Source organism: Drosophila obscura, unplaced genomic scaffold, assembly GCF_018151105.1.
Source record: "Drosophila obscura isolate BZ-5 IFL unplaced genomic scaffold, ASM1815110v1 contig_87, whole genome shotgun sequence".
NCBI lineage: Eukaryota > Metazoa > Arthropoda > Insecta > Diptera > Drosophilidae > Drosophila > Drosophila obscura.
In genome coordinates this window covers 380,673-622,568 of record NW_024542880.1, presented here as the reverse complement: position 1 = coordinate 622,568, position 241,896 = coordinate 380,673, and the positions used below count along the sequence as shown (strand labels likewise).

At 42.3% G+C, this 241,896-nt stretch overlaps 2 protein-coding genes, 1 long non-coding RNA gene and 1 pseudogene across 11 annotated transcripts; 2 read left to right on the top strand and 2 right to left on the bottom strand.

Moving 5' to 3' along the window:
- The first annotated feature begins 34,139 nt into the window (after positions 1-34,139).
- LOC111076104 (rho GTPase-activating protein 26) lies at positions 34,140-181,656 on the top strand. 9 transcript variants are annotated; one of them, XM_022369735.2, is made up of 13 exons: positions 34,243-34,303; positions 43,072-43,344; positions 74,146-74,303; positions 74,361-74,534; positions 108,396-108,611; positions 134,811-134,882; positions 134,941-134,992; positions 154,600-154,913; positions 154,976-155,306; positions 155,365-155,470; positions 170,669-171,997; positions 180,554-180,633; positions 180,693-181,655. In XM_022369735.2, the coding sequence occupies exons 2-13, from the start codon at positions 43,167-43,169 to the stop codon at positions 180,791-180,793; spliced, it is 3,111 nt and encodes a 1,036-aa protein (XP_022225427.1). In that variant the 5' UTR covers positions 34,243-34,303; positions 43,072-43,166; the 3' UTR covers positions 180,794-181,655. The 9 variants fall into 9 exon arrangements, with proteins under 9 accessions (XP_022225431.1, XP_022225427.1, XP_022225426.1 ...); XM_022369734.2 differs by lacking the exon at positions 34,243-34,303 and adding an exon at positions 34,325-34,986; XM_022369736.2 differs by lacking the exon at positions 34,243-34,303 and having other exon boundaries at positions 180,693-180,737; positions 180,809-181,656.
- On the top strand, positions 156,470-157,341 carry LOC111076105. Its single transcript, XR_005968440.1, has 2 exons — positions 156,470-157,084; positions 157,151-157,341. It is a non-coding gene; the product is annotated as an uncharacterized LOC111076105 (long non-coding RNA).
- A 16,124-nt stretch (positions 181,657-197,780) lies between the features above and the next one.
- LOC121405236 lies at positions 197,781-199,930 on the bottom strand (annotated as a pseudogene).
- Positions 199,931-230,234: 30,304 nt separating this feature from the next.
- Positions 230,235-230,804, bottom strand: LOC121405235. The gene has a single exon (XM_041595860.1). The coding sequence runs from the start codon at positions 230,802-230,804 to the stop codon at positions 230,235-230,237; it is 570 nt and encodes a 189-aa protein (XP_041451794.1).
- Between the last annotated feature and the right edge of the window lie 11,092 nt (positions 230,805-241,896).

Below are 241,896 nucleotides of genomic sequence, written 5' to 3'. Positions count from 1 at the left end.
CGTCCCGGTAAAGTCCTGGCCAATAGTACCGTTGACAGACTCGGGTTATGGTCTTACGGATTCCTAGATGGCCGGCCGTGGGTTGGTCGTGGCATTCTTGGAGGACTCTTGCGCGACGATTCTTTGGTACGCAAAGTTTCCATGATGTGTCCTCATTGTCCTCGGTGCTGCGGCCTAGGTGTCGATATAACTCCCCGTTCTCGTGAGTGTAATCAGGGTATTTCTCGGGTTCGTCCTGAACTTGTTGTATCCGGCGTTTGAGCCAGGGGCAGGTAACCTCTACTTCCTCGACCCGTGCGAGGGTTCCCCGGGGTTGTCGGGATAGTGCATCTGCCACTACGTTCTGCTTACCTGCCCGATAATGTACGTCATACTGGTATTGTTGGAGTTCCAGTGCCCACCTTGCTATTCTACCGTAGGGGCTTTCCAGTGTGTTCAGCCATTTGAGGGCGAGATGGTCGGTGATCACGTCGAACCGATATCCCTCAAGGTAACACCGGAGTTTCCGGATGGACCGGATGACTGCTAAGCATTCCTTGTCGGTCGTGGAGTAGTTTTCTTCTGCCGCGTTGAGTCGTCGGCTGACGTATGCGATAACTCGCTCCTTGCCTTCGATTTCCTGTGTAAGGACCGCGCCCACGCCGAGGTTGCTCGCGTCCGTTTGTAGCGAGAATTTCACCGAAAAATCGGGGCAAGCAAGAACTGGCGCTGTCGTGAGGAGCTCTTGTAGGTGATCGAAAGCAGCCTGCTGAGCTTCGGCCCATACCCATGGTTGGTCCTTCTTGAGTAGGCGAGACATCGGTTGGACGACCGTCGTGAAGTTTGGTACAAATCTTCGGTACCAGGACGCCATCCCAATGCATTGACGAAGCTCTTTTAGGTTGGTGGGCGGCCGGAGTTCTTTGACGGCGGCAATTTTGTCGGGGTCAGTGTGGATACCCTCATGGCTGATCATATGGCCGAGATACTTGATTTGGGTTTGAAAGAACGCGCATTTTTCCGCATTTATCCTTAGGTTCGCTTTCCGGAGTCGGGACAACACCACTGTCAAGTTACGTAGATGTTCGTTGAAATCCCGCCCAACGATGACAATGTCGTCCAGGTACGCGAAGGCATATGGTTCCATATCGGTCCCAATCACAGTGTCGAGCGCCCGCTGAAATGTCGCCGGTGCCGAGTGTAGTCCAAAGGGCATCACTTTCCATTGGAAGAGGCCTCGGCCCGGTACGGTGAAAGCTGTTGCTTCTCTACTTCCGTCGGCCATGGGGATCTGCCAGTATCCGTTTTTCAGGTCGAGGGTGGTGATGAACCGCGCGTTTTGTAACCGTTCCAAAATATAGTTGATCCTCGGCAGCGGGTATGCGTCGGGGATGGAATGCGTGTTGAGTTGCCGGTAGTCCACGCACATGCGCCATTTCCCATTCTTTTTACGGAAGAGTACAATTGGGGTGCTGTGGGGGCTCCGGGAGGGCTCGATGAGGCCTTCCGAAATCAATTGGTCTACTTGTTCATTGATTATTCGCATCATCGCTGGATTATTAGGATAGTACCGCTGTTTTATGGGCCGGTTATCCCTCATGACAATAGTGTGCTTGGCGATGTCCGATGTCCCGTGGAGGCCATCAAATTTTGGTAGCTCTTCATCTAGAAATGCCTGGATCTGCGGGGCCAAGTCTGGCGGCCACGGCTCCGGGACTGGTTCGGGCTCATGTTCGGTCGGATCGGCGGTTTCGGAGTCAGGTGGCTGGGCGGTTCGATCCTCCGCTGGTAGTCGCTTATGTGGGCGACGATGGGTGTGGTGTCGACCATGGGTATGATGTTTTGGTACGCCGGGTGTAGTACTCGTGTTATACTACAGCCAGACTGGTACGTGAACAGGTGAGTCGCGATGACCCCTCTGGTATCGCAGCAACGACTTGTGTGGGCGACGAAGATCTCGGACAAGGCTCTAGGCATGGCTCGCTGCATGGCGCTAAGAATCATGTCAGTACGCGGAAGGTACTCCATTGTGTTGGCGAGGATTGGTGTGGCGTCGGCCGTGGGTTGGACAGGACGGCTGTCTGGGCATCGTGGGGGCATCGTGCTGGTTTCCGGGCCCTCGTTGAGGGGCTCTGTGGAGATCAGTTCGATTATGGGCCCCGTCCAGCGTGGGGTTAGCGTGGCTGTTTCCCGTGTGGCTGGGCTGTCGGTTTTGAGGGTGTCCGTGCGTTCCCTGCTTCCGATGCGGTTTCTCTGCGTGCTTGCTCTGTTGCTTGTCTTGGACCTGGGCTTCCGGTGTCGAGCGCCGGGTTCAAGTGTGTTTGTCTCGTGTGTGAGATCCTCGTGGTTTGTTTGGGGTGTGTGTCCCCTGTGGTGGTTGGCCTAGGACGCGGTTGCTCCGTAGTGACCGTGGGACTCGTTTTCCCGATTGCTTGGTTGTGGTTGGCTTGTGTTGGCCTCGGATTCGTGTTCTCCGTTGTGGGCCGGCGTTTCGTTTTCGTTGTCATTGGTTTGGGTGTCGAGTGCTGCGTTGCATTATTGGGTGTCGTGAGCGTTGGGGTAGGTTGGGTACGTGGTGGCGTTGTGGTTGGTGTAAGCTTCTGGCTTCTGGGCGCGGGGCCTGGTATGTGATTGGTCGGATCTTCGGGTGCGGTTGGCGTGGCCGACTGATTGCTTAGTTGCAGTTGTGTGCTGCCGCATTTGATCGTGGCTTCGATGGCGCATAGGAAATCCATGCCGACAATGACTTGCTCCAACATGTTAGGCAAAACTAGGAGCGGTATTTGTACCTCTCGTTGGTCCAGCTTGATGGGCTCCCGTAGAACTTGAGTGATCTCTCTGACCGATCCGTCGGCCAGGCGTATGCGGGTGCTGCCATCTTGCAACTTGGTGCGATTGTCTAGTTGTCGGGCGAGGTGGGTGTTGATAAAGCTTTTGGAGGCCCCGGTGTCTATGGTAGCCTCCGTTACGTGTCCTCCTATGGTTACCGTTGCCACTATCCGACCGTTGCTCACGTGTAGAGAGTTATTTAGTCGCGGGTTGGAGGAGGCGTCGTTCCCGGCTGATCCCGTGTCAGCTGGGGACGCGTGTCGTTTCCCGACGTGTTCTGGCGGCAGCATTTGAAGGTCCGTGTGCCGCGCTTGCCACATTCCCAGAAAAATAGGATCGAAGGGTTCTGGCAGTCGTATGCCACATGCCCCGCTTCACCACACCGGCGACAGGCTGCGCGTGGGTTGGCGATAGGGGTCGTGATCATGCGGTGCGCAACCTCGGGCGTTGTCTGGCTGCTGGAGGGGGCTTGCTGCCTCCTTGGCGAGTTTGCCGCCTCCCAGTGGGGTTGCCGAAATGGTTGCCGGGGTGGGCCGCCGTTCCTTGGCTCGGTGGCCGGCCTTGGGTATCTTGGGGTGCTTCGTGGCGGTGCGAAAGTGGGCGGGATGGTCCGCTCTTGGATGCTCTCGAACTCGGTAGCCAACATTGTGAGCTGAGCCAAACTTTGGAGTTCGTGTCGCCGCACATACATCTGGTATGCTGACCGGGCGTTGTCGTAGATCCTGTTCAACTCCTTGGCGGCGTCGTACCCGGCGTGGTGCATGAGTAGACGTATCTCGATGAGGTAATCCTTGAACAATTCTCCTACCGCTTGCTTGCGGGCTCGGATCTGGTCTTCCAATTGTTCAAAATACCGTGGCGGCAAGAAGAAAGTCAAGAATTCTTGGCGGAAATATGCCCATGAGCTGCCTTGTAGTTGGCTGGTGCGGTACCAGCGGCTGGCCCGATCGGTGAGAAGCTCTGTCATGGCCCGAGGTAGCTGATTCGTGTCCACCCCATATGAGAGCGCACGTTCTTCGAGTACTTTCAGAAAGGTAAGGGGGTCGTCCTGTCCGTCGAACCTGATTCCCCATTTCCGAATCTGTTCCGCGATGTGGCCGGTGGAAGAGTCCATGGCTGGCACGATCCTCTGTGTGGGCGAGCGGCTGGTTTCCGTAACTGGAGGTCTGGGCAGATCGGCTGGCGTTACGATGCGTGGTGGGCAGGGTGTGCTGTATTTGGCCGCTGTGGAAACTTGTAACCCGGCTTTTGGGTCGGTTTTCCGCTGGTCAGACGCCCAGGAGTGGTGGGCATGGGCGACTTGGAGCGTCCGGTTGGTCTGGCGTATTGCCGTTCGAGGTCGGCCAGTCGAACCCAGGCATCCTTCGAGAGTGTTCCGGCGACTAGTGCGGCGAATTTCTTTAGTCATTCCTCGACTGTTCCGTCGTTTCCGAATCCGAATTCCTCGGCCAGGACTTCCAGCTCATCCCGCCGGAGTTTGTAGATCCAGCCGGTGGTGACTCCTGGATTGGTATGGAGTCCCTCCGGGCAAAATTCGTGGGGTTGACCGGCTCCGTGGGCTTCCATGGTGGGTTTCTGTGGTTAGTAGCACTGACTTACGTGTTGTTTGTTGTATTTCTGCTTGCGACCGGATGTTGCGAGGGTGCCGGTTTTTAGTGTTGGACGAGTATTGGTCCTTGCTAGCCTAGTTTTCTTTCAGTGGCAGTGGGTCTTTACTCCACAAAGCTGTAACACAAAGGTGTTAGTCTCCTTAAAGTCACCAAAAAGTCCCTGCTCGAGCGCCACTTGTGAGGGTCCTATTTCAGGCTGAGGTAAGCATCAGTCTGTCCAGGGTCCGCTACAAGAAAATTTTTAGTTTGTAGGTGACTTCAGGTGTCGGGCTGGCTCGTAAAAGAATGTAGTAGGCAGCGAAAAATGATGAGGTGACCATTTTGTTTGTTGGATTGTTCTTGGGTTTTGTTTAGTATTCTGTTTTTCTTCATTCACTTAAATTCTGCTACTTCAACTCGTAGTTGAATGGTTCGCTGGTGGACTGCGTAGTGCAGTGTCTTGGGTGTGTGACTGAGGGACTGCGTAGTACAGTGTCTTGGGTGTGTGACTGAGGGACTGCCTTGTGCAGTGTCTTGTGTTTGAGCTGATGGACTGCCTACTCTTTCAGCCGATCTTGGCCCTTTTATGCAGCTGGCGATCGCACCTGAGACCCGGAAATAATTAATTCTTGCTGACTTAAGGTTATTGGATAACAATAATTGTAGGGTGTGGTAATTAGGTCGAAGCTTGGTGCTTCGTTGACAATTGTTAGTGGGGCAGTGTGTTTTTGCTGAGGCTGCATCCCGGAAGGTGCGGGCTGCAGTTGGAAATTGGGTTTTTGCTACCTCCGCATCGCGAAGGTGATATCTGTGATTCGAGACCGAGTGGTTGCGAAATATCGCCAAGAAGTGGGTGACCGAGAATTTCGTGCTGTGTTTTTCGCTGATCGAGAGTTCTTAATTTTAGTAACTGCGTGCGTTGCTTAAGACTATTTTATTTCCGGGGTGCTGACACACCACTATTTGTGGAGAACCGTGGCTAGAGCCATGGTTCGCTAGCTCTGTGTATATCAGTTAGATTATTGTCTCCCGCCAGCGTGGATGCGCTGACCCTTCGCCGTTTGTGACGAGCCATGGCTAGAACCATGATTCGTTACAGTGACTTCAGGTGTCGGGCTGGCTTGAAAAATGCAGTGGGCAAGCGAGAAATGATGATGCGAGAGTTTTTGCTTATTGGTTTTGGTTTTATTCAGTATTCTTTTTCATTCACTTTAATTCTTTTACGTTGCTACTCTGGCTTGTAGTTGTATGGTGCGCTGGTGGACTGCGTAGTGCAGTGTCTTGGGTGTGTGACTGAGGGAATGCGTAGTGGAGTGTCTTGGGTGTGTGACTGAGGGACTGCCAGTGCAGTGTCTGGTGTTCGGGCTGATGGACTGCCTGCTCTTTCGGCCGATCTTGGCCCTTTTATGCAGCTGGCGATCGCACCTGAGACCCGGAAATAATTGCTTATTGCTAACTTATGATTATTGGGTGACAGTAATTGTGGGGCGTGGTAAGTGGGTCGAAGCTTGGTGCTTCGTTGACAATTGCTTAGTGGGTCAGTGTTTTTTGATGAGAGTGTTTAGCTGAGGCTGCATCGCAGTAGGTGCGCACTGCAGTTGGGAATTGGGCTACCTCCGCATCGCGAAGGTAATATCTGTGATTCGGGGCCAAGTGGTTGCGAAATATCACCAAGAAGTGGGTGACCGAGAATTTCGTGCTGTGTTTTTCGCTGATCGAGTTCTGGTAAAGTTATTTAGCCAATGCTGACTCACCACTGTTTGGGGAGAACCATGGCTAAAGCCATGGTTCGTTAGCTCGGTGTATATCAGTTTGGTTATTGTCTCTCGCCAGCATGGATGCGCTGACCCTCCGCCGTTTGTGACGAGACATGGCTAGAACCATGGTTCGTTACAAAATGAATACAAATACAAAGTATAAGCAGCTCTAAAAAATTACAAAAAAGACAATATAATTATAGTTAGCCATGACCAAGAAACAATTCTATTCAATAAAGAAATTTCTCCTAACAAATTCAATGTAGGCGTGGCTGCTATATTAGCTGAACTCAACAAACATCATCATAATGTTATAGCAGGTATACAATTTAATAAACCCTTATTAATTAATATACTGTAACGAACCATGGATCCCATGGTTCGTCACAAGCAGATGACGCAGCCAACGCTACTCCCAGGTGAAGCGATCAACACCCAGCAAAAATGCAAACTCAGCACACGCCAAAAGACAGGAGACCAGCAGAAGGGGCTTACGCAATAAGTACCTAAAATAATATTAAATAAATAAAGATTCCTAACAATATATATTCCCGAAGTGCCAACGAAATTCCTTTCCCACGGTACCGGTGCACACCGATCACCTTACCTGGGACATTGGACACTTGTTGGGAGGCGATTGCTTAGGTAACCCTCGATTACCGGGCAAAACCCCCACATGCGCAAGCCAGTCAGCAGTCTCCGACTCTCCTTACCGGGGATATTGGACACTGACTGCAGGGCTAATGATTAGGTAACCTTCTGTTACCGATCAGCCTGTCTGCACGCGCAGACTATAATTCGGCAATATATATTTATGTAAGAACCCTTCCCACATTCTGGAGTAGAAATAAGATATCTGTAAGACATTCATGGGAAAATCGAAGGCCGGCCGATCTATAAAAGGCACTGCCTTGCATGAAGAAAAGGGCAGTCCACCAGCCATCGTCGGAGGCAGTCCACCAGCCATCGTCGGAAGGCAGTCAATCAGCCATCGCGAGAGGCAGTCAAAATCACCATCCGCGTCGTAGTACAAGTAAAACCTAACATAACCGGGTAGAATAATCATACGGAAGAATAGAAGAATAAGAAAACCATTAAAATTAAAAGAACCAAAAAGTGTTGTGATTTCTATTTCAGTTTTCTGGCAAAGTTCCTGGTTTCCCGATAAAGTCCTCGTGAATTATAAATATCTTGTAATTCAGGACCCTGAACAGACTGATGCATACCTCAGCCTGAAATAGGACATTACAAGTGGCGCCCGAGCAGGGACTTTAAAGGATTTTTCGTGGAAACTTCAAGAAAACCGAAATCAGGGACTTCGTGGATTAAAGACCCACTGCCATCAAAAAGGAAATTGAATCGATAACAAGTCCGCGCACTTACATAATCCGGGCGCGAAAACAAACGCGAAAGTATACGCAGTGCCGATCCTAAAAGTGCCGTTTAACAGTGACTCAGTGCCAAAAATCAACAGAAATCAACATGGAACATCACGACGATGAACAACCAGAGGAGGTATACCCTGCGGGACACTTTTCCAATCCAGGGGTCAGCACCGGCTGGATCCACAAACTCCGTCGGGACGAACTAGAAGTCCTCGCCGAAGAATTCGGATTCGGCAGCGAAGGAACGGTCGATGAACGCCGAAGGAAATTTGCCGCTCTAGTCGCCGGGCCACTCGCGCAAGAAGCCTGGGTCCGCCTAGGAGAGTTCGAGAGGCACTATGCCAAGCCAGCCTCACGCTCTCGTTCCAAGTCACCACGGCCCACTACTCCTGGACCATCCGACACTCTCCAAATGGATCCTAAGACCGGACTACGAGTCCCCGCAGCCACCGAATACCGCACTCCTGCTGCCCCGTTTCCAAGGCCCCTAGCTACAGAGACCCACCCAGCACCCGTGCCGAGGATCTTGCCAGCGATCGACCGACCCATGGAAGGGCACCACTACAACCACGCTGCACCAATGGCGGAACGCATCCGAAAGTGGGGAATCCAGTTTGACGGCCAAGATGACCCTCTATCATTCATCGAACTGCTCGAAGAACGCGCGCTCTCGTATGGGGTGGACACAAACCATCTGCCGCGGGCCATGGCCGAACTTCTCACAGACCGTGCCAGTCGTTGGTTCCGCACCAGCCGCCTACAAAGTTCCTCATGGGAAAATTTCCGCCAGGAATTCTTAACGTTCTTCTTGCCACCACGGTATTTTGAACAATTGGAAGACCGGATCCGAGCCCGAAAGCAATTGGCTGGGGAACTGTTCAAAGATTTCCTCATCGAGATACGTCTACTTATGCACCACGCTGGGTACGACGCAACCAAGGAGCTAACCAGGATCTACGACAACGCCCTCCCAGCCTACCAGATGTACGTGCGCCGCCACGAACTGCAGGACTTGTCACAGCTAACACTGCTGGCCACAGAGTTTGAGAGTATTCAAGAGCGGACCATCCCGAGCACTCTCGCACCACCACGACACACGCCCAGATACGCACGGCCTACTACAGATCAGAGGAGCGACGATTCCAATCGGACACCATTCCGGAAGCCTCATTGGGACTCGGCAGACTCACCAAGAAGACAGCCATCCAACCCAGTGAGTACGGCAAAGCCCGAGGTAGCACATCGCATGATTACGACCCCCATCGCCAACCCACGCGCAGCCTGTCGCCGGTGTGGTGAAGCAGGGCATGCGGCATATGAATGCCAAAATCCCTCGATCCTGTTCTGTTGGGAATGTGGCAAGCGCGGCACCCGGACCATCGATTGCTGTCGCCAGAACACGTCGGGAAACGACTCGCGTCCTCGACTGACACGGGATCAGCCGGGAACGACGTCTGCCCCGACCCACGAATAAAAACCCCGCTACACATGAACGAGAACCGGATAGTGGCAATGGTAACCATAGGAGGACAGGCAACGGAAGCCACCGTCGACACAGGGGCATCCCGAAGCTTTATCAGTGCAAACCTCGCCCGACAACTGAGCAACAACACCAACCTCCAAGATGCATGCGTCCGCATACGCCTGGCCGACGGCTCGGTCAGAGAGATCACCCAGATTCTACTGGCGCACATCAGACTGGATCAAAGAGAAGTTCAAATACCCCTTCCTGGTCCTACCAAACATGTTGGATCAAGTTATCGTCGGCATGGACTTCCTATGCGCCATTGAAACAACGATCCAGTGCGGTACCACACTTCTACAATTACGAGATCAGTGCCACACACCACATATCCACACCGTTCCGACCAACAGAGTACAAGGCAACGAACCCCGACACCAGAAACTGAAGCCAACGGCGGCCGTCATACGTCCGCAACCTATCCCAACAATTTCGGCACCCAGCCACGCCAACATGACACCCATACAAACCTCAGCGAACACACGACCACGACCTACCCCAATGAACAAAACGACCCAGATCGCCACGAAGAACACGACACCCAGCCCAGCCCCAGCAGAGGCAAAGCGCCGGCCCACGAACATGAAGCCGAAACCAACAACACGAAACAACAATCAAGCAAACGGGAAAACGAGTCCCACGGTCACTACGGAGCAACCGCGTCCTAGGCCAACCACAGGGGACACATACCCCAAAGAAACTACGAGAATCTCACCCACGAGACAAGCACTAACGCACTGGAACCCGGCGCTCGACACAGGAAGCCCAGGTCCAAGTCCAGCAACAGAGCATGTAAGTACCCTCTCCTCCCAGGAGAAAGTGAACATAGAAACACCCTCAGAGACGACAATCAGCCCTGAACCAAGACAACAAAATCGACACCGACAACGGCAGCAACAGATCAACAGCCCAGCAACAAGGGAAACAGCCACGCTGACCCCACCCTGGTCGGGGCCCATAATTGAACTGATATCCACAGAGCCCCTCAACGCGGGCCCGGAAACCAGTACGATGGCCCCACGATACACCGACCGCAGCCCTGTCGTACCCACGGCCGACGCCACACCGATCCTCGCCCACACAATGGAGTACCTTCCGCGTACTGACATGATTTTTAGCGTCATGCACCGAGCCATGCCTAGAGCCATGTCCGAGATCTTCGTCGCCCATACAAGTCGTTGTTGTGATACCAGAGGCGTCATCGCGACTCACCTGTTCACGTACCAGTCTGGCTGTAGTATAACACGAGTACTACACCCGGCGTACCAAAACATCGTACCCATGGTCGACACCACACCCATCGTCGCCCACATAAGCGACTACCAACGGAGGATCGAAACGCACAGGTCCTTCGACACAACCCTCTTACCCGAAGACCCCGGCCAGCCATTTGACTCCGAAGCCGCCGATCGAACCGAACATGAGCCCGAACCAGTCCCGGAGCCGTGGCCGCCGGACTTGGCCCCACAGACCCAAGCATCCGTCGCCCAAACAAGCCATTGGTCCAACAAAAGAGACATCGTCGAGACCAGCCAGTTCATCCACCAGTCTGGACACAATACCACCCAAGTGTTCCGCCAGAGCTACAAAACAACTCTACCCACGTCCAACGCCTCCCCGATCATCGCCCACATAAGCGATTACCACCGGAGCATCGATCCGTCAAGCACATTTGACAAACCCATCCTTCCGAAAAACCCGAATCAAACCTTTGACCCCGGAGCCACCGAACCCACCGAAGACGACCCAGAACTACCGACGGATCCTTGGCCACCCGACATAGCCCCGCAGATTCGAGAATGCCTGGACAAATAACGACCAAAGAAAACCGCCGAGAAAACCATCGTCATATGGGATAATCGACCCACCAAGCACCAACTACACCAACTACAAAGCACCCAGAACAGCAGAAAGGCCACGATCACAACCGCAGTAGAAAATATAACGTTACCGACGCCACGCTAAAGTGACGAGACTAACAGCGACGAATCCGGAGACTCGGCACAAGCCAAAGGACAGGATAACCCGGAAAAAGGCGAACCTCAGCACCCGCCAAGCGACGCCACAAATCTCTCCATCACCCACCCGGAAGAAAGGGGGGTGTAACGAACCATGGATCCCATGGTTCGTCACAAGCAGATGACGCAGCCAACGCTACTCCCAGGTGAAGCGATCAACACCCAGCAAAAATGCAAACTCAGCACACGCCAAAAGACAGGAGACCAGCAGAAGGGGCTTACGCAATAAGTACCTAAAATAATATTAAATAAATAAATATTCCTAACAATATATATTCCCGAAGTGCCAACGAAATTCCTTTCCCACGGTACCGGTGCACACCGATCACCTTACCTGGGACATTGGACACTTGTTGGGAGGCGATTGCTTAGGTAACCCTCGATTACCGGGCAAAACCCCCACATGCGCAAGCCAGTCAGCAGTCTCCGACTCTCCTTACCGGGGATATTGGACACTGACTGCAGGGCTAATGATTAGGTAACCTTCTGTTACCGATCAGCCTGTCTGCACGCGCAGACTATAATTCGGCAATATATATTTATGTAAGAACCCTTCCCACATTCTGGAGTAGAAATAAGATATCTGTAAGACATTCATGGGAAAATCGAAGGCCGGCCGATCTATAAAAGGCACTGCCTTGCATGAAGAAAAGGGAGTCCACCAGCCATCGTCGGAGGCAGTCCACCAGCCATCGTCGGAGGCAGTCCACCAGCCATCGTCGGAAGCAGTCAATCAGCCATCGCGAGAGGCAGTCAAAATCACCATCCGCGTCGTAGTACAAGTAAAACCTAACATAACCGGGTAGAATAATCATACGGAAGAATAAAGAAAACTATTAAAATTAAAAGAACCAAAAAGTGTTGTGATTTCTATTTCAGTTTTCTCCCCCCCAAACAACACCCCACCCTGAAATGGGAGATTACAATACTTCCTGGTTTCCCCTGAAAAAATAAAAAAAATTTAAAAAACCCCAAAACCAGGGAAAAACAAACCCCGGCCAGAAGAAGAAAACAAAAATCCGCCCCCCCCCCCCACAAAAAAAAAAAAAAACAAAAAAAAAAAAACCAAAAGAACATAATCCATGGGCAATCATTAATGTGTAAGAACCACACAAACCTCAATAAGTTATAGTTAAAAGACCTGCCAAAACAATACCCATATGAGCAACTGACGAATAAGCAATTAAAGATTAAAGATCAGTTTTACGTAAACAAACTAAACTAACCAAAACACCTCCGACTAAACTAATTCTAACTCAAATAAATCTATATTTTAAATTTATTAATTGTAAAAATGAAATAACTCGTAATAAACCATACCCTCCTAACTTTAACATAATCCCCGCTAAAGTGATAGACCCAGAAACAGGAGCTTCAACATGAGCCTTTGGCAATCAAAAATGAACCAAAAATATAGGTATTTTAACTAAAAAAGCACACAATATACAAATGTATAACAGATCATAATTAAATATGTAATTATTTATTAAATACAAATTTATAGACCCAACTTTATTTATAATATAAAAAATACCAATTAATATAGGGAGAGAAACTAATAAAGTATAAAATAATAAATAAACACCAGCCTGTAACCGCTCGGGTTGATAACCTCAACCTAAAATTAAAAATAAAGTTGGGATTCAACTTCTTTCAAAAAATAAATAAAATATAAATAAATTTATTCTTCTAAAAGTTAAAACTAAAAATAAAAAATAACAACAACAAAACAATATTTAATAAAAATAAATTTTTATAATTATTGTACTTATTAACACTTTCTCTAGCTAATAACATTAATGAACAAATTCATAAACTTAATAAAACCAACCCGTAAGAAAGTATATCACACCCTTAAAAATAAGAAATTTCTGATCAATAATTTATAAAATTATTTCTCACTAATAAAATAAATCTAATTAAAAATAATAAAATTTGCACCATTCAATAAATATTATTGATAAAACAAATAGTATACAAATAATATACTTATAATTATAATTAATTGATATAAATAATATTTATATTTTATAATTTTTAAAATAAAATGTTGTATACTAAGTTATAAATTAATAGATAATCTATATATATATATAAATGTTTAATTTATTATTATATAGTTAACAATTTAAATAAAAAATTTCGCAATACAAAAATAATTACATGAATTGTAAATAATTATTTTTTATATATTTCTTACATTTATATAAATATATAAATATTTATTAAATTATTATATATTTATATATGGTTGATAACACTACTCGACAAAACCGAACTTTTTTTTCCCCAAGGATCCAAACCGACTTTTTCTGATAGATATGGGGCTTTAAAATTTTTTAAAGAATTATGGTTTTTTTCTATGGCTGACCTTTTTTTTGAAGAATGTTTGAAGTCTGGTATTTTTTTTAAGCTTTTTTCAGAGGTAGCGCTTGTTTTTTTCATATAACTGTAGTATCTTACGTCTGGTTGTAAAGAACTTTGCTATTTTGAAAAGATAATTGAAACAGCTAGAAGCTGATGCCAAACACTTTTAATTTCAGCTTACCGTCTGGGAAATATAAAGCATTGAAATGCAAAAATGATGATTTTTGTGCGGTATTTTTTACGAAATTTTGACTTTAAAAACTCAGGAAAAGTCGAAAAAAAATTATATCTTGTGTCCTCTATTTTTTTGTGTATAGGTGCGTTAATTTGGCGTCGTTTAAAGTATCGCTCATTAAAATCTATGGAGAGACTTTGGAGCTAAAATTCGTTAACCAAACCTAAAATATGAAAAAAATGAACAAAAAATACCTTTTGGAAGGTTGCGAGCCCAAATGCGCATTGGGAACTATTATAAAATTAAAATTATAATAATTATCTTTTCAAAATAGCAAAGTTCCTTACAACCAGACGTAAGATACTACAGTTATATGAAAAAAACAAGCGCTACCTCTGAAAAAAGCTTAAAAAAAAATACCAGATTTAAAAAATTCTTCAAAGAAAAGTTCTGACATAGAAAAAAAAAATCATTAAACCATTTCTAAGCCCCAAATCTTAAAGAAAAAGTTGGTTTTGTTCCTTGAGGAAAAATCGTGTCGGGTAGTGTTATTATCAGTTGTATTGATAATTCGAACAAAAGTTTGCTTGCTTGTGGCAATTGTATTTGCAATAAAAGTTCCATTACCAATTTCCTGGTTTGGTATGAGGAACACAAGGGTGTTTCGAGCATATTTTTATTAAACGGACAGCTTCGGATCTGGCTGCAATTGTTATTGTGTTTATATTTTGTGCATTGCGCATAGGGATGGCTATGTCTTCGTGAAAATCGTGTGGTCTTATAGGCTGTTTACATTGGGACTGCGTCATGCTTCTTTGCGTCTTGGCGAAGACGCAGTTTTTTTTACATAGGTTAAGCATAGGGCCCTAGTGGTGGCAAAAAGTTGCGTCGGTCGCTGATTCATGTGCGTCTATTCGATATATTCGATTGCTTTTGCGCTTAACTGCACATTTTTGCACTTTTCTGCCTATCAGCGCAACTATCACCTCTAAGAACAACAAAAACTTGTAGTTAAAAAATCAAATTTTGGCGCTAAAATGAATGGTTGTGCAAAAAGGTAAAAATATACATAAAATCATGAAATAAAATACTTGAAACTGATTGTATTATTATCATACGACATTTTTGTGACCCCCTGTTGCCATTAAGACACTGCTGGAGACGAACTTCGATGGTTTTCATAATTTTAAGAAGAACTCCCACAAGCTCTACAAAGAAATGTCTGAAAATAATAAATAAATATAAGAATCAATTCTCTTTCGTCCATTTTCTTGTAGTCTTGCATAATTCTGTTGATTTCTCAAAATTTGTTTACTTTCCTTGTCATCGAGCACCCAAATCAAAATTCAAGACGCACGTCTGCCAATGTAAACGCATTTACTGCTTCATTGCGTCTATTCCGATATCGATAGCAGACGCGCCCAGTGTAAAAAGGCTATTCAAATTAACCAGTCTTGAATATCTTGGTAATCTAGAATGCAATTATATTTTTTTATGAAATCTAAACCAATGATGCCAGTACAATTAATCGGAAAGTCATCTTGGACCAGATTAAAAGTATGTTTTATTAGAACTTTGCCTCATACCAAGTCTACCACCACTGTTCCTAATGTATTAATTGTTCCTTTCCCTATACCAGTGAGGTTAGTTGTAATTGAATTATTTATTGGTGTATTATTTGTGATTTCGCCAATTTAAAAAATTGATATATCTGCCCCTGTATCCTATAAAAACGTAGATACCCTATTGTTTAACGTAGGTTTTGCTGATATAAAATTATTAAAATGTAAATTGAACACGAACATGGATTTTTTGGCGCTATTTATTCTTGTGGGGGAGTTTATGCGTTTTCCGCATTTGCTTGGCTATCTACAACGCGGACATTTTGATAGCCCCCTCGGTTATTATTTGGTGGGTTACCTTTGTTTCGGTAGTAGCCACTGTTATTATACCGAGTGTTGTAGTTACCGCGGAATTGGTTGTTACCGCGACCTTGGAAACGTCCTCTGTTGCCACGATAACCTCTATTTGAATAGTACATTACGGTATCAGTTCGTTCAGTTGCTTCAGTGCAACTTGAAACGAATTTCGACACCGCCGCGCTCATTGTCGCGAAAGTGCCAGCCTGCAAGATAAGTTTAACCTTATCAATGGTGCAGTTTTGAGTCATGGCTTTGACTGCTTGCTGGGTACTATATTTCTCTGCTTGTTCATGCGTCATTCCATCCGCGATGAAGGCGCATTCTAAAGATTTTGTTAGTTGTTCGATTTCGTTTGTATATTGGTTTGCGGTTTTGATCATTTGTCGTATGTTCATTATATTCGCGGTTATTGATTCCCCTTTTACGCTGGTTTTAAGTCTGTTTATGATTGACGCTAGAGTACATTCTGTACTGATTAAATTCCTTACTGTGCCTTTCAGCTTGGTTTTTACTAGTGACACCGCTGTGGTGTCATGATCATCTTTGATGGTGTCAACCAAAGATAAAGCATCCAGAAAACTTTGCAAGTTTTCTGCTTTGCCGTCAAACTCGGGGATGAGTTTGCTGGCTGTGTTAAGAAACTCTATTTTGGATTGCGGCATGTTTACGCCCAAAAGTTTCTCATCTTCTGAATTATCGTCGCTGTCAGAACTATTTTGCAGCAGTGTTGGATCGAACACCGTTGCGCTATTTAACGCAATAGGTATGAATATGTGTAAATGGTGCCTTATATTAATATTTTCTAGGCATTCCGTTAAGCGCTTTAGAACATCCGTTACCTGGTGGTTTTGGATTTCTGACAAATTATGATGCGCTATTTTTATTAAACATTTGATTTCGTTGTAATTTTGAACAACGACCTCGGTATGTTTAACAAGTGTGTGTCGCTTGATACGTTTTGACTTGTTTAGGCATTTATAAGACTTTTCAAATTCTGCTTTGAATTGTTTTATTTTCGCCCGTAGGACTTCCCATTCCATTCTGGATGATTGTGAAGTATCCTTACTTAGATCTTGTCAAGCGCGTCAGCGCGGGACATATACCTTTTCTTAAGGCTTTTATGGTGCATATTATACATTTTAATTATTAAGTTTATTGACGCTTAAATAACCAATATTAAAAGTAGAAACCACAATTCATAAATGCTTTCGGTGTGGTCAACAATTTGGATTTTATTTACTACATTGGCGTTTGGGTTTTCCACTTTCGACTGTGTTTTTCCCATTTTTGGTTTTTTTTTTTTTTGCTAACTTCTCTTAAATGTGGGTTATTCAATTTTATTATATTATTTATTTTTAGGTTAAATGCAAATCATATACATATATATTTTATTTAAGTTATTTCATCTAACGCTATGTCAAATTGTAGTAAATATTAAAAATTAATTTGGGCTAGAAGGTTGTTTCGCCTGTAGCCGTTTCTTCGCATCACGAAGTGCCGCCTTGGTTGCGTCTAGCAGCTCTCGGTAACGCTGTATGTCGTCGGGCGATCCGGTTGCCGCCTTCTCGCACTCAATTAAAAGCCGGCGAGTTCTGATGAGGCGAGCCTTTTTTCCGCCCTCTTTGTTTTTGGTACCGCTTTGCCGGGCGGTGTTATTTCTCGTGGTGGTGCGGCTCTCTTATGCCGTGCCTTGTATTCTTCAATTGTGAGCCTCTTGGGGCCCGACTCGGGGTACTGTTCCAGTACTTCCTCTATTCTTGGTGGGTCTCTCTGGGTTGATGGACTCCCAGTTAAGAATTGAACCTCGGCTTCAGACGTCATGTGAGGAATATTTGGTTTTATATATTTTGCTTGTTGGTTTTGTTTCGCTTTTAGCTAGTACATAAGGGGCTGCCTCTTATTTTATCGTCACTGTCATCCTGTCATTGATTTGCAAGTTCGTTGTTTTTGTTTCAAACGTCCTGCGCCACTGTCATCCTGTCATTGATTTGCAAGGATGTTGTTTTTGTTTCAAACGTCCTGCGCCTGTTGGTTGACAAAAAAAATTTTGGGACGTGACAAGGACAAGCCTTGTATATTTTATTTATTTTTGTACTGGCATCTGGCGATAAACGCCGCTGATGCCAATACAAAATTATTTTATTAGTCTCCTGGAATCTTCTGATTTCTCCTGGAATCTTCTTATTGCTCCTGGCAGAATCGCCATGTAATATGTATAGAAACGCGCTTGGCAAGTTCCGTTTCATTAATGAATCTTTATCGATTTAAAACTAATATTTATACAGAAATCATAAAGGCGAGTTGCCCCCATGCAGGTGTATTGCCGTGGGAAACAAAGCCTCGTTACGTAAGGTCAATATGCAATATGAGGCGTCGGAATTCGGACGGCGGCGGTAGCTGCCCAATGCTTGTTACGCAAGGTTCTTGGTCTGGATGCAGACGCATCACTTTTGGGCAATGCCAGCGACCGCCGGCATTATCTCTAGAGTGGTGCTAAAATTGATTAGCCCAAACACACTGCATGAATATACTACACCCTACAAAACAAAACCCAGCAAATATTGTGTCAAGAGGTTGTGACGTCAAGGAAATCGTCCAGTCAATCTGGTTTGAAGGACCCGCATTTCTAAGGATGAAGCAGAAAACTGGCCTCATTTCGAGCCTTCAGAAGATGTTGAGCTGGAGAAGAGGAAGAACGCGGTCGGGCTGACCGCTGCCGTGGAAGTTTTGGATTTGGTAGATGTCATCGAGGGATTCTCGTCACACCTCAAGCTGCTTAGAGTGTTTTGTTATATGTTCCGCTTTATAAGAAAATGTAAGAACCCGAGCATGACGTTTGAAAAAACGGTCTCACCGACCGAGTATGATGAATCCTTTCGCAAAATTGTTGAAATCACCCCACATCACGAGTATCGTGAAGAAATCGAGAAAGTTCGGAAAGGATCTAGAGTTGGTCCTAGTCTTCAGTGGTTGAACCCATTCATCCATGAAGACACTGGTACTTGGTGTACTTTTTCGTTGTTGAGAGTAGGTGGGCGACTAGCTAAAGCTCCTATATCATACGATGCCAAGTTTCCGTTGCTTTTGACAAAGCGCTCGCAATTCGTGCGGAGCTATGTTCGTCATCTGCACCAAACCAATTTGGTGAGCATCCTTCGACAGAGTGTTTGAATCGTAAACGCTCAGGAGGTCTGTAGTCAGACAGTTCGATCGTGTATCCGCTGCTTCAAATGCAAACCACGACTGCTGACGCAACTTATGGGAAATTTACCCGCAGACCGGCTCCGTGCTCTCCGCCCATTTTCGCCCGGGCACCTGTTGATAGGCGGGTCGCTCATCGCCCCCCCAGCACTGCGGACTCCGGACCAGGAGGGTCTCAGCTGCTTGCGGCGATGGCAACTTGCCTCGTCAGTCAGGCACACGTTTTGGTGGCGATGTTCCCGCGAATATGTCCTTGGACTGCAAATTCGGGGCAAGTGGCACCAACGGAAGCCCGACATCAAGGAGGGAGACCTCGTTCTCGTGGCCGAGGACAACATGCCTCCACAGGAGTGGCTCCTCGGGAGAGTCATCGCCACGCACGCCGGGGAGGATGCATGGTCAGGGTCGTGGACATTAGGAGGAGCGTTGGAGGCGTTTTTCGGCGGGCCATCCATAAGTTGGCGCCGCTACCATATTGTTGAACCCGCGCAGGCCTTCAACGGGGCCGGTCTTTCGTCATGTCATCGTCTTCGTCAATGTTTTATGTTAAGATTATTTTGAATTCTTGCAGTCTAGTGTAAGTAGGTTAGGGCAAGGCGGGAGCGCAATAAAAGCTCGCTCTTTCGCTCAAGGCGAATTCGGCCCGCTTTGCCACCGTAGGTTAGCTAGGCATAGAACGAATTGTAATGATTTTTAGAATATAATCGTTAAAATTGAATTTGAGCGAGCGCACCTACATTATTTCGTCCCCGCTTTAAATAAATCTTTACGCCACCCAAGTATTTCGGTTTTGTGATTAGAAAAACTATTCTAAATTTTCATGGCGCCCCCGGGTCCACCCGGGACCCGGGTCTAAGAACACAAAACCGAAATACTTGGGTGGACGTAAAGAATAAATAAAAAGGCAACAAAGAAAAGTGACAGTGACACAGTGTAAAAACAGTGTAACAAAAATACGCCAACATTAGTTATAAATAATATAACTAATTAATTCTATATTATAGAATAAAAAGTATTGTATAGTTGCCCGCGTCGTGTGTGTATCAAATAACAAAAGACTTGCCAAATCCATCGTGTCGGCCGCGCAATACCCTCACCGCCTGTTGCTGATCGTGGCTGCTACCCTGCCGCCATTCCTGCTGCTTCACCGTTGCTGCTACCCTGCCTATACTTGCTGTTTCACCGCCATACCTGCTGCTTCCCAAAAAGACCCCGTAGCTGCAACCTAGAAGACCTATGGCCCCTTGTGATTGCACGGACTGCAAGAGGAAAGTGGCAGCTGGACTTAAAGATCCGAACGCAGAGCCTGAGGTATTTGTGCAAAAAATTGAAAGCTAGAGCCGAAGACATACATAAATACATATATAAATTGTCTTGTGCTGGAAAAATTGCACCTCGCTTTCAATTCTTGGCACAGCCGTATGATATAGTAGAGTTTGATTTGCATGCATTTAATTTATTAGTGCACATACATACATATATAACACCATATAACACATATGTACAAAAACCATACCATACTCTATTTGAACCGCTATTTGGACGCACAATTATATATATATCGTTTACCGCAATCACTGTCGCCCCCCCTTTCCCCTCTCGTTGTGTGAAATTCGCCAAAAAGTTGGTTCGTTAACCCAAGCCGCGGTGTATAACACTTACTTCCATACGTACATACATACATACAAGCAGCTGCACCGGTGCATTCTTTTCGTCTCTCGCTTTCGCTTATCCACCGTTGCTTGCTGTGTATTTGGTGGGAGAATTTCGTTGCCGCGCTTGATCAAAACGGAGCGCCAAGTGACTCGCTACCCTGTTTTTCGAGGGTATATTGTTTTTCTTGTCACTTCGCAAGTGACGCGCTACCCTGCATTCTTAGGGTATATTGTTTTGGCTCTCAGTTGGAAAGTGACGCGCTACCCTACATTCTTAGGGTATATATCTTTCGCCTCTCACTTGGAACATTACGAGACATTCAATTATTGTCGTTCTCGATTTTCGTTCTTGTTTGAACATTTATTATTTCTTTATCTACAAAAATATTGGTTTTCGTCGCGTAGATTATAAATAGTAAAATGGCACAAGAAAATAAGTCTGTTCTCGATGACTTAAAAAGTAAGCTCAGAAACCGAGTCAAAAGCATTCGCCGCAATTGACAGAGCTACAATGCAGACTCGATGTTCTGAATTCTGCTATTAACAAGGCCAACCTATTGCAGGAGCAAATAGAAGAAATTGATAGCAAAGATGAATTTGGAGCCGAGCTGGAAGAAATGGCCATTGTAACCAAGGCAAAGATAATGTCGCTTATCGATGCCTTGAAGCTAACAAGCGATCCGCCGCCCTCGGTATCAGCTTCTACAGCCCCAACTCGTGCTCGACTTCCGAAATTGGCACTACCAAAATTTAGTGGTAAATATTCGGAGTTTAAAAATTTTATTAGCCTTTTTGAGACTCTTGTTCATAATGATGAGAGTATACCGGTGATCGAAAAATTTAATCATTTAATTTCGTGCCTCTCTAATGAAGCATTAGGAACGATAAAGGCGTTCCAAGTCACCGAGGCCAATTATGCAAAGGCCATGGACAGCCTAAAGCGAGTATATGACAACGAATGTCTAATATTCTCGAACCAAATCTCCGCACTGTTTAATCTGCCAAAAATCTCGCAACAGTCCGCATCGTCCCTAAGAAGCCTCATCGATACAGTGTCATCGATCTATGGTTCATTATTATCGATAGGAGACGATACGAAGATTTCGAATGCAATGCTCATTCATCTCGTTTTGAACAGAGTCGACCCAGTGACTAGACATAAGTGGGAAGAACAGCTTGACTTCGAAAAGTTGCCGCTTTGGTCCGACTTTGAAAAAGTTTTAAATCGTCGATACCAGCATTTGTCTGCGGAAGAGTCGACAAAGCCAAGGCAATAAAAAGTCATGCCAAGCAAGTCGCACAATCGCATTTCATTTGCTTGTTCTTCCACTCCCCCCAACAGTAGAGCTCAGCGAACATGCAGCTATTGCAATTCGGGAGACCATGTAGTGGCCAACTGCACGCCATTTTCACGTCTCTCGGTTATGCAAAGGTTCGAGTTCACAAAGTCTGCGTCCTTATGTATAAATTGTCTGCAAAAGGGTCACACTGTTGTAAGATGCAAGGTCGCCAAATGTCGAGTTTGTGGCCGCTCACATCACACATTGTTGCATCGGTACACAGTGACTGATAATAGTCTCGCGTTGCCGCCACCCCCAGAGAGTTCGTCTCCTCCTTTTAATCAGGACCACCCTTCCACCTCTCATGCTCTGCATGCGACTTCGTTGGACAGGGTGATTTTGGCTACGTCGATCGTAAGTGTCAGAGCAAAAAATGGTGAACACATTTTGGCCAGAGCTCTCCTTGACTCTGGATCCCAAACAAACTTCATCGCGGAAGACCTCGCCCACCGCTTACAGATCCGTAGAGAGGAGTCGTGTATTACCTTGCTTGGTATTGGTGAATCCAATTCTCAAGTAAAGAATAAAATACACACTGTGGTGAAGTCGCGCATAAATGGTAGTGAGTTCTCCTTTGATTTTTGGATCCTGAAATCAATTTCAGGTTATCACCCTGACCAGTCAATTAATGTAACTGATTGGAAAATCCCAGAGAACCTACCACTGGCAGATCCCTATTTCTACAAGCCACAAAGAATAGACATGCTGATTGGAGCTGAATCTTTCTTTGAGTTATTAGCTGTTGGTCAAATCAAGCAAGGTCCTGACTTTCCAACTCTTCAGAAGACCCTTCTTGGCTGGGTTGTTTCGGGAAGATATGTTTCCAAAATTTCTGCCCCCCAAACGGCAAACAGTTTGAGTTGCAGTGAAGAGCTGTTAGTTTCCATTTATAGGACCTTGCAAAAATTCTGGTCACTGGAAGAAATGCCATCTCCAAAAAAAAATATTTCGCCTGAGCACACGTTATGTGAAAATCACTTTCGGAAGACGACTCAGGTATTGCCATCAGGTCGGTTTGAAGTAAGGCTGCCGTTTAAATCAGATCCAAATTGTTTGGGCAACTCCTTTGAGGTTGCTAAACGGCGGTTTTTGTCGCTCGAAAGAAGATTGTCTCGTGACCCTGAGTTGAAGAAAATGTACTTGGAATTCATGGAAGAGTACCTCTTCTTAGGTCATATGTCACCGACTGACAATACGGTTCCTTCTACTCCACACTACGTAATTCCACATCAGTGTGTCCTTCGGCCCCAAAGTACGTCCACCAAGCTTCGCGTCGTGTTCGATGCGTCGTCGAAGACGTCCTCTCAGGTGGCCTTGAATGAGATTCTGATGGTCGGACCGACCATTCAAGAGGAATTATACTCAACACTGCTCCGCTTCCGTCTGCACAGGTTCGCCCTGACTGCCGATGTGAAAAAGATGTATCGCCAAGTGATGGTGAATGAAGCGGATAGGCAGTTTCAGATGATAGTGTGGAGAAGAGACCCATCTGAGTCCTTGAGATTATACAAGCTTAACACCGTGACTTATGGGACTGGACCAGCCCCTTTTTTGGCTATCCGGTGTTTAAAAAGGTTGAGTGAGTCTGTGAAGCTATCATTCCCTAAAGCTGCTGACGTTATTGGGTCCGACTTTTACGTTGATGACATGTTGACTGGTGCTGCATGCGTAGAGGAGCTAAGGGCAATTAAGTCCGAAGTATCTCAGGTTCTTCAGACCGCAGGGTTTGAGTTAGCGAAGTGGTTTTCGAACTCACCTGAAATCACCGCATCTGAGAGCACAGCAAAACCCATAACGATCTCGGATTCAGAATCGACTAAGGCGTTAGGAATCTCATGGTTGCCTAAGGAAGATGCCTTTCAGTTTAAAATTGACAATGAAGTCATGGGTCTCCGAGCGACAAAACGGAACATACTGTCGGTGACATCGAAGCTGTTCGACCCCCTTGGATTGTTAAGTCCTATCGTCATAAAGGGCAAGATCCTATTGCAGGAACTTTGGCTTAACAAACTAGATTGGGATGAGTCGATTCCGATGCATTTGGAAACAGCATGGAATATGTTGAAAAATACACTGTCTCAATTGGAAGAGATATCCATACCTCGGTTTGTGTATTCCGATCCGATGTCACCGATCCAAATACATGCTTTCGCTGACGCCTCCATGAGAGCTTATGGAGCGTGCGTCTATGTCCGTAGCAGAACTGCAGAAGGTTTAAAAATATCATTGTTGACTTCAAAGTCCAAAGTAGCGCCGCTCAAGACCAAAACGCTCCCACGGCTTGAGTTATGTGCCGCTCACCTTCTCGCGGATCTCTGTCACAGAATCAAGCCCCTATTAAAGGTCCCTATCGAACGAGCTGTTTATTGGTCAGACTCTGAAGTAACTCTTCACTGGATTCGGTCGCATCCATCTTCGTTGTCGACGTTCGTTTCGAATAGGGTGGCTGAGATTCAGGAGTGGTCAGATGAAGCTACGTGGCGGCATGTCCCTACAAAACAGAACCCTGCAGATATTGTGTCAAGAGGTTGTGACGTCAAAGAAATCGTCCAGTCAATCTGGTTTGAAGGACCATCATTTTTGAAGGATGAAGAATAAAACTGGCCAAAAAACCCTCATTTCGAGCCTACAGAAGATGTCGAGCTGGAGAAAAGGAAGAACGCGGTCGGGCTGACCGCTGCGGTAGAAATTTCAGATTTGGTAAATGTCATCGAGGGATTCTCGTCACACCTCAAGCTGCTTTGAGTGTTTTGTTATATGTTCCGCTTTATAAAAAAATGTAAGAACCCGAGCATAACGTTTGAAAAAACGGTTTCACCGACCGAGTATGATGAAGCCATTCGCAAAATTGTTGAAGTTATCCAACATCACGAGTATCGTGAGGAAATCGGGAAAGTTCGGAAAGGATCTAGAGTTGGTTCTAGTCTTCAGCGGTTGAACCCTTTCATCCATGAAGACACTGGTACTTGGTGTACTTTTTCGTTGTTGAGAGTAGGGGGGCGACTAGCTAAAGCTCCTATATCATACGATGCCAAGTTTCCATTGCTTTTGACGAAGCGTTCGCAATTCGTGCGGAGCTATGTTCGTCATCTGCACCATATCAATTTTCATGTCGGCCCACGAGCACTTGTGAGCATCCTTCAACAGAGTGTTTGGATCGTAAACGCTCAGGAGGTCTGCAGTCAGACAGTTCGATCGTGTATCCGCTGCTTTAAATGCAAGCCTCGACTGCTGACGCAACTGATGGGAAATTTACCAGCAGACCGGCTCCGTGCTCTCCGCCCATTTTCAATTTGCGGCGTTGATTTTTGTGGACCCGTCTCGACGACATTGAAAATTCGAGGAAGGCCCCCATACAAGTCCTATATCGCGCTTTTTGTTTGTTTTGCGTCTAAAGCGGTTCACTTAGAACTTGTATCCGACTTGACCACTGACTCTTTTTTATTGGCTTTCCAAAGGTTCGTTGGGCGCCGAGGATATCCCCAGATCGTCCATTGCGACAACGGGACGAATTTCGTCGGAGCGAGCCGCCACCTCAGCGCTCTGCAGAAGGCGCTCGAGGACGGGGCGGACGCAGTTCGCGAATTCGCGTCAAGAAAAGGATGCGAATTTGCGTTCATACCGCCTCGAGCGCCGCACATGGGAGGACTCTGGGAGGCAGGTGTCAAGTCTGCGAAGAGCCTACTCCTACGGGCGGTAGGCAGCGCGCTATTGACCGCCGAAGAGCTCGCCACAGTCCTCGTCGGGATCGAGGCCGTCCTGAACTCCAGGCTGCTGGGAGCCCTCAGCCAGGACCCCAGCGACGGCGAGGCACTCACGCCCGGGCACCTGCTGACAGGCGGGTCGCTCATCGCCCCCCCAGCACTGCGGACTCCGGACCAGGAGGGCCTCAGCTGCTTGCGGCGATGGCAACTTGCCTCGTCAGTCAGGCAAGCGTTCTGGCGGCGATGGTCCAAGGAATATGTCCTGGGCCTTCAAATTCGGGGCAAGTGGCACCAGCGGAAACCCGACGTCAAGGAGGGAGACCTCGTCCTCGTGGCCGAGGACAACATGCCTCCACAGGAGTGGCTCCTCGGGAGGGTGATCGCCACGCACGCCGGGGAGGACGGCATGGTCAGGGTCGTCGACCTTAGGAGGACCGATGGGGGCATTTTTCGGCGGGCCATCCACAAGTTGGCGCCGCTACCAATGTGTTGAAGCCGCTCAGGCCTTCAACGGGGCCGGTGTTTCGTCATGTCGTCGTCTTAGTCAATGTTTTATGTTAAGATTATTTTTGAATTGTTTTGAAGTCTAGTGTAAGTAGGTTAGGGCAAGGCGGGAGCGCAATAAAAGCTCGCTCTTTCGCTCAAGGCGAATTCGCCCCGCTTTGCCACCGTAGGTTAGTTAGGCATAGAATGAAGTGTAATGAATTTATAGAATATAATCGTTGAAATTGAATTCGATCGAGCGCACCTACATTATTTCGTCCCCGCTTTTAATAAATCTTTACGCCACCCAAGTATTTCGGTTTTGTGATTAGAAAAACTATTCTAAATTTTCACACTTAATTACTTGGAGTACGTCCCTAGCTAAGTATATTGCTGGAAGAGACCTCCTTCGCGCGGATTCGTGTATGGCTAGTGTGCCAAGTTAAAGACTGCGCAAGTCTATAAGTATGGGCCTGAAGCTTGGCCTGATACTTTGCTTTCACCTTGGCAATTTAATCTTTAACTGATCCTACATTTAAGTCTTTATGGATATTTCATTCCGTAGGTACCATGGTGCCCCAGTGATAGTTCATAGTATCTTCGATTGAGCTCTCTGGATTATTTCTAAATTACTAACGCAAGCATTTGCCCATAGCTCGGAGCCGTATGTCCAGATGGTTTTGAGAACTGCATTGTACAAAAGTACTTTGTCTGGACGTTGATATGCAATGACTGCACCATCAAGTGGCCCATGCGACACCAAGCCGAAGCCTGTTACGCGCGGAACCCAGGCAGAAACGGAGCCCCTCCTCCCGCCCAACCGACCGAGGGGCGCAGCCGCATGACGCGTGACGCGTGTTACCGAACTGATCACGAGCATGCATGAAGGATAGGTGTTAGACTAAAGTTCGAGGAAAATTAGAGCTAAACACAACTCAAAGAGCTAAACATGCCAAGATAGCTAAGAAATAGTACTAATTACGGGAAAGGTATGTTAGTATTAGTGATTTAAGAAGAGGAAGGGAACTAGTAGTGGAAATTATATGGTAGAGGGAATTGAAGTCCGAGCATAGGACCCTAAATGGTTCGTGCAAGTAATAATTTAATCAACAAAGCGGAAGGAACAGAGCAATAAAGTTTCTAGTAGATCTAGTAGGAATCGTAAAGTTTATTCGTCTCAACATGTCAGGGCTATCTACGTCACCCTTAATCAGGTTGTGCATAAAAATCACCCGAAGCGTTTTTCTACGACTAACTAAGGTTGGAAGGTTTATTAAAATCAATCTACGAGGGTAAGATGGCAATCTCACACCTGCATCCCAGTTAAGGACACGCAGATCAAAAAGTTTTTCTGGACTGATTCTACACGGTCCTGATGTACTTTGTACTGGGGGCACCATACACAAGAGCCGTACTCTAAAATCGGATGAACAAGCGAGATGGACTCCAGTTTTAGTGGTGAACGCCAATGTAGATTACTAGCTTTAAATTTAAATAGATTTCGCTTTGATGTGTTTACGCCAAGTGTAATGTCCTATCTCAGGCTGAGATATGCTTCAGTCTGTCCACGGTCCTGAATTACAAGTTATTTATAATTCGCAGGACTTTATTTGGAAAACCATGAACTTTGCCAGCAACTGAAAATGGGTTAGCGAAATCACAACACTCTTGATTCATTGACTTTTTAAAAGATATCTGTATTCTTTTGGATTATTATGCTCTCGCTTATGTTATGCCGTAGATTATCTTTATTGGTGTTACGACGCGTATGAATGTTTTTCTGTTGATGGTGGATGGACTGCTTGCCTGCGATGGCTGATTGACTGCCTGCCTATGATGGCTGATGGACTGCCTTTTTCTTCATGCAAGGCAGTGCCTTTTATAGATCGGCCGGCCTTCGATTTTCCTATGAATGTCTTACAGATATCTTATTTCTACTTCAGAATGTGGGAAGGGTTCTTACATAAATATATATTGCCGAATTATAGTCTGCGCGTGCAGACGGGCTGATCGGTAACAGAAGGTTACCTAATCATTAGCCCTGCAGTCAGTGTCCAATATTCCCGGTAAGGAAAGTCGGAGACTGCTGACGGGCTCGCGCATGTGAGGGGTTTGCCCGGTAACCGAGGGTTACATAAGCAATCGCCTCCCAACAAATGTCCAATGTCCCAGGTAAGGTGATCAGTGTGCACCGGTACCGTGGGAAAGGAATTTCGTTGGCACTTCGGGAATATATATTGTTAGGAATATTTATTTACTTAATATTATTTTAGGTACTTATTGCGTAAGCCCCTTGTGCTGGTCTCCTGTCTTTTGGCGTGTGCTGAGTTTGAATTTTTGCTGGGTGTTGATCGTTTCACCTGGGAGAAGCGTTGGCTGCGTCGTCTGCTTGTGACGAACCATGGGATCCATGGTTCGTTACACAAGTAAGCCTTCTATCCAGATGAACACCAAGGTATATTACTTCGGTGCCATGTGGAATGTTGATGTTGTTCAGATATAATGGAGGGCAAGTTTATCTGTTTAGGGTAGAGGTGATATGCTTGCACTTTTGCTCGTTTACGTGTATGCGCCAGTCTGCTAGTCATTCTTCTAAGGCCACGAGATGAGATGATAAGTTTTCCATTGCTCTTTTTGGGCACTTGGAGCGACTAAGTATGGAAGTATTATCAGCAAATGTCGAAATTGTTGTTAGGCTGTTTGTCGGAAGATCTGCTGTAAAGATGATATACAGTGTCGGTCCAAGCACGCTGCCTTGCGGTACACCAGCTTCAATTGGATGATATTCAGAGAGGAAATCTTTGCATCGTACTGCGAAACTTCTTTGATGTTGGTATGACTCCAATATTCCATGGATGTTCTGTGGAAGTAATATTTTGATTTTGTGGATTAAGCCATCTAACCAAACGCGGTCGAAAGCCTGGGCGACATCCAGAGCAATACTCCCGTCTTTCAAATGCATTTCGTATCTCAAAGGTTATACGGTTTACTTGTTCAATGGTTCCGTGTTTTTCGCGAAATCCAGATTGGTGAGTCGGGATGGCACCGTTGATAAGTAGGTGTTGCTTTATCCGATTCAGGAGCAGCTTTTCAAATATCTTTGATAGGCAAGGCAGTAGGCTGATAAGCCTATATAATGATGGCTTGGACTTGTCTTTTCCGGCTTTATGAATCATTGTGATGACTGATTTCCTCCATTCTAGAGGATAATAGCCCCATTTCATCATGCTGCACATCTCGGCAATTCTATGATCATTTTAGGGGAGATGAATGAATCTTTACTGACCCTTGTGACTTCTCCTGATTGGAATATGATAGGCGGGGTAGCTTCGGGATTGTTGGTTGGTGGGAGCACAAAGCTATTTGTTGCTGGGTGTGGTTTGAAGACGTTTTTTAGATGGACGACAAATGTATTTGCCTTCTCTTTGTTGCTGCGAGCCCACTCTCCTGCTTGTGTATGCAAAGGTGATTCACTCTCGATTGGTGGGCATACGCCTGATTTAGCTTTCCACAGTGGGAATCGTTCGCTAGTTGGGGAGAGTTGCTCCATATAGGATATTTGAACTCGGTTTTTTTCATCTTCTAGGGCTCTGCGTAGTAGGTGGTTGGCTATTTTTAGCCGCTCTTTCGTGGCAGGTGATCTGTGTGCTTGCCACTCTCGGCGAAGCCTTCTTTTATCTCGTAGCAGCACTTCAATGTGCCCAGAAATACGACGTCTGTTGAAAAGTTTATTAGGTGCTAATATTGTACCGCATAGAAGTTATAGCCATCGAGGTGAAAATAGTTTTTATTTGTTAGGTGAGTCTCTGATATGAGAGTATGGCGTCAATGTCGTGTTGAGCGAGGAACTGTAAGAGCTCGCATTTGTGCTCCGAAATGCCATTTGCATTTCAGAAACATATATTAAGACAAGCCATTTAAACAGATTTCTGTTTGAACTCCAGCATCGTTTTTTGTATTGCTACCATTGTGTTTGTTATACATACCAACATTGACTCAATTACACTGGCAATTGGGATGGATTTGCAGCGGATGTTGGGCAGAAATTTCTGGGATATGATAAGATGCCTGATGCGGCTTAGAGACTGACCCGTTATTGTAACTTAACGTCTGAGCAAAATAAACTCCCAGAGTCGTAGTTGATGGTATATTTGGTAAGTTTTGTCGGACAACCGGGTTCCGAGCTGCAGTTATTTGTTGGATTAGGCGACTTTTCAATTCTTTACAGACAGGACAATCTCTATAATTGGCGGTATACTTTCCCCCAAGTTGCTACATTTTTGGCAGATGGGTCCTCCTTATATACTGGGCAGGCCTCAGTGAGATGAACATAACCACACGCAACGCAGACTGCCCGTAGAGTGCAATAAGTTTTCGTGTGTCCATATTCATGGCAATTTGTGCATTGGACGGGTCCATTTTGTTTGTGTGATTCCTCAACGGTGATCCTACGGTGCAGTAGATATTGAAGCTTGTAGATTGGGTGAACTTCATTTTAACTTATACGCATACTTTCAGGTGTCAGTTCTACTTTGAACATTGGCTGGGGATTTTTATTTCTATTTATTATGCTCATAGCCATTTTGACTTCGAAGCGCTTATCGTTAAGTCCATCTATTATCTCATTGATTGGGACTGTTCGTTCGATTCGTTTGATAACCACTTGAAATCCTTTGTTACTTTTAACTAATTCATTTTTTCATTTTCGAGGTATTTCACAACTGATCGATAGTTTTGTTCGTCATTGACTTGTATTTTTGTTTCATTTATGTTACCCCTTTTAATGGACGTGACATAGAATGTGTTTGCGCCAATTTTATCAGTTACTTTTTTTGACCAGTTCAGCACAATTTGCCTGACGAACATAAATAGGTGGCGGCCTTAATTGTCTGAATTAACGCTCCGTTAGCGTTTTTCGAACTTATTGGTTGGGAGAGGTGGGGCTTGTCGTAGTGGGTCGACAGTATCGGGCGCTGAGCAATTGCAGTGGATGTTGTCGTGGTTGCTATCGTTGTTGTGGTATTAGACACAGTTTTGAGCGAGCGCATTGTACTAGTCGTTTTCGATATTAGCAAATCGTTGGTTAGGCAGCACTAGTACCCATGCATACACGGAGCGCTTTTTGGCGAATTAATTTGCAATTAATTGCGCTTAATTGATTTTCACGGCGGAGCGATACAAAAATACGATCCGATCTCAACCAGATTCAACTATCTGGTAGATACGGTCATTCCTTGCAATACTGCTTTTTCGTTTTCTCGTATCTTCAAAATTGTGGATGCCACAGATTTTCGTTCCTTGAAGGGGCTAGTTTCTAACCCACCCCGTTCCACCACTGCATCGGTACTCATTCACTCTCTCGCTCGCACCCTGCTCACTCATTCTGCCCTTTGGAATGTACGTGCGCCCTCTGGCGGAGGCGATGTAGAACCTACATGTAAATGATGATGACTGATGTAACAAATAATTGTAAACAAATAAAATATTTAGAAATTTCCCATATATCATAAGCTCACATATGTACTGACTGAGTACGGGTATAAAAATAGAGTCGCGGCTACTGCGGCTCATAACGTTCCCTCTCGTTTTAATTATACCCGTTATTTGAAGAGTTTATGGATATATTATTTTTGTGGTCGAAGTGGATGTGCGTACAGAAGGAAGCGTTTCCGACCTCATAAAGTACTTTTGATCACTATGAATATCCGAGTCGATATAGCCATGTCTGCCTGTCCGTCCGTCCGTCTTGTTGATCGTCTAGATTTCAGAGACTTAAAGAGCTGCGATCTTTCTTCCGCCTGTCCCTTTATTTTTTGTTGTAAATCGCCGATAGCACTTTTTTGTTTGCATTTCATATACGGTGGTTCCGGCTCCGGTTTTCACATTCATTTTGCGTTTTACTTTTCAGCAAAAAATCAAACTTTTTATTTCAAAGCGCTCCACAGTTGGCAATTTTGTCTCTCTAGCTGAATTTATTTAATAAACTCTAAAAAACTAGATATCTTACCGCGTTTTTTTTCCTCAGTTTACAAAATTTTTAAAAAGAATTATTTATAATTTTTGTTGTAAATTTAAAAAAAAATTTTATTATTATTTTTTAATTTTTTAAAATTATGATAATTATCTTATAAATATCAATCATATTTAGGATGATGCCACTAGGATGGCATTTCTTTTTTGCAACACGCAATTATGCCTGGCACGGATATATATATCTGCGTTTTGGCTTTTTACGGCCCTTTTTGACAAATTCCATATGTATTTGGTATGCCCACCATCTACAAAGAGAGCAAGTGCTTTTGCTACGTTTTGAAAACGGAAGCTTTACGAATGCTGGAGCGACTTACTTTTCGCCTTCTTTCAATTTCTTTCATGGTACATACACGGTCTACCTATAGCTAATATCCCTTATAGCCTTTTCACACTGGCGACCATCCACCATCCATTTCGGGGATGGTCCGTAAGGTTTTTCCGCTCCGAAAATTTACCAGTTATTCCTAATTCTCACGTTTCTGTGCGATATTTTTTCGATAATTGTCAAATACAATCATAAATATTTGACATACACAACAAAAAATCGGAATTCACTACGAAAATGTATGCAAAATGGTAAAAAACAACAACAAAACATCTGATATGTCAGAATTGTCTCAGGTACAAAACTCGGTTTTTGGACTTTCCTATAGGATCCTCTTATATATGAATGCTCTGTAAAACTCATGCAGGATATTGCACACGCTATTGGCTGAGAGCCGTCCGACTATTCAGTACTCAGAAAAAGTACAGCATACGGCTACGCCCATACAATCTTTCTTTCCACCATTCCCCCGGGATGGACACAGTGTGCAGAGGGTATAACTCAATGGGTAACTCATGTAGGTGTAAATAGCCTTTTTACACTGGGCGGATGGTATTATCGGCGCGGTCACGCTGCATCTCACTTTAAAAATCCATCCACGGGCCAAAAAGTTGCGACGAATTGTAAGTGCGAAAAAACAGGGTAAAAATTGCATAAGAATCTTTAATCAAAATCAAAACTGTAAGAAAAATATTGGGCAGATAAAAATTGTTTGTGAGCCTGCTTCTGTGGCACAGATTTTGATGTCGTAAGTGAAGTTTTTGCGGTTCCAATCGGGCCGCGCCGCTGCAAATTTCTTGGCACGGCGTTATGTAACCTAGAAAAGTGTTGGCCCACGATGCACTTTGCAGAAAGGGGGCCAAGAATGGAGCAGAGCAGCTGATTAAATTAGACAAGCACATGTCTCTAAACTCTAATTGAGAGCGGAATTTCTTCCTCTTCCCGCAGCTCACCTATCGCCCAGACGTAATGAAGCAGAAAAGGCGTTTACATTGGCAGACGTGCGTCTTGAATTTTGATTTGGGTGCTTGATGACAAGGAAAGAAAAACAAATTATGGAAAATCAACAGAATTATGCAAGACGACAAGAAAATGGACGAAAGGGAATTAATTCTAATGTTTATTTATTTATTATTTTCAGACATTTCTTGGTAGAGTTTGTGGGAGTTCTTCAAATTATGAAAACCATCGAAGTTCGTCTCCAGCAGTGTCTTAATGGCAACAGGGGGTCACAAAAATGTCGTATGATAATAATACAATCAGTTTCAAGTATTTTTGCACAACCATACATTTTTAGCGCCAAAATTTAATTTTTTATCTACAAGTTTTTTTTGTTATTAGTGGTGATAGTTGCGCTGATGGGCAGAAAAGTGCAAAAATTTGCTGTTAAGCGCATAAGCAATCGAATATATCGAATAGACGCACATGAATCAGAGACTGACGCAAATTTTTTTTCACCACTAGGGCCATATGCTTAACCCATTTAAAACAAACTGCGTTTTCGACAAGACGCAAAGAAGCATGACGCAGCGCCAATGTAAACGGCCTATTCTAATGGTGGAATAACCTTTGGAAACGCGTATTATGCGTCATTGATATTCTGATATTTTACTCATCGATATGTTTTAATTTTTCATGTCCTTTAAGAATTACAATTAGTGCTGTTAAGCGCAGGTTTTTCATATAAATGTCTGTATGTGTAGATGTATTCCGACGTGGTACGATTTGTCCAAGTCAACTATTAAAAATTTGTTTCTTTTCAATTTGAAAGTGGATTAGCTACGTCGTGTTTATCTAGTACATACATGTGTATGCACATTTTTTGTTTTGATATATGTGGATTGGAAAATGTGGCGCTAGTCACCTTTTTGCGCATAACAGCACAGTCTTGCTTGTTGCCATAATGTTTTTGTTGGATTTTAGTCTGCATAGTTTTTATTCTTGTTCATGTCATGAACTTCATGGGCGATAAATTTATTGATATAACCGATAGTGACTGTGCCTCTGATCCATTTTTTGGTAATAAGTTGCCTGCGATTAGACATTAATATCTGTTCCACAGCTGACTGAACTCACCACGCGGTCAAACCGCCCGGTAGATCCCATAGCAGTGGTTATATTCTCTGGTGTGGATGTGTAAAGAAAATAACAGACAATCTCCTTTCTCTTTAAAACATTTTTTTTGGCCGTACTGTCTGGGCTTAAAATAATTTCTTATCGTGCGTAATAACAATGGGAAAAGTTCTTGCCATATTGGCTGCAATTTCGCCACAGTGGATTTATTTGATTACAAATAATAACTACATATATAATATATACAAATAATTTAAATAAGTTTAAAAATACATGTTTTGTCTGTTTGTGGCTAGATACTAGCACACGAGATATTAAATACCTTTTACACTAAAAACAAATAAAACAAAATACATTTGTACATATGTATGTATACACATGTCTGTATGTAGCGTAGCAGCTTGTTTTCAAAGGGTATACATATGTAAAGGTGAATATGGTATCCACAGGCGAATCCTCAGATATAAATAGCTGATTGGTTTTGAACATCGAAACACAGTCGAACACAACAAATTCCACGAACAAATACTCCTGCGGATACCCACATTAAGCCGAACACAGTTTTGTGTAGTTTTAGTACCGCGCAACCAGTTTTTGATAATTATGCATGTATACATTGTGTCACATGTGTATGTACATATTCAACAAGTTTCTGCTAAAACTGCGGGTGGCATAAAATATTTTAAAAAAATCACATAAATATATCCGTATGACATACATATGTAAATTTGTACCTATATGTGTTTAAGAGTAGTGCCTTTGATTTTAAGTGGTCTACATTTTTATTTGTGACAGATTATTTTCTGTAAGAAAAATATACACAAGTGTACAAGAGGCAAATGCCAAACATATTTACACGCTGTCTGTGTTAATGCATTGAATTTAAAGGTGATTCAAAGAAAAACACGCTCCCAGTTTTCTAAGTACATTTAATTATGCACATTTGAATATTTGTACATGTATATCAACAATATGTATGCACGGATGATTAAACGTATGAGTGAGCGAGACGCCTCTTCCCCTTGGTTGCACCTATTCAAGTAAAACTCTGCTGTCTTGTATTTTATTTTTCCTAGTTGAACGTTTCGTGTTTCTATTTTGTTTATGTGGATATGTGACTTCTAAATCCAGTCAATACAACGCTTTACAGAAAACAAAATGTTTCTATGATATATTTACATATGTATGTACAAGTGTAGGTATTAAAATAAAAATTTGCATCGATATGTAAATTTTTCGAGGCAAAACAAATCAACGATTCCGATCTTTACTCCTTATGTGTGTGTTTATATGTAAAAATGTAATGCAGACATGCAATTTTTTCTTCATATGTAGTGTTATAGTAAATTGAAATAATATTGGAATTAGTTAAATTTTTTACTTGAAAATTTGGTTTTATGAAGAGACGTAGAATAGTATATGATAGAAATATTTATACATATGTACAGCTGTGTTCAATGAAATAGCAGTGCCGGACCTCACTACTTTCAAAACTCTTTTTGAGATATTTCTAGCCCTTCAAATTAAACAAGTAATACCTTTACGAAAAGCCTGGAATGTACGCATTAGAGACTCGAAGAAACCCCGTTACATTTTCATTCCATCTTCTTGTTTTTCATGACTTTAGACAACTACCCATGATATCTGCTGTTCAATGAAATAACAGTGCTGCATTAAATTAATTTTAAAAAATGAAAAAACAAAGCAAATTAATTTAAATAAGCCACCATCCGTAAGCTCAACTTAGATATCAAATAATTTGATGAAAGAAAGTTTTGGACATAGCCGTACTTTTGATTTTGAAGCGTTGAAGAAATCATTGCTCGTTCCAAACGAGGAGACCTAAGAGTTAAACTAAAAACTTAAGGCAGGAAGTATATTTGGATTGGAACTAAGTTGTATGCACTCTCACTATTGAATTTAACCCAATTAACTATAAGAATTCTTCTGAAAATCAATTTTGTATGCGAAAAACTTATTTTTTAAAGGATGGTCGGCGATGGTCGAAGGCAAGACCATGCCTTCAAAATCCTCAAAAATTATGAAAACAATATTATTTCGCTCTGCCATTGATGTGACAGTTTGTAGACGGTTGATTACATATTATTTCAATGCAAGAAGTCCCAGAAAGGTCCGCGTTTGGGTCTGAGAGTACATGGGTGCACGAATTCAGTTTGGAAAACCTCATATGGAATGGCCTGTGTCACAGTGACAAAAATTCGTTTGACTGATGATAGTAATGTTGTATTATATGGTAAGATAGGCTCAAAAGAATATGTTTGGCATTCACAGAAATCCGATTACCACCTAAAATCATGAAAAATATAGCATTGGGCATGCTAGGCTGAGCCTTATGGGGCCCAGCTCATATGAGCTAGTACTTTCTGGCCTGGCGTTTGAGTATAGTATGGTTTTGAGCGAAACTGTGTATGTAGGCATACTTTAGAATGCAATTCATTCATATTACAGTTGAAAAATTCCTGCTAAAAGGATATTTTAACCGGATAATGACTTGAGACACCCATAAAAGCTCGCTAGAAATTAATTGTTATCGGAAAAGATCGACATTTTGCCATTGCCAACTGTCCAACTGGATATTAATCTCATCGAAACCTTATGGGGGAATACCAAATACATTGTTGCAACTGTTCATTCGTCAACCAGAGCCAAGTTTTAGCAAGTGGTTCATGGATTATTGGCTCAAATCCTATTGAAGCGTTGGCAAGAGATTAATGACCCATTTTCGGCCGGTGTAAGTTCGCAATGAAAACCAAATTGATTAAAAACTAAATATTAAAGCTCAAGAAACATGAAGAACATGAAATATATGTTTTTATTTGAGTTTCTTGTTTTTTTTTTTCAATATTCTAAAAAAACACTGCTATTTCATTGAACAGCAAATTTCATGGGTATTCGGCTTATGTCATGTAAAACAAAAAGATGGAACTTAAATGTGTGGATATTTCTTCAGTTTTCTAATGCTAACAGTCCGTTTTATTTAAAAAGGTATAATTTGTTCAATTTGGATAGCTGGAAGTGTCTCAAAGAGTGTTTTGAAAGTGATGAGGTGCGGCACTGCTATTTCATTGAACACAGCTGTATATGGGCAGTTCCGCCAAAAGGTCCACCAGGCCAAAAATCATAAAAAGTCAATAAAAACCGATTTCTATATAATTTTTTCCGGATATTTTTTTCTAAATTTATTGAAAGGTAACTAATTTACTTTATTCACATATAATTTCATCCTAAAACCTATGAAATAAGCAAAAGTTCACGTTTTTGGTATTTTCTGGTATTTTTATAGACATGTTTTCTTTTACTGTTATCTCCTAGGAAGAAGATGATTCTTGATAAAAGTTTCTCCTTTAAGGTCTTTCTAATATATTAAACTACCTAAAACCATTATCAGAACGTTGGTCGAACCTTGGCTAACAGTATATTTTTAGGCTTTTATAATTGCGTTACGCCAGTAACGTTCGCCGATGCCTCCGCGGATTTTTAACAAAAGAACAGGAAAAGTTTTTACATTTAATAAGTTTGAAAATTAACTCTCAATACTTAATTTATTAGCACAAAAAATGTTAGACAGATAGCCCTACCCAATTCGCAGAGTTTTGCCACTTTGGCTTATATCTTTAAAACCGTACGCTCGATTATTGCCATTTTTCTGGTGAATATAGGTCTAACCAAATTATATTCAACGAGGATAATCTTTTTTCCAAATTTCAGTGTTTTGACTATTTGTTTCAACATTTTGTCGTACGAATGTAACGTAACGCCAGATAGGAACTGCCCATATGCACATTCGTGAGCTGATAACACTAGTCAACACGACATTTAGGCTGTGGCCCAAAATGACTTTTTCTTATAGATTTCAGGGTTTAAAATTTTTTAGTGAATTATGGTTTAGTTTTTTTTTTAAAGCATTTTTTTAAATCAGTTATTTTTTAATGTTTTTATTAGAGGTGTGCTTTTTGTCACATAACTTAAGTATCTTAATCTGGTTGCATAGAACTTTGCAGCTGACAAATGCATCTATAAATTCCACCCAGACACTTTGTATCTGCAGCTTAACGCCTGGAAGATATTAAGCTTTCAAATTCAAATTTCATAATTTTTTGCGGTATTTTTTTTCTCGAAATTTCGACTTTGAAAACTCGGGAAAAGTCGAAAAAAAACTATTCTGGGCCAACATTTTTAGTTTTAGATAGACGCATTAATTAAGCGCATAATATATTATGTATTTTTATATATGTACATATATCCGCTCATTACACTACTCGACAAAATCGAAGTTTTTTTTCCTCAAGGATCCAAACCGACTTTTTCTGATAGATATGGAGATTTAAAATTTTTTAAAGAATTATGGTTTTTTTTCTATTGCAGAACTTTTTTTTGAAAAATTTTTGAAGTCTGGTATTTTTTTTTTAAGCTTTTTTCAGAGGAAGCGCTTGTTTTTTTCACATAACTCTAGTATCTTACGTCTGGTTGTAAAGAACTTTGATATTTTGAAAAGATAATTAAAACAGCTAGAAGTTAAGCCTAAACACTATGTGATTACAGCTTACCGTCTGGGAAATATAAAGCATTGAAATGCAAAAATTATGATTTTTGTGCGGTATTTTTTTACGAAATTTTGACTTTAAAAACTCAGGAAAAGTCGAAAAAAAATTATATCCTGTGTCGTCTATTTTTTTGTGTATTAGGTGCATTAATTTGGCGTCGTTCCAGGTATCGCTCATTAAAATCTATGGAGAGACTTTGGAGCTTAAATTCGTTAACCAAACCTAAAATATGGAAAAATTGAACAAAAAATACCTTTTCGAAGGTTGCGGGCCCAACTGCCAATTGGGAACAAAGCAAACAAAAAAGGGTTGTACATTTGGTACGTGATCGCGATCCCAATTCCCAATGGGAATTGGGCTCGCAACCTTCCAAAAGGTATTTTTTTGTTCATTTTTTCCATATTTTAGGTTTGGTTAACGAATTTTAGCTCCAAAGTCTCTCCATAGATTTTAATGAGCGATACCTTAAACGACGCCAAATTAATGCACCTATACACAAAAAAATAGAGAACAGATTTTGTGGGTAGAAACAGATGCCTGCATATTTTTTTATAGCTTCGAATCTTTCCTATCTGCTTTATCTTGCCAAGAAGCAGTGCAATCTGATGAAGTAAGTACAGAGTTTTCCATCGGCTTTCTACCACGATTTTACGGCGTCTTTGGTGTAACCACTTGCAGAGGAAAAATTTTTGAAGATGCAAAGTAGTCTAAATGTTATTTATTTGTACTACATTACCAGCAAAAACGATACTATGCAGTTTCTCAACCAAACACGCATTAAATACAAAAAAACAGGGTGTCCACAACAGGTATCATGGCGTGTGTCATAACCGGGTAAAGAAAGACCATTTTTCCAAAAAACAAAAAAACGTATGTTGTGCATTAAAAACGAAAATAATTCACAAACTGCAATGACCACACTGCAAGGAAAACGAAACACTCAGGCAGGCTCCAGTTTTCACTTTCACAAAAAAAAAGGGATTTACTTTTCAAAACGAAAAGTCAGGCGCACCCGCACTCGAAATAAAAAGTAAACGGCTTTTTATACAACTAAAAAAATCTTAATTGCAAAATGAAAAAATAGATGACTTAATGACGCATTAACATGAATTTGACACCATTGCCAGGGCAATTGAGCTTGTGCCCTTTTTATACCCGTACTCAAAAAGAGTTCAAACGAGAAGGAACGTGTGAGTCGCTTCTGGGGACGCGACTCTACTTATACCCGTACTCAGTCAGTATATACATTTTTGAGCTTATGATTTTTTAGAATTAAAAAAAAAAAAAATTTTGCATATTACATTTTTTTGCTAAATCTTATCTACATCTACAATGTATATTTTACATCTAACATGTAGATTATAGATGTACCATTCATATTCTACATCTCCTCCGCTAGGGGTTGCTCGCGCACTGAACGCGGCAGAGTGTGCGAGCGAGAAGGAAAATGAGTTGTGGGCCGTGGGCAGGAGTGGGCAGGGGAAGCAACTGAAAATTAATCTTTTCATTCTGGCTATAATTATGATCCGATCTGATTCAGACTCGGCAATCTGGTAGATATGGGCATTTTCTACGATAATTGTGCCTGCCACAGATTTTCGTCCTTTTTGAAGGCGGAAGGGGGAGGGACAAAATTCTGAAATACACTTGTAGCAGTTTGATATCTGGAAAACAAATTTGGTTGCTCTAGCTCTTATAGTCTCTGAGATTTAGGCGCTCATCAAGACAGACAGACATCCACCTTTACCACAAATACAATATATCCCTTAACTCTTTTTGAGTACGGGTATAATTAGCGTTCTAGGTCAAATGGATTTCAAGTGGATTATTCCCCAAATACATACCGGTAATTTGATGAAGAAATCTACTAAAGACCAAACTTTTGCATTAATTGGGTAACCTTTTTACTCTCCTGATCTGAATATTACAGATATCGTATAGCTTGCACATAAAAAACTGAGTCTCGTCGACCATTTAAATATGTTTTATCATTAAAGAAATGCATCAAACATGTTCGGAGCGAATTTTCATTTTTTGGATTTAACGTCCTGAAAAAATGTACGAATAGTTCAAAAAAATTTAAGCTTCAAATATCTTAAAAATAATAATTTTTACAACGCTTTTTTAAGATTTTTTCATTTATATTGATTTTAAGTAGTGACGCTAATTTTTTATTACTTGAAGAAAAAATAAAACACGGAATAATGAAAAATAAATATTTTCCTATTCATTAATACTTTCATTTAAAAAATGAAAATTCGTACAGAAAATTCCTGAGTCTATTTCATTGATCGCGAGTGTAAAGTGTTTTAAAAAAGTTGGCATTAGCAGGACAAGAGAGAAATGTCACAAAAGCTATTCAATTCGGCTTTTAGACTTAGATTATGCTTAGAGAAGGATACCAAATGTATCAACTGGATGTAAAATGAAGCGACACGAACAGATTAATATACATATATATTTATTTATTGTTAATATGCCTGGTCGATTAGGCGACGATGTGTCAGGTACGAGTGCTACGTCAAGACTCTCCAAGGCAGATGGACCGAATTGCCCGTGCCCTAATGCAAGCGAGAGAAAAGACAGATGGAGAGAATGATAGCGAAGGCGAAGGAAGGAAGAAAGCCAGATGCATATATGAACCGCGATTCGTGTTTATATATGCGACGAAAGAAAAGTACGAGATATTTGCAAAGGCATGCAAGTGCTGGACCAGATCATGACCATAGCGAAGGCATGTTAGGTCAGACGGAATTGCCCGAGACCTACGCGACGCTACGAAAAAGTGAGACCGAGAGACTCATCGAGAGAACGAAAGAGCGACAGAGCGAGAATGATAGAAAATTAAAAGAGAAAGGCGTGAGACGAAGAGACGAAAGAACGGTTGAAACGGCTATTACAGTGAGGGGCGGGTGTAGATGAATGTCGATTACAATTATGTACAGTGGGCAGTACAAATAACGAACAAATAACATGAATTACTTTAAGGCTGCACCACTGACTAAAAATACTGAATAATTCTCGGCTGGGAGACCAAACAGATTATATTAGCTGATTTCCAGCTATCTAGGGGGTAACTGCTATTCAGAAATATTTTATTGTATATGCACATATGTTAAGAAGTTTGACTTTGGAACTTCCTCCACTTTTTGGAGTTTTTCCCTTGGCTTTATCAGGTCAATTTCGATCTTCGCCACAGTAAATTTGGTTTCTATAGATCTGGATATGGATAAAAATATGACTGCCAGAATATGGCTGGTTGATGAATTTGTTTTTTTTTAGCGAATTTTATTATTCATCGGATTTTTCATCCGTGGAGTAAATAAATTCGTTCTATACATCTAAAAGTTATTGATCCTTTAGTTAAGAAATCATGCTCTTACAAGATGCAGGAAATATGGGAAGCACCGACCAAGTACGAAAAGGTATTAAGGGCGGCAGAAAATGTTTTGTGAGTAGAAAACTAAGTTTCAGAATCATCATTTAGAAAGCCTAAATCGGATCTATTGATGGCTTCAACTACTCTTTTCCCCCTGGAGTTAGAGTCCCAGAATGTATCCCAAGAGTTCAAGTCGTAAAATACTAATAAGTTTGTGCTACAACGAATCTCAATATATGTGAGATAATTGGTGTAAAATGAGATGTCAGTGAGATGATTGGTCCCCTTAAATATGCGTAGCCCAAGACACATGATGTGCCTCCCAAAAAACCCAACGGAAAGAGCCGCGGGAGCTGAAAGAGCCACGGCGTGCCCACCTATGATTCACTCGATACTTACTGCCTACTGGTTGTTTTTGCGGAAGGTGGGATACACATTGCAATGGTTTCCACTTAACTGTTATACGAAATAACAAAACATATACAACCCATAAATTATATAAATTCTTTATCAGCAACATGTTATGACCAACATTTTTTTTCTTGGTGGAAATTAAGCTTATAGCAGGCATAGTAATGAAATAAATACATATGTATGTTTGGTTGAGTTATTTGGGGAGCGGCATGTTGGAGCCTAACAAAACGGGATTGCATGAAATTTGAAATAAAATAAAAATAAGAAAATGTAGTGGAAACAACTATTCTTATTGATTCTTCGCTTTTTGAACACTTCACAATATATAAAAAAATGTGCATAAACGAAACGAGCAGCAAATTATTCAACGGTATCAAAATATAATAAATAGTGAGAATCTCTAGCATCTAAAACTAGAGAGAAAATATACAAAATACGAAAACCACCGAAAATGGGTGGAGGAAAGGATATACGTCGCGGCTTGGAGCCTTTGGAATTTGAAGAATGCATTGTCGATAGTCCAGAGTTTCGCGATAATTTGAATAAACATGAAAAGGAGCTGGATCATACTAGTCATCAGATAAAGCGAATTATCAAAGAGGTCAAAGATCTTATGAGTGCGGCAAAAGGTGAGTAAAAGGAAACCCATATATACATTTTTACCAATTATTGCATACATACTCAAATTAAAGATACTCAGCTACACTAATATATGCTGATAACATCAAAATCTGTCTGTACTTCTCCTTTAACTCGACCGTGTGGTGATGTTTCAATAATCTTAAATTTTTAAAAATTTTAATCGTAAACTTAATTTGGTCTCTTATCGGTCTCGCCGTCTTACACTTTTTATTTCATATTCTGTAGGTGTAATTACTTTTTTTCCGGTCCTTGATCGAATTTTTACATCAAATGACTCTAGAGTGTTTTAGCGTTTATTAAGGGTTGGGCGGAAGAATTTTAGGATCCGTGTATCGCTAAAACAAAAATGTATCATATCTACCAGATTCCCAAATCTGGTTCAAATCGGATTATTATAGCAAGAAAAAATACGTTTATTTGCCGTTGCTGCGCTACGCCTTTTCACGCGATACTCATCAGTGCAGTGTGCGCCCTCCAGCGGAGGAAATCAAGTGAGAACGGTGTGATTTGGTGTTGGTGTTAGATGAAAGAGAAAGAGGGCGAATACGTATAATTACCCTGCAGTACCGGAAGTGAGAGATGTCAAATGTTAAGTACACGTCATTCTGGATTTTTTTCTCTGCCGCTGCGCCCCCCCGACACGGGCCGTAACAGAATTCGGGTTTGCCGTCGGCGTTGACAATGTTGTTAGAATTGTGCGGTGAAAAGTGAGACACTGGTTTTGTTTATTTTGGGAAAAATTATCAGGTAAGTGCAGTGTTTTATTTAAATTAAAAATACGTATATTGTGCGTTGTAAAAAATGAAGAAAATGTCAAATTGCGAAATTATATGCGTTTTGCACAAAATTTTTCCTTTCCAACAACGAAAACAGAAAAAAACCACCCTAAATGCGAGGCTTAAGTCGAACAGGTACATATCATGGCGGGTATTTTGTTTTTGGCGCAAATGCACTGCTGATCTACAATTGCTGATCTACTGAGAGCATTGTTAACAAATTGAACAGATTCTAGAAATCTCGAATAAAAATATTTTAACTAACCCAACTTATTTAAAAGGCGGTTCAGTTTAAGTGCCCGGAATGAGCCCGACGGCCTTACGAACATGAGCAAATCAACAAAACTAAAAAGGTGCTGTGGAAAAATGAACACACAGCACAAAAATGTGAATCTACATTTTTAAATAAAAACAATTAATAAAAGAAATTTAAAATAGCCAAATTTTTTACTTATTACATCACTTATTAAGGCTTTACTTTATTAGAGAAATTTATCGCTTATTAAGGCCTTACTTTATTAGGGAAATTCATCGCTTATTAAGGCCTTACTTTGTCATCGATTATGTTCCTAGGACATCCCTATATTAAAGTTAACATCCCATCGTATGGCAGTTCATTGCTTATGCCATCGAGCTGCATGATGTTGCCATTGATGTGTGGTTGCTTACACATCGCTTATCCGTACTGCAGGGTATTCTTCCATGCTCCGGTTTTCGTAAAATTTAGCGATTACGATTTTGGAATAATATGTACGAATCGAATTGCAATTTGTGCAATTTGATTTCGATAGCTTTTCATGACCAAATTGTTTTGCAATATTTATCTTGATAAAAAAAACCTCTTTTTCTATTTTCGAAAATGAAATATTTTAGTTGAATATGTCCTTTGGGCAACCTCATAACCCTAAATGGTCATGCTTCGTCGATTCAACGTTACAATGTGCGAATTTTGGCTATGCGTGTGAAGTCGTTACAGTTACGCTTTGTGAATAGGCGAAAACAACACAATTGTGAAAAATAATATGGGTGCTTAAGCGTTAAATTACAATGATGAGCATATGAATAGGGAAATTAATTCTATGAACAAATACGATGTGGTAAAAAAGTAAACTAGGAAGCTTATTTCCAAAAAAATATATTAAGATATACGTTCGTTCTTTTTCGTAGTGACCAGACTTGTTTTTGTTTTGCGCTCCGCATTTTCCTTTTGTTTAATTTAAACAGCCGGTGTTTTTTATCTATAATTTAACTCTCTAACTAACTTACATTAAAATCATACTTTTACCATGGGTGCATGCCTGATAATTGTGTAAAAACACAACTTATTTGAATAATTTTGTGCGTCGGTTAGTCGTGTGTTTGTGTTGTTGCTTTTCGTAAGTACGCCCTCTCGTTACATTTAGCCGCTCTTTGTCGTAGCTTTTGCCGTCTATCACACTCTATCACCTAACTCTCAATAACTGTTCTTTCTCTCTCGCTCTTGTAACTTTTTGTGCAGTAACGCTCTCACTTATAAGCTGTTGCTGCAACCACTCTCCTCTCTCATCGTTTACCGATTCCGCTTTAAGCATTGCTCTAAGCATTTGCTCTGCACAGTGGTCTGATTGTTATTTGTTTTGAACTTTTTTTTCCCCAAAGTAAAAAAAAATAAAAGACATAAATATGGAATTTTCTGTCGTCTGTGCCAAAAAAACCTGCAAGAAGCAGATCATCCATGACCAGCCCAATATCCCCTGCTGGCTTTGCGAAAGCGTAGTGCACGCAAAATGTGTAGGGATCTCGGGCCGTGTAGGAGACGCCATTTCCCAAAACATCGGCCTACATTATAGTTGTGAGGAATGCCGTGCTGTGGAAAACGACATGCGTTCGTTCATGAGGCAGACGCGGTGTGGCTTCAAAGAGCTGATCGTAGGCTTTAAACAGCAATATGATCGGCTCTTGGCCATGAACACTCAGTTCAGCAGTTTACAGCTGCTGGCTGAGTCTCCGAGGCGCAAGAAGTCTACTCCGCGGGACTTGCAAGTGCCGACTGCCTCATGTCCGATGGCGTCTGAAAAACTTACTCCGACCACTCCCTTAGTGCAGCAGTTGATTACGTTTGCTACTCCAAGGGGAACCATCGCTGCTGGTGATGCAGATTCGGGAGCCGAATGCGTCACTTCGGAGAGTATGCAGTTAGAAATGTCTGTAGAGTCCGTGTCCATCGAGTCCACACCCAACCCCTTAACTATCCCCTCAGTTTCGCTCCCACCAGCTAATAGATGTCCAGGACCACCGGATACTGCCATCACAGGTACTAGGCCTGTGGTGCCAAAACCACTGGTGGGAGTCCCACCAAAGCGACAAGTTTTTGTCTCGCGGCTAGCCCCTGACCTCTTATCCAATGATGTGACCGCTTTTATACAAAGCAAATTAAAAGCCGTCGGCTTAAAGGTGGAAAAATTTAACTTTTCTTACGCCAGGGAGTTATTTTCCTTCAAGATAAGCGTCTCCCCAACTCAATTTGAAACCATTTGTTTCGCCAAGTTTTGGCCAGAGCATTTGGTGGTTAAAAAGTTTAAGGCTAAGAAAAAGAATAGGCCCCCCATTACTCTTCCCAGCATTCAGACCAGTGCTCCATCTCCATCCTCATCTTCCACCTCTACTTCCACCCATCCAAAAAACTAACTTCCTCTCTTGTAGTTACCTACCAGAATGCTAGAGGCTTGCGTATTAAGCTCAGCACTCTTTTCCTTGAGAGTCTCGCATTCTCATCCCACGTTATTGTGTTCACCGAAACCTGGTTAAAGCCGGACATCCTTAGTTCCGAAATTTTGGCAGGTCGGTACACAATTTTTAGAAATGACCGTTCGTCTCGACGTGGAGGTGGGGACTCAAACTTCACGTCGGAACATTTCATGGTCCAGGTTCAACAAGACCTGGAATTCCTGTGCGTAAAACTGATTCTCCCAGGCTTTTCCATTTTCATAATTGCTCGTATATTCCACCTTCCTCGGATATCTTAATATACGAGCATCACCTGTCCGCTTTAAAAACTGTTTCTTCCTCGCTATCAGATAAAGACCATATGATAGTTCTTGGTGATTTCAATTTGCCAGGTACTGTTTGGTCTTCGGTAAACGAGTCTAATAACCTTGTGCCCATGTCACGACATGACTTTATCGACGGCTTGCTAGACCTATCCCTGTCTCAAGTCAACCATGTGAAAAATTCCTTGGGTCGATTGCTTGATCTGTGCTTTGTCTCGGATCCGACCATAGCGTTGTTAACCCGAGCCCTTCCGCTCAGTATACCTGAAGACTCCTACCATACTACATTCGAAGTGTTAGTCGATATTGGCCCTACTGTATTGGATCGAATGGATAGGCTATCTGAACGTGTCCGCTGCTTTCGTAAAGCCGAGTTTACGAAGCTTCATAACCTTTTTGATTGCATTTTGATTGGTCCGCTCTGTACTTGTGCACTGACGTTATGAAAGGCACAAACATTTTTTACAATGTACTTGACACATTTTTTGATTATTGTGTCCCACTTTCTTGTCCGGTTAGATCTGGAAAGCCTCCTTGGTTTACCAAAGAAGTATCCAGTCTAAAAAATTAAAAATCAAGACTTTATAAAAAATTTCGAGAAGTTGGTTCTCCCTATTCTCTTTCTCACTATGTAATAGCTCGGTCAAATTTCTCCGTTCTTAACGCTCAATGCTATAAAAACTACCTATCTCGATGCAGGATACGATTTTCACAGGACCCTTAACCGTTTTACAGCTTCGTAAATAGTAAGCGTAGAACGTCCGCACATCCATCCTCGTTATCTTTTCTCAATATGTCAGCAAACAATGCTCAGGCAAATCATTCTTTTTGCCAAATTTTTCCAAACAACCTATTCTCATGAAAGCTACTCTGGTCAGCCGTATCCATACAGCTTACCAAGGTCGAATGGCATCTTCAGCCCCTTGTTAAATGAAAGCTCACTGCTTCATGATCTTCGACTAGTTAAGCCGGTGTTTTCACCAGGTCCCGTCGGAGTTCCCGGCTGTGTACTTAGGTACTGTGCCGACGCTCTGTGTGGATCCTTGCTTAAGCTATTCACCCTATCCATTAACTCTTCATGTTTCCCCCCCATCTGGAAGGAATCTTTTATTATTCCGCTCCATAAGAAAGGTAGCAAGTCTGATGCAAATAATTATAGAGGTATATCTACGTTGTCCGCTATTCCTAAAATGTTTGAAAAAATTTTAAGACGGCATTTGCAACATCTCTGCAAATCCCTTATATCTCCGTCCCAGCACGGATTTATAAGGCTTTTATCATTAAAGGCTCTCAAGGTAACTTGCAGACGGATGTCACTTACACTGATTTTAGTAAAGCATTCGATTCTGTAAACCATTCCCTTTTAGCACAAAAACTTGACCTTTTAGGGTTTCCGCCTAATCATTTGAGATGGATTTCTAGCTACCTTCGTTCTAGGTCTCAAAGAGTCCTCTTCAAAAACTCCTTCTCTTAACCTGTTAAGGTCACTTCTGGAATACCACAGGGCAGCCATCTAGGCCCCCTACTATTCACACTCTTTATTAATGATCTGCCTTCAGTATTAACAAACTCTCGAGTACTCATGTATGCGGATGATGTTACACTTTGTGTCCAGTATAAGGACATTTCATTACACTCTCGCTTGCAATCCGACCTCAATAACTTTCAGTCATGGTGTTGTGCAAATATGTTACACCTAAATGCCTCGAAATGCAAAGTAATGACATTTCATCGCTCCAGCCCCCTTTTGGCTTCTTATAGCCTCTGCGATGGTTCTCTTGAGAGAATTACCTTGGTTGATGATTTTGGTGTTAAATTAGACCCAAAGTTAAAGTTTTCTGAACACATTTCTACCATGGTAAATAAGGCCATGGGTGCGCTTGGGTTTAAGGAATTTGACGGTCAAAGGAATTTGACGACCCCTATATAACGAAGACTCTCTACATCTCGCTTGTTCGTCCGATTTTAGAGTACGGCTCTTGTGTATGGTGCATAAACTTTACGATTCCTATTAGATCTACTAGAAACTTCATTCCTTTGTTCCTTCCGCTTTGTAGATCGAATTATTCCTTGCACGAACCATTTAGGGTACTTTGCTCCTTTTACCACATAATATCAACTACTAATTCCCTTCCTCTTCTTAAATCACTAATACTAACATACCTTTCCCGTAATTAGTTATATTTCTTAGCTATCTTTGCATGTTTAGCTCTTTGAGTTGTGTTTAGCTCTAATTTTCCTCGAATTTTAGTCTAACACCTATCTTTCCTGCATGGTCGCGATCGGTTCGGTAACACGCGTCGCGCGTCATGCGGCAGCGCCCCTCGCTCGGTTGGGCGGGAGGAGGGCTGCGTTTCTGCCTGGGTTCCGCGCTTAACAGGCTTCCGCTTGGTGTCGCATGGGCCACTTGATGGTGCAGTCATTGCATAGCAACGTCCAGACGACAACGAAAATCAAGTTTGTATTTGTATTTATGTGCTATGTGCCATTCATTTTTGAAATCACAAGCTCATTAGGTTAGGTTAACCTGGACGGCCCTCACGGGGCCACGCACAGGCTAGTATGGCCCTTAGTTGTCCGGATAAGTGCTTATGAACCCTTTTGAGTGTTTTACGTGGTTTCGAAGTCCTTGAGGATCAAGTAGATTTACGCAAAGGCAAAAGGGGAACTTGAGTCATCTTGGAGGCATCTTCCAGTGATGGCAGAACCGGGGCGCCAAGGTATTTGCTCCTTGCCCGTGAGAGAGCCAGGCAGTTGCAGATTAGATGTTCCCCGGTTTCGATAGCCCAAGATTCATCACATTTCCTGCAGTTGCCACTGTTGGTGATCCTAATTTAACTGCATGTGTAACATCCCACTGTCCTTCCGGGTTAGGTGCAGAAGGTAGTGGCTGAGTTTCCATAGCGCTCCTTGCACATGGTTTTCGCGGTTCAGCAGGTGGTGGTGCTTCTCCACCTACTTCTGGCCTGTATGTATGCCCGTCTCTCTAGATCACTATGGAAGTGGAACTTAGAAGGTTCTTTATCCAGAGGTTGATTGCAGGATGCTTTTTGCCCGCATCCAGGCGGTCCATTATAGCGTTCGTATTCACGTTGTTGGATGCTTCTGTAGCATGGCTGGAAATATTCCGTTTAGTCCAGGTGCTTTGAAGCCCGCAAAGGAGTCCATAGCCCAGTGGACTATCTTAGAGGTCATGAGATCTGTTGGGGGGTGCTGTTATTCAGTTGCTAGGAAGTGAGCCGATTAGTGCCGTTCGGGCTTCTTCACTGCAGTCCACTGTCCATCAGCTGACTCTGTATGGTAGGTTGCTTTGATCGCAACTTCCGGAGTCTAGCCGTTTCTGGGACATTCTCGATATTGGAGCAGATGGTCCTCCACGAGTTTCTTTCTGCCATGGGTATTTCCTTCTTGTACTCCATGAGTAGGGTTGTGTATTCCTCATTGATTATCTCATCGCTCGCCTGTTCGGCGATTTTGAAGAATTCTTTGAGGTTATTTCTTTGAAGCGATAAATCCCGGTGGGCATGATGCGTGGTACGCTTCCAGTAGTTCCTTGGATAGGGTCTCTAGGGACGTTTCTATGTCTTCCGCGGATGCCCGGGCGAGTCGCGAGCTTCGAGGTAACTGTCTTTTTAAACTTTTCCCAATTTGTGTTCCGATGGGTTCTATAGACAGTTATCTTCGGAGAGTGTTTAAATTCGCCCTTTAACTGAATGTACTTATGGTCTGAGAGGGATGGTCTTTCAAGAACTCTCCAGCCAGATTCCAAAGTACTCTTTCCCGTTACGAGTGTTAGATCTAGCACGTTAGACGAGGTGGGACCTATGAAGGTGTGTTCCTCCCTCACGTTTGCTACATCTAGGTTAGTTGATAATATAAAGTCTAGGAGATACTCACCACGTTCGTTGATATCGGGACTTCCCCACACGTAAGGCGTTTGTACTCGCTTTCAAGCATCACCGCAGTCAGGTCGTCAGTGCTGTAATGAGACATAAGGTCCATGCTTAGCATGGAAGTCCTCTCGTACGAGTACGGCGGTTCTGGTCCTGCTTACCGAAGGTGGGTGAAATAGGTTTTAATTAGAGGACTTTAGTCCGCCCACAGCATTGCCAGATGCAATCCATGGCTCCTGGACCAAAGCTATGTCGAAGGGCCCTTGCTCCATGGTAATGAGGAGCTCCGCCGACGCGACCTTACTTTTATGCAAGTTGAGTTGCAGAATACTCAGCGTCATGTGTTGGCTCAGCTGCTCCGGACGGGTTGACTACGAGCGTCAGGTCACCGTCGTCCTCCTCAGCATCGTCCAGCGCAAACACTGGGCTTCCTCCAAGATGGTGTCCAGACTTAGGTCCTTCTTCACCTCGCCTGCCATAAGGGTTTGCGCGTCCTTGTCCTAGGGGTGGCCCTTCTTGAGGTGCTCGAGTGAACAGCGCATACAAGAGCCGCGCGTGCACCATCTTCCTTCGCGCCGCCTTCATTTTGCCGTTCTCAGCGCTCCGGTCAATGAGTGCCACGATCAGATGTTGTTTGGTCTGCCTCGACTACGGTACACGTGCGGCTAAACTTGCAGTGTGGCGTTTTGGTGGCAGTAGCTTTGAAACTAATACGACCTGCTCCCGCCATATCAGAATTGTGATCGCTGGCGACACGCAGAGGGAAGGGCAGAATGAGTGAGCAGGGTGCGAGCAAGAGAGTGAATGATGCAGTGGTGGAACGGGGTGGGTCAGAAACTTTTTTTTCTTTTATTATTATGGTATTTTATTTATCGAATCTTCCCTATTAGAGACTGACGACAAGTATGCAAATCATAATTAATACACTTAATTACTTGGAGTACGTCCCTAGCTAAGTATATTGCTGGATGGGGAGGTCTCTTCGCGCGGATTCGTGTATGGCTAGTGTGCCAAGTTAAAGACTGCGCAAGTCTATAAGGATGGGCCTGAAGCTTGGCCTGATACTTTGCTTTCACCTTGGCAATTTAATCTTTAACTGATCCTACATTTAAGTCTTTATGGATATTTCATTCCGTAGGTACCATGGTGCCCCAGTGATAGTTCATAGTATCTTCGATTGAGCTCTCTGGATTATTTCTAAATTACTAACGCAAGCATTTGCCCATAGCTCGGAGCCGTATGTCCAGATGGTTTTGAGAACTGCATTGTACAAAAGTACTTTGTCTGGACGTTGATATGCAATGACTGCACCATGCGACACCAAGCCGAAGCCTGTTACGCGCGGAACCCAGGCAGAAACGGAGCCCCTCCTCCCGCCCAACCGACCGAGGGGCGCAGCCGCATGACGCGTGACGCGTGTTACCGAACTGATCACGAGCATGCATGAAGGATAGGTGTTAGACTAAAGTTCGAGGAAAATTAGAGCTAAACACAACTCAAAGAGCTAAACATGCCAAGATAGCTAAGAAATAGTACTAATTACGGGAAAGGTATGTTAGTATTAGTGATTTAAGAAGAGGAAGGGAACTAGTAGTGGAAATTATATGGTAGAGGGAATTGAAGTCCGAGCATAGGACCCTAAATGGTTCGTGCAAGTAATAATTTAATCAACAAAGCGGAAGGAACAGAGCAATAAAGTTTCTAGTAGATCTAGTAGGAATCGTAAAGTTTATTCGTCTCAACATGTCAGGGCTATCTACGTCACCCTTAATCAGGTTGTGCATAAAAATCACCCGAAGCGTTTTTCTACGACTAACTAAGGTTGGAAGGTTTATTAAAATCAATCTACGAGGGTAAGATGGCAATCTCACACCTGCATCCCAGTTAAGGACACGCAGAGCAAAAAGTAAAAAGTTTTTCTGGACTGATTCTATACGGTCCTGGTGTACTTTGTACTGGGGGCACCATACACAAGAGCCGTACTCTAAAATCGGATGAACAAGCGAGATGGACTCCAGTTTTAGTGGTGAACGCCAATGTATATTACTAGCTTTAAATTTAAGTAGATTTCGCTTTGATGTGTTTACGCCAAGTGTAATGTCCTATCTCAGACTGAGATATGCTTCAGTCTGTCCACGGTCCTGAATTACAAGTTATTTATAATTCGCAGGACTTTATTTTGGAAAACCATGAACTTTGCCAGCAACTGAAAATGGGTTAGCGAAATCAGAACACTCTTGGATCATTGACTTTTTAAAAGATATCTGTATTCTTTCGGATTATTATGCTCTCGCTTATGTTATGCCGTAGATTATCTTTATTGGTGTTACGACGCGTATGAATGTTTTTCTGTTGATGGTGGATGGACTGCTTGCCTGCGATGGCTGATTGACTGCCTGCCTACGATGGCTGATGGACTGCCTTTTTCTTCATGCAAGGCAGTGCCTTTTATAGATCGGCCGGCCTTCGATTTTCCTATGAATGTCTTACAGATATCTTATTTCTACTTCAGAATGTGGGAAGGGTTCTTACATAAATATATATTGCCGAATTATAGTCTGCGCGTGCAGACGGGCTGATCGGTAACAGAAGGTTACCTAATCATTAGCCCTGCAGTCAGTGTCCAATATTCCCGGTAAGGAAAGTCGGAGACTGCTGACTGGCTCGCGCATGTGAGGGGTTTGCCCGGTAACCGAGGGTTACCTAAGCAATCGCCTCCCAACAAGTGTCCAATGTCCCAGGTAAGGTGATCAGTGTGCACCGGTACCGTGGGAAAGGAATTTCGTTGGCACTTCGGGAATATATATTGTTAGGAATATTTATTTACTTAATATTATTTTAGGTACTTATTGCGTAAGCCCCTTGTGCTGGTCTCCTGTCTTTTGGCGTGTGCTGAGTTTGAATTTTTGCTGGGTGTTGATCGTTTCACCTGGGAGAAGCGTTGGCTGCGTCGTCTGCTTGTGACGGACCATGGGATCCATGGTTCGTTACACAAGTAAGCCTTCTATCCAGATGAACACCAAGGTATATTACTTCGGTGCCATGTGGAATGTTGATGTTGTTCAGATATAATGGAGGGCAAGTTTATCTGTTTAGGGTAAAGGTGATATGCTTGCACTTTTGCTCGTTTACGTGTATGCGCCAGTCTGCTAGCCATTCTTCTAAGGCCACGAGATGAGATGATAAGTTTTCCATTGCTCTTTTTGGGCACTTGGAGCGACTAAGTATGGAAGTATTATCAGCAAATGTCGAAATTGTTGTTAGGCTGTTTGTCGGAAGATCTGCTGTAAAGATGATATACAGTGTCGGTCCAAGCACGCTGCCTTGCGGTACACCAGCTTCAATTGGATGATATTCAGAGAGGAAATCTTTGCATCGTACTGCGAAACTTCTTTGATGTTGGTATGACTCCAATATTCCATGGATGTTCTGTGGAAGTAATATTTTGATTTTGTGGATTAAGCCATCTAACCAAACGCGGTCGAAAGCCTGGGCGACATCCAGAGCAATACTCCCGTCTTTCAAATGCATTTCGTATCTCAAAGGTTATACGGTTTACTTGTTCAATGGTTCCGTGTTTTTCGCGAAATCCAGATTGGTGAGTCGGGATGGCACCGTTGATAAGTAGGTGTTGCTTTATCCGATTCAGGAGCAGCTTTTCAAATATCTTTGATAGGCAAGGCAGTAGGCTGATAAGCCTATATAATGATGGCTTGGACTTGTCTTTTCCGGCTTTATGAATCATTGTGATGACTGATTTCCTCCATTCTAGAGGATAATAGCCCCATTTCATCATGCTGCACATCTCGGCAATTCTATGATCATTTTAGGGGAGATGAATGAATCTTTAATGACCCTTGTGACTTCTCCTGATTGGAATATGATAGGCGGGGTAGCTTCGGGATTGTTGGTTGGTGGGAGCACAAAGCTATATGTTGCTGGGTGTGGTTTGAAGACGTTTTTTAGATGGACGACAAATGTATTTGCCTTCTCTTTGTTGCTGCGAGCCCACTCTCCTGCTTGTGTATGCAAAGGTGATTCACTCTCGATTGGTGGGCATACGCCTGATTTAGCTTTCCACAGTGGGAATCGTTCGCTAGTTGGGGAGAGTTGCTCCATATAGGATATTTGAACTCGGTTTTTTTCATCTTCTAGGGCTCTGCGTAGTAGGTGGTTGGCTATTTTTAGCCGCTCTTTCGTGGCAGGTGATCTGTGTGCTTGCCACTCTCGGCGAAGCCTTCTTTTATCTCGTAGCAGCACTTCAATGTGCCCAGAAATACGACGTCTGTTGAAAAGTTTATTAGGTGCTAATATTGTACCGCATAGAAGTTATAGCCATCGAGGTGAAAATAGTTTTTATTTGTTAGGTGAGTCTCTGATATGAGAGTATGGCGTCAATGTCGTGTTGAGCGAGGAATTGTAAGAGCTCGCATTTGTGCTCCGAAATGCCATTTGCATTTCAGAAACATATATTAAGACAAGCCATTTAAACAGATTTCTGTTTGAACTCCAGCATCGTTTTTTGTATTGCTACCATTGTGTTTGTTATACATACCAACATTGACTCAATTACACTGGCAATTGGGATGGATTTGCAGCGGATGTTGGGCAGAAATTTCTGGGATATGATAAGATGCCTGATGCGGCTTAGAGACTGACCCGTTATTGTAACTTAACGCCTGAGCAAAATAAACTCCCAGAGTCGTAGTTGATGGTATATTTGGTAAGTTTTGTCGGACAACCGGGTTCCGAGCTGCAGTTATTTGTTGGATTAGGCGACTTTTCAATTCTTTACAGACAGGAAAATCTCTATAATTGGCGGTATACTTTCCCCCAAGTTGCTACATTTTTGGCAGATGGGTCCTCCTTATATACTGGGCAGGCCTCAGTGAGATGAACATAACCACACGCAATGCAGACTGCCCGTAGAGTGCAATAAGTTTTCGTGTGTCCATATTCATGGCAATTTGTGCATTGGACGGGTCCATTTTGTTTGTGTGATTCCTCAACGGTGATCCTACGGTGCAGTAGATATTGAAGCTTGTAGATTGGGTGAACTTCATTTTAACTTATACGCATACTTTCAGGTGTCAGTTCTACTTTGAACATTGGCTGGGGATTTTTATTTCTATTTATTATGCTCATAGCCATTTTGACTTCGAAGCGCTTATCGTTAAGTCCATCTATTATCTCATTGATTGGGACTGTTCGTTCGATTCGTTTGATAACCACTTGAAATCCTTTGTTACTTTTAACTAATTCATTTTTTCATTTTCGAGGTATTTCACAACTGATCGATAGTTTTGTTCGTCATTGACTTGTATTTTTGTTTCATTTATGTTACCCCTTTTAATGGACGTGACATAGAATGTGTTTGCGCCAATTTTATCAGTTACTGTTTTTGACCAGTTCAGCACAATTTGCCTGACGAACATAAATAGGTGGCGGCCTTAATTTGTTGGCCTTGGGTGTTTGGGCGATCTCATCTTCAGTTGGGACACTTAGTATCGCAAATCTATTGTTTGCTAGTGCCTTATGTGGCACAGTGTTCTCGGTTATTTTAGTTATTTTAGCTGCATTGTTATTCTTCGCAGTTTTTGGGTTCAATTCTCTTTTGATTTGCACATTGCGATCGAGCCCAGTCTGAATTAACGCTCCGTTAGCGTTTTTCGAACTTATTGGTTGGGAGAGGTGGGGCTTGTCGCAGTGGGTCGACAGTATCGGGCGCTGAGCAATTGCAGTGGATGTTGTTGTGGTTGCTGTCGTTGTTGTGGTCGTAGACACAGTTTTAAGCGAGGGCATTGTACTAGTTGTTTTCGATATTAGCAAATCGTTGGTTAGGCAGTACGAGTAGTGGGATGGGCACTAGGCACTCCATGACCCACTTTTCAATGCAGGGCAGAGAGAGCTCTCCTCTTTCACTTGCAGGGATTCAGTTTTTGTTCGTACTTCTGCCTTTGGCTAGCGTATAGAGAAGTACGCGTTGTTTTTTGCTTGCGAGAGCCGACGCTCGTCTTGTTGCTGTTGCCGGGCTTGGCTCATTTTGGCTTTGGTTACTGTGCTTGTGCTCTTTACCGAGCTGGTGCTCTTCTATGTTGACATTTGTTTTTTTTATTTCTATTATTCTTTATTAAACGATTAGATGATATTTATGGGCAGCACGAGCACTAGTACCCATGCATACCCCGAGCGCTTTTTCGAATGCAATTAATTGCGATTAATTGATTTTCACGGCGGAGCGATACAAAAATACATCTGAAGTCGCTGACGGTTGATGCAAACTGAAAAATTATTTCTTTATTCTGGCTAAAATAATGATCCGATCTCAATCAGATTCAACTATCTGGTAGATACGGTCATTCTTTACAATACTGCTTTTTCGTTTTCTCGTATCTTCAAAATTGTGGATGCCACGGATTTTCGTCCCTTGTAGGGGTGGAAGGAGGTGTGATGAAAAGTTGAAATACTTGGTAATAGAAGCGTTATGAAGCCAGAATTGTCAACGGGAAGTATGCTATTACCAATGTCTAACAGTTGTCTGGAAAACAAATCTGCTGAAGCATCGTTTTGCAATTTAACACGTACATTTGTAGTCAATCTAAGTGTTTTCACAGAGCGCCACAAATTAGATGTTTTCAAACACGCATTAATTTCATCAGCAAAAGTTCCCAGTTTGACTACAGGCAATGTTTGTCTGAAATCACCTGCTAACAATATCAATGCACCACCAAACAATCGATTATCTCCACGAATATCTTTCAACGTACGATTAAGTGCTTCCAGTGACTTCTTGTTGGCCATAGTACACTCATCCCATACAATAAGAGAGCATTGCTGCAGCACTCTCGCCATCGCAGATATTTTTGAAATTTTGCATGTAGGATTATCGTCAGCCTTCATATTCAAGGGAACTTAAGGACAGAGTGCGCCGTGCGACCACCATCCAATAATGTGGCAGCGATGCCAGACGAAGCCAAAGCCAATGCGATTCTACCTTGTGCTCGAATGGTAGCCAAAATAATCGAAATGACAAACTTTTTCCGGTACCTACAGCTGCATCCAAAAAAAACAGTCCACCATGTTGTTCTTCGATAACTCGCTATATTTGGTCGTAAACCCTTCTTTGGTTGATATTTAACCGTGGCTCATTGTTTTGCACAAACGCATTAAGCTCGGCACGATCATACTGCTGTTTACGCTCCAGTTCTTTGTTGAAAAGGTCGCGTATATCACGATTAGGCGCTGTCATACCTAATTGAGCTAATACTTTGCTTGCCATCATCAAGCAAAGGTCTTCAATAGCAATCAATGCTTCGTTGTAAATTTCCGGCGTATAGTCCATGTTTATATCACCCGTTTGACGGCGCAATCAATATAAAAAATCCTCTGACAAATGATTTTGATGTTTTTGCCACAATTCAATTGGCTTTGATGGACTGCACGTGGCTATAATAATTGCGAAAAGTGTCCGAATTTGATGTGGACTTGATGACAATGCTGCATCTTCAAGTGTAAGATCCCAATGCATGTCATTCTAAAGCATATTCAATTGTTCGCATGCTTCGCGATACGTCCCACACAATTCTTCATCAACAGTTCGCAAAGATTCAAATGATGTTGGTCCACGAACATTTATTAGCAACAATCGCAAATAATAACACTTTTGATTGTTAGGATGAACTGTATAAATTCGTCCTATCGCATCTTAGTGAAACAATACTGGCTGACCATGAACGGCTTTTCCGCGTCTTCGCCTTTGAAAAAGTTTGACGAATTATTCCACGTATAATATTCGGGTACTTCGGCGTATAGCAATGTTTTCGCAAAATCATCTGCTTGACACAACGAAAAAAATGCAGTTAGAGTTGTTGCTGGTGGTTGCGCAGCTCTTCGCATTGCATTTCCGGGGGTGAAAAAAACGCGTTGACGGTTTTCAAGATAAACAGCTAAATGAACTACAGTTGGATGCCTATCATGGATCGGGAATGATAATATGCGCCATACTGCTTCAATTGAACTGATGTATCTGCCCATTTAAAATTGAGTGATTTCATCGGTAACATTAGCAACTGCTCCAAAAACAGCCATATCACTGCCCTTGTTGATGTATTTGCAAATGTATTTAATAGATTGAACTGAATTGCAGACCTCTACGTTTATGTGCGCTTTATAAATCTTAGATAATAACGGTGAATATGGCACAACCCAACGATTATCAATCTCCAAATCTTGATTTTTAACTCTCAAAGTTACCGAATGGCCATTATCTTCAGTTGATCGACGCCGATATTCGGGATATCCATCGTTGCCCGTCACTGTATCGGAGACCAAATTTTTGGAAAACGTTTGGAGCGTTTCCCTTCAACCATACAGGGTGAATTCAAATTCAACGCACCACATGGACCGTGAATCATATATTTGGTGATCACTTCAAACAATTCAGGATCCACTGTCGGATCTGGAATTTCTGCCGAAATCACATCGTCAAATTAAAATATGCCCATGAGGCAAACCTCGTTTCTGCCATTCAATTGAATACATCCAACATTGAACAGACCCAAATGCACCGTGTTTGACAATTAAATCCATGAGTGATTTCAATTTTTGTCTAAAAACACGTGCTAAAATATCATGGCGATCTTTCGATGTTTGGCCAACAAACAATAGTTCCGAGATTTCTTCCCATTGCGGATTACACGTGAAGGTGATGAAGAGGTCTGGTCGACCGTAACGGCGAACGTATGACATCGCATCTTGCGCGTACTCAAACATATGACGTGGGCTTCCAACATACGATGACGGTAATATTATCATAGTTCCAACGTTTTGTGCATTACCATCGTTGTTAATGGCATCACGCAAATGAACATACTCTTCGGAACGTAATTTGGCTTGGTTGAATCGAAGAAAATTTAACCGTTCCGATTCAATTTGTGTATACATGTCAACAATATACTGGTGGAAAAGTGCTCTACACCTCAATATGTGGTTGTCTTGATTTTGCCGTATCTGCAGCCTGTATGCGTAATAATTCATAGCACTAACTTTCTTTGTTCATTCTCGACCGTTTACTGGATTTATCATTTTAATGTTGTCCTGTCCGCTCCAAAACAATATGGGATATTTTAATGCATCATAACAGCGATGAGTCTCGGATACACGTTCAAGTTGTTCATTTCTACGATGAAGCACAATATCACGATTATTAAATTGCTCACCAACTATGACTATTGCCACTTCGTCAACTGTTTGTGCATTGAAACGCCTTGCATGTTCGCCAACCGGTGTTTTATCAGCTCGAATAACAATTTTATGATCGTCAGATGGCATTCGATCAAGCGATGTTTTGAAAACCTGAACCAATTCGTTGTGCTCATGGAACATATTTTGCAAATCGAAAATAATTTGTCTCCGCGTGTTGGTAATAATGGCACACCGTCGATCAGCTTCGTCTTCCGCGTTCCCGATAAAATATAATTGCAAAAATTGGTGGTCTGCTCTGCGTTGTCGAAAGGTAACAAAGAGCCAGCTCGATGGTATATTTGACCTTGAATCTGAATAAAATATATGATAGAATGAGAACAAACGTACAATTTGCATAAACAAAACTATTTAATTACCTTGAACGTTGGCATGAAGTTGTCTCTTATAATAATATAATATTTGTGGCGCCAAAAGATGTCATTTGAAAACTCGAATTATACTTTCGTAAATTCAAAAAATGATTAGACTCAAGTGTCAATCCATTAAGTAATGTGCTCAATGGTTGTGGTGGGCTGCCTAATTCAGGCAATTTCACTTTACCACTCGCACAGCACATCCCATCTGCTTCACCTTTAAATTTGAATGCCTGACAATGGCGACAACGATCGTTCATTGGACCAATTATAATTTGCCTATGAGAAGCGTAATCGGTGACACTACTGTACGCGAAGGCAACACCTTGTAGATTTTGAATATCACGACGTTCATTTGCAGTTGTTGTTGCATCATTGTTCCGTTGATTTTAACGGCAACTTGCTGTGCGTAGACGAATATTTTCATTGCGATGTGTAATGTCTTGGCTACTTTCACGGCTCCTTGAAGCCACAACTTGAAACGAATTTCGCGTTCACCGACCCAAATTTAATCGTCTCGACCACACAGGTTGGTTTAAAACGCACACATTTTCAAAAGCAACAAATATACTTTCACAAATTGCAATATTTTCAGAAAACAAATTTTCACACAAAAAGTTATAAAAAACAAAATCTATCATCAAATGTTCTGTTCTACAGAATGACACAAAATGAAATGAAATAGGCGTTCAAACACACATTTTTAGACCAAATTTCTTCTACAGAATGACAAAAAATGAAATGAAGTAGGCGTTCAAACACACATTTTTAGACCAAATTTGTTCTACAGAATGACACAAAATGAAATGAAGTTGGCGTTCAAACCCACATTTTTAGACCAAATTTGAGATTTTTTTTGATTAATTTTTAATTTTTGTGGAACCTATTTGAAGAAAAGTGAAAACTTTTGTGAAGAAAGACTGCCGCATACTCTGGCTATCATTTTAAAAAATTTGGTGCAATTTGGTGCACGCGTTGCGGAGAAATGAAATAGGCGTTCAAACACACACTTTTGGACCAAATTTAAGATGTTTTTTTTAATTCTTGGGGAACCTATTTATAGAAAAGTACAAATATGTTTGTGGAAAATAGGTCACATTCTCTGGCTATCATTTATATATATTTATATATATATATATATGGTGCACGGGTTGCGGAGATAGCCGCTTACACACAGATTTTTTTCTACAAATTTATAGTGTAGATACATTATACACCCCGAAGGACAACGTGTAATGCATTGCCGCTTGCTCTGTCCAATGTACTGCAGTTTCTAGCTAAGGCATGGTTCAGGTCTTCCCGATAACAAATCGGGGGACCTTCACCAGGGCCATGGCTGAAGGTGCCTGGCGGGTAGCCATAAAATGCTAGAGGTGGTTCTCCCGATTAATATTAACTGTATGGACCTTCGGGCCGCAATGGAGCGCGGAAAAGATCAAGCAGGGACTAGGATGTCTGTTTAAACGTCGGTGGAAAGCGTGATTGTTACCACCGTCGCGCACGGGAAGGAACGCCTCCTTCCGCCCCTACAAGGGACGAAAATCTGTGGCATCCACAATTTTGAAGATACGAGAAAACGAAAAGGCAGTATTGTAAAGAATGACCGTATCTACCTGATAGCTGAATCTGGTTGATATCGGATCATTATTTTAGCCAGAATAAAGAAATTCTTTTTCAGTTTGCATCAACCGTCAACGACTTCAGACGTTTTTTGTATCGCTCCGCCGTGAAAATCAATTAATCGCAATTAATTGCAAATTAATTCGCGACAAGCGTCGTTTAAGGCATCGCTCATTAAAATCTATGGAGATAAAATTCGTTAACCAAACCAAAAAAATTAACAAAAAATACCTTTTCGAAGGTTGCGGGACCAACTGCCAATTGGGAACAAAGCAAACGAAAAAGGGTTGTACATTTGGTACCTGATCGCGATCCCAATTCCCAACCCTGCAACCTTCGAAAAGGTTTTTTTTGTTCATTTTTTAGGTTTGGTTAACGAATTTTAGCTCCAAAGTTTCTCCACAGATTTTAATGAGCGATACCTTAAACGACGCCTAATTAATGCACCTATACAGAAAACAGAGAACACAGGATATCACTTTTTTTCGACTTTTCCCGAGTTTTTAAAGTCGAAATTTCGTAAAAAATACCGCAAAAAAAATCATCATATTTGCATTCAATGCTTTATATTTCCCAGACGGAAAGCTGAAATCACAGTGTTTGGGCTTAACTTCTAGCTGTTTTAATTATCTTTTCAAAATAGTGGTTTATAACCAGACGTAAGATACTAGAGTTATGTGAAAGAAAGAAGCATTACCTCTGAAAATGGCTTTAAAAAAAATACCAGAATTCAAAAATTCTTAAAAAAAAAGTTTTGCCATAGAAAAAAAAACCATAATTCTTTAAAACATTTTAAAGTCCCCCAGAAAAAGTCGGTTTGGATCCTTGAGGAAAAAAAGTTGGATTTTGTCGAGTAGTGTAATTTTTACTTAAACCAGCAACACAGCAACACACAAACACAGGCCTTTTTGTATGAGCTGGCACTAACGCGTGGGTATAAAAGCAGTAAATTTTGCGCTTAACAGTACAGGGAGTAAAAAATTTGACATTTGCGGATTTCAGAGCGCCTTGAATTGAAAATTATGACTGCTTGCTGAAAAGTAAAAATTGAATGTGAAAACCGAAGCCTGCCTGTATATATGGGAGTAACGATACTTTGGCAATAGCATGGTCTCAAGGCAAGTCGAACAACTTTGCGTCGCATTATTTTGAATGCTAAGCACATAAGACCAAAAATTAAAAGGAAACCGTCTCGTATTGGCTATCGCCTATTACGTGAAATTCAATGGGCATCGTGTGGTGTTCTTAAACTAAAAAAAAATTTAATTTCGAAGGCTCTAATTAGGTGTTGGGTCATATATATATAGGTGAACAAAAAAAAGTTCACTTCAGCGAGAGTTGTGAGAAATGTTCTTCGTTATTTCGCATTTTAGTTTAGTTTTGCTCAGTTTTTCCCTGTTCAGTGCTTTACTTTGCTTAGTTTTTCACTTGTTCATTTGTTTATTTTTAAGTGCAATACCCTTTTCACACAGAGCACATCTTAAGGAAACAGTGGTAATCTTTGAAAGTTTTGAAATATCGACCATCTATCAAAAAATTGCTTTACTTTGCTTAGTTTTCCACTTGTTCATTTGTTTATTTTTAAGCGCAATACTCTTTTCACACAGAGCACATCTTAAGGAAACAGTGGTAATCTTTGAAAGATGTGAAATATCGACCATCTATCAAAAACCAGCTGATGACTATAACAATTACAAAGCTTAGATCTCTTAAAAATTGTATTAGTTCTTTTCATACACTGGTTTGGCCTTGGTTGCTCGCAATTTGCTGGAGTATCTCTCGCTTGGTCGTCTGGTGCTCCTACTGTTGCAGAAATTTGTCCAGGCTGGTCCCATTCGCTTGGGCGCCTTGACCGCAGAAAAATGTCAAAGCTTCTGTCTTGGTCGATCTCAACGGAATTCTCCTAGCAAAACAGCAATATCTCATAATCTCATAGAGAGATTTCCACCACGGCAGTCCACTTTAAGCAATTAGCAATAGTACGTTAGCAATAAATAGTATTATAACTAATAGCGGAATAGAGGGACGAGTTACTAGACATTAGACCGAATTATACAAAGTTGTTTATATAGCTTTGAATATGTTGTAATACTTAAGAAACTTAGAGATAGTATCGATGTTAGCTTTTTTTTGCAAAAGTAAGTACTGAAGATTGGAGGGATTTTTCAGAATAAGAGAGAGCCTGATATTGTCAACTTCAGGATAGTTGTCTAAAAAATGAATTGTGTTTAAAGCCTGTCCACAATGCTGAAAAGAGGGTGTATGGTAGTGAGTTGGTAGTGTTCGATGCGTAGCCAAGAGAAAGCAGAGGTACATACGTTCAGTAACAATCATTTGGGAATGCATCATCTTCCGTGCTGGAAGGAGTTCCAGTCTAGCGATTTTGCTGTTTTAGGTTTTATTTAATTAACTTTTAATGATCTTTTTCGATGAAGGGTATGAAGGTACAGTGGCGATCAGTTATGGATACATGTTCATCACATATGGGCAGTTCCGCCAAAAGGTCCACCAGGCCAAAAATCATAAAAAGTCAATAAAAACCGATTTCTATATAATTTTTTCCGGATATTTTTTTCTAAATTTATTGAAAGGTAACTAATTTACTTTATTCACATATAATTTCATCCTAAAACCTATGAAATAAGCAAAAGTTCACGTTTTTGGTATTTTCTGGTATTTTTATAGACATGTTTTCTTTTACTGTTATCTCCTAGGAAGAAGATGATTCTTGATAAAAGTTTCTCCTTTAAGGTCTTTCTAATATATTAAACTACCTAAAACCATTATCAGAACGTTGGTCGAACCTTGGCTAACAGTATATTTTTAGGCTTTTATAATCGCGTTACGCCAGTAACGTTCGCCAGATGCCTCCGCGGATTTTTAACAAAAGAACAGGAAAAGTTTTTACATTTAATAAGTTTGAAAATTAACTCTCAATACTTCATTTATTAGCACAAAAAATGTTATACAGATAGCCCTATCCAATTCGCAGAGTTTTGCCATTTTGTACCCCAACCTCGAAAACTTCTGTTTTATGTAACGCACTTTTAGGTCATACTTTGGCTTATATCTTTAAAACCGTACGCTCGATTATTGCCATTTTTCTGGTGAATATAGGTTTAACCAAATTATATTCAACGAGGATAATCTTTTTTCAAAATTTCAGTTTTTTAACGCCTTCAGATAAACTTCAGATTGATAATAAAAAAAATAGTTCAAATACAATATGGCTTTGGCGGATGAGTCAAAACGTGAAATAAACCAGCGCAGCATATACCGGGGGTTTCCAATTGAGACTTTAAAGCATTGCAATGCTGGCATACGACAGACAATGAACCGATATGAACGCAGCGAAAATCTTGGTATGGGCACGTTTCCATTCATTTACTTCTGCACGTTCCTCTGCGTTAGATTAATAGAGACATTCCGATTACTTATTTCACGATGTGCACGTCGTCTAAGGTTTGTTCGTCTAATAGCAGTCATATTATAACTCAATTGATGAATAATATCTCGAGTTTAAACCTAATCTTTGACTATGAAATTTTCCTCTTCGCCTACTTTGCAGACATTAGTCAAGCAAATAACTAAATTGATAAATAATGACAATAAATTTACATCCATAAAACAAACAAATACGAAATCACTTTTTTCTCTCCATTTTGATATACATATATAGATTAAAAAAAAAAAAACAATAATTACCATTAAAAGAAATCTTCTTCACTATCAGTTTTTAGAGAGAGACTATATGAGTGTGTTTCAAAATTTCGCCCCGCCCCCTTCCGCCCCCACAAAGGACGAAAATCTGTGGCAGGCACATTTTTAAAGATACGATAAAACTAAAAACGCAGTATCGTAGAGAATGACCATATCTACCAGACTGCCGAATCTGAATCAGATCGGATCATAATTATAGCCAGAATGAAGAAATTAATTTTCAGTTGCTTCCCCTGCCCACTCCTGCCCACGGCCCACAACTCATTTTCCTTCTCGCTCGCACACTCTGCCGCGTTCAGTGCGCGAGCAACCCCTAGCGGAGGAGATGTAGAATATGAATGGAACATGTACAATCTACATGTTAGATGTAGAATAGACATTGTATATGTAGATGTAGATAGCAGATGTAGCAAAAAAATGTAAAATGTACAATTTTTTTTTTTTTTTTAAATTCTAAAAAATCATAAGCTCAAAAATTTATATACTGACTGAGTACGGGTATAAGTAGAGTCGTGTCCCCAGAAACGACTCACACGTTCCTTCTCGTTTTTAATTCTAATATTCTAAAAAATCATATGCTTAAAAATGTATATGCTGACTGAGTACGGGTATAAGTAGAGTCGCGTCCCCAGAAGCGACTCACACGTTCCTTCTCGTTTTTGTTGATTTTGGTTGGATTTTGGTGATGCTGCAGTCCAAATCTTCATATGTTTCAGCATGTTTTGCCATCAAATGGCGTCTCAAATTTGTTATGTGCTTGCCGGTAAGTTTCAGACCACACAGGTTACATATGGACTTGTAAGTTGTTGAATTAAATTTAAAAAAACACGCACATTTTCGTTCTGTACTTCACGACTCATTTTAAGCGCCAATAGTCAAACTGCAAACATACAATTCACAAAGGCGAGTGATCTGAATATGCATAAAGATCGTTGCCATAGGCGGCACCACACACACACACACGCATACAGACACAAAAGACACTTTTTCGTTCGCTCGTAGCGTCGTTGCTCAGTGAACAACAGTAACAAAACAAAATTGCAAAATTGGATCTTTGCTTGAGCGAAGAGCGAAATGAGCAAAGACAGATCTGATGGTGTCTTTTCTGGATCCATTCGCAATGTGTCCGTAAATGAGACGTTTTTTTCAGACACCCTGAAAGTGTTGACCGTTTTTGCGAGGAAAGGTTTCCCAGCGCCGGGCAGTGACAGAAGAAGTGGGGGACCGACTCCGCCCTACAGCTTCTACAGAAGTCGTTATGAGATTTTTACAGTCTTGCAGCGTGTGTGCCGATCTGCTAGTGTCCCGTGATGGCTCGGATGACGGTGGAGCACTGTACTCTGTTGAGTCTGTAGAACTCTTACGAGCGTTTCTTCGCTCGACTTGGCCAGATCGATCTGGAAGTTTTACGGGTGATGGGGTGATGGTTTGCTGCCATTGTCTGTCGACAATTAGCTCGAAGGCTTCGTGCGCTAGTAGCCTACACGTAGCCAAAGACATCGCTACTTGCTTCTTCTCCGGTAGAAGTACCCTGCCTGGTTACTTCGTCGCCTCCACCCACACGGCCGTCTAACTTTGAGCCATCAGTGTATATGTAATTCGCATTTGCTGTTCTACTCTCGCCCCTCTCCCAGTCCTCCCTGAGTGGGATGATACCTGGAAGGGCGTCGAGAGGTGATCACTCGGTATACAGTAATCTGTCCCCTCCGGTAGTTGAGAGAGTCTTATCATGATTCCCGAGTGTCTAATCGCGGATGCTTTCCAAAGTTTGAATCCTCTCATTCTGAGAGCGGAAAGCGTTGCTACCTTTTTCCCCATGAGTTCTACAGGGAGAAGGTACAACATGGTATCGAGGGCTTCGCCTGGGGTTGTGCGTAGTCCGCCCGTTATGCATAGCTCTGCCATGCGTTAGAGACGGCTGAGTTTGCTAAGACACGTTTTCTTGTTTAGTGCTGGCCACCACACCACCATTCCGTACATCAGGATTGGTCGTATGATGGCGGTATATAGAGACTATGTACGGGGTCATTCCCCATTTAAGTTCGATGGTTTTTCTGCAGGTATAGAGGGCCACAGTGGCCCTCTTTACCCTATCCTCTATGCTCAGTTTAAAATCGAGCTTCATATCGAGGATCAGGCCACGATACTTGGCATTATTGCTAAAAACTAGCGCTTCCCTGCAGAGTTTTGGGAGAGTCAGTGTCGGAATCTTGTATTTCCTGGTGAAGAGTACTAGTTCCGCTGTAGACGGATAAACACCTAGCCCGAATTTGTCTGCCCACTGGGACAGTTTCATGAGAGTGCTTGTCATGCACTCGCATAGCGTCTCTGAAAATTTCCCAGAGAATGCTATGGCAACATAATCATCGTATGCCACCATGTGGCATCCACCACCCCTCTATCTCCCACAGAAGTTTATTAACTGCTACGTTCCATAGGAGGGGCGAGAGGACTCTGCCCTGCGGTGTACCTCTGCAGACAAACGTGGAAGTTGACGTCCCCAGTGAGGCCTCAACGGTCCTGCATTGAAGCATTTGATCGTTGAGACTCATCGTCCGGGTATCAGTCCCCAGGTCCGTTAGTGCACCCGGGATGGCGCTTGGGATGATGTTGTTAAAAGCGCCTTTTATTTGACATAGAAGGCTACCAAAGTGTATTCCTTACAGTTAAGGGACGTTTCAATGATTGATGTGATCTCAGGGTGGTTTTTCGCCCGCTTGGCTTGCTGGGCGTAGCCTGGCTGTTGAGCGGGATCTTCCGCTTAGCTCTGCCGCTTGGTCGGTGCTTCGCCCTATCCAGCTTTTGCTGCCTGGAAATTCGGGATTATGGACGTGGCCCAAAGCCTCTGCTCCTTCCCCTTCACCGACGACCTGAAGTCAGGGCCGTCGTTCGACAGGATGAAAGCAGCGCGCCTCCCGTCGTGGTAGAACGGTTTCTTACCTTGCCCTGCAGCTCCGCTGGCTGGCGAGGTTGACAAGAGTTCCCCGTTCTCAAGGCGCCCGACTACAATTAGCCAGCATCCGTGGCAGAGACTTGACCGAACCCGGACCTGTTACCAGCCGCCCCCACAAGGAGAGTATAGTCGCACTTCCACCGGTGTGTAAAGTTACGGCGGCTGACGGGTCGCTCGTGATCCCCCCATATTCTAGAACCAGGAGCAGGCCGCACCGTACCCGTTCCCCTAGTCCGAGGGTACAGCTATGGCGAGAAAGGCCTTCATCCGATAGTCTCCCTGTAACACCCGAATGGCTGACGGCCAATATTGATTCTTAAAAATATAAGTTAAGCATTTGACAGAGGGAAATATTCACCAGAATCAAAGCTAAACTTTGAAAATTTATTTTAAAGCTTCTAGACATTGTAGAAAGATTTATTTAATATATTTATTAAAGAATTTGAAATTTTAAATGCAGTTTATTTCATGAAAATATCTATTTCGCTCAGAAGTTTTTCAGGCAGCGGAGCCTGCTTTCACTTTCACACATTTTCAAAACGAATAGTCAGGCGCTCCCGCACTCGTAGAACGCTCGACTTTACCGTTTTCAAAACGGCTACAAATCCTCGACGAAATGAAAAGTTAACGGCTTTATATACAACTAATAAAATCTTAATTGCAAAAGGAAAAAAAATAGATGAGTTAATGCAGAGATGCATTGACATTAATTTGACATCATTACCAGTGCAATTCAGCTTGTGCCCTTTTTATACCCGTACTCAAAAAGAGTTGGCGGTATATTGTATTTTTGGTAAAAGTAGATGTGTGCAACGCAGAGAAGGAAACGTTTCCGACCCCATAAAGTATATATATTCTTGATCAGTATCAATAGCCGAGTCGATATAGCCATGCCCGTCCTTCTGTCCGTCTTGATGAGCGCCTAGATCTCAGAGACTATAAGAGCTAGAGCAACCAAATTTGTTTTCCAGATATCACATTGCTATATATATTATACTATATATATATTTATGTGCTGGGATTGTGGCAATTGGCAATTGTGCTTTTATTAGCTTTATGAAAAATCATATTAAAGTAGCATTCTATGCACATTTAATCTCTAAACAAAATAAGTCTAATTTAAGAAAATATTATAAAAATATATTTTTTGATTAGTTACAAGTACATTATACTTACTTATAACTTTCTTTTTGGACTACCGATTGAAATAAAATAAATATTATCTCATTTAAAATATGTTTAACTAAATGTTTTTAGACCAAAACTGTAATTTTTTTGTCTATTTTTTTTCCTGTATTAATTTATAAACAAGAAAATATTTTTTGTTTTCATTAATTTTTTTTTTGCAACTGCAACGAATCACTGAATCTGTTGGGCAAATTCAAAACCAATGTAGTCACGGCTTAAAGACAGTATTGTTAACGAGTTTTGAATTTTTTTTAGCTGAAGTTTTCAAGTTAGTCCACTACATGTAGGGAAGTACCTTAATTTTGGATATAAAGATATATCGCAAAAACTCGATCTGATAGGAAAAAACCAAGTACAGGGTTGGATTCAGCGTCCCCGATTACCTTAAGAACAACATTCAGTTCTTAATCAACAAAATCCTTGTTCCCTTGTGTAATCTACATGTTAGATGTAGAATATACATTGTAGATGTAGATAACAGATGTAGAAAAAAAATGTAAAATTTAAAATTTTGTAAAATTCTACATAAATCATAAGCTCAAAAATTAATATACTGACTGAGTGGGGGTATAAAAGTAGAGTCACGTCCCCGGAAGCGCCCTTATGTATGTATATGTATGTATATTAGGCCGGAGTGAAATTTTTTTTTTTTTACCTTTTTCCAGTTCTACCAATCGATGATCCCTACTCTTAAAAGTATCTATACAAAATTTCAACTTTTTAAAAAAATATCTTAAGGTTCCGCATTCGACTTTCATTTTGCGAAGCAACCCAGTATGAGACATACTAAAAAACGAGAAGGAAAGTGTGAGTCGTTTCTGGGGACACGACTCTACTTATACCCGTACTCAGTCAGTATATACATTTTTGAGCTTATGATTTTTTAGAATTTTAGAAAAACGAGAAGGAACGTGTGAGTCGCTTCTGGGGACGCGACTCTACTTATACCCGTACTCAGTCAGCATATACATTTTTAAGCATATAATTATTTAGAACTTTAAAAAAAAAAAGAAATTTTACATTTTTTTGCTACATCTGTTATCTACATCTACATATACTATGTATATTCTACATCTAACATGTATATTCTACATGTACCATTTAGATTCTACATCTCCTCCGCTAGGGGTTGCTCGCGCACTGAACGCGGCAGAGTGTGCCAGCGAGAAGGAAAATGAGTTGCGTTGTCGTTTGCGGGAGGGGGCAGGGGAAGCAACTGAAAATTAATTTCTTCATTCTAGCTATAATTATGATCCGATCTGATTCAGATACGGCAATTTAATAGATATGGTCATTCTCTACGATACTGCGTTTAGTTTTATCGTATATTTAAAATTGTGGCTGCCACAGATTTTCGTCCTTTGTGAGGGCGGAAGGGGGCGGGTCGAAATTTTGAAATACACTTGTAGCAGTGTGATATCACATGAGTCTGGAAATCAAATTTGGTTGCCCTAGCTCTTATAGTCTCTGAGATCTAGGCGCTCAACAAGACGGACAGACAGACAGACGGACAGACAGACATGGCTATATCGACTCGGCTATTGATGCTGATCAAGAATATATATACTTTATGGGGTCGGAAACGTTTCCTTCTCTGCGTTACACACATCCACTTTTACCACAAATCTAATATACCCATTAACTCTTTTTTGAGTACGGGTATAAAAAGTGTTTCATGTATTTTTAATGATTATTTTCGTGTATTTATCTTAAAGTTAATAGTATTAAAGGCAAAATAACGAAATGTTAATTAAATTAGCTTAAAGTACTTAATATTCTACATATTATTTTGTTTGAAAAATTAAGATTTTGTCTCAAACAGTGGCAGTTCTCTTCTTGCTTTTATTCGGGTACGAATGAACTTATCCCTAGCTTCTGGTCCACATACAGACAATGAAGCCTCTGTCACAAGCTTCACACATCTTTCTAAAGCTTGAGTATGGCAAGGAAACTTATCAAATTGTAGGAAATCAGTACCTGATAATATCCAGCTTTCAACTTCGCTGTCTCTATACATCATTGTCATCGGAGGCTCTGTTATTTTTTCTTTCGTCCAATCTGTTAAATTATAATAAATTGACGCATGACCTTGAAGTTCAGGAAGATGAAAATCTCGAATTTGAATTGCCTCCTTACGTGCCTTCAGTATCTTTCGGATAGCCAGCTCCCTTATATAAGATGAATCATCTTGTAACATGGCCATTAAAATATTTTCTGGATGAGCGAAAAAGGAATTTCTTTGTATTGTTTTCAAAACAATGCTCTTTAGACCATCCTTCAAATATAAACACCTTTTAACAATGTTAAAAATGAGCACGGGGCCATAATTCAAAGTTGGCTTTGTTTTGATGTCAAACCAGGTTGGTGCGTATACTTTCATAACGAAAGTGGCCAGATCTTTTAGAGACTGTGTTGGCTTTGCTGTTCTGATGTATACACGCAGAATCCTGTTTGCGCAAGTAAGCCAACGTGAATGTGCCAGAGTCCCTAGGTCTCTGCTAGCCAAGTCTTGTGAGACAGTGCCTGCTGAAAGTGCGGAGCAAACGTCATACAGATATTTTTTATCGCTGCTTAATCAACCACTATACACGGTTGGCAATTTTATTGATATGGTATCAAAAGCTTCTGGTTTTAAATAAGGACATTTTTTGAGCATTTTGCCAATGCTGCCAGTAAAGCTATTAGGGCCTGTGGTGGAACCGTCCACAGCAATAAATAAAGGGCGAAGTGGTAATTCATTCGCATGCAACAAGCACACAAGCCACTGCAAGGGTCGATTGAGATGTTTTTCCAATAAGGAAATGACTCCATTTTTATGTCCAGTGTTCACAGCAGTTCCATCACAAGAGAAGAACGAATGAATGAATGAATTTTCTAAAAATGCGACAATTTTTTTTCCAATTGTGGCTGCTTTTCCCGAATCAATAGAAAGATGACCGATGTATTCTGAGCCCTGCTGAGATATTAACGATATACGTTCTTCAGTGCTGTTTTTTCGAGAAGAAATATTTTCATAACAGGTCATAAATAAAGTTTTGTCTTTACGACCGTCAAAATAAATAGCCATCATAGGGTTTATCTCGTTGAACACACTACAAATATTTGCGAACTTTTTCGCGCTTAATCTTACTTAGGTCTATTACATTTTATTTTTATATGTGATTATTATTCATGCTAATGATTGTTATCTGTCGTTCCTACCTAGATTAATAATTTTTAAATGGCTCTTAGTTTTTAGCGGAATCAGAGAAAAATTATGTTTAAAAAAAAAATATTTTGGCATATAACATTTCAAACCATCTTCATGCGGAACCTCAAGATGAAGTGATAGAACTTTGATATTATTTACACATTTTTTATTTTTATGAGGTCATCGATTAACATTACAGGAGTTAAGAAAAGAAAAAAAAATTTTTTTTTGTCCGTTTCACTCCCCTAATGTCTCAGACAATATGTCTTCGGTGAGCCGTACTTAACATTTTGTTAATTACACAATGGGACATCATTTTTATTCCACGAACCAAACCGACTTTGTTTACCTATAAATTTATTATGGTTTGTTCAAATAATTCATTGAAAATGTTTATTCTCCATAAAAAAATCGTCGGCTCGAAATAAGTCGGCTAGGATGGTGTAACGACATAAGTCCGCGCGACATATCTCCGCCCATACATTTTCCGCGCGGAGATATGACGCCAAACTCCGCGCGGCGATATGTCGCTTTTGAAACGACATATGTCCGCCCAGAATTTAGCGAAGATATGTCGTTTTTGAGACCGCGCGGAGATATGTTGTTTCAAAAACGACACATGTCCGCGCGGAGATATGACGCCAACGTCCGCGCGGAGATATGACGCCAACGTTCGCGTGGAGATATGTCGCTATGCCGTAAGGATTGTTGAGGGAAAAAGGTAGATTTTGTCTCCTAGTATTATAAATAAACATGTAAAAACTATTTAAAACATATTACTGCATATCATATATACTTGCAGTACTTTCTACGCGAATGAAACAGTTAGCAATTTTACTTAACGACTTCAACTTTGAGTGCATTGGCACCGCACAAACGGATGATGAGAATGTAATTTGCGAAAGCCTTAAACGTTTTGGTGCAATTATTGGTAATATTGAAGATGAGCGCGAGAAAATGGTAAGTCTGCAGAACGTGTGGAAATTACAAACCTGAGACTCCAACTATCTTACACAGCTTACTTTAGCCGATAAGCATATTATCGAGTCGCTGGAGGACTTCAGAAAAAAGCAAATCGGTGGCGTCAAAGAAAACAAAAAGAAGTTCGACAAGAAAACAGAGAAGTTTTGTCAATCCCAGGAACGTTTTCTCAACATGTCAACTAAAAAGCCCGAAAACACAATACAGGAGGTAAGTAATATTGCATTGTTATAATAAAGCCTATTCCTCATGCGTTTCCCATGCGAAATTGTACTAAAAATATCTATAACTTAGACAAACTCAGAAAAAACGAGAGGGATAGCTTCTGTGGCCACGACTCTACTTTCCCACCCGTACTCAGTCAATATATAAATATTGTATCTGTTAACAATTTTTCGCTACATCTCTCATCTACATTTACCATAGCTCGCAAATAATTGTCAACTCTTTTTCATTGCGGTCTGGTCTCTAAAAAAAACAGAAAAATACCACGGACAATCGCTCCCCCTCTGAGCAGAACACTTTTGGTCTCTTCGCTTGTGTTATCTGTTTCTTGTCTTCGGGTTGAGCCGAGACAGGCTCGTGTCTCACAATAACAACTTAAAGAGGCACATTTGATCAAGCGCTATCAGAAAAGTGTCTGTAGATGAGCAGAGCAAAAAAAGTGTCTGTGAAAAGTGTTTTAGTTTTGTTCATGTTTATGCCCCAATAATATCTGGGAAATCAATAATGCATATTATTGTGTAGGTACATATGAATATAGGTAAATTTTGTATTAAAAAGTGTTAAGTAAGCTTAAGTAAGCTAACAAGGAATTCAGATTTTCAGCAGTTAGAGCGCAAAAGACACTTTTTCGTTCGCTTTTGGCGTCGTTGCTCAGTGAAAAACAGTAAAAAAAACAGAATTGCAAAATCGGGTCTTTGCTTGAGCGAAATGAGCAAAGACAAATCTGATCGTGTCTTTTCTGGCTCCATTCGCAATGTGTCCGTAAATGAGACGTCTTTTTCAGACACCCTGAAAGTGTTGACTGTTTTTTGCGAGCTATGACATTTACACATTTAAAACGTAGATTCTACACCTCCTTCGCCAGAGGGCGCACGTGGCAGAGTGTGTCAGCAGTGTTTGAGCGATAGAGAGAATGAGTTAGCGCTGCAGCAATGCAAGGGGGCAGCCTCTGCCAATTAATTTATTTATTCTCGCTATAAAAATGATCCGATCTGAACAAGATTCGGCAATCTGGTAGATATGGTCATTTTCTACCAGGGAAATGTTTTTATATTTAATAACTTTGAAAACTGACACGCAATATTTCATATACCAGTACAATCCATTCTGTACAGATAGTATTACCCAATTCGTTTTTCAAACTCTGATAAATTGTTGACGAAATTTTGCACATGAGCCTGGAAACCAAATTTGGTTGCCCTAGCTCATATAGTCTCTGAGATCTAGGCGCTCAACAAGCCGGACAGACAGACAGACACATAGACGGACAGACAGACATGGCTATATCGACTCGGCTATTGATGCTGATCAAGAACATATATATTTTTTGGGGTCGGAAACGTTTCCTTCTCTGCGTTACACACATCCACTTTTACCACAAATCTAATATACCCATTAACTCTTTTTTGAGTACTGGTATACAAATATCATCAAACCATTTCTTAGCCCCAAATCTTTAAGAAAAAGTTGGATTTGTTCCTTTAGGAAAACTCGTGTCGAGTAGTGTTATAGCCTTTCTCCCGTTGCAAGTCGCGATTTAATGCATCGTGCATCGAACGATTTGGTGCTGGCATTCGCAATGTCGACAGCAGACTGCCGCACATGAGCACGCACATTTTTTGATCAAATTAAAGCTTCGTTGCGCATTGCGTCGTTAATTTCAAGATTATTCGAGTTTGTCGTGCGATCTCTGTGCAAAATTTCGTCAACAATTTATCAGACAGCTACAAGTGTGTTTCAAAATTTCGGCCCGCCCCCTTCCGCCCCCACAAAGGACGAAAATCTGTGGCAGGCACATTTTTAAAGATACGATAAAACTAAAAACGCAGTATCGTAGAAAATGCCCATATCTACCAGACTGCCGAATCTGAATCAGATCGGATCATAATTATAGCCAGAATGAAGAAATTAATTTTCAGTTGCTTCCCCTCCCCCTCCCGCCCACGACAACGCAACTAATTTTCCTTCTCGCTGGCACACTCTGCCGCGTGCAGTACGCGAGCAACCCCTAGCGGAGGAGATGTAGATTATAAATGGAACATGTACAATCTACATGTTAGATGTAGAATATACATTGTAGATGTATATGTAGATGTAGATATCAGATATAGCAAAAAAAATGTAAAATGTAAAATTTTGTTTATTCTAAAAAATCATATGATCAAAAATGTATATACTGACTGAGTACGGGTATAAGTAGAGTCGCGTCCCCAGAAGCGACTCGCACGTCCCTTCCCGTTTTTTTTTATATCTATTGCAGAACTTTTTTTGAAGAATTTTTGAATTTTTTTTTTTTTAGCTTTTTTCTGAGGTAATGCTTCTTTCTTTCACATAACTCTAGTATCTTACGTCTGGTTATAAACCACTATTTTGAAAAGATAATTAAAACAGCTAGAAGTTAAGCCCAAACACTGTGATTTCAGCTTACCGTCTGGGAAATATAAAGCATTGAAATGCAAATATGATGATTTTTGTGCGGTATTTTTTACGAAATTTTGACTTTAAAAACTCGGGAAAAGTCGAAAAAAAGTGATATCCTGTGTTCTCTGTTTTCTGTATAGGTGCATTAATTAGGCATCGCTTAAGGTATCGCTCATTAAAATCTGTGGAGAAACTTTGGAGCTAAAATTCGTTAACCAAACCTAAAAAATGAACAAAAAAACCTTTTCGAAGGTTGCAGGGTTGGGAATTGGGATCGCGATCAGGTACCAAATGTACAACCCTTTTTCGTTTGCTTTGTTCCCAATTGACAGTTGGTCCCGCAACCTTCAAAAATTTTGTTGTTGTTAATTTTTGTTCATTTTTTAGGTTAGGATTGGTTACCTCTGAAAAAGGCAAAAAAAAAATACCAAAGTTAAAAAATTCTTCAAAAAAAAATTTTGCCATAGAAAAAAAACAGTAATTCTTAAACAAATTTAAAGTCTCATATATATCAGAAAAAGTTGGTTTGGATCCTTGAGGAAAAAAAAGTTAGATTTTGTCGAGTAGTGTAATCGAGATGAGCTGGCCGAGCAGAAGAACGTGTACGATTCGCGTAAGAAGGTTGTTCCGAGGGAACGGGAGGCTGACAAGCAAGACATTTGTCATTTCGTTGATTCTGCCAACAATTCGGCCAAGATCTCAAACGCTTAAACGGGCAGTTTATAGAACGATTTAAGATTATTAGGTGGAGCTATGATATTGCTCTCTGAAGATTTCCGTTAAACGCTTCCAGTCATTCCGAAATCTACTGCTGCCTATGAACTTAATGCATGCCTGAAATCTTCGTCTTTGTGGCAGCATGTGAAGAAGTTGGAGTTGACCACAAACATGAGAGTAGCGTTGCAGAACGACCCATCAGCTACTGAAGTTTCGAGACAACTTCTGGGGCTTGGCAATGGCCAAATTCCTGTTGATGTTTCGACTGGATTGATATCTTTCCCGTCAAATTTGTGCGAGTTTACATTGTCGAAGGAGGAACTAATCACTAAAGTGTTCCCCGGCATTTCACAAAATTATACAAATCTTGATTGATAATAGCAGCGAAAAATAAGTATGTTGACAGCTTGAATTCCTATATCGCTATATCGCTTTGTACTGACTCCAGTCCTATTTATTTATTTATCTGCTAATATTAACTATGATTAATATTAAAGGAAAAAAGGGGATATAAGAAATAATTAAAAACTAGAGGATTTCAGGTACAGGTACATATATCTTACTGGCTATAATTTTAAGGGATAATTCAGGGGATTCGAAAAGGGTCGTGATAAGCGTAATTAGACCTACAGAATGGTAAACGAAACGGACGAAAGGTACGGGTAGGTCTAAGGGGTACAGACAATGATAATATAAGTATAAGATGCGTAACGTTCATACATTTCAATTGCCATATGCAAGCCAATTTTTCGGCAAGCGACGAAATTCGCGCTATCTCGCTCGCACAAATTTGAGAGCGTACGAATCTAAAAATAGAATCCGCTTGCATGAGTTGAGAAACGAAATTGTTTGCCGGCGTTGAAAGGGGTTTGGTTAGGGGGGATTGGGGGCAACCACTTTTACGATTGAACAGGATTGATAATAAATTATTATTAACATAGCTTAATTTATTTATGTACATATGTATGTATTAACTATTTTATATATTTATTTTAAAATTATCTAGTAAAATATTCTAGCTCTATTAGTTGTTGTCGATTATAGCTGAAATCGCCGAATTTGCTACCGTTTCTATACATATGTATGTAAATATTTATGTATATATTTACATATGTATGTATTTATTCGGTACCCAGGGAAAACCACGAGGAGGCCATTACCAGTGTAATGGGGTTATGTATTCATATGACCTTCGAGTCGACTTGAAATGCTTTAATATTTACATTAAAAAATTTCCATGTTCCCCAACTTTTTTGTTATTTTTTCCCATTTCATCAATTGTTTGTATTATGCATATACTTGTGTATATATTTGCTTTCAGTCGTCACTTATGAGATAGAATGCTGAGTTTAGCTTGCTTCTTTTGTATATCAGCTATCACAGTCCATTTGCAGTGCTTAAAAAGTAAAACTTTAATAAGTTTGTTTAAAATATCTATTTTATGCACATAACATCAAACCATGAGTAATCACTACTTTCGTTAGTGCACTTAATGCATCGCTCCACAATAAATTTCCTAATACCAAGTTGCTTTTTAATATTTTTAAAAATATTTTATACAACCTTTATGTGTATTTCACATACATTAAAAAAATAGATCAGATGCACTTAATTTTCTAAAGTCTAAAAGCAAATATTGGTGTTTTGATAAATTTGTCTCTACAAAAAGTGATAAAACTTCATCAATATTTGCTTGACAACGCTTTGGCCCTGAAGACAAATTGCACGATCGAAGCAAGGAAGCTGCAGAGTCATCCATTTTCGTTATTTCAGCAATCCTTCCTCGTTTTGCTCTTTTCGAACACTCCGAAAATTCAATTTTCGGCCGTCCAAGATCAGCACTTTTTATTGTTGGTTGAGATACCTCGTGGGCACAGCTTAATACAATCTTTTCCATTTCATATAGCCAATCAGATTGATATTGAATAATTGAAGAATTGAAGACCTAAATGACTACCTTGTGGCACTCCTGATGTAACATTAACGACATTCGACAACACATTAGTAAACAAAACACGTTGTGTGCGGTTAGAAAGATAAGACGAAATACAGTTTAGAAGATTAGTGGGGAAACCAATTAAAGAAAGCTTGTAAATGAGCAAAGAATGGTTCACGGAGTCGAAAAATCCGTGAAAATTACGTCTGTTTGCAGTGAGTTTTGAAATCCTCGGTTAATTGCAGAAGACAACTCGAGAAGGTTTGTCAATGTTGATTGATATTTAAAAAAACCGTGTTGCGATGGAGATATCAGACTACTGCATAGGTGTTGCAAATTCCTGGTAATAAGGAACTCAAGGAGCTTTGGAATGGCGGAAAGCTTAGCAATACCTCGGTAGTTCTCAATGTGAGATCTTGAACCCTTTTTGTGAATCGGAATGATAAGATTCGTTCCAAATCACTGGAAGACAAGACCGTTCCAATGATAGGTTGAAAAGATATGTCAATGGTTTGCATAAGGACTGGGCACAGTGTTTTAAAATACAACTTGGTACCTTGTCTGGAGCAAAATCTAAGCAAGCTTGTCAACCACGGACGGAGTCCAGCACTTGGGTAATCCTACCCTGATGGAGGAGCTGATCGTCAAGTTGCCCCTGAGCAAAAGGTTGGACTGGGCTAGGCATGCTGCAGCAATAGGATCGTACCCAACGGTCGTGCACTTGAGTGAGTGGCTGAATGATCTCGCTAAACTGGTGCGTACGATCACGAATGTCGGGAGCAAGGATCCACAACGACGGGTACTGCATTCTAGCACAAGTTGCATGGATCAGCAGCGGCACAACGACCGCAACAAGTGCTGCCCAATATCTGAAGGAGAGCACACGACCAAGGACTGCAAGGATTTCATCCATGCTTCTCCAACATCCCGAGTTGAGTTGGTGAGGGAGCATCGGATCTGTTTCTCGTGCCTGGAAGGTGGACATATGGTCAGGTTTTGCAAAAGGGACAAGAAATGCAATGTCTACGGATGCCAGAGAAGGCATCATTACTTACTGCACGACAGTCATACAGTGGGCCACGGAGGGATCAAAAAGGTAAACGCAAGCGATCACGGGGCTGGTCACCTGAAGGATGACCCACAAACATCGCAGCCAACAGATCCGACCCCGAGGAGGTCCCTAGACGAAAGGCAGGTGGCAAAGGACGGCACTGAAGTCGCACACCGGAACCTAAATTGTGTCGATTCGGATGGAGCTCATCTACTCTTCCGCATTTTGGCCATGACTCTGTACGGGGAAAACAAGCAAGTGGACACCTACGCCCTCTTCGACAAAGGCTCGTCCGTAACAATGATGCATGACGAGCTCGTGTAAAGCCTAGACCTGAAGGGCACGAGTCGACAACTAAACATTCAATGGTTTGTTGGGAACTTGCAGATTAGCGGATCTGGCAAGTCGAAACGTCATGGGCTAACGAATGTGGTGTTTGGTACGGTGAAACGTCAAGTAGATTCACCAAACTCGAAATCGTGTCTCTTAGCATTCCCACAGGATAGTTTTCTGGAGAAGATGGTCAGCGACTACTTCGAAATAGAGAATTTCGGTGTGAAGCCAGCGCCGCCAGTCACAGCTAGCGGTGATGCACGGGCTCTTAAGAGTCTCCAGGAGACGACCAAACGAACGGGCCAACGATTCTAAACTAGTATGCTATAGAAGGAGGACGATGCGAGTCTGCCAAACAGCTACATCATGGCACTCAAGAGACTGGTCAACATCGAGAGGAAAATGCGGTGCGATGCGAACTTCGCGCAGGTATTCATGGATGACTACATAAAGAAGGGATACGCACGACGGCTAGAGCAGCAGGCAGTCACTTCCGCACTTCGGGGTCGAGAACTCAACCAAGCCCGGGAAAATTCGTCTGGTGTTTGATGCGGCCACCAAGGTCGGTGACGTATCCATAAATTCAGCTGTGCTCAAAGGCCCACAGCAGTAAAAATCGCTCCCAGCCGTACTCTATACATATTATATGCTAGATTGTTTTACTATTATTTCGTATACCTACAATTGTATTTACATTTACTCTTGCACCTTGTATAAAAAATCGTAATAAGATCGATAGTTCTAGTTCTGTGAAATAGAACTATGCGAAACTAGATCAGAAAGGAACTAGAGATCGGAGCTAGATCCACAGAGCACTTTTGCTGAACATCTAAACGAGAGAAAAACGAACATTTGGAGCTGCTAAATAAATCTAATAATTAAATAAACATCCGTGGATATTCCGCGACAATAACTTCAGAAGTGGGATCGAGACACTTTAAAGTACAAGCCTACATACGATCAGTGGCATCCACGACAAAAAGTATTTTCATCATTTCATAAATGGCTGATGCAACGATGGACAAAGAGAAATTACGAAGTGGCTGCTGGAGAATGAGATACTTTTTCCAGCCAGCGCAACACTAAGACAGCTGGTGGAATGGAGGAGGTATCTGAAAGCCTGGAGAAATTGGAAATTGACACGTTAACATTGAGGGAAGAGTGTCTGAAAGCGAACAGATGGATGACCTAAAAGAAGAAGAAGACTTGCTTAGCCCCGCAATAACGGTGGCTGAGAAGAAGAAAATCTAGCTTCTCTAATAACAATGGATAATAATGTGAAGGACGATATCCGAATGGTCAGGCAGCTTGTTACCCCATTTTCCGCCAGTGAAAATGACGAAGCTTCCAAATGGATCTTGGATTTTGAACGGATGTGCAGAGGCGTGAACGAAAGCAACCATTTCCGACTTCGTTGTGTGCGAATGTTGATGAAAGCGGGATCAGAAGCGGACTTGTTCATGCGTGTCGACAAATCGAAGACTTACGATGACATTAAAGAAAATTTCCGAAAAACTTTTGGTCGCAGTAATTCAACTGCCGATGTGGTACTGCTCTCGAAGGAAACCACTTTCAACCCAGGGAAGAATTCCGTAATGGGATACATTCTTCTGGTGGACGAAATTGCTATGCGTGCCGAGATCGAAGAAAAATTAACGGTTCAGTTTATCATTGATGGTTTTCGCGATCGTTCTACCAGTATCGCCTTATTGTATTCAGCGACGACCATTGGAAAACTTAAGGAGCTGGCCCGTCAATACGAAGCTTTAAGGAAGAGTACCCAGACGTTCGTTCTCTTTCGTAGTGACCAGACGTGTTTTTGTTTTGCGCTCCGCATTTTCCATTTATTTTGCTTAGACAGCTGGTGTTTTTATCTTTTTTTTATCTTTAAATTAGCTCTCCTACTAACTAAAATTAAAATAATGCCTGCCTAATAATGCATGCCTAATAATTGTGTAAAAACACAACTTATTTGATTAATTTTGTGCGTCGGTTAGTCTTGTGTTTGTGTTGTTGCTTTTCGTAAGTACGCCCTCTCGTTACATTTAGCCGCTCTTTGTCGTAGCTTTTGCCGTCTATCACACTCTTTCACCTAACTCTCAATAACTTAGCTCGAGCTGCCTGCGCAGGACCAGGCTGAGATAACACCCTCTGGCGCAGTGGACCCCGCTGTCACACCAGCCGCTAGAAAGCAGCTCAAATGGCAGCATGTGGGCCCCAAGGCACGAAAGAAAACGGAGCATCGCCAGCGCGAGCCGAGGCCAGATGCAATTATTATTCAGCCCCAAGGAGAGCAGAGCAGAGACATACTTCGGATGGTCACCAGGCGCGAGGACAGTAAGCTCCAAGAAGTGGGCGAAAATGTCAATAGAATCCGGAAGACTGCTAAGGGTGAACTGCTGCTCGAGCTAAACGGCGCGAGCAAGAGCAATACGGCAAAGCTCAAGGAGGTGATTAGCGAGGCACTGGGCATGCAATCGGGTATCAGGGCGGTCACTGACGAGCTCTGTGTGGTCAAAGATCAAAGATCTTGACAGCCTGGTCACAAAGGAGGACATCGCAGCAGCGGAAGCAGCAAACGTCGGCGCACTCTGCGTGGACATCGACGCTGTCAAAAGCTTGAGGCCGTCGTATGCCGGCACACAAAAAGCATTTGTGTGCTTGGCCCCCGTTCAGGCAAGAGCCCTGCTGGAGATGGGGAAGCTTAAAGTCGGGTGGACAATCTGTCGACTCCGGGAGCGGATATCCGAAAGACGATGCTACAGGTGTCTTGAATTTGGACATCTAGCGGTCAGGTGCAGGAGTACGGTGGACCGCACCTGATGCTGCCTTAGATGTGGCGTACCTGGGCACAAAGCGCCTACCTGCCAGAGCGACCCAAGCTGTTTCATCTGCAAAGCCAACAAGCGGAAGGAGACGCACCACTACACAGGTAGCACAAGATGTCCAGCAGCCAAAGGTGGATCCAGCATTCCGCCGCAATGATGAAGCTATTGCAGCTAAATCTCAACCACTGCGCTGCGACTCAAGACCTGCTGGGACAAACCGTGCGGGAAATGGCAATAGACCTCGCAGTCATTAGCGAGCCATATAGAACTGGGGAGTTGTCTGGCTTCATCCTGGACGCCAGCAAGAAGGCGGGGCTGTGGACATGCAACACATCGATGCAGATTACCGACATTAGCCGTGAAGTTGGATTCGTCCGCGCAAAAGTTGGGAGTATGTGGACCTATAGCGTCGCCCCAATCCTATCCCTCTACGAGCTCGCAGGTATCCTCGACAACCTAGCGGCCGATGTCAGAGGTCGACACCCAGTGGCTATCGGAGGCGATTTCAACGCATGGGCAGAGGAGTGGGGAAGCGTCGCGACAAATGCAAGAGGCAGGGCGCCTACTGGAGGCCATTGCACCCTTGGACATCGCTCTCCCAAACCAGGGAGTGCAGCACACATCCCCAGAGGAGGAGTCGGATCGGTAGTGGATCTCACCCTGGTCAGCAGCTCGCTCTTCAACTCGTCGAGCTGCAGTATTAGCAATGCCTACACGGCGAGCGACCACCTGGCAATAGTCTGCCATATTGGGCAGCAGAGAGGTACGAGACAGCCAGCTCCGCCCAGATGGAAATGCTTCCGTGCTGACAGCATGAACACGGCGGTGTTCACGGATTTGACGATGACGATGAACATGGCAACGGGTGGAAATGCGGAATGCATGGCCAACCACGTCATGGGGAACCTGGAGTCAGCCTGCGACGCCTCTATGGCCCAGAGGAGGCACTACGGCCGTCACCACCCATCCGTTTTCTGGTGGAACGACAGTATAGCCCAGCTACGCCGAGAATGTAACCACGCGCGACTCCGCTGCCAACGCTCACGCGGAAACCCCTTATTTGAGCAATGGCAGGCAGCGTATAGGGACTGCAGGCGCGCGTTCAAGGCCGCCATTAAGGAGAGCAAACGCGAATGCTTCCTGGCCCTCTGCGACTCTGCCGAGCACGACCCGTGGGGAAGGGCGTATAGGTTGGTGGCCAATAAAATGGGCGGCAAAAATAAGCAGGCACCCCCATCAGAGCCCGACCTGGTCGGATCCATTGTGCAGGAGCTCTTCCCGCACATGGCGGACCGCATCGAGGTGACCCTTAGCTTACGGGAAATTCCTAACCAGGCTCCCTTTGAAGAGGTGATGCTCGATGAGGTGAAAATAGCAGCCAGGAGCATCAGACCGAACAAGGCACCAGGGCCAGACTTTATTCCAAATAGAGCGCTCATTCTCGCCCTTTCCCTGCGCCCGGACATCTGCGTCGTGCTTCTAAATCAGTGCCTCCGAGAGGGATTTTTTCCGGAAAGGTGGAAGAGGAAGAAGCTTGTGCTTATTCCTAAACCAGGCAAACCACCAGGGGCAGAGTCGTCGTATAGGCCAATCTGCCTGATCGACACGGCAGGAAAGCTGCTTGAGAAGGTGATTTGCTCCCGTTTGGACCAAGCCATCACGGTGGCGGGAGACCTCTCGCCGCACCAGTACGGCTTTCGCAAAGCCAAATCGACCATCGACGCCATCAATCGAGTGGTGGACATTGCCTCAACTGCAATTGCTGGCACTCGGTGGAAGGGTGGTAGCAAGGAGTACTGCCTGATGGTCACGCTAGACATCAGGAATGCCTTCAACACAGCCAGGTGGAGCTGCATCCTGAGGGCCCTGGTGGTCTTCAATACGCCAAGCTATCTGCTAAGGATTGTACGCAGCTACTTTGAGAGGAGGCTGATTCTGTATGACACGCAGACCGGCGCGGAGCAGCACGCGGTGACAGGCGGCGTTCCGCAGGGCTGGGCACCCTACTCTGGAACGCGATGTACGACGGGATCTTGCGACTGAGCCTCCCCCTCGGAGTGCACGTGGTGGGCTTCGCAGACGACGTAGCCTTGTTGGTAGTGGCGAAAGAGCTGTCGGTGGTAGAGTCAACCTGCAACCAGGCGATCTCACACATTCAGCAGTGGCTGGAGAAAGTGGGACTGGAGCTTGCGCCCCATAAGACCGAGGCCGTGCTGGTGTCCAGCCGTAAGAAGGTGAAGACGGCCAGCATCACGGTCGCAAATACGACAGTAACGTCCAAGAGAGCGGTGAAGTACCTGGGCGTCATGATTGACACACGGCTCTGCTTCCGAGAACACCTGGCCTACATGAGCGCGAAGGCGGGTCCACCTATGCGGCGCTCTCAAGGATAATGCTGAACACGCGTGGAACAAAGCATTGTCGTAGACTCCTGCTGACGAGTGTGACGAGATCGGTGATGCTCTATGCGGCGCCAGTCTGGGCCAATTCCCTCAAAACGGCGAGCTACGCCAGGGGATTGGTAGCCACGCACCGTCTCCCCTCGCTACGGATCTCCTGTGCCTTCCGAACGGTATCCGATGAGGCAGCCCATGGCAGGGGCATCGCAGAGGCGGCGAAGAAACTGGTGCGCGAGGCATGCAAGCAGTAGACTCTAGAAAAGTGGCAGAACCGCTGGGATACGGCCACCAACGGACGGTGGACCCACCACCTCATCCCGCTCATCGAGCCGTGGTTAGCAAGGAAGCACGGGCAAGTCAACTTCCTCCTGACCCAGCCCCTCAGTGGCCACGGCTGCTTTCGCAGTTACCTGCACCGCTTTGGGCACGACCAGTCTGCGGAGTGCTCATGGTGCGGACAAGGAGTTGAGGAAGACGCCGCACACGTCATCTTCTCGTGTGGAAGATTTGGCGGACAAAGGCATCTACTGGAAGTCGCCCTGGGTGGTGCCATTACTACTCGAAATCTGGTGCCGTTCATGCTCCAGTCTCCGGAGCACTGGGAAGCGACTAGCAACTTCGCAGCGACCATCATGTTAGAGCTGCGCGCTGTTGTGCGAGAGAGAAGGGAGCGGGTAGTCTAGGCAACGCCTCCGCATGTGTGAAGCAATGCTTCACGGCCGTACCACACATGTACGGCTCGCCCAGTCACATCCCTAAATTATTTAAGCTTGTACATACATAAATATACACTAGAGTAAATAAAAGAATTAAAAAAAAAAACTCTCAATAACTGTTCTTTTTCTCTCGCTCTTGTAACTTTCTGTGCAGTAACGCTCTCACTTATAAGCTGTTGCTGCAACCACTGTCCTCTCTCATCTTATTTCTACCGATTTCGCTTTCTCAGCTGCTGGCTGAGTCTCCGAGGCGCAAGAAGTCCACTCCGCGGGACTTGCAAGTGCCGTCTGCCTCATGTCCGCCGGCAGCCGAAAAACTTACTCCGACCACTCCCTTAGTGCAGCAGTTGATTACGTTTGCTACTCCAAGCGCAACGATCGCTGCTGGTGATGCAGATTCGGGAGCCAAATGCGTCGCTTCTGAGAGTATGCAGGTAGAAATGTCTGTAGAGTCCGTGTCCATCGAGTCCGCACCCTTAACTATCCCCTCAGTTTCGCTCCCACCAGCTAATAGATGTCCAGGACCACCGGATACTGACATCACAGGTACTAGGCCTGTGGTGCCAAAACCACTGGTGGGAGTCCCAACAAAGCGACAAGTTTTTGTCTCGCGGCTAGCCCCTGACCTCTTATCCAATGATGTGACCGCTTTTATACAAAGCAAATTAAAAGCCGTCGGCTTAAAGGTGGAAAAATTTAACTTTTCTTACGCCAGGCAGATATCTTCCTTCAAGATAAGCGTCTCCTCAACTCAATTTGAAACCATTTGTTCCGCCAAGTTTTGGCCGGAGCATTTGGTGGTTAAAGAGTTTAAGGCTAAGAAAAAGAAAAGGACCCCCATAACTCTTCCTAGTAGTCAGACCATTTCTCCATCTTTACCCTCATCTTCTACCTCAACTTCTACCCATCCAAAAAACTAACTTCCTCTCTTTTAGTTATCTATCAGAATGCTAGAGGCTTGCGTAGTAAGCTCAGCACTCTTTTTCTTAAGAGTCTCGCATTTATGTGTTATTGTGTTTACCGAGACCTGGTTAAAGCCGGACATCCTTAGTTCCGAAGTTTTGGCATGTCGGTACACAATTTTTAGAAATGACCGTTCGTCTCGACGTGGAGGTGGGGTCCGCATCGCAGTGGACTCAAACTTTACGTCGGATCATTTTATGGTCCAGGTTCAACAAGATCTGGAATTCCTGTACGTAAAACTGATTCTCCCAGGCTTTTCCATTTTCATTACTTGTTCGTATATTCCACATTCCTCGGATATATTAATATACGAGCAATACCTGTCCGCTTTAAAAACTGTTTCTTCCTCGCTATCAGATAAAGACCATATGATAGTTCTTGGTGATTTCAATTTGCCAGGTACTGTTTGGTCTTCGGTAAACGAGTCTCATAACCTTGTGACCATGTCACGACATGACTTTATCGTCGGCTTGCTTGACCTATCCCTGTCTCAAGTCAACCATGTGAAAAATTCCATAGGTCGATTGCTTGATCTGTGTTTTGTCACGGATCCGACCATAGCGTTGCTAACCCGAGCCCTTCCGCTCACTATACCTGAAGACTCCTACCATCCTACATTCGAAGTGTTGGTCGATATTTGGCCTACTGTATTGAATCGAACGTGTCCGCTGCTTTCTTAAAGCCGAGTTTACGAAGCTTAATAACCTCATTAGGGATTTGGATTGGTCCGCTCTGTACTTGTGCACTGACGTTATGAAAGGCACAAAAAATTTTTACAATGTACTTGACACATTTTTTGATTCTTGTGTCCCACTTTCTTGTCCGGTTAGATCTGGAAAGCCTCCTGGTCTTACCAAAAAGTTATCCAGTCTAAAAAACTTTACATCAAGACTTTATACAAAATTTCGAGAAGTTGGTTCTCCCTCTTCTCTTTCTCGCTATGTAATAGCTCGATCAAGTTTCTCCGATCTTAACGCTCAATGCTATAAAAACTACCTATCTCGATGCAGGATACGATTTTCACAGGACCCTTAACCGTTTTACAGCTTCGTAAATAGTAAGCGTAGAACGTCCGCACATCCATCCTCGCTATCATTTCTCAATATATCAGCAAACAATGATCAGGCAATTGCCGAACTTTTTGCCAAATTTATCCAAACAACCTATTCTCATGAAATCTACTCTGGTCAGCCGTATCCATACAGTTTACCAAGGTCGAATGGCATTTTCAGCCCCTTATTAAATGAAAGCTCACTGCTTCATGATCTTCGACTAGTTAAGCCGGTGTTTTCAGCAGGTCCCGACGGAGTTCCCGGCTGTGTACTCAGGTACTGTGCCGACGCTCTTTGTGGACCCCTGCTTAAACTATTCACCCTCTTCATTAAGTCTTCATGCTTCCCCCCCATCTGGACGGCATCTTTTATTATTCCGCTCCATAAGAAATGTAGCAAGTCTGATGCAAATAATTATAGAGGTATATCTAAGTTATTCGCTTTTCCTAAAATTTTTGAAAAAATGTTAACTCCGCATTTGCAACATCTCTGCAAATCACTTATATCTCCGTCTCAGCACGGATTTATAAGGCGACGATCTACAACCACAAATTTATTAGAGTTTACCTCTTTTATCATTAAAGGCTTTCAAGGTAACTTGCAGACGGATGTCATTTACACTGATTTCAGCAAAGCATTCGATTCTGTAAACCATTCCCTCCTAGCACAAAAACTTGACCTTTTAGGGTTTCCGCCTAATCTTTTGAGATGGATTTCTAGCTACCTTCGTTCTAGGTCTTAAAGAGTCCTCTTCAAAAACTCCTTCTCTTCACCTGTTAAGGTTACTTCTGGAGTATGACAGGGCAGCCATCTAGGCCCCCTACTATTCACACTCTTCATTAATGATCTGCCTTCAGTATTAACAAACTCTCTAGTACTCATGTATGCGGATGATGTTAAACTCTGTGTCCAGTATAAGGACATTTCATTTCACACTCGCTTGCAATCCGACCTCAATAACTTTCAGTCATGGTGTTGTGCAAATATGTTACACCTAAATGCCTCGAAATGCAAAGTAATGGCATTTCATCGCTCCAGCCCCTTTTTGGCTCCTTATAGCCTCTGTGGGGGTTCTCTTGAGAGAATTACCTTGGTTGATGATCTTGGTGTTAAACTAGACCCCAAGTTTAAGTTTTCTGAACACATTTCTACCATGTTAAATAAGGCCATGGGCGTGCTTGGGTTTATAAAGAGGTGGTCAAAGGAATTTGAGGTATATAACGAATATAACGAAGACTCTCTATATCTCGCTTGCTCGTCCGATTTTATAGTACGGCTCTTGTGTATGGTGCCCCCAGTACCAAGTACACCAGGACCGTATAGAATCAGTCCAGAAAAACTTTTTACTTTTTGCTCTGCGTGGCCTTAACTGGGATGCAGGTGTGAGACTGCCATCTTACCCTTGTAGATAGCTTTTAATAAACCTTCCAACCTTAGTTAGTCGTAGAAAAATGCTTGGTGTGATTTTTATGCACAACCTGATCAAGGGTGACGTAGATAGCCCTGACTTGTTGAGCCACATAAACTTTACGATTCCTGTTAGATCTACTAGAAACTTTATTCCTTTGTTCCTTCCGCTTTGTAGATCGAATTATTCCTTGCACGAACCATTTAGGGTCCTATGCTCGGACTTCAATTTCCTCTACCATATAATATCCACTACTAATTCCCTTCCTCTTCTTAAATCACTAATACTAACATACCTTTCCCGTAATTAGTTATATTGTTAGCTATTTTTGCATGTTTAGCTCTTTGAGTTGTGTTTAGCTCTAATTTTCCTCGAATTTTGGTCTAACACCTATCTCTCTTGCATGCTCGTGATCGGTTCGGTAACACGCGTCGCGCGTCATGCGGCTGCGCCCCTCGGTCGGTTGGGCGGGAGGAGGCGCTGCGTTTCTGCCTGGGTTCCGCGCGTAACAGGCTTCGGCTTAATGTCGCATATTAACGTCCAGACAAAAAAAAAAAATTTCAAGCGCTCTGAGATGAGTGTATCAGGACCTGACCAGAACCAGGTGCGCTGCTATAATTGTTTAGCGCATGGACATTACGCTTCATCGTGTCTCGCACCCCTGCGGGAGAAGGGATCGTGTTTCCAGTGTGGGTCCATGCAGCACAAGGTGAAGGATTGCCAGCCAGCAACCAGCCGATGAAGGACGACGGAGAGAAGCACAATATGTTTTTTCCTATTATGAATCAGGAAGTGGTATATTTTTACACTGGTATTAAACGCAGGTATCATATTAAATTTCTTTCTGACATGTTGGACACCGGTAGCGCTATTAATTTGATGCAGCGTGCAGCGATACCTTACGTATATTTTGATGGTGTACTACGACCGACTGAGTATTGTGGAGTAAATGGTTCAAGAATAAGCACTTTTGGAAAAATAGTTGTTAAAGTAAATTTTCATAACTAGAGAAAGAACTCATATTTTACGTTGTACCCAATAATAATGTTTCAAGTAATGTCCTTCTGGGGCGTAGTTTCCTTGAAAATTATGGAATAAAATTGATTTTTGAAAATATAATTGAACGAGCAAAACGAGCAACGCAAGTTGGTATGGAATATATAATTTTAGTGAACAGTGACAGTGACTTAATAGGAAATATAATATTAGTGAACAGCGACAGTGACTTAATAGGAAATAGAATATTAGTGAACAGTGACAGTGACTTAATAGGAAATAGAATATTAGTAAACAGTGACAGGGACTTAATAGAAAACAAAACGGTAGAAAGTAGTGACAGTGACTTAATTGAAAAAATAGTATTAGTAAACATTGACACCGAAATTGAAATTTCATTTTTCTTAGCATTGTCACAAAACCAAATTCGAACTAAGGCTAGGGTTGACACCTTTCAAGATTAAATTCGGATAGGGTTCATTTTGCAGTTTTATTGATTTTGTCATATCAAAAAAATTGGTTTTTCTTTTATGTTATAAAATAATTGATTTTTCAAAGCTGTACTTTTATAATTTCAAAAAAAAAACATCCCATATCATGCGAGTCAAACAAAACAATGTACTCGGCAACTCTAGCAGTTATCTGGCAACTCTCCATGCATGGCAGCAATCAGCTGTTCAAAAAAAACACACATCTGAATTTTACGGTAAACTTAATTAAAATGCTTTTACTATTGGCCATCGAAGAACTACGGAGGCAACATATTAGAATACAAACCTTGCAGCGCAGGGTTCTCAGATGCGCATCGGACTCGTTTTCACCTTCAAACGATACGTATGTGGTTTTTGTGATTGTCTTCTCAAACTACTTGTATAATGATCGCTATGCTTCTATTTGTGCTGCCATGGGTCTGCGCTTAGCCGAACAGGGGTTTTTGACATAAATGCAATGGCAATAATGTGTAGAAATGGTTTCTTAGTTTTGTTTTGCCATTTTGAAGCGATGCCACCTGGTAGAACTACAAATGACTACAAATGTTTTCACAATTTGCACAAAAAGTATGCACACCTGGTTGACGTTTGAACTAATGGAAGTTTTACTACAATGAGCTATTTTTTGTAATGCTTAATTAAAGAAAAACAGAATGCTTTCAATATAATTAATATTAAATATATTGCTCCGAATTCGACTTAAAAAGAGTGACATTACTGTATTAACTTCGAAAGTCCGAATCGCCCTAGGTGGCCACTCCGCTCTGCAGCGGACTGAGAGCGGAATCGTTAAGTGAAAATTCAGTCAGCGGATTGAATAGTGATTTACTAAAATGCTTATTTTATGAACTCAACATGTATATGTAATGTTAAATTATTTGGATGAGATTAACCACTAATTGAACAACCTTTATGGGAAAGTAAGATTCGAATCGTTTTAGTTGTGTTTTATGGGTGTATTTAATCAAATCGATGGATAAACTGTGACCGATTTTGATTCCGCTGAAAAATCGGTGTGTGGCACGACGGAACGGAATTGAGGTGATTTTCCTGCGGAAGTGATTTTTGTGGCACTCCTGATTGACTCGAGATTATCAGATAGCAATAACAATTGTTAATGTGAGTTTGTGTGTGTGTGATTTGGTATGCATACGGTACATAAACCGTTTACAAATTTGTCGTCGCAACTAGAACTTGAACCAGTTGGACTGCGGAGAGGGTTTCCTACGTCGAGCAAATGAGGGTCTGAAGACACGGCGACAGCCTCTGTTTATTGCAGTTGTAGAGAATGAGTGAACAGGCAGTGATGGTACTGTTTCTGATACTGATTTTATTCAACAAACTTAATTTCTATTTATAGGTAAAAAAAATGGTACAGAAAGTGCTGAGTCTAGTAAGAATATAGTAAAAGGGAATTGGAATTAATATTGAATTAATTTGGATTTAATATGATATTGTGTTATTGGGCAATTGTGGTAGTCAGTAATTGCAACAGTGTTATTGCCCTCTGAAGAGCGATCGCATCGTTGGCAGAAATTGCTGCAGAAGCGGTTATTGTTGACTCAGCTACAATGCTTTGTCATTTGTTATTACAAATCCCGTTACATGGGTCGACCTGACTTATTTGATAAGTGTATATTATGTAATATTAATTAATTCATAAATATGCGACTGAACATTCTCCCGGCCGTTGAACTGGTGTTCAACCATCGCCAAAGTCGACTGAAAAGCGGCGTGGAATGGTGATCGGGGGTGATGATCCGCGTGGCTCTGCTTGGTTGATTGTTGACGGCCTTGGGTTCCATGATTGATACTTCTTCCGGAGAATGAACGCAATAATCAATAACATTGATATTGCTAGGGCAGCATAAGTAGCGATTTGATGATGCTGCACTGTGTTGAGATGGTGTGGCAGCCTTTGTTGATTGATTGCCACTAATTGCAGGCGTAAATCTTCCAATTCTTGAAGATAGTCTGATGTCTGGTTCTCCAATTGTGCAGTTGCTGGCGAAGGGGGTGTCGTTGGTAAGCGTATGTCCCCAAATCGAGTGTAGGTTGATTTGACTTCACTGATTGTTGTGCTGAAGGTACTGATGCTTATTTCTGTATTGCGAGCAGTGCATCCAGGTGACAGTGAGAGTAAGCCAGTTCCTTCCAGTTGTTTCTTCCAGTTCCTTCCAGTTGTATTTTGCCTGAAGTCTCATTGTAGAGTGTGTTGCAAAAATCCATTTATTTGCTTGCTGAGTTTTGGACCACACCATGTCTGCCTTCGTGTGGATCACTTCACATAAAGGTGCTGTTTTATTGTTAAACAACTGAAACTCTCTGCGATTGTCGACATTGAAGACTGTTTGATGATCAAAGCAGATTTATTCTGCGTTGAGTAATTTAAAGCAGCGTCGAAATTCTTCTGGAGTAAATCCCATGAATTGATCTCGGTAACTGTTTCCAGTGATTATGGTCGTTTTGAGATTGAACAAGCTCCAACTTGTTTAGTCCCAGACCGGAATTGGCATAATACTGAAAACTTCGAGCTGAACTGTTGAAACTAACGGTAGTGTCACCTTGAAAATGACGTGTGTGGCAGTCAGTGTTCCTTCGGCTTGCATGAGCCTGTATAATTGTATCACATTTTGTGTTGTGACAGGCAGTATTTGATCAGCTGGCAAGTGATCCCGGATTTGATCTAGTTGCTCTCTTAATTGCTCAGAAGATACTAGCGTGGGGCTTATTGTCCGATGGTGAATGCCGATTAATACATCAGATATGTCAGACTGCATACGTTGATGACTCGTTGTCAGCAGAGTTAGTTGTGCTGTGAGCCCTAGGTATGACTGAATTAGATGATCGCCGTGATATGTTCCTCTTTCTCGGCTGATGGTTGCCACTTGTTGTTCCAATACCTTTAGGCGGTTGTCCATGGCTGACTTATCCTTCCTGATCACGTTTATTGTGGAGTCGACAATTGACGTTTGATTTCGTAGTAGATGTAGCAGAAAGTCTTCGTTGGTTTGTACCTTTTCGATTACTTTGGCCATTTTCTCAGCATATGTAGAGTCAAGTACATCAAACAGCTGGTGTGCCACGTTTCCTACTATATCCAGCGGTGATCTGCGTTGTCGAGAGGCCTTCATTAGCATATTTCCTGTTTGTAGTTCTTTGCACAAATGTTGAAAGTGTTGAAATATGGAGTTGCACGCTGGAACATTTTTTAGTTCAGGGCACATGTGTCTTAGTTCGGACATTCCGGCTGACATGACTTGCATATCCTTCCAATATGGATCCAAGTCGTAGTATACAATCATGGTCCATTCGGAAGTGGTCATTCTTGAGGTTCCAAGTTTCTCATAGAATATTCCAGGTTTATTTGCAAATTGCGTCACATTTATTGATTGTGAAAATGCTAATGGCAGCATGAGAAGTAACACTAACAATGTGGATGTTAGTGTAGGTAATGATAACCTTTTTCGCTGTTGGTGGCTCCTCTATTTCCGCAATGTCTTGAATAGCATTTTTGGAGCGTTTTGTTGCTCCCTCCTCTGAGAATAATGGGGCGAGACGACTGATGGGGCGTTTGTATACACCGGACGATGTTTTGACATCAACCACTCGTACATGGTTGTCTTGCCCAGGATAAGTTTTGATGATGCGACCCATTGGCCACTTCATTACTGGAAGGTTGTCTTCCTTCACCAAAACTAATAATCCTTCGGTCACGTTTGGAGCGGTGGTTTTCCATTTATGCCGAGTTGGTAGTTCGTGGAGGTATTCCGTAGACCATTGTTTCCAAAATGCATGTTTTAAGCGTGAAACCAATTCCCAGCGCTTAACCAGAGTTTTCTCTTGACGATCGGTGTTGACGTCAGGTGCTGCGGTCAAAGGTTCTCCGATCAGGAAATGTCCTGGAGTAAGAGCACTTGTATCCGTTGGATCATTTGACATTGGAGTTATGGGTCGGGAGTTGAGAATTGCTTCAATTTCGATTATGACTGTGTTCAGCTCCTCAAACGTCAAGGATGCTGTTTCTGTGGTTGTAACTAGCAGCCTTTTCGCTGATTTTACCGCAGCTTCCCAGAGGCCGCCAAACGATGGGGCCCGAGAAGGAATGAATTTAAAATCCACTTGTTTTGTGTTGCAATGATTTGTGATCAGAGCATGTGCCTTTTCGCTAAATATTGCTTCTTCCAATTCCTTTAGCTTGTTATTTGCACCGACGAAATTTGTTGCGTTGTTGCAATGAATAGTCTGACACTTCCCGCGTCTGCTAAGGAATCGCCGGAATGCTACCAAGAATGCATCTGTGGTTAAGTCACTTACTAACTCCAGATGTACAGCCTTTGTGGAGAAGCAGCAGAATACGGCAATGTATGCCTTATCTGGCCGTTTTCCTCGGATTTTATGGTGGATCATAATTGGTCCACAGTAGTCAACGCCTGCATTAAGGAATGGGCGTGCTTGCGTGACTCTTTGTGCTGGAAGATTGCCCATGATCTGGTGCATCAGCTTTGGTCTGGCTCTGGTGCATCTAATGCAGCTATGTATGATGCTTCTAGCCATCGTCTTGTCGTTGATAATCCAATATTGTTGTCTTGCGATTGCCCTTAATGCTTGGGCAATGCAGAGTTTCCTCATGAAGCTCTCGCATAATCATTTTGACTATTGGGTCGTTGTACGGTAGCAGGATTGGATGATTTGCGTTGAACGGAATTTTGAGCTTCTTCGAGTCTTCCGCCAACTCGGATGAGTTCATCATCTCCTAGTATGGGAGATAACGAAATGATCGAACTCTTTATATCCACTGTTTTATAGCGCTTTAACTGTTTTAAATCCGCTGTGAACTCAACTTGTTGAATCGTTCGTAGGATCATAGTGCGAGCACGCTTTAGTTCTCCTGCGCAAAGTGTCGTTGTAGGTGCTCTGTTAGTTTTGTAGCAGAAGCGAAACATGTACGCTACAATACGTTGTAGTTTGTTGAACGAGTTGCTATGTCTGCATGTGTATAACTCTTCCCCAAAGAGCTAGATGCGATTGGCAAGCTGACATGCTTAGCCTTTCTCTCGAGATTGCTGGGCTCAATGATGGGTGGTTTTGTCCATTTATCTCCTGATCCGTGCAAGAATAATGGTCCGTATAGCCATAGACTATGATCCCTTAGCTTGCTTGCTAGGATACCTCTTGAAAAGACATCTGCTGCGTTGTTGGCTGATGAAACATGACGCCCTTGTAATTGGTTAGTAGTCAATGCCTTGATTTTGGCGATTCGATTTGCCACGAAGGTGTGGTATGTGGACGGATGCGTTAATCCAGGACAGTACAACGGTGGAATCAGTCCAGAAGCTTCCTGATACTGTGTCAAGATTCATATGGAGATCCCTTTTAATTCGATTGGTGAGTTCGGCACCTAAAACTCCAGCGCACAGTTCTAGACGTGGTAGGGATTGTTTGGCGGTGGGTGCTACTCGAGACTTTGAGCATAATAGTCGTACAGAGACCTGATTGTTTTTGTAGGTGGCTCGTACGTACACTGCCGCGCCATAGGCTCGTTCCGATGCGTCTACAAAGGTATGTAGATCCTGGGTGACTGGCACTTTTCCATCATATATGTGCTGGGGTATCTCCATTGAGTGTAATGATTGTAGGTTCTCCCGGTACTCCTTCCATTCGTTTTGGAGTTGTAATGACAGTTCTTCGTCCCAATCGAGTTTAAGCTCCCACAGTTGTTGCATAAATATTTTTGCCTTGACTATTACTGGTGCAAAGAGACCCATTGGGTCAAAGATTTGGGCCAATTCTGAGCACACGACCCATTTGGTGATGCGTGTTGCTTGGCTTTTTGTGGTTCGTCCCCGCAGTTGGTCTTGTTTTGGCATCCAAATGAGACCCAGCGTTTTCACGCTGTATTGCTGTAATGTTTCACACAATTTGACGTCGTTGACAAAGTCCTCTTTGGGATTCCTTGCAATAGCTGGTCGTTGTTGGAGCAACATTTGCGAAGTTTAAGACCGAACGAAAGCAATATTTTATTAAGTTAGTGTTGAACTTGTAACGCTTCCTGAATGGTATCCGCGCCAGTGAGACAATCGTCCACATAGAAATCGTTCTTCAATGCTGCAGATCCTATAGGTAATCTGGTTTTGCTCCGAGTTGCCAAATGATCGAGACATTTCGTTGCCAGGAATGGAGCAGATGTGGTCCCATATGTGACTGTTTTTAAGCGATAGTAACTGATATCTTCAGATGGATTGTTTCTCCAGACTATCATCTGATGAAATTGATCTCCGGGATTTATCCACACTTGTCGGTACATGGTGCGTGGTTTTTCTTCCGTCTCTAAGTTGTCCAGAGTCCAGAATTTTTCCATTAGCTCGTTGAGTCCAATTGCACAAATGGATGAGGAGTTGTGTGCAGACCTGATTTTTCCTGCCACAATCCATCCCAATTTTGTATTTTGCAGCAACGGGCCTCCTGAATTTGGCTGTTTTTGATCTGGGATTAGTAGTGAATAATAGTGCTCTGCTCCGATGAGCATGTCGACTTTTCCCGGTTTGTAGAAATCCGGATCTGCCAATGGACAATTGTTTCGTATGTTCAAGTTCATTTCATCGAGTGCCTGCACTGGTTGATCAGCAATTATCTGAGATAGTACGAATGCTTCAGTTCTTTGCGTAAATCCGCCGTGAAGGGATTTTATTAGAACATTTACTCTTGCTCTGCTGGTCTTTGACTGACCTCCAATTCCTTTGATGCGCAATGTTGTATCATTAAGTTTTACTGAAAATATTGATGCCATTCGTTCAGAGATCAGGTAGATCTGTGATCCTGAATCCAGTAAAGCTCTGAAATTGGCTATCTGTCCATTGTTTGCTTCTACTGCTACTTTTGCTGTAGCTAACAGGTTGTAATTATTGTTACTTGCTGCGCCAACCGTCGGTGCTCTTGGATCTGTACTTACGCCCTATGGTATGTCCAAGTGCAGCAGTGTATTGTGTTTTTTGTCGCACTTGAAACATATCCGTCCTGGGCATGCATTTGTTTTGTGGCTTGTTTTAAAACAGTTGACACACAATTTCTGCTTTTGTACCCAATTTAGTCGTTCTGATGGTGATTTGGAGCGAAACTCATCGCATCCGTAGAGCCAATGGCTTGCCTTCTTTCAGAATGGGCAGAGAGGCGTCTTCGATTTTCCAGTGCTTACTGTTGCACATGTTGTGCCTTTTGGCTCTTTCCTTGACATTTTTGTCTTTTTGCCTGTTCCTAGAACTCGAACTCTTTGTTCTAGGAACTGAAGCATTGTGTCCAAGGCCTGTATTTCCTTTGAGCTTCCAAATGATTGCTCGTACAAGGCTCTGTTAGTGACATCCAGCTTATTTTTGATGACGGCAATCAATATTGGATCCCAGGTGGATATATTGATGCCCAATCCCTTTAGTGATGCCAGGGACTCGATAGTTGTAAAGTATAACTCTTTTAATGACTTGGAGTCGTTATTAACTGTGTTATAATTTAGAAAGCGGTTCAATACCGTGCTAGAGACGTCTCTGGGATTGTTGTATGTATCAATGAGAATTTCCCAGGCGCCCACATAATTTTCTTCCTTTAGATCAATATGTCGGATCAATCTCTCCAGTTACGGTTGTTTTTAGATACCACATCTTCCGTACTCTGGGCATGTTTGTTTCATGTATCATACATTAGAACAGGTCATAGAACTGGGACCATTTTAGTATGTCCCCATCAAACTTGGGAATGTTGATGCGGGGAAGCTGCACGTCATTATTGTTTGATGTGGCTGGTTTTGCCCATGCTGTTTGTACCTCTTTTTCCAGGGTCAGGTAGGCTTCCATGTTGTATCCTCTTTCTTCTGGGTTATCATATTCCTCGTGGATAGTAAAATGGACTTCTTGTGCTTGAGTCCATAGTAATTTTATCACTCTGAGAATTGTCTCAGAATGCGTTTTATGGACTCTACTATGGCCTTTTGTCGGCGACATAGTGAAGGCAATTTGTTGTAAGCCTCCGTGAATTGCTGGCTCCGATCATTCGATTGTGGTTCGACATTTTGACCCACATGAGCACTTGATGCCTGATTGAGCTTGTCCATGCTTTCAGTAAAGATCGCAACGTATGTTTTTAGTGTTTTACGTAAGTCCTCACGAAATTAAACGTAACGATCGGTTTTGTATGCTTTCGATATCTTGGTGTCGACTTCGTTAAATCGATTCCATGCATCCTCGAGAGCCGCCTTTTTTGTTTGGAAGTACGTTATATTTGGCTTCCTTTCTGGAGAGTCATTTTTGAAGTTCCTCATTATCTTCGAAATTTCATCTCCAATTTCTTGCTGCTCATTTAATGCCTCTATGGCGGCAGCGTGTTCCTCCCGTGGGAATCCCATTTCGCCTCTTACTTATACTATGACCCGTTGGCAGTATTTTATTCGCTTTGCAGCTGGATACGCTCCTATTCGCAACCGATGTTGGTCAAAGTAAAAGTACAGACGACGAACTGGATGGAGGTTTTGTGCTGGTGAAACGCACTTGTGATCTTGATATTATTAATCGTTGATCTTGTTGGGTGATGATCTGAAAGTGACAGATCTGCCAAATTGTTATACTTATTGGTAGGAGATTCTACCGTAAGTATGTGGCTTGCTGCCAGTTTGTGTTGAAGAGTCCTGGTGACTTCTTCAGTGTGATCTGCAGGTTTTCCTGCGTCGGGGTCACCAAGTGTTAATGTGTGTGTGCGACTTGGTATGCATACGGTACATAAACCGTTTACAAATTTGTCGTCGCAACTAGAACTTGAACCAGTTGGACTGCGGAGAGGGTTTCCTACGTCGAGCAAATGAGGGTCTGAAGACACGGCGACAGCTTCTGTTGATTGCAGTTGTAGAGAATGAGTGAACAGGCAGTGATGGTACTGTTTCTGATACTGATTTTATTCAACAAACTTAATTTCTATTTATAGGTAACAAAAGGTACAGAAAGTGCTGAGTCTAGTAAGAATATGGTAAAAGGGAATTGGCATTAATATTGAATTAATTTGGATTTAATATGATATTGTGTTATTGGGCAATTGTGATAGTCAGCAATTGCATCAGTGTTATTGCCCTCTGAAGAGCGATCGCATCGTTGGCAGAAGTTGACTCAGCTACAATGCTTTGTCGTTTGTTATAATGTCTCTCTACATGGGTCGACCTGACTTATTCGATAAGTGTATATTATGTAATATTAATTAATGCATAAATATGCGACTGAACAACATTGCCAACAAATATGAACTGGGCGCCCCCAAGCACAATGTTGAGCTACTGAGCCTTTTCAGCAGCTGTTGAATTCAAGTCAAAAGATCGATCGGGTTCGATTCAGTAAATTTACAGTTTATTATTATTATGCGAAGCTTGTAGGTGTGTACATATATGACGCCAAGTTACAGCGGTAGAACAATAACGAAAGTAGCGGATTTGACAGCAATAACACGATAGATAGATAGATAGATAAAACGAGAGCACGACGATTCAGTTGAATTGGATCGTTAAAGACGGTTTCCTGTTGAAGAGGATGGGGTCGGTTCAATACGTGTTTTTTTATACCCGTACTCAAAAAAGAGTTAAGGGGTATATTAGATTTGTGGTAAAAGTGGATGTGTGTAACGCAGAGAAGGAAACGTTTCCGACCCCATAAAGTATATATATTCTTGATCAGCATCAATAGCCGAGTCGATATAGCCATGTCTGTCTGTCCGTCTGTCTGTCTTGTTGAGCTAGGGCAACCAAATTTGGTTTCCAGACTTATGTGATATCCCACTGCTACAAGTGTATTTCAAAATTTCGCCCCGCCCCCTTCCGCCCACACAAAGGACGAAAATCTGTGGCAGGCACAGTTTTAAAGAAATCTGTTCTACTATCGTAGAGAATGCCCATATCTACCAGATTGCCGAATCTGAATCAGATCGGATCATAATTATAGCCAGAATGAAGAAATTAATTTTCAGTTGCTTCCCCTCCCCCTCCCGCCAACGACAACGCAAATGATTTGCGCTCTCGCTCGCACACTCTGCCGCGTTCAGTGCGCGAGCAACCCCTAGCGGAGGAGATGTAGAATCTAAATGGTACATGTACAATCTACATGTTAGATGTAGAATAGACATTTTATATGTAGATAGCAGATGTAGCAAAAAAATGTAAAATTTTTTTTTTTTCTAAAATTCTAAAAAATTATAAGCTCAATAATGTATATACTGACTGAGTACGGGTATAAGTAGAGTCGTGTCCCCAGAAACGACTCACACGTTCCTTCTCGTTTAATTACTATTTGATGTGGCGACGATGTGCAGGAAGCGAGTGCTAGGTCAGGACTCCCCTTAAGAACAGGTGCACAAAAGTTGCAGAAACTGTAAAAATGTTAGAAAACTTCAACTTTGACTCGATCTATTTTCAGGTATATCCATTCTTTCACCACGAATCAAAAATCCTGTGAAAGGTGGTATTGTTTTCTTGTCAAAGTTTTGTTTCAGATTATGAGTAAAAATTATGAATGGGCCGAAAACGTTGAGGAAGCAACGTTTTAAGGCCTGTCTCCAGCACTGCGGAAAATTCCTGCCAGGAATTTACTTTTTAGACGTTAGATACTAGAGTTATGTGAAAAAAAGAAGCACTACCTCTAAAAAAGCTTTAAAAAAAATACCAGATTTAAAAAATTCTTCAAAAAAAAGTTCTGTCATAAAAAAGAAAATTATTATCAAACCATTTCTAAGCCCTAAAAATTTGGTTTTGTTCCTTGAGGAAAACTCGTGTCGAGTAGTGTTATTGAACATATATTCCTGTGCCTGTGTGTCAGGAACACACGGTCCCGATAGGCAACTACCGATAGAAATCTGTGAATTCCGCTCATGTTGCTGGATACTCACCCAGAAAAACGTAAACGAAAAATTCCGGCCATAGTTTTTTTTCTATGAAGCTAATCAGGAATATTATGCTTCAAGCGGTAAAATGTGAGGGTTGGAGGGTTGGTCAACCGTTTCACCATAGATTTTAATGAACAATATTTTAAACGACGCCTAATTAATGTAATAATAAACAAAAAATATATGGATATACAGCCATGTTCCGGTCGTCGCGAAAAATCGTGCTCCTGTTTTCGTATTTATTTATTTATTTATTGAAGATTAGCAACTATCTACTTATATAAACTATTATTAAAATTAAAGGAAGAAAGGGGATATACGAATAATTAAAACTAGATTGTAGGTACAGGTATATCTTACTGGGTATAATTTTAAGGGATAATTCAATGGATAGGGTGTGATAAAGATTATTATAATTATAGCATACGATTCTAAAAGGGTCGTGTTGATCGTTATTTGACCTACAGAAGGGTAAACGAAACGAACGAAAGGTACGAGTAGGTCTAAGGGGAACAGAAAAGTCAAGCTCGCCAAGAAGTGATTCTGAGTCAACAAGCCCAACTAGGAGCTTGTCTAGAAACACAACTCCGTTACAAATTCTGCGATGGCTCAATGAAGGTCTAAAAGTTGTAGCCTCTATTGATAAGGTGGCAAGATTCTATCCGAGTCTTAGTTAAAATGACGTAAGGCGAAAAATTGTTTTTGTACTGGTTCTAGAATGGACTATGGCTCCATGTACTGTGGACTCCACACACAAGAATAATATTACAGAATCGGACGAACAAGGGAGACGTACATTGTTTTAATGACATACGGGTCGTCAAACTCCTTATACCGACGCTTTATAAACGCTAGAACACCCTTATCTTTATTTACAGTTGCAGCTATATGGCTATCAAAACACAGTCTATGATCGAAAAGAACTCCAAGGTCAATTGAACTCGAAATTAGTTCGAGGGCATGATTTCCTAGGGCGTACAAGACAAAATGTGGAGCGCGACTGTAAAAAGTCATAAGTTTGCATGTGGTAAGGTTCAGGAAATGGAGATTTTTTAAACACCAAATTTGCAACTCATTTTGGTCGAGTTGAAAGCGTTTGTGCAGGTGCCAATCATGGTAGGAGAGATAGATTTGGACATCATCGCGTACATTAGTGTAGAAGAGTATGTTATAACTTGAGGAAGGTCATTCACAAATAAAATAAACAGGAGTTGACCTAACTGACTACTTTGTGGCACTCCTGATGTGCCATTAACGTCACAACACATTACTAAACAAAACACGTTGTGTGCGGTTAGAAAGATGTGAAGAGATCCAGTTTAGAAGATTAGAGGGGAAACCAATTAAAGAAAGCTTGTGAATGGGCAGAGAATGGTTCACGGAGTCGAAAAATCCGTGAAAATTACGTCTGTTTGCAAGGGATTGCATAAGGACTGCGTACAGTGTTTTAAAATACAACTTGATATCTTGTCTGTCCTCACTTTACTCAATGAAAGGCACAAAAATGCTGTTGGAATGAGGTAAATCGTAGGAATACGGAGTTGATGCGTGGGTAGATATGTGATGATTCGAAGTAGGTGGCAAACAAATTTGCAATACCAGCAGCAGAAGATTCTGTTTTGTTTTGATAATGAAGGCATGGAGAAAATGCATTGGACTTACGTTAAGAATCACTACGGAAGTTTTGACTACATCGGGAAAGGTATTGATTATAACACAGACTATTAACAGGAAAGAATTTAGAACGAGCGGAGGAATATTGGGTGAAAACAGACATAGATCCAGTATTCTGATACTTTTTATAGAGCCTAGTTTTTCTATTCTTTAAATAAGAAAAATTCCTGGATAGCCAGGCAGGTTTTGACGAAACAGATTTGATTACAGGAACATATTAGTTAAGGGCTTCGTTAATAATGTCATAGAACGAATTGACTTTTTCGTCAATGTTCGGTAACACGTGGAGAAACGTCCAATCTACATGCGAGACATAAAGTCTAGGAGTCTAACCCTATTATTTCTAATGGAATTAATATGGACAAGGGAGACATCGGTAAGCCCGTCGATAAAATCCTTGTAGCAATTTGGTAGTAACAAGTTAGACGCATACTAGGCAGCAAAGAAAGAAGTGGTAAGCTAAAATCACCCATGAAAATAATACAATCGTTGCAACATAAAGTAGATGCAATAGTCTGAATTGCAGAAAGGTGATATGAGTAAACCTCAGCATGATTTATATCATGAAGCCAGGCGTTAAGTCTAGAGAAAAAACGTTGTTTAACATCCGCTATTGTAGCCTTCGGTATAAGACGGGAGACAAAGATAGCCTCACGTGGTACCACTGCTCTTACTTGAAGTCCCGAGCGAGAGAGAAGGTTAAGCCACACCCAAAAAAAATCTCGTGGCAGAAACGCTGGCAGCGTCGATAAAAACGGTGTGAGAAACACCGGAGGGACCGCTCAGAGTAGCATGACTGGTGTAAAGGTCGATTTTGGGCACCTATTAGATTTTGGGTTTTTTGGCAAAAAACCAACCCATTTGGGGAAATGGGGAATTTCGCGGCGTTTTATTCAAACTCAGATTTCAGCGAAAGTAATATCAATATTAATATATTGATGAAAATTTCTGTTAATGTTGTGCATTGACGTTTCTTTAAAATGGTTATAACATTATGTAAATATGATTCGTAGTTTTTTTTTTTTTAATTAAAACTTTATTCGCACAGGACAAAAATTCCTAGATTAATAAGAGCTACAAATATACCTCTAGCCCATTTGAAACATTTTTCTCGTTTTTTTTTTTAGATAGCTAAACATGTTAGAAAAATTTTGTGGAATAAGTTTTTTCAAGAATCATTTTTTTTAAGAGATAATAGCAATAGAAAATATGGATCCAAAAATACCGAAAAAGTTAACTTTTGCTTGGATTATATAGTTGTTGTTCATTAAATTAACACTATAATATCGCAACAGAATAATATGGAAATTTGTTTTGATAGATATTGAATATTTTGGTCTCAGCGGACTTCGTCAGAGAAATGCCCATATGTCAATCAAATCACAAAGGTTTATATAATTTTTTTAGTTCAAGCGAATCATGTTACCTGCTACCCAGAAGTTGTTGGGCCTACAGTATGTGTATACGTATACCTCGCTTATCTGCTTTTCTTTTTGTATCTGACCATCTAAATGTCCACGCTTCGCTACAAACCTGTGCGAGGTAACGATCCATTTATTAATTGTGATAAATGTAAATTTGTATTTTTATTTTTAAATTTACGTAGAATAGTTATAGTTAGTTATGTCTGACATGATGTCTTAGTTCTTGTGTGGGTGCTATCCTTGATTTGTTCGAACTTTTCTTGTGCTGCCATGAATATAGATAAAAAAAAATGAACCTAAATATTATTTATAGGGAGAGGGCTTACATTGCATTCAAAAAACATTTAGTCAGTCATATAACTCATACCAAACAAGTATGCAAATGTCATTTTATTCAGAGCATATTTGATTGTATTTACAATTTGTATGGTCAAAAATTAAACTTGGAAATTCCATTAAGACCCATGTCTGACCGCCAAATAGTTTCTGCATGAATATTCTAAATCAATTGCAGTCCATTGTATCTTTTAAATTGTGCCTGCCACAATTTTCGTCCTTTGTGTGGTCGGATGGGGGCGGGGAAATTTTGAAATACACTTGTAGCAGTGTGATATCACATGAGTCTGGAAACCAAATTTGGTTGCTTTAGCTCTTATAGTCTCTGAGAACCAGGCGCTCATAAAGACGGACAGACAGACAGACGGACAGACATACATCCACCTTTACCACAAATACAATATATCCCTTAACTCTTTTTGAGTACAGGTATAAAAAGTTTGTTTGGTTCGAAGCGGCGAAATGGTGTCGGGTAGTGTTATTTATTATAAAGCTAGACATTTTAGCACCATGTACTCATGCAAACTAAATTTACAATTACAACCAAATGTAAGATATTTAAGTTATGTTAAAAAAAGAAACGCTACCTCTGAAAAAAAGCTTAAAAAATTAACAGTTTTAAAAAATTCTTAAAAAAAAAATCTGCCATGAAAAAAAATAGAATATCACAAAGCCCCAAATCTATAAAATAAAGTTAGTTTGGTTCGAAGCGGCAAAATGGTGTCGGGTAGTGTTATTTATTGTAAAGCTAGACATTGTAGCACCAAACTAAATTTTAAAAGATTTTTCTTTCATGAAAATATGTATATTGATTCGTTCAGAAGTTATAAATTAGGAAGCTGAAATGGCGGAGGGCCCCACTTTGCGCCGGCCGGAAGCGTAAAGACCTGCACAAAGCTAAAAATAACACATTTAGTTTATATTCTAGAGATTTTGAGGAATTTTTCACTGAACTGAAACAGTTCCAGAACTCCAGACACAGTGATGTACTATAAATTCATAGCCATTTAGATAAGATTTTAGTAAAATTTTAACTAGCTTTTGTATTTCCAAACACAGAAAAAGCTCTTCGGATTTTATTAACATTGAAAAATTGTTCTACCGAACGTTTCTTTTCACAATTAAAGCGAATCTAAAGCTGCTGAAAGAGCTGCAGTGCGACAAGAAATGTTGAGTATACTTTGATTGGATTTGATGATTTAATTGACGAATTTGGTAACGATTGTAGTTTTATTTATATGATGTCGCATTAACAAAAAATGTATGAAAAAGCTGGGCCCCCAAATTGATGGTTGCTTAGGGCCACGTTGAGGGTTGATCGGCCCTGGGTACCCCTTACCCACATTCTTGATCAGCATCAATAGCCAAGTCGATATAGCCATGTCTGTCTGTCCATCTCGATAAACGTCTAGGTCTCAGGGACTATAAGAGCTAGATCAACCCAACTTTGTTTCCAGATTTATATGATATCACACTGTTGCAAGTGTATTTTTAAATTTCGAGCCGCCCCCACAAAGGACGAAAAATCTGTGGCATCCACAATTTCGAAGATACGTGAAAACTGAACATGCATTATCCTAACCATCTCGTCCAGATGGCCTGGCCGAGTCTGAAAATGGAAACAGATAAAATATTGTTAACTTTGACTGACTGAATACAGGGTATATAAGGAGAGACGCGAATTTAGACACGTCGTACAACGTTCCCCCTCGTTGTACCTTATCGTAACTTAGGATCCCATTGCGTCGTTTGTTGGTCGGAAGGCGGCGGCGCTAAATTTTGAAATACACTTGTAACAGTGTGATATAACATGAGATTGAAACAAATTTTCGGTGGCTCTAGCTCTTTTAGTCTCCGAGAAGAAGGCGCTCAATAAGACGGACAGACAGACAGTATATAGATTCGCTTTTCGAGGAACCTATTTATAGAAAAGAAAAATACCACAAACTGTGGATTTGTAGATTCGGAAAATTTTCCTTCTGTTTGTTACAGACATGCACTTCGATTTTTCGAGTGAAGGGTCGAAATCATTTAAATATTGCAAGACCAAACATATGTGAGAAATTTCGTTGAGTATAAATGGTGTTGCATAGTTTTATTGTTTGCCGACGTATTAAGAAATGTCAATTTCAAAATTTTCCTGCCTTATTTTTTTGAATTTATATAAAAATTTTCTGTTCAATTAATTTTCATTCATAGGCCGATGCCAGTTTGGGTATGCATGAGCGCGAATATATCCAGGAATCCTTAAGCTATGTCCTACGTATACAAGAAGTGCAGGAAAGAATTAAATTTGAATTCGTTGAAATATTGCTTGCCTTTATTTCCGGCTGGTTGGTTTTTTATCACACAGCTCACGAACAGGCTGAAGACCACCGCGATTACCTGCAGGATCTAAGACATAAAGTACAGAAGGTAAGATGACTAGATATGTATATATACATATATAAATAGTTAGATTAAGGCAGAAAAGTTATTAATTTTTATTTATCTACCAGCAGACCCGCGCGCTTCGCTGCTTACTAAATGCATTAAAAGTTTAGGAATTCATCGAAATTAAACAATGATAACACTGGTCAACACGATTTTTCCTCAATGAACAAAATCAACTTTTTCTTAAAGATTTGGGGCTAATAGCCTTTTCACACTGGGGACCATCCACCATCCATTTCTGTATTTCGGTATTTTTTCGATAATTGTCAAATGCAACAATAAATATTTGACATTCACAACAAAAAATCGGAATTCACTACGAAAATGTAAACAATGACAGACAGGAAAATGGTAAAAAAACAACAAAAAAACATCTGATATGTCAAAATTGTCTCAGATACACAACTCTGTTTGTGGATTATCCTCTGGAATCCTCTCATTTATGAATGCTCTGCAAAACTCAAGCAGGATATTGCACACGCTATAGGCTGACAGCCTTCCGACTATTCTTTACTCAAAACAAAGAGCCCAAAGTATACGGCTGTACATAACTTAGCTTTAAAAACGCCTCGTTGTTTTTGGGTACATCTTTCTCCCAAAATGTCCCAAACCGCTTCTCAACACACATATAATTTATATTTTTATTTAAAACATTGATTGGATTTAGTATAAGCAGTCACAAATGACCACAACCTTCCGGGCTTCAGTGTTTTCAAAACAGATATCCATTCTATTATCTCCTCCTCGTCAAAGTTATCCTCATCATCATCGTCCATGTCCAACAACATGATTAGCTTCTGCAAGAATATGTTTTGCTGCTGAATCACATTCACGACCATTGAAGTGTTATTTATATTCATTTTAATTAAAGTAAACAAATTTTCACCGCACACAATTGTGAGCAACAGCTGTTTCTCATGGATGGTGGATGGTGTCAATGTGAATCGGTGTTTCACATCTTTCAAAAATTCCCACCGTTCCCCCAGGATGGACTCAGTGTGCAGAGAGTATTAGAAATGGTTTGATAATATATTTTTTTTCTATGGCAGAACTTTTTTTTGAAGAATTTAAATCTGGTGTTTTTTTTAAGCTTTTTTCAGAGGTAGCGCTTGTTTTTTTCATATAACTGTAGTATCTTACGTCTGGTTGTAAAGAACTTTGCTATTTTGAAAAGATAATTAAAACAGCTAGAAGTTAAGCCTAAACACTTTGTGATTACAGCTTACCGTCTGGGAAATATAAAGCATTGAAATGCAAAAATGATGATTTTTGTGCGGTATTTTTTACGAAATTTTGACTTTAAAAACTCAGGAAAAGTCGAAAAAAATGATATTCTGTGTTCTCTATTTTTTTGTTTAGAGGTGCATTAATTTGGCGTCGTTTAAGGTATCGCTTATTAAAATCTATGGAGAGACTTTGGAACTAAAATTCGTTAACCAAACCTAAAATATGGAAAAAATTAACAAAAAATACCTTTTTGAAGGCGGCGGGCCCAACTGCCAATTACAACCAGATGAAAGATACTAGAGTTATGTGAAAAAAAAAAGAAAAAAAAAGCTTAAAAAAAATACCAGACTTCAAAAATTCTTCAAAAAAAAGTTCTGCCATAGAAAAAAAACCATAATTCTTTAAAAAATTTTAAAGCCCCATATCTGTCAGAAAAAGTCGGTTTGGATCCTTGAGGAAAAAAAAGTTAGGTTTTGTCGAGTAGTGTAATCAAAAGAAACAAATATACTGACACAAATTTTTTTTGCCACAAAGTCTGGCTATAATTTAAAAAGCCGCATGTAATTTGGTGCACGCGTTGTGGAGAAATTAAATTAAATAGGCGTTCAAACACACACTCTTGGACCAAATTGAAGATTTTTTTTATTAATTTTGAATTCTTGAGGAACCCATTTATAGACAAGAAGGAACGTGTGAGTCGCTTCTGGGGACGCGACTTTACTTTTATACTCGTACTTAGTCAGTATATAAATTTTTGTGCTTATGATTTATGTAGAATTAAAAAAAATTTTACATTTTACATTTTTTTGCTACATCTATTGTCTAAATCTACATATACTATGTATATTGTTCATCTAACATGTAGATTATACATGTACCATTTAGATTCTACATCTCCTCCGCTAAGGGTTGCTCGCGCACTGAACGCGGCATAGTGTGCGAGCGAGAAAGAGAATAAGTGGTTGGTTTCTTGCAGGAGGGGGCGGCGGAAGCAACAGAAAATTAATTTCTTCATTCTGGCTATAATAATGATCCGATCTGATTCAGATTTGGCAATCTGGTAGATATGGGCAATCTCTACAATACTGCGTTTTTAGTTTTATCGTATCTTTAAAATTGTGCCTGCCACAGATTTTCGTCCTTTGTGTGGGCGGAAGGGGCGGGTCGAAATTTTGAAATACACTTGTAGCAGTGTGATATCACATGAGTCTGGAAATCAAATTTGGTTGCCCTAGCTCTTATAGTCTCTGAGATCTAGGCGCTCAACAAGACGGACGGACGGACGGACAGACAGACATGGCTATATCGACTCGGCTATTGATGCTGATCAAGAATATATATACTACTTTATGGGGTCGGAAACGTTTCCTTCTCTGCGTTACACACATCCACTTTTACCACAAATCGAATATACCCCTACACTCTTTATGGAGTACGGGTATAATTAAACCATAAAAAACAAAAATAAAGTAATACAAACATTTTTAAATCCCGAAATCTATCAGAAAATGTCATTTTGGTCCAATTTGATTCGGCGGAATACTCGCCCTGAGATGCAGCCCTAAAAGCCGTTTCATCGTCTTTAAAAGAAGGGACAAAAGACTTATTGGTCTGGGCAGTGTGTGAGGGTTTACCTGCCTTGGGTATAAAAACGACTTTGGTCTGAAGCCATGTGTCTGGGATTTGTCCGTGAGAGAAAATTTCCTCGTAAATCTGTTTGGGCCAATTTATGGCCCTTTGTCCAGCGTGAATCAGTTGGGCTGGGAGAATACGGCCCAGGTGGTCTGACTGTCTTGTGCGTTGGCGTCGCATCCCACAATTAGGCCGATGTCATTGGCCTCGTTGTCTGCGATGAGAGCCCTTTGGGGCGCGTGTGGAGGAGGATCAGGTTGGTCGTGACCCATGTATGTGGAGAACATCCTTAGTGAGCTCTTCTGGCCGCTGTGTGATCTTCGTTGCTGAAATTTGGGAGCAAAAATAAGTGTAACTCTATTTTTGGAAGTATGCAGGTACGGGTTTTACCTGTGGTGCCAGCTACGTGTAGCTTATAGTCTTGAGTCGTCAGACCAAAAACCCTGTTTCCGAGGATCCAGGGCTCTTGAATGAGGACTAAGTCGGCTCCACCCTTGGATAGGGCATCGCATGCTGCCTTACAATGATGGAGGTTTATCTGCAGGAGGGTCAGGGACATTCCTGAGACTCACCTCCACCATTGTGTCGCCGGAATCGCTCTCGGTGAACTCCGTGTCCTCTCTCCCACATCGATGCGTCCCAGACTAGAACTAATTAAACAAGCCTATGATCCTAAGTAAACAATTGTACTAATAGAAACTGTATATATACCTCACATTTTACCGAATAAAATCAGTAAGAAAGAAAACTCTGACGTTTTCACATCTCCGAAGCCCAATTTGTTCAAGTACCGATTGCGACGTCATTTTGTTACTTTTACATGAACCTGTGGCATACACATTTATATATAAGCATATGATTGTCATATTGACCATCACCAGAACCAAGTGAATCTACATCAACAGATTCATTTCATTCGGTCATAGCTGAAAAGGGACGCACCCCCTTCATTGATGTCGGTGCCTCCCCTGGCTAGGTCGCTTGCATCCGACTCGTAGCGGTCCAAGATGTCGTCCGACATCTCCGACGCCACGTCCGACGCCGCGGTTTGGCTTGCCGCTTCCGGGACATCTGACAGCTCGAGATCTGGCTGGATCTCTGCTTGCATGCCCTTAGAGTCGGATTTGTAGGCGGCTATGATCGCCTTCCGGTAGCCATAGTCCACTACTCCGTCTGACTTCCTCAGGAGTAAGAGAGACTCCTCATGGCCCCTGGGTATCCTTGAGCGCCGCCACTGCCTTCATGTAGAGGGCCGCCGACCGAGCATCTTGGCAGGCGATGGCTTTCACCGTGCCTTGATGCCACCCAGCGTCCTCACATTTAGGCAGTGGATCGCCGTTTTCAGCGAGCTCCTCCAGAAATCTGTCCTGGAGCTCCACATCGAACAGACGCCATTTGTCCCGAGGACATTACCGGCCTTGGCGCCCCTGTCCAGGACGCCAATTATGGTCTGGCCCCTCGCCACCTCCGCAAACGATCTGTTCGCAGGGTGGTTTTTCGCCCGCTTGGCTTGCTGGGCGTAGCCTGGATGTTGAGCGGGATCTTCCGCTTAGCTCTGCCGCTTGGTCGGTGCCTTTGCTTCGCCCTTTTCAGCTTTTGCTGCTGGAAATTCGGGATTATGGACGTGGCCCAAAGTCTCTGCTCCTTCCCCTTCACCGACGACCTGCAGTCAGGGCCGTCGTTCGACAGGATGAAAACAGCGCGCCTCCTGTCTTGGTAGGACGGCTTCTTTCCCTGTGGTGCAGTACCTCCCCCTGTCGAGGTTGACGGGGGTTTCCCGGTCACAAGGCGCTTTCCAGCCGCGATTACGCTCTACTTGGCAGCCACCCCGATAACCGGTTTGCCCCCGGTGCCCCCCGACGTGGATGGGCCCGATTGGCTTATCGGAGCCCTACTTGCATCGGTAGCTGCTAGAAGACAGCGGAACGACTGAGTCTCCTTCCCCGTCTTCTTAGGACCTGGTGTCCCAGGAGTTGATGTAGAGGGATTGGCTTGTCCCTCCGGTACTTTAGGAGGAGTATGGAGCTCTTTTGCGGCTTGTTTTTGGTTATTTGTTTTTGAGATTGGCATGTTCCCACGAGTAGGCGGGAAGGGGCTAGTCACCCGAGGCATAGCCCGCTTGCCTCGGGAAGCCTAATTTAAACTGGAGGTCGGCAGGTATCCAGAGTTCGCATATACAGCACCGAGCTCCCCTCGGCCACGCATCCATTAGCATATCCTGTTTCACCGTGGATTGGGGTAATTTCACTACAAGAGTTTTCTTCTCTCCGCCCGACTACAATTAGCCAGCATCTGTGGCAGACTCTTGACCTTACCAGGACCTGTTTCCAGCCGCCCCCACTGGTGTGTACAGTTACGGCGGGTGACGGGTCGCTCCTGATCCCCCCGCATCCTAGAAACCAGGAGACAGGCAGCATCGGATCAGTGCAAGCCCTGACCCGAAACACTCCTACCCCTAGTCCAAGGGTTCAGCTATGGCGAGACGGCCCTTCATCTGTTAGTCCCCCTGTATCACCCGAATGACTGACGGCCTGAGCTGGTACTAACGCGTGTGTATTACAGCAGTAAATTTAGCGCTTAACAGTACAAAGAGTAAACAAATTCACAAAAGTGGATTCCAGAGCGCCTTGAAATGAAAATTAACCTGCTTTTGCTTTTCAGCAAAATGTGAAAACCGGAGCCGCCTGATAAGGTTGAGGTTTTGACTAGTGGGGTCTGTAAGGAGAGCACTGGGTTGGCATTGGAGATAAATAGCCTCTTTGATTGCTACAACCTTCACTTGGAACACACTGCAATGATCCGGGAGTCTAAGCTCGTCGCAGTAGACACCCCCCCACCCATGTTTATATGTATATATGGACCGCATTTGTAGGTCGCCCCTCTCCCAGTCCTCCGTAAATTAGATTGATATCTGGAAAGGCGTCGAGAGGTGATCAGTCGGGATGTAGAAATCTGCCCTCACAGGTAAATACGGGGTGAGATTCCAGAGTGCCCAAACGCAGATGTTTTCCAACGTTTGGATTCTCTCATTTTGAGCTCGGAAATTGTTGCAATCATTTTTCTCTTCAGTTCTACAGGAATAAGGTAAGACATGGTATCATGGACTTTGCCTGGGGTAGTGCGTAGCCCACCAGTTATGCAAAGCACTGCCATGCGTTGCACTCGGCTGAGTGTATTCATGTTTTCCTGCAGGTATAGAGAGTCTTCTTTACCCTGTCCTCTACGCTCAGTTTCCAATCGATCTTTATGTCTCCCCATAGAGTTTTTGGGGAGTCAGTATCGAAATCTTGTACTTCCTAGTGAAGAGTACAAGTTTTTTTTTTGACAGGTTAACTTCTTGACCGCATATTTCTATCCATTGGGACAGTTTTTTGATATTGCTTATTATACACTCGCATAGTGTCTGTGGAAATTTCTATGGCAATTTTTATGGCAACATCATCAGCATACGCCACCACGCAGCAGTCACCAAAATACGAGGGGTGCTATATATGTTTCTGGCCTAGGTCACTTCTAGCCGTATTAGGACCAAATGGTCAGTTGCATAAAAAAGTTTGGAGTTTTATGAATCCAACCAACTTGGTAAAAAGGTTGTGTTGACGTGGGAACCCACAAAATTTAAAAATCGAAAATTTTACAAAAGTAATCGTGGTGCTTTAAAAGATATGTTTAACATCTAAACAGGTGACGAATCATGCATATATAAATATAAAATTGAAACAAAATTAATTATCGCCGGTATGGATGTTGTAAAGCAAAAAAAGCGCTGATTAAGGCCTGTTTGATAGATACTTTTTCTGAGTGCCAAAATTATTGTAAAAATAGGTTCAACTGTTAAAAAAAAAGGGTTTCTATACCTGGAGAATGTGGTTCAAAATAATAAAACAATTTTCAGACCTTAGGCGTCTGTTTTTATATCCGTACTCAAAAAATAGCTAAGGGGTGTATTGTATTTGTGGTAAAAGTAGATATGTGCAACGCAGAGGAGGAAACGTTTCCGACCCCATAAAGTATATATATTCTTGATCAGTATCAATAGCCGAGTCGATATAGCCATGTCCGTCTGTTCGTCCGTCCGTCCGTCTGTCCGTCTTGATGAGCGCCTAGATCCCAGAGACTATAAGAGCTAGAGAAACCAACTTTGGTTTCCAGACTCATGTGATATCACACTGCTACAAGTGTATTTCAAAATTTCGCACCGCCCCCTTCCGCCCCCAGAAAGGACGAAAATCTGTGGCAGGCACAACTTTAAAGATACGATACAACAAAAAACGTCCAGATTGCCGAATATGAATCAGATCGGATCATAATTATAGCCCAAATGAAGAAATCAATTTTCAGTTGCTTCCCCCGCCACCCCTTGCAGGAGACCGGCTACTCATTCTCTTTTTCTTGCTCGCACACTCTGCCGCGTTCACTGCGCGAGCAACCCCTAGCGGAGGAGATTTAGAATCTAAATGGTACATGTATAATATACATGTCAGATGTTGAATAGAATGTTGATGTAGATAACAGATGTAGCAATAAAATTGAAAATGTAACAATTTCTTTTTATTTCTAAAATGCTAAAAAATCATATTTTCAATAATGTATATACCGACTGAGTATGGGTATAAGTAGAGTCGCGTCCCCAGAAGCGACTCACACGTTCCTTCTCGTTCATAGTTAGGCTAGAAACTTAACTAGCAGCCTACGCATATGAGTGCCTTTTAATTGTTGTCTTTGAGACCTGTATTGTCCTACGAGACTGATTGAGATGCCAAGCTTTTATGGCACCTATATCTGTCCAAAATCAAATAAATAATACAATAAACTTTATAAACGTTTTTAGACGTTCGTTCGTTCTCTTTCGTAGTGACCAGACGTGTTTTTGTTTTGCGCTCCGCATTTTCATTTTATTTTACTTAAACATCCGGTTTTTTATCTTCAAACTAACTCCCTAACTTTTTTGTATCGTAGAATCAATCCTTAACAACGGTTGCATGCCTAATAATTGTGTTAAAACACAAATTATTTAATTAATTGTGTGAAATCACAACTTATTTAATAAATTGTGCGTAGTTTAGTCGTGTGTTTTTGTTGTTGCTTTTCGTAAGTACGCCCTCTCATTAAATTTAGCCGCTCTTTGTCGTAGCTTTTGCCGTCTATCACTCTCTTTATTTCACCTACATCTCAATAACTGTTCTTTCTGTCTCGCTCTCGTAACTTTCTATGCAGTAGCGTTCTCATAAGCTGTTGCAACCACTCTTTCATCTCAGTTTTTCCGATTTCGCTTTGGTCACATTGGTCTGATTGCTATTTGTTTTGAACTTTCTTTTCTCGAAATAAAAAAAAGGTACATCATTATGGATTTTGCTGTCGTCTGTGCCAAAAAAAACCTGCTAGAAGCAGATCACTCATGACCAGCCCAATATCCCTTGCTGGCTTTGTAGGGATCTCGGGCCGTGTAGGAGATGCCATTTCCCAAAACAACGGCCTGCATTCTAGTTGTGAGGAATGCCGTGCTGTGGAAAACGACATGCGTTTGTTCATGAGGCAGACGCGGAAAGGCTTTAATGAGCTTATCGTGGGCTTTAAACAGCAATATGATCGGCACTTGGCCATGGACACTCAGTTCAGAAGTTTACAGCTGCTGGCTGACTCTCCGAGGCGCAAGAAGTCTACTCCGCGGGACTTGCAAGTGCCGACTGTCTCACGTCCGCCAGCATCTGGAAAACTTACTCCGACTACGCCTTCAGTGCAGCAATTGATTACGTTTGCTACTCCAAGAGCAACGATTACTGCTGGTGATGCAGATTCGGGAGCCAAATGCGTCACTTAGGAGAGTATGCAGTTAGAAATGTCTGTAGCGTCCGTGTCCGTCGAGTCCGCACCCAACTCCTTAACTATCCCATCAGTTTCGCTGCCACCAGCTAAAAGATGTCCAGGACCCCCTGATACTGCCATCTCAGCTACTAGGCCTGTGGTGCCAAAACCACTGGTGGGAGTCCCAACAAAGCGGAAAGTTTTTGTATCACGGCTTGCCCCTCACCTTACGTCTAACGATTTAACTGCTTTCATTCAAAGCAAAATAAAAGCCGACGGCTTAAAGGTGGAGAAGTTTAATTTTTCTTATGCCAGGGAGATAGCCTCCTTTGAGATAAGCGTCTGTCCAACTGAGTTCGAACTATTTGCTCTGCCAAATTTTGGCCGGAGTACTTGGTTGTGACAGAGTACAAGACTAACAAGGCCCCCCCATTAACTCTTCTTAGTAGTCAGACCAGTGCTCCATCTTTACCCTCATCTTCCCCCTCTATTTCTACTCATCCAAAAAACTAACTTCCTCTCTTTTAGTTAACTACCAGAATGCTCGAGGATTGCGTAGTAAGTTAGGTTAGGTTAAGGCGGTTGTCGGGATCGCTAGGAACCCGACACACTTGCTGCCCGTTGTGATACCGCATAGATCATGTCCTCTTCCCTTTCGAGACACTATGTCAGAAATTATCCTATCCGGATGCCCTTATGAAGTTTGCGATCCTTCTGGGACTCATTGTAGAAATGTCATCTATGAAAGGTGAGCCAAAGTACTGCAGCCTCCTTCTACTGAGAGCCGGACAGGAGCAAAACAGATTTTCCACCGTTTCCTCCTCGTCCTCATCTCTGCAACTACGACAGAGGTCGTTGTAGGGGGCACCCAGCCTTTTTGCATGGGTGCCTATTAGCCAATGTCCCGTAAGGACACGTATAACTGAGCTGCACCTTTTCCAGCTGAGTTTGCAAAGCTTATCGGTGCGCTTCTTTGTGATATTAGGTCATGCTTGCCGAGTTATACGACATAGTGGCACTGTTTGCCATCTATTGTCTATTAGTAGCTTATAGTCCTGTTTTATTATGAGCTTACAGTGGCCATTGGCATACGAATATCCTCCTTATCTTGGAGAAGGGGGATTGTTGTACAAGTTCTAGCCAGCTCATCTACTATGCAGTTGCCTTCAATGTCCTGGTGGCCTGGGACCCATATTAGGCTAATAACAAACTGATGAGCCATCTCGCTATGACTTCCGCTTGGAAGACCCTGCAGTGATCTGGAATCCTGAAAGAATGTCTTATGTTTAGCTGCTCGGAGTAGATTCCCCCTACGACCTTATTGTCCAGCTTCGAGCCATCTGTGAAGATTTGTATGGCTCCATCTGGGCCAGGTGGTCCCTCGAGCCAGTTGTCTCTGTGAGGGAAAATTATTTCAAAAGGGGTATCTATGTACTTCCTCGGAACGCAGTAGTCCATTTTTTTGGGGACGATGTTGTTTCCATTTAAGATGGATGAGTGACCGATGTGCTGTGACACCCATTGGTCGGAGTATCTCAGATGAATTGCTGCCATTTCTTCCTGCTTCCTACCCGCAAGGTCAAGGATCTGAAGATAGCATTTAGCTCATCATTTGGTGTGGTGCGTAGAGCCCTACTGATGCATAGGGCTGCAGTACGTTTTACGTTGCCCAGTTGTTTAGTAATGGTCCTTTTTAATAGGACAGACCATCACATTGCGACTCGGTAGTGTAGTATTGGTCTAACTATTGCTAGATATATCCATTGGACAATGCTTGGGTTCATGGCCCATATCAACCCAATGGCTTTTTTGCGAGTGTAGAGGGTTGTCGTGGCCTTCTTCAATCTTTCTTTCCAGCTTAGCTTCTTACCAATTACCAACCCTAAATAACTGGAATTGTCGCTGAATTAGAGCCAGCATCCGTTTATTATTGGGGGTTGAGAGGCGGAACTTTTATTTGGTTGTGAACAACATGTAAGATACCTTATATCAGACATGGATATGCATCAGCCTGTCCAGGGTCCTCTATAAGAAATTTGTAGATTTGCTGGAACTTAAGGTTCGGGGCTGGCCTTGAAATGACCGAAAGAGCAGTAGGCAAGGTGGGAAATTTGATGACTCGATAACTGCTGTCGTTTTGTTTATTATTTTTAATGCTTTATTGTCTTGGTTTGTTTACAATTTGAACCTGCTTGTCTTGCTACTTGTGCTGCGGGCTGGTGGACTGCCTAGTACAGCCTCTTGGGTTCGGGCTGATGTACTGCCTAGTGCAGTGTCTTGCGTTCGGGCTGATGGACTGTCTAGTACAGTGTCTTGCGTTCTGGCTGATGGACTGCCTAGTGCAGTGTCTTGTGTTTGGGCTGATAGACTGCCTAGTACAGCCTCTTGGGTTCGGGCTGATGTACTGCCTAGTGCAGCGTCTTGCGTTGAGGCTGATGGACTGCCTAGTGGAGTGTCTTGCGTTCGGGCTGATGGACTGCCTAGTGCAGTGTCTTGCGTTCGGGCTGTTGGACTGCCTGCTTCTTCGGCCGATCTTGGCCCTTTTAAGAAGCTGGAGATCGCACCTGAGCCCGTGATTTTCCGCGGTCTGTCTTTGACCCGGAAATAATTACTTATTGCTTATTATTGGGTGAAAATAATTGTGGGGCGTGGTAAGTGGGTCGCAGCTTGGTGCTTTGGCTAGTCGATCAGTGGGGTTGAGGAAGTGTTTTGCTGAGACTGCATCACTGTAGGTGCGGGCTGCAGTTGGGAATTGGGTTTAAATTTGGGTTTCGCTAACTCTGCATCGCAGAAGGTGATAGCTGAATTTGGGCCGGTAGGTCGATAATTTTATGCTGGCTTGACTTATTGTGAAATAACGCAAATGAAATGTCGCAAGAGGTGGGGTGTTTTAAATTGGTGTGTGGACAAGAATGTGTAGAGTTTTTGATCGAGAGTTCTTAATTAATTGTGTGCGTTGCTTATTTTATATTCCGGAGGTGCTGACACACCGCTATTTGTGGAGAACCGTGGCCAGAGCCAGGGTTTGTTGCCTTTATGCTGTATCTGAGTTTGTTTCCGCAAAGCGTAGATCTGCTGCCACTCCGCTGCTTGTGACGAGCCATAGCTAGAGCCATGTTCCGTTTTAGAGAGATTAACTCCCAGTCCGCGTGACCTTGTCCATTCTGACAGTCTCGCTCGAACTTTGCGGTCATTAGATCGAAGGAAGGAATTTGAAGAATTTTCCCGAGAAGATGATGGCAAAGTCGTCCGCGTATGCCACCACTTTGGGAATAAAGAATATTTTTGCCTTGAGAGTGGGGAATTTTGCCCACTACCAGTTGATGGCCATGCCCTCGGCTTTTTGTAATTGAGCCGGAATGACCTGGTCGGGACCCAGCGATTTGAAGGACTCAAAGCTGTTTATTGCCCATCTAATGTTCCGTTTTGCAGGATGTGCGCCATCGGGGTTACCGGGCCTTAACTTGAGAGGACTGCCGGCTCGATGGTTTTTTTTTATACCCGTACTCAAAAAAGAGTTAAGGGGTGTATTAGATTTGTGGTAAGAGTGAATGTGTGTAACGCAGAGAAGAAAACGTTTCCGACCCCATAAAGTATAAATATTCTGTCTGTCTGTCTGTCTGTCCGTCTTGTTGAGCGCCCAGATCTCAGAGACTATAAGAGCTAGGGCAGCCAAATTTGGTTTTCAGACTCATGTGATATCACACTGCTACAAGTGTATTTCAAAATTTAACCCCGCCCGCTTGCCCCCCTTCCTTCATTCTTGAGGATAATAGCCCCATTTCATCATGCTGTGGAATATCACAGTAAGTACTGCACAGCTCGGCAATTCTATGATCATTTTAGGGGAGTTGAAATTGTGGCCCGGAGCTTTCTTTTGCTTTGAGATTTGGTCTCTATTGACCCTTGTGACTTCTCCTGATTGGAATAGGATAGGCGGGGTAGCTTCGGGATTGTTGGTTGGTGGGAGCACAAAGCTATTTGTTGCTGGGTCTGGTTTGAAGACGTTTTCTAGATAGACGGCAAATGTATTTGCCTTCTCTTTGTTGCTGCGAGCCCACTCTCCTATTTGTGTACACAAAGGTGATTCACTCTCGATTGGTGTCACCGTCAGGACGTGATTAAAATACCGGCTTTACTAATCGAAGATCATGAAGCAGTGAGCTTTCATTTAACAAGGGGCAGAATATGCCGTTCGACCTTGGTACACTGTATGATAACGGCTGACCAGAGTAGCTTTCATGAGAATAGGTTGTTTGGAAAAATTTGGCAGAGAGATCGGCAATTGCCTGATCATTGTTTGCTGACATATTGAGAAATGATAGCGAGGATGGATGTGCGCACGTTCTACGCTTACTATTTAAGAAGCTGTAAAACTGTTTAGGGTTCTGTGAAATGCACCGAGAATCAAAATTTTAATAGAATTGAGCGTTAAGAACGGAGAAATTTGACATAGCGAGAGAGAAGAGGGAGAACCAACTTCTCGAAATTTGTTATAAAGTCATGATTTTAAGTTTTTTTAGACTGGCTTTAGAGGCTTCCCAGATCTAGCCTCTTGTCCGGCTAAACTCAAAATTTTCTGCCTTTCATAACGTCAGTGCACATGAGGTTATTAAGCTTCGTAAACTCGGCCTTACGATAGCAGCTGACATGTTCAGATAGCCTACCCGCTTGATCTAATACAGTAGGTCCAATATCGACCTAGATTTGGATTGTAGGATGTTAGGAGTTAGGAGGTATAGTTAGCGGAAGGAAGCACAGATCAAGCAATCGACCCAAGGAATTTTTTACATGGTTGACTTGAGACAGGGATAGGTCTCACAAGCCGTCGATAAAGTCATGTCATGACATAGGCACAAGGTTATTAGATTCGTTTACCGAAGACCTCACTCTTTTCACACTCTTTATTAATGACCTGCCTTCAGTATTAACAAACTCTCTCATGTATGTGGATGATGTTAAGCTCTGTGTCCAGTATAAAGTCATTTCATTTCACTCTTGTTTGCAATTCGATCTCAATAGCTTTCAGTAATGGTTTTGTGCAAATGTGGTTCACTTAAATGCCTCGCAACGCAAAGTAATGACATTTCATCTCATCGCTCCAGCCCCTTCTTGACTCCTTACACCCTCTGCGGTGCTTCTCTTGAGAGAATTACCTTGGTTGATGGTCTTGGTGTTAAACTAGACCCAAAATTAAAGTTTTCTGAACACATTACTACGGTGGTAAATAAGGCCATGGGCCATGACCCCTTTATAACGAAGACTCTATATGTTGCTTGTTCGTCCGATTTTAGAGTACGGCTCTTGTGTATGGTGCCTCTAGTACAAAGTACACCAGGACCGTACAGAATCAGTCCAGAAAACCTTTTTATTTTTTGCTCTGCGTGTCTTTAGCTGGAATGCAAGTGCACCCTCGTAGATTGCTTTTAATAAATGTTTCAAACTTAGTTTCTGTTTGTTTGTCTGGACGTTGAAATACAATGACTGCACCATCAAGTAGTCCATGCGACACCAAGCCGAAGCCTGTTACGCGCGGAACCCAGGCAGAAACGCAGCCCCTCCTCCCGCCCAACCGACCGAAGGGCGCTGCCGCATGACGCTCGACGCGTGTTACCAAACCGATATTGAGCATGCAGGAAAGAAAGGTTTTAGACTAACAGTCGAGGAAAATTAGAGCTAAACACAACTCAAGGAGCTAAACATGCAAAGATAGCTAAGACTAATTACGTAATAATTACGGGTAAGGTATGTTAGTATTAGTGATTTACGTACAGGACGGTGATTAGTTGTGGATATTATATGGTAGATGGAATTGAAGTCCGAGCATAGGACGCTAAATGGTTCGTGCAAGGAATAATTTGATCTACAAAGCGGAAGGAATAAAGGAATAAAGTTTCTTGTAGGTCTAATAGGAATCGTACGTTACCCTTGATCAGGTTGTGCATAAAAATCACCCCAAGCATTTTTCTACGACTAACTTAGGTTGAAAGGTTTATTAAAAGCAATCTAAGAGGGTAACATGGTGGTCCGACGGAGTTGCCTTCAACGGCCGATATATCCCCACGAGAAGTTGGATAAGTAAGGATGGTCACATAACCTCATACAAGTCTCACAAATATTCTTACCGCAGTATTTTCTCCTGCTCTAACCACGCGACAATACAAAAGTGCAGCTTAAAATTTAGCGGCAATTCATCGCGGACGAAAATATGCCCGTTCATTCCACGTCTCAAAATCCGTACATGTCAAATATACTAGATGTACTAAAATACCTATTGCTACAGATTACCGTTGCGCGACATCCCCGACCCTGTGAAGAACAGTTTCACTCAAATCCAAAACCGCCAGTTTGGACACGGGACGCATCATAATCCTGGATAGGCCGCCGTCGTTCACTCGCACACTAGCGCGTCTAAAGGCTCCATCAACTCCTTTGTAGACCTCCTCCACGATGCCCTTACGCCACTCTATTCACGGCAAGGCTGGATCACATGAGAAGACCATGTCACCCTGGCTCCTCTGAGCAGATCCTTTGGCGTCAGCGGGGCTTCCTGGTCCGCCTCCACCGGCAAGTGGGTACGCGGACACGAATTCACGATGTTCTCCGCCTCGATTAGAAAAGTCACCAGTACGTGATCCCTCGGCGCCACCTCCTCCAATGTGTGGCGCAGGACCCTCTTGACGCACTGCACCATGCGTTCCTAGACTCCTACTTCAGATGAATTCACTGGGCAATTGAATACCCATTCGATGCCTCTGCTCGATAGCTCATCCTGGACCATCTCCAGCTCCCACGAAGTTCTTGCCGTTGTCGCTGCGCAGTCTATGTACTGGCCCACGAGAACAGACGAAATTCCGTATCACAATTATACAGGAATCTGTCGACAGGGCGTATGCCAGTTCCAGATGAATCACCCTGGTCGTGAAGCATGTGAACAGGGCGACCCATCGCTTCTCCTTGTGACGCGCCATTGTCACCAGCTGTGGTCAGAAGGTCAACTGTGGTCTTCAACACAAGAATGCCAGGGGATCGAACGTAGACATGACCAAGCTCAAATACTCCCTCTTGCTAGAAACTCGACCGCCGTTCAATACGCTGCTTGGTACTCTAAGATACTTCACATTGAACCTGAAGTCATCCGTGGCTGCTTGCCAACACATTTCCAGAATCTTCTGTTCAGCCTCACCCCATCCGACGCTCTCGCCTCGTCCTGGTGGACCCAATGCAGCCTCCACCATGGGTGAGCTGGATGAAAATTGGCATAGCTCGAACCCAGCGTTCGCATTTTCCTTAACTCGGGTAGATACGCTTATGGCTTCGGTCTCGGTAGCGAAACTGTCCACATAGTCATCCACATAATGACAATCGATGATGGCCTTGACTGCTCTTGGATTCGAATGACGAAACTGTTCAGCATTTACAGTCTTCACGTAATTCGCTGCGATTGGCGAGCAGGCTGCTCCAAAGGTCATTACAATCATCTCGTAGATGTCAGGATCACTCCTGTCATCTCCATCTCTCCACAGAAAGCGTTGGGAACATCTATCTTCGGGTCAGATCGAAACTTGGTGGAACATCTCCTTGATGTCGCCACAGACTCCGACGGCACCTTCTCTAAAATGAAAAAGCTCAGCTGGCAAGTGTTTATAACGTTGCGGCCCTTTGCCCAGTGCCGAATTTAGTGATGTTCCACCAACTCTGGCTGCAGCGTCGAAAACCAGCCTAATCTTTCTCGGCTTATTTGGGTTTTCTACTCCAAAGTGTGGCAGATACCATAGTCTGCCACTTTCCACTGCGACCTCATTAGGCTTCAACCGTCGAGCGTATCCTTTAGGTACATAATCATTGATGATCCTAGTGTAATTCTTCGCGAGCTGCCCGTTGCGTTTCATCTTCTTCTCGACATTGACCAACCGCTTGCACGCATGTCATAGCTTTGTGGCAGCACAATGTAGTCATCCTTCCAAAATAAACCTGTCTGGCAACGTTGCTCCAATCTCACCGTGGTATCTTCCAATGTCTTCTGCGCCCACACGTCGTCACTGCCGGCAAAAAGCTTCACACCAAAGTTCTCGAAATCAAAATAGTCGTCATCCAATAACACAGCTAGGAAGCAGGACCTCGGCGAAGGCGTAGTTGATTATCCACTTGTTGGCCCAAAGACAACCCAGCCCAGCTCGGTTGCGGCCGCATACGGTCCCTCTCTGGCATACTGTCTCGTTGGAATTGGAAATCCCAAGTGTCTGTGATCCAGTCCAATGAGCAATTTCGGCACCACATTGCTGTAGGGCCTCATTGGCAAGGAATCCTTATGCACGCCTTGGACATCTCGTCAGTGTACAGTCTGCATCGGCAGGCTCAGGTTCGAAACGGAATACACGTTTTGCAACGCATGGCGAATGGGCTTGCCTACTCCACTGATTTGCAGTCTTACCACATTGGTAGGCTCCCTGGCGGATCTACCTCCAAACCACTGGATATTAAGATGTCGACGCTCGCCTTGCACGCCCAGCTCCTTCCTGAGTTCGTCGTCGATCATCGTGACAGATGAACCTTCATCCAGGAGTGCGTATGTATCCACCCGTCGACCAGCTCCGTACAGCGTTACTGGCAGTATACGAAACAGCAGGAGACCTCGTTCTGCGTCGACACAATTTAAAATCCTCTGTACGGGCCCTTCCGCTGCCTGCGGCACCCCCGCGTTTCGTTGGCTGTAGCTTTTGTCACTGTTTCGTTGCGGCGACCTTCTTTGCTGGTCGTCCGCACCATGCAGCAGACGTTGAGGCCTCTTCCGGCATCCATCTCCATGCTTGTTGCAGGAGCTAGGCATTTCACCACTTAGTAGGCATGAAAAACATAGTCGATGCCTCCTCACATGTCTCCACCTGTCTGGTGGCGAAGCTCCGTTTAAATAACTGCAGTCCTTAACTGAATGTTGTCCTCCACATATTGGACACCGTCTGAGGCGACTGTCTTGATGCTCGGCTCGGTCTTGGTCGATGCTTGCATGCAGCAATCGACTCCTTGGTTCTTTCTCTTCGACGTGCATGATAGTACACAGCACGTTGGCGTACTCCATCAACCACGAACTGAAATGGACAATGGTTGGAAAAGGTAATATCAAAGCAGCATGCCTTGCCCACTCCACCCGTTTGCTTGTAGGGAGCTTGGACACAAGTTCTTCCATAAGGGTTGGGTTCCCCAAATGCTGATCCGTCTTCGCTGACTGCAAGAAGCCAGTGAGATTGCTCACACGAGGTTCTGCGAGGTTCTGCTCCGAAATAGGAGGCACCTCTCGAATTCCAATTAGCTGACTGCGTATAAGTTCCTCCGGTCTGCCATACCTAAAGCGCAGTTGCTCGACTACAGCGCTGACGTTACTTGGATGAATCAGGAGCGACATAGCGGTCTCACGGGCTTCATCCATCAACGCCTTCATTAAGCGTTGCTTATTCTCCAGATCAGTGCAATTATACGCGTGAGTGGTTTCCGTAAATGCATAAAAGAAGATCGGCCAATCTTCTGGCTGACCTCCAAAAACTGGCAGATCGGGAAGCTTTCTTAGCATATAGTTTCCACAGCTTCCATTCGGGTTCGTCTAGGCGTAGGATCCCGCTAGTGGAGTCGGCATTATGACATTACGGATGCCTACACCCGGCGGCGAACTCCACGCGGTGCTGGTTGCACAAAATGGCGTGAAATAGCTGCTGCTCATAAGCAGTGATGGTCCGCTACATAATGGCGGCTGCATACATGCTGTAATGCTCGCACCGACCCCGTTATGAGGCATCAGATCGCTACTCATAGAAAATGGCGTATCGCTCGAAGATGGCGTCAGCAGTGACGCCGCACTACTCACCCCGACATCACCCGGTATTACGGTTTCGGTGGCCGTGCTCACATTGTTCCAGGCTCTTTTCCTTTCCAGCTCCTTCTCCAAGACTGCAATTTTCTCCAAGAGATCTTGCATTGGAGGTGGCTGGTCCTGTCCTGCTACTGAAACTCCAGCTGTGGTCGTAATACTTCCAGGTTGGGAAGCTACTACGGTAACAGCAGTGTTCTGGCTAGAAATCAGCGGCGCCGACGTAACTGTTATTTCGGCTTTGGCGGCTTCTTTCCTGCCCACTACTTTCAGGTTGGGAAGCCACACTCATTGTTCTTGGAGTCGCGTGCTCCTCGTTCAACCGGTTACTTCGCCTGGGAGAATATTGCATCCTTCTATTCTGCCCAGTACTCCAGCTAATCGACGCTGCCTGCGTCTGCTCTGGGTCGCTGCCTGCGGCCCGTCCAATCTACGCTGTCCGCGTCTCTGACAACTCTCTAACTTGAGGTGGCTGACTGCCTGTACTCAAGCGCAAGTTGCCGTTGCAGTCGACTTGCCTAGGACTGCGATCATATCGGTGGTCCCACGGAGTTGCCTTCAACGGCCGATATATCCCCACGCGATGCAGGTTTTTTTCGTAAGCCCGTTCTATTCTGAATAAGTAAGAATGGTCACAACCTCATACAAGTCTCACAAATATTCTTACCGCAGTATTTCCTCCTGCGCTGACTACAATAAAAAAGTGCAGCTTAAAATACGGCGGCAATTCATCGCGGCCGAAAATACCCCGTTCATTCCAGGGCTCAAAATCCATACATGTGAAATATACTAGATGTACTAAAATATCTATCGCTACAGATTACCGTCTCGCGATACTTAGTTAGTCTTAGAAAAATGCTTGGTCTGATTTTTATTCCTTTGTTCTTTCTTCTTTTTAGATCGAATTATTCCTTGCATGAATCGTTTAGGGTCTTAGGTTTGGATTACAATTCCCTCTACCATGGATATTACAACCATATAATATCCACCACTAATTCTTTTCCGCTTCTTAAATCACTAATACTAACATTCCTTTACAGTAATTAGTACTATTTCTTAGCTATCTTTGCATGCTTAGCTCTTTTAGTTGTATTTAGCTCTAATATTCTTCAAATATTAGTCTAACCCCTATCTGACCTGCATGTTCGCGATCGGTTCGATAAAACGCTTCGCGCGTCATTTGGCAGTGCCTCTCGGTCAGTTGAGCGTGAAGAGGGGCTGCGGTTCTGCCTAGGTTCCGCGCGTAACAGGCTTTGGCTTGGTGTCGCATGGGCCACTTGATGGTGCAGTCATTGCATATCAAATTCCAGACAATACCGGCGGCTAGCTGAAGCAAACTTAACTGCTCGCTCTTTGCCTGGCCAAAAATGGTTCGGTATGCAACATATTTGGCGATAGTTAAGTATGGCACTGCTCGAACTGATTTCGGTTACGTTGGCCGATCCTAGTTTCATCAAAAGTGGCAGATGCAGAGCGCACTTTTTGAGGCAGAGCACAGCAGCGCTACCGAACGCTAGCGTTTACATAGCTCTGGTTGGTCTTATACAAATCTATGCTGTAATTCTGTTCTAGTTATGTAAGAAAGTCCTGATTATACTCCCCCCCCTTGGAAGCTATTCTTTCAACTGACTCCCTTTGCTGCCCAAACAGGACGACATTGTTTCCGCAGAGGTTTTGCGCGGACGTACGGCACTTCGAGCGCTCTTGCAAAAGAGTTAGATACTCTTGTCGCCAAATTTTCAAAATGTTTGCTGCAGTTGAGTGACCCGCTGCCCATTGAGCTTCGTTAGGCCAGGCTTAAGGATTGTCTCATGTGCGCATTCCAAAAGCAGATGAACATTTTCTAAAATCGAGAGCAAAGTGCGAGAATTAACAATTGAAGTGATTTGGCTGATTAAAGTACGCAGCTCCTCGAAGCTAAGGACGGATGGCCCAACTTTGAGGTACAGGTGATGATTTGCAGTCTTTACGGCTGCTTCCCACAATCCGCCAAAGTGCGGAGAGCGCGGCGGTCTGAAATTCTAGTAGATCGAGTCAGCTAAACAGAATTCATAAGCCTCCTTCATGTGCGAGTCGCTCAGGCAAAACTTCTTTCTAAAGGCTCGATATCCTTCCAGAAAGATCCTCCTTCGGAACAGCTGAATGTGTCGAATTAGAGGATGCTTCCTTGCTGAATATCCGAAACGGTGTGTAGGCATTCTGGCCTAAGACGATGAACAAATTTTTGCATGTAGGCGAATGTGCGCTGCATGCCAAAGAACGAGTTTTCAAATTTGCATCCGTACGTGAGATCAACATGTGGAGACGCGATCAACTACACTCGCTTCCGAAGCTCTATGGTCGGAGTTTCAGAAACAGGAGATACAGGCCACTCACCCTTAGAGCCGACTGCCCTTGCCTGGACATGACATATATACATGCTTCCATGTTGGCATCACAAAATCTGTGAACCTCTACAGCCATACGAGAACGATGCCAAACTGTTTATCAGGTCAATCAAAGTTTAATGCAACGCTGTGGGTAGGCTCTCATCCTAATCCAACTGCTCTCTCCAAAGCTGATGAAGGAAGATCTTGCACCTGACAATAACTGGATTAATCAACCCAACAGTGCCGTAGTGACGCGCAATCGTTGATAAAACCGACGGCGTCCAGCGCAGACAAAGCCAATAGCAGCTGATCCGACGCAGGGTCCCACGCTAACCCAAGGTTTTTGTTATTTCGCTGGCATCATGAAACCTTAGAAATTTCTCCACGTCGTCTTCTGGGATTCCCTGAAGCACTTCCTGGTTACTAGAGCGCCATCTCCGAAGCTTGAAATTTCCGTGAGACAGTAGACTTGAAGTTTTGCGCATTTTTTCCATGACCTCTTCAACTGAGCTACCCCGAGAAATGAGATCATCAACGTAAAACTCCTGCTGCTGCTGCTCACCCTCGTCGATGGCCAGCTGGAGCATTGCGCGGACAGCTAAGAATGAATTAGCCCTCGCACAGTGGGCAATATGGCCTCGCAACGGTAAAACGGTAAGATGTGATTTTCGGATGGTTGGTCAACCAATTTTAGATCCGCCGTCTCTCCATTGGTTTTTACAACGCCGACCTATTGACAAAAAAATAAAGGATCCTGTTTGGTTACGCTCCCAAAATAATCCGTAGATCATAGTCAGTGGTGCAGTAGTAGAGTAAATATATATTATTGTTCGTCATTTATAGTGCCCACTGCTTAACTTTATAATCTACATACATATGTAGATATTCATGCTCCCGCACGGCAGCAGCCTATGTATCCGTTCTCTTTCGCCTCTTCCTCTCGCTGCTTTCATTCTTTCCTTTGTTTTGCCATCGCTCTCTCTATCTGTCGCTCTCTTGCTCGTATTAGGGGAACGGGCAATTCTGCTCGCCTGCTCCTTGAAGTCAGTCTGTACCTAGCACTCACTTCTCACATATCGTTGACCTGATCTTCAATCCGACACAGTCTTGAACCGGCCCCGCGTCTTCAATCGACCCCGTCTTGAATTGATCAATCGACCCATCGTGAACTCTATCAAATCTATCACCTTATGAGTGATCACCTCTCGACGCCCTTACAGATATCAATCCCACTCAGGGAGGACTGGGAGAGGGGCGAACCTGGACCCGCAAATGCGGTCCACATATAAACTGATGGCTCAAAGTTAGACGGCCGTGTGGGGGGTGGCGTCTACTGTAACGAGCTCAACATTAGTCATTGTTTTAGACGCCCGGATCACCGTAGTGTGTTCCAAGCGGAGGTTGAAGCAATAAACGAGGCTATTTCTATCGTCTCCAAACTTTCTTTAGACAGAGACTCAGTGTGCGTCTTCTCAGACAGCCAAGCAGCTCTCAGAGCACTTGGCTCAATATCGTCGAACTCAACGACTGTCAACATATGCCGCAGGTCTTTTAATGAGACCGCAGAGCATTTAGATCTCCCTTTAATATGGGTCCCCGGACACAGGGATATGCACGGGAATGATGTGCCGACGAACTAGCCAGGCAAGGTATTACCACACCTCTCCTACCGGAGAAGAAGCAAGTCGCGATGCCTTTGGCTACGTGTAGGCTACTAATGCACGAAGCCTTCAAGCTAATTGCCGACAGACGATGGCAGCAAACCATCACCTGTAAAACTTCCAGGTCGATCTGGCCAAGTCGATCGAAGAAACAAACTCAGCAGAGTACAGTGCTCTACCGTCATCCGAGCCATCACGGGATACTGGCAGATCGGCACACACGCTACCAGACTGTCAATCCCTCATAAAGACTTCTGTAGAAGCTGCAGGGACGAGGAGGAGGAGGAGTGGGTCCCCCACTACACTACAATAAACTGTGAATAAATATACTGAACAATCATCGTCTCCATGAAAAATCGTCTACTGAAAAAAGCTCAGTAGCTAAACAGACCCAGGATACCATAAATTTTCTAAAGTCTAAAATTCGTGGAAAAAACCGCACAAAAATCATAATTTTTGGATTTGAAAGCTTAATATTTCCCAGACGAAAAGCTAAAAAAGCAAAGAGTTTGGGTCTTAATTATAGCTGCTTCAATTAGCTTTTAAGAATGACAATGTTCATTACAACCAAATTTAAGATACTTGAGTTATTTGAAAAAAAGCAATACTAAAAAAATACTTTAAAAAAAATCCTGACATAGACAAAAAACCATAACAAAAAAAAGTTTGGTTATGTCAAGTACTGTTATAACCTAAACGATAGATAGGCACGAGTTTTCCTCAAGAAAAAAAAAACAATTTTATTTTAAAGATTTGGGGCTTGAGGTAAAAAAAATTTGATTTTGTCGAGTAGTGTAATAGGCTGACAAGAAAATCGTACTACATATCACAGGATATTTTTTTCCTGGTGATAGAATGGATATACCTGATGGTATTTTTAATGATTCTTCAACTTTGGAATTGTTTTGAAAATTTATTTCGTTTGGTATGGTTCTATTTTGAGAAAAAACCGTAGCATCTATTTATATTTTTCGTTATGTCGCATAGGCAGAGGGAGCGCGCGGGGTTTCAATTCTCTTTTCGCCTGTGCCTTGTCTCTGACCGCGACCCCGCTGCCCAAAGGCTTCGTCTGTTTGGCAGCGACGAGACGAGCGAGCTCGAGACAGTGCCGCACAGTGGGGCATTCGGCCATTTAAGCTGGCTAAATTAATAAGTGAATAAGAGTTCAATAAATTTTTTCACACTAAAATTATCTTTGAAATTAAATTTTTGAAAGGTCTAGAAAATTCTCTATTAGAAGCGTATATTCATTTTATCCAAAGTTCTGGGCTGAGTCCCCACTGTGCACATACACAACTATTTTATATTTTTTTATAGTGCATATGTACATATGTATATACTTATATATTTTGGAAAATTATGAAACTTCGCAGTCACGTAAAGGCTGTTTTAAAATTTTTTAAAAAGATTTAGGTGATGCCTAAATTGAAATTTCTAAATGTGATCTACTTAACCAGGCCTACAACCTAATTCTTGTCTCGTTCAAACTACGAGTAAACAACAATGTGAAAGTGTTTACCGGGTCTCTTCAGTCAGCCATGCTAAACTGCTTCAGTCTGGAGAATCCGATGCTGCGATAAATTATAGAGAAATTTTATTTATTTTGTATTTATTTATAATTACACTATCCGACACCAAATTTTTCTGAAAGATTTTGGATGCAGCTAGAAATTAACAATACAACTTTTAAACAACGGCAAAATTATGTATCAATAGCTGCCAGGGCTTTCGGCTCGAAAAATTTTATTGTGATCAGTTGTTTATGTAATATGATTATTGATCCAAAAAATTATAAATTTGCTCTATTTTAAGTTTCGTCCTCCGATGCTACCATTTTTTTGTGGTTTAAGGCTCAGTAGAAACCAGAGAACTGCAAAAATCACATTTTTTTTTATTTACTCATGAGCTTAAGTTTTTAATCACATGCAAACGCTCAAAAATACTCAGCGTTGAATAAACTCAGCTTGCGCTGTCAGACGCTTCGTTCGGATGACTTTCTTGGTTAGGGTGTTTATTCCTGTACTCATATATAATCACTCAAAAATACTCAGCAGTGAATAAACTCAGCTTGTGCTGGCAAATGCCTCGTTTGAAGCCCTAGGGCTTACACGCATACATGCAAAGTCAATGCCGACGGATTCGACCCGAAGAGCCGAACGGTGCAAATTTCCAGCTGAAGAGTTCTTCGGACACATGTGCATGTCTGTGTGCCGACCGCTTCTTCCCTTGCATAAAATCATACGAGCTGAGTTTACTCATTTGCGTCTTTGCTCATAACATTAGTCAACACGACAATAAGGCTGTGGCCCAAAATGACTTTTTCTTATAGATCTCGCGGTTGAAAATTATTTAACAAATTATGGTTTTTTTTTATGGTGTAATTTTTTTTAAGGATTTTTTTTAAATCTGGTGTTTTTTAATGTTTTTTTCAGAGGTAGTGCTTTTGTTTTTCACATAACTTAAGTATTTTAGTATTTTAGATTTTAATGAACAATACCTTAAACGACGCTTAATTAATGCGTCTATCTAAAACTAAAACTGTTGGCCAAGAATTATTTTCCCGAGTTTTTAATGTCGAAATTTCGAGAAAAAAATTTGAATTTCAAAGCTAAATATCTTCCAGGCGTTAAGCTGCAGATACAAAGGGTGGGATTTATAGCAGCATTTGTCAGCTTTTTAGAACTGCAAAGTTCTATGCAACCAGATATAATATACTTAAGTTATGTTAAAAATAGAAGCACTACCTCTGAAAAAAACCATGAAAAAAATACCCGATTTTAAGAATACTTAAAGCGCTAGTACTCAGATCGAAAAAAACACCTAGCGAACAGAAACAGAAGTATTTGCTTGTTTTTTTGGTATGTTTTGACCCACCTCGAAAAATATATCAATTTGATATCTTTTGCCAGCAAACACGAAGCAAACATTGCAATAAGAGAACAAAAACCAAATGAAATATTTTATTAATGAAGACAAATAGAATCTAATTAATGCAGCATTATATAAAGAACAATTATATGGATATTATAATATAATATTTTTATTAATTTTCATAAATATAAAACATATATTGCTTTCAAAACAGTTTGTCTTCACGGTGGTCGGCACGGGTGGCGTCGCCATCTGCTGCTGCTGATAGTCAGACACATTACCTTGCCAATAAAATATTGGGGAGCCCAGGATATGCCTGGGGAAGAGCGGCCCCAGCCGAAGAAGTGCATTTTGTTAACTTAAAACAAAACCAAGCAGCGGTCTGAGCAGTGTAACCGTTCGGAATGCAGTGCACACCTCTGGTCACACCACTGGTCGCTCGAAAAATATATGACATCTGTTGGCTAGCAAACAGGTTTTCGATCTAAGTACTAGGCTTAAATAAAAAATTACACCATAAAAAAAAAATAAAGTACTACAAAAATTTTAAAATCCCGAAATCTATCAGAAAAAGTCAGTTTGGTCCACAGCCTAAAGAAAAAGTTCAATTTTGTTGAGTAGTGTAATCAATACTATCATTGCTGAGCCGAAGTGGTGATTTTTATGTGTAAACGTATCCCTTCGAGAAGGGGGACTACTAAAAAAAATTGCGGTAAGGCATGAATTAATTTATTATGTTCATTTATGTTTTCAGACCCGCGAAAATTTTGAAGAAGCTCGGGAAAAAGTGACTGAACTTAAAACCAAGTACATGGAAAAGCGCACGGTAATTAAATAAGATAAGCTGAAAGTGTCATCAAAAAAAAACCTCTTCTCATTTACAGAAGCCTGAGGAGTTATTCACCAAACGTGGCTATCTATTTTTAATGGAAAAAAGTAAGTTAAAATAGTAAAATGTAATTTTAAAAAAGCATACTACTAGTTACAATACTATTAATCTCAAGGTTGTCGAGCATTTATGGATCAGCACTTCTCAGTTTAAACGCCTGTAAAATCTTTAAAAATGAGTCAATCCTTGTAATTTTTTTGGTAATATATACATTTTTGTTTATATCAAAATTAAACTTAACAATATTTAGCATTAAAAGAAAACTTCTTCACTAAGAGTTTTAAGTTTTTTCAATATTTTTAATTCATAATTTTTGTAAATTGTTTTGTGTTTAGGCCCTTAGCCGTTATCACACTCTGAATACGTTTGGGCATACTTTCGACTAAATCTGATATGTGTACGAAAGGTCACATGTGCCACTTAATCTGCACGCGGACCCACCCATAGCTTATCCAATCCCTTCGGTGCAGACTCATACTTTTTTTCCAATCGTTTTTTAAGCAGAACCCATTGATTTTCAATGGGATTTAGATCTGTGCTTTGGGTAGGCCCCTGCATTAAATGAACATTTTTATTAATGAGCCAATTTATCAGGATTTTGGCCGTGTTTTTCGGATCCCCGTCGTGCTAAAAATTATCTCCAAAATAAGAAATTTATATACTTTATTCATCATTTTAACAATGGGCCAGTTTTCCCGTACGCTAGTAAATGAGTGTGAAGAGCTTCACTTGATAGACCTGACAGCGGCTTAAAAAGCCTTAAATTTTGCAAAGAGCACAAGAACTGGAAGAAGGTAATTTGGTCAGCTGAGACCAAAATAATCAGTTTTTAGACTGATGACACCATTGAAAATCTATGGGCTCTGCTTAAAAAACGATTGGAAAAGTATGCGTCTGCACCGAAGGGATTGGATAAGCTTTGGGTCCGCGTGCAGGCTGAGTGGCGTATGATACCTGTCGAAAACATCAGATTTAGTCGAAAGTATGACTAAACGTACTCAGAGTGTGATAAAATCAAAGGGCCTTTACACAAAACATTTAAAAAAATTTATGAATTCGAAAAATTGTAAACGTGCAAAAATTGATACATTGACTTTTTTTTAAAACTAAAAACTTAAGTGAAGACAATTTCTTTTCATGGTATTTATTGTTTTTTTTTTTATATCTATATAATTAAAAAATATACAACAAAAATATAACAAGGATTGACTAATTTTTGAAGATTTTACAGAAGTTTAAACTGAGAAGTGATGAACACGTATCCATAACTGCCCGCCATTGTAGCAGAAATCAAAAAAACATGTCGTACAACTTCTATCATCCATAATATGTTGGTCTGTTGTTCGTTCTATGACTGATGGTAAAACTTGGAGTATAAACTAATTCGATATCAGTTAAGCTGGCATGACATTTTAACTTTCGGCTTGCTTGATTTTCCAAATTCGTTACTTTCCGCCTAAGTTTGTTCGTCACAAACAGTTCTCGAACAGCTTCCAGGGTAAGGGGCCAGCCTCTCCAGGTTAATAACTTTTAGTCTCGATCATCGGTAGTCCTTGTTTTTATGCGATACATCACGTATTAATTCGTTTAATGAGCGGTGGATTATAAAGGAGCACAAAGTCAATATCGCGATATCTTTCATCCTACCCTCGTTTCCAAATATTGAAACTTTTGCCTCTCGAACGGTGCTTCTGAGATGTAATATCCAATTTCCCTGTGGATTTTCTTCGGGGGTCCTTTTGCCATAGTAAAACGATCGGAATGACGAATCACTGATCAGGTATCATGTTTTTTAGCTTTGCTGAACTCTTATGATTAATTCCTTACCAGTATTATAAGTATTATTATTTTTAATATTATTACTTTCATTTGATTTATATTTTGTCTTGGTCTACATATGGCCATTGTCAGCATTCATGATCACAGCGTTGACGTTATTGTCTTGCAACCACTACATGAAGTTGGTGGTCCTGCTGTCTTTATCCTCTTGAAGACTTCCTGTAGTTTTAAAAATCATTTTCCATGAGAATAATAGATTACTATTGTAAGTCTCGGCTAAAAATTGTATAATTCGATTTATCTGCTTCGGGAATTCAATTTGAGCACCTCGTTGACTTTTCAAATTAAATCACAAGAGTCTGCACACAAAATTTGGTTGCTCTAGTCCAGGGGTGCCCAAAGTCAGCTTACGGCAGAGCACTCACCAATACTCTCAAACAAAAACACAAATACGAATAAGGGAACAGTGCAATCTCGAAGAAAAGACAACAACAAAATCATAACAAAAGTCGGGTAACACCAATCAGAGAAGAGGCAAAACCGGTTTTTGCTGGACGGATCGCATACACACAAAGTTGTTTGCATATGTTGGGCTTTCGGTATGGTGGTACACAGCACAAACTGTTTATGCATACAAGAATTGGTTTCCTATGCTGAGGGCAATTACAAAAACAAAAGGGCTCGCAGGGCAATGGGCCTGGGCATCGCTGCTCTAGTCTCTTAGAACATGGCGTCAAACAAGACGGACAGACGTCTGTCTTTTCAGTAAGTATTAATTAAATATAGAATTTTATTATTCAGTTGTTAAGTTATTGAAAGTTTTTCAAGATTAGTAATGATGGGATTTAAAGAATGGTACGTTTCTTGGCTGTCTTTAGAGCAGTGGTCGACACGCACATATTCACATGTTATGCAGTGTGTTTGTGTGGGTATACAGCTGGCAAAACAGAACATTGTATTGGTACCAACCACTGTAATACAAATTTACGTGAGCGGCAGCGCAGCAGCAGCGCCTTTTCCGATTTCTGAAGGGACTAAAAATATGTCTCAAACATCTTCGTTTTACCTTGCTCATGATATCTTGAACTTTAATTTTTTTTGTTTTCTTTGTTTGTAAACTTTGTGGGTCAATTGGCAGACAATGAAGTGTGTGTAAGATTCTTTCCAGGATATTTTATATTTTATGTTGGTCCTTGGCTTGTATGTTGTCGATATGTATATGATAACATAAATATATATGAGCAGTTACAGGTAATGAAACTTTTTACCATTCTTTATCTTATATTTTGTTCGGTTTTTTAAGTGCGAAGTTAAAGCACTCTTGTAGCGCAGTCGTATAGTCGCGTCGAGATACTTTGCAAAGACTATTTTCAACAAGATAAACCTATTATGGCTTATTATTATTATAGTCGTACAGACCAAACTTTATTCATGACATGTTCTGAACATATTTTATCCCGGATAACTATCACTCAAAAATATATCCCATTAATATCTGAGTCGGATTCAGAGTATACATCGATTATCTTGCAATTGATTCGGAAAAAGCAGCTACAATTGTATTGTATTGTGGAGTTTTTGGATATCGGTTTGGTTATCAATATCGTTATGTCCTTGTGGCAATTGTATGTGAGGGTACTGCTGTGAGGTCTTATGCTTATTGGAAAGAAATCTGAATCGATCCTTGCAGTGGTGTGTGTGTGCTTGTTGCATGCGAATGAATTACCACTTTGTCATTTGTTCATTACTGTGCACGGTAACACAATAGGCACTAATAGTTTTACTGAAAGCATAGGCAAATAATTTGAAATCAGAAACTTTTGATGCCATACCAATAGAATGGTCGAACTTTCATCATGAATATAGACGCACATACCTGGTTTGAAAAAAAATTAAAGTCATCCTGGCATCCTGTCCGGTTCATATTTTATAGATGGTTAAAAGCTGATTATATTTGAGAGACGATCTCATTAAAAAGTATTGCTTTGAGAACCATACAAAGAAACTCTGTTTGCTCACATGTTACAAGTTCATATCCAAATATACTAAACTTAAAGAACTTTAAGTTCATGCGTAACACTATTCTGATTAAATATTTTGATTAAGCGAAAAAAAAAAATAACAGAGCAAAGGCAAAGAAATAAAGAACAGCGAAGTAGAGAACTGGATTTCAAAAGGTACTACAATTTGATAAGTTTACTTGCCACTCTCTAGCTGTGGAAAGATGCGTCAAGAAAGTGACAGAGGCTTCATTGGCTGTGGACCAGAATTAAGGAATGGGTTCATTCGTACCTGAATAAAAGAAATGCAGAAAATACCACTGTTTGAGTGGTACCAAAATAAAATATTAAAAATTCAGCACATTCAATTTATTTATGAACATGCTGGCGAAAGGGGTTCTGTACGTTTCGCTGAAATAGTCGTATTGATCGGCGGATAGTTGTTACTAGTATACAAACAATTCGGGATGCAGTGCATATGCGTTCTTGTTTGGTTGGGCGTACAGGTCTGTATGAATATCGCATTAGTCCTAGTTTAAGCTTGAGGCTGGATTCTGTTAGGGATTTTATAAATATCGCTAAAGGTTGGATATGGTTGAGGAACCGTCTTTGGGGAGTCTTGGGTGATTTCGACCATTGGTGGAGTCGGCTCATAAAACTCTGGGATGATCTAATCCAGATTTGGAGTTGGCTTTAAGATTGGCTCCGTCTGTCCGTCTCGATGAGCGCCTAGTTCTCAGAGACTACAGGAGCTAGATCAACAAAAATTGTTATGCAGATTCTTGTGATATAACACTGTTTAGTCTAGAAAACGCCGTATCGTAGAGATGAACCATATCTACTAGATTGCCGAATCTGGATCAGATCAGATTATTATTATAGCTAGAATGAAGAAATTGATTTTTTATTGAAGAGAGTCCAACGCTACAGCGCTACTCATTCTCTCTCTCGCTCACACACTCTGCCTCGTGCAGTGTGCACCGTCTGGCGGAGGTGTAAGACGAGAGTTGTAGATGTAGATGACAGATGTAGCAAAAAAAATTAAAACATACAAAATTTAACGAGAAAGAACGTGTGAGTCGCTTCTGGGGACGCGACTCTACTTGTACCCGTACTCAGTCAGTATTTACATTTCTGAGCTTATGACTTTTTAGAATTTTAGAATTTAAAAATTAAATTTTTTTGCTACATATTCTATCTACATCAACTATGTATATTCTACATCTAACATGTAGATTATACATGTACCATTTATATTCTACATCTCTAGAGGGCGCTCGCGTACATAACGAGGCAGATTGTGCGGGTGCGAAATTTTGAAATACACTTGTAGCAGTGTGATATCACATGAGTCTGGAAACAAAATTATGTTCCTCTAGCTTTTATAGTCTCTGAGATCCAGGCGTCAAACAAGATGGGCAGGCATCCACTTTTACCACACATACAATATACCCCTTAACTCTTTTTGAGTACGGCTATAAAAATTCCAAATAACTCATAAGCTCACAGATATACTGACTGAGTACGGGTATAAAAGTAGAGTCGTGTCCACTGAAGCAACTCACCACGCACCCACTTCCACACCCAGACGTGTGTAACGCACGGAAGGAAACGTTTCCGACCCCATAAAGTAACTCCTCTATGCTCCGGTTTTCGTAAATGTTTGCGATTAAGATTTCGGAACAATTCATACGAATTGAAATTGTGAAATGCTAGCAGCGTGTAGAAACAATGGAGTTGAATTGTGTTTTTCTACCGCAAGTTCAGATGCTAACTTAATTTTTAGTCGTTTACCAGCAGCTTCATATGTCAATTTCGGACGAAACCCTTTCTGTGGGGGTTCATTTATATCATAAAGCTCTATTTTCATATTACCGGCTAGCCATATGTCGTGTTTTTGTTTAAATCGCTTTATGTTTCGGCTGAACCTTGGCAAATGTTTATTGATGTAATTGTTTGGTCTCCCAGCCGAGCATTATTTACCGACACTAAAAAAAAAATATATCGATAGTTTATCAGTCAAATAGGAATTCGGACTTTGTTGTTGTTTAGGTTTATTTTGGTGAGTTAAAATTGGTGGCCGTTAGAAATTAATTTATGAAATATTTTAGGAAATACGAAAGTAATTTTTTAATAAAATAAATATAAACTTCAAACATCACCAAATATGTTTAAATTTTTTTCCCGCTCATACAAGTTTTTCTTAGGTGCTATGTACAATTCGTTTTGAAATTGCTAGCTCATTAGCAATCGGTTTAAAATCGTAAAAATCTTGCGATTTACCAGATCCAGAGCACACTTTTTTATTGCGATTTGCGATAACCGGAGCATGGCTGTGTTGGATATTGCTTAGAAGATTAGTACTCATCGTATGTAACATCGATGTACGAGCCACCCTTGCTTAGAAGTAAATATCGTTTAGCACGCAAGCTTGCCCAATTTTTCCAAACAATCTATTCTTATAAAAGATACTCTGTTCAGCCGTATCCGTACAGTTTATCGAACATCATTTTCATCTCCATGGGAAAGGTGCTACTTGACGCATATATCTATAGAGGAATATCTAATTCAGGACTGCCCATGCCTATTTCTCCGCGAGCTCTTTTGTTTGTGCAATTGCTCCCAGCATAGGAAACCAATATTGTATCCATACACAGCTTGTGATGTGTACACAGCATACCGAAAGCCCGACACGTGCAAACAACTTTGTGTATATGCGATACGTCCAGCAAAAACCAGTTTTGTCTCTTCTCTGATTGGTGTCAACCCGACTTTTGTTATGATTATGTTTTTGTCTTTTCTTCGAGTTTGCACTGCTCACTTATTGGTATTTGTGTTTTTGTTTGTGAGTATTAGTGAATTTTATTTTAGTAAAACATTCGACTCTGTAAACCACTCCCTTCTAGCAGTAAAACTTGACATTTAAGGGCTTCCCCCAATCTTTTGAGAACGATTTCTAGCTCCTTTTTTCCAGGTCTCAAAGAGGAGTCCTTCAAAAACTCCTCTTCACCTGTTACTTCTGGAGTGCCACAGAGCAGCATCTAGGCCCCCTACTTTTCACACTCTTTACTAATGACCTGTACTATTTCTTAGCTATCTTTGCATTGTTTAGCTCTTTTAGTTGAGTTAAGCTCTAAATTTCCTCGAATATTAGTCTAACACTTATCTTCCTGCATGTTTTCGATCGGTTCAGTAACACGCTTCGTGCATCATGTGACAGCGCCTCGATCGGTTGGGCGTGAAGAGGGGCTGCGTTTCTGCCTGGGTTCCGCGCGTAACAGGCTTCGACTTGGTATCGCATGGGCCACTTGATGGTGCAGTCATTGCATATCAACGTCTAGAGAAATAGCGTAAATGATATTTCTTATGTAGGTCGTCGATTGCGAAATGTCGTAAGAGGTGAGTTTTATTTTGGTGTTTGGACAAGAATGGGTAGAGTTGTTGATCGAGAGTTCTTACTTGTAGTCATTGTGTGCGTTGCTTAAAACTATTGTTGTATGCTGTATGTTAGTGGTTTCCGAAAGGCGTAGATCTGCTGCCACTCTGCTGCTTATGACAGTATACAGGATATACATATATATATATACAGTTGTGTTCAATGAAATAGTAGTGCCACACCTCACTACTTTCAAAACTCTTTTTGAGATATTTCTTGTCCTTCAAATTGAACAAGTGATACCTTTACGGAAAGCCTGGAATGTAAGCATTAGAAACTTGAAAAAACCCCGTTACATTTGCATTCCATGTTCTTGTTTTTCATGACTTTAGACAACTACCCATGATATCTGCTGTTCAATGAAATAGTAGTGCTGGGTTAAATTTATTTTTAAAAATGAATAAACAAGGCAAATTAATTTAAATAAGTCACCATCCGCAAGCTCAATTTAGATATGAAATAATTTGATGAAAGAAAGTTTTGGACATTGGGGTACTTTTGATTTTGAAGCGTTGAAGAAATCAACGGTCAAGAAGTGGAGACCTAAGAGTTAGGCTAAAAACTAAAGGCAGGAGGTATAATGGGATTGAAAATTAATTTTTATGCACTCTCACTATTGTGTTTAATTAATTAACTATAAGAAGTAGACTGAAAATCGATTTTGTATTCGAAAAACATGTTTTTTAGAGGATGGTCGGCGATGGTCGAAGGCAAGACCAGGCCTTCAATATCCTCATAAATTATGAAAAAAATTTTTAATCGCTCTGCCAGTTATGTGACAGTTTGTAGACGGTTGATTTCACATTATTTGAATGCAAGAAGTCCCAGAAAGCTCCGCGTTGGGGTCTGAGAGCACATGGGTGCACGACTTCAGTTTGGAAAAACGCATGTGGAATGGCCTGTGTCACAGTGACAAAAATACTTTTTACTGATGATAGTAAAGTTGTATTATTTGGTAAGATAGACTCAAAAGAATATGTTTGGCATTCACAGAAATCCGATTACCACTTAAAATCATGAAGAAAATAGCATTGGGCATGCTAGGCTGAGCCTTATGGGGCCCAGCTCATATGAGCTATTACTTTCTAGCATGGCGTTTGAGTATAGTATGGTTTTGAGCGAAACTGTGTATGTAGGCATACTTTAGAAACATTACATTCATATTACAGTTGAAAAATTCCTGCTAAAAGGATATTTTAACCGGATAATGACTTGAAACACCCATAAAAGCTCGCTAGGAATTAATTGTTATCGGAAAAGATCGACATTTTGCCATGGCCAACTGTCCAACTGGATATAAATCTCATCGAAATCTTATGGGAGAATACCAAATACATTGTTGCAACTTCAAATTCGTCAACCAGAGCCAAGTTTTATCAAGTGGTTCATAAATTATTGGCTCAAATCCTATTGAAGCGTTGGCAAAAGATTAATGACTCATGTTCGGCCGGTGCAAGTTCGAAATGAAAACCAAATTGATTAGAAACTAAATATTAAAGCTCAGGAAACATGAAAAACATGATATATATGTTTTTATTTGAGATTCGTCCTTTTTTTTTATGTTCTAAAAAAGCACTACTATTTCATTGAACAGAAAATTTCATGGGTATTCGGCCTATGTCATGTAAAACAAGAAAATGGAACTCAAATGTATTGATATTTCTTCAGTTTTCTAATGCTAACAGTCCAGTCTATATAAAAAGGTATCATTTGTTCAATTTGGATAACTGGAATTGTCTCAAAAAGAGTTTTGAAAGTGATGAGGTGCGGCACTACTATTTCATTGAACACAGCTGTATATAACCATGTTTTTTTTTATTCAGTTTGTTTAAACTAAACGTACTTACACCTAGTAACAAGTAATACGAGCAATATGGGTTGACGGACTGGGGACTGATGGGGATAGGGGCAGTGCGTTGAGCGGTACTGCCTCAAAGCATTGCTTCGCAAGCGCAAGGACATCTTCTCCGTCTGCTCCTTTCGTCTTCTCTCCAGGGACCTGAGTGTTCTCATTACGCTAGAGGCGAACACCGCGGCTGCTTCCCATACTCTCTGCTCTGCCAGCATCAGCGGCAACAGAGTTTCCACGCTTATCCTGGACCCTGCGATGGCTTCCAGCTCCAGCCGCTCGTAGGCGAACCTATGGCACTCGAAGAGGACATGCTGTGCGTCCTCTACTATGCTAGTGCCGCACTCTGGGCACCAGTCCTCCGTCTCTTGGCCAAAGCGCTTGAAGTAGCTGCAGAAGCAGTCATGCCCGCTTAGAGCCTGGGTGTGGTAGAAATCTACCTGCACGTGCTCCATTTAACCCAGCACGCTATGCGTGAGATGGGGTGTGCGTCCACCATTTCTGCCAACTCTCCAAGCTGCTTCCTCTGGCGACAGCCTTCACCCAGCACGTGCTCCGTTTAACCCAGCACGCTATGCGTGAGATGGGGTGTGCGTCCAGCGCCCTTTATGCGAGCTGTCCCACCATTTCTGCCAACTCTCCAAGCTGCTTCCTCAGGCGGCAGCCTTCACCTCTGACTTGGTGTGAGCCGCTTTACTGTCCTGCGTGGCGTCGAACATCTCCATGTTCTCCCGTATCAACACCCCGAGAGAAATTTGCCTGGCGATGACCAGCGCTGCTTCGCCCGAGGTTGGCCGGAACGAGCACGCGATCCTGATGGCTCAAAGCCTATATGTTCCCTCCAGCCCTCGCACATAGCTTTTCACCTTCGCGGCCTCCGCCCACACTGGCACGGCGTATAGCATTTGCGACGTCACGACGCTCGTCAGCAGCTTCCTCGATGCCGGCTTTGGGCCTCTGGTGTTCTGCAGCATACTGGAAAGCGATCCTACGGTCCCGCTGGCCTTCCTGTGGGCATACTCCAGGTGCTCCTTGATGGACAGCCTCGTGTCGATTTGGACACCCTGGTACTTTATCAACCTCTGCGATTGATCGTAGTCTCTCCGAGCTGCACTCGCTTTCCGGCTCGATATGAGCACCACCTCCGTCTTGTGAGCCGCAAGCTCTAGTCCTGCGACCTCTAGCCGCGACTCAACAGCCTGGATAGCCTCGTTGGCGAGGTTCTCCACCTCGGCGACGTTATATCCATGTCTGTCGGTCCGTCTGTCCATCTTGATGAGCGCCTAGTTCTCAGAGACTATAAGAGCATGCAAATTTGTATACCCGCACTCAAAAAAGAGCTAAGGGGGGGTATATTGACTTGTGGTAAAAGTGGATGTGTGCAACGCTGAGAAGGAAACTGTTGAGCTACTGAGCTTCTTCAGTAGCGTTGTTTTGCAAGATTATTTAAGATTATTTATTTTACTTAAGTTAATATATATGTATTATCCAATTCTAGCGAAAGGTGTGCGAATTTAATAACAAGAGTTAACGATGGGTCGATTGAAGACGCGGGGGCCGGTTCAAGACTGTTGAAGTTGATTTGTTTATGTTAGGTTTAGTTTAGAACTCTGTGGCAGGCAGGTCACTGTGCCAGACAGCCAAACGTTTTACTACGTTGATGATCGAATTTGAAGTGTGGTCTGCTTTTTCTGATTAGCCTCCCCCACAGCGGCTGACTAACGCCGAGAAAGAGCAACGCACCAGCAAGAGCATAAGTACAAGCAAACAAACGGTTATAAAGAGACACATTAGATTAAGAGATGATCAACTACTCTTTGTGCTGCCATGGGCCGGCGCTTAGCCGAACAGAAACGTTTCCGACCCCTATAAAGTATATATATTCTTGATCAGCATCAATAACCGAGTCGATATAGCCATGTCTGTCTGTCCGTTTCGATGAGCGCATGGATCTCAGAGACTATAAGAGCTAGAGAAACCAAATTTGGTTGCGAAATTAATTTCATTTCGTTTCATTGAAATTAATTTTCAATTGCTTCCCCCGCCTACTCCGGCAAAAGACCCGCTACTCATTCTCTTTCACGCTCGCACACTCTGCCTCGTTATGTACGCGAGCGCCCTCTAGCGGAGGAGATGTAGAATCTAAATGGTACATGTATAATCTAAATGTTAGATGTATAATATACATTGCAGATGTAGATAACAGATATAGCAAAAAAAATGTAAAATTGAAAATTTTTGTAAATTCTACACAAATCATAAGCTCAAAAATGTATATACTGACTGAGTACGGGTATAAGTAGAGTCGCGTCATCGCGAAATTTTTTTTGAAGAATTTTCGAAGTCTGGTATTTTTTGTAAAGCCTTTTTCAGTAACACAGCTTGAAGTTAAGCCCAAACACTTTGTGATTTCAGCTTGTCGTCTGGGAAATATAAAGCATTGGAAATGCAAAAATTATGATTTTTTATAACTCAGGAAAAGTCGAAAAAAATTATATCCTAGGTTTTTTATTTTGTGTATAGGTGCATTAATTAGGCTTCGTTTAATGTATTAAAATCTATGGAGAGACGGTGGAGCTAAAATTTGTTAACCACACCTAAAAAATGAAAAAAATTAACAAAATATACCTTTTGGCAGGTTGCGGGCCCAACTGCCAATTGGGAATTGGGAACGCGAAATTTCCTTGAGAAAAACTCGTGTCGACTAGTGTTATCAGTCTCAAAATAATTCATGATTTTTTTGTAAGTTTCTAAGAGTTGTATTTGGAAATCCACCAAATTTTTTGGATAAACAACAGTTTATCGAAGCTCTAGATCAAGGCTCGGCACGGCCCTATGTAATGATCATAGGAAAAGGTGCTTGTGCTGCGCTGCCTGTACACGTACAGTATCAAAAAGTAGCAAGCCTTCGTGTGGCTTCGGCAATGAGGCTCTTGTTGTCTCGCTTTTTTCACAAAGCGAGAACGAAAATGAAATCAGGTGTTTCAACCGTCGACAAATGCAAGACCACGCTGCGCAACTATTTGATGCGATTCAAATTTTATTTTACACGAAAGTATCAGCACGAAATAATTGAAACTTTTACTATAGATCGTTTTTCGCAGTGTAAAGCATACAACTTTTTCGGTCGCAGGCATCTTCGGGTTTTTGCTACTCACACAAGCGCACTTTAAAACGTGTCACTGTATGAGTGCCGAGCACTGCTCTAGATTGTCATATTGCTCAATGAGATTTTGAACCAGGCCGTTTGATAAAGGAATTATACACAAAGTTGTTGCTTTGCTACTAAACGAGCACTGAGTTGTCACATAGTCAAATGGGGCTTAAAACTTGAAGATCATTTAATATGGCAATTTCGTCGGCAGTCAGTAGATCTGGGGCTCTTGACATGCTTAGGAGTACGGGCTATATATGATTTTTTGTCACTAATATCTGCTGTATCATATTATAGACACTATTTCAGCGAGTACAAACTTCTTATACAAGAAGTAAACTCTGCCCGCGCCTTGAGCGTCCTTCAACTTTTCGTAGGCAATCGTGCTACTTTTCAAAAATGTAACAATTCGTTTGCACTTTACCAGCAGTGGTTTCATTAGTGGGCCAAGCAGTCTTGTACCAATAAATTCAAGCAGTGGGCATAGCATGGTAGGTGTAATTTTTCAAGAGTCTCACATGCCTTTATCATGCATCTCGCATTGTCAGTTACTATGGCAACAACTTTACCAAATAATCCCCAATTACATAGAACTTTGCGCAAGGATTTAGCAATGTTTGCTGATGAATGATTAGAGGAGTCAAACTTTTCGGTTGAAAACACTTTACTGTACAATTTTTCGTCTATAAAATGGATGGTTACAGACAAGTACCCATCGGTGGCGCTCGATGTCCAGCAATCCATTGTAACGGCGCAGCTATCTATTTTACATAAAATATTCTGTAGTTTTTCGACTAACGCGGTATAGAGATTTTTCATATGCACATTCTGCATCGTATTCCGCGACGGTAAGACATACCGTGAGTCCAGACGATACAAAAAATTGCGAAATCCGGCATCCTGAACGATTGAAAATGGTTGCACGTCAGGGGCAATCATTTGTATCAAAGCACGGTCCAACATTTTCTTACGAGCAGATGAACTGTCGTACACCTGAAGTGTTTTTATATGTTCTTTTATATATTTCTTAATTGTGCTCATTTCGTTGTTATTTATCAAATCGCTGTAAGAGGGGTGAGCGCGCTTTAGATGATCGAGAAGATTCGAGGTGTTGCCACTGGTTTTGTAAGATCTTTGACAAAAGCAGTACTTTGCTTTTTTCCCATCCTGACTTTTCTCGAAACAGTCCCACGCTATACTACAGCCAAGTTTCCTCATTTTTAGTCTGCCAAATTGCTCACGTTCTTCTTGGACCTCGATGCTTCCTTTCCCGCATTTTCCTTGCTGATGTCTTTGGATACATGTGTAAATGACAAAAATATTTAATAGATGCTCTATAACATTGTGCAGATCTTACTTACCATTGGAACCTTTTAGAAACTTGTCCATTGTAATCATTAGATGCCACTAGTAGGTTTGGTTTACACATTGTTCTTCGTATTTTAGAGCATACAATCCAAACATATCAAGAGCGCAACAACTAGTAGCTCGATACTATCATGATAGTCGCAAAACCATCGATAGTAGCTGCTAGCAACAAAACATCGTATACTATCGTGCCCTGGATGGTTTGACACCTCTGAGAACGAGCGTTAAATTCTTTATAAGGTTAATTGCTTTAATTGTAGGAAGCTACTTCTGGCTTCTATGGGCTTGCGCCACGTGAGGCGCCTGCTTAGTGGACGCCCATGCGTAAATTGTTCAGAACAAATTTGAATGTGCCAATTGTCAAGCCATTTCTCCACATGTACTAGATGGCGGGATATTTGTGCAGTTGCCTTTACTGAGGATCTGGAGCGACTAAGAATCGTGGTGTCATCAGCAAACGTCGAGGTTGACGTGATGTGGTTGACCTGCTCGATCTTTTGGTGTGATGGTACTATGTTTCCAGTTTAAATGGAAGAGCTGATGCGTAGCAGGAGGACCTTTTTAAATAGTTTGTTGTTTGTTGTTTACTTTAATGATCGCATTTTATAACTGCCGTTTTTTGGGAGTCACAAGGCGGGATCCCCCGGTTCGTGTGCTTGGCATTTTAGTCCCCTGCTGCAATAAAATGCTCTCTTAGAGTATTGTAGAAGTTCATGAACTGATCTTCAGTGAATGTAAAGCGGGGCGGGCAGTAGACAGCGGCAATGGTAAGATTTCCATTACCCGATTGTACATTTAGAGATGTTGCTTGCAGATACATTTTTGCAAAGCTTTTATGAAACTGGTGTTTGATGCGGTTTTTAATTAGAACGCCTTTTCCACCGTATACTTTTCCATCTGGGTGATGTAGTAGTACTACTACCTTAGAACAAATAATCTCTAATTTGAAAGTTCTAATATGAAAGTTATATTAAAGAGAAGAATTATGTCAATAAGTTTGTCATACTGGAATTGGGTTAGCTCAAGTTAGCTCAAGTGGAACGCCATTGTGATGCAAGCATCTAAATATGTGTATTTTGATATTGCATGAGATTTTGCATTGTTGTTTTCATGAATGACAAACACTTTATCATACTTTTATGCATAGTCCATATCATCGCTTAAATAGGGCTTTGCGGCTGCTTCATAGGCTGCTGAAAGTGTACAGCATACGGCTGTGTTGGTTTTTGAAGTCTTGTTTTTAAGGCGAAAGAGACACCTTTTATGGTATTTGCTGGAGGAAATGAAGACCTGGCTGCTTTTGCGAAAAATATGTCCGACGTGGTTTGGGATGTTATAAATTCATTTGGTGTACTGTGAGTGCGTGCCATTTTTACGCTTTGGATACGTCTTTTCCACTCCTTGTAGACTGGACAGCCTCTATAGTTTGCTGTGTGGTTTCCTCCGCAGTTTCCACATTTTTTGGTATTAGGGTTTTCTTTGTTGGCAGTGCAGGGAACTGAATCGAGGCAGTCTCCACAAGCTACACAGACTGATCATAGCGTACAGTACGACTTGGTGTGGCCACATTCCTGGAAATTATTGCATTTCTCTGGACCATTGCGTTTGTGCGGTTCTTCTTTAGTGATTCTGCGGTGAAACAGGAGCTGGAGTTTATAGATTGGGTGGACTTTGTTTTCTTCAGAGTTCTGATGTCTGGCTCGACCTCAACCATAAAGAGTGGTTGCGACTTCTTGATTCTGTTAAAGCTTTTTGCATTGAATTGACAGTAACGGGATATGAGAAACTGCAGTTGTTGTCGTTGTTGACGTGGAAGACACAGCTGTAAGCGAAGGCATTGTACTGGTCTTTTTTGTTGTCAGAAACTAGTTGGTAAGACACTAATATCCTTTTCACACTGGCGACCATCCACCATCCATTTCTGGGATGGTCCGTAATAGCCTTTTCACACTGGGGACCATCCACCATTCATTTCTGGGATGGTCCGTAAGGTTTTGCCGTTCCGAAAATTTCCGTTATTCCACCATCCATCTGGGATGTTCCTAATTCGCACGTTTCTGTGCGGTATTTTTTCGATAATTGTCAAATGCAACCATAAATATTTGACATTCACAACAAAAAATCGGAATTCACTACGAAAATGTAAACTATGACAGACAGGAAAATATAAAAAAAAAACAAAATAACATCTGATATGTCAGAATTGTCTCAGGCACACAACTCGGGAATCCTCTGGGAATTTTTTTATGAATGCTCTGCAAAACTCATGCAGGATATTGCACTCGCTTTTGGCTGACAGCCTTCCGACTCTTCTGTACTCAGAAAAAGAGCCCAAAGTATACAATGCTAGACCTTAGAAAACGCCTCGTTGTTTTCGGGTACATTTTTCTCCCAGAATGTCCCAAACCGCTTATCAGAAAACATGGAATATGTATTTGTATTTAAAACATTGATTGGATTCAGTAAAAGCAGTCTGAAATTACCACGTTTTTGTCTTTTCAAAACAGATATCCACTCCAATAAATTCTCCTCGTCAATGTAAGCCTCATTATCATCATCCATGTCCAGCAACATGATTAGCCTGTGCAAGAATATGTTTTGCTGCTGAATCACATTCACAACCATTGCAATGTTATTTATATTCATTTAAATTATATTCATTTCACCGCACGCAATTGTGAGCATCAGCTGTTTTCTCATGGATGGTGGATGGTGGATGGAGTCAATGTGAATCGGTGTTTCACATCTTTCAAAAATTCCCACCATTCCCCCGGGATGGGCTCAGTGTGCAGTGGCATAAAGGTCGGGGGACGAGCACATAGCGCGATTCGTTTATAATTAAATTTAAAAAAAAATTGTTCTTTGAACTAAGAGGAATCTGTACTTAAACTTTGTTCCATTAAAAAAAAATATGTCCGACCACCAAAAAGTTTCTGCACGTACATTTTTTAAAATTGCGGTCCATTACGTTGCTTGTTTTTTTTGCAGCTTAGGCCCGTTATACTGAAAATTTACCATATTATCGTTTTAACCTTAGGAAAATCAACATTTCGTAAGCAAGATTGATTTGAGGTCAAAGAACCGATTGCAATTTTTTTTTCTAATCTTGGACATGCATACATACATAGATGTACAGAGTTTTCATGCTGATTCTTTTGTTTGGTGGCTAAAATAAAGTGGTTAATTTGAGGGGTTCAAAATGAGAGTCAGTTTTTTTGACATAGGTACTTAATACAAATTGCGTAAAGTTTTGTTATTTAAAATCTTTTGTTATATTATGACAGATTCGTTTCCATATTTTACGTAGCTCTTGTTTTTATTTGATTAATTTGTTCACGCTTGGACGTGATTTGTCTCTTTTAGGTTTGATGCTAGTCGTGGTGTTGATTTAGATGCTAGTTGCGGTAACCAACTTTTCAATTGTGTTTGGTGTATAGAAATATAGGTGAGTGATCGGAAGAAAAGACAAAAAGTTGATTTATCCGTGGTTGTTAACGTTTGATATTTTTACTGAAACAGAAGTCGAATAGATCTGAAGTTTTTTTATGTGGGTTGTCTACAGAGTTTATGTGATTTTTATTATTTGCGGCATATTGTTTGCTTCCCCATCCGTCAACATCAGCCATTAAAATACTATAGCGGCTACAATTTTTTTGGCTTGAGATAATTTCTTTCAAACTTATTGAATATGTTTTTTTCGGTCTTCTATTTTTGTGCGCTTAGGGGAAAATACGAGGGCCGTATGATAAAAAGTCGGCCTATCTAAGAGAATTTGAATTTAACGCATTTTTTGGAATTTTTCTTTTTTTTTTAATTACATAATCTATTTTTAATTCTATATACATTGTCCTGTATTTCTCCAAATTTTTGTATTTTTGTATCACTTCCAAAAAATAGGATTTGACGATGTCGTCAAAACAGGATTTTTTTTTGAGATGACTTCATCGTTGGACTCAAATGTTTTTCCGCCGAGCCATCTCTTGATGTTTCAAAGCAAAAAAAAAAAACAATTTTTAACTATTGAAATCGATGGAGATGAGATCCCATAATATTTATAAAGCTTTTTTTTGGTTTCAGTGGTGGGTTTTTTCCTCAAAAAATAATGCTTGTACAGCACACGAAATTCACTTTTTATACCCGTACTCAAAAAGAGTTAAGGGGTATATTGTATTTGTGGTAAAAGTGGATGTGTGCAATGCAGAGGAGGAATCGTTTTCGACCCCATAAAGTATATATTCTTGATCAGCAAGTCTGTCCGTCCGTCTGTCTGTCCGTCTCGATGAGCGCCTGGATCTCAGAGACTACAAGAGCTCGAGCAACAAAATTTTGTTTCCAGATTCATGTGATATCACACTGTTACAAGTGTATTTTTTAAATACGCCCCACACAAAGGACGAAAATCTGTGGCATCCACAATTTAAAAGATTACGATACAACGAAAAACGTAGTATCGTTGAGAATGACCATATCCATAAATGGTCGAATCTGGATAAAATCGGATTATTATTACTCGAAGAGTTAAGGGGTATATTGTATTTGTGGTAAAAGTGGATGTGTGCAACGCAGAGAAGGAATCGTTTCTGACCACATAAAGTACATATATTCTTGATCAGCTTCAATAGCCGAGTCGATATAGCTATGTCCATCTTTCCGTACGTCTGTCCGTCTCGATGAGCGCCCAGATCTTAGAGACTATAAGAACTAGAGAAACCAAATTTTGTTTTCAGATTCATGTGAAATCACACTGTTACAAGTGTATTTTCCAATATTGCCACGCTCCTTTCCGCCACCACAAAGGACGAAGATCTTTGGCAGCCACACCTTTGAATATACTATAAAACTAAAAACGCAGTATCGTAGAGAATAACCATATCTACCAGATTGCCGAATCTGAATTAGATGGGATCATAGCCAGGGTAAGGAAATTAATTTTCAGTTGCTTCCCTCACCTCCTTCAGCGATGCTGACGCTACTTATCCTTTTTCTCGTTCGCACACGCTCTGCCCTGTGCAATGCGCGCCATTTACAGAGAAGATGTAGAATATACATTGTGAATGTGGAATCTACATTTCAGATATCGAATAGACAATGTAGATGTAGATCACAGATGTAGCAAAAAAATGTAAAATATAAAATATTTAAAAATTTTACATGAATCATAAGCTCACCAATTTATATACGGACTGTGTACGGGTATATAAGTAGAGTCGCGTCCACAGAGGCGACTCACACGTTCCTTATCGTTTTCAGCTCTTAACCCCTCCCTCTCCAGCGCTGCAGCCACTAATATATTATCTACATTGTAGATTTAGATGTAGCAAAAAATGTAAGCTGACAAAATATTTAAAAATTCTACATAAATCATAACTTCTGAACTAGTATAAAAGTAGAGTCGCGGCCACAGAAGCAGCTCACAACGTTCCTTCTCGTTTTTGTTATTATTTAAGAGAGAAGTAAGTTAGTTTAGCCAGTTTAGGACTCTGATTAAATCCGTTGGCGAATGATAAATAAATAAATTAAACACACAAAATTTGGTTCCTCTAGCTCTTATAGTCTCTGAGGACTATGCGCTTAAAAAGACGGACGGACATGGCTATATGGACTTGGCACAGCACATGCTGATCAAGAATATATATACTTTATGGGGTCGTTTCCTTCTGTGAGTTACACACATCCACTTCGACCACAAAACTAATTTATCCCTAAACCCTTCGAGTACCGGGAATAAAAAATTAAGGGAAACATATTATAGGGAACTTACAAGGAACAGTGCATGAAAATGCTCTTGTTGTTGCTTTTCCGCAGCAATGGGTTGTTTATCTAGGAGAGCGCTGTCTTTTCTTTCGCGCATCACCTCTTACAGCGTGGCAACTCAAGCCGCAAGTCCCACAATAAAGGCAATCCTGGTCCTTTCTTATCGATATTGGTACATAGTCAAAATATTCGTTATAATTTTACACTTTTTGACTTTTCTGCCAGCAGAATATTTGGCAATCTAAGTACCAGCCTCATACCAAAAATTAAAAAAACATATCTTAACTGATTATTTAATTGCAAACGAATCTTAGGTTCCCTTCTGAAAATCTCTATTTTAGAGCCTTTTAAAGCCACATGGACAAAATACTATTGCACATTTAAAAAGCAGAAGCGAGAGTTTACCATGTTACAGTTCAATCAGATGAATCACAACTTTACAAAACCTGAAGCACGAGAGGATGAGAAGCTTACATTGTTCTCTTGCCAGCGACGAGCCTCCGAATTCGAGAAGCGGTTTTGCTTTGATTTGACTTTTAAGGAGAAACCAGGCATCGTTTACACATTTCAAGCTTTGAGCGAGAAAGACTACCGCTCCTGGCTTAGTGCAATGGATGGGACAGAGCCGGTAAGCTTAAACTTATAAAAAACCATATAACTAATAAAACCATATGTATTTATCTTGTAAAGACATTTTTGGCACCCGGTAAGATAAAAGGGAACGAAGCATATCAACTAGACGAAACCGGCTTCATATTTGTTCGCCGATGCATTAAAGTTCTAGAAAGTCGTGGCCTCGAAGACGAAGGTATTTATCGTAAGAGTGGCGTGGGTACCAAAATTACCAAGCTACTAGCACTGGGTATGAACCGCAAAGATACAGAAGATGTTTTTATCGAAGAAAAATATCGGGAGTTAATGGAAAGCAATACAATTGCTAGCGCTCTAAAAATGTATCTTCGGAATCTGAGTGAGCCGCTGATGACTTATCACTATCATACTCATTTCATTGAAGCCGCCAGTAAGCACTGAATTGTCCAAACATCTTTGTGTATGGTAATATCTTTTTCGGTCTTTAGAACAAGAAGGCCTCCATCAGCGCATAAATGAAGTCCATAAACTAGTCTACAAGTTACCACAGCCTAATTTTCAGATGCTTGACATGGTTATTAAGCATTTGACCGAGTAAGTATCTACTAAATAAAATATCTAATTAAACTAATTTATTCATATCTATCAGTTGTAAATTTATATCTATCAGGGTTCACCGGTTTTCACTTTTGCTTTTGTTTTGCTTGTTTAACCGTTTTTATTGTTTTTTTATTTTATTTTTATTAAAAATGACACAAGCAATTTTCGTTTAGGTGAAAAAAATGTTTCCGCAAAAATGGGAGCACCAACATTTGTGTTTTCCAAACTATTTTTAAAGGGAACGAAACGATTTTTTTTAATAAGCCCAATGGTAACACTACCCGAAACGATTTTCCTCAAGGAACCAAACCCAATTTTTCTGATAGATTTGGAGCTTTGAAATTGTTTAAGATATTTTTTTTCCTACGGCAGAATTAAAACAAAATTGGTATTCTTTTTTATACTTTTTTCAGAAGTATAAGTTTTTCACATAACTTAAGTATCTTACATCTTGTTTTAATGAACTTTGGCATTCTGAAAATGCAGCTTTAAAGAAGACTTGAACAATTTGTAGCTTCAGCAGCCTATCGTCTCGGAAATATTAAGCTTTGGAATGAAAAGTTAATGATTTTTTTGGGGTATCAAAAAAATCTTAAATTTGGTCCAAAAGTGTGTGTTTGAACGCCTATTTAATTTCATTTCTCCGCAACGCGTGCACCAAATTGCATTTAAATGATAGCCAGAGTATGCGGCATTCTTTCTTCACAAAAGTTTTCACTTTTCTATAAATAGGTTCCACAAAAATTAAAAATTAATCAAAAAAAAATCTCAAATTTGGTCTAAAAATGTGTGTTTGAACGCCAACTTCATTTCATTTTGTGTCATTCTGTAGAACAAATTTGGTCTAAAAATGTGTGTTTGAACGCCTACTTCATTTCATTTTTTGTCATTCTGTAGAAGAAATTTGGTCTAAAAATGTGTGTTTGAACGCCTATTTCATTTCATTTTGTGTCATTCTGTAGAACAGAACATTTGATGATAGATTTTGTTTTTTATAACTTTTTGTGTGAAAATTTGTTTTCTGAAAATATTGCAATTTGTGAAAGTATATTTGTTGCTTTTGAAAATGTGTGCGTTTTAAACCAACCTGTGTGGTCGAGACGATTAAATTTGGGTCGGTGAACGCGAAATTCGTTTCAAGTTGTGGCTTCAAGGAGCCGTGAAAGTAGCCAAGACATTACACATCGCAATGAAAATATTCGTCTACGCACAGCAAGTTGCCGTTAAAATCAACGGAACAATGATGCAACAACAACTGCAAATGAACGTCGTGATATTCAAAATCTACAAGGTGTTGCCTTCGCTTACAGTAGTGTCACCGATTACGCTTCTCATAGGCAAATTATAATTGGTCCAATGAACGATCGTTGTCGCCATTGTCAGGCATTCAAATTTAAAGGTGAAGCAGATGGGATGTGCTGTGCGAGTGGTAAAGTGAAATTGCCTGAATTAGGCAGCCCACCACAACCATTGAGCACATTACTTAATGGATTGACACCTGAGTCTAATCATTTTTTGAACAATATACGAAAGTATAATTCGAGTTTTCAAATGACATCTTTTGGCGCCACAAATATTATAAGAGACAACTTCATGCCAACGTTCAAGGTAATTAAATAGTTTTGTTTATGCAAATTGTACGTTTGTTCTCATTCTATCATATATTTTATTCAGATTCAAGGTCAAATATACCATCGAGCTGGCTCTTTGTTACCTTTCGACAACGCAGAGCGGACCACCAATTTTTGCAATTATATTTTATCGGGAACGCGGAAGACGAAGCTGATCGTCGGTGTGCCATTATTACCAACACGCGGAGACAAATTATTTTCGATTTGCAAAATATGTTCCATGAGCACAACGAATTGGTTCAGGTTTTCAAAACATCGCTTGATCGTATGCCATCTGACGATCATAAAATTGTTATTCGAGCTGATAAAACACCGGTTGGCGAACATGCAAGGCGTTTCAATGCACAAACAGTTGACGAAGTGGCAATAGTCATAGTTGGTGAGCAATTTAATAATCGTGATATTGTGCTTCATCGTAGAAATGAACAACTTGAACGTGTATCCGAGACTCATCGCTGTTATGATGCACTAAAATATCCCATATTGTTTTGGAGCGGACAGGACAACATTAAAATGATAAATCCAGTAAACGGTCGAGAATGAACAAAGAAAGTTATAGCACTAATTATTACGCATACAGGCTGCAGATACGGCAAAATCAAGACAACCACATATTGAGGTGTAGAGCACTTTTCCACCAGTATATTGTTGACATGTATACACAAATTGAATCGGAACGGTTAAATTTTCTTCGATTCAACCAAGCCAAATTACGTTCCGAAGAGTATGTTCATTTGCGTGATGCCATTAACAACGATGGTAATGCACAAAACGTTGGAACTATGATAATATTACCGTCATCGTATGTTGGAAGCCCACGTCATATGTTTGAGTACGCGCAAGATGCGATGTCATACGTTCGCCGTTACGGTCGACCAGACCTCTTCATCACCTTCACGTGTAATCCGCAATGGGAAGAAATCTCGGAACTATTGTTTGTTGGCCAAACATCGAAAGATCGCCATGATATTTTAGCACGTGTTTTTAGACAAAAATTGAAATCACTCATGGATTTAATTGTCAAACACGGTGCATTTGGGTCTGTTCAATGTTGGATGTATTCAATTGAATGGCAGAAACGAGGTTTGCCTCATGGGCATATTTTAATTTGACGATGTGATTTCGGCAGAAATTCCAGATCCGACAGTGGATCCTGAATTGTTTGAAGTGATCACCAAATATATGATTCACGGTCCATGTGGTGCGTTGAATTTGAATTCACCCTGTATGGTTGAAGGGAAACGCTCCAAACGTTTTCCAAAAATTTGGTCTCCGATACAGTGACGGGCAACGATGGATATCCCGAATATCGGCGTCGATCAACTGAAGATAATGGCCATTCGGTAACTTTGAGAGTTAAAAATCAAGATTTGGAGATTGATAATCGTTAGGTTGTGCCATATTCACCGTTATTATCTAAGATTTATAAAGCGCACATAAACGTAGAGGTCTGCAATTCAGTTCAATCTATTAAATACATTTGCAAATACATCAACAAGGGCAGTGATATGGCTGTTTTTGGAGCAGTTGCTAATGTTACCGATGAAATCACTCAATTTTAAATGGGCAGATACATCAGTTCAATTGAAGCAGTATGGCGCATATTATCATTCCCGATCCATGATAGGCATCCAACTGTAGTTCATTTAGCTGTTTATCTTGAAACCCGTCAACGCGTTTTTTTCACCCCCGGAAATGCAATGCGAAGAGCTGTTCAACCACCAGCAACAACTCTAACTGCATTTTTTTCGTTGTGTCAAGCAGATGATTTTGCGAAAACATTGCTATACGCCGAAGTACCCGAATATTATACGTGGAATAATTCGTCAAACTTTTTCAAAGGCGAAGACGCGGAAAAGCCGTTCATGGTCAGCCAGTATTGTTTCACTAAGATGCGATAGGACGAATTTATACAGTTCATCCTAACAATCAAAAGTGTTATTATTTGCGATTGTTGCTAATAAATGTTCGTAGACCAACATCATTTGAATCTTTGCGAACTGTTGATGAAGAATTGTGTGGGACATATCGCGAAGCATGCGAACGATTAAATATGCTTTAGAATGACATGCATTGGGATCTTACACTTGAAGATGCAGCAGCGGACACTTTTCGCAATTATTATAGCCACGTGCAGTCCAGCAAAGCTAATTGAATTGTGGCAAAAACATCAAAATCATTTGTCAGAGGATTTTTTACATCGATTGCGCCGTCAAACGGGTGATATAAACATGGACTATACGCCGGAAATTTACAACGAAGCATTGATTGCTATTGAAGACCTTTGATTGATGATGGCAAGCAAAGCATTAGCTCAATTAGGTATGACAGCGCCTAATCGTGATATACACGACCTTTTCAACAAAGAACTGGAGCGTGAACAGCAGTATGATCGTGCCGAGCTTAATGCGTTTGTGCAAAACAATGAGCCACGGTTAAATATCAACCAAAGAACGGTTTACGACCAAATATAGCGAGCTATCGAAGAACAACATGGTGGACTGTTCTTTTTGGATGCAGCTGGAGGTACCGGAAAAAGTTTGTCATTTCGATTATTTTGGCTACCAAGGTAGAATCACATTGGCTTTGGCTTCGTCTGGCATCGCTGCCACATTATTGGATGGTGGTCGCACGGCGCACTTTGTCCTTAAGTTCCCTTGAATATGAAGGCTGACGATAATCCTACATGCAATATTTCAAAAAGATCTGCGATGGCGAGAGTGCTGCAGCAATGCTCTCTTATTGTATGGGATGAGTGTACTATGGCCAACAAGAAGTCACTGGAAGCACTTAATCGTACGTTGAAAGATATTCGGGGAGATAATCGATTGTTTGGTGGTGCATTGATATTGTTAGCAGGTGATTTCAGACAAACATTGCCTGTAGTCAAACTAGGAACTTTTGCTGATGAAATGAATGCGTGTTTGAAAACATCTAATTTGTGTCGCTCTGTGAAAACACTTAGATTGACTACAAATGTACGTGTTCAATTGCAAAACGATGCTTCAGCAGATTTGTTTTCCAGACAACTGTTAGACATTGGTAATAGCATACTTCCCGTTGACAATTCTGGCTTCATAAAGCTTCCAAATAATTTTTGCACTTTTGTGTCATCAAAGGAATACTTGATTCAGACCGTGTTTCCAAATTAGTATACAAAATTATAGAAACCATGACTGAGGGAGGGAATGAGCAATTTTGGCCGGAAAAAATAAAGATGTCAATGAGATCAACGCATCTATTTTGAATTTCATCCCAGGAGAAATGGTTGCTCAACCGACCTTGATACAATTATCAATCAAGATGATGTTGTAAATTATCCAGTCGAATTTCTAAATTCATTGGACTTACCTGGAGTGCCGCCATACTATTTACAAGTAAAAGTTGGAGCCACCAAAATTGTGCTGCGGAATCTTAATCCACCACGACTTTGCAATGGTTCAAGACTTGCTGTGAAAAAAGTTATGACTAATTTACTTGAAGCAACTATTTTGACTGGGAAATTTTGTGGTGAACACGTTTTAATTCCGAGAATTCCGATGATTCCGACTGACATGCCATATGATTTCAAACGACTACAATTTCCGATTCGTCTTGCTTTTGCTATGACTATTTATAAATCACAAGGACAGTCGTTGCAAATTTTTGGTTAAAATTTGGAGCATCCGGTATTTTCACACGGTCAACTGTATGTATCGTGCTCACGAGTAGGCAAACCTTCTTCATTAATTATTCATTGTACCGACGGCAAAACAAAGAATATTGTTTATCACAAAGCATTGCAATAAATAAAATATGTCATTACATAAAAATTATCATTTTTTAATTTCGATGAATTCCTAAACATTAAATTCATTTAGTAAGAACGAAGCGCGCGGGTCTGCTAGAGTCCCTATATTTTTTTGTATCTGTGCATTAATAAGGCTTTTTTTAAGTATTGTTCATAATTTATGGAGAAACGGCTAAGCTAAAATTGGTTGACCAACCCTCCGAAAATCACACTTTACCGTTTGGAACGTTGGTGGCCCACCAACCAATTTTTTTGGCATTTTGGCATCTTACATGTAGACAAATTTTAATTACATACCAAGTAAAAAAGCATTGCTTGGCAATGCAAGCAATGCAAGCAAGCAAGCAACCATACAGTAAGTACATATATAGATGTCCCAGTTCATACAACGAAAGTGGCGCAGCTGAGCTTTCTGCGTACGTTCCCAGGTCTTCGGCTCTGGGGACGATCGCGTTCGGCTCTGGGATTGACCGCGTTCGGCCTACAATTCTACAATTTTTGTCCACTTGAACCGAAATTGGTTTTTCGTTTTGTTTTGAGGGCTAATGTAGCGACTTGAGCTGACCTGCCGCAACATAAATGAGGAATGGGCAGAGTGGGTGGGGCTGGGAAATAAATACAATAAATAAAAATAATTTGATTTATTTGAAATTTCACATTTACATATGCATATCCCTAATTTAGACAGGTTTCTTTTATAAATTAAATATTGTGCAAATGTCGTCGGCTACCGACTTTGCAACATTGTCAATAAATTTGAATATATATGTGTGATCTATGAATATATCCCTACAAACATATGTATATGGGTTACATTACATGTGTGGGTTACATATAGAATTGGCTTTTCTATTTACATATTCTATATTCAGTATACCTTAATTATGTACATATGTATGCATGGCAATATTTATATACATTAGGCTGGGCCAAAAATTTTTTTTTCGAAATTCAAACGGGACATCTGTTTTGTTACCTTGCATTTAAAAGTAATTTACATGTTTTTATTTTTTTTATTTTTTAGATGTTGCTACCGAAAATCAAATGTTAACACGACAAAATGTGTCCCAAAATGACTTTTTCTTATAGATTTTGGGGCTTAAAATTGTTCAACGAATTTATGTTTTTTTTATGGTTTAGTTTTTTTTAAAGAATTTTTTTCGAATTTCCCCGAGTTTTTAAAGTCAAAATTTCGGGGAAAAATACCGCAAAAAATGATGAAATTTTAATTTGATATCTTAATATCTTCCAGGCCTTAAGCTGCAGATACAAAGTGTCTGGGTGGAATTTATAGCTGCATTTGCTTTTCAGAACTGCAAACTTCTATGCAACCAGATATAAGATACTTAAGTTATGTAAAAAATAGAAGCACTACCTCTGAAAAAAGCTTAAAAAAAAAATTAAACCATAAAAAAAAATAAAGTACTCCAAAAATTTTCAAATCCCAAAATCTATCAGAAAAAGGCATTTTGGTTCACAGCGCAAAGATAAAGTTCAATTTTGTTGAGTAGTGTAATTGGTGAAATCTATTGCATATATATTTATACCATTGATATAACATTGATATCGTCAATAATCATTAATTGGCAGTAAAAAACCCGCACAAGTTTTTGTGAGCTAGTTATCTAAATATATGTATATACCTCGGCTTAACTTCTTGATTTTCTCCAATCGTTAATTTTTTTAAGAGTAACTAAATAAAAACGAGAAGGAACGTGTGAGTCGCTTCTGGGGACGCGACTCTACTTATACACGTACTCATTCAGCATATACATTTATGAGCATATATAATTTTTTAGAATTTTAGAATTAAAAAAAAAAATTACATATTACATTTTTTGCTACATCTGTTATCTACATCTACATCTAAAATGTATATTCTACATCTAACATGTAGATTATACATCTCCTCCGCTAGGGGTTGCTCGCGTACATAACGAGGCAGAGTGTGAGAGCGAGAAAGAGAATCAGTAGCGTCATTTCTTTATTCTGGCTATAATTATGATCCGATCTGATTCAGATTCGGCAATATGGTAGATATGGTCATTCTCTACGATAATGCGTTTTTAGTTTATTTTATGAACGCTTTGAATAAAATAAATGTACACATCTAGTAAAAAACTTTCCAGAGCTTTAGCGAATCTAATTTTCAAGATAATTTTAGTTTAGGAGATATGAGCAGAGATATGATATGAAAATGAAATGTACAAAAATGTATTAAACCCTTTTTCACTTCATTATTTATCAAGCACTGTGCGCATCTGCTGAGCGGTCTTGAGCTCGCTCGGCAGCGGCAGCGGGCTCGCCATGGGGCGCACCGGTAAGCCTTGCTTAGAACAGCTTTTTTTTCGCTCATGCAGCATCGGTGTATTGTATAGTCCTTGGTAATAGCCATCTGACATTAGACTGGAACAATTTTGCTGCGTAGAGAGGGATAGCACTAAAGTCAAAATGCAACATCATTGTTCGTAGCCGTCTCTAGACACGTCTAATGGCTCTTAGTAGAACAACTGACACACAATGATGTTTCCCAGCAGAACACAAACACCAAGCCAGCAAAATTGTATCCGCAAAGTAAAATTTTTGATAAATTCTGATAAATAAATTTGACATACAGGCTCGGGTCGAATCCAGGTACACAAAACTAGAAATATGAGAGAGAGAGTGAAATCTATCTTATGTGTCCGCTTCGATCTGCAGCAGTTAAAGCTGGACAAAATGTCATGCTGACGTCGACGTCGCTGCCTTTGTCGACGTCGAGCCCGAACAATTTTTCCTATGCCAGTTTCTGCCATGACCCCCAGATCTGCAGGGGCTGTATACGCACACAATCGAACTGCAAGAAATGTGCATGTGTGTGGGCCGACCACTGCAATTAATTATCAAGGTTGAACTTTCTAGTGCATATTTGCCTAAGTATATAAAATACAACAAATATTCAAGTTCTCTCAATTGGATCCCAAAAGTACTACGAAAAGTTACGCATCTTGACACATCGCGGTGCATCATCGGTTTTTTTGTTTTGTTTTTTTTTGAGCATATCCCTGTACCGTAGTAAAACGGCTGCTTGTTTGTTTTGAATATGCAATTCTTATCTCTCATTTTTGTGCTCAGTTACTATAAATTCTTGTCTTCTTTGAACTTCATTTGTGGTACCGTTAGCTTAGATAAAAGATCAAAGTCAAACTACGAGGGCGGTCAGATAAGTAATCGGCCTTACAAAAAGAAAACATTTTTAACTACCCATTAATATTATATTCGATTAGTGTTTTCTATCAGCAGATTGCTAAAAAAGTTTCAGGCGGTTTTGTCAACCGTGATAATTTTGGGTCACTTTTGCATTTGAAGAAAAAAAAAAGCGAGAAGGAACGTGTGAGTCGCTTCTGGGGACGCGACTTTACTTTTATACTCGTACTTAGTCAGTATATAAATTTTTGAGCTTATGATTTATGTAGAATTTAAAAAAATTGTACATTTTACATTTTTTTGCTACATCTATTGTCTAAATCTACATCTACAATATATATTCTACATCTAACATGTAGATTATACATGTACCATTTAGATTCTACATCTTCTCCGCTAGAGGGCGCTCGCGCACTGAACGCGGCAGAGTGTGCGAGCGAGAAAAATAATGAGTAGCGGGTCTCCTGCTGTAGGAGGCGGGGGAAGCAACTGAACATTAATTTATTCATTCTGGCTATAATTATGATCAGATCTGATTCAGATTTGGCAATCTGGTAGATATGGTCATTCTCTACGATACAAGCACAAACGATGACGAAAATGCTGGACGCCTAGCTATGGTCATATACCCAAAAAAATTTAACAAAATTCACGATATGGTGTTGGCCGATCGGAGATTGAACTTGCAAGATGTTCTGGAAACCATAGGCAACCACATGGCTAAGTGGTTTCAATATTGAACGATCACTTGGCTATGAAAAAGCTTTCCGCAAGATGGCTGCCGCGTTTGCTCACAATCGACTACAAACGAACTCGTGAGACAACTTTAAAGGAGTTTTTGAAGTGTTTAACCAGAATAAGGACGAGTTTTTTCCCCGTTTCTTAAACGTGGATCCACCTTAACACGCTAGAGATAAAATCAGTAAAAACTGTGTGTTTCTCAGGCTGATTCTAGGCCAATGTTGGTTTTTACAGCAAATAAAGTCATGACAAACTTGTTTTGGAATGCTCGCTGTATTAACCACATTGATTACCTTCAGAAAGGCTAAAACCGACAATGGCGAATATTAAACCACCTTATTGGATAGATTTAATGAGGATTCGAAAAAGAAAGGACAGCATTTGGCTAAAAATAAAGTTGTTTTCCACCAGGACAATGCAAGGGTGCAGAAAGGTACAGTTTCCATTACAAAAATCCATGAATTTGGCTTCGAATTGCTTTCTCACCCACCCTATTCTCTAGACTTAGTCCCTTGTGACAATTTTTTTCTTGTCCAACGATGAAGTCCTTTCACAAAAAATTTCTTATTGTGACGACATCGAAAAATCCTATTCTTTGAAGGGATACACAAATTTGGAGAAATTCCGGACAAAGTACATAGAACTAAAAATAGATTATGTAGACAAATAAAAACAAATAGTTAAAAAAAAATGTCTCTTAAATAGGCCGACTATTTATCAGACCGCCCTCTTTACGTAAAAAATTGATATATGGGCATTCATATTTATTTATGTTTTAAGAGTGACTGTGTTAGCATCGTTTCAGCAAAAGTAACAAACGGATTGATTTAGTAGGAAGAACAGGGAAGGATCAAGGGAATGAAAATATCCGGGATGAAAACTGGTCGAATCGCTTTTCTATTGAATCGACATTGAAATACAATTTTAAAATTTTAAAAAGATGTTTTAAATCGTCGCCTTGGTACAGTATCAACCATCAGTAACCGGATACTACGGCACATGCGTCAGTTAGCAACTCATGCAGCTCATGCTGCAACTAAATCAAAGCAGAACTGGGATTAACAATATCCAGGCAACGTGTGAGCCAAATTTAGCACAACAAATTGTACCCTCACTTATAAAAACAAAGTTGGCAAACCGCGGTTAACTAAACGGCATAAAGATGCGCGAAAGTTATGTAATTAGACTGTTTTCTTCTTAATCTTTTTTAATATTTGACTTTTTTGTACAGGCTCTTTTTTAATGTCTTCTCCGTTCTGCTGTGGACAATCAAATGAATGTCAGAAGTTGAACACCTGGGCTTCTTGCTTTCTCTTCTCTCTCTCTTCTCCTTTCCTCCTTATGTCATCGGTGTCTCCGTTTTGGCTTTATGTATGTCTATTGCTTGGGCAACTCTATCTACCTACTTTACAGTGGGTCTTCTTATAGTGTCCTCGTTGGACATTAGCTTGAAAGATATTGGTTGGAGACATCTCGGGAAGCGCGTAGCATGTAACTCCTCCCCCCTTGGATTGAAGAGACGGCCAGAGGGAACGATTGCTCGCAACGAAGACTTGATGAACTTTCCTTTAGTTTCAATATGATGGTGTTTCTTCTGAAGATTATGATTAGCTATTCTCCCAATGTGATAGTGTCGAGACCAATATAGATATATAAATAAATAAACATATATTTAAAATTAATAATATTTATTTGGTTTGTTTATATAAGATAAGTATGTGTATTTCAGTAAATGTAAGAATTCATTAAAATTCAGGGAACCTAATATGATATGGGTTAGTAAGTGTATGTTTACATCGATCTTCTCTGTAATAATCCTGTATATGTATTGTATGTTTAAATGATTATGTATTATTGTTTGACTTTTTGTTCAATCCTTTAACTTTTGATTTGTGTAATTTTTGCTTTTTATTCGTTATTAATGTCGGTCCGAGCCAGAACGAGTTTGGACAGGAGGTGGAACACCACACCAAACTGTGAGATCTCTCGCTCGCTCTGGCCCCACTACGACCTTAAACGCACCAAGACTCTCCTAAGCTTCAGGAAGAGTCGGGTGCGAACACTGACGGGAGTTATAACGGGGCACTGTGTCATCGGCCGCATGGCCACAAGGTACAGACTGCCCCACCATGACTTCTGCCGCAGCTGCGGGGACGAGGAGGAAATAGAGAGCATCCAGCACCTTCTCTGCAACTGTCCTGCACTCATGGGGAGACGTCACCGAATACTCGGTGGCGCCTTCTACGAAGATCTGGACAGCCTGGCAAACATGCCTCTAGAGAAACTGGTGCTCTTTATAGAGGCCTCGGGATGGTTCGCGAAACCTCCCTAGGCACCGGACAATATCCCGTGACGAGTGTGGGCATCACAATGGGCAGACTTGCCTCCGAGTGACCTCGACATCAGTCGAGCAGCCCTATAAACCTAACCTAACCTAATGTCGGTCCTTGGTCTTCTAATACCAACTGTTTAGTGGGAGTCAATTTGTTTTTTCGATTTTCTTTCCTGAAAATTATGTAATTTCTTTCTTTCGGTATCGGTTCATTCGCTTCATTATTTAGTTTCTGTATCCTAATATTTTTTTGTTTCTGATTATCCTGCTGGACCTTGTTGTAAAATTTTTCTCTAAAGTCATTTAGTTCGCTAAGGAATTCGTTTTCGCTATTGAATTTAACTTCCCTGTTGAATGTATGTGTCCGTCCGGTAAATAATTCGTATGGTGTCTTGTTTGTTGCCGAGTTAATTGCATTATTATAGGTAATAAACGTTTCATTAATTATATCTTCATGATCTATAGTAAGCTTTTGGTTTTTCTTTTTGGAAAAAATAATCCTATAAATGAGGAATAGAGTCTCTCTACTGGAGAATTACTCGATGATTGTTGAAATGAAGTAACATGAAACTGTATTTTATATTGGTCACAGAAATCCCTAAAGATTTTTCCAGAAAATTCTGCATCTTGGTCACAGACAAGATTTTTCTGGAATTCCGTGTATAGTAAGAAAATTCCTAAGTGCTTTTGTTACATTTGGACAGTCCCTAGCAGGGATGGTGTATCCAGCAGCAAACTTTGAAAATTTATCTATTACTGTTAACAGAATTTTTCCGTTAATGAAATAAAGATCAATGTGAACTATTGCTACCGGGCATGGAGGCGATTCAGTTTCCTCATATTTGATTTTTTTAGGTCTTCTGTCGTATTTAAGTGTTTGACAAAGCTCACAATTATTAATTATTTGTGATTAATTATTTTTTGTTTCATTTGGGGGAAATACATTTTTCTTTTAAGATAATTATATATTTCTTCTATGCCTCTGTGATTAGAATTTGTGTGATATTTACTTTTTTCTAATTCTTTTTCCTCAGTTGAACATATATCTTTCAGCACATATTCACATCAAAATAATTTATACAACACTGTACTTGCGAAATATTTTGTATAGGCTTCTTTAATTAATTCAAATTCGACTTCAGAAATTAATAATGCGTATATTCTGTTAGCTTTCAGAATGTCTTTTAATATCTTTAAAAATTTTTAATAGCATAATTTTTTTCTGTAAATATTATCACCATTTCTAACATTGTCACCATTTCTACTTTTGAATTTTGATCTGTCTTAAAAATTATTTGGAGGTTCAACTCGTTCAATGGGCTACACTACTCGACAAAATCGAACTTTGTTTTTCCTCAAGGATCCAAACCGACTTTTTCTGATAGATATGGAGATTTTAAAATTTTTTAAAAACTTATGGTTTTTTTTCTATGGCAGAACTTTTTTTTGAAAAATTTTTGAAGTCTTTTTTTTTTTTTAAGCTTTTTTCAGAGGAAGCGCTTGTTTTTTTTCACATAACTCTAGTATCTTACGTCTGGTTGTAAAGAACTTTGCTATTTTGAAAAGATAATTAAAACAGCTAGAAGTTAAGCCTAAACACTTTGTGATTACAGCGTACCGTCTGGGAAATAAAAAGCATTGAAATGCAAAAATGATGATTTTTGTGCGGTATTTTTTACGAAATTTTGACTTTAAAAACTCAGAAAAAGTCGAAAAAAAATTATATCCTGTGTCCTCTATTTTTTTTATGTATAGGTGCATTAATTTGGCGTCGTTCCAGGTATCGCTCATTAAAATCTATGGAGAGACTTTGGAGCTAAAATTCGTTAACCAAACCTAAAATATGGAAAAAAATGAACAAAAAATACCTTTTGGAATACCAATGGGAATTGGGATCGCGATCACGAACCAAATGTATAACCCTTTTTTGTTTGCTTTGTTCCCAATTGGCAGTTGGGCCCGCAACCTTCGAAAAGGTATTTTTTGTTCATTTTTTCCATATTTTAGGTTTGGTTAACGAATTTTAGCTCCAAAGTCTCTCCATAGATTTTAATGAGCGATACCTGGAACGACGCCAATTAATGCACCTATACACAAAAAATAGAGGACACAGGATATAATTTTTTTTCGACTTTTCCTGAGTTTTTAAAGTCAAAATTTCGTAAAAATACACAAAAATCATCATTTTTGCATTTCAATGCTTTATATTTCCCAGACAGGTAAGTGTAATCACACAGTGTTTAGGCTTAACTTCTAGCTGTTTTAATTATCTTTTTAAAATAGCAAAGTTTTTTACAACCAGAGGTAAGATACTAGAGTTATGTGAAAAAAACAAGCGCTACCTCTGAAAAAAGCTTTAAAAAAAAATACCAGTTTTCAAAAATGCTTTAAAAAAAAGTTCTGCCATAGAAAAAAAAAATATCATTAAACCATTTCTAAGCCCCAAATCTTTAAGAAAAAGTTGGTTTTGTTCCTTGAGGAAAAATCGTGTCGAGTAGTGTTATAGGAAGTTTCGGGTTATAAAATGTCTGTTTTGCGGTTTTCACCGCTAAATTCATCTTTTGTCTCCTCTATTTCGTTCTAAATACAATTTTTGTTGTTAAAAATCGTCCGCCTGCGGCGCATTACCATTACATTACCCGGTGCACATTTTGAAAATGTTTTATCTTTTAACAGACAAAAATTTAAAAAATGTCGGCAGAATTAACCTGCGAAACAGACATTTTAAAACATCTTGCGACGAAAATTAGACTTCAATTTCAAAACTCGTAAAAAAGTGTGCAAGTTTTCACATTTTATTCACCTGATTATGTTTGCATTTTGTATGGGCCAAAATGAAACTTTTAAATTCTATTTAAAAAGAACTATGTCCGACCGCAAAAAAATTTCTGCACGTAAAGTCTTGGAGTCTATCACGGTCCATCGAGGGCTTTTTTTTCTCGATTCTAGGAGCATAAGCCCGCATATCGATCATTTACCAAAAATTCTTCCAAGTTGTATCTAAGAGGCTTACAATACGTTATGAAAGTTTGATTTTGTTCCCTTTTTGGGGCATGTCAAAATTTTAATTTAATCCTAAATGTTTTATCCTAAAAATAAAGCGAAAGCTAACAGGCTGCAAGCTAATCTAAGTTAGTTTAATTGCGTCGCTAAACGTAGCTGGCTTTTGCACTCTATCACCTTTTGTCACTTCTGTCTACCGAGAAAACCCTCGCAGTACAACATTTGGTTTTACATACATTACATTAGCATTGTAGTTGTGGCTAAGTCGGACACCATCAGTAAATAAGCTTATTATTACTTGAAAAATTCAAAGAGTTACTGTCTTATCCATCTGTCTTTACTATATATAATCTTATTGTATAGTCGGAATGTCGACTCTAGTCTGATTTTTGTTTTTTTAAGAAAGATTCATGCTTTTTTTAAATATATTCATAAATTCGTATTATGTTAAAAGACTTTACATGTTTATATGATAAAAATAAAATAAAAACGGGACTAATTTTTTTTAGGGTTTCGCGAAAGTACGACAAGAATAAAATGTCTGTATTTAACCTTGGTGTAGTGTTTGGACCAACATTGTTACGTCCGCTTGAAGAGACTGTTGCTGCCATACTGGACATTAAGTTCAACAATATTGTTATAAACATACTTATCGATAACTACGAGCGGATCTTCAGGAATGACCCAAGTTGTGATTTGATGGTGCCTGATACTACGTCTGCACCCAGTAACATGCATCACAGTGGCATTAGTCCACCAATGCGTATGCCTCGCGCTTCCCAAACATGCAAGTCAATTTCTACAGGTGTTGTGGGAGGCACTACCGGACGTAGTGCAATATACTCCCCACAGCAAAAAATGTATCATCTTGTTAACAAATCCAATTGCGGGGAACCAATCAGCTCAACCAGCTTACAAAATATTCCAAATGGCATTAGCTTTTCCCCCGGTCCGCCCAGTGCCAATAGCAGTACACCTACAGGGGGATCGATCGGAACTGGTGGCTCTGACGGTGGCGGTTGCTCGGTGGCCCCTATGCATGTTGCAAATGGTGTTCGGCCGTCCACATTAGGCAGCATTAAAAACCTACACACATTAACATTAAGCGATATAAGTTCACGTCGTCTGACTGGCAGCTCTGGAGGTACCCCTAACGAAGGTGCGACAGTACAGGCGCATCATGCGACACTCACAAACAGTATCAGTAATTTACGACATCCAGATTACGTATTGGCAACGGTCACTCCGGTATCGCAATCAATATCTAATAGCCACATTTACACGAACATTTCCAGTGCTAGTGCCCCTACTAGCAACCTTTTGAGTGTGAACAATGCATCTCCGCCTACCGCAATGAGAAAAGAGCGTTTAGTGGGTAGCGGGGGAGCCAATGCTGTCAGTGGACCTCAACAACATCCCCCTGTACAACTGAGCCATTTTGGCTACAGTCATAGTAAACACTATTCTCCATTGATGGCCGCTTCCACGTCGAGCTCAAATGAGAGCATGTGCGACTCACTTTCTTCAAATAATGGTATGGGCACCGCTATCGTATCGAACACCAGTAGTGTAAACGTAGGACATCATTTAAACACAAGGAACTCAAATGAATACACACCATTTACGTCCCAGACTTCATTAATGCCTATAATACTCGGATCCACCAGTGACAGCATCGTCATGACGACCGCGGCAACATCCATTGTAGGCGGAAACATAATGGGAGGTAATATGAGCGGTGGTGGATCAACCAATGAAAGCTTTGACTATCCGCCAACTAAAATGCATCGTAATCGTGACATTAACCAAATAAAACGGGACCTGTCTACAGGAACGGCGTAAGTATTAATAAATCTATATATTGAACTTAATCCCAAACTATATTTATTCCCTCTGAAGTTAAATTTGTACCTTTTCATACTCTGATACTCTGATAGTGTGCAGACATATAAGTACAAGTCAGATGGATTCATCTCCGATATAAAGTATCTCACCATAAAGTACATATGTATATTCATGATCAACATCAATAGCCGAGCTTTTTGCCAATAGCCATTTTCCCGTCTTGATGGCTGCTTAAATACATATCAGAGACTATTTTTGAGGCTGTTGGAAGCAACTCTGACTCCACAGGCCGTAGCCGTGAATTTCGAGTATGGTATTATATGGCAAGTCGATATTATGTTGTTTGCTCGACGATCATTTTGAGTGCAATGCTGCGTGTTCCACGACAACTGGAACTGCGAACAAGAAACGGGCGATATAAGCTATATAAGCAGTAAGAAGGATACATATGTATGTATGTGCATGTATGCACTGAGAGCGTAGTTTACATTTGGCCCGTGTTTAAATGATAACAACGATATTTTATTATGTGGCAACCAGCCACTGTGCTAACCAACGAAAATGTTTGCTTGTGATGATGATCGATTTTAAAGTGTCATCTGCTATGCAGACGAGCAACAATTAAGAGCGTAAGCAGAAGTAAACAAACATTAATAAGAAGTTACGTTTAGAGGTGTACATTAGAGTGGGCCGAAAGTCCGAACTTTTTTAAACTTAAGTCGGCCCCATGATAGAAAGTTGTCCGAAGGGTGGGTGTTTTGGTGGAAGTAGACGAAAACTAGTTTACGTTACTTACATATGTTAAACTTTGTGCTGCCATGGGCTGGTCGAACAGCATCCATAATAGTATTCACGAAATGAGAACACCGCACAGTGGCTCGTTTTCCGAAAACTCGTTGCAAAAGTCGGATATCGCGTTGTTGAATTTGGAAAACTTATGTTACACTTCAATTAGGAATTGATCAAGCTATTCAAAACCAGTATTTTATAATCTAGTACAATTTTTTAAGATTTATAATCGCTGTGCAAAGTTGGACCATTTTTATGTTTTTGAAAAAATGAAGAAAACCGTGCTTAAAAGGCAAAGGTTAATGCATTTTTCTCAAAAAGTACTCAAGCTAGGGGAAAAAAAATTTGTTTTCCCTAATTAAAGGAACAAATCTAAAATATGAATATAGACAAAAAAAGGAAATATTTTTTGCGATTATATTTTATTAGATTTTTTTAAGAAACGTAATTTTTCGCACTATTTTGCCTTTTTAGCGGAATATAAAAAGGCCATATTTGGCCGAGCATTGGACTGCACGAAAAAATAGTGGTGATATTCAGCAAACAAACAAAAGAAAAAACCATTACCACAATTGCATCTTTTAGGAGATATTAGGTATTTTCCAACCCATGCTAACTAAACGGCCCTACGTAGTCGGCCATTAGAGAACGCAGCAGAGATGTTGCTCAATATATTCTTACTAGCTTACAATTAACAAACACATTCATATGGTATAATTGCGTAAATTTTAAATAAGCCAAGCCACGCCTCCTTGCTAAATACATATATGTCTGTATACTTATTAGGCTAGGCCAAAATTTGACCAAACAATGTTTTGGCCCAGCCTAATGCATATTTTCATATTTAACGAAGCAATTTTCCCTATTTCCAAATGGGGCAACCATTTCAGAGGAATATACTAATTTTAAGTCCGGAACGGCTCTCATCCGAAAAGCTAACAGCATGTTGAACAAATCTTCGTTTTGTCGCTTTTCTTATGAAATTAAGGTGTTAGCCATTTGCAGGGAAGCTCTTCTTTCGCAGTTTCGAAAAACGCTTTGATTACATCTCTATTTCTTGATTCAAAAACCCAAAAAAATCGATTGTTCAATAATTTTACTTGTTGTAAAAAAATATATTTGCATGTTGTTCAATTTAATTTTTAATGTTTTATGATGGTTTTTAGGGTAAAAAAACGAATATTCGAGTTTGACCGTTAATTACGCCCCTTCCAGTGACACGCCCACTTAAATTTTTCTTTTAAAAAATTATTTTAAGCATTGCAAATGTATTAAATATCAGACTTATACCTAGCCGTGCTCAAGTTATTAATTTTGCAACGTGTTTTAGCCGAATCATAAAGAATGCCACCACGCTCTTGCATTATTTTTTCTCTCTCTCTGTCAATGTAAACTAGTTGTTACGGCTACAACTATTTCTTTATCTTCTCCGCTAGTTCTCTTACAGTGATATCAAAGCTAAGCATTCTCTCCTAAGCACTAGATTTCGTTGTTTTGACTATTTTAGGTGTAGGTATATAGTACATTGCCGTTCAACTGAATAGGATCAAGAATTCTAAAAACTAAAATCACTATATCTGTTTAACCAGCATACCGATTTTAATAGAATAATTTTGTTGTATAAATTTATTGTTTTATGAAGCAAGAATGTTTACGGTTTACGGTATATGTATTTATACCAGAGGCCGACAGAGTCGTCTGCACTGTGCATAGGACAAAATTTCGGGCAGCGCAGTCGGCACACGTACAGCGTAAAGACTTCGTGTGGTTTCGTTATTCTGCCTGATGACGGAGCGGTAGAGAAAATTCTGCTCTGCTGACGTAGCGGCAGAGCGGGCTATGCACAAACGGCTTCATATTCTGCTCGCTTGCCTCAGCGGCAGAGACGCATTCGTGTGCCCTATGCACAATTCCTCGGCTTTCGCAGCGGCAGAGAAATAAGTAACGTATTTGACTTCGTGTCTGTTGTCTTCGCACACAAACGCACCAAAAAAATGTGTGAGTCTGTGTGCCGACCCCTGATTTATACTAAACAATTATAGGGATAATGTTAAGCTAGTGACTTTTTTCACTAGTTGTTGAAATTAAGTTGAGATTTAGTAGTAGAAGTTTATTTTGACTTATTGTGGGCTTCGCGGTTTGCCTTTATCCTAAAGCCGTTAATTGCGTTTAATTACATACATTTTAAGATAATACTTTGGTGCTGATAACATTTTTACCTTAATTAGATTGACAACATAAATAGCTTCTTGCATAACATAATTAACTTCAAGGAGCGATATAAGACCATAAAAATACAAAGAGTTTGATAAAATGGGGGTTTCTACTTATCGGGGTACAGATTTAACAATAGTATCAACGATAAACAGTATTCCATTATGATTTGCTGTCTGTATTTTTGGGCTAGGTGTACATATGTGGCTATACCGTCCCAGCTATTTCCCTTGAGCAACGTGACGTATTTATTATTCATTTTTACTCTGCCAAAAGCGTGAATTCTTATCTCTTGCCAGATCGGGCACCGTTCTTGGAAGTGCTCCATGTCTTCTGGCTTCTTCTGTGTTGTATAGGGTGCATGTAGTATCCTCATTTTTGTGATGGGGCCTTCCCCATTTGTTTCATTCCGCGATTACAATGGCTTGAATGAGGCTGGCTTGTTGTCTTTCCCACTCTTCCGGGCGCTCCATTTCGAATTTAGCGTTTAGTTTTTCAGCTAGGGTTAATAATTTTTGGAAGCATTGAGATTTGTTTTCAATTAGGTAATTTGCAAGTATATTAGGGTACCTGTGTACGGGCATTCGGAGCGCAATGGTGAACATAGAGGGAAGCCCAGCTTCCAGATGTATGGCATAGTCGGGCGTATTTTGCGGTAGGTAAAACATTCCTTTTATGAAATACCTTTGGATCTTTCCTACCTCGTCAGACGCGTCACAGCCCCATACTTCCGCAGTGTAGCGTGTAATTGCTCTTGCTGTTGCCTGGTAAATCTTGTGGTTCGTATTGATGTTTTCGATCCGATTGCTGTCCTGCTATCCTTTAATTTCAAAACCGCGAGTTTTTCAAACTTTAAATTACTGTTCAGCGTTACTCCTAGTTACGTATATTCCTTTACCACTTCGAAGCCCATATTTGGTCAGTCAATTAAGCAGTACAGAAACGAGATTCACCTATACTTTGTTCCATCCTTTTGGTTTTCTTTCTTGTAAAGGGGACACTTCCCCAAAGCATGAAAAGCCGAGCAGGTTGTCATGCTGCATAAACCCGGCAAATCCGCGGACGATCTGGCCGATTCTTCGCAGATTATTGGACAGCCCATCCGTAAGTCGAGCTATCCCTAATCACCAATTTGGGTTCAGACTGAGGCATGGTACTCCGGAGCAGCTGCATAGGGTGGTGGACATCCAGCAAGCATTCGACAGAGTTTGGCACGACTTGCGAAGATAAAACCCCTGATAAACCCCCAGCTGTTCCTGATAACACTAGTCAACACGATTTTTCCTCAAGGAACAAAACGAACTTTTTCTTAAAGATTTGGGGCTTAGAAATGGGTTGATGATATTTTTTTTTGTTGCTATGGCAGAACTTTTTTTTGAAGAAATTTTGAAGTCTGGTATTTTTTTTTAAGCTTTTTTCAGAGGTAGCGCTTGGTTTTTTTACATAACTCTAGTGCACAATCACGTCGGGGTCACAAAATGTTTGGCTATTAAGAGTTTTTAATAGCCGTTGAAACTCGTTTGATTTTAAGAAAAAAGTCTAGCGTTTCAATGGGGAATGTACAATTTATTTTGTATTGGTAATGTAAAGTAGGCGTCAGTATGACCGATATGATAAAGCGATGCGATTGATACGAAGATTATCTCTCTACTAGCTACAAGGCAAATGGGCGGACTTGCCAGCGCCCTATGCAGCAAGTGTTAAAGAGAGCGAAAACGAGCGATGAAAGGAGAGCAGATCGGGGCAGATGCTTAGCCGAGCACGAACGTCATATGGAACGCGAGAGACCAGCTTAGATGCTGCAACTGCAACAACAAAGCGAAGAAGGCGAGATAAAATGAAAAAGCGGCCGCTGTCGTGCATAACATAGGCTGATTAACAATGATTTGTACAGTGCAACTAATGAACATAATTAAATCATATTTAAGCTGCTTGACCCGACATCTAGTATCTTACGTCTGGTTGTAAAGAACTTTGCTATTTTGAAAAGATAATTAAAACAGCTAGAAGTTAAGCCCAAAAACTTTGTGATTTCAGCTTACCTTCTGGGAAATATAAAGCATTGAAATGCAAAAATGATGATTTTTGTGCGGTATTTTTTACAAAATTTTGACTTTAAAAACTGAGGAAAAGTCGAAAAATAATGATATCCTGTGTACTGTATTTATTTGTGTATAGGGCATTAATTTGCACTTTAGACTCTGGACTTTGGAGCTAAAATTCGTTAGCCAAACCTAAAAAATAAAAAAATTTAACAAAAAATACCTTTTGGAAGGTTGCGGACCCAACTTTACAACCAGACGTAAGATACTAGAGGTATGTGAAAAAAAAGCGCTACCTCTGAAAAAAGCTTAATAAAAAAATACCAGACTTCAAAAATTCTTTAAAAAAAAGTCGGTTTGGATCCTTGAGGAAAAAAAAAGTTCGATTTTGTCGAGTAGTGTAATTGGAAGCCTCCCAAGGAAAGAACGTTCCAAGTCGCACAGAGCGAGGCAGCGTGCTAGGGCCAACGCTTTACAGACTTTTCACGCACGATATGCCTAAAGCTAGCGTTGAAAATACGTCCCAGCCAATCGATGTGAAACTTTACACCTTTGCCTACGACACAGCAGTGCTGTGTCCTGGCATCCAGGTCTATGTTATCGCAACGAAAACGAACTTGGCTAGGATCATTGTGTTTCAGAAGAAGTCCCTCCGAAAGATCTTTAGTGCTGAGTGTTATGTCGGTAATAGAGACATCGCCAAAGACCTTGGAGTTCCCTCAGTCGGTGAGATTATTAACGAGCAAGCCACATGATGTTTCTCCGAAATCTAGCTAGGAACCACGCGGTTTCATAACTTCTGTTGAGTTCTGCTGGCGGTTGGTGCGTAAATATTGGCGATGGGTTTGCTAGAAATTCACTGGGGACTCCATCTGTTCCAGGCAGGGACGGTAAATAATGATTATTATACCCGTACTCAAAAAGAGTTAAGGGGTATATTGTATTTGTGGTAAAAGTGGATGTGTGCAACGCTGAGAAGGAAACGTTTCCGACCCATAAAGTATATATATTCGTGATCAGCATCAATAGCCAAGTCGATATAGCCATTTCCGTCTGTCCGGCTTGATGAGCGCCTAGATCTCACTAGGCGCTATAGGAGCTAGAGCAACCAAATTTTGTTTCCAGACTCATGTGATATATCACATGGCTATAAGTGTATTTCAACATTCCGCCACGCCCCCTTCCGCCACAACAAAAGACGAAAATCTGTGGCAGGCAAAATTTGAAAGATACGATAAAACTGAAAACGCAGTATCGTAGAGAATGACCATATCTACCAGATTGCCAAATCTGAATCAGATCAGATCATAATTATAGCCAGAATGAATAAATTAATGTTCAGTTGCTTCCCTCGCCTCCTTCAGATAGAGACCCGCTACTCATTCTCTTTCTCGCTCGCACACTCTGCCTCGATATGTACGCAAGCGCCCTCTAGCGGAGGAGATTTAGAATCTAAATATAGAATATATATGTTAGATGTGTAATATACATTGTAGATGTAGATAACAGATGTAGTAACACTTTTTTTGTTTAATTCTAAAATTCTAAAAAATCATAAGCTCAAAAATATATGTATATACCGATTGAGTACGGGTATAAGTAGAGTCGCGTCCCCAGAAGCGACTCACACGTTCCTTCTCGTTTTTTTTAGATAGTTCTTTTTCGGTCAATGATATCGTCCTACCAGAAGTATAAAAAATTAAAAGTTTATTGAACCGCAAAAGACAATAGACAAGAGGGGAAGAGGGTAAAGGGAAGACTCAAAATACAAGACTCAAAAGCTCGATGCAAGAGGCAAGAGTAAAAAAGGATAAATTATGCCTACAGTAATCAAATCGCAATGTGGTCTGGTGGGATAAGTGAAGTCTTCCTATTCTGGGGTCCCTCGGTTCAAACTGTGGGCAGGATTACTTTTTTTGTTTTCTTAAACAAATCTTTTTTTTTTAAGAAATTATTTTTCTTTTTTAAGAAAATTTTGTTTTTACGCACACCAGAAAATCCCGTTAAACATGCATTTTAAATTTGACCAAACTCATTTTTATTATGTTGACTGCATTGCCGACGCACTGCTCGATACTGTTTTTATATTTACATATTTGTGTAGGGTTATTTTTAAAATCAACATCAAACAACTTTTACCTGGATTTTGTATTGTTAAATTGTTTGTTTTGGGCCAAAGATGCTACCAATTCGGAATAAAAGCTGCATTACGCCTGGCAAAATCAAACAAAGCGTGGTTCGGTGGGATAAGTCGAGAATTCCGATCCGGGGTCCTCGGTTCAAGGCCTGCATTTTCTTATTTTTTTTTTTAAACAAATCTTTTTTTTACGCCCACTAAAATTTTGCTTTGCTATCCACCCACAGAAGCCTGTAAAAATTGAATTTTTAAATTGACCAGCCAAACTTAGTTTAGCATGTTTAGCATTGTCGGCTTCAACAACTTTATTTGTTTTATTCACACATCTCCTTTCCAAATTATCTGCGAGCGAAGCCGCTGAGAGCTTGCTAGTAATTATTAAATTTATGTGTAATCACACCTCACACAAAACAAGCCCAAACAACTAAAATTGCGAATTCCCGTTGACAGATAAAATATCGATATCAATAGTTGGCATGGGTAACAAATGTCGTCTGTTCTTCAATTAACGAATTTTTCGTTTTGTTTTGGTATAATATAATACGATTGCAAAAACGACATACGGCATATTCTTTAATTCACGAATTTTTGCGTTTTTTTCTTTGGTATAATAATAATTGCAAAAGCGATGGCATATTTAACTGAAGTATTTCATTTTCCAAAAGAAAAGCAGAATTTTCATCAAGATAAATATCGTTAATCAATTTGGAAATTAAACACTATTCGCTTTGGCGGAATCCAGAGCACACAAATTTTAATTCGTACGAATTTTTTCAAAATCGTAATTGAAAAAATGTGCGAAAATCCCGGAGTATGTCAGTGTATGTTTGTATATGTTATCTTATGGTTTATGTACCCAATGCAATACATTTGATAAGTACGCGACGAAATCGTTATCGTAACCCACGACTGCCGCATGCTCTCTCTCTCAGTCTTTAGTATCATTGTTCGCAAAAGAGACGCGTTGAGTTGTTTTTTGACATGAGGAGGGACATGAGGACCTACGCAGACCATGATCATAAGACCGTCATAAGAGTCGAGAAAAATAAGGACAGAAATAGAGGAACCACGATCGCGATGTTCCAATTTTAATTCTTCCACTTCCTTTATCTGCTTTTCACCTAAAGACCTATTTTAAAAAAATTTAAGAATATTTTTTCTGTTTCCATTATTCCGTTATATCACTGTACGAGGAAGACTGTGGGAGAGAGAGAGATAGTAAGCGCGTGGATGGGGTAGTGTAGGTACTGAAAATGTATTTTATTCTTGCTTTAAAATCTGATCCGATCTGATTTTTTTTTTCAGTCTTTTCGTATCTTCAAAATGATTAACGACAATTACAATTTTTTTTTGTGTAATTCTTTTAGACGCGTGCGGACACTGTATGCATGCATGGGAGAAAGCGAAGGGGAACTATCATTTGAGCCGAATCAAATAATAACTAATGGTAAGCGCCAGTACTGTCACATAGAACGTATGTATTTTGATTTCATTTTCGATTTGCAGTGCGCTTTTCCCATGAGCCTGGATGGCTGCAGGGCACACTGAACGGTAAGACAGGACTCATTCCGGAGAACTATGTGGAACATTTGAAGCCATACAATTAAATCATGTGATTTTAGCGATCCTTCTGCTTTCCACGTATGTCTGTAAGCAGCGTTAAGATTATATTGATTTCCGCATCTGCCGATGATAAAGTAGAAGGATAATATTCAACAGCAAAAATATATTGCTTGTACGCAAATTTTTTGTATCTATATGTTTTTAACTATCAGCAAAGATTTATTGACTTACTGTTTTACGCTTCCATTTGTTGCTTAATTATAATAATGAATTTAAAACAAAGTATTGTCTATAAATATAACAAAAAAAACATTTTACGCCGAATCAAATATTAAAAAAAAAACAACGAGGACGAAGAGGGGCTAAAAAGGGTAAAATGTCTGACCACATAATGTAAACCACACAACTATTTAATTAATCCAGATGTACTCGTATATTCGAAATTTGTAAAAATAGTATAAGATTCACTGTGGAATGAATTTATCAGCATATCAAATATATACCAAAAAATATAAAGCCAATACGCATTTTTACCTTGCATTACTCGTGTACTATACCCACCAGGATATTAAACAAAATATTAATAACAAAGGACACATAAAACGACGCGTATTAGCATTCCATACACACAATGAACACTAATGATATACTGAATCAACATTTTTGTAATACATACCATAAAAACTAATAATATACTGAATCATAATATTTTTGTTAACATGTTGCCAAAAATAAGTAAAAAAGGGAGTTTATATCAAATTATATATGATTTACCTATTAATCTAGAATAAATGACAACTAAGTTGTTTTGTAAATGAGAAGTTGTGCTTTCATTTATTAGCATGTCTGACATTTATAAAAAATAAGCTTAATATACACAATCTTTTATGTGCTACAGTTATAGTCAGTTAATAAATTAAATCATTTATTATGGATATACTTGAAAATAAAATAATTTCATTTATTCGCCAACGGAATTCAAAAAATTCTAAAATAGTTCATGTCCATCTTACGTCCTACATAAGGGCCCATTATTGCCATAGTTGCTCTTGGGGCGATCAAACAAAGGGTGCATATTTATCCTCCTTGTGAACATTTCTAAAAAGTCATTTATGAAGGTTAAGCCCAAGTGTTGTACATAGCCTTTTTCTGTTGAGAGCTGGACTGGTGCAGTTTTCCACCGCTTTCTCCTCCCCGTCTACAGCTACGGTACAATTTGCATGGGTTAAACCTTTTTCTGCCGAGCTTGCAGAGCTCAGAGGTGCGCATCCTATTCATGTTCGGCCTTGTTTACCGAGGTATGCGACATCGTGGCACTAATTGCCACATATTAAGCCATGCTCCGGTTATCGCAGTCAAATGACAAGCAAAAAAGCGGCTATCGTAAATCGTAAGATTTTTACGATTTCAAACCGGTTGCTAATGAGCAATTTATCCTAATATATTTAATAAATTTATTTCTAAAGGCCCCAAACTTAACCTCTCCAAAATAAACCCAAGCAACAACAAAGTGCGAGTTCCCATTTGACCGATAAAATATCGATATCAATATCGACCGGGGGAAAAATGTCGTCGGTTCTTAATTCACAGATTTTTTTTTTGTTTTGTTTTGCATAATGCGATTGCCAAAACAATGCCATATTTAACTAAAATATTTACATTTCCAAATCAAACAAAGATTTTTTTCAAGACAAATATCGTAAAATAATTTGGGACTCAGATACTATCGATAGGAAAAGTTACGACAACAGGAGCGCACACAATTTCAATTCGTACGAATTGTTCCAAAATCGTAATCGTAAAAATTGACGAAAATCGGAGCATAGCGGATTGTCTGTAAGTTGCTTGTTGTTCGGAGCAGACCGGCCTATAATTTCATATTACATATCATTAACTCTCTCGCGCTAAAGCTTGCGCTCTTGCTGAGCTTTTGGCTGCCGCTGCAGTTTCTGAGCGCTGATGGTATTATTGCAGTTCCGACCACAAACTGACAGTAAACGTACAATATAAAAAGCCAATTTTTTGTTTTGTCATATATATATTCATCAAGGTGATATAATTCGATATCCTGCTCTACACTTGTATTGATCATTTATTATAAGCTCACAGGGGGCCATTGGAATACGAATATCCTCCTTTTTTGGAAGGGGTGTTGTAGCACCAGATATGGCCAGCTCGTCTGCATAGCAGTTGCCTTCAATCAGGGGTGCCAGAGAAATCACTAGTGAAATGGGAAACCGTTTATTTGCAGTTTTATTGATTTTATCATTTCAAAACAATTGGTTTTTAATTTTTTTCCTTTTATGATATAAAATAATTGATTTTTCAAAGCTGTACTTTTATTATTTCAAAACAAAAAAAACATCCCATATCGTGCGAGTCAAACAAAGCAATGTACTCGGCAACTCTAGCAGTTGTCTGGCAACTCTCCGTGCATGGCAGCAATAAGCGGTAAAAAAAACACACATCTGAATTTTACGGTAAACTTAAATAAAATGCCTTTAAAGAGACTGTTGGCCATCGAAGAACTACGGAGGCAACATATTAGAATACAAACCTGGCAGCGCAGGCTTCTCAGATGCGCATCGGACTCGTTTTTACGTTCAGACGGTACTTATGTGGTTTTTGTGATTGTCTTCTCAAACAACTGCTTAGTTCATTACTTGGTTCAATGCTGAACTGGTCAAAAAAATAACTGAAACAATTGGCGCAAACACATTCTATGGCACGTACATAAAAAGGGGTAATATACATGTTTCTGGAATGCAAATGGCATTTCGCAACACAAATGCGAGCTCTTACAGTTCCTCGCTTAACACGACATTGACGCCATGCTCATATCAGAGACTCACCTAACAAATAAAAACTATTTTCACCTCGATGGCTATAACTTCTATGCGACAAATCATCCCGATGGTAAGGCACATGGAGGTACTGGCGTTCTGATCAAGAATCGCATTAGGCATTATCCATTGCCTTCATTTGCTACACCTTATCTACAGGCAACAGCAATTCATATTGAAATTCAGAGCGGCTACCTAAACCTAGCCGCAGTATACTGCCCACCACGCTTCTGCATTTCCGAAACAGCATTTGTAACATTCTTCGACCTACTAGGTGACCGATTTATAGCAGCTGGTGACTACAATGCCAAGCACACCCATTGGGGATCTAGACTTACCAACCCGAAAGGAAGACAACTATATAACGCTATAATAACCCCACGAAACAAGCTAGACTTTATCTCTCCGGGCAAGCCCACATATTGGCCCACAGATCCAAACAAGCAACCCGACTTGATTGATTTTGCAGTTACACGAGGGTGCTGCAAGCTCAGATTAATGTAGATCACTTCACAGATCTATCATCGGCTCACTCGCCCATTCTACTTCACCTTTACGACCATCCACAGCTTTCGGAACGCCCACACTTTCTAACTTCTAGCAAAACAGATTGGCTCAAATACAGGAAGTACATAAGCTCTCATATTGATAGCTGCCCAAACATTAATTTTAAAGATGACATTGATAGGTCAGTCGAAGCATTGGTTTCCTCAATGTCACTGGCGGCAAAACACTCAACACCAATATTAGCATCTAATAAACTTTCCAACAGCAGTCGTATTTCTAGGCACATTGAAGTGCTGCTACGCGATAAAAGAAGGCTTCGCCGAGAGTGGCAAGCACACAGATCACCTGCCTCGAACGAGCGGCTAAAAATAGCCAACCACCTACTACGCAGAGCCCTAGAAGATGAAAAGAACCGAGCTCAAATATCCTATATGGAGCAACTCTCCCCAACTAGCAAACGATTCCCACTGTGGAAAGCAAAATCAGGCGTATGCCCACCAATCGAGAGTGAATCACCTTTGCGTACACAAACAGGAGAGTGGGCTCGCAGCAACAAAGAGAAGGCAAATACATTGGCCGTCCATCTAGAAAACGTCTTCAAACCACACCCAGCAACGAATAGCTTTGTGCTCCCACCAACCAACAATCCCGAAGCTACTCCGCCTATCATATTCCAATCAGGAGAAGTCACAAGGGTCATTAAAGACCAAATCTCAAAGCAAAAGAAAGCTCCGGGCCACCATTTCATCTCTCCTAAAATGATCATAGAATTGCCGAGCTGTGCAGTGTATTTCCTTACTGTGATATTCAACAGCATGATGAAATGGGGCTATTATCCTCAAGAATGGAGGAAATCAGTCATCACAATGATCCATAAAGCCGGAAAAGACAAGTCCAAGCCATCATCATATAGACCTATCAGCCTACTGCCTTGCCTATCAAAGATATTTGAAAAGCTGCTCCTGAATCGTATCAAACAACACCTACACATAAATGGTGGCATCCCGACTCACCAATTTGGATTTCGCGAAAAACACGGAACCATTGAACAAGTAAACCGTATAACCTCTGAGATACGAAATGCATTTGAAAGACGGGAGTATTGCTCCGCTGTTTTTCTGGATGTCGCCCAGGCTTTCGACTGCGTTTGGTTAGATAGCTTAATCCACAAAATCAAAATATTACTTCCACAGAACATACATGGAATATTGGAGTCATACCTACAGCAAAGAAGTTTCGCAGTACGATGCAAAGATTTCCTCTCTGAATATCATCCAATTGAAGCTGGTGTACCGCAAGGCAGCGTGCTTGGACCGACACTGTATATCATATTCACAGCAGATCTACCGACAAACAGCCTAACAACAACTTCGACATTTGCTGATGATACTGCCATATTAAGTCGCTCCAAGTGCCCAAGAAGGGCCACGGATCACTTATCATCTCATCTCGTGGCCTTAGAAAAATGGCTAGCAGACTGGCGGATACATGTAATTGAGCAAAAGTGCAAGCATGTCACCTTCACGTTAAACAGACAAACTTGCCCTCCATTATGCCTGAACAATATAAACATTCCACAAACCACCGAAGTAACATACCTTGGTGTTCATCTGGATAGAAGGCTTACTTGGCGTAAACACATCGAAGCGAAGAGAAATCAACTTAAATTTAAAGCTAGTAATCTACATTGGCTAATAAACAGCCGTTCACCACTAAAACTGGAGTACAAAGTACTTTTGTACAGTGCAGTTCTCAAACCCATCTGGACATACGGCTCCGAGCTATGGGGAAATGCTTGCGTTAGTAATTTAGAAATAATCCAGAGAGCTCAATCGAAGATACTAAGAACTATCACTGGGGCACCATGGTACATACGGAATGAAAATATCCATAAAGACTTAAATGTAGGATCAGTTAAAGATGAAATTGCCAAAGTGAAAGCAAAGTACCAGGCCAAGCTTCAAGCCCATCCTAATAGACTTGCGCAGTCTTTAACTTGTCACACAAGCCATACACGACTCCGGCGAAGAGACCTTCCCACCCAGCAATAATACTTAGCTAGGGACGTACTCTAAGTAATTAAGTGTAATTAATTAAAAAAAATATTAGGCTAAGATTTGTATACTTGTCGTAAGTCTCTAATAGAGAAGATCCTATAAATAAAATCCCGTAATAATAAAAAAAAAAAAAGTTCATTACAATTACCAATTTTTGGTATAATAATCGCTATGCTTTTATTTGTGCTGCCATGGGTCTGCGCTTAGCCGAACAGGAGTTTTTGACATAAATGCAATGGCAATAATGTGTAGAAATGGTTTGTTAGTTTTGTTTTGGCATTTTGAAGCGATGCCACCTGGTTGAGCTACAAATGAATACAAATGTTTTCACAATTTTCACAAAAAGTATGCACACGTTTGACGTAAAGGAAGTTTTACTACAATGAGCTATTTTTTGTGATGCTTAATTAAAGAAAAACAGATTGCTCTCAATATAATTAATATTAAATATATTGCTCCGAATTCGAATTAAAAAAGGTGGCATTACTGTATTAACTTCGAAAGTCCGAATCGCCCTAGGTGGCCCCCTCGCTCTGCAGCGGATTGAAACCGGAATCGTTAAGTGAAAATTTCTGTGGCACCCCTGAATGTCTTGGTGGCCCGGGAACCATATTAGGCCAATAGAAAATTTCTGAGCTATCTCGTGAAGAAATCTCGAAAACTCTCCCGAGCTTGAGGAAATCGCATTTAGTGATTTAGCACAGCTTGGCTGTCGCTTTAAATGCTTGACCTAGTTGACATAACGGTTATTGATTGAAGGCAGCTCAAATTTCCTGATCCTTTTCCTGATTGTCATGAATGCGACTGAAGGAGTGCCTTATATTCTGCAGTTCAGTAGATTCCTCCTCCGACCATGTTGCCCAGCTTCGATCCATTTATGAAGATGTTTATGGCCCAGATGGGTCTCTGTCTGGTAGTCTCTCGAGCAAGTCGTCTCTCTGATGGGTCCTTCTATGATGTGCAGGTTAAAATTGTGCTTCTTGTCAATTACCAACCCTAAGTAAGTGGCACTGTCGCTGAAGGAGAGCCTGATTCTTTTAATATTGGGTGGTTGAAAGGCGGATTGTTTGTTTGTTTTTTTTTAATATTTTTAGTGCTACAAAGATGTACCTTTAGTTAATGAACTAGTCAAAAATTGTGTACTTACTTGTAAAAAGCACGAGTTCAGTTTTCGAAGGATAACTCTCATTCCGCCCAATTTGATCCATTCTGAAAATCGCGCAACCTCTGCCGTCATTGATTCGCAGAGTTTTTGAGTGTATTTCCCCAACAAGATAATTGCAACATCGTCCATGCTCTTACTTTGCAGCTGGGGGAGCTTCCAAGTCACACAGAATCTTGTTGACGGCTATGTTTCATATAAGAAAAAACAGAATACCAACTTGCGGGGTGCTTCTGTTGACATATTGACTGAGTGGACGAAGTTTCACCACTGTTGTTGTTGTTGCTCGACTGATACTGCTGCGGCTGCTGCCATTGCGGTTGCTGCTGTTGCTGCTGCCACAACTCCTCCTCTAAGTCCTCCTCCTAAGGCTGCTGTTCCCACACCTCATCTTCTTCGGCCTCCGTGTCCCGTGTTCGCCGTGAGCCTTGTTGGTGGAGGATGGGTGGGGTAGAGGAGCGAGAAGAAGAGGAGACGGTATACTTCAATGGTCTACGCACTACTTATTCCATGGAAGACTGGCAGATAGTGCACTGTAGTACCGGTTCGTTGGTGGTGGTGGGATATGTTAAAGAACTGGGAACCAAAACACCCGTGTTTCCATTGTAGAATAGTTACTCCATTTATTTTCCCTACAATTCTACCTACACACTCCTGGAGAAAAGGGTCCCTACACTCACTCTGGTGAGGCCAGCTTACCCGTCCTATGTAGCTGTTGCTCAGCTTCTCGCCTGCGGGGCACTTGTAGATTTTGTAAGAAAGTTCTGGCGTGCTCGGGGTACAGCCTCTCAATCGCACCAGGGTCGAAATTACAGCCATATTTATAATTTGCCGGGAAATAGTTTTGTAACAGTGTGATATATCACATGAGTCTGAAAACAAAATATGGCTTTACGTATAGCCTATAAGAACCAGATGCTCATCGGGACGGACGGACATGGCTATATCGACTCGGCTATTGGTGCTGATCAAGAATATATATACTTTATGGGGTCGAAAACGTTTCCCTCTCTGTGTTGCACACATCCACTTTTACCACAAATACAATATACCCATTAACTCTTTGAGTACGGGTATAATAAAGGACCCAGGAAATATTTTTTTTCAACCTTTTCCCAGTTTTTAAAATCAGAATTTCGTAAAAAAAAATAATTTGATTATTTGAAAGCTTGATATTTACAGCTGCATCCAATTAGCTTTTCAGAATGGAAAAATTCATTACAACCAAATATAAAATACTTAAGTTATGTGAAAAAAGCAATACTTTTGAAAAAAGCTTAAAAACTTCTAAAATTCTTAAAAAAAACCTATAATTCTTTAAAACAAAAATCTAAGGTGGTGCCTTTCACCTTTCTATCAGAAAAATGTGGTTTGGTTTCTTGAGGAAACAATTTCGATTTTGTAGAGTAGTGTAATCAAAAGCAGCTAATATACTTACACAAATTGCCATTTATTTAGAAAACAATTTTTCACAAAACAAAATCTAACATCAAATGTTGCGTTCTACAGAATGACACAAAATTAAATTAAATAGGCGACAAACATTTTTGGTCCAAATTTGCGAATTTTTTGACTAACATTTAATTTTTGAGGAACCTTTTTATAGAAAAATACAAAAACCATGCCACATCCTCTGGCTATAATTAAAAAAAAACAGCATGCAATTTGTTGCATGCGTTAACCCTTACATACACATTTTTTTCTACAAATTTATAGCATAGAAAAGAAAAAAATTCAAAACAAATATTTTTAATATGATAAAATTAATAAAATTCTACAAAAAATCCTTTACGCGGATTCCCATTTTGCTCGCGATTTCTGTGGCACCCCTGTTAGTTTAATGCATCCTGTCTCTAATTTGTGCAGAGTACTGTCTTTAAATTGTAAATGTGCTCCGACATATCTTAGCCAGATACTGTAATGTCATGTTGATATATCAAACCCAAATTGAATATCACATTTTTTTAATACAGCCGCTGCAGGCTGAACGTTTCATCTTAAATGTACCAATGTGTGTTGACCAAGTGCACAAAAGTTGTGATTTTTCATCAAGAACTAATTGATTTTATGCATTAGACAAATACAATTTTGAAAATGATTCTCCACCTTGAAGTGAAGAAAATATGACATCAATCAACTGGTTCTAAGACATTGTTTGCAATCAAATTTCTAAAATTTGTTCAATTTTATATTTCCATGCTAATGAAACTGGATACGGTTTCAAAAATGTTGCTTTGGCATCATTATCGATAGCTAAATTTATTTTCGCTAATTTATATTCCCCAAGCTTATTAAAAAATATTTCAGAAAATTCGTTCCTAATCTGTTCGGTAATTATGCTTTCTTCCAAATAACGGAGTATTGTTTTTATTCGTAACTGTGTACGGTTTAACTTAATGAAACCAAGAATCCATTTCACTCAATTGGTTCCTAATATCACCACATACTTATATTCTATTTCCGGACATGAACAAGTTCAAGAATTTTTATGAAATTGTTCAACCAGTTTTTTTGATACTTAACTGCACGGAGAGGCCGTCAGCCATTCTGGTGATACAGGGAGACTAACGGATGAAGGGCTGTCTCGCCATAACTGTACCCTCGGGTTGGGGTAGGGGCGTTTCAGGTCAGGGCTGCCCTGAACCCTAATGTTTCTTGTGCCGCCCTAATATTCGAACTTCTGCATTCAGGGCGCTGATACAGCACATTACGCTGTAGAGGGCTGCGCCCTGATATCATTGGCCACCGACATCGCCTGATGTCGGCTCATGATGCGTGGTCAGCACTCTTTTCATTCATGCACATCCGGCTTACCGGCCATGCCCTTTTTCTGTTAGATTTAGTTTTATACAACACTCACTTGAAAGCACTTGGCTTAATAAAGTATCTAACTCCGGCTAAAGCCATGATCAGTTTTATCTTTACTTTGTGGAAGCCAGAAGGCCGACCAAAAGGAAGGTTAGGTTAGGTTAGGTTAAGGCGGCTGTCGGGATCGTCAGAAACCCGACACACCTAGGCCGGCTTCGGCCCGTTGTGATACCGCATAGGCCGTTCCCTCTTCCCTCGTGAGACACTATGTTATCCGTTGTCCCATCCGGATGCCCTTTGAAGCCTGCGATCCGTCTGGGACTGATTGTAGACATGTCCGAAATGTCAATTAGGAAAGGTGCACCCAAGTATTGAAGTCTCCTTCCACTGAGAGCCGGACAGGAGCAGAACAGATGTTCCACAGTCTCCTCCTCGTCCTCATCTCTACAGCTCCGACAGAAGTCGTTGTAGGGGGCACCCAGCCTGTTAGCATGGGTGCCTATTAGCCAATGTCCCGTAAGGGAGCGTATGACTGAGCTGCACCTGCTCCTACTGAGTTTGCAGAGCTCATCGGTGCGCTTCCCAGTAATGTTAGGCCATGTTTGCCGAGCTATGCGACATAGTGGCACTGTTTGCCATCTGTCACTTATTAGTTGCTTAAAATGTTCTTTTATTTTGAGCTTGCAGGTGGCCATTGTCATACGAATATCCTCCTTATCATGGAGGAGGCGGATTGTTGTACCAGCTCTGGCCAGCTCGTCTGCTATACAGTTGCCTTCAATGTCCTGGTGGCCCGGGACCCATATTAGGCTGATGACAAACTGATAAGCCATCTCATGGAGAGATTTGCGACAGTTTGCCACGGTAGCCGAGCTTGTTGTTATCGCATTCAGTGATTTGATCGCAGCTTGGCTATCACTATAGATATTTATATAAGTTGTCGTAGGGGCACGTTCCTGAAGGCAGCTCAAGGCTTCCCTGATCGCTATGACTTCCGCTTGGAAGACACTGCAGTGATCTGGGAGCCTAAAAGAGTGTCTTATATTCAGATGTTCGGAGTAGATTCCTCCTCCGACTTTGTTGTCCAGCTTTGAGCCATCAGTAAAGATATGAATGGCTCCATCTGGGCCAGGTGGTCCCTCGAGCCAGTTGGTTCTGTGAGGGATGATTGTTACAAAAGGGTTAACTGTATACTCCCTCGGAACGCAGTAGTCCGTTCTTGTGGGGACGATTTTGTTTCCATTTAGGATGGACGCATGGCCGGTGTGATGTGACACCCATTGGTCAGAGTCAGCCATTTCTGCCTGCTTCTTACCTGCAAGGTCCAGGCCCTGCAGGCATAGGATAGCATTAGCGCATTCGTTGGTGTGGTGCTCAGGTGCAGTGCACTGCACCTTGCCCAGTTGTTTAGTGGTGGTCCCCTTCGATAGGGCAGGCCACCACACTGCGACTCCGTAGAGTAGTATTGGTCTTACTATTGCCAGGTATATCCATTGGACTATTCTTGGGTTCATGCCCCATTTTAGCCCAATGGCCTTCTTGAAAGTGTAGAGGGCTATCGTAGCCTTCTTCACTCTGTCATTGATGCTCAGGTTCCAGCTAAGCTTTTTGTCAATTACCAACCCTAAGTAACTGGCGCTGTCGCTGAAGGAGAGCCTGCATCCGTTTAGTATTGGGGGGTTGAGAGACGGGATTTTGTATATGGTTGTAAACAACACAAGTTCCGTTTTAGAGGGATTAACTCCCAGTCCACGGGACTTTGTCCATTCTGACAGTCGTGCGAGCTTTGCGGTCATTAGATCGCAGAGTGTTTGAGGGAATTTTCCCGAGAAGATAATGGCAACGTCATCCTTGTATGCTACCACCTTGCAGCCCTCCCTTTCCAGGTCACACAGAATCTTGTTGACTGCTATGTTCCATAGAAGGGGGGACAGGACACCACCTTGCGGGGTGCCTCTGTTGACATACCTTGACTGAGTCACCGTCCTGCATGTGAGCAATTGATCTATGAGCATCACCAAGTGACGATCCACTCCCAGGTCAGTGAGGGCCTCTGTGATGGCTCCCGGTATGACGTTGTTAAAAGCTCCCTCGATATCTAGGAAAGCTATTAAGGAGTATTCTTTGATGTGTAGGGATTTCTCTACTGTCGAGATTACTTCATGGAGTGCCGTTTCCGTGGATTTTCCTTTTCGGTAGGCATGTTGTGCGCCTGACAGCCACTGAGGATTTATGGTTGTTCTCAGCTTCAGCCCGACTAGTCTCTCAAAGGTTTTGAGAAGAAAGGACGATAGACTTATTGGTCTGAAGTCTTTTGGGGTTGTGTGTGAGGGTTTCCCTGCTTTGGGGATAAAGACTATTTTAGCCTTTAGCCAAGCGCGGGGGATTTTTCCCACTGTCAGTATCTTCCTAAAGATACTTTGCAGCCAGTTGATGGCCATGTCCCCGGCTTTTTGTAACTGAGCCGGAATGACTTGGTCTGGACCAGGCGATTTGAAGGATTTAAAGCTGTTTACTGCCCAGCTAATATTCCGTTTTGTGAGGATGTGCACCATCGAGGTTTCCGGGCCTTCACTTGGGGTGTCTGCCGGCTCGATGGTCGTACACCCAGGAAAATGAGTATCGAGTAGAATGTGTAGGGAGTCCTCACTAGAGTTTGTCACGTACCATCCGTTCTCTTGAGATATCCCACCGAGGAGGATGTTTTTGACAGCATCTTGCGTAGCCTTGCGGCTTCTGACGTGTCTTCAATTTCGGAGCAAAATTTTTGCCAAGAGGCCCTTTTTGCTCTCCTTGTTTCTTTTTTGTATAGGGTTAGCTTACTTTTGTAATTTTCCCAGTGCGCTTCCTCGCTGCTGCTTTTGGCTCTGTTAAAGAGAGTCCTGCAGTCTTTCCGGAGGGTGTCTATTTGTTTAGACCACCAGGGGGGTTTCTTTTTCCGTCTTGGTTTGGTTGAGGGGCAGTCTGCCACGAAGGCCTTATTGCAAGCTTCCGTGAAGCTGTCCACAAGACGATTAAGATCGTCTTGTGTGTCTGGGTATTTTGGTGCTAGGGGAAGGAGTAATTCCTCCATTTTTGCACTATATATATCCCAGTTGGCTTTCCTGGGGTTAATATAGTTAGTAGGTTTGGTGCTTTCGAGCGATAGAACTGTCTCGATGTACCTGTGGTCTGAGAAGGAGTGGTCCTCTAGGACTCTCCAACTCTTCATTATGTCTAACAGTTCGACAGTAGAGTGAGGTCGATAAGCTCTTGACGGTTTTTTATAATGAAAGTGGGGTCATTACCCCGATTACGAATAACTAGGTTGGAGTTTAGGATGAAGCTGAAAAGTGACTCACCCCTTACATTTGTATCCGAGCTCCCCCATTGGGTGTGGTGATCGTTGGCATCGCAGCCTATTATTAGGCTTGTATCCGACCTTTCGCTGTCGCTGGCTATCTTGCGAACGAGGTCACTGGGAGGATCGCTTTCCTCGTGAGCCATGTAGGACGACACCAGGTTCAGGCGTGTCCCCTGTAGCTCTAGGCTTGCCGCGTGTTGTCGCCATTGCTAAAATTGTGGAGCAGAAAGATATTTAGGTGCTTTCTTTCTAGTATGCAGATTCTAATTTTACCTTCAGTTTGGGCTACAATCAGCTTGTAGTCCTTCGTCGCTAATCCACAGACCTTGCCTCCTACCACCCAAGGCTCTTGGATTAGGACTATGTCCCCTCCGCTCGCGACTAAGCGGAGTATTAGGGCAGCGGATGGTGCTTTACAGTGATGGAGATTTATCTGCAGAAGCCTCAGAGACTTCATTGGAGTTGTTCTCCACCACTGTAATGTCGGCGTCAGAGTCGTCGAGAATCTCGTCACGACACAAGGCCTCAAAATCGAGCATCAGCTCCGTCTCCGAGGAGTAGCTCTCCAGGGCCGGCTCCGGGTCTACGTCGGGTGCCTCGATCTCCAAGGCAACGTCCCGCTCAACTGGGTTGTTGACAAGGCGCGCCTCGGCCGCTGCATCCGACTTGTAGACCTTCATGGTCACCGAGCTGAACCCGAAGTTGAGCTTTCCCTTGGCTGCCTCGATCGGGGCTAGTGACTCCTTATTCAGGATTATCACTGCCTGGTTAGTGGGGCCTTTCGATGCCTCCACTTTGACCACCTTCCAGTCTGTGTTTGGCAGTGTTGGGTTGCATATCTGCAACATCCTGAAGATCCGCTCGGGCTCCTTAAAAGTGGCCGGCACCCATATGCGACCCCTTGGTCTACTGGGCACCTCGCTCCAGTCCACAGCGACGAGCTTCGCCCCTTCCCTGGAACCATCCCATGTCTTTGCAGATTGGGGGTGGCCCGGGATCCTTCTCAAGAAGCTCGAAGCAGCGGTCGGCCAGTGCCGCTTCCACCCACTTCCATTGGCTTCTAGGAATTTTTTCCTCCGCGCTGCATTTGTCGAGAACGCCTATCAGCGCTCTCTCCTTGGCAATCTGCGCGAAGGATACGTTGGGGAGCACTCTGGAGCGCTTCGCGGCAGGTCCGGGCGTCTCTTGCGAGCGCTGCCTTTTCGGTTGTGCAGCCACCTTCTGTGGCTCCACACTGAAGTTGGGCAGCACCGCCGAGGCCCATTCCACCTTTTTCAGCCAGTCTGCTGTTGGACTAGCTTCTTTACTGGCGTTCTGCCGACGGATTATGTGCCCAGCACTCCTCTTTTCGGCATAGCTACATTTTTTGGCTTGGACACTGGTTGATGGCAAGCCATCACCCGCAGCTTCACCGGAAGGTTGGGCAGCCGCAATATTGCTTAGCTGCCCTTCCATGGTATCAGTTTTGGGTGTTGATTTTCCACCCATCCCAGATTTGGGATGGGACCCACTTGGGTTCATACCCGCGTCTTTCACCGTGCAGGTCTTTCCTGCATCTGAGCGGATCGGGCCAGGCCTTTGGGCCGCTGCCTTCTCCCGCTTGGGATTGCTCCCAGCCGGCATTTGGGGAGTGCCTCTCTCATTTTTGTTTTTGTTTTTATTTATATTATCGTTTTTATCCATGTAGTTCCCACGAGCTGCAGAGAAGGGGAACGGTCCACCCCGGCAGAGCTCTACTTTACCCGGGTAAGGCATAATTAAAACAGGGGGCTGCCAAGTCCCTGAGCTCTCCGTTCACGACTGGGCTAGTTTTGTACCGGGCCCCCATCCAGGCTGACTCTTGGCACGGGTCGAGTGACACCTTAGTGCGGCCCGGTGTGAGGTGAGTGTTGGGGATGGGATGTGGGTAGGTAATGTGTAGGGATGGGAGTGTGTGAGCTACTTAATGAGAGGCGGCACCACAAGCGCATCGTCAGTGTTGCTGCGTCGCGAACACCCGCTGGCTGTCCGGGACTGCTTATTTCCGGTACTCTCCCTCAGAGCCAACTTAGTTGATTCTCTTCGGGATGCCCGCTTATTCGCAGCTGACCTCCCCACTAGGGTAGGCCGTTCGCTATCCGCAACCTGCGACCCGTCCGGTGGCCTCAGCTAGGCCCCCTCTGAGCCACCTCAAAGCCCAATAGGATCATCGGAAAAAAAAGAAGGAAGATAGTTCTTACTACAAAATCTATCGATATCTATCGTGGCTGATGGTTGTGTTTAACTTTGCTCCCCTCGGAGAACTACTACCATGGGGAGCCCCAAAGGAGGAAAAAAAAAAGGAAAAGGGGAACCGGAGGAAGAGGACTCCACATTCGAAAGGGGAACTTTTTTCTCGGTCGATTAAAGCTTTTTTAGACAAAATTGATGCTAAAAATATTACAATAGTAACAATTGTTAAAATTAAAGAAGCAATTAAAATAATTGAAAAAATTATCTATACTGTTATTAACAGACTTTATGATTGGAAGTCAAATATACTTTTATATTATATAGATATAAATATTTTATTATCCTCCTCACCAGTAAATTGTGATGTATAAAAATAACCAAACTACGTCTACAAAATGTCAGTATCAAGCTGCTGCTTCGAAACCAAAATGATGATTTTTTGAAAAATGATTATTTAAATGACGTAATAAACATACTAATAAGAAAGTTGTTCCGATTAAAACATGAACTCCGTGGAATCCTGTTGCTATATAAAATGTTGATCCATAAACTGAGTCTGCAATTGTGAATGGTGCTTCGATATATTCGTATGCTTGTAAAATAGTAAAATATACTCCTAATAATACGGTGAAAAATAATCCTTGTGTGGTTTGTGAATGATTTCTTTCTATTAGTCTGTGATGTGCTCAAGTTACTGTGATACCAGAAGCTAGTAAAATTGCTGTATTTAATAAAGGAATTTGAAATGGATTAAAAGAAATAATTCCTATTGGTGGTCAAGAAGCTCCAATTTCGATTGCTGGTGAAAGTCTTCTGTGAAAAAAAGCTCAAAAAAATCTTACAAAAAATAGTACTTCTGATAAAATGAATAAAATTATTCCTCATCGTAATCCAATAGTTACGGCGTAAGTGTGTAATCCTTGATATGTTCCTTCACGTGATACATCTCGTCATCACTGGTATACTGTTAAAATAGTAATTACATTTCCTAAAAAAAATAATGAAATATCATATTGATGAAATCATTTTACTATTCCTGATACAGTTGTTATAGCACCAATTGCTCCTGTTAGAGGTCATGGGCTGTAATCAACTAAATGAAATGGGTGATTTGAATGTGTAGACATTAAAAATTAATTTACTTCTCTAGAGTATAAAGTTCTTAATACAGCGAAAACATATGATTGGATTATAGCTACAGCTGATTCTAAAACTAATAGAGCAATTTGAGCAATTAGCAAAAATGTTACTAAAAAGTAGGACATTGAAGGGCCTGTATTTCCTAAGAGAGTTAATAATAAATGTCCAGCAATTATATTAGCAGTTAATCGAACAGCTAAAGTTCCTGGTCGGATAATATTTCTAATAGTTTCGATACACACTATAAAAGGTATTAAAATAGCGGGAGTTCCTTGAGGTACCAAATGGGCAAATATATGTTGTGTGTGATTAATTCATCCAAATAATATAAAACATAATCATAAGGGTAAAGCTAATGATAATGTAAGAGTTAAATGACTTGTTCTTGTAAAAATGTAAGGGAATAGACCTATAAAATTATTGAATAAAATTAAAGAAAATAATGAAATAAAAATGAATGTTGAACCATTATGACCTGATGGTCCAAGTAATGTTTTAAATTCTTTATGTAAAGTTGTCAGGATAGAATTTCAAAAAATATTAAATCGAGATGGTATTAATCAATAAGCTGAAGGGATTAATAAAAGTCCTAAAAATGTTCTTAATCAATTTAATGACAAACCGAAAATAGCTGATGGGTCAAATACAGAAAATAAATTTGTTATCATTTTCAATTTATTGAATTTAAATTAATATTTTTTAATTCATTTGATTTAGGTGATGATGGTATATAAGAATAATAATTAATTGAACAAAACAAAATAAATGTAATAGAAAATACAATAAATAAAAGTAATCATCTAATTGGGGCTATTTGTGGGATCAAAAAATATTAAAATTTTAATAATTTTAGTTTGACATACTAATGTTATATATTTAACTAATTTTTTCATTAGAAGTAATTGCTAATTTACTATAAAATGGTTTAAGAGACCAGTACTTGCTTTCAGTCATCTAATGAAGAATTAACTCTGTTAGAAATTCATTTAATGAAATAATTTACAGGAACACTTTCAATTACGATAGGCATAAAACTATGATTTGCTCCACAAATTTCTGAACATTGTCCGTAAAATAAACCGGGTCGGTTAATAAAAAAATTAGTTTGGTTTAATCGACCAGGAGTTCCGTCAACCTTTACACCTAAAGCTGGGACTGTTCATGAGTGAATTACATCAGCAGCTGTTACTAAAATTCGAATTTGGGAATTTATTGGTAATACAATTCGGTTATCTACGTCCAATAATCGGAAACCATCATTAGATAATTCATTTGTTGGGATTATATATGAATCAAATTCGATATTATTAAAATCTGAATATTCGTAACTTCAGTACCATTGATGACCGATACTTTTTAATGTAATTGAAGGCTCATTAATTTCGTCTAGTAAATATAATAATCGAAGGGAAGGCATAGCAATAAATAATAAAATAATTGCGGGTAGGATTGTTCAAATTATTTCAATTAATTGTCCGTGTAAAAGGAATCGATTTACGTAACTATTAAAAAATAATATAAATATTAAATAACCTACTAAAACAGTGATTATTACTAAAATTAATAGTGCGTGGTCGTGGAAAAAAATTAATTGTTCTATTAGGGGAGAGGCTCTATCTTGTAAACCTAAATTAGCTCATGTAGACATTAATTTTCTAATAAAAGTAAAATACTTTATATATGGAGCTTAAATCCATTGCACTAATCTGCCATATTAGAAATTAATTAGTTAATAATGGTAATTCAGAATAACTATGTTCAGCAGGTGGTGTATTTTGGTATCATTCAATAGATGAACATAATTGTACTGGATAAATTACTTGTCGTTGGGACACTAAACTTTCTCAAATAATGTAAAAAAAGAATAAAATCCCAAGTAATGAAATTGAGGAACCAATTGTTGATACTACATTTCATGTAGTATAAGCGTCTGGGTAATCTGAATAACGTCGTGGTATACCTGCTAATCCTAAAAAATGTTGAGGGAAAAAAGTTAAATTTACCCCAATAAATATAATAACAAATTGACTTTTTAGTAATTTGTTATTTATTGTTAGACCAGTAAATAGAGGGTATCAATGGATAAAACCTGCTATAATAGCAAATACAGCTCCTATAGATAATACATAATGAAAATGAGCAACTACATAATATGTGTCATGAAGAATAATATCAACAGATGAATTAGCTAAAACTACCCCGGTTAAACCTCCAACAGTAAATAAAAATACAAATCCTAGAGCTCATAAAATAGCTGGAGAATACGTTAGTTGGGCCCCATGAAGGGTAGCCAATCAACTAAAAATTTTAATCCCTGAAGAAAAAAAAAAAAAAAAAAAAAAAAAAAAAAAAGGGGAGGAGACACAAAAAAAAAAAAAAAAAAAAAAAAAAAAAAAAAAAAAAAAAAAAAAAAAAAAAAAAGAAAAAAAAAAAAAAAATAAAAATATTAAGGGGGGAGGGGGGGAAAAAAAAAAAAAAGAACCCGAGCCCCCCCCCGAAACAAGAGCAAAAAAAAAAAAAAAAAAAAAAAAATTTTTATAATTTTTTATTTAAAAAAAAAAAAAATAAAAAAAAAAAAAAAAAAAAAAAAAAAAAAAAAAAAAAAAAAAAAAAAAAAAAAAAAAAAAAAAAAAAAAAAAAATATTTTAAAAAAAAAAACAAAAAAGAAAAACCAAAAACCAAAAAATTTAAAACTACGCGCCGACAATGTGACCAGCGATCAGAACCAAACGGCCACACTACAAAATTCAAATCCACGCGCCAAAAGGGCGCCCAGCCCTCCGAACCAAACGGCCACACTAGCAGCTGATCGTAACAACTAGCAACCGGAGCCAATACCTGAATTCGCTGGGAGGCCCCCAGGTTTGGTAAGCATTGAATGGTGTGGTTCTTAGAGCGTACGATTCCTCTATAACCCCACTATCCCTGCTATATACCGTCCATTTCTTTGGAATGCATTGATCACCGTGTTAGAGCGTACGATTCCTCTTCCCGGTAATCTTTGCTGTTCTTCTCCAAATTCATTCTCGGAGTGCATTGTCCTCTGGCTTTCCCCTCCCTACTCAGAGCGCACTTTCCTCTGTCTCCCCAACCTTCTCCTCGGAGCGCATTATCCTCCGCACCGATCACTTCTCCTCGGAGCGCATTATCCTCCGCACCGATCACTTCTCCTCGGAGCGCATTATCCTCCGCACCGATCACTTCTCCTCGGAGCGCATTATCCTCCGCAACGATCACTTCTCCTCGGAGCGCATTATCCTCCGCAACGACCACTTCTCTCGGAGCGCATTATCCTCCGCAACGACCACTTCTCACGGAGCGCATTATCCTCCGCAACGACCACCTCTCTCGGAGCGCATTTTCCTCCACAACGACCACTTCTCTCGGAGCGCATTTTCCTCCGCAACGCATCTCCCTCGGAGCGCATTACCCTTCGCCACGCAACGTCTCACTCGGAGCGCATGGTCATCCGCAACCCAGTGATCGCCCGGAGTGCATTACCCGCCGCGACCGATCTCCACCAGGTACGACCTGCACGCTGCGAGTAGCCACGTGCGGCCCTGACGACCCTGAAGGAGGACATCGAGGACGATCCAGTGAACCATTCGAGCCATATATCAACTCTGTATGCCTACGCTAAATAAACATAAAAACCTACTTTTGCTACCCTACCCGTGTCGCCTTCTTCTTGAACCTAGAGCCCTTTCTTTCAGCTACCACATCCAGAGATCAAACAAATTTCTGTGAACCCCGGCGCGGCGAGCATACCCCGGACGAAGCAACGTCACAGTGGCGCCCGAGCAGGTTGTGGTAGCTTAGAATTGAAATCTCATTTATGGTCAAGATGGCAAAAGTGTGGATCAACCAAGCGACAAAAGCAGAACTGATCAGCTACTGCGAGGAATTTGGATTGGAGAAGCCTGAAGGAGTGGAAACATTAAGGAAACAACTAATTCAGTTCACGGAAAGAAAGGATCTAAGTAAGGAAATACTGGAGAGGCTGGAACAGCTCGAAACAACCCAGACAAGAGGCAGGAGCCCAAAACAATCACCGAAAGTAATAACACAAGCCAAGCCAGCTATGGAAGAACCGCAAGGGGAACCGAAAACGGCAAAAAAGAGAGCTTTGTTTCCAAAGCAGACACGGAAAGGATCACCAGAAGCAGTGGCCATAATAGATAAAATAAAGAAGTGGGACCTCACATTCACTGGGAATGGAGAACTACTCGAATTCCTCAGTAGGATGGAGGAATTAGCAGAAACATACGGGATCCAGATAGACCACATAGTATTTGCAATGCCGGTAATACTGGAGAAGAGTGCATTGGACTGGTGGCACACGAAACCCGGCCCCATAACAACATGGGAGGAGGTGAAAAGCCAGCTGAAGGAGAACTTCATGTCACCACAATACCATGAAGAGCTTATAAAGATAGTATCGGAACGGAAACAATCAGAAACGGAGACAATACGAGAGTTTATTCAAGACTTGAGAAAATTGATGAGATTCGGGACGTACACCGAGAACGTGAAACTGGACATGGCATACAAGAATTGTAGGTTACCGATCAAACTCTATGTGAAGAAAAAGGAATTCCAGATGCTATCAGAATTCATTATAACAGCGGAAGAGTTCGAGAAACTAGAGAGAGAGGCAGGCCTGTCAAAAACCATGCCCAATAATCAACAAAATAACCAGACACCATGGCAACGGCCACAATGGAGACAAACAAAATGTCACCGATGTGGACAAATAGGACACGAATCGAGAGGATGCACCAGGGAGCCAGTATTATACTGCTGAACATGCAATAAAGAAGGAGTACGAACAATAGACTGCTGCAGGAAATCACAGGAAAACGCACAGGGCCCGGGACAATCCCGCGAATCACCCGGAGCCCAAAACACGCAGAGCGGACCACCACAGACTTAAGATACGAGGACAACCAGCTCGTGGGGATGGCCAAGATCGGCGGAAAGAGGATGGAGGTAGTAATAGATACGGGAGCCACAAGAAGCATCTTGAACGAAAAAACGGCTAAAATACTACAGAACAACGGGAAGGAAGAAAAAGAAAATAGACTGATCAGACTCGCAGATGGAAGTACACAAAAAACCACGCGTACATTCCTTACCGAAGTAGAGCTAGGAGGCCAGGAAACGACATTATCATTTTTAATAATGGAGGGGCTACCAGACACGCCACTACTCGGAATGGACTTCTTAAGGGACGTAGGAACCATCATTACATGCGGAAACAGTACCGTAGTAATCAGTGGAAGGGAGAAAAAACAAAGACACGAAGAGAGGGCAAGAAACTCACAACCGGAACCAACGGACAAGGAAATCGAAAAATGGATATCAACAGAGGTCTAGAAATTCGACAACCTCGGCGGAGTAAGCAACATAACAACTCATCGAATATTCCTCAAGGACGATAGACCAGTCAAACAGCGATACTACCCAAGGAACCCAGCACAAATGGAGATCATCAACATGGAAATAAACGAGCTGAAACGCCAGGACCTAATAGAACCGTCATGAAGTCCGTACAGCTCACCAATAGTCTTAGTCAAGAAAAAAGCAGGAGATTGGAGACTATGCGTCGACTACAGACTACTAAACGAAAAAACCGAGAAGGACGCATACTCGGTACCACGGATGGACTTCATATTAAACCAACTAAGAGAGGCGAAATTCATCAGCACACTGGACCTAAAGTCAGGCTACTGGCAGATTCCGATGGAGAGTCAAAGCCGACAGCACACAGCCTTCACAGCCCCTGGGCGAGGCTTGTACCAATGGAAGGTAATGCCGTTCGGACTCACCACAGCGCCCGCAACGTTTCAAAGGGCATTATATTCGGTTATGGGACCCGACATGGAGCCGTTCGCTTTCGCATACCTAGACGATATAATCGTCATTGGGCGAACGAAAACAGAACACATGTAGAAGCTTCAAGAAGTGCTGAACCGATTAAGGAGAGCAAACTTGCGCATCAACTCAGCGAAATGTCACTTCTTCCAACAGAAGTTGAAATACCTGGGACACATGGTGAGCGAGGAAGGAATACACACAGATCCGGACAAAGTGTCAGCCATCAAAGAACTGGTTGCACCAACAACACTAAAACAACTATACAGTTTTCTGGGGCTAGCATCGTGGTATCGAAGGTTCGTACCTACCTTCACCGAGAGAGCGAAGCCACTACAAGAACTACTGAAGAAAGGACAGAAATTTACGTGGGGAGAAGCCCAAGACAGCGCTTTCAACGACCTGAAACACTGTTTAACAGAGGCACCCATTCTGGCCTGCCCAGATTTCAGAAAAACCTTCATCCTACAAACAGACGCAAGCGATTGCGGTTCTAACACAGGAGGATGCAGACGGAGAACACGTAATCTCATACGCAAGCCGCAAGCTAAAAAGCGAAGAAACTAAATATTCGTAGTGATAACGGACCACTTAGCCCTGAAATGGTTAAATTCCATCGAAAGCCCATCCGGCCGAGTACCAGATGGGCATTCGGACTACACCACCACTCGAAATACGCTATCGGAAGGGGAAGCTCAATGCAGTGGCGGACGGATTATCCCGCTTACCACGCGAAGAAGTGAGAATCACAGAGCTGGTGGAATGCGCTTGGTACGAAGCAAAGTGGAAACAGGTACAAACAACCCCGAAAATAGCAGAAGACTACACGATTATACCGACACATACCAAGCCAAACGGATGAAGACATCCAACCATGGAAGCTGTGCGTGCCAAAACAAGAAAGGCATAGGGTATTAACGGAAAACCATACGAACCCAACGGCAGGCCACCTAGGGATACGACGCACAAAAATAAGGATCCGACAGCGATATTTTTGGCCAGGGATAAGCAGAGATGTAACAAAATTCATCAGAGCATGTGAAAGCTGCCAAAAATTCAAAATCTCGCAACAAGCAGCGGCGGGAAAAATGCTAACAAAAATCGCCGATGCCCCATGGGAAACGATATGCGTCGATTTCGTAGGACCCCTACCAAGAACATCGCACGGGAACACAGTACTCATCGTGTTCATCGATAAATTTTCGAAATGGGTAGAGGTGACACTAGCGAGGAAAGCAACCGCCGATACACTCATAAAAGCGTTCCGAGAAAAAATACTAGCACGAGGAGGAACACCAAAACAGCTGATATCAGACAACGGCGTGCAATTCACAAGCAGGAAAACCAAACAGAATCATGGACAAATTTAATACAAGCGCACGGAAATTCAAGCGACAAATGGAGGAGAGTAAGGCGAAGCAACGCAAGGTGGAGGTCATACCAGCGCCACCACAGCTAGGAGGAAGGATGAGGGTGCCCGGCACCAGAGTTGTGGCACCACGAAGAACCGCAAAAGCCAGCGAGACCACGGCCAGTCCAGCAACCATGACACTAGAGGCGGCAGGGACCGAAGGGACCAGAAGGAAGAGAATAAGCAGGGCCAACAACACCAGCCCCGAGCCAGCACAACCAAGGGCCACTGAGTGGATCAGCTGGGCACGACAAGTCGAGCTGGAAGAAATAGACGACGATATATTGGACATCGGAGGACCATCAAAGAGTCAAGAAGCAGAAGTACGGAGGCCAGATCCAACACCAAACACGGCATCTTAGGGTCAACCACCAAGACGAACAGCAGAGTCACAGACATCCAGCCAGGCAACAACGCGGACCCACACAACATACATAAGGGCCACCATACCCAGCAACTGGGAAGTCCCCCAAGGATGCGAACTCAGCCAAAATCAAGTGGCGACCGTCCAGCGGGCGATCGACGACCGGAAAAGCCACCACCAAAGACGATTCATGCTGTGGAGCGAGGAAATACCAGACCAGGCATGCTGGGTGAAAATCGGCAGATCGGGAGACGTACGACTAGGCGTCTGGTTCAACGCAGCGGGGACATCCGGACGACCCACCCTAGAAGGGGAGGGGGGAGTGTGACGCCCAGCTCGACCCAGCGCCAAGCGTCACAATAACAACAGCATATTCCGTATTATTATTATTTCATTCCATTTAAACATTTACTTAGACATAAGAGAAACAACCTGAAGATTAATTTAATTAAAAAAGAAAGAAAACAAACAAAACAACAAACAACATGACTTTTAAAATAGCGACCAACCAGGAACAGCCAAACCAAAATATTTAAATCTACGCGCGGACAATGTGACCAGCGATCAGAACCAAACGGCCACACTACAAAATTCAAATCCACGCGCCAACAGTGTGCCCAGCCCTCCGAACCAAACGGCCACACTAGCAGCTGATCGTAACAACGCGTTAGTACCAGAGACCGGAGCCAACAGCTGACTTTTGGCAATAAAAGCAGCCGCAACAGAGCCATCAGCACCATTCCTGTCTTGGACTGCCAAGGGTGGATTCGCTCCCCGAGGCTTTGGTATGCATTGAATGGTGTGGTTCTTAGAGCGTACGATTCCTCTATAACCCCACTATCCCTGCTATATACCGTCCATTTCTTTGGAATGCATTGATCACCGTGTTAGAGCGTACGATTCCTCTTCCCGGTAATCTTTGCTGTTCTTCTCCAAATTCATTCTCGGAGTGCATTGTCCTCTGGCTTTCCCCTCCCTACTCAGAGCGCATTTTCCTCTGTCTCCCCAACCTTCTCCTCGGAGCGCATTATCCTCCGCACCGATCACTTCTCCTCGGAGCGCATTATCCTCCGCACCGATCACTTCTCCTCGGAGCGTGTTTAGAGTGAGGACGGCGCTGGCGGGGCAACAGCTCTGTGGGCATTCCAGCCACACCAATGTTAGCAATCCAGCTACGCAAGCTGTTGCCCTCGCTCTCGCTCTCACGCTTATGAGCTTTTTTCCCCCCGGTGACGCGCTCTCGCGCGCATATTCACCACGCTTGCGCTCCCGCCCACGCTCACGCTCCCGCTCTCGCCTCCGACAGCCCTCGGCAGCTGGAGTGCCACCGATCTAGGCACTGCGCTTCTTCACCCACAAGCAAACGGTCGGTTTTGCACGCGATACAAATACATATATATATAAGCCCAGAACAACCCCGAAATATTTACGAGAAGAAATTGGAACTGCCTAACGTCTTTAATTTGGGATTCTGAACGGTGGAACTTCGAAAGCCTCTTCGCTCAATCATTGGTCCTTCGAGCCGGATATACCTCGCCTTCCCCAACCATATCCAGCCTTCGAGCACGGCATCGCCTTCACCACCAGGATCCCAAGATAAGTACGATTTTCGTGTGCCACAAGTCCCTTTCGTTCGCGATTTGTGTTCCAAAATTCCGAAAAGTCCGAGTTCCGCGATATAAGTACATATATATATTCTTATATATGTACTTATTTCTCATTCTGTGCCATCCGTTATCCGTTTCTTCTTTTTTCGACACCGCAATATTATCGGCAATTCCGGTCGTTCTCCCTTCGTTCATCTCCAACTACCAGTGATACGGTAGTTCTTCAATTCCTTGTGTCTGTCCATTACTTACGGACAAATTAAATAACTAAAAATTAATTAAAAAAGTGCATTCCGAGCATATGTATGTACGTACATTCCAGCCCATAAGAGCGGCGTACATACACACACATCTACATCCGTGTCTCTACAGGTGCATTCCAGCACGACCCACCCCAATAAAATATACTTTGGCACACTCCGAGTGCAACTACAATCACATCAAGTGATACCATACCTATAAACACATATATATTTATTTCCATACATTCATACATTTATTCCCATAGTTGGCCGCAATATATTGCCAGCTATATACATAACATACATAATTCCATACCATAAAAATACCACTCCCCGTAGAAAAATACCGCGCTCCATACACTACATACATACTCCGCGCAAGTGCCAATTTTAATATAAAATTCGCGATTCCGTACAATTCGTGCACTCTAGCCACTTTTCACGATCGCTACCCCAACTCCAGCATCCTCCACTTTCCAAATAAATTACTCGCGACCAAGGCACGGCGCACTTATAGTAATTATTTGGCAATTTCCACTGCCAATTGGCAAATTGGTGTTTCGGTCCTTTGTTGTTGTTTTTTTGTTCCGTGCATCAGAGGTAACGCAATCCAAAAATATCGGTATCGTAACCGAGTCTTGCGTTCGACCGAAAATAAATTAATAAAAAATAAAAATACAATTTCCAAACAAACACACCGCCACTACAAGAAATAAATTAAACGATCCACGATTTCTTATTTAAACCGTTTCGTCCTCCTTTTTCCGATATTTTCTGTTTTCCTTCGGTATTTCTCTCGATAGTTCTCCAGCGCCAACTCCGCAGTCATATTCTTGACTGTAACTTCCGGTAACGCTTACGGCGACTAGGTTTATCTGCACTTTGTCGATCCAAACCGACATCAAGAGCAAACTATCGCCCATTCCAATCAACTATCGAGGATATAAATGCCATTCCGTCCGCCGTCCATCCGCAAATAACCCAGTTCTGATCACGACTGCGTCAAAGAGGTAAACGGAGGAGCCCGCACTAACAATATTTGCAAAATATGGCCAAAATCAGTGTAACCGGTCCTCTCCTCGGCACAGCGCAATATGAGTCACTCATTGTTTGAGAAATTTCACTTCACCGTGATCTCAAACAATCCGAGTCGACCCGACTATTGTTTTCCAACAAGCTCGAGGCCTTTTTCCTGACAGCCTTTCATAAGTGGGTTATATTTGTTTCCCGGCGTCTTTCTGTTGGAATTCCACTCAGATCAGTCTTCTGTCCCTCCAGGACTTCCAAATCCGATTTTCTGTGCGTGTGTGAGTTCGGAATATGCCAACAGGTCACAAGGACGGCAACCAGCTTCTGCCTGTGACCTCTTCCAACCGGCTATGCACCTCGTCCGCCTCCGGAACTACGCCTACTCAGAGAATCAAGGCACCCCTCACTCCGAGAGCAGCCAGTAGCAGCCCTTCGGCAAGGACCAAATCGGTTCTGTTCCCGTCTCCTGTCACTCTTAAGGTTCCAGCTGTGACCAAACAAGATCCGAAGGGCTCCTTCGTCAGCTCTCGCCACTGCATCACAATGGCTCAATCCGCCACCTCAGTCGCTCGGACCAAATTGGTCGCCGCTATTGGCCGACTGTCGCACCTGGCAGAGCGCATCACCGCCGCCCCATCCGCCTCTTTGTCCGAGGTCCGTCGAGGCCAAATCCTCAGCATGTGGACGGACGTCGAGGCCGAATATAAGGCCTGCTCCGCGGTGATGACTGACGAGGAGCCAGAAATCCAAGCGGACATCCGTGACACATACGGTGAATGCTATGGGGTATTTGAGCAGTGCCTCAGTGACCTCAATGCCCAACTGGCCACATCCACAGTTCTTCCTCCTTCACAGCCAGTTCAACAGGGCGGCTGTCGACTGCCTCCCGTCAATATTGAGGCATTCACAGGGGACTACGTCCGCTGGCCCACATTCCGGGATCTGTTCACTGCGGTCGTGATCAACAATCCTAGATTGTCTCCGGTAGAGAGGCTGTATTACCTCACCGAGAAGACCCGGGGCGATCCGAAGGCCATCGTAGAGAAATCCCCCCTCACTAATGACGGTTTCGAGTCCGCATGTTCGGCTCTCCGCAGCCGATATGAAAATAATCGGCTTCTGGTTACCAACCAGATAAACATCCTCCTCTTCTTGCCCCGCGTAACTTCCGAGTGCAGTCGGGCTTTGAAGGATCTACAAAGTACTATGCAGGGGGTCTTAAATGCACTAGCTGTCTCCAACGTCTGTACCGACAATTGGGATAGTCTCCTAGTGACCATCTGCGCTTCCAAATTGCCAAAGTTAAGCCGGGCGTTATGGGAAGCGTCCGTAACGGACAAAAAGGAGGTGCCGCCCTGGAAGGAAATCGACTCTTTCCTGACTCAGCGATACCTAACGCTAGAGGCTATCGAGAGCGACCCCTCCACTTCCCAAAGCGCTCCGAATCCGGCACCCGGCAAAGGAAATCAGAATCCGCCATCCTCCCAGAGCCAGTCCAATCCGTGCCGTTCCCAAGGCAGTCCTGTTCCAAGGACAGCGCACTCGTTCCAAAGCCACGTGAATCCGAGCAAGAGCACGTGTGATCTCTGTTCCAAGGAGAATCACCCAATCCGACTATGTCCTCATTTCCTACAAATGACCGTGGATGTTCGCTCCAACTGCATAAAGCAAAAGCAGCTGTGCTTAAATTGCTTCGCAAGAGGCCATCAGCTTCGCGACTGCTCAAGCTCCCACAATTGCAACACTTGTGGAGGACGACACCACACGCTTCTGCATCGTGGCAATCCACCATCCAGCGAGTTACATTCCACATCCGTACCCAATTTCACATCCGTACCCAATTCCACAGCTTGGCCAGACGTCGATCGACCGGTACCGTCCGCAGAAGATTCAAGCTCTCCCGAACCTCATCCTAACGTTCAGACGTATTTCGCCTCCGGCACAAGCTCTGTCCTTCTAGGCACGGCAATTATTAATATTTGCCACCTTGGAAAAATTTCCGCGCGCGCGCTCTGATCGACTCGGGCTCCGAGGCAACGTTCATTACGGAACGCCTTTTCAACACGATTCAATTGCCATTCCAACGTATTCAGACACAGATCTTCAGCCTCAATCAGACAGTATCCGCTCATTCCGATAAGCTCTGTCAAGTTTCCATTCGCTCCCCAACAAGGCCGGGTTTACGATTAAACGCTTCGGCCTATGTTATCCCGGAATTGGCAAAGAATCTTCCGTTGCATCCTATCTCGCCAAGTTTATTGAAAGATCTGCCGAGTCTTCCATTGTCGGATCCTACATTCTTCGAGAGCTCACCAATCGATGTCCTGATTGGAGCCGATATCCTACCATCGGTCATGTTGAGCGGCTTACAGCCTAACATATGTGGCTCTCTTCTCGGCCAAGAAACCATTTTAGGATGGGTGCTCACTGGTCCCGTGTCCGATACGGCGTGCCATCAAGTTGCATCCTTTTCTTGTCAAGTTTCCAGAGAAGCTTCCAATGTCCCAAATGTGCCCATAATCCGTTCCAAGCTCACTTCTAATGCTTTTTCGACTTTTTCATTTCGCCCTAGCCTTCCACATACAGACATGGCTGCTCGATCCCGTTTCGACCGCACCGTGGAGAGCAGACGTTCCCGAGGTACTAAGTCTTACCAATGCTGAGTCTGCTCTGCAATCCATCCTCTACGGAAATGCCGCCGCTTTCTCCGCCTGGATTCCGAAAGGAGGCTCCAAGCTGTCCTCCACTTCAGCTACTGCACCAATTGCCTGGCTCACCGACACTCCGGCCACGATTGCCGAAGCGGTGATCGGTGTAAGGTGTGTAACCGGAGCCACCACACATTACTCCACCTTCCCGAGTCTCGGCGCCCATCTGGCTCCTCTGCGGCACCGCCGCCTTCATCTTCAGCGTACAGCGTCGATGTGCGCCCTCGTCTTCCTGTGAGCCGCCCCGGCATAGGAATTCCGAATCCAGCAGCAACCTCCTTGCTTCCAAATCGGAGCATATAGAGTCTTTGCAATCCTGCAAGGGGGGGAGAATGTTTAGAGTGAGGACGGCGCTGGCGGGGCAACAGCTCTGTGGGCATTCCAGCCACACCAATGTTAGCAATCCAGCTACGCAAGCTGTTGCCCTCGCTCTCACGCTTATGAGCTTTTTTCCCCCCGTTGACGCGCTCTCGCGCGCATATTCACCACGCTTGCGCTCCCGCCCACGCTCACGCTCCCGCTCTCGCCTCCGACAGCCCTCGGCAGCTGGAGTGCCACCGATCTAGGCACTGCGCTTCTTCACCCACAAGCAAACGGCCGGTTTTGCACGCGATACAAATACATATATATATAAGCCCAGAACAACCCCGAAATATATACGAGAAGAAATTGGAACTGCCTAACGTCTTTAATTTGGGATTCTGAACGGTGGAACTTCGAAAGCCTCTTCGCTCAATCAGAGCGCATTATCCTCCGCAACGATCACTTCTCCTCGGAGCGCATTATCCTCCGCAACGACTACTTCTCCCGGAGCGTATTATCCTCCGCAACGACCACTTCTCACGGAGCGCATTATCCTCCGCAACGACTACTTCTCTCGGAGCGCATTTTCCTCCACAACGACCACTTCTCTCGGAGCGCATTTTCCTCCGCAACGCATCTCTCTCGGAGCGCATAACCCTCCGCCACGCAACGTCTCACTCGGAGCGCATGGTCATCCGCAACCCAGTGATCGCCCGGAGTGCATTACCCGCCACGACCGATCTCCACCAGAAACGACCTGCATGCTGCGAGTAGCCACGTGCGGCCCTGACGACCCTGAAGGAGGACATCGAGGACGATCCAGTGAACCATTCGAGCCATATATCAACTCTGTATGCCTACGCTAAATAAACATAAAAACCTACATTTGCTACCCTACCCGTGTCGCCTTCTTCTTGAACCTAGAGCCCTTTCTTTCAGCTACCACATCCAAAGATCAAACAAATTTCTGTGAACCCCGGGGCGGCGAGCATACCCCGGTCGAAGCGCCGTCACAAACGTCTTCTTATTTTCTTTTTATTTTTTGTTTTCTTCTTTGGTTTCCATCTGCTTGCGAGCAGAACTTCTCAGTCAGTCACAAATAAACATTGCAAATGAACGAACGCAACGGCTACCTTTTTTCTGTTCAAATATAAATTTCCACGGCATTGGTCAAACTCTGTTCAACAGGTTATGGGTCCAGGATCGGATATTTAGATCGGAAAATAAAAGAGATTGTTTTAGTTAGGAACTAAAAACATCGGTGTGACTCAGAAAGAAAACGATAATCAGCTATGAGCGGAATTTATTAAATAGACATATTGGAGGAGGGAAACTATGACTCATGGTCCATTCAAATGCGGTCTGTGCTGCTGCACGCGGAGTTGTGGAGTGTGGCATCTGGTGAAGCATCTGGTGATGTCACAGCATCGGATGTCCCTGAAGGTGCAAGGGCCAAGGATGAGAAGGCACTGGCAATGATCACGCTATGTGTGAAAACTTCACAATTGGGATACATCAAGAACTGCAAAAAGTCGGCTGAGGCATGGAAAAAATTAAAAGATGTCCATCAACCAAGTGGACCAGTACGAAAGGTTCAACTGTACAAAAAATTGCTAAGCAAGCGCATGGACCAGAGGCAAAGCATTTCAAGCTACAAAAACGAATTTATTGATATATTGATGAACTTCGCACAATTGTTTTGTTGTCGAGCCTTCCAGAACATTATGAAAATTTTGTAGTCGCCATAGAGACGCGCGACAGTCTCCCATCTTTTGACGTTCTATGTATAAAACTGAAAGAAGAAGGCGAGAGAAAGGGAAATTAAGAAGAACAAAAGGAATGCGCATGTTCAGTCGCATATTTATGCAGTAATTAATATTACATAATATACACTTATCGAATAAGTCAGGTCGACCCATGTAACGGGAGACATAATAACAAACGACAAGGCATTGTAGCTGAGTCAACAATAACCGCTTCTGCAGCAATTTCTGCCAACGATGCGATCGCTCGTCAGAGGGCAAAAACACTGGTGCAATTGCTGACTATCACAATTGCCCAATAACACAATATCATATTAAATCCAAATTAATTCAATATTAATTCCAATTCCCTTTTACCATATTCTTACTAGACTCAGCACTTTCTGTACCTTTTGTTACCTATAAATAGAAATTAAGTTTGTTGAATAAAATCAGTATCAGAAACAGTACCATCACTGCCTGTTCACTCATTCTCTACAACTGCAATCAACAGAGGCTGTCGCCGTGTCTTCAGACCCTCATTTGCTCGACGTAGGAATCCCTCTCCGCAGTTCAACTGGTTCAAGTTCTAGTTGCGACGACAAATTTGTAGACGGTGTGCATACCAAAACACACACACAAACACACATTAACAGCGCAAAAGCATTTGCTGCAACGCAGAAGCCGGCCCGTGCAGAGAGCGCAAAAGAAGAGAAACAAAACAATTATATGTTTCAAGTGTGGTGAGCACGGGCATATGAAGGCTCAGTGTAAGAAAGAGAGCTCAAACGAAGGAAAATCAGCAAGAGGAGAGAACAAGCAGTGCAGCCTATTAAAAATAGTATGTGGTGTTTGGATAGTGGTGCGACGAACCATATGTGTTGTGATAAGCAGTTATTCACAAAGTTAGAAAAACACACAGAACTGATTGGCCTGGCTGACTCCGGTTTTCTAAAAGCTGAAGGGAAAGGAGAGGTTCAGCTGAAGACAGATCTATGTACGCTGTCGTTAAAAGATGTTCTCTATGTTCCCAAAATGAATGGACATTTTTTCTCCGTGAGCAGTGCAGTAAAAAATAAATGTTATGTCACTTTTGGGCAAGAATATGCGAAAGTAGTCCAGGACGGTGATTGTATTATAAAGGCAAACAAGGTTGGAAACTTATATATGTTTCAAGGAACACAAAACAGCTGTTTTGCTGCGATTAAGGCTGATGGTGCCTTGTGGCATGAAAGGTATGGCCATTTGAATATCAGCAGTATGAAAGACTTACAAACCAATGGAATGGTGCATGGCATTGAAAATATGGTTTGCCCAGCAAGTATGAATTGTAAAACTTGCATGCTCAGCAAGATACATACGCAGCCATTTCCTCTGGCATCCACCAACAGAGCGCAAGACGTTTTGGAATTAATTCATGCAGATGTGTGCGGGCCATTTGGCACACAATCACTTGCTGGATCGAAGTACTTTCTAAGCTTCATCGATGACAAATCAAGACGTATATTTGTGTACTTTCTACGGCGGAAGGATGAAGTCTTCAATAAGTTTGTCGAGTTTAAAACACTGGTTGAACGGCAAACGGGAAAAAACCTTAAATGTATCCGGAGCGACAATGGCGGTGAATTTGTCAACAAATCGTTTGATGAATTTTTGAAGAACCATGGGATCGAGAGGCGGCTGACAGTTGCCTACACTCCACAACAAAACGGCGTTGCTGAGAGAGCAAACCGCACCCTGGTAGAGATGTCAAGGTGTATGCTGGTCCAGTCAGGATTAGGCGAATCCTTGTGGGCTGAGGCAGTCAACGCAGCTGTATATGTACGGAATCGACCACCAACCAGTGCGCTGACCAGTATGACGCCTTTGGAAGCGTTGACTGGTAAGAAACCTTTTGTTGGTCATCTAAAAGTTTTTGGCTCCATTGCAGTTGCCTTGGACAAGGGTCCAAGGAAGAGTAAGCTTCAACCAAAAGGCAAAGAATATCGCATGATTGGGTATTCGGTAGAGCTAAAGGCTATCGACTGTATGATCTGGTGTCCCATCAGGTGATTGAGAGGCGAGATGTCCTCTTTAACGAGCTCCAAGGCGACAGGGATGCAGTCACAATCGAGTTTCCTATGAAGGAAGATACCAAGCAGTCGGAAGGTACTGACGGAAATTCTGATGAGACAGCGACGACCCTGATGAGGATGCCAGCAGCGATGAAGGAAGCAATGTCGACGACAATACCAGTAGCAGCGACTCTAACGCCTACGAGAGTGCAACTGAGAAAGCAGACTCAGATGATACGGTTCCTCGTGTTGGACCGGGCAGACCAAGGCTGATTCGAACCGGCAAACCTGGCCGCCCGAGAAAGGAGTACAATATCCTTGGTTCTCTGGTTGCCAGCAACGTGAAGATTCCATTATCCTATGAGGAGGCATTGAAAAGTACTCATGCATCACAGTGATCCGAAGCGATGCAACGCGAATATGATTCACTAATGGCAAACCAGATATGGCAGTTGGCAGACCTACCAATAGATCATCGGGCAGTTGGATGCAAATGGGTGTATAGCCTGAAACGCGGTAAAGATGGCCAGATTGAGCGGTTCAAAGCACGGTTGGTAGCAAAAGGTTGCTCCCAGCAGTATGGCATAAACTATGCCGAAACATTTTCACCAGTTTGCAGACTGGAGAGCGTGCGATTTATTCTCGCTCTAGCAGCAGAATTGAAATTGTTTGTCAACCAAATGGATGTGTGCACGGCATACCTCAACAGTGACCTGAGTGATACGGTGTACATGAAGCAACCACAAGGGTACATTGAACGATCTCACCCAACTAAGGCGTTGTTGATTAAAAAGGCAATATATGGATTGAAGCAATCAGGAAGGGAATGGAATGCTAAACTAAATGGCGTCCTTATTAAATTGGGATTTGTTGCCTGCGATAATGAGCCTTGTCTCTACCAGCAAATAGGGAAAGGTAACTTATCGTTAATCCTGGTATATGTTGACGATTTACTTATAGCATGCCAATCCAAAGAAGACTTGCTCAGAATTAAATCGGCTATTTCCAATTCGTTCGAATGCGTTGAAAAAGGTGTTCCAGAGCTGTTTTTCAGTATGGAGGTGCACCGTGAAGGTGAGCTTGGGCCTATCACCATAGGCCATTCGCAATATATCAAGGAACTATTGCAAGCTCACGGCATGGAGAAATGTAGACCAGTGGCTACTCCGTTGGATGCGGGTTTCCAGGTAGATTGTACTGATGGGCAGTGTCAAAGAGTTGATCCTGTCAAGTATCAATCCATGATTGGTGAGCTGATGTGGCAAATGATATTTCTTAAGTAGGCCGTCGATTGCGAAATGTCCCAACAGGTGGGTGTTTTAAATTGTTGTGTGGACAAGAATGTGTAGAGTTGTTGATCGAGAGTTCTTAATTAATTGTGTGCGTTGCTTAAGACTATTTTATTTCCGGGGTGCTGACGCACCGCTATTTGTGAGGAGAGACGTGGCCAGAGCCAGGGTTCGGTGTCTCTGCGTATATCAGTTTGGTTATTGTCTCCCGCCAGCGTGGATGCGCTGACCCTCCGCCGTTTGTGACGAGCCATGGCTAGAACCATGGTTCGTACACCCCCCCCATTTCTTCCGGGTGGGTGAAGGAGAGATTAGTGGCGTCGCTTGGCGGGTGCTGAGGTTCGCATTTTTCCGGGTTCTCCTGTCCTTTGGCTTGTAATCTAGTCACTTTAGCGTGGCGTCGGTAACGTTATATTTTCTACTGCTGCTCTGATCGTGATATTTCTGCTGTTCTGGGTGCTTTGTAGTTGGTGTCTGCTTGATGGGTCGATTATCCCATATGACGATGGTTTTCTCGGCAGTTTTCTTTGGTAGTTCTTGTTCCAGGCATTCTCGAATCTGCGGTGCTATGTCGGGTGACCAAGGATCCGTCGGTAGTTCTGGGTCGTCTTCGGTGGGTTCGGTGGCTCCGGGGTCAAACGTTTCATTCGGGTCTTTCGGTAGGATGGGTCTGTCGAATGTAAATGCTTGGATCTGCGGGGCCAAGTCCGGCGGCCACGGCTCCGGGACTGGTTCGGGCTCATTTTCGGTTGGATCGGCTGCTTCGGAGTCAAATGGCTGGCTGGGGTCTTCGGGTAAGAGGGTTGTATCGAAGGCGCTGGGCGGTTCGATCCTCCGTTGGTAGTCGCTTATGTGGGCGACGATGGGTGTGGTGTCGACCATGGGTATGATGTTTTGGTACGCCGGGTGTAGTACTCGTGTTATACTATAGCCAGACTGGTACGTGAACAGGTGAGTCGCGATGACGGCTCTGGTATCGCAGCAGCGACTTGTGTGGGCGACGAAGATCTCGGACATGGCTCTAGGCATTGCTCGTTGCATGGCCCAAGAATCATGTCGGTACGCGGAAGGTACTCTAGTGTGTTGGCGAGGATCGGGGTGGCGTCGGCCATGGGTACGACAGGGCGGCGGTCGGTGCATCGTGGGGGTATCGTCCTGGTTTCCGGGCCCACGTTGAGGGGCTCTGTGGATATCAGTTCGATTATGGGCCCCGACAAGCGTGGGGTTAGCGTGGCTGTTTCCCGTGTTGCTGGGCTGTCGGATGGTGGTCGCCGTTGTCCTTTTTCGATGTTGATGGTCGGTTTTGAGGGTGTCCATGCGTTCAACTCTTCCGTTCTGGATTCTGTGCGTGCTTGCTCTGTTGCTTGTTTTGGACCTGGGCTTCCTGTGTCGAGCGCGGGTTCAAGTGTGTTTGTCTCGTGAGTGAGATCCTCGTGGTTTGTTTGGGGTATGTGTCCCCTGTGGTTGGCCTAGGACGCAGTTGCTCCGTAGTGACCGTGGGACTCGTTTTCCGATTTCTTGGTTGCGGTTTGCTGGTGTTGACCTTGGATTCGTGTTCTCCGTAGTGTGCCGTTGTTTCGTATTCGTTGCGATTGGTTTGGGTGTCAAGTGCTGCGTTGCGTTATTGGGTGCCGTGTGCGTTGTGGTAGGTCGTGGACGTAGGTTCGTTGCGATTTGTTGGGGTTTCTGGTATCGGGGTTCGGCGTCTTGTACGTGGATGGTAGTAAGCACGGGTTCAGTGGGCATGGGGTGACGGTCTCGTAGCTGTAGCAGCGTAGATCCGCATTGGATCGTCGTTTCGGTGCCACCTAGGAAGTCCATGCCGACAATGACTTGTCCCAACATGTTTGGCAGGACCAGGAGCGGGATTTGAACCTCTCGTTGATCCAGCTTGATGTGCGCCAGTAGAACTTGTGAGATTGGTGGTGTTGTTGTCTAGTTGTCGGGCGAGGTTTGCGCTGATGAAGCTTCTGGATGCCCCGGTGTCGATTGTGGCTTCCGTTGCGTGTCCTCCTATGGTCACCATCGCCACTATCCGGCCGTTGGTTACGTGTAGAGAGTTATTTAGTCGCGGGTTGGAGGAGGCGTCGTTCCCGGCTGATCCCGTGTCAGTTGGGGACGCATGTCGTTTCCCGACGTGTTTTGGCGGCAGCAATTTACGGCCGTGTGCCGCGTTTGCCACATTCCCAGCAGAATAGGATGGAGGGATTATGGCAGTCATATGCCGCATGCCCGGCTTCACCACACCGGCGACAGGCTGCGCGTGGGGTGGTGATGGAGGTCGTGATCATGTGATGGGCTACGTCGGGATTCGCCGTACTGTTTGGATGAGCTGTTGGTCTCCCTGGTGTGTCTGTCGATTCCCAATGGGGACTCAGAAATGGCGTCTGGTGCGAGTCGCAATTCCTCTGCTCTGAAGCCGGCCTTGCGTATCTTGGAGTGTTCCCCCGGTGGTGCGAAAGTGGTCGGGATGGTCCGCTCTTGGATGCTCTCGAACTCGGTGGCCAACGTTGTGAGCTGCGCCAAGCTTTGTAGTTCGTGTCGCCGCACGTACATCTGGTATGCTGGCAGGGCGTTATCGTAGATCCTGTTCAGTTCCTTGGCTGCGTTGTACCTGGCGTGGTGCATGAGTAGACGTATCTCGATGAGGTAATCCGGGAACAATTCTGCTACCGCTTGCTTGCGGGCCCGGATTCTGTCTTCCAATTGTTCAAAATACCGTGGCGGCAAGAAGAACGTCAAGAATTCTTGGCGGAAATATGCCCATGAGCTGCCTTGTAGCTGGCTGGTGCGGTACCAGCGGCTGGCCCGATCGGTGAGAAGCTCTGTCATGGCCCGAGGCAGCTGATTCGTGTCCACCGTAACTGGAGGTCTGGGCAAATCGGCTGGCGTTACGATGCGTGGTGAGCAGGGTGTGCTGTATTCGGCCGCGGTGGGGACTTGTAACCCGGCTTTTGGGTCGATTTTCCGCTGTTCAGATGTCCCAGGAGTGGTGGGTAGGGGTGACCTGGAGCGTCCTGCTGGTTTGGCGTATTGCAATTCGAGGTCTGCTAGTCGAACCCAGGCATCCTGCGAGAGTGTCCCGGCGACTAATGCGGCGAATCTCTTTCGTCGTTCCTCGACTGTTCCTTCGTGGCCAATCCGAATTCCTCGGCCAGGGCTTCCAGCTCGTCCCGCCGGAGTTTGTAGATCCAGCCGGTGGTGACTCCTGGATTGGTATGGTGTCTCTCCGGGTAAAATTCGTCGGGTTGACCGGCTTCGTGGGCTTCCATGGTGTGTGTCTGCGGTTAGTAGCACTGACTTACGTTGTGTTGGTGGTACTTTTGTGCTGTAGCCCTTTTGCTTGCGACCGGATTTTGCGAGGGTGCCGGTTTTGTGCTGGACGAGTATTAGTCCTTACTAGCCTAGAGTAGCCTAGTTTTCTTTCAGTGGCCGTGGGTCTTTACTCCACAAAGCTCCGTATTAAGGTGTTAGTCTCCTTAAAATCACCAAAAAGTCCCTGCTCGGGCGCCACTTGTGAGGTCCTATTTCAGGCTAAGGTATTCATCAGTCTGTCCAGGGTCCGCTACAAGAAAATTTGTAGATTGTAGGTGACTTCAGGTGTCGGGCTGGCTTGAAAAGAATGCAGTAGGCAGCGAGAAATGATGATGCGACGGTTTTTGTTGTTATTTGTTTATTCACTCTTCATTCATTCACTTTACTTCTTTTACGTTGCTACTCTGGCTTGTAGTGGTATGGTGCGCTGGTGGACTGCGTAGTGCAGTGTCTTGGGTGTGTGACTGAGGGACTGCCTTGTGCAGTGTCTTGTGTTTGGGCTGATGGACTGCCTGTGTCTTGTATTCGGGCTGATGGACTGCTTACTCTTTCGGCCGATCTTGGCCCTTTTATGCAGCTGGCGATCGCACCTGAGACCCGGAAATAATAATTAATTCTTGCTGACTTAAGGCTATTGGATAACAATAATTGTGGGGTGTGGTAACTAGGTCGAAGCTTGGTGCTTCATTGACAATTTTTAGTGGGTCAGTAGTGTTCAGAAGAGGTTTTTGCTGAGACTGCATCGCAGTAGGTGCGGGCTGCAGTTAGGAATTGGGTTTAGGATTGATTTTGCTAACTCGGCCTAGCGGAAGGTGATAGCTGAATTTGGGCCGGTAGGTCGATAATTTTATGATGGCTTGACTTATTGTGAAATAACGCAAATGATATTTCTTATGTAGGCCGTCGATTGCGAAATGTCCCACGAGGTGGGTGTTTTAAATTGTTGTGTGGACAAGAATGTGTAGAGTTGTTGATCGAGAGTTCTTAATAAATTGTGTGCGTTGCTTAAGACTATTTTATTTACGGGGTGCTGACGCACCGCTACTTGTGAGGAGAGACGTGGCCAGAGCCAGGGTTCGGTGTCTCTGCGTATATCAGTTTGGTTATTGTCTCCCGCCAGCGTGGATGCGCTGACCCTCCGCCGTTTGTGACGAGCCATGGCTAGAACCATGTCTATTTTTTCATTTTTTTTAGGTTTAATGAACAATACCTTAAACGAAGCCTAGTTAATGCATCTATCTAAAACTAAAAATGTATGCCAAGAAATATTTTTTTTCCTACTTTTCCTGAGTTTTTAAAGTCAAAATTTCGTGGGAATATACCGCGAAAAAATGATGAAATTTTAATTTGAAAGCTTAATATCTTCCAGGCGTTAAGCTACAACTACAAAGTGTCTAAATCGGATTTATAGACCTAACTCTGAAAAAAAAATATGAGAAAAATACCAGATTTTAAAAAATTCCTAATAAAAAAACTTAACTATAGAAAAAACCATAATTCTTTAAAAAAATTTAAATTCCGAAATCCATCAGAAAGTCATTTTGGGCCACAGCGGAAATGTCGGGTCGACTAGTGTCATCAATATGAACTAGTTTCTAAGTTTCAATATTTTTCGAAAAAACCGACGAATTCAATTTTTAATTACATTTAAATACATTTAATGTATATTTAACTAAAAAAGTGTATTTTCTTTTCGTGGTAGCAACCCCTAAACATTAAACTAAAAGTTTCGAAAAAATTCTATAATTTTATTGAATAACAAAGAACAGAATAAGGGGTTAATTCAATTTTGGCCAAGCCTTAATTTACACCCAGCAAAAAGAATTTTGCAAAACGATTTGTCTAGTTTAAGTAATGAATTTTTGAAAGTGTCCGTTTTTATACCCGTACTCAAAAAAGAGTTAAGGGGTATATTAGATTTGTGGTAAAAGTGGATGTGTGTAACACAGAGAAGGAAACGTTTCCGACCCCATAAAGTATATATATTCTTGATCAGCATCAATAGGCGAGTCGATAGAGCCATGTCTGTCTGTCCACCTGTCCATCCGTCTTGTTTGACGCCTGAATCTCAGAGACTATAAGAGCTAGAGAAACCAATTTTGGTTTCCAGACTCATGTGATATCACACTGCTTCAAGTGTATTTCAAAATTTCGCCCCGCCACCTTCCGCCCACACAAAAGACGAAAATCTGTGGCAGGCACATTTTTAAAGATACGCTAAAACTAAAAACGCAGTACTACGCAGTATCGTAGAGAATGCCCATATCTACCAGATTGCCAAATCTGAATCAGATCGGATAATAATTATAGCCAGAATGAAGAAATTAATTTTCTGCTGCTTCCATTGCCCCCTCCTGCCCACAACAACGCAACTCATTTTCCTTCTCGCTCGCACACTCTGCCGCGTTCAGTGCGCGAGCAACCCATAGCGGAGGAGATGTAGAATATAAATGGTACATCTATAACACTACTCGACAAAATCGAACTTTTTTTTCCTCAAGGATCCAAATTGACTTTTTCTGATAGATATGGGGCTTTAAATTTTTTTAAAGAATTATGGTTATTTTTCTATGGCAGAACTTTTTTTTGAAAAATTTTTGAAGTCTGGTATTTTTTTTAAAGCTTTTTTCAGAGGTAGCGCTTGTTTTTTTCACATATCTCTAGTATCTTCCGTCTGGTTGTCCCCAGAAGCGACTCACACGTTCCTTCTCGTTTTTATTTTATTTGGTTCATACTCAGAATGTGCCAATGTGTATGTTTATTGGGGTAGGTTGTGTCTTCTGGAATGCACTTGTAGAATGTATGTCAGTATGTGCGTATATATTTGTATGTAATTAGGTATATCAGCTGCGGACTGTTGTGCAGCTGGATCTTTGCTGAATTTTACGTTTAATTATTTTCACAATTCATGAACAGAAAAAAAAGACGAAAGACGGAATTGAAGAACTACCGTAGCACTGGTAGTTGGAGTTGAAGGAACGGTGAACATGGTGGTGCCGAAATGAGAAGCGATAAAGAAAACGGATGGCACAGTAGGAAGGAATAAGTACTTATATAAGAATTTATATATGTACCTATATCGCAGAACTCGGACTTTGAGAAAATTGGGAACACAAATCGCGAATGGAAGCGATTTGCGGCAAACGAACGTCGTACTTATATTGGGGATCCTCTTGTGGTGAAGTTTATGCGCCAACGCTTGAAGGCTGGATTTTTTCTTATGGGAAAGGCGAATATAAAATCCGGCTCGAAGGACCAATGATTAAGCTGAAGGGCGTCTCGTCGGGGTCCACAGATCAGAATCCCGAAGTCGAAAGAAAGGTCCAAGTTTCTTCAATGTATATCTTTATTTATTGTAAGTGATCGCGTGCAAAGGAAGCCGGCCGTTTTGCTTTGGTTGTAGAAGCGAATTGATTTTCATGTAAAAGTAAGCTGCCGGCGGCTGTCGGCAGCGAGAGCGGGAGCGTGAGGGTGGTGAGTATGAGCGCGCGAGAGCGCGTCACCGAGGGAATAATGATCATAAGCGTGAGAGCGAGGGCGAGGGCAACAGCTTGCGTAGCTGGAATGCTAATACTGTGGTGTGAGCGGAAAGCCCACAGAGATGTTGCCCCAAATCACAAAATCTGCGACCATTTCGAATGGGTGTATGTGGTGGTTATGGCTTGCACAAATTGGTGTGCCGATAAGCTGGACTTTCCAATACCTAAAAAACTAATATCTTTTCAAGTTCTTTTCTTTTCTAGTGATAAAGTTCACTTAAGAACCAGAGTCCAACAATACTCTGGCTGAATGATGTTGGCTTGAGCTGGCTTTAATATCAAAAACTGCTGTGGCTTAAATTACTTGGTCATTGTCGCGTGCCATTGTATGATTCGAAACTAGTGGACTTGGAAGCCAAGCAAGAAGAGATGAAATGATCAGTTGCCTTGCAAAATTAACATTTCTGATCTTGAGAAGGCTTGGCTTGAGCCACAGTCAACGAAGTCTTTCCAGATTGTTTGCCCTGTGAATCCTGACTTGTCTTTTTTCCTTTAGATCGCCCTGAATTTGTCTCTTCAGCAGATAAATGTTGGTAGCGTTTGTTAAGCGAAGATACACAGTCTGTTTAATATGGTATGGATTGATGGTCCAAATTCGTTTTCCATCGAGAGCGGGTTTTTTTTATCTACCTTAGACATGACGATGTGTATCAGTAAAACATACGAAATTTGCCTACAGACTAGAGCGACTCGTAAATAGCGGAAGCTGTTTCAAGAAGGGATCTCAGCCCAGATGCAGACGGACCTTGCATGCTTTGCAACTCGAACAGATGGGCTATACTATTTAAGAATATTAAGCAATCATTATTGTACACCTGCATCAAGAAAACGGAGCCTCGTAAGCGCGAAACGAGGCCAGACGCAATCATCAGTTAGCCCCAAGGAGAGCTGAGCTACAGCAACATACTTCGGATGGTCACCAGGCGCGAGGACAGTAAGCTCCAAGAAGTGGGCGATAATGTTAGTAGAATCCGGAAGACGGCTAAGGACAAACTGCTGCTTTAGCTAAATGGCGCGAGAAAGAGCAATACGGCAAAGCTCAAGGAAGTGATCAGCGAGGCATTGGGCGTGCAATCGGGCATCAATCGGGCATGTAATTAAATTTACCGACATTAGCCGTGCAGTTGGATTTGTTCGCGCAAAAATTGGGAGTATGTGGACCTATAGCGTCTACCTCGCCCAAGCCTTTCCCTCTACGAGTTCGCAGGTATCCTCGACAACCTTGCGGACGATGTCAGGGGTCGACACAAAGTTGCTATCGGAGGCGATTTCAACTCATGGGCAGTGGAGTGGGGGAGCGTCGCGACAAATGCAAGAGGCAGGGCGTTACTGGACGCCATCGCAACCCTAGACATCGCTCTTCTAAATCAGGGAGTGCAGGACACCTTCTCTATAGCAGGTGTCGGATCGGTGGTGGATCTCACCCTGGTCAGCAGCTCGCTCTTCAACTCGTCGAGGTGGAGTATTAGCAACGCCTACACGGCGGGCGACCACTTGGCAATTATCTGCCATATTGGACAGCGGAGAGGTATGATAGAACCAGCTGCGCCCAGATGGAAATGCTTCCGTGCCGACAGCATGAACACGGCGCTGTTTACGGAGCTGACGATAAACCTTGCAACAGATGGAAATGCGGAATGCATGGTCAACCACGTCATGGGGAACCTGGAGTCAGCCTGCGACGCTACTATGGCACGGAGGAGACACAACGGCCGTCACCACCCGCCCGTTTTCTGGTGGAACGAGAGTATAGCCCAGCTACACCGGGAATGCAACCACGCACGACGCCGCTGCCAGCGCTCACGCGGGAACCCTTTATTTGGGCAATGGCAGGCTGCCTTTAGGGACTGCAGGCGCGCGTTCAAGGCCGCTATTAAGGAGAGCAAACTCGAATGCTTTCTGGCACTCTGCGACTCTGCCGAACACGACCCATGGGGAAGGGCGTACAGGTTGGTGACCATTGTAGAGGAGCTCTTCCCGCGCATGACGGACCACATCGAGGTGACCCCTAGCCTACAGGAAACTCCTAACAAGGCTCCCTTTGAAGAGGTGACGCTCGAGGAGGAGCCAGCCAGGAGTATTAGCCCGAACAAGGCACCAGGGCCAGGCTCTATTCCAAATAGAGCGCTCATTCTCGCCCTCTCCCTGCGCCCGGACGTGCTTCTAAGCCAGTGCCTCCGAGAGGGAGTATTTATGGAGAGGTGGAAGAAGCAGAAGCTCGTGCTTATTCCCAAATCAGGCAAACCACCAGGGGCAGCGTCGTCGTACAGGCCAATCTGGCTGATCGACACAGCCGGAAAGCTGCTCGAGAAAGTGATTTGCTCCCATCTGGACCAAGCCATTACGATGGCGGCCGACCTCTCGCCGCACCAGTATGGTTTCCGCAAGGCCAAATCGACCATTGACGCCATCAATCGAGTGGTGGACATTGCCTCAACTGCAATTTCCGGCACTCGGTAGAAGGGCGGTAACAAGGAGTACAGCCTGATGGTCACGCTAGACATCAGGAATGCCTTCAACACAGCCAGGTTAAGCTGCATCCTGAGGGCCCTAGAGGGCTTCAATACGCCATTGGACCTACTAAGGACTGTACGAAGCTTCTTCGAGAGAAAGCCGGTTCGGAGCAGCACGAGGTGTCAGGTGGCGTTCCACAGGGTTCAGTGCTGGGCCCCCTACTCTGGCACGAGATGTATGACGGCATCTTGCTACTCAGCCTACCCCCCGGAGTGCACGTGATGGGCTTTGCAGACGACGTACCCGTATTGGTGGTTGCGTAAGAGCTGTCGGTGGTGGAGTCGACCTGCAACCAGACAATGGCGCTCATCCAGCAGTGTAGACTCCTGCTGACGGGTGTGACGAGATCGGTGATGCTCTATGCGGCGCCAGTCTGGTCCAATGCTCCAAAACGGCGAGCTACGCCAAGGGACTGGTAGCCACACACCGTCTCTCCTCGCTACGGATCATCTGTGCCTTCCGAACGGTCTTTGACGAGGCAGCCCATGGCTGGAGTGGCACCCCTTCAGTACCTGGCGGACGAGCGGTCCACCTATAACATGGATACTCATGGCAGGGGCATCGCAGAGCCGGCGAAGAGACTGGTGCGCACGGCGTGTAAGCAGCAGAGCCTGTCAAAGTGGCAGAACCGCTGGGATCCGGCCACCAAGGGACGGTGGACCCACCAGCTCATCCCAACCATCGAGCCGTGGCTAACACGGAAACACGGGCCAGTCAATTTCTACCAGACCCAGCTCCACAGTGGCTACGGCTGCTTTCGCAGCTACCTGCACCGCTTTGGGCACGACCAGTCTGCGGAGTGCTCATGGTGCGGACGAGGAGTGGAAGAAAACGCCGCGCATGTCATCTTCTCGAGCGGCAGATTTAGCGGACAATTCATTTCTCAATCCCACTGTCACACTCAGCAGTTACACTCACAAATTATTTCTGCCTGATAACTGCCCAATGCTGTTAACAGTGCTAGAAAATACGAGAGAGAGGTGATCGTTAAAATGCCTACAAGCCAACGCGTTCGAGTTTGAGTCAAGCTAGTAGTTCACCAAATCGCAGCTTAAATGCGTGTATATGTATATGTATGCTGCTTTAGCGACCGACCGAATGATGCACCTAAACCACTAAGCAATGCTATGTGTAATGAATGTGAGTGTTAGCGAGTATCGCTGAGTGCGTGGGAGACAAGGAGAGAACACGAAACGAGAAAGAGCGAGCACGAGCACTGAACGAAAGAGCACAACAGTGCAGCTACGCAGCAAAAACGAGGAGCGTCCAGCAAGAACCGTTCGCCGTAACAAAAATTATGACGAAGATGGGCGAGGGGGGAATGATGCGCAGCGGATAGAGCTTGAGCCGCGAAACTATTGCCGTTTCTCCTTTGCTTGACGGCTCTTTTAGGAAATGTCGTTGACCACAACGTGATCACTCAATGTATAAACTAAATAACCTGCAATCTGTGTACATACATGTACCTGGCCGAATCACTTTTATTGAATATTTTATTCACAGGCCTTTTTTTACGTAGCTATAATTGCATTTTTAATGGAGTAATTGGGCACTTTGATTTACCTGTGGCACTTGTTGAGGGTTGTTTGAACACCGATGCATTCCCTCCCACAAGTTCATACCAACCAGGATTACAAACGAGGGGCACTAAAGATGTAGCGAAGTTTGAAGTCCAGCGGGCCACCAATGACAACTGCAGGACCAGCAACAGCAACGAGCGAGGGATGATATCCAATGGGGATATCCAACGAAGCGCCAAGATTTAACCAATCCAACTTCTGTCCAATCCAGAAAATCCAAGTCCACCCGATAGAGCCAAAAATGGTTATGCATCAGATCTCGGCCTCGGGTGATTGCAAATACGTTTACACATAAAAATCACCCGTGCCAACTCACTCAGCGTTGACGGATACACACTTGCATGCGCAAATATTCGCAGAGGATTTTAAATCCCTCAAGCTTTGCCTTTTTTATTCTGGCTGAGTTTATTCATGCTCGTTCGTGTTTCCGGAGTCTGTTACTTCGGCTCTGAAATGATCGTATTCATTATGAGCAAAGACGCAAATGGGTTAACTCAGCTCGTATGATTTTAGGCAAGTGAAGAAGCGGTCGACACACAGACATGTACATGTGTCCGAAGAACTCTTCAGCTGGAAATTTGCACCGTTCGGCTCTTCGGGTCTAATCCGTCGGCATCGACTTTGCATGTATGCGTGTAAACCCTTCCTCATACATCTTGGTTATGATTGTATTGTATACGAATCTGTGATTTGTGTAAGTGAGTAAGAATTGATTCAAACGAGGCGTTTGCCAGCAGAAGCTGAGTTTGTTCACTCCTCAGAATTTTTGAGTGATTCTATTGTAAGAAACCTATTTCAGGCTGGGGTAAACTCAGTCTGTCCAGGGTCGTCTACAAGAAATTTGTAGTTGATGTGGGGACTTTAGGCGAGGGACACGACCCGGCGAGGCAATGCCGTAGCCGCGCGGTGCTGGGTGTGAGTCACCAATGTCTGCCCGGTGCTCCAGGATGGATCCTGGTGAATCGGGACTCTGGAAGGTGGCTGATCCCGCTACCTGAAGCGTGTGCTTGAGGATAGCGGGACAGGCGTGGCTTGGAAACGAGGTGGGTGGGGCAGCGCGTTGTCGCGAAACCACCGCAGGCTTGAGAGGATCGGGTAGAGGCAAGACAGAGTAGTGCGTCGTCGCAAAGACTCAGAAGGGTCGGGAAAAGGCGGGGCGGAGCAGTGCGTTGTCGCAAAGGCTCAGAGGGATCGGGAGAAGGCGAGGCAGAGCAGTGCGTTGTCGCAAAGGCTCAGAAGGATCAGGAGAAGGCGAGGCAGAGCAGTGCGTTGTCGCAAAGGCTCAGAAGGATCGGGAGAAGACGAGGCAGAGCAGTGCGTTGTCGCAAAGGCTCAGAAGGATCAGGAGAAGGCGAGGCAGAGCAGTGCGTTGTCGCAAAGGCTCAGAAGGATCAGGAAAAGGGCGTTAGTAATTAGTTTGAATAAAAATGACTCGAGAGGAGTGGGCTTTGGGTATAAAATATCGTGTTTTATTCAAATTATATTTACTAATGTAGGCCCTGGCTGCACCATGTGGTTGTTACTTAAGACTTACGTATGACCAATACACGTGGAACGAAGTGGGCTGAGTTTGAAATACGCGTAGCCATGGGCAACGTTCTGCTTTCGCGGCGTGTTCGTGTGTGTCTTGTTTTTGCAAACAGATACGCGTGGTTTTTTGGATCGTGATTCGATTCTCGTGTGTCGGACCGAGTTGGGCGAGGTTACTTTATCGTTTGTTCCGGTATCGGTGCGTAGCTGGGAGTCGTGCTTCCGCGTAGTTTCGAGTTTCGATCTTAAGTGTCCGGCCGCTCAGATTTTTCTTGCCTCGAGCCCTGTTGTTTTTCGATAGCCTCATCCCGTTTTTCATCGATAGTCTCAGGGGTTGCCACCTCGTCCACCATCGGTAATATTTTGGGTATTGAAAATGGTCTAACGCCTTCAGTGGCGGGTTTAGTTGTTTACTTATTGTTACTTATAACTACTTATTAATAAAACCCCCCCCCCCTTTCTCCACGGAACGGAACAAAATGCGGATCTTGCCGTTCTTGGCCCTGTTGACCTGATACTTTTGGCCTTCATGGGTGGTGGTGAACCGAGCCCTTATCCCCGGGCATGCGGAGGTTTGGATCTCCTGGATGAGGCTTTTCGGTAGCCGTCGATCGGGGGTGGGTACGGTCCAGTCGCTTGGGGCTTCGAGCCAGTTGCTTCCATCGGCAATCTATCCGATGATGTGGGTGTCTGCTTCTTGGAGAAACTCGTTGACGTCTAGCTCGGAGCCGATGATTTGTAAGAGATCCTCTAGGTCCTCGGAGCCTAGGACCTGTTCTCCAACCAGTGAGGCGGGGCCTATGATGGTTGTCGCTGGAGTTACGGCGATTGGCTCGGCAGGTGGGTGGCTCTGCGGTATGCTCCGATCGATTGTTGTGTCTGCCTGGTGTGACCACGAGTCCTGGGGCGTTTCTGCATTGTGTGACCACGAGTCCTGAGGCGTTTCTGCCTGCTGTGACCACGAGTCCTGGGGCTCTTTTGCCGGTGGTGAAGTCAGTTTGATCCTACAAAACCGGATATTGAGGGATTGCCGGGTGGGGTTGGCATCCCACTCTTTGTCAACCTCCCATTTCTCATCAGATCTTGTGAGACTCGGGGTGGGGTAGGTTCGCCGGAACCGAGGGCCATCGTCGTCCTCCAGTGAGGATACCGACTCCCAGCTTGCGAGGTTACTCTCCGTTTTGGGACTAGTCATGGTGCGTCGCCTTTTCGGGAGTTTGGCCGTAACATCTCCGTCCAGATCCTGGGCCTCCTTGTTTTCGGTACCCGCTTCGTGAGGGGGTAGATTCACGTCCTCGCTCGTTGGATTGACGTCTGGTTCCGGTTCGACGTCTGGTCCCGGGTCGGCTGGTTCGTGTGCCGGACTGTTTCGAAGCGCTTCGGCGGGTTCCTGGAAGGTGTTAAAAAATTCCTGTACGTTGCGCCATGGTGGAATCACTACGTCCACGGTCATCCGGCAGTTCTGGGTGACTCGCATGCCCCAAGGTGTGACGATGTGGTGGTACGTTTCGGCACTCGAGACGAACTCCTGTATGTAGTAGTCGTCATCGTCGTCCTCCTGGTCGTACCAATTTCGCGGCGGTGGTACGTATGGTTCCAGCCCTGGCTCGGGACTAACGGAGCGATACATTCCTTGGCCGAGTCTGGGGTCGCGTCTACTATGGGATGTTCCCTCAGTTTCATCCGTAGTCTCAGCATATCGGGATGAACGGTAGGTGGGATACGTCGGCGGGTCCGTAGCAACATACGGTGACGCTCGTGGGGCGTAAGAGGGTGACTCCGGGGCGTAGCGTGGTGAGTCGGGGGCGTTACGTGGATTCGACGGATAGGTAGTACGCCGTGAGAACAGCGGTGGTGTGGCTGGGCGACCTATGGGTGGATCGTCTGTAGACATCGGGGATGACGTCAAGTCAACCCAAGCGGTCGGGTCACCCGCTGTTCGTCGTGGTGGTGGTGTGGCACGATGGGTCCGAAAGTGCGCTGACGTTGGGATATCGTTCTCGGTAGAACCCTCATCGGAGAACTCCATTGCTTGGTCGTCGTCTGCGAGTTCAGTATCCCGGTCGTCATCGTCAAGTTCCACGTCTCTTGGTGGAGTTTCGGAGGAGTTCTCCTCGTCCAAATCCATGTCGGCGGCTGCGGGAACTTAGTTCTGTATTAGGGAAATAGATGGATTAACTGATTCTGTCCTACTTAATATTATTGATTTCTGTGGTGCAGCCTTACAATTTTCTCCTAACGAGCTTACTAACTTACTAACGAGTGGTCACAATAGAGATACAGAGTAGGGATAATAAAGGATTATTCGGCTTACTACTCTAGTAGGGTCTGCTCGTGGTCGTTCGGGCTGGTCTGGTCTGTGATGTCCTCGTTGTCGTGGTACTGCTTGAGGTCCGCTATGTTCGCTACTCTTTGTTTCCGATTGCTCTGGTGTTGGAGTCGGACGACATTTGGTGAGATAAAGCACTTCAGTTTGTACGGACCGTCAAATTTAGGAGTCAGCTTTGCAGCGAATCCGTCGGCTGCGTTGGAGAGGTGATGTTGACGCACGAGGACCAAAGATCCGATTGTAGGGCGCCATTGTCCTCTACGTAGGTTATAGTAGCGTCCTTGTTCCTGGCTCGCATGTTGGATGTTGTAACGGACGATGGCAAATACTTCCTTGAGCTTGGTTGCTTTGGATAGAGCTGATTCCGGGGGGCTTCCAGTTCCAGGCGTGACCTCGTCGTACAAAGCGCCGGGCAAACGGGGTTCTCTACCATGTAGCAAGAAAGCTGGGCTGAAGCCGGTCGTGTCAGAGATACTGGAGTTGATGGCTAATGACATCTCGGGTAGTAGTGCGTCCCAGGTGCTTTGATGTTCCTCTACAAACTGAGCTATCATCGTTTTCACAGTCCTATTTTGCCCTTTCTGTGGGGTTTTCTTGAGGACAGTAGGGTGCTGTATGTTGGAGCGCTACTCCTGCCGACTTGAGAAAGGCCTTGAAAGATCGGCTGGTAAACTAGGTCCCATTATCGCATACGAACACCTTCGGTACTCCAATATGACTGAGGATTCGTTCCCGAAAGGTTCGTTCAAGGTTCGACCCACTTGGAAAAGGCATCAAAGAATACCAGTAGTGTGATGTTACCTTGCTTGGATCGCGGGAGCGGTCCAACGAAGTCGGCACTCAGGGTTGCAAATGGTTCTTCGGGTCTTCGGGTGAGCATCTTCCCGGCGGGTTTTTGTTGCGTGGCCCTAAACTTTTGACAACTGACGCATACTCGGACGTATCGTCTCACGTCTCGGTACATACCCGGCCAGTAGTATCTTTGTGTGAGCCTGGTGATCGTCTTCCGCACGCCGAGATGTCCGGCGGTGGGTTGGTCGTGGCATTCTCGCAGTACTCTCGAGCGACGGTCGGTGGGTACACAAAGCTTCCAAGCCACGTAATCGTCGTCGTCAGCTCCGTGCCCTATGTTGCTATAGAGTTGTCCGTTCTCTTGTGCGTAATCCGGGTATTTCTGGGGTTCGTCTTGAACTTGTTGGGTCCTGCGTTTTAGCCAGGGGCAGGCCGGATTCTCATCTTCGACCAGTGCAAGGGTTTCCAAGGGTTGTCTGGACAGTGCGTCCGCCACGACGTATTGTTTTCCTGCCCGATAATGTACATCGTATTGGTACTGCTGGAGCTCGAGTGCCCATCTCGCCACTCTGCCGTACGGGCTGTCAAGGGTATTTAGCCATTTAAGGGCGAGATGGTCGGTAATTACGTCGAATCTGTAGCCTTCGAGGTAACAACGTGGCTTCCTAATTGCCCATATGACTGCCAAACATTCTTTGTCCGTGGCCGAGTAGTTCTCTTCTGCTTTATTAAGGCGTCGACTCACATATGCTATGACCCTTTGCTTCCCTTCGATCTCCTGCGTGAGGACGGCACCTATTCCGAGGTTGCTTGCATCGGTTTAAAGTGAAAATTTTGCGTTGAAGTCAGGGCAAGCAAGTACCGGAGCGGTGGTTAATAGTTCTTTTAGTTTGTCGAATGAGTCCTGTTGTTCCCGTGTCCATGTCCATGATCGTCCCTTCTTGAGAAGTTGTGACATTGGTTTCACTACCGTAGCGAAATTTGGTACGAACCGGCGATACCACGACGCCATCCCTATACATTGCCGTAGTTCTTTGAGGGTGGCGGGTGGTCGAAGATCTTTAACCGCCGCTATTTTGTCCGGGTCGGTATGAATACCTTCCTCGCTAACCATGTGTCCTAGGTATTTTATCCGGCGTTGGAAAAACGTACATTTGTCCGCATTGATACGGAGATTAGCCTGGCGGAGGCGCGAAAAGACTTTCTGGACGTTGTGTAGGTGTTCCGCGAAATCCTTTCCAACGATCACAATGTCGTCCAAATAGGCGAACGCGAATGGTTCCATATCTGCCCCGATAACTGCGTCAAGGGTCCGTTGGAATGTGGCTGGGGCGGAGTGCAATCCACAAGGCATTACCTTCCATTGATAAAGACCCCTTCCGGGTACCGTGAAAGCGGTGGCCTCCCGGCTATCGGCAGCCATTGGTACTTGCCAATATCCGTTTTTCAGGTCTAATGTCGTTATGAAGTGAGCATTCTGGAGTCGTTCTAGGATATAGTTTATCCTTGGTAACGGGTAGGCGTCCGGAATAGAGCGTTCGTTGAGTTGTCTAAAATCCACGCACATTTGCCACTTTCCGTTTTTCTTGCGAACGAGCATGATGTGGGCACTGTGGGGACATCGTGATGGTTCGATGAGACCCTCGGCCAATAACTGATCGACTTGTTCATCTATGATGCGCATCATGGCCGGATTCCTTGGATAATATCGTTGTTTTATCGGACGACTATCCCGCATGACAATGGTGTGTTCTGCTAGGTCTGTCGTACCTTGTAGAGTTTCGAATTTTGGGAGTTCGTCGGCAAGAAATTCGCAGATGTTTTGTGCTATGTCTGGGGCCAGGGCTGTACGTCTATTTGGGGTTCGTCTTCGGCATGCGTGTTCATTTCTGTGTCGGCGGTTTCGATGGAGTGGTCGGGAAGAATTGTCGTGTCGAATGCGCTTGGGTGGTCTGGTCGGGTGAGGTACTCGGAAATGTTGGAGATGATGGGTGTAGTGGCAGCCATGATTGCTGGATACCGCTGTCCTGTGTCTCGAAGGAATATCGGCTCGACTTGTGATCCGTGTCCTAGTGTTCGTGATCGTTGTTGATATTGTCGTGCTCGTGCTCTCTGTGGGTGTTCTCGTGCTGGTGGTCTCGGTGGCCATTCTCGTGCTTGTGGTCTCTGTGGAAACCATCGTATTCCTGTTTCCTGCTGTTATCCTCGTTGTCGTGTTCTCTGTTGCTTGTGTTTGATCCTTGCTCTCTGTCGTAGCGGGGGTTTGTGTTGGTTTTCTTGCGTTTGCGGTCTCCGTGGATGGTGGCGTAGCCATGATTGTTTGTCTTCGAATTTTGTTCTCCGTTGCGGATTTCGTAGTTGGGTTCTCTGTTGTTGGTCGTTTGATTTTGTTCTCGGGTCCTTGGGCTAGTACATGGCTGGCGGAGGTCATTGGTTCGTTGTCATTGATGCAAACGCCTCGTAAATGTAGGCGAGTGGTTCCGCATTGTATTGTGGTTTCTATGGCGCACAGAAAGTCCATCCCTAGGATAACGCTCTCCACCATGCTTGGTAATACTAATAGGGGTATCCGTACCTCGTGCATATGTAGTTGAGTGGATGCGAGTAAGACTTGTGTAATGGGCCTCACTGACCCGTCGGCTAAACGGATCTGCATTAACATTCGTATCCGTAATTAATCTCTCGGCTAGAGCTTGGTTTACGAAACTTCGGGTTGCCCCTGTGTCTATAGTTGCTTCTGTGGATCTTCCTTCAATCTTTACCATCGCCACTATCCGGCCGTCATGTACGTGTAAGGGTCTTTTTGCTCTTGGGTTCTGGATGGCGTCGTTCTTGGCTGTTCCTGTCGCAGTCGAGGACGCACCTAGTTTCCCGACGTTTCTTGTTTGCAGCATTGGATAGTTCTAATGCCTCGTTTTCCGCATTCCCAACAAAATAGGATAGAACTATTTTGGCAGTTTGCCGCCAAATGGTCGGGTTCTCCGTCTTGATGTACTCGGAGGTGACTTCGCTTCTGGTGAGTTCCAGTTCCCGTTTTCGTTCCGTTCTTGAATGCTTTCAAATTCTACGGCTAATTGTGTTAGCTGGGCCAGAGTTCGAAGTTCGTGTCTCCTCCCGTATAGTTGGTATCCTGGTAGAGTATTGTCGTAAATGCGGTTGAGTTCTTGAGTCGTGTCATACCCTGCGTGGTGCATTAGGAAGCGGATCTCTATGACGAAATCCTTAAACACCGCTTGTTTTCGTGCCCGAATTTTGTCTTCAAGCTGTTCAAAATATCGAGGCGGAAGAAAAAATGTCAAAAATTCCTTTCGAAACTCTTCCCAAGAAGCGCTTTGAAGCCGGCTGGTTCGGAACCAGCGACCCGCTCTATCGGTGAGAATTTCTGCCATGGCTCGAGGTAGATGATCAATGTCGAGCCCGTATGAAAGAACGCGTTCTTCGAGCAATTCTATGAATGCTAAAGGATCATCGTGACCGTTGAATTGGATACCCCAGTGCCGGATTCTGTCCGCCATCTGGAAGGCGTGGGCGTACGAAGTGTTGCGGTGGTTCCCAGGCTCAGCGTGTCTGCTTGTTTCGTCCGTAGGATTCAGAGTTCTCCTCATGGATATCGGACTGGCTTCCGGCGACCGGTGCCTTGGTGAACCTCCCTCGGATATCAGGACGACCGGTGGTACATTGTTTTTGGCCGCCGCAGGCGGGGGAATGGGTATGCCAAGTTTGCGATCGAGGCTCTTCTTCTTTTCCTGTGATGTTTTGGCGTTTGGCTGTGGTGATTTGGAACGTCCAAGGGACTTGGAATACTGTCCTTCAAGTTCCGCCAATCGAATCCAGACGTCACGAGTTAATTTGCCTTCGACGAGCGTAGCGAAAGTCCTTCTCAGGTCATCTACGGTGCCTTCCTTGGTGAACCCGAACTCGTCGAATGCTTCGAGTTCGTCTCGGCGGCGTTGGTGTATCCATCCGGTGCCCACCCCAGGATTCTTGATCATTTCAGCAGGGTAATACTCACTCTGGTCACCGTCAGTACTTTGATCCATGCTTGGATCGTCTCGGCGGCGTTGGTGTATCCATCCGGTGCCCACCCCAGGATTCTTGATCATTTCAGCAGGGTAATACTCACTCTGGTCACCGTCAGTACTTTGATCCATGCTTGGACGTAGAGGCTCGTGCTCGGGTAGGTGTATCGGTATTTATTACTGGCTAGTGTGGTTTTCGCGCACTGGGGTTGTTATTGTGGGGGGTTTTTTTTTTTCTACTGTCTTGTCTATAATTAATATCGGGTTATTTTCTTTGCTTGCCTGTATATTGCGTGTATTGTTTTCGTGGTTCACTTATTCCAGGTCTTATTTTATCTCTGCAAGGTTCGATTTTCGGCACTGGCACTGGAAGTGCGTCGAAATTTTGTTCTGTTTAAGAGTTACACTGTATCTGCACTGCGATGATTTCTCGGACCGGCACTGTACTTGGTTCGGAAATGTTCGCAAAAAGCTGACTTGAAACACTGGGATGGCTTTTTGGACCGGCACTGTAGCGTTGTACTGCGATAGTTTTTCGTACCGACACTGTATTGTGGTACTGCGATGACTTTTCGACTGGCACTGTAGCGTTGTACTGCGATGATTTCTCGGACCGGCACTGTACTTGGTTTTCTCGCGATCTCTAATATGTGTTTGTGTGTGTGTGTGATCTTGCGGTACTTGCGAGTGTATGTTGTATTTTCGGTGTGCGGCGTGAGTTTTTTAGGGTGCGGACGTATGTTTGTGTGTATGTTCTGGTGTATTTACACCAAGCGCATGTTTTCTGTATCTGGCTGCTATTCGTACTTTGCTTTGACTGTACTTAAAGCACGTGTTTGGGTGGCTTCGTTTCAGGGGGCTTCGCCTCGAATAAAATCTCCCTAAAGTCCCTGCTCGGGCGCCACTTGTAAGGAACCTATTTCAGGCTGGGGTAAACTCAGTCTGTCCAGGGTCGTCTACAAGAAATTTGTAGTTGATGTGGGGACTTTAGGCGAGGGACACGACCCGGCGAGGCAATGCCGTAGCCGCGCGGTGCTGGGTGTGAGTCACCAATGTCTGCCCGGTGCTCCAGGATGGATCCTGGTGAATCGGGACTCTGGAAGGTGGCTGATCCCGCTACCTGAAGCGTGTGCTTGAGGATAGGGGGACAGGCGTGGCTTGGAAACGAGGTGGGTGGGGCAGCGCGTTGTCGCGAAACCACCGCAGGCTTGAGAGGATCGGGTAGAGGCAGGACAGAGTAGTGCGTCGTCGCAAAGACTCAGAAGGGTCGGGAAAAGGCGGGGCGGAGCAGTGCGTTGTCGCAAAGGCTCAGAGGGATCGGGAGAAGGCGAGGCAGAGCAGTGCGTTGTCGCAAAGGCTCAGAAGGATCAGGAGAAGGCGAGGCAGAGCAGTGCGTTGTCGCAAAGGCTCAGAAGGATCGGGAGAAGACGAGGCAGAGCAGTGCGTTGTCGCAGAGGCTCAGAAGGATCAGGAGAAGGCGAGGCAGAGCAGTGCGTTGTCGCAAAGGCTCAGAAGGATCAGGAAAAGGGCGTTAGTAATTAGTTTGAATAAAAATGACTCGAGAGGAGTGGGCTTGGGGTATAAAATATCGTCTTTTATTCAAATTATATTTACTAATGTAGGCCCTGGCTGCACCATGTGGTTGTTACTTAAGACTTACGTATGACCAATACACGTGGAACGAAGTGGGCTGAGTTTGAAATACGCGTAGCCATGGGCAACGTTCTGCTTTCGCGGCGTGTTCGTGTGTGTCTTGTTGTTGCAAACAGATACGCGTGGTTTTTTGGATCGTGATTCGATTCTCGTGTGTTGGACCGAGTTGGGCGAGGTTACTTTGTCGTTTGTTCCGGTATCGGTGCGTAGCTGGGAGTCGTGCTTCCACGTAGTTTCGAGGTTCGATCTTAAGTGTCCGGCCGCTCAGATTTTTCTTGCCTCGAGCCCTGTTGTTTTTCGATAGCCTCATCCCGTTTTTCATCGATAGTTTCAGGGGTTGCCACCTCGTCCACCATCGGTAATATTTTGGGTATTGAAAATGGTCTAACGCCTTCAGTGGCGGGTTTAGTTGTTTACTTATTGTTACTTATAACTACTTATTAATAAAAAACGAAAGATGTAATTTGACTTTGGGCCTTCAGTGGCGGGTAGCGTTGTGGGTAGGAGGCATAATAGCACAAAAAAAAGAATAAAGGTAAAAATACTGCCTTCAGTGGCCGTTCCATGGCCTGTCCTCAGTCGCAGGGGATATAGTGAGGAAGGTGAGGTCTGTAAAAACTGCTAGGTCTTTACAATATATGAGTACAGGAAAAAACACCCTAGGCAAGAAAGTGATCCAAACGAAGCGTCTGACAGCGCAAGCTGAGTTTATTCAACGCTAAGTATTTTTGAGCGTTGCAATGTGAGTAAAAACTTAAGCGCATGAGGAAATTAAGAAAAATTTGAGTTTTTCAGTTCTTTGTTGTGCACGACCATGCCGTTAGGCACGATTTATAAGGGTTTAATTATGGACACGGAGACCAGACAGACCGACAGAAAACACTTGTGCATTCCATTGACTTCCAATCATAAGTGATTTTATTCTAAAGCGGCGCCTCTTCATGAGCGACTGCTGCTGGCATACGCTCCATTCGCAATATAGTATAAGAGCGCAAGTCTTCACAATTCAAGAGCGTGATGTCATTCATTTATTTTATGTACAAATTATAGATATAGGCATACAACTGATTTGCCATAACAGTTTTTATGAGTAGGGTAATTTGAAAAACGATTGGAAACAGCTAATCTAACTTGAAGTTTAAATCGTCGACGTCCACATTTTTTTCTGCCAACATTTTTCTTTCTTCTGTTTGTACATCTGGGAATATGGAAGAATTTTGCGAATCAGCAATTGTGCAGTAATCTTTTGTCCATTTTACACAGGCAGTATTTTCATTGATAGCAACAATATCTAAAAGTTGTTTAAGAATTGTTCAGTAAATTATCGGATATTGAACAGCGTTGTATAAACTTTGTGTGTCGCGATAACTCCATATTTATGTTTCTTCTTTGAGTGAGAATTCAAAGATTGGCGTGGGCGCGTTCGTGAACTACACTATTTATGTCCTCAGCGCCCATGAAGGATATTTGTAAAAACTTATGTGCTTCGTTTGGCATTGGCGGCAATGAGCCCACTTTATAGTTCACTCAACCTTTGAATGTTTAATGTTATTGAAATTTCGGAAGAGTTTTTCCAAATTAATTAATGCAACAAAAAAAACGAGTTTGGCGGCTGCAAATTTATATATATTTAACTACGAAAAGGGGATACGAAAAAAGGGACGTGCGCTCGAATTCAATGGTATTTTTCCACTTCTTCTTCTCTTCGTAATAATATTTTCTTAAGCAGCGGGGGAATTTGCCAAGAACAAGAGAGAGTTTTATTGCCCTCCCGCTTCGCTCTAATCTATCTTACACTAGACTTAAACAAATAAACAAAATAAGTACAAAGTGGAGGCGTGACGCGACAGTTAAATTAAATTGTAAATAATTTTCCGCAGTACTGAAAACTATTTCTCTTACTGAATTATGTCATTTGGAAGCATGAATTAAACGAACGAATGGTATTCAAGAAAAGGTTTGAATCTAGATCCTTGCCGATGCGCAGACCGTTAATGGGCTCTGATGGTGTCTTAATGTTAGGTATTCGCACTTTTCCTGATGCGCAGCACATACCATTTGACTCTTGTTTGTATTTGAGCGCGTGACAATAGAGACATTCTTTGTCCATAGTACTAATCGACCCTTTTTAACGAGCGGAATATTTAATGTTTGGCTTGTACTCGAATGCGAGACGAAGGAACAAAGAATTTGTACATGCTCAATGTACTTATTGGCGTTTTCTCCAATTTTCTCTGAGAGGATTAATTATGCACCGTCACGCTTGTCTCCGTTCAAATTGTCTATATTGATTTCGTTAATTTCATGCACACGCACATTTTCGTAACCTTGTTGGATTAGTTCGATAAAGCACAACTTAAAGAGCTAAAAATACAAAATTAACAAAAAATATTACTAATTACGGGAGAGGTATATTAGTATTAGTTATTTAGTGATGGTCGAGGGAATTATAATCCGAGCATAAGACCCTAACCGGTTCATGCAAGAAATAATTCGATCTACAAAGTGGAAGGAGCAAAGGAATAATGTTTCTAGTGAATCGTGAAGTTTATGCGGCTCAACTAGTTAGGGCTATCTACGTCACTCTTGATTAAGCTGTGCAAATCACAAGGACTTTTCTAGGACTTACAAGGTTGGAAGGTTTATTAAAAGCAATCTATGATGGTTTAGACTTCGCAGAGCAAAAAGATTTCTTGGTCTGATTCTATACGGTCCTGGTGTACCTTGTACTGGAGGCACCATATACAATGGGCTGGAGCAATATTTGCACAACACCATGACTGAAAGTTATAGAGATCGGATTGCAAGCGAGAGTAAAATGAAATGTCCTTATACTGAACACAGAGTTTAACATCTGTGAGTACTTGAGAGTTTGTTAATACTGAAAGGAGGTCATTAATAAAGGGGCCTAGATGGTTGACCCGTGGTACTCCAAAAGTAACTTTAACAGAAACTTTAAGACACAGTAATCGACCAAATTAGTTTTTCACATGGTTGACTTGAGGCAGGGAATGGTCTAGCAGGCCGGCAATAAAGTCATGTCGTGACATGGGAACTAGAGTATTAGAATCGTTGACCGAAGACCAAACAGAACCTGGCAAATTGAAATCATAAAGAACTATCATATCGTCTTTATCTGATAGCGAGGAAGAAACAGTTTTTTAAGCGGACAGGTGATGCCCGAGGAAGGTTTTGAAAATGAAACAGCCTGGAAGAATCAGTTTTACGCACAGGAATTCCAGGTCTTGTTGAACCTGGACGTCAATTTTGAGTCCACTGCAATGAGGACCCCTCCTCTACGTCGAGACGAACGGTAATTTCTAAAGATTGTGTACCGACCTGCCAAAACTTCGGGACTAAGGATGTCCGGCTTTATCCAGAAAATGAGTGCTGAGCTTACTACGCAAGCCTCTAGCATTCTGGTAGGTAACTAAAAGAGAGGAAGTTGGTTTTTTGGGATGGGTGGAAGAAGAGCGAGAAAATGAGGATGGAGATGGACAACTGGTCTGATTTTGATTAGAAAGAGTTAGGGTTTTTCTTAGCCTTAAGCTCTTTCACCAAAATAAGTCCCACCAAACTTTCGCGGAACAAATGGTTTTAAATTGAGTCGGGGGACGCTTATCTTAAAGAAAGCTATCTCCCTGGCATAAGAAAAATTAAATATCTTCACCTTTAGGACGATGGATTTGGATGTGTGGTCAGGGGCTAACCACGATACAACCATTGTTTGATATGTTTCGTTCATATTAACATCATGGGCGATGGGAACAGACGGCTTTTGGTTTCCATTATATTTTTTATACCAAAGGAACGCGATCAGGTACCAAATGTACAACCCTTTTTCGTTTGTTTTGTTCCCAGTTGGACCCGCAACCTTACAAAAGATATTTTTTATTCATTTTTTAGGTTTGGTTAGCGAATTTTAGCTCCAAAGTTTCTCCAAAGATTTAAATGAGCAATACCTTTAACGACGCTTAATTAATGTACCAACACAATAAAAAATAGAGGACACAGGGTATAATTTTTTTTTCGACTTTTCCCGAGTTTTTAAAGCCAAAATTTCGTAAAAAATACCGCATAAAAATCGTAATTTTTGCATTTCAATGCTTTAAATTTCCCAGACGGTAAGCTGAAATCACAAGGTGTTAGGGCTTAACTTTTACCTGTTTTAATAATCTTTTTAAAATAGTAAAGTTCTTAACAACAAAATATAAGATACTAGAGTTATGTGTAAACAAGCGACACCTCTGAAAGAAAAAGTTTTGCCATAGAAAAAAAACCATAATTCTTAAAAAAATTTAAAGTTCAATATCTATCAGAAAAAGTCGGTTTTGATCCTTGAGGAAAAAAAGTTCGATTTTGTCGACTAGTGTTATCAGGAAAACAATAAAGAGAAAATGTTACGCTTGACTTTGAAGTTAATTTTAGTTACTACTGACCAGATGAGTAATCAATATTTATTTTATTTTTTGTTTGTTATTAAGTTACTTTAAAATGATCAATATTTAGTTTAGAAAAGATATAGTCTCTAATCAGAACAGCCTTCAAGTTACCAATCAGTTACCTACCAACCAGGAGAATATAATTGAATACAATTGAACGATTTGGTGAGGATCCTGGATCTTCGTAAAAATAAAGCCGAGCGTCATTTGACTAACGCACAATTGTATACAACGAATGATGATATGTCCATTGGAAACGAAATCTTCCGACAATTCAAGTAATTGGGTGAAGCTTACGACCCAAAAGATTGGAGATTATTTGTTGATAGCAGCAAGGAAAGTTTAAAGGCTGTTTTGCTTCACAATGGAAACAAAACCAAGCCGTCTGTTCCCATGGCCCATGCTGTTAATATGAAGGAAACATATCAAACAATGGCCAAATTGTTTTAAAATATAAAATATAAAGTACACCAGTCGAAGGTCGCGTGTGACTTAAAAGTCGTAGCCATATTAACGGGATTGCAAGGTGGTTACACAAAATACTGCTGCTTCCTGTGCCTATGGGATAGTAGAGCTAGAACTGAGCATTACTCAAGAAAGCTCTGTCCAAAACGGGAGGAAAATACATTGGAAAATTATAACAGACAAAATGCAGCTCTCGTGAAGTTTGAAGACGTTATTTTCGAAGATACTTAAGTTAAAAATTCAGATGTTGAATAAACATGTTGGATGTATGTAGA

Bases quoted from the DNA above. Each gene is read 5' to 3' on its own strand.
- LOC111076104 (XM_022369735.2), top strand. From the start codon at position 43,167: ATGGGTGGAGGAAAGGATATACGTCGCGGCTTGGAGCCTTTGGAATTT. The intron at 74,535-108,395 runs GTAAGTAATATT...TTTCATTCATAG, and splicing joins CCGAAAACACAATACAGGAG to GCCGATGCCAGTTTGGGTAT. The intron at 171,998-180,553 runs GTAAGTATTAAT...TAATTCTTTTAG, and splicing joins GACCTGTCTACAGGAACGGC to ACGCGTGCGGACACTGTATG.
- LOC121405235 (XM_041595860.1), bottom strand. From the start codon at position 230,804: ATGATAGCTCAGTTTGTAGAGGAACATCAAAGCACCTGGGACGCACTA.